At 40.0% G+C, this 288,358-nt stretch overlaps 1 protein-coding gene and 2 long non-coding RNA genes across 3 annotated transcripts; all 3 read right to left on the reverse strand.

Annotated features, from left to right (window-relative positions):
• Positions 1 to 2,000: 2,000 nt before the first annotated feature.
• LOC135176053 (uncharacterized) lies at positions 2,001 to 85,305 on the reverse strand. Its single transcript, XR_010302545.1, has 9 exons — positions 85,107 to 85,305; positions 45,074 to 45,133; positions 37,916 to 37,995; positions 32,655 to 32,740; positions 21,991 to 22,099; positions 21,586 to 21,736; positions 15,509 to 15,642; positions 3,003 to 3,078; positions 2,001 to 2,298 (listed from the first exon to the last, which is right to left on the reverse strand). It is a non-coding gene; the product is annotated as an uncharacterized LOC135176053 (long non-coding RNA).
• A 13,633-nt stretch (positions 85,306 to 98,938) lies between these two features.
• On the reverse strand, positions 98,939 to 101,210 carry LOC135176477 (uncharacterized). Its single transcript, XR_010302673.1, has 3 exons — positions 100,926 to 101,210; positions 100,338 to 100,483; positions 98,939 to 99,369 (listed from the first exon to the last, which is right to left on the reverse strand). It is a non-coding gene; the product is annotated as an uncharacterized LOC135176477 (long non-coding RNA).
• A 533-nt stretch (positions 101,211 to 101,743) lies between these two features.
• DNTT (DNA nucleotidylexotransferase) lies at positions 101,744 to 227,076 on the reverse strand. Its single transcript, XM_064144663.1, has 11 exons — positions 226,845 to 227,076; positions 224,303 to 224,477; positions 216,442 to 216,567; positions 205,571 to 205,741; positions 204,258 to 204,329; positions 199,442 to 199,565; positions 197,835 to 197,967; positions 151,183 to 151,285; positions 143,565 to 143,828; positions 140,406 to 140,489; positions 101,744 to 107,858 (listed from the first exon to the last, which is right to left on the reverse strand). The coding sequence occupies exons 1-11, from the start codon at positions 227,045 to 227,047 to the stop codon at positions 107,772 to 107,774; spliced, it is 1,542 nt and encodes a 513-aa protein (XP_064000733.1). The 5' UTR covers positions 227,048 to 227,076; the 3' UTR covers positions 101,744 to 107,771.
• Between the last annotated feature and the right edge of the window lie 61,282 nt (positions 227,077 to 288,358).

Genomic DNA, 288,358 nt, shown 5'->3' on the forward strand with positions numbered 1-288,358 from the left:
TCATATACACCTTTCACTGCATTTACAGTGTACAGGTCTGTGATAGATTAGGCAAAATTAATAATCTGTATTAATTTTAATATCCTGGCAATGATTGTTAATAACCAGGAAAACTCTTTATTAACATCAAAACTCACCAAAAAACTTATTCACAGATTCAAAATGCATGGTTTGGAAATTTATACACACAGGGAAGAGGCAAAACTAGAGCACTTATTTCTTAAAGTGGCAAACGCAAACATTATACTGGAAGAGAAGATTCTTGCAGTTAATTATACAGCTTATCCACTACAGGACACAGGATGCTCCTTTCTGCTTAAGGCAGAAGGCAATTAGTGAATTATAAGAGTCTTTAAACTCTCAAAACAGTATCAGACAGTACCCAAAGCACATGGAGGGGTTTCTGTTGGCAGTGTCAAAGCTGTTAGAGACTTTGGAGTTTCCCAGGCTCTTTTCTAAGGAAGCTGGGAGTCTGTAGCATAGTCTCTGACGTGGTTCCTCTTGATTCCCAGTTCAGCAGAAGCCTTGCAGAGGGGCAGGCAGGATGCAATGTGATGTGCAGTCTTGACACAATGTCATGCTGGCTATGCAGGCATTTAGAGCCTGTTCCTGGTAAACTTGAGTCAGTGGAGTTTTCAGGTAGTTTCAGGATTCAATGAGATAGCATCACCACAGCGTGCTACCTGCTTATCCCTTTTTATCCACACAGCCCAAGACTAATGTGCAACTACCTGAAGGGAGGTTGTAGCCAGGTGGGGAGTCGTTCTCTTCTCTCAGCAACCAGCAACAGAACAAGGGGACGCAGTTTCAAGTTGTGCTGGGGGAAGTCTAGGCTGGATGTTAGGAGGAAGTTCTTGACAGAGAGAGTGATTTGCCATTGGAATGGGCTGCCCAGGGAGGTGGTGGAGTCACCGTCCCTGGAGATGTTCAAGAAAAGACTGGATGAGGCACTTGGTGCCATGGTCTAGTTGATTGGATAGGGCTAGGGGATAGGTTGGACTGGATGACCTTGGAGGTCTCTTCCAACCTGGTTGATTCTATGAACATAGATTAGCCAAGGAGAATAGCACTTTGCCAAGCTTGACCATGCTAGGTGAAACTAGGGCTTTTGTTATCCTTTCCTGGAGTTGCTTCCCCCAGCACAGAAGGAAGGGAAGCAGGAGAACATGTCTGGACAAGCCAGAGTCCTTAGACTTAGTGGCTCCAGGTTATTTGTCCTCTACCAATGGTTGTTTCTCCCCACAGCAGAAGCTGGGGGAGAGCAAGCCAGGACATGGATAAGCCCGTTTTTGGCCTACCAGGCCTACCACAACAAAGTCTCTATACAAATCCACAACCAAACCATAAACCAATTTTACATAGTGTGTCTATGTTATGTCTGAGGTCTTCTTCATAGGTCTGTCTGGTATTTTTTTATTATTGACAAAACACTAGGTAGCCTTTTGCATTAATTAATAAAGTCTTACAAGTTTTATCATATGAGACTTTATAATTTTGTCAGCCCATAGAAAATTCTGATTTAAGTTCCATTCTTCTTTCATAAACTCTTATATTTGTCTGCAATCCTTCTTTTATCTAGCTATCTACAATTCACTAAGAATAATTATTTTTAAAAAGCACTTGAATTGCTTTTGAAACAAAGTTCTGAACCTCTATTGAGTGTTTGCTATAATGAACTGTCCATGGCTGAGTATGACAATACTGGAATGTTTGAATTAAAAGCAATTTTATGGGAAGTAATAGTAGTTAGAGTTAGCAGTAGGTGGTACCTATGAGCATGTTGTACTGATGGCCACTGTTAACCCTTGTCATCAATGTGAGCTACACAGGATAAAACACCTGCTAAAGAACAACTTGAAGTCCAAACAATAAGAATGCAATGTATATTACAAGCATCATTTCCTTTAATTTTCAGTCACTGAGCTTAATTATGCTTTCACTTACCCAAATGCAGCCCGAGTTGACTAATACTAAGTAGCAGAAGATCTCAGATGATTAAATTACTTTAAGGTGTTTAATGTGGTGCTAATAGTGTAGGTATCAACAACAAATGATAGTGAATAATGAAATGGAAAGAGATAAACAACATTCAGCTGGATGAGGCTGAATTTGCTAGTAAGTGCTGACCACAGTCCATACTTCTTACAGTGCTGAATGAAACGCGTAAATGTCTCTAGTGCTACAAGTTATAGTTTGCATATTACTTAAATTACATGTGGCTATCCTGTATTCTGAGATGCTAGCAGCAGCCTAATTGCTATCCATTTCCTCCAATAATGTTTTCTTTAAGAGATGCTTCTGGAAAAGAAGGTAGAAGGAGTTATGCCTGGATACACAGCAGAGAGGTCAGGTATTCAAGAGTATTTACCATAGATTGACTTTAGTTTTCATCTCTATGTCTTACTGGCATTAAAACTCTTGAACCACGATGATCAAATAGATTCAGAATTGATGAAACTAATTAGTGCTATAATTAGATGATGTCATCTAGTGTTAGCTAAACTCTGTGCATGAGTGACTGGTATTTTTACTCTGGGTGTGTGCAGGAGGTCAGTCTCTGTAAATATTTGGTTTGAATCACTTCAGGCAGTAGAGGACCTTGATTTTAGGTCTTAAACATTCTGAGTGGTGTTCTGCCTGCTAGGCATCATATTTACAGAAGTGATTAGGTACATAATTCTCCTGTGTTTCAGTGGGAGCTAAGTTCCCAAAAATTAATTGAAGAATTAGACCAAATCTTGTTACATAAAAAGGGTGTTGTCACTACCATGTAATCTTTTTCTTCTACTCCAGCAGTTTAAATAGTCCATCAGTACAAATAGTGAACATACCTGAATTTTTCAAATGAAAGCTTAAATAGCTATGTAATAGAAAGATATGCTAGTTGCTGATCATTAGTGGACAGGTATGAAAGTCTAGAAACTACATTCACCTTCTCAGCATTTCCTTCTTGGATAATTTACTTAACACAGTGAGATGCCAATTACAGGCTCAGAGCTTACCTTTTAACTCTTGCAGCTGTCCATGGCAATTCACTTACATTTCCTTATTCCACTCTGGAGTCAGGCATCGAAATACCTGCATTGAAATTGCAACTGTTGGCATCTACATTCTTTGTCATACCTACTATGTGATTTGTTGAAGTGAGATTGTTTACAGTAAATGGATACTTCATATGTTGCCTTTTTTCTTTACCTTATTATCTTCTCTTCTTTTTCTGATAGAAAGAAGAAGATTTTCCCTTGCTTCATGGGTTTAATGCCAAATATTGATTATGGTACTCATTCAAACAATCACAAGTTGTCTCAAATGCATAGATATCACCTGATCAGGGTAATTAGTGTCTTAATACCCAATATAAAGGCATTTTGTTCTGTATGTGCATGAAATACACAGTATCACAGTATTATCAGGGTTGGAAGAGACCTCACAGATCATCAAGTCCAACCCTTTACCACAGAGCTCAAGGCTAGACCATGGCACCAAGTGCCACGTCCAATCTTGCCTTGAACAGCTCCAGGGACGACGACTCCACCACCTCCCCGGGCAGCCCATTCCAGTGTCCAATGACTCTCTCAGTGAAGAACTTTCTCCTCACCTCCAGCCTAAATTTCCCCTGGCGCAGCCTGAGGCTGTGTCCTTTTGTTCTGGTGCTGGCCACCTGAGAGAAGAGAGCAACCTCCTCCTGGCCACAACCACCCCTCAGGTAGTTGTAGACAGCAATAAGGTCACCCCTGAGCCTCCTCTTCTCCAGACTAAACAATCCCAGCTCCCTCAGCCTCTCCTTGTAGGGCTGTGCTCAAGGCCTCTCACCAGCCTCGTCGCCCTTCTCTGGACACGCTCAAGCATCTCAATGTCCCTCCTAAACTGGGGGGCCCAGAACTGAACACAGTACTCAAGGTGTGGTCTAACCAGTGCAGAGTACAGGGGCAGAATGACCTCCCCGCTCCTGCTGACCACACCATTCCTGATGCAGGCCAGGATGCCACTGGCTCTCTTGGCCACCTGGGCACACTGCTGGCTCATGTTCAGGCGGGTATCAATCAGTACCCCCAGATCCCTCTCTGTTTGGCTGCTCTCCAGCCACTCCGACCCCAGCCTGTATCTCTGCATGGGGTTGTTGTGGCCAAATACAAAGATTTCTTTGTCTCAAATAGATGTGAAATTTTCTATGGAAGCCTATTCTCAATATTCTGTATATTTTCCGATGTCGCCACTGTTTTGCAAGATTTAGTGTAATTATATCATTTCACTACTGATGGTGGTAACAGTTTATCAATTGTGAGGTCACCATTTCAGCTGTCATGGGCAAGCCAGTGGAAAAAAAATGACTGCTTTAAAGGCAATTTTGTATTCTCATTGCAATTAATTGAAAACTAGGTCAACAGCCACTCCAGACAGACAGTGATACTAAAGGAGGGGAAGAGGCAGGGGGGAAATGTTATGCAGAAAAAATGAAGCACTTGCTATATTAAATCATTATAAAATTCTTTCAACTGTACCACTAACATATAAATTTAAAAGCAAATTATTTTGCTTCATATTTCAAGACTGTAACACACCACCAGAATGAAAACATCTTTCTTTAGAGCATCGATAATTGCTATGACATAAACATACAGACATACTGCATGATAATGAGTGGACTTATATATAGAAACTAGTAATTAAGTTTTCCTTTCCTTTTTTTTTTTTTAACTAGCAATTAAAGTAGTTTAATTTATGCACCTGATTTTTCAGGTGCTTGTACATACTCATTAAAAACAACCTCCAAGAAATGCAGGAATGCTGAAAAAGGAGGCAGAATGATAGGTTGGCTGCTACTAAGTTTAGCCTTTTTTTTTGTGATGGGAAATGGTTTTGGAAATATTGTAATTATAGATGCTAGAAATGTTCAGAAAATTTTGACATTCAGTAGTATGAAAATGCAGTAACAGACCAAGTAGTATTTCTTGTCCAAATCCCTGTTTAGCGCTTCACTGCAAAGGCTGAGATCTGGTATGTATCATCACAGTATCACAGTATCATCAGGGTTGGAAGAGACCTCACAGATCATCAAGTCCAACCCTTTACCACAGAGCTCAAGGCTAGACCATGGCACCAAGTGCCACGTCCAACCTTGCCTTGAAGTGCCCAGGGATGGCGACTCCACCACCTCCCCGGGCAGCCCATTCCAGTGTCCAACGACTCTCTCAGTGAAGAACTTTCTCCTCACCTCAAGCCTAAATCTCCCCTGAGCGGCTAGCAGGGGCTCCCCCATATTTAGCCCAAAACCAAGAAAAGAACAGTTTTGTATTGTTTTGGTATACAAAATCTGCCATTTTTGTATCAGAATATTAAGAAATTGGTTGCTATATTGCAATTAGGAAAAGGAAGCAAGGAGGTAGGTGGACTTGATGACCTTAAAGGTCTTTTTCAACCTTAATGATTTTATGTTTCTAGCTAGTCAGTGCAGAACAAGTAGACTAAATATTTGGTTTTAACATACATCTGTGAAGCTTCATAAAAGTCATTGAAGCACATGTAGTGATGTCAGCTCATTGCTTTAATAAAACTGTCCTTAAAGATTTTCACAGACTGGCAACTTCTAAAGCATTGGTGTTTTCCTTCAGCTAGTAAATACCTTACGTTGGGGAACAGTGCATAAACGTAGGTCTTTATTTTATGCAATAAATGCACTGATTATATTTGAGATTTAAAAATACCGATGTATTCCATAGCCATGATGGCTTTACTGACATAGGAATCCAAAGACTTATTCTGGGAGTAAGTTGGCTTCACAATAATTTCACAGACAGATTAAACATTCTCTGTTAGGGACAACCATTTTCCTCACTTGGAACTCCATTGAATTTACATAAATGCACTGATAGACCTCACTTGTCCTCTTTGGTCAAGCCAGAAGATTTGTCCAGGATTTTTCATGTCTTCATCAGTCATCTCCAAACATTGATCCAGCCTTGCCTTGCCTCACATGCATTTTGAAATATGCTTTTGCTGTCAAGGACACCTATGGGGACAGATTCTGTGCTTGGTAAAAGGCAATGCACCCTCTAGTACATTTTTTGCTTTTACCTGCTCTGGCCAGGTGGTTGGACTAGATGATCTCCAGGAGTCCCTTCTAAACCCTGGCATTCTATGATTCTGTCATCTAGCTGTGTCTTAAATCCTCATTGCCAAAATAAGAGGCTGAACTCCATGGAGTATTATGAAGACAACCCTTTTAAGCCCTGTCAAGTCCAATATTCTATTGTGCAGCACCAAAGGTCTTTAGAATCACTTAAACTGCAATAGAATGATTTCTTAGGTATCTTACTGTGTGAGCTAACGTGAGAATGCCAAAATGGTGGAGTGACCCCAGTCTCTGAATGTTCAGGGCTAACACATGGAGGAAAAATAATATCCAGGCCACTCTACTGAGTTTTGCCTGTCTTTTTCTAAGCTTACCAAAGCTTTGTAACTCAAGTAGCGATGCTGAACTTTAGATTATGAATGACATTTTCCTAAGTACTTACGTGGTAGCTAATACAATGGACCATAATCAAGGCTTTATTGAAAACTAGATATTAAATAGCAATAGCAGTTCAAATACCACCATCTCTCTAGAGCACAGTACATTGATTGCCTTGTACTTTTCATAGGATAATTTTAAAAGCAAAAATAAAATGTGGATTGATTGTACATCAAATGTGGAATGGCATTGTGTACAGTACAAGCATGGCAAAGTGTTCTCTAAAGGAAAATGCATACTACTACCCAAAGCCCACCGTTCTGCTTCCTTTTTCATTATAGCTGATGTTTCATTTTAGCATATACATTTGAAACTCACTTTGTATTTTAATGGAATGCTCTGGGCCAAATGGCTCCCCAGTGTAATGTTGCATGTACATGTCAAACAATTATTATGATTTTTAATGGCATGAGTTTGGGTTGGCAGTATAATTCATGTGGGGCACATTGATGGGAAGGTCATACGGGTCACTGCAAGAACTTAAAACACTTCTGCAGTTTAGAAATGTAGTTTTTACATACATACTTTGAAAAGGTGTGCTTACTGGTTTTGCTTTTCTAATTGATGAGTACTAATATTATTTATTTCAACCCCTGTCTATAAGGTCAAATTTCATTAACTACTCTATGCAGGCTCAGAATGAAACAGAAGCTACAATAAGCTTTAAATTAGAAAATCCCAAAAGAAAATTCCAGTGTTGTAGCAGATTCTCACTCTTTTAGAAGATTAATGGAGCAGACTTGTAGAACATTTTCTGTATCCTGTGGCTATTCATTTAACATACTCATTATGCTGGACATCATGTTACGTTTGAGCATTTGCAAGAACCTGCTATATTATTTAGCAACAAAGCTCCTGAATTTTATTCATTATGAAAATATTGTTATGTTCTGCAGGGCTATCTATAAGAAATACTTTAAAGATATCATTATATTTCTGACAACATTATAACAATATTCTAGAAGTATGCACTTTCTTCTTGAAGCTCCTGCAATAGGAGATGCATCCAGAAAAAATGACATCATATTTATATTGCTCATCCATTATTCCTGTTCCTTTTGAAGCTATGTTTTTCAGCTGTGAACTGAAGAAAACCGAATAGATATTGAAGCTTACACCATGGACTAAACCATCCACAGGCAGCTCCAGTATCTGGGATTCAGAAACACGATACAGAAAACCATCACAGAGTTTCATAAACCACTACCTGATGAGAATAAATACTTGCTTTGACTGCAGTTATATGGAATATATATTCTCAATTTGACATGGTAACTTCATGGCTTTGCCGTAACCAAGGCTGAGTGACTGAGTACAGAGAGCCACAGCAAAGATAGCATTGCAAACAAGGACTAAGAACAACGAGCTATTTCTGGTATGCAAAGAGAATTTGAGTGCAACGAGCCTTGGTGTGGGCTGTGGATCAACAACTGACAAGAGAATTGTACCTGAAACTGCCATGAGGGTGATCTGATGGCATCTTATGACAATATCTAGCTATACACACACTTGACAGTAGAGGCTGGGAGAGGACATTAACGTGAAGATGCTCAACACAGCATAGAAGCAGAAGGTGCTGCTGAGGTGGAAGTGCTATGTGTTGGTACAGAGTCTCTGCCCAAGAGCTTGACACAGAGGCTGCTCAGAGGAACTGTCACATTCTCCATGACTTCATTGGACTGCCTTATTGGGCTGGTAACTGTAGTGAGGTTCAGTTAACTGCATATAAATGCATTAAAAGTTTTTTTTCTAACACAACCTATTTGTTGCTTGATGAGGATACATCTGGAATATTGTATCCAGTCCTGGGCTCTGCAGTTCAAGAAGGAGAGGGACCTGCTGGAGAGGGTACAGAAAAGGAAAACAAAGATGAGTAGGAGACTGGAACATCTCTCTTGTGAAGAAAGACTGAGAGAATTGGGTCTTTCTGGTGTGGAAAAGAAAGGACTGAACATGATCTCAGAAATGCTCATAAATACTTAATGGGTAGGTGTCAGAAGGATTGGACCAGGCTTTTTTCAGTATTGCCCAGTGACAGGACAAGGGGTAATGGGCACAAACTTGAATGTAGGAAGTTTCATCTAAATATGAGGAGGAACTCTAATTTAAGGGTGATGGAGCACTGGAACAGGCTGCCCAAAGAGGTGGTGGAGTTTCCATCTCAGAAGACCTTCAAAACCCACCAGGGTGTGTTTCTGTGTGACCTCTTCTTGGTCAACTGTCTTGGAAGGGAGGTTGAACTCAATTATCTCCAGAGGTCCCTTCCAATCCCTACTGCTCTGTGATTCTGTGAATTTAGCAGTGTCACAATGTGTAGTGTTCTGTTTTCCTCAGTGACATCACTCCATTAACTTCTGCAGTATTTGAGGGCAGAAGATCTGGTTGGGATTTTGATCACTTTTTAGAAAGACTAAGCTTCACTGGCCTTCAATCTCTCAAATCACATTCAAGAAAAACAGCCTGGCATACAGAGACTGAGTATAAGCACCAAAAGAAATCTATTTCTATGCTTTGGGAGAATTTTGCGTCATTTACACAGAACAGTGTTTGGAAAATATCAGTCAGAAGCAAACTTTTGAAAAATGCAAGTGACAGTTTTGAGAGTGTCCTTTAGAGGGCTGGAGCAACAGGCAGTAAAACTCTGCAACCAAAGACACTTAGATTCTACTTTGACAATTCTTATTATGTTGAGAGTATTCAGAGGTAGATAACCAAATCATAGAATCAACCAGGTTGGAAGAGACCTCGAAGATTATCCAGTCCAACCTATCAACCACACCTAGCCAATCAACTAGACCATGGCACTAAGTGCCTCATCCAGTCTTCTCTTGAACACCTCCAGGGACGGTGCCTCCACCACCTCCCTGGGCAGCCCATTCCAATGCCAATCACTCTCTCTGGCAAGAACTTCCTCCTAACATCCAGCCTATAAGTCTCCCAGCACAACTTGAGACTGTGTCCCCTTGTTCTGTTGCTGGTTGTCTGGGAGAAGAGACCAACCCCCACCTGGCTACAACCTCCCTTCAGGTAGTTGTAGACATCAATGAGGTCACCCTTGATTATAAATCCTTTACAATCAGGAAAAAGGCCCCAGCTGATACTGCTTTTCAAGAAATTATCCTGTGTAAATTATTGAAAAGATGAGTCACTATTTCCACAATTTCCTGTAAACACACACATATTTCATGAGATGCTGTGGAAGAGAAATATTTCAGAAGCATAAAGCCATAAACTTACAATTAACTTTTGTGCTTTGGAAGTGCCTGAAACACATGGGTGAAACATTCAATTTTTTAACTCAAGCTCTACATTCTTACTAGAAAGGTCAACTAACTATTTCATATCATTTTGTTTTAAACATCTCTTCTCTAGCTGTGCTTCCTGCCATTAGATTAGTAGATACTTGCAAACACAATAGGGTATGCAGAGGCCAATTTTTCAGTTGAATTCTCACTCCTTTACTCTTTCCTCTTATAATCCATTCATGATCTTGGTATTAATCATGAAAAACCTCAAGATTTTTTTTTTTTGTTAAAAAATGTAGCTCAGGAATTCAGCATGACCTTTTATGTCTAGATCCTGATTTAAGAGCTAACGTAGCTAAAAGCATAAGATAGTATGCCACAGCAGCATGTTAAAAGGTCAAATTTAAATGAGCTCATGTTGAGATATTCTTTATCTTAGAGAGGAATCAATTATGATTTTCAGTTAAATATATAACTCTTGTGACTTTTTCCTCAAATGACACACATTGATGACTTTAAGCCATAATTATCCTAGTAGTAACACCTGTACTTAACATCTGACTCCTAATCAACCATACAGAATCAAGAGATATTTAATGTCTGCAAAATGAAATGTATGTATTTGTGTTTGGTGGGCTGATGTCTTCTATAGTAAAGATCTGATATGTGTGCAACAGTATTTCCTGAAGTATTTAGTCTAAAGGATCACAGGGGTTGGAAAGGACCTCTGGAGTTCTTAGATCCAACCCCCCTGTCAGAGCAGGACCATATAATCTAGCACAGGTTGCATAGGAATGCATCCAAATGGGTCTTGAATTTCTCCAGAGAAGACTCCACAACTTCTATGGGGAGCCTGTTCTAGTGCTCCATGACACTTAGAGTAAAGAAGTTCTTCCTCATGTTGAGGTGGAACTTCCTGTGCTGTAGTTTACATCCACTGCCCCTTGTCCTATCACAGGGCACAGGTGAGAAGAGGTTGTCCTTTCCTTCTTGACACCTGGCCCTCATATATTTATAAACATTTATTAGATCCTCTCTCAGTCTTCTCTCCAGACTGAGAAGCTCCAGATCTTTCAGCCTTTCCTCATGAAGCAGTGCTCCAGTCCCTTAATCATCATCCCTGTAGCCCACACAGCAACTTTCACCTTGTAACGATCACTTAGATGTTTTAATAGTTAAGATACAGACAGAAGGACTGGAAATTACCTTCAATGATTCTGCTGTGGACAAAGCTTGAGTCCTAATGTTGGGTTCAGAAACTCTTTCCCTTTTTTCTATTTCTTCATAAGAAATTCTTGTCTAAGTTGTGAGGCAATGAGGGTACAGGAGCCAGATAGAGCCTTTCCAAGACATTGGAAATAGGAATTTAGACCTCCTAGAAGGACATTTTGCATGTGGAAGTTCTTAGAAAGGTAATTGTATCCCTCTAGAAGTGGTTCATCACAAAGAAATGAGTTCCATATGCCTAAAGTTCCATGTTACAAGAACATATCTTACCCATCTGCAGACTGTGTGTGTACACATAAATGTTTGCCTGCGTGAGTGTATTTATGTATGTATATACACACACGTGTGTATACACACACATACACATACACATGTATGTGGATACACACACATTAAGACAAAAATGCAAATACTGTAGATAGGGACTCTAACAGAATCACAGAATATCTGAGGCTGGAAGGGACCTCAAAATATCATACAGTCCAACTTCTGCCATGGAGAAGGATCACCTACACCAGATCACACAGGAATGCACTCAGGTGGGTTTTGAGTATCTCTAAAGAGGGAGACTCCACAACTCTCCAGGCAGCCTGTTCCAGTGTTCTGTCACCATTGGTTCAACTTGTTTATTCTGAAGAGCTACATTGTGCTTCCATAGAATCTGTTGGACTTTCACCATTGAGTTCAAAGGAAACAAATTCAGGCCACTAAAAAAAAGTAGTTTGGGAACTTATAAGATTTTAAAAGCCTGGCTTTGAAAGTAACGCTATGAGGCTCAGCATTTACTCTCCCCTATGTAGAAATAACCTGTAGGGGGGAGAATGAGACCTTTAGATAATTAACTATTCAGTAAGCCTTATGCAGCTCAATAGTGCTTTTTATCTTCAAAGTGCTTTTTAAACATTAACTAAGTAATCCTCTCAATCCTCTGAAGTAAATAATTTGCTATTTATTATCCTAGTGAAGAACTGCTGTAAATTGAAAGGAAATGCTGAAAATAGTACTTTCAATGTACATTTCTTTAGGAAAAGGGGGGGGGGGGGGGGGGGGATGCAAAAACTCAGCCTGTGAATCTGCATTCCCTTGGCACTTACTCCATTTCAAGATTTACTGCTCCAAAGGAAAAATATAATCTATATGACTGCCCATTTCCAGAGAAGGAAAGCCAGCTGCAGAAGGTAGCTGCCTCTGAACTGTATTTCTTTCCTGTACTCTTAAGTGAGCTCTCCTGGCACTTCATTGTCATGAATTGCCCTCGTTTTGTGGAATACTGGCTTGACTGCAAACTCTCACTGTGGATGAAATTCAGTATAGAAAATAGAAAGTTGTGCATTGGGGGAAAAAACCCCAAAGGGTGACTAGAAGAAAGATGATGCCAAACTGGAGTAAGAACCTGTGGTTCTGACATGTAGTTCTATAAAAACAACATCTTGATAAGCAGTGTAATTAAATATGTAATGCTAAGAATTCACAGTATCATCATCAGGGTTGGAAGAGACCTCACAGATCATCAAGTCCAACCCTTTACCACAGAGCTCAAGGCTAGACCATGGCACCAAGTGCCAAGTCCAACCTTGCCTTGAAGTGCCCCAGGGACAGCGACTCCACCACCTCCCCAGGCAGCCCATTCCAGTGTCCAATGACTCTCTCAGTGAAGAACTTTCTCCTCACCTCCAGCCTAAATCTCCCCTGGCGTAGCTTGAGGCTGTGTCCTCTCATTCTGGTGCTGGCCACCTGAGAGGAGAGAGCAACCTCCTCCTGGCCACAACCACCCCTCAGGTAGTTGTAGACAACAATAAGGTCTCCCCTGAGCCTCCTCTTCTCCAGGCTAAACAATCCCAGCTCCCTCAGCCTCTCCTCGTAGGGCTGTGCTCAAGGCCTCTCACCAGCCTCGTCGCCCTTCTCTGGACACGCTCAAGCATCTCAACGTCCCTTCTAAACTGGGGGGCCCAGAACTGAACACAGTACTCAAGGTGTGGTCTAACCAGTGCAGAGTACAGGGGCAGAATGACCTCCCTGCTCCTGCTGACCACACCATTCCTGATGCAGGCCAAGATGCCACTGGCTCTCTTGGCCACCTGGGCACACTGCTGGCTCATGTTCAGGTGGGTATCAATCAGCACCCCCAGATCCCCCTCTGTCTGGCTGCTCTCCAGCCACTCCGACCCTAGCCTGTATCTCTCCATGGGGTTGTTGTAACCAAAGTGCAGCACCCTGCACTTGGAGCTATTGAACCCCATCCCATTGGACTCTGCCCATCTGTCCAGGCAAAATTATTAGGAATTGTTTAGTGGGGTTTTCTTTTAAGCACATAACTTGACTGATAATCTTACCATTCTTGTATATTTACAGTTACATACATGAATAGACTGGAGAATAGATGTCTTAGATGGCATTTCAGGTTTTGATGTTATTTCTTGGTGCTAGAATTAAGCTCATTTCCCATGATGTTTTTCAAGTAGCGTCTGACAGAGTGCCACATATTCAAGCCTCTTGGATTTACAATGGTATAAAAAAAGACTGAAGGAAAAGGTAAATCTAGATCATATCATCCAACAGTTACATTTGCATTAGAGAAAATTAGGCTCCTTTCAACTTACCTAACTTTAAAGTCCACTACAAAGTGCTGAATGCACAACATCAAAATAGTCACTAATGGCATTCTGGCTGGTATTAGTGGTCACATCAGCACTGCTTTTCTTGGTTTATGAGGAAATGAAATACAGAAAGTGATACAGAACTGTACAGAATTAATTTGTATATTTTTAGCTAAGCAATCCCTAATGCTAACATATGTGTTAATGGAGTATTAGATTTACACCCATACACATGGTAGGAAAAAGAGAAGCATTTCCTCTTTATCCATTATATTAATATTTTTGGGTTTTTGGTTTTTTTTTTTTCAAAATTATACCTTTCCACATCTACACAGAAGCTGGGGAGGGAGAGAAACAACTCAGGACATCCTCTTTTCTGATGTTGAGTTTGCAGTTTTGTTTATGGATGATCTGAGCATCAGGTTTATTCTTCTGTTCTACGCCTGTATTTGTCCTCCTGAGTGATGGCAAAGGGTATAGTATAGTATTAGGATAAAATAACAAAGGTATGAATGAGTTACTAGAAATACTTCTGGTAATCACATCAGGAAAAATGTGAATTTAACTCCAACAATCCAGTTTTACCTGGTGTAAATTATGTATTAATTCTGACAAGGAGACAGTTTGTTTTTCCCTTCTGCTGATTACTGGGGAGAAACAGGTCAAAAGATACCTTTTCCCACAATAACGTGGGAATCACATTATGTGGGAAATCAGGATTTTTCCATATTTTAGGGGGAAAAAAAAGCATCTCGATCAGAAATAATCTAAAATAAAGTGGATCAATAGGAATACCAACTCAGTCTTGCTCTTCATCGACTTAGAATTCTGACAATCATTGCTTCACCACATTTCAGTAAGAGCTTCAGGCAGCAGGAGAAGCTATGTGCCAGATTAGTGATGCCACTCTACCTTGTCCTAAATGTCCACAAAGCATATGCCATAGGAACCTTCTACGCAAAGTAGGATAGTGTCATGTAATATAATAACATGAAGCATTCTTGCAAGCAGATCTGGCCTCTATGCAACTTGGACATGCCTTTCACTTTGTGTTCATGTGTTTGGGGCAGCATTCTCTGCATACTCATAGCTCTCAGCTTCCTACTTGAGATAGTGTTTAGACAAATATCAGTACTGATTCTGTTTGAGATTTTTAGATGCTTTAGGTATTAGTGTAAATATTTTTTTTAGTCTAAAAAGTATGAAAGTTTAAAAAAATCTAAGAATTATATAATATTTTTGGGAAAAATAATATTTTTTTCAGGGATCACGATAGTTCTTGTTTATGAACTTATATACAAAGGTGAACTTCAAATATTTCAAACTTGTAATTTTTCTTTCTACTGTCAGTATGAGTGAAAGCATCTCAGGGTCTGTATTCTAATAAATACAGACTCCCATCCCCACCCCACCCAAAGAAAAGAGGAGAGGGAGAGGAGAGGGAGAGGAGAGGGAGAGGAGAGGGAGAGGAGAGGGAGAGGAGAGGGAGAGGAGAGGGAGAGGAGAGGGAGAGGAGAGGGAGAGGAGAGGGAGAGGAGAGGGAGAGGAGAGGGAGAGGAGAGGGAGAGGAGAGGGAGAGGAGAGGGAGAGAGGAGAGAAAAAATAAGAAAAAAAGAGAAAAGAAAAAAGAAATAAAAAAAGAAAAAGAAGGTAGTTAAAACTGTACATGCTTCCAATTCTCCTTAATATAGCCATTTTAAATGCAACATTTATTGCTATTCCACAAAGGCTTTTAAACCAAAATGTATTTTCCACAACACATCAGTTTACTAAGTAATTTTGATTAAAATGTCAAAAATCTGTAGGCATTACAGTAAAAACTAAAAGTACCCCACTATCCAAAATCCTACAAGATTGAAGCAGTTTAAATTTTAATGATAGGAAAATTATGTCTTCTACCCTCACAGACTCAAGTGTTGATAACTGACCTGGACAGGCTGGAGAATCTGGCTCAGATGAACTTCATGTGGTTGAACAAGGCCCATTGCAAGCTCCTGCACCTAGGCTGGGACAATCCTTGTTATGAGTAAAGGATGGGGGATGATGGAGTAGGAGAGTAGTCCTGCCAAAAAGGATTTGTGGATGAAAGCCTGGACATGATTCTATGATAACAAACAAGATTCTAATTAAATGTTAGCCAAAGGAAACCACAATAAGTTCAGTTTATATCTGAAGCTTATCTACAGCTTATTTTCTCTTTTACAGTTGGTTAGGAAGCTAAAATTTCCTTCAGCTCAAAACATTATAGAAGGACGGGAATACAGATGTCCTTAGAGACTGTCATTCCACTCAAGCTAATGGTCCCAATCTTAATCCAGAACCCAACAGCCATGTTTTTAAAGGTTTTACTATTTGAAAGCTTTAATCGTTAAGTTTTTCACCCTTAATACACATTTAGGAATAAACTTGTAATGGATAGAATTGTTAAAAGTCTACATAGCCTAAAACTTCAGAGAACCAAAGCTTTTAAATCATTTGGCTGTAGAGAAAAGAGTAAGTAGAACTAAATCTTCTACAATTTTAAATGAGTTTTGCAGTAAAAAGAAATCAGTGAAAAATGAACAAACAAACCTCATGTCATATGGAATAATTTGATGCTGGGAGAGAGGTATACCTCCTAAACTCTTGGAGATAGGAAACGATGCTAAAATACTTGGATTTGGGATATACATGTCAGTTCACGTCTTTGGCATACACTTCAAACAACTAATGAATGTTTCTTGTTGTTTGAAAGGCATCAGAAGTTATACCGTGCTCAAAAAATATGTTATTGTATATAAACAGTAGAAATGCTTCATGTTAAAAAGCAAGCTGGTTAGTGCTTGATATGCTTTATTAAAAATCATCCTTTTGAACAACTGTTTCACTCCCCAACCAGCCTGCTATTAAGGTCATGACACTGAATTAAAGGACTCACTAGTTCAGTCAGATACTGAAATTTCCTCTGCTCAAAAGCAAAATTCCCACTGTCTTTGAGAAAGGTCAGATCCTGACTAAATTGGTGATAATAAAGCCTCTATTTTTTTAGGGATACTCTCACAAGAAGAAAAAGAGTGTATAATCATTGATACTGACTCAATGAGAGCTGAGGCTTAGAACTAAAAGAAGCAGTAATAATTGGTAAATGATTCACCGTGAAACTAAGCTATAAAGGACACTTGAGGAGAATCTTCCATGAGCAAAGTATAAAATATTCATGGGGTGCACCTACATCTAGTGTGTAACTTGGATACTGTTTCTGGATATGCTGCTACAGAAATACAATATGCAAAATACGAACATCTGGTAATCAAATGCATTGCAGTGTAATACTTATAAGAGAAACGTGATTTATTCCCAAGGAAGGACATTAATTCTAAACACAGGGCTTCCAGACTTTCTGGAAGACAAAAAACATGAAAGAGAGGGGAAGGTAGAACTGTACATATCAGGAGAAAAATAAGAGCTAAAAAAAAGAAAAACAGTACAGTAAGCCTTGGAGAAATATAATTAATCAATCAGGTATTAAAATCTGAGAGGAAAAAAAAAAGAAAAAAAGAAAGAAAACACTGGGGAGGTTGTATAGACCTCCAGGGCAATAATAAGCATGAGAATAAAATTCCACTTAAAGATGAGATGAGAAAAAGAAGGTAAAAAAAACCCTGCAAGCCTGTAAGAATTCATAATTCTGACCCTCTAATTACCAAAAAACCTCAGAGACACAGAGAAGGAGAAATGTGGGAATGAAGATGTAGTGAATGATTAAATCTGAATTAATTAGAGACACAAACATATGAGTGCAAAGACCCTACTGCCAAGCATTATTGCGTGGCATTAGCTGGCGATGAGGACAGCATTAACCCTGTTATGAAAAGGAAAAAAATTTCCAAACACGTTTGATGTAAGGAGTCGATAGGCCTGCTGAATCTCAGGTCAGCAGTATGTGGAATGAAGCCTTCAATGGAAAGTCAATTCTACAGGAATTTACACATGCCAGCTGCTGGAAAAATAATAATCAAAAGCAGCATGGGAAGCAAAATGCTGAGTAATGGATGGAAAAGACAAATTCTCTGCCTCTCTATACTGGTGCAGCTCCAGTGACTTTTTTTCCCATACAGTTCAAGACAGGAAGCATCCATTAGATCATTTATTCTGACCCTTTATATCATAGGTCATTAAATTTCATTTTTGACTGTGCTCAGCTCAGTAGTTTATGCTTAACATATTACAGAAACACATCTAGTCTTGATTTGAAGGCAGAGAGATGAAGAATCAAACACTGCCCTTGGCTTTTTGCTCTGAAGGTTAAATACTATTGCTGCTGTGAAACTGTGCCTCATTTTTCATTCAAATTTGTTTGGCTTCAGCTTCCATCCAGGACCTCATATTCCAAGTTTATTTTTTTCAGCTAACTTAAATAACCTTTTAAAACTTAACTTATTTTTCCTGTATTTTCAGATAATAAGCAAGTCACTTCTTTGGGAAGCCATAAAGAACAAGACTTTTTTTTGTCATGCCTCTCGACAAGGCAGCTTTCTGCAGCTTCAGTAACTTTCCCCCTTTTAAATCCTTATTTTTTCAGCAATAGCACTCATGATTCTTGCACTGGTCAGGGTGAAGTTACTTCCCTACCCACCTTCCTTTGCCCTTTGTTTATACTTTGCAGCAGTCATTTTTTGCAGAGCATCACACTGAAGTTCAGTTTCAGCTGTGTGCCTATTGTGTCCGTTGAGGACCTAAGCTCAGTTGTCTAAATTTCCTGTATAAACTAGATACAAAGATAGGTTCCTTCAGAGCATGACCCATATTTCAGGTGACTTATTTCCATTTATCTCATAAAACAGAGAAAAATCACTGAGCTACTCATCTAGAAACTGGTATTAATAAACTACTGTAGGAGAATATATACATGAAGACCATTCAGCTCTCTACAACATATCTGGAATTTGATCGCTGTTACTATTAATTCCTGCAGCTATTAAGATGAAAGCAAATTCTTCTGAGCTTGTTTACCACTTCTTTCCTGGCTCTCCCTGTTCTCCATCATTTCACAGAATCATAACCATAAACCTTTACAGTCTGTCTAACCATTACTTAACTACCAAGAGTGGTGCTAAATTGTAGAAACATAAAATAGAATCATAGAATCAACCAGATTGGAAGAGAATCATAGAATCATAGAATCAACCAGGTTGGAAGAGACCTCCAAGATCATCCAGTCCAACCTATCTCCCAGCCCTAACCAATCAACTAGACCATGGCACTAAGTGCCCCATCCAGTATTTTCTTGAACACTGTCGGGGTCCGAAGGCTAGCGAGACGTGGATCGGGGCACTGAAGAGTCGACTCAGCAGCTTGCTATGCATCAGTACAACTTTATTAGGGTAGTGCAGTGTCTTATATAGCTCTCAGAGGAGGTGTATCCAGCCAGCCTGGGGCTGGCACAAGTGGACAGTACAGATTGTCCCAAAGCCACGTGCAAGGCACAGATAGGTTTACCCTGTGCCAAACAACCTGTGGTGCCCACCCCCAGGGGGCTGGCAGGCTCAGCCTCCTGGGGCTGTGTCTGCCCCAGGGGCCGGCAGGTCCAACCCTCTGCAGGTGTGTGTGGGTTGCTCACAGTCCACAGCCTAGCTTCCTTGAGCCTGCAAGCTCAAAGACATCTCCCATCACAAGACCGCATGTTTACAGCTCATGCCCTGCTGCGGGAGAAATTCTCCCACAGAACACCTCCAGGGATGGTGACTCTACCACCTCCCTGGGCAGCCCATTCCAATGCCAATCACTCTCTCTGGGAAGAACTTACTCCTAACATCCAGCCTAGACTCCCCCCTGGCACAACTTGAGACTGCATCCCCTTGTTCTATTGCTGGTTGCCTGGGAGAAGAGACCAACCCTCACCTGGCTACAACCTCCCTTCAGGTAGTTGTAGACAGCAATGAGGTCCCCCCAAGCCTGCTGTTCTCCAGGATAAATAATCCCACCTCCCTTAGCCTCTCCTCATAGGGTTTGTGCTCCAGGCCTTTCACCAGCTTTGTCACCCTTCTCTGGACGCAATTCATCACCTCAACATCTCTCTTGAATTGAGGGGCCCAAAACTGGACACAGTACTCAAGGTGTGGCCTGGCCAGTGTTGAGTACAGGGGAAGAATAGTGTGGCCGTTTGAGCTGATCCTCTAGCTCAGACATAGGGGAGAGATGAACATTCCAGGGATAGGCCACATAAATGGCAACAATAGATAAATTAATATAATTTCATTGGAGCATCAAGAACTTAATGTCTAGAAGCACAGTTTGTTCTGCCTCTTCTCCCGCTGGCTTCTGCTGCTGCAGCTTCGCCTATCTTCCCCGGCTGCTGTTTTGGCTACTGCTGCTTCTGCTGCTTCGCCGCCGCTTGACCCCTCCCCCATCTCCCTTAAGGTTATTGTATTGGTTTTTTTTTCCTTCCTTCCTTCTCTAGTTATTATTTCTCTTTACATTGTTATACTTATACTATAAGAAAATACAATTTCATCTTTCCCTGACTTTCAAAAAAAGAAAAAAAAAGCACCATGTCAATGCATCTTCTATGCACTAGTAGGGATGATGATTCTACCACCTCCTCAGGGAGCCTATTCCAGTGTTTGAGAACTCTGTCACTAAGGAGTTTCTTCTAATATCATGTACTGTAAGGAAATTACAAAAATGATAAACAATTTTTCAATCTCCTTCATCTTGTCTGTCTGTAATTATTTCCTCTTTGCCTGTGTTAATAGAAAGTTTCAGGAGCAAGGGCAAAAATTTCCACAATCATTTACTTGTCTTTACACATGTGTTCACTTATCTTTGCTTCCAAACCACTGCCTATACCATCAGGCACTCACACTTCAACCAAGGAACCAATATTGCTTCATCACTGAATATAAAATACTGTACTCCATCAATGCACAGTCTGCTCCATAAAGAGAACTGGTAGAGCAGGCTGCTTCTGTATACGCTATTCATTTCTACTATTATTTTCTCCTAACTCACCTCCAGCTCTGCTTTGCTCCATCACTCATGGAAATTAGTGATATATCATGAGTTATCATTTTGTAAAACGTTGTGTTAACACATTTAACTCTTAAAATTCAGATTTTCCTTCAGAAGAGGATATAAATTATGGTATAGCTACCATGCTTGTACTGCATTTTAGAGTAATAATAAGGCAGCTATATTCATACCTTTCATCACCCTGTACACAAATACTAAACTGTTTGGATTTTTCTGCAACATGAAACTCCAAAACAATGTGAATCAAGAAATCCTTCATCAAGCTGAAAAATATTGGTACCCTAAGCATTCGTCCCCAAACCATTCCCTTTACTCTTTGAGTCTTATATTCCAAATCTGAGATCTGGAAAATTTTCATGCTTCTCAAACAGTTCCCTTCTCTTATGCATTGAATTACTGGTGACTAGAAGTGAATAAAGAGAAAGTGCATTTTGTGATGTTTTTCTGTGCCTTTTTCCTCCTTACCTGACCAGAAGCTATTCATTTATGTAGAGACTTAGAGACCTCTGTAAATCTGCCAAACTCTACTAAGTTGTCATGAGTTAAATAATATAGTACCTACACGCCCTGCAATCAGCCTTTAGTCCTAACTGGGCAAGAACTTAAGATTTCTTATATATTTTGCAGCAATCAGACCAGATGGCTCAGCTGAAGACACTGAACTTGTCTTTCCTGATCTTAGATCCGTTTCTATTGTCTCATAAGTCATTTCAAGCAACTTTTGGATTACCAGAGTTTTAGACTGCCAGTGTAACAGTGGTAAGACTCATGAGAGTAAGGGCTTGTCTGTCTTACTTACTCATGAGAACTGGGCTTTTCTAGTGGCTGTTATTTTAGCTTTTTTTGGATTGCAGGATGCCTGTCACCTGGCCAGCCTACAATTCACAAAGGGTGCAGTGCAGTGTAGGTAGTGGGGAAATAATCAGTCTTATAGTTTCAAAACTCTTCTTTAGTAATAATTATTGACCTCCAAACCTTCATAAGTATTTCAAACCTTATGGAGCTGATCTCAGATGCTGTGATACTGAAAGGATGCTGCTGTGGAGACTTCTGTCCAAATCAGATTTTACAAGTGCAGTTTCTTGAAGAATATTCTGTGCAAATCTCTCCAATGAAGATAAGAGAGACTAGTTGCATCTTCCTCCCTATAAAAACAGAAAGTGCTCTTATTTGATAAGGTGGTGTACTTATCTGAGTATTTAGGTCAGTTATGGAACAAAACATCAAGAAAAATAACTGAAACTGTAGATGATTTAAATATAAAATGAACTTGTCTGTTATCAAATTTGTAAGTAAACTATTTTAGTACCACAATTGATACTGCATTCATTTACATAAACTTGCACATTTTAATGTAGTGACACAAATATTTTAAACTTCTTTACTAAGTATTACTTACAATTTGGTTTTCCAAGACTGTAATTAACAATGACACAGGGAAGCACTGTACGCCGGTAAAGCTCTCTCTTCAGACACTTGATTTCTTTCACTAGATACAAGCACCATTTCTAAAAACAACACAACACTTCACAGGTATTTTATGCAAGGCCAGTTAATGTCTGAAATGTGTAAACTATGGATTCTGGTTAAATTTTGGGTTTTCTATGCAATTTTCTTGGTCAACGATGCCTAGAGCACTGATTTATCTGCAGAGCTCTGAAGGCAAAGTACTAAAAATATGAAGTTGCTGTAAAAGAAGGGTTATTTTCACACTGCCAATATTCTCCTCTTGAGAGTGGAATGAGGAATTGTGTGCTTCTATGTTTCAAAAAAAGCAGTCTTTGACTCTATGACCCTGGACAGAGCAGAGACTTTCAATCATGGGACATCATCATCATTTTCTGATGAAGTCACAGCAACAGTGGATAAGGGAAAGGCAACTGACATCATCTACAGGGACCTAAGACAATTGGCTCTGTCCCACACGGCATCCTGGTCACTAAATTGGAAAAACACAGAGTTGATAGGTGGAACACTGCTGGATAAGGAATTGGCTGGGTGGTCCCATGCTGAGAGTGGTGATCAATGGCACCATGTCCACCTGGAGACCAATGACAAGTGGTGTCCCCGAGGGGTCAGTGCTGGGACCAGTGCTGTTTAACATCTTTGTCAGTGATAGGGACAGAGGAATTGAGTGCACTCTGAGCAAGTTTGCACATCTCACCAAGCCGTGTGGCACAGTCGACTTGCTAGAGGGCAGGGATGCCACCCAGAGGGACCTGGACAGGCTGAAGAGATGGGCCCAGGCCAACCTCATTAAATTCAACAATGCTAAGTGTAAGGTCCTGCACCTGGTGCAATCCCAAGCACAAATACAGGCTGGGTGGCAAATGGCAGGAGAGCAGCCCTGTGGTTATGGACCTGGGGGTTTGGGTTGAGGAAAAGCTCAACATGAGCTAGCAGTGTGCACATGCAGCCCAGACAGTCACCCATGTCCTGGGCTGCATCAAGAGAAGTGTGACCAGTAGGACAAGGGAGGTGATTCTCCTCCTTTACTCTGCTCTAGTCAGGCCCGGGTCCTGGACCCCCCAACACCAGAAGGGGGGGTTCAAAATGTTGAAGCAAGTACAGAGGAGGGCCACGAAGATGATCAGAGGGCTGGAGCACCTCTGCTATGAGGGCAGGATACAAGAGTTGGGGCTCTTCAGTCTGAGGAAGAGAATGCTTCAAGGAGACCTTGGAGTGGCCTTCCAGTATCTGAAGGGGGCCTACAGGAAGGCTGGGGAGGGACTATTTACAAGGTCTTGTAATGACGGGACAAGGAGTAACGGGTTTAAACTGGAAGAGGGGAGATTTAGACTAGATGTTAGGAAGAAGTTCTTTCCAGTGAGGGTGGTGAATTAGTTTGCCCAGGGAAGCAGTAGATGTTCCCTTCCTGGAGGTGTTCAAGGCTAGGTTGGATGAGTCCTATAGCAGGGGGTTATAGCTAGATGATCTTTGAGGTTGAGGTCATTTCCAACCTAAACCATTCTATGACAAAAGTCTATTTTTGCCACGTATAACTTCATCCCACAATCTAACCTCTTTGTAAACAGAAGAAGAATTGTGCTTACAGGAAGAACTGGAGGAAAGGATTTTCAGATAATGCTTCTGTTGAAGTACTGCACTTTCCATTACCTGTTTACCTCTTTGGCATGTAAGGAATATTTCTGGATGAACTTGGTCTGGAGAGTGGCAAGCAGATTATACTGCACTTACAGTGACTTACAACCATACAAACTGCCTTGTTAGCTTTTCTAGGTTGTGTGGGCTGTTTCAGACAATAGATAAATTATAGACAAAAGGGCGAGTAAGTAGACTTCTAAAATTAATTCTTTGCCCATTCTTTTCCTCTCAATTTAAACTGTAAGGAGTCTGAGAAGATCCGATCTTTGGTTCATGCACATTTTGAAGCTAAATCATGATGCAAACCATAAAAATTTATGTCAATCAGAAGCAAGCCACAAGCTTCTTTTAAAAGATTATCAAGCATGTTTTTTTACTCTTAAGATTTGAGTCAGATGTCACCTGCATTTTCCCAGGTAATTAGCAATGAGAAATAGTACTCAAAAATAAGTAGGTAGGAAGTATTTCAGAACATGCCTCTAAGGGATACCAATAATTTAATAAGGGATAACTAGCATAGTACAGCATGGGGAAAATTCTACCTGCCTAACTTTGTGGATATTATAGTGGAACTTAAAATTTTTAACAGCAGATGACATTACTTATTTATATTTTTAGAAAGCCTTTGATGAAGTTTCTAATGACAAACTTCTAAAAACTGTAGAGTTCTACTGATAGATAGAAAGAATCAGTGAAAACATACTATAAAGCCTAGTCTGGTGATCAAGCTCACTGGACACAGTTGTTCATTGGTGTTCAAGCCTATTTTTGGTTTTAGTAAACATACGCTAGCAGAAGAAGAATTTTTTTTCTCCACCTAAATTTAGTCATCTTTAAAACAAATTAACTGAGCTTGTTGCCTGAGGTTCCTCTGTAGGTATTTAGAAATGAAGTAATGAACTTTCTAAAAGCAGCTCCTCTTTTTGTCTGATAATTACCAAGGCAGTTTTGGTGTCTAACAGAATGACAAGCAACTTTTAGATGCTGGATTAAATCAGCTAACGAATCTAGGCTTGCAAACCCTTCCCAGTCTTCAGTTATTCAGCAGTAACTAAGCCAAATAAGTATCAATTCCAACTAGTCCTACAGACTTCTGATTTTCTTTATCTAAATAACCATCTTCCTTCTTCTAAGTGGGAGATGCAGATGACAGTGATACAAAAGCATTAGTCTACCACCAGGTGCAACTGAACTTAAGTGTCACCAGAATTTCATGAAATGTCTCTATCACTGGGGGGTATGGTTTCAAAATATATAAAAAAAACCCTAATGGTAGGATGCTACCACCAGTTTCCACTTTTCCATCTTTTACCTAAAATTCAGATCCAGTTTGTTCAATTCATTATCATACATGGAGTCACTTTGTACCCAATTTAATAGGTTAAAAAAAAAAAAAAAAAGGGAGGAGGAAAAGGAGGAGGAGGAAAATGAGGAGGAGGAAAAGGGAAAAAGAAGTTCTAAAGCCTCCAAAATGCTTGTTTTCAATTAGGCCAACAAATTAAGGAAGGAGGCAGAGGAGAAAGCATGACTGCCAATTTTAAGGACAGCCCAGTGATAGAGAGGTGGAAGGATAAAATGTCTCCTATCACTCCCAAGATAGAATCACTCTTTCTCAGCATTAATATTTAAATAATCAAAGTCATCTGGGCACCTTTCAACTCTCACTGAAGGCAATGACAGATGGAGAAACTTAGCATCACTCAGGGTACCACGAAGACAACAGCTGAGATCTGAGCCTTTAGAAATAGCAGTCATTCATGGACACAGAAGATGTAGGTACTCTGATTTCATCATAATTTTGCCCAAGTTTGAAATAAACAGGCTGTATTACTGGGAACATCCTCTGAGATACTGAGTGCCTGTTTCCTATCTAAAATACGGGGGGGAAATATTGCCCATTTGAATTCTGAACCCAAACTTACACTAATTTAACAGATATGCAGGACCAAAGCATTTGTGTGACTGAGTACACACAGGCTTACATGGAGATAGGAAATAACAGGGAAATCCTTTGATTTTGACTAAGCTTTTTAGCAAACTACACACATGCTGTTTCTGGTATCAAAATATATCTTCAAACTAATGAAATTCAACACATTATTATACAGCACCCCAAGACTGCTAGCAGTTTGCAAAATAAATGAAGACACAAAAATTGCTCCCAAGTCATTTTCAGTGTAATTTTAGATATGGTGCAGGGTAACGCAATGACAGAGAAGAAAACAGAGGACAAGAACATAAAGTGTTATATGGTGACATGGCATGAATGTTGTAATGATTGCTTCAAGTACTTTAAATATTTCCATTCTCTTGTGTCTCTTTCAATACTACCCCTCTTCTTTGACTGACACTCTTGAGGCATGCAGACACAACTGAGATAGAAGTTTTTGCTGTGTATGTTCAAACAGGTGAGCTGACTGTTTTCAGCCTCATTATTTTTGATGTACAGTTGTTTTTCCTTCAGAATTAGAGCTCACAACTCTAATCTAAGACATGTTTCACTAAGAAATACAGCTGCTTCTGTTAATGTGATTTCAATATCACATACCTTATTGCCTATATAGCATGGAAAAATATAGGATAAGTATAACTGCACTTAATTGGGTGCAAACCATGCAACCGTTCCAGGAAAAGAGCCAACATAATGTTTGTTATATGGTTTCTTAGTTTGAGGCACCAGAAGTTTTTGTTTTCCTTTCACATATTTCCTCCTTCAAAACAAAGAATCTTTTCTTTTAAAGAATCACCATTTCTTTCAAACAATAGTGGTTTTTTTATTTTAAAAGCATTTTAATAAAGCAAATCTGGCATGGTAGTTTTGTTCAGTTGCTGAATCATGCATAAACCCTCTGTGGTTTAAATGCAATATTAAAAAATGCAGAAGTCTCCTTGTATTTATATTCTTGTCACCTGAGCCTAAAGTGTATAAGGCTAAAGAGTACTCATCTTTTTTTTAGTCCAACTTTTTGTTTCTAGCTGTATTTGCAATAGGTTGTGTGGCTGACACATCAAATAGCAATTCCAAGCAAAAAACAGCATAAGTTTTGCTTATTTTGGAGAACAATTTTCTCATTGACTAACCAGTAAAAGAAAGAGGTAGATATACTTTGTGAAAGCTTAAAAACGGAAGGCAGACAAAGAAGATTGTAGATTGATAAAATTAAAAAAAAAGAAAAAAAGGAAAAAAAGAAATCAGTAAGGTTAGCCAGCAGATAATGAGAATTTGAAGGTCTGAAAAGCTTGCAAAAGTACGATTTTCAAGCAATGTACAGAAAGAGCTAGATAAAGGAGGGGGAAGGAAAATATAAGATTGGAGATATTGTCGATTATATATGTATTTTGTAATGACAAGTGAATGAGACATAAAATGATTCAAGTCAAATCTACAATAAAACTTTTGTAAGAAAGGGGGAAAGAGGAAGTACCTTGAATGATAATTCTCAGGTTTTAGAATCTTAAACTTCTGCCAGGTTCGTGTAAGTCCCTGTTCTTAAAGAATAAACTGCTGAATTTACTGCACTGCAAATCAGTTTGTAATCCAAAGCGAGCAAGACAGGACAATGACAGCACACCTGTCCACTGCTCTCCTCACTTCACTTTTTTTCCCCCTTCTAAATATGTAGATTCAGCAAATGTAAATTCAAGAATAAATTGGTTGCCTTTATAGATTTGAACCACACCATTTAAGAAGCCATCTGTTTTTGTGAGCATATGCACATAGTTAAAAATATTGCTTCAAAGATCCTTTAGATGGTAAAAGGCCAAGTTATAAAATTAATTAGCATAGGATGGAATAGATTCACCACCTCTGATTTGGAAGCAAAAGATATTTAATCACTTAAGACTATGAGGGTAATGATGAAAATCCTATATATATTGAAAATAATTTCTCAAGCTATGTTTCAACAGTACAACAGATACACAGCCATACCATACAGGTCTAACCTGCTGAATGTTCAAGGACGGAGTTTCCTTGAGTGTACCAGAGCTGCTTTCTGTCCCTTTTATGCAGGTTAAGTTTCCACAGGATGTAGAGTGTAAGAAAAATGGATGTCATGCCCTGAGCTTACCTAAACAAGCAGGTGAGCTATAATGGATGTTGGCATTTGCAGTGAAGTGCTACTGAAACCAGCAGTTTAAATATGAGATGGAACACTTAGAAGCAGCACGTATTATACACACACTGTTAGGAAGAAAATGTGTAGCCACGATGAATTATTCATTTTGGAAGAAACTTTTATATGAACTTAATATCATGCACATGACTAACTGGTCTACAATAGATAAAAGCCTTGTGAATAGGGATTAAAGAATTGCACCAAAGTTACTGAGTGAAAAAGTGATGACAACATAGCAAATATTGCCTACAGACACTTTTTTTAAAGAATGAAAGCCTTCGTTTTTATGGCCAAAGTAATTCCTCCAAATCAAGGATCTAATACAATACCAAAAACCTACTTTGACATTGCATTATGAATAGCAGCTACATAACTCACATTAAATTAAAGTGATCAACATGCATTTGAAATGAGAATATAGACAGAAGCTACACCATGCAAAAATAAGTATTTGGTGTGTCATTTAAAATGATACTCAGAGTGTGTTTTAAAATGTCTGACTTAAAAAAATTAAATTAGGAAATAATTCTTCAAAGAAAATAGACAAGTTGTCTATATTTGTATATTCACAGACAAGCAAATGCTAAAGACCTGTAACATAGCACATATATATATATATATATATATATATATATATATAAAGTATGGAGTCAAATGTAGTTTCCACACTGCAGAGAATACTGGTGATTTCACGGTCTCCTAACTTCTACTAAATTGAGTTTCTTTTAAATGTTGTATTGGGAAAAGCTTGCATCATCTATGGCAAATCTAGTTCTTTTTGGAGGCTTTTCCTTGCCACTGTAAGCTAGTCCTTTTATGTCCTCAAGAATGTAAACATTGCAGTAAAATCTTTTAATCCTGGCTATTCTTTTTCTGTATTTTATTCCAGTGATAGTGATTCTCACAGGCTATGAATAAAGAGTGAGATCTTTCTGTCTTTGCTGCCAGACTAACACAAAAAGTACCTCTGTGTACTCTGGATCCTTGGCTAACAAGCCAGTTGTTGAAAAGGTGTTAGGTGGAATCTGATGACATGGAACATGTGGCCACAAAATATTCAAATCTCACAGATTTTTTGGGGTTTTTTTTGGTCAATAACAGTTCTATTGAACTATGTCAACTGAAATGAGACTGAAGTTCAGGATAACACATGCCATTATTATTCCTCTCAATTAACTAGAATAATTTTTCCCACCATAAAATTGAGTACCATTCCATAAGCATTACATACAATACAGCACAGAGTTAATTTCACATATAAATCAAACCTGAATTACTTAATTATTGATACAGTAGTCAGTGGAGCAGGAATACAGTCTATATGCTAAAGCTCAATCAATAAAATTAAAAACCAGAGGTGGGTGAGCTGGGAATATGTTTCACCTACTGCTCTCATAGCACTTCCTGTCATTTCAAATTGCAAATAACCAAATGAATTTTCACAGGCAATTAGTTGTTAGAAATACCTGTGAAAGCAAGCATACTCCCAGTGTCTCCAAGTAATTTAGACCAGCAGGTGTTAAGGAAGCAGTACCTCTTCAACAGCACACAAAAAAGGGGACATAGTACCATTGGTAAGACTAAAAATGAATAATTTCTGAAGGATAAAATAGCCTATTGTTTCTGTCTTACATTTAGCAAAGAAACAACCAGCTACCAAGGCTGCTTACACAAAAGCCACACCACTCTTTGAAGCTTCGTAAGAGCCCTTCATCCCAGCTGGAAGACATTTCTCAGTGCACCACTGTGAGTGATAATTGCACCATAAAAGAGTAATCCAATAACACACAGCTTTATTGCAGGACCCATCATCATATTGCTTAGTATAAGCAAAGAAAATTAAAACTCATAGATTTTTTTATCAGGAAATAGTGAGGTAATATGGCAGAGTGATACAAAACTACCAAAAACTGATGACAAGTACACTTTTCAACACACGCTTAGATGTAAATATATGTGCATGTGTGCATGCATACAGACTAGGACTGTTGTGATCTTGTGGTTTCTGCAGTATCAGATTCATGACAACACTGTTAGGTTGAGCTGTCATCTTGCTTTCTGCTATAGTACTTATTAAAGCAAACAAATAAAGAAGGCACTTTTATGTGCATCTACAAGGTATCTGTAATCTGAGGGTGACTAAAGACAACTAAAGTTCAGAACTGTGCCCAGACATTTTCCTATTGTTCATATTTAACACAGAGATTTTTTAGAATCAAATTTACCTCAAGGTAGGTCATCCAAAGATGACAGTGACTTACTGAGAGAATTTAGATCTACTTTGATCTAGCTGATAGTTTATCATCTGCTAATTTATGACAAAATGGTTGATATGTTATTTGACAAATGATATAGACATTATTCAATTAATTTGTACTTGCAGGGTCTTCTGTTAAAAATGGTTCACAGTCACAAACCCTGTGGTTTAAAACCATTTTGATTCCAGTGGAAAGATTTCTGGGCATATCCTTTGAAAATGCATTCAAAAGCATTTTATTTGCAAGAAGAAAAATCCTTACATTTTAATGTAGATTCTCCAGACTTTATTTGCTTTGAGATACAACTAATAGATATGTAGTGGATGAGTAAGCTTTTTCATTGAATAAAGATTGAAATCAGTTTTTGATACAGCACAGATGATCCCAGGAGAAATTATGATCATGGCTTCTCTATATAACTCTGATGTTCCCATTTAATTTCATTATGGATTATGCCCCTTCTATAATGTAAATAAAGCATCAACTATATTCTGACATTACACAAATTATTTGGAATATACATCTATAGAAACATGTTTGTTCAGTGACTCTAATAATCTGTACAATTACACCTCCAAGAAAGAAAAAAGCAGCTTATTGTCATGGTTTTAAAGAGCTGACAGAATGAGACTCTTTCAAATGAACTGCAGAGAAATGCAGAACTGTATTTGAAAGGAAAGATGCAGAAAACAATTACAGAGCATGTACAAGATACATAGCGACTCCCATGAATTTTCCTCTAACCCAAAACTAATCTATAATCTCTGCTACTCCAATCCTCACACCCCAGCCTCTCTGGCATTTCATAGGACCAAATAAAGCCCCTGGAGTCCCCAAACACACCCACTGCTTACATGTGTACCCCAATCATGAGCTCATGCCAGACTCAGCAAGTAGGAGGGAGAAGAAAGGAGAATGAGGTGGCCTTGTAGCCACCTTATAGAGCAGAATTATGGGATTTAATAACAATTTTACACTTTTCCTGAGTCCACCCCTAGACTCCTCTAGTCTCCAGAGGATTTTTAACTCTATAGTTCCCAACCCACAACACTCATCTATTGGAAATGGAAGGAATATAGGAAAGAAGAGTAAGAATTAAGGCTGGAGGTGTTCAAGAAATGACTGGATGAGGCACTTAGTGCCACGGTCTGGTTGACTGGATAGGGCTGGGTGCTAGGTTGGACTGGATGATCTTCGAGGTCTCTTCCAAACTGGTTGATTCCATGATTCTTTTCTACTCAGTTTAAGGATTAAGATGAAACATCAATATTAGGAGGTTAGCAAACCTAGACTTCCACTGTAGCTGGAAGGAAAGATAGAAGGCTCTGCACATTTATCAGTCTGTTTACCTGCAAGATGACTACCTGCTGGTAGCACCTGTCTTCACCTGTCAAGCATCAAAGATCTCAGGGATTTTTACTTTAATGTCTTAAAGTATGCAGAATTAATCTGTGTGCAGGTGCAAAGTCACCCTGCTGCTGAAGTGTGCCTACATGGAAACAGCAACTTAGGCTGTGTGGAGAGGTTTCCACAGAAACCATAAGTGTAGTGAAGCCACAATTTATCAGCCAGAAATAGAAACTTCTATTATTCTGTTCTCTTCTACCCAGTGAAGTGTCACATAGGATCTAGGACAAATTTATTGGCCTACACCATATCATCTTTAACAGCTTTATCTAAAGTCACAAACTAGTGTTAGCTACATCAACAAATCTCTTGTGTTTCTGAAGACACAAGTTTAATACATTGCTGAAATTCATTAATGAAGTGTTCTGAAATGGAAACCTCAAGAATTGAGAGAAGCCTTATTTTAAAAAACGAAAAGAAGCAACCTGAAACTTTTACCATAAGTGGTGTCACAAGTCTTCAGCTCTAACTGAAAAACCCCTCCCAAATAGTAAGAATTAAACAGATTGGACAGCCCAAATATACCAAAGACAGCTGTACCCTACCATTCGAGAATGTAGAGCTAAAATAAGAATTGTCAGAAATCACATTTGAGTTTGCACCAAAAATTAAAGCATATCATTAAAAGGTTCTTCATCTGGAACCCTAAAAACGCAACAAGACAAAGGATTTGTATAGAAGATGAAAAGAGCATTGCTTAGTAAACCCCTTGAAATTCATGATATTAGGGCCCTGAAACTAAAATTCTTTACCTTCATTTCCAGTATGGCCACTATAAACATGAGAGCAAAGGAAAGATGGCTAGCAGAAGCGAGGACAAAACCAAAACTGCTCATATTTGAAATAAAAAGCAGAAGTAGTCTCAGGTCTCAGTACATCCAACTGAATGATGAGAGAGGCAACAGGTATTCCTCATATTAGACTTTTTAACTAGTCTGTCAGATGAGTGTAGTGTCTAAAAAGGAGAACACCACAAATTAAGTAGCTGCAGTTTAAAATAGGTAAAAACACCCAGGTGAGATTGACAGATTTGTGCAAAAAATGAGTTAATGTAACAAGCAATAAACACAAATCACTAAAAAAAGGAACATAAATTCCATTATAGAAACAAAGATTTACTGAAATAGATTTTCCAACACATTTTTTGAAGTGACCAACAAAAGGTTTTGACATACCAGCTGCAGTAGACTTCAGACACGTAGCCATGGAACACTACTGAAGTGAGGAACATACGAGTGGTATTAAGATCACAAGGAACTACCTAATAAGAAAATAATGTGGGTTTTTTTTTCCCATATTGATTTTAGGATGACATTTAAACCAAACACAACTCTGCCAGATTTTCACAAATTGCATTATGCACTGAGGATAAAACAAACAAAAAAACCAAACCCCCAAAACCCAGGAAAAATATTCTATTGCAATTTTCTATATGGTGCTATCTCCTAACAATGCAACACTATTTACTACCCTGTGAGCTATGGCAATGTAAGCAGTAGAAGAAGATTGCCTTCCTTTCCCATACATAGCCTTCTCACCCTAAAAAAACCCTCACCAAAACAAATAAAACCTAACATGCACACCCACCAAAAAAACCCAAACCACACACACACAAAACAAAAACCCAAACAAACAAAACCAAAACAACCACCAAACAAATAACCTTGAGTTTTGCAATCATAACATTGCCAGGGCTGGAAGGGACTTCAAGAATCGTATAGTTCCAACCCTCCTGCCATGGGTAGGGACACCTCACACTAGATCAAGTTTCGCAGAGCCTCATCCAGCCTGTCCTCAAAAGCTTTCACGGATGGGGCTTCCACTATCTCCCTGTGCAACTTGTTCCAGTGTCTCACCACTCTCACAGTGAAGAACCTCCTAACATCCATTCTGAACCTACTCACTTTTAGTTTTGCTCCATTCCCCCTGGTCCTATCACTACCCAACGTGCTAAGAAGTCCCTTGCCAGCTTTCTTGTAGGCCTCCTTTCAGATAGTGAAAGGCCACAGTAAGGTCTACTCAGAGCCTTCTCCTCTGCAGACTGAATGACCCAAATTCTCTCAGTCTGTCTTCCTAGGAGAGGTGCTCCAGCCCTTTGATCATATGATTTTCTGGGGCTTTGAATTTTTTTCACTTTTAAAGTTCCAAAGAAAATGTGAAAGCAAATTTTGCTGATCTGTGCAATCAAGTCATCGAAATTAAGACCTCTTTACTGAGAATCTGTTGAAATACATTTGCTATTTACACAAGCAGAAATGCATCAGGATGGAAGAAACAAGTTTCAAATAAAGAAATACAACAGGAATGTAGGAGACTTCAATTCTGTGGAGAGTGGATTGCTATGGCAACAGGATTTAGCTGTGTTTAATAAAGCAAGGTGAATTTACAAATTTAAACAAGAATCTCACTCAATCTTTAAATAAGGAATGATCTGTAATACTTTCTTCTAAATTTATTACATTTACCTCTTTGAGTAATCATTTCTCCATACAGAAATTTCTGATTGACATCTTCAAAGTGAATCTAGCATATAACAAACATATCCTAATATCTTTACTTAAGCTATGCATTACAATTCCATTTCAAGAGGTGTAAAACTTGCATGGGATTTACTCTCACTTAGAGCTGATAAACATCTTCTGAAGTATAATCAGAAAATCCATATCAACATGCTGCTGGGAATTTCACTTTTCTTTGTATGCACAGACAAGTGTTTGATTTGTTGGGTCACAGAAATATAAATCCAAAACAACATTATTGAGTAAAGGAGAAAGGGCCCTCTTGGGATTTGGTAATCCTTATTCTTTCCCCTTCTGTCTTTCTGAGGGTGAAGCTATAAGTCAGCTGAAATGCACAAGAAGGACATGCTTTTCAAAAGAAGGCAAGGATTTATTGATCAAATGATGAATGACATCTCAAGAGTTTCATCAGCTCCAAGTACTGTAAAGAGAAGTCTGAGATTTTTCTGGTATTTTTTTTAAAACTTATTTAAGGCTGTACTTTACATAGTAAATTCTTTAAATTCTGTGTTCTGTTACATGGGCTACCCTTTTATCCAGGAGTGCTACAGCACCCACAGCATTAGCTAGAAATTTCACGTTATTTCTGTGGTTTTTGGGATGGACCCCTAGAGAGCCATCCTAAAAAGGACAAAGTCAGTCAAGTTTTGTCATTTCTGAGAAGATCACTGCAATTTTTACGTGATATATAGCTATTAGATGACAAGAACAGTGAATTAGGGAGGCTCAAACATAATGAGTTCGGCTGTAATAGGCTTACTTTTTTGGGGTCAGAGTCTACCTACCTTTTTTTGAGTAGAAATGGACTAACAACTAACAATAAGATTATAAAATGTTTATTAAGAACTCAGAACACTGAACCCTCATAATACTACCATAGCTATGCTAAAACAAAGTAAGGACAGATTAAGAAAAAGTGAAAAGAGCCAACTTAGCAGATTCACCCTCTCAAATTTTAATACGAATGCTCTAAGAGTCATTGGGGAAATTTCATTCACAAAGCTCTGAATATCATGTTAGTTCAAGAGTTGAAGTGACCTGGAGAAAAAAAGCTGAGAGCTGGATATGTATCCAGTTCTGGACCCCTCAATTCAAGAGAGATGTTGACGTGCTGGAACGTGTCCACAGCAAAAAGGTTGGTGAGAGGCCTGGAACACAAACCCTATGAGGAGAGGCTGAAGGAGCTGGGGTTGTTTAGCCTGGAGAAGGGGAGGCTCAGGGGAGACCTTATTGCTGTCTACAACTACCTGAGGGGTGGTTGTGGCCAGGAGGAGGTTGCTCTCTTCTCTCAGGTGGCCAGCACCAGAACAAGAGGACACAGCCTCAGGCTGCGCCAGGGGAGATTTAGGCTGGAGGTGAGGAGAAAGTTCTTCACTGAGAGAGTCATTGGACACTGGAATGGGCTGCCCGGGGAGGTGGTGGAGTCGCCGTCCCTGGGACTGTTCAAGGCAAGATTGGACGTGGCACTTGGTGCCATGGTCTAGCCTTGAGCTCTGTGGTGAAGGGTTGGACTTGATGATCTGTGAGGTCTCTTCCAATCCTGATAATACTGTGATATTGTTATTTTATTCTACTTTTGGGTATCACAGTTTACAACCCAGCACCTTATCAGTCCGGTTGATATCAGCCACGTTCTCTCCCTGCCTTTCCTCTCTTCACTTCTTTTCTCCAGGAAGAGCGCACATCCTTCTTACCTCATGGTTTGTGTGAGGGAGATGGCTTCTAACTGATAGGGAATTTCGAGCTGCATCATGCAGCCTGCTGAGGCCTTTGAAGCCTGAGCCAGGGAGGGCAGCTATGGCCTACTTGCAGACCTGCTTAGGGTGGAAGATTCTATATGGTTTTAGCCCAATGGACTTGTCGTAAGTTGTGGATGCACCCATTCTACCTGATTGCCTTTTACATATATGCACTAGTAAACAGAATCTCTCTTTAAACTTCCAGTGTGCAGTATCTTCATTCTTACTCCCCAAAGCAAGTAAGATTCACTTTTGTCCTCCATTCCTGCATAGCTTGTTGTGCTAGTTTGAAGCAGGGTAGAATGTTTTGGTGGGAAGAACTAGATCATAGGCTGTGAAAGGAAAACAGTGGTGATCTCTACTTCCCTCAGAGTCTTGTTGAAGAAGAAATGAAAACATTAGCTAATACTCTCGCCATTTTCTCTCACTCTCGCTTGGGCTGCTGACTGAGCTGCATCTCTCTAACACACCCTTCACTCACCTTTGCTTCATAACCTCTTGGCTGAACCTCTATTCTTCTTTAGGACTGGGGTAAGGTTGAGAGGGGCAGGGGGAAGGTGCAGGGGTGGTTGAGAGCCCCTCCTGGGGACTCAGGTTTCTGGGAGGGGAGTTGTGTTTCTGTATTACCTTTTACCTTCTATATTTCTGTATATAACTGTATATATTGTAAATATCTGCTTGTATATTGTGCTAGCTATAAATAAATAGCTTCATTCATATTTCCAGAGCCGCCTGAGACTAGTCTGGGTGATTTCTAAAGTATGGGGGGTGGGGAACACCCAAACCATCACACTTGTTACCGCAGACTGTGACACCGCTATAGTCAGATTCTTCCTGTACCAGTGAAACAGAAGGGTAAGTGCATGCTCTATCTAACCTGATAAGAGTTTAAAAAAGAAAAATCCCTCAAATTAATTCAGCATCTTTGACTTTTACAGCCTTGTAGCAGTATGTAGGGATGTGGGAAATGCTGAACTTTAAAACTTAAGCTTAAAGAGCAGTAAGGAAATACATTCAGAAACAGAACAAAAATGTTCTCATTCTTCTGCAGGAGATTTGACTCCTCTATTACACATCACCAAAATCGCTGTGGGTGCACACAACAATCACAGAATCATAGAATCAAGCAGGTTGGAAGAGACCTCCAAGATCATCCAGTCCAACCTAGCACCCAGCCCTAGCCAGTCAACTAGACCATGGCACTAAGTGCCTCATCCAGTCTTCTCTTGAACACCTCCAGGGACGGTGACTCCACCACCTCCCTGGGCAGCCCATTCCAATGCCAATCACTCTCTCTGGCAAGAACTTCCTCCTAACATCCAGCATATACATTCCCCAGCACAACTTGAGGCTGTGTCCCCTTGTCCTGTTGCTGGTTGTCTGGGAGAAGAAACCAACACCCACCTGGCTACAATGTCCCTTCAGGTAGTTGTAGACAGCAATGAAGTCACTCCTGAGCCTCCTCTTCTCCAGGCTAAACAACCCCAGCTCCTTCAGCCTCTCCTCATAGGATTTGTGTTCCAGGCCTCTCACCAACCTTTTTGCTCTGGACATGTTCCAGCACGTCAACATCTCTCTTGAATTGAGGGGTCCAGAACTGGACACAGCACTCAAGATGTGGCCTGACCAGTGTTGAGTACAGGGGCAGAATAACCTCCCTTGTCCTACTGGCCACAGTGTTCCTGATACAGGCCAGGATGCCATTGGCTCTCTTGGCCATCTGGGCACACTGCTGGCTCATGTCCAGCCTACTATCTACCAGTACTCCCAGGTCCCTTTCCTCTTGGCTGCTCTCCAGCCATTCTGTCCCCAGCCTGTAGCACTACTTGGCATTGTTGTGGCCAAAGTGCAGAACTCTGCATTTGGCCTTGTTAAGTCTCATCCCATTGGCCCCTGCCCACCCATCCAGCCTGTCTAGGTCTCTCTGCAGGGCTCTCCTACCCTCCAACAGCTCCACACCTGCTCGTAGCTTGATGTCATCTGCAAACTTACTGATGCAGGACTCAATCCCCTCGTGCAAATCATCAATAGAGATATTGAACAGGACTGGGCCCAGCACTGATCCTTGGGGAACAAATCTTAAACAAGATAATAATTTTATGTTGGGGAAAGAAAATATAACACTCATATCATTTGACATAATTTCACAGGTTGTCTATAAATATGAATCAAACTTACCAATAAGCCAGGATATCTTTTTGCAGAATAATGACCTTATATGGACTTTCAGCATAAGAGAAAAAAGCTTCAAACCTTACCTAGAAACAAAAGAAGTTTTAAAAGTCTTGATCTCAAACTCTAAAATATTTATTTATGAGTTAAGAGAATTTATCTGTCCACTTTTCCTCTCTATTCAATAAACGAAGTAAAGAACGTTAAAGTTGGAGACGGGTATAGAGGAAATTGAAGGAATAAACAAATTACAGTGGTTTTTTACAAACTCTCAAGTACCTTAATTTTTTTTTTAATATATATTAATTGAATAATACTCCCACAGAATTAACACTACTGTTGTCTTTCTCAAACAATAGACTACTGGAGTCTGTGACACTGGTTTAAACAGTGAGGTTCTAGTCCAAATACATGGTTGAGTGTCTGAAAGACTGATGAAAGCTGACTGTATTTCACCAGACTAATTTACTTAGTAAGTCTATCGATATTAAGAACTGTATATAGCAAGTTATGATTTTATGCAGAGTGATTCACAGTAAAACTCCACTGCAATTTTCTAAACAAATCAATACTCCAATGTATTTAATAAGTTCTTGTTATTAAGCACCGTAGCATTGTTTAATAACATCAGGCTAAACCTGTGTAAAAAATATTGGCCACTATATGTCAACAACTGGATAGCTATGTTCATCATAAAAAAAATGAAATCTATCTGAAATATTACTTAAGTGTTTTACCTTCTTCCCCCTAAGAAAGATAGTGTAAGCTAATTGCAATATGCTGCATTTGAATATGAAGAGATATCCATCTTACTTCATTTTTATGTGGAAGGAACATTTTCTTCACAATTTTATGAGCTTTGTATTTCAAGTATTTAGTTTTACAGTAATTTTAAAAATTAGGTATCTGTAACAGTAAATTCAATGGAATTATTTAATGAAAAAAAAAAAAGCTTTCAGTAGTTACTAAATCTATTATTTATTCTTGGTCAAGTTTTGGCACTTGACCAAAAAAGGTCAAGAGAAATTATCACAGAATTACACACAATGTATATGCTCAGACACTTATCTGGTTCTGAATAACAACAAGGATAGGGATTTCACTGTCTCTCTTGGCAACCACTCTAGTGTTTAAGCACTGGTTAACTTTTTTTTCTTCCTTCCAACTGGAATTTCCCTTGCAGTTGGCAATTGTTGCCTCTTGCCCTTTCACTCGAAGAAGTACAACTCTCTTTAATCCTTCTATACGTAGTGGAAGACAGCAATTGGATCTCTCAGATTTTCTCCCAGACTTAGACACGCTCCCCAGAACCTGTCATCATATCCTATATAGTCAAGTGTCTTAAGTGTTTTGCAGTGGACTCTCTCCAGTTTGCCAATGTCTCTTTCTTACTGGGGAGACCAAAACTGAGCATTATATTCCAACCGTGTCATGCTAAATGATGAAGGGAGAGGAATATTCCCTTCTCTAACTCCAGTGCCTCATTACTAAAAGATCACATTGCTAATTTATATTCCATTTGTCCACCAGGATGCCTAGGTCCTTGCCTGTAGAGCTGTAGACAATTCCTAGCCCAAACTGATACACAGAGTTGTTCCCTCTCAAGTGCAGCACTTGTTCCCCCATCTGGTGTTACCCACAGGTCTATAATGATGCACTTTATTCTATCATCCAGCTATAGATGGTGTTAAACAGACTCAGCCTCTGTACGGATATCTGAAGAAAACCATTCATAACAGGTAATCTAGAATTCAAAACATTGACTACTACTATTTCAAGGCAGCTAGCCAGCCAGTTTTAGTCCACCTGACTAGCTTTTCGTCTCCTAGCTGGCTAGATTAGTCCTATAGGGGACTATCAAGAGCCTTGGCAAAGTCAAGACAAATAAATCTAGTATTTTCCTCATCATGCACAGGTCAGTCATCCCTTTGTTGAAGGAAGCCAGGTTGGTCAGTCACGATTTGTCCTTGTGAAATCCACACTGAACGTTCACTGTCTTTATGTCCTTCATGTGCGGGAGGACCTACTGCAGAATTTCCCTCTGGTCTGAAGCCAGTATGTATTTTCACACCTTCCACACTTTCACCTTGAAGGTGGGATATGACACTCACTTTTTTTTTTTTTTTTTTTCTAGTTATGGAAAACCTCCCTTGATTGCCACTATTTTCCAAAGCTGATGGAGTGGGCAGTTGGCTCAGCACCTTCTTCTTGTCTGCCTGCATTGTGCTATGAACTGTTATTCTCATATATTTTTTATTATCTGATCACCAAAACTTTTTTTTTCTTTTTGGGGGGGGGAGGGGGGGGGGGGAAGAGGGACGAGGGGAGACAGAATAACCTTTATGCACTGAAGTAGATTTGAATATTTCCACTATGCAAGTATTCAGCTGTAAGCCCATATTGGCATACCATGATAGCACACATGTATTGTCACTGAGTGAAAAATCATGGAAGTATCTACATTTCTTGTAATTACTGCACTAGAAATTAATGCACTACTGCAATTCTATTACTTTAGAATTTGAAGGTTTATTTTACTGGCCAAAGCTGTTGCAGCTTTTGGGTTACAGTCTCCTTTCACATCTGTTTTGCTTAGGGGTTAAAGAAAAACACTGTACTCCTTTTTATGGTTGCAGTAGATTTGAAGCAAGAACTTCAACTTTATTTCTGAGAATAGGGAAGAAATTCAAGTAAACAAATATCAAAGATTGCATGAATTAACAAATGAGCTGACTCTCAATCTCCCTGTCAATTATTATTGCATTATTTTCTGGAATTTTGCAGGACGTCTTATTGCTGGAAAACAATTCAAGACTGGTGTGTTATCTACTGTCTCTTCACATACAATCACAAAGTGCAGATTCATATCTACAAGACGAAAGAATTCTATTGCAAATCAAAGCAAAAGAAGTGAGGATTGCAGAAATATATATACTCACTTCAAGAGCATATAATTAAAATATTTTTATAAAGATATACACAAAGAGAAGTCAAAATAGGAGACATTTATATATCACTTCTCCTGGCATTTATTGCTTTTTTGATCTTTTATGTTTTATTGATGCTTCATAGATATTCAGCATTACCTATGAAATTAGAATATATTGTAACTATATTCTGCTGCATAATGTGAATGCACACCAAATTCTAGCTATAACCATCAAACATATTTAATATGTACTGATAATAGCATGGCCTTGCAGGAGAAAAAAAGAAACCAAAAAGGATAGGAGTTGAAGGGAACAAGAAAGGCTTGCAAGGTCTGCAAACACCTCTGTTGGGAGCTGCCTGAAGGAGAGGGGGCATGAGCCCATAGAGGCTTGTACAATCAAGCCTTGGATGTGAGGTCTGAGTATTGGAACTGCAGCAAACCACAGCACTGTGTGTGAAGAAGATCAAAGGAATTTGTCCTTGAGCCTTCTGATAAACAGCTTCTGTGTGACTGCGTCCAGATTAGGAGGGAAATAGGAGGAACATGGAAATTCCAATATTTAGATGCGCTAAATGCTATATCAGTAACCGCAAGTAGGGAAGATTATGCAAATGCCAATATTTAGATGCACCAAATGCTAGTTAACAGTACCACGTTGCATGCTGAGTGCACTCACTTTACTCACCCTAAAAGTATATGCTTTGTAACTTGAAGTCTGATGCTCTCAATAAAGAGTTGGATTGCTTGGATAGCTAGCTCATATTGAGTCATCTCCTTGCTTTCCCATCCCGTCTGCGCACCTCAATCTGAGCTCCACATGATTCTTACACAAGATGTATTTAAACAACATTAAAATTGCCCTCTTTCAATGTTTCACAACTGAGTAAAAACAGGGCTGTTTTTCAGTCAATGCCTATTTTGCTAAAGAATTACAATTTAATTCCAAAGAACAAATTTAAAGACAAGGTGATGCAAAGAATAGTTCAGCCTGGAGAAATCTCAGTACCTGAAGGGGGGCCTACAAGAAGGCTGTAAAGGGATGTTTACAAAGGCCTGTAGTGATTTGATGAGGAGCAAAGGTTTTAAATTAGAGATTAGGATTAAATTGGATGTTAGAAGGAGTTCTTTACCATGAGGGTAGTGAAATGCTGAAACAGATTGCCCAAGATGGTAGTTGAGACCATATCCTCAAAGATATCCAAAGTCAGGCTTGACAGGGCTCTGGGCAACCTGATCTAATGGATACTGTCCCTGCTTACTTCAGGTGGGTTGAACTAGATGACCTCTGAAGGTCACTTCCAACCCAAACCATTCTATGATTCTGTGGTTTCTTTTGCTGCTTTCTAGCATAGAAATCCAGTGTTCTTGAGAGCGATGTTGTCAGGACTCTTTAAGGACTTGTAATCTGACAGTCAACCTGTCCCTTGTTACAATCTTAAACATTGTTAGATTTTTCTATCAAAAATGTTATAAAGCCCCAGAGGGTCATACTGAAATAATTACATGGCATACATACATCCCTAGTGATAAAGAAAATATGCCTCAGGTTGCAGTTAAATGGAAACCTCTTGCACTGGTAGGAAAATGGCAACTTAATAGATCATTTTCACTACTACTTTATGTAAGTGTATGAGGTATCTACTTTTTAATAATTGAGAATACATCTTTGGTAATCTGAATAAAAATTAAACACAAAACTACTTCTGTACCAGGTAGTAGTGTTGCCTATTATTGCAGCTTCAACATATTTATTTTTTCTTATTACAACTTAAATTCTAGAATAGCTACAATGGCTGTAATATGCACTATGAAACGGTTTGCCAGGTCTCTCCTATTAAATTGTAGCTCTTCAATTTCTTTTGAAGCCATATACCACTAACTGCATCCTTTGCAAAGAATAAGGATGAACTTATAGTCAAACAATTGGACTGTGAAACCCATAACCAGTAAACAGAACTGTTTCACCAGAAATGTTTCATCAAAATGTTGAAAACTAAGAAGTTATTTTCTTTTTAATAGGAATTTCTGCCTCATTGATGTATTTGCAAAACATCAATTCTACCATTTCTTGGATAGGACTTTTCCAGTTGGTTGGGTTTTTTTTTTTTCTTTAAAGCACAAAGTTAAAAAACTCATGGCAAAACTCTTAAAATTTAACAAAGCATAATGCTTTTATCCATATATGAATTTTCAATACTTTTCATAGGAATTGTCTATTGTTCTCATTCTATATTCCACAAAGAATAGAAAAGTCTGAATTAATAATAATTTTTTTTTATTTCCTTTTGGCTCTAGTTAGTGTCTACCTCCACAGTGGCTTTGTGCATGGCTTTGGGAAAACTTTTTAATCTCACTCAGTTCTGCCTGGGAAAGTAATAGTTTCTTATGAGTGCTACAGACACTAATTTATTTTCTGAGATATGCTGATATTACAGTAATATCAGCACAGCATACCAGGAATCAGTTGAGAATAATTCTTTAAGAATTCTAGTGACAACTTTTTTTTTTTTTTTCATAAAGCCCTTGGTAAATTTTACTGCTTTCTTCATGCAAACAATTCCATAAGAACACATTGCTCTAAAATAGAAAAAGAAAAAAAACCACCAACACTATATTCACCACCTAATAGTATATTACCTTGCAAATTACTGAGATGGTATTTGAAGATCTGCAAAAGTAATAATTCAGTAGGGGAAAAACCTCAGAAAATAAATTAAGTAGGTTTATACTCTAGTAAGTGTCACTTTAGGGATCATCAGTGTGATTTACATGATTAGTTAACCTATTTCAGTATGAACATTCTGCATGTTTCTGAAGGTAAATGATAGTCTTTTGTTTCTGAAGTCACAGTTCACATATTACAGAAATTGACTAAGTTTAAAGCTCGATCATGAGAGACAGCTCGCAGAAGTTTAGCATGCTTTTACTCCTGGAAAACTACTTCAACTATCTGTGGATTTTGTGAACAACAGATTTAGTGAATTCAGTTTCTGGTAGCAGCCATTGAGTACAAGCCACACCTGTTTATCAGTAGCCCAGTGTTTGAAAAGCTGGAATGCTTCAAACTCTAAATTAAGTACCATAGGATATATTTATTAAATATAACTATATGATATTTCTGTGGAAAGCCAACACAACTGGAAATAATTTGCAACTTTCAAAACTTTAGGATAAGTAACTCAAAGAAAAGTTACATCTACCAGTCTACTTTATGAGCTTGTTGTCAAATAAACCCGAGTGAAGAAAGCAGCAGTCAATTTATCGCCTGTGTTCTAATGGAAGACCACACTTTTTCATCCTGCAAGCACTCTTCCTTTCTGTTCTTACAGGCAACCAAACTTAGCTTCTCATTCTCCACAAATAACCATTCCAAACATACATGACAGTTACTGTATTTAATGGAAGCAGAAAGTTTACTTGGACCGACAAATCTCTAGAACAAAAGCCGCATTTTTAATGTGCATGTTTAATGTCTAACAGGATAACATTCAAAATCATCTAAATTTGCCTTCACTAGATGCTCTCACAAGTCACACAGTAAAAAATGGATGAGTCATGGATCCTAAAGGTATGAAAAGGGAATTATTGTAATTTATTGTCATCTGCATCATATAGCATAGAGTTTCACACAGGCATGCCCATAATCAACCCTTTAACTTCTTAAATTGACTGTTATTTAATAAAAACAAACAAACAAAACCAAAGTCTCCAGATTAAGATATTTGAAGCAGTGAAACATGCACTGTTTACTTTCCCCAAATTTGGGTTGTAAAATATATATAAAATACCTTTTTCTAGCTTCAGATTCCAGCTACCAGAACTTCTTATATATTTATGCCTCTAATGCCAGAAATTCTTGCTCCATGAGAATTCCAATAGATCTACTAAATTGCTTCTCAGTTTTTTTTTTTTTTCCCCTCTTCCATGAATAAAGTAACTAAACATCATTACATTGGCAGGCTTTATATTTCCAGCTCTACACTATGATCCCTTTTGGGATCACTATTTTCTCAGGAATAATTCACACCCATTCTTCCTTTTAGAGTAACAAAACATTAAAAAGAATTGAGCTGCAGAAGTGGGATGCATGTAAGAACTCTCTGATGGCCATCAACCTGGAGAATTACTTTCTTGTTCCTGTTTAACCTTGGACACATATCTTGAGGTTCAAATCCTTAATGCTGTTTAGATTTAGAATCTCAACAAAAGTATATTCTGTTAAGAGTACTTACGGAATATATGTGCGCCTCATCTCCTAAGTACTTATGAGATGAAGATTCTGAACTTCAGACCTAAAATTCAAATTTCAAAGCCATTAGAATTGTTACCTAATACTCCTAAAACCCTAAAACCTATGCCTAAGTGCCAGGTTCTGCACTTTGGCCACAACAACCGCATGCAGCATTACAGGCTGAGGACAGAGGGGCTGGAGAGCAGCCAGGAAGAAAGGGACCTGGGGGTACTAGTAGACAGCTGACTGAACATGAGCCAGCAGTGTGTCCAGGTGACCAAGAAGGCAAATAGCATCCTGGCCTGTATCAGGAATGGTGTGACCAGCAGGACCAGGGAAGTCATTCTGCCCCTATAACTCAGCACTGGTTAGGCTGCACCTTGAGTACTGTGTCCAGTTCTGGGCCCCTCAATTTAAGAAAGCTGCTGAGGTGCATGAACATGTCCAGAGAAGGGTATGAAGGCTGATGAGGGGGCTGGAGCACAGCCCTATGAGGAGAGGCTGAGGGAGCTGGGACTGCTCAGCCTGGAGAGAAGGAGGCTTAGGGGAGACCTTATTGCTCTCTACAACTACCTGAAAGGAGGTTGTAGCCAGGCGGGGGTTGGTCTCTTCTCCCAGCCACTCAGTGGCAGGACAAGAGGACATAGTTTCAAACTGTGCCAGGGAAGGTTTAGGCTGGACATTAGGAAGAAGTTCTTCATAGAAACAGCAACTGGCCATTGGAACAGGATGCCCAGGGAGGTGGTGGAGTCACAATCCCCGGAGATGTTTAAGAGGAGGCTGGATGAGGCACTTAGTGCCATGGTTTAGTTAATTAGAAGGGTTAGGGGATAGGTTGGACTTGATGATCTTGGAGGTCTTTCCAGCCTGGTTAATTCTGTGACATACATCTCTCCTGTGTAAACTGGCTTATCCATAATCTGAGCGGTCCTCTGAAAATGTCTGTGTTTCTTCACTGACTACAGATCACTAAACTCCTATCACCACCACAAGATACACAAACCTTCCCTGACTGCTAAATGAAGTTCAAATAATGTGTCAGTTTGTCAGATATTGTACCAGAGATTTATTGTCCCAGTTCTGCACATTATCAAAGAATGACTGCTGTGATAATAGTTTGTAGTAATAAATCATCAGAGTATTGCCATTAAGAATATTCTGGAGGGAAACATTTTATATTATATTTAGTGTAAATTAGAGCCTTTAAAAAAAAAACCTACTCCGTTAAAACCTTTTAGATAATGCCAATACAATAACATATTCAAAAGGAGTTACAAAAAAAATATTTTAACCCAGAGTGTTTTCAAGTGAAGCCAGGAAAAACTATCAAGCATGAAATACCAAAGACCAGCAATTTTTAAGCTTAATAGATTAAATATGTCTTTATCAGATCTCAAAGAATGTCTCTGGAATTCTCTAGAACAGTAGCTTAATAACATTTCATCATAAAACTAATCAACAATTCATAGTTATTTAGCAGAGAAAGGATTATCACAGATAGAGAGTTTGCTGTTCTGCATCACAGAGATAGGAGGATTTCCTTGAACTGATTCTAGGCAGAGCTTCCAAATCCTTCCTTTCCAATATAATCACCACATTTGTAGGTCTTCTCTGAACCTCTTCCTTCTATTATGGGTCCCAACATGGAAGCTATTATTCCAAGAACAGTTGCTATCTTATTCATACAAAGGTAGTATCCATCTTTCCATTTCTTTTTGGTATTTTTCTGCCTTTATGTGTTGGTCATGTTAGCCTTTTAACTTCAGCATCACTACGATGTTCAAACAGTTTTCTACTCCAGTTCCAAATAATTTTCAAAGTCACTGATTTCCAGCATATCATCTCCCATGTTGTAGTTTGGGCCTGCATTCTTAGTTTCTTGTTTACCATACATTTGGACATAAGAAATTAATGTTGTTTGCTTCCCATGACAAAGAAGTACCATTGATTGTTTTTTTTTTTAATGGAAATCCTATAATTTTGTTCTATTTATTATTCTATATTTACTATAATTTCCTCACAGGAGACCTTTGCTTTAAAAGTAAGAACTATGTCAGAAAACGTTTTTTTCAAATCATAGTTGTTTTGTTTTCTGAAACAGTATAAAGTTGATATGTTATTAAATAGGCTCACAAATTTTGCTAGGAAGGGACCATTTTGTGTATGTTATACAACTGATGACTTTATGTCAAAGCAACCTCCTGAGCAGTTCTTTTTTTCCCCCCATTGCAATTCATAACAAAGCCCAGTGACATTATGTCCCTCAACAGCCTGAGTAACAGGCTGTAACAAATTGTAATAGGAACACTAAATCAATTCAATTTATTTAAACGAGACAAAACCCCTGAAGAGACCTTCATGTATTTGTTTAAATGACAACTTCCAAAGTTAGAATCTAAAATAAGCAGTAGAAAAAAATCCAACAACAGCAACAACAAAAATTTTCCAAGCAAACAAATAAAAACAAACAAACAAACAAACTAGTTAAAAAAACATAGCCATCATGCACATGCTTTATACCCCCTTTGGATAGGGCTGGGGTGATAGGTTGGACTGGATGAGGTTGGAGGACTCTTTTAACCTGGTTATTCTATTTTATTCTATCTAAGGCTTTATTAAAATGGAACTGAAAAAGCAGATCACTGAATGCTGGTGTGGTACTATTTGAATTATGATTAGCACCATTCTTCAGAAAACCTTCACTTTGGATGTGTCTTAATAATACTGACTACACATTAGAATACCATTAAAAACAAGACTTCAGAGTCTTACTTAGAAGTAAGCATGTTTCTATAGACAAATCTATGAGCAAATGCAAATTAACACAGACAGAATCTTCATTTCAGCATAATCAGTTCAGTCTATGCAGGGGGCAAACTCCAAAGGCAAAAAGCATAATAAATCAAACAAAAATATGGCACACTGCTAGAATTTAGATTAAAGCTTGCAGACAGCTATGCTATATATATATGATTGCTGGAGTGAATTTGTAGCAGTGAAACCAGGATAATGACCCTGAGCACCTTTCACAAGAACATCTCTCACTAATGCAGACAAATAATCTCATCGTATTCAATAGTCATTGATAAAGTAATTAGCAGATGCACAAAAAGCAACAACAAAAAAAATCTAGAAGAAAAAAACCTCTGCAACTACAAAACTCTCCCAAAATGGACTATGTTCAAATAATGTATTTTGTAGAACCCACTCTAGAATTCGAAGTCAAGATGAAATAGAAACAGCCTGTTAGATCTATTGGAGGAAGACTTGAATTAACGTTGTACTTTAGCTGGAATGTCTGTGACAGATGGCCCACTAATGTAGTTTGCAAAATAATCTGCATAAAAACAATGCTGGACTCGACAAGGAATCACAAGGACCACTAATTTGCCTGAAGAAGAAATAGTATCACAATACATGAAGCCCTCTGGGGCATGTTGTTAATTATTGCAGGGTCACATTTCAGTGTAAGATTTTGTTCTTGACTCTAGAGCTAATTTACAGACAGTTTGGTGTGTGGTTCTTAAAGCCCAAGGCCAAAGAAATTAGAGCAAAAAAAAAAAATCTGGTGAAGGACGGATCGAGAGTGTCGAATTACTGGAGACCAAACACTAGTTCCAGTTAAGAAAAAGCAGATCTAGTGATCCCAAATCCTAAATTTTAGCCTACTAAAGGGGGTGGGGAGTGGAGAGTCCCATTCATGTTAATGGTAGACTTGTTATTCATTCCTAGCATAAATTCAGCCTGCAGTTTGAAATAAGAATTTCAAACCTTATTACATGATTCAGACAGTTGATTTGAGGTCATGTGTTCCATGCTTCCAATCTATCAAAGTTTTTAGTTAAAGCTAATAGCACTTTGGCTGTGTGGAGAGCAATTACAATTTTCAAGCTGGAAAACATAGCCTATTATTGCTTGACAATAGGATAAGGAGGAGTAATAAATTGAAATAGTCCACACCAGAGACAACTGCTTTGATGATTTCACATTGTGTTGTAATCCTTCAAGACAGTGCTCTTCTCCAAAAGATTTTGCATCCTCATGCCTATAAACTGTACCATACAAAATTACACAGGACATCCCATCTAGGCTGTTTACCACAACAGGATAAGGGGGAAAACTGTGCACAGAGTAAGTGTTCCTATAGTTCATTTCTAATTGTACTTTTGTAAATTCGATTTGATAAAAGCACCATCAAACACCTCCAGATTACCAAGTGTGGTTTTCTTCCAGAAGCTTTTGTGTAAGAATTTCTGATTCACAGTTGTCTTTCAGTAAATCTTTGATCCTTTTGTGCATTTCTCTTGTTACCATGATATCATCAAAAGCAGCCTGCACAAACACAGATCTTTTTAAAATGGAAAACAGAGAACTTGAATTTATTTAAATAATGATCATCACTCAAACTGTTGGCTGATATTCCCCAAGACATCCTTCTCAGTTTATTCTGACTTTCTGTCTGCAAGACAGCACTCAGCTGATACCCTAACAAGCATCATTCACATAGATCTGAATTAGAAATATAGGTCTTGAAATGTTTTTCTTTTCAAGCATAAATTGTGTTAGAAGTGCTGTTGTGTCAAGCTGCTTTGAACCAGTTGAGTCTGACTCCCCTCTGTTGTCAAGAGGACACTTGAATTGATGAAACAACTACACTTTAAAGTGGAACAGAGAGCCAAATTGGCAGCCTACCAAATGGAAAATATGAAGAATATCAACTACTCACATTAATAGTCCAATTACTTCTAACTAATGAAACAAGTTGAAATGCTCTACTTACCATAATCAAGAAGAACAATTCCTAACAGAGTATGTGTCATGACACAGTATCCACAGCCAATCTGGGCAGTGGGAGAGGTTCTAAGACCCAAAAATTCCCTTGGAGTAAATTAGAATCATAGAATCAAGCAGGTTGGAAAAAACCTCCAAGGTCATCCAGTCCAACCTAGCACCTATCCAGTCAACTAGACCATGGCACTAAGTGCCTCATCCAGGCTTTTCTTGAACACCTCCAGAGACGGTGCCTCCACCATCTCCCTGGGCAGCCCATTCCAATGGCAAATCACTCTCTCTGGGAAGAACTTCCTCCTAACATCCAGCCTATACTTCCCCTAGCACAACTTGAGACTGTGTCCCCTTGTTCTATTGCTGGTTGCCTGGGAGAAGAGGCCACCCCCCACCTGGCTACAATGTCCCTTCAGGTAGTTGTAGCCAGCAATGAGGTCACCCCTGAGCCTCCTCTTCTCCAAATTTAAAGCAAATTAAAGCAAACCTCCACCAAATGGCTGGGTTGGAGCTAATGAAAACTCTTTGCAATGGACTGGAGTACAGGGAAAATGGGACAAAAAAGGAGGGAGGGGAGGGGAAAAGGCAGAGAGTGTTAAGAAGTCAAGACACACATATACATATATATCACCACTCCTTGGATCCAGCAACATTTCCACAGGCATAGTCCAAGCCCTTCAGTGGCAGGTGTATATCTTGGCAGGGTCATCTGTGGTAGATGCAACACGTGAAGCTCAAAAGTAGTGGTCCTTTTATATCCTTCCGGTGTGGATGGCAGACACAATCTCTCCAAATCACAAAGAAGCTTGCAGGAGTGAGGTGTGCGCTCAAGTGCAGTGTCTCCACTGGCCTTTCAGTGGCGCCCTTGCAGTGGTTTTAAAGAGGAAATTGTCACCTCCACAGCAAATAACTCTTTCATCTGTTAAGCCACTCTGCCAAACCAGCAGTTCTTCTCCAGAGCTATCAAGGCCATCAAAAACACTGCCCTGTCTATTCAGACCAGGTAATGTCACACCTTGTTTCAGGCAATAAAGACATTATGGGCTATCAGCCCTGCCGCTGCCACATAGCCCAATCCTCTATTATCTCAAACAGTGCATCTCAATATGTCTCTAGTCTATTATTGTACTTCAGAGAGCACCACATCAATAGGTAACACAAAGAGGAAAAAGGAAAGGAACAATATATATATTTTTATAGCTCTTTTTGCAAGACAAAGTGCTGAAGCCTTTTAGAAGAAACAGTCTGTCCAAGTTCTCCTAAATGTTGAGTGCTAGGAGTATCAGCTCTATTTCTTTCACTTTCCTCAAGGACCCTGGCAAATCCTGGTGCACCTAAATAGTAATACAACATGAAAGTTATGATTTCACAGGTTAAGAACTTGGAAAAAGTATAATGTTTTATGCTATTTATAATATCACTAGATGTATTTTTACCCAAATATTTTTACCATAGTATGCCTAATCCTCCCTCAGGATTAGAAACTGATTAGAATGTATTGTAATGAGAGTTCTTAAAAGTTATTGCTAAACTGAATGCAGAAAGAACTTGTCATGGTCATCTTGTGGATCACTTAAAACTAACATTCAGCAAACAACAATATAGAATCGTAGAATTAACCAGGTTGGAAGAGACCTCTAAGATCATCCAGTCCAATCTACCACCCAGCCCTATCCAGTCAACCAGACCATGGCACTAAGTTCCTCATCCAGGCTTTTCTTGAACACCTCCAGGGATGGTGCCTCCACCTCCCTGGGCAGCCCATTCCAACGGCAAATCACTTTCTCTGTGAAGAACTTCCTCCAAACATCCAGCCTATACCTCCCTTGGCACAACTTGAAACTGCATCCCCTTGTTCTGTTGCTGACTGTCTGGGAGAAGATACCAACCCCCACCTGACTACAACCTCCCTTCAAGCAGTTGTAGACAGCAATGAGGTCACCCCTGAGCCTTCTCTTCTCCAGGCTAAACAACCTCAGCTCCCTCAACCTCTCCTCATAGGGTTTGTGTTCCAGGCCATTGGCTCTCCTGGCCTCCTGAGCACACTGCTAGTTCATGTTCAGTCAGCTGTCAACCAGTACCCCCAGGTCCCTTTCTTCCTGGCTGCTCTCCAGCCACTCAGTCCCCAGCCTGTAGCACTGCTTGGGGTTGTTGTGGCCAAAGTGCAGAACCCTGCACTTGGCCTTGTTCAGTCTCATCCCATTGGCCTCTGCCCACCCATCCAGCCTGCCCAGGTCCCTCTGCAGGGCTCTCCTACCCTCCAACAGATCAACACCTGCTCCTAGCTTGGTGTCATCTGCAAACTTACTGATGATGGACTTAATCCCCTCATCCAGATCATCAATAAAGATATTGAACAGGACTGGGCCCAGCACTGATCCCTGGGGGCACCACTAGTCACTGGTTGCCAACTGGATATGGCTTCATTCACCACCACCACTCTCTGGGCCCAGTCCTCCAGCCAGTTCTTGACCCATATCAGAGTGAATCTGTCCAAGCCATGAGCTGCCAGCTTTGCCAGGAGCTTGTGGCAGACTCTGTCAAAGGCTTTGCTGAAGTCCAGGTAGACTACATCCACAGCCTTCCCCACATTCACCAGGCAGGTAACCTGATCATAACAGGAGATCAGGTTGATCAGGCAGGATCTGCCCTTCCTAAACTCATGCTGGCTGGGCCTAAACCCTTGGCCATCCTTTAGGTGCTTTTTGATGGCACTCAAGATGAACTGTTCCATACCCTTGTCTGGCACTGAGGTCAGGCTGACAGGTCTGTGCCCTTAACAAAGATTTTTATTGATAGACAGTATATGGTTTGGCAAGTGGGGTGCTGTCTATATGAAGAAGTTAAGCACTGACTACTAGATAATGATAGTAATCACTGTTAAAATAAGGAAAAGGGTTGCTAAGGATGGAGAAATATGCATTTCTAATTGGAAGTTGGGGAAAAAATCCAAAACTCTGGAGAAGTTAATCCCTTATGAAACTTATGAAAAAAGAAGACTGGAAGGCTTGTAGGTGTATTTATAAATTCCCAAATAGACCCAGGAGGCAGCTGACTTGAAAATTTGGCAACCTTTCACACTTAAAAGTTCTTGCTTGTTAAAATAGTTAGTGGCAGACATGAAGAGTTAAGCAAGAGGAGAATGATCCTGAAATTGAGAAGAAATTTACCCTTGATGTAAAGTTTTGTGCATTACCTCTGGAGTTCCTTCCATGCCCTTGAGATGCCAAGCTAATACGGTCTTGGGTCCCAAAGGTGGTGTATCCCCAGAGCTTGAGCATTGTGCAAAATATAAATTCTTGCAGACAATTCTAAGAGGCCACTCCTCATTCCTCTCTTTAATGCAGGAACATAAGAACATCTGTATTCCCCAATCTGTGACCCCAAAATCTATAAGAACTGATTTCTGGTACCCAGAAATAATTCAGCATTATTCTACTGTGTTGGCTCATAATTTCATAAAATAGCCTGAGATTCAGTCTTTGCTCAGTCCTTGCTAAGCAAATTTTTTGGCCTTCTGAACACTGAGGACTGAGTGGCTGGAGAGCAGCCAGGAGGAAAGGGACCTGGGGGTACTGATAGATAGTAAGCTGAAGATGAGCCAGCAGTGTGCCCAGGTGGCCAAGAGAGCCAATGGCATCCTGGCCTGCATCAGGAACAGTGTGGCCAGTAGGACAAGGGAGGTTATTCTTCCCCTGTACTCAGCACTGGTCAGGCCACACCTTGAGTACTGTGTCCAGTTCTGGGCCCCTCAATTCAAGAAAGATGTTGAGGTGCTGGAGCATGTCCAGAGAAGGGCAACAAAGCTGGTGAGGGGCCTGGAACACAAATCCTATGAGGAGAGGTTGAGGGAACTGGGCCTGTTTAGCCTGGAGAAGAGGAGGCTCAGGGGTGATCTTATTACTGTCTACAACTACCTGAAGGGGCATTGTAGCCAGGTGGGGGTTGGCCTCTTCTCCCAGGTAACCAGCAATAAAACAAGGGGACAGAGTCTCAAGTTGTGCCAGGGTAGGTATAGGCTGGATGTTAGGAAGAAGTTCTTGCCAGAGAGAGTGATTTCCCATTGGAATGGGCTGCCCAGGGAGGTGGTGGAGGCACCGTCCCTGGGGGTCTTCAAGAAAAGACTGGATGAGGCACTTAGTGCCATGGTCTAGTTGACTGGCTAGGGCTGGGTGCTTGGTTGGACTGGATGATCTTGGAGGTCTCTTCCAACCTGGTTGATTCTATGATTCTATGATTCAGATTTTAACATGATCATTAGCTCCTGACTGTAAATTTGGAGCTTCATCAGGGAAGGTACACCTCACCAGCGAGATAAGAGCAGAAAAAGTGTGAAATCCATCAGGGCTTCTGCCAGAGAACATATTAAGTTAGTGGAACCTTCTGTTATCCCTACAGCCTAGGTAGAGAGCCAACAGCCTTACTGCCAACTACATCTTCGCAGCTGAGGAAAGACCTGCTGCAAAACCTTCTCTGGCACTGGATTTTTGCTACAGCCCTGCTACAGCCCAAACTTCTTCCCATAGCTCCTCTGTACTCAGCAAGACCCCTTTTTCCAGTTTTCCTCTGAAAACCAGTTATATGAAACAGCACTCCTTTCATCCTGGTCCTCAAAAAACAGCAAGAGGTAGGTAATATCCACAGCCTTGCCCTCATCCCACGGTTGAGCCATCTTGTGATAAAAAGAAACCAAGTTCATCAGACAGGACCTGCCCTTCATAAAACCGTGCTGACTGAGCCCAATCTCCTGGCTGTTCTCTGTGTGTCTTGTAATGGTGCTTGAGATGGCCTGCTTCACAACCTTCCCTGGTACCAAGGTCAGACTGACAGGTCTATAGCTTCCTGGATTCTCCTTTCTTCCTTTCACGTAGATAGGTGTAACATTTGCTTATCTTATTAAAAGGCTACTTACTGCTAACACATGAGAGCTGAGAAAAGCTTATAAGCACTCCAAAACTTCTTGAGTGCTTTATACACAGCAAAGAGTTTAGATCCAGCTTGTCACTAACAATGTTACTGTTTCGGTAGTTTACTCAACATATCTTTTCAAGGTCATTGAACAAGCTCTGCATTTTCTCTTCTTCTGCAATTAGTATAAACGGTTAATAGTTTCAGTCAAAAGTCCAGAGTAAAATTGCAATCCATTCTGCTTCTCCTGTCTTATCCGACAATATTCAGAGCAGCTCTGAATACAGGTATTACAGTTAAATGCCTGAAGTTAGGCAGTGTAAATACTCGCTTTAGTATATGAGGCAAAGGTAGTATATAAGCACACCACACTTGCTGTTTATCCTTTGTTGTTCATCTATTTAAAAACTATAGTTCACAGAGCAAGAACTTAACATGCACGTGATGCCACACATTTCACAAACACTCCAAGTCAGTATCCAAACAATCAAGTGTCTGGAAGCCACTCATCCCTATAGTCTTTATTTGCCAAATAGATGTTTTTGTTAAACCACACTTAATCACATGAATTGCAATAAAACAACCCTTAGAAGGGAAAAAAAGTTTACTTTAACGAGATTTATTTTATTTAGAAATAAATTTTATTTGCCTTGGTTACTCTGACTGGACAATCAGTATCTGGAGACAGAGTGAACTAGGAAATAAAATTGTATTAGACAATCTACAGTTCTGTTGCAAAATATGAAACTCAAGATAAATTTCAGAAAACAACTTCTTAATAATTATTTCCCTGTATTTGTGCAATACAAAAGAAAAAAAATTAAACCCTCAAATACCCCGAATGCTAACATCTGCAGATTGAAAGTGCCTTTAAATATGTAGTGAAGTACTGAATATAATAAAACATGAAGAAGAAAAAAAATTAAATCCTCAAATACCCTGAATGCTAACATCTGCAGATCTAAATTGTCTTTAAATATGTAATGAAGCACAGACTATAATAAAACATGAAGAAGAAAAAAAATTACCAACAAATTTGCCATGCCAGACACACCTCTATTAAAACACACTACTTATTGCAAACTATTATAAAGCAGTTACAAAATACACATCATGACTCAGGTGAACACTTGAATTCAAGAGAATCTTACAAATACATTCAGACATTGCACTTGTAGAAATCTCATCTACACACACAGGTTGCTAGCATCAGTGAACCATGTAAGAGCATTCTCAGGAAGGAAAAATAGCATTAAAAATGCCTTAAAATAAAGGACAAATCCTCTGTGACATACTCAATAAAGCAAAAAAGTAATTTCTCCCCAGTTATAGAAAGTATTTGGAAAAATGTCATTCTTTGTCTATGGTGACAAATAGGTTCTTGCTAGCTAGGAGAGAAAAGGAATAAAATGAAACAAGGACGTTCAACAGGAACAGAAAACGTCTTTTTTTTTATATATATGTTAACAACTCTACCTTTTTTCAGAATATCCTTCTGAAGATGTGTTATTGAGAACATGAACTTTTTTGGGTATTTCATGTATATATATATATAATGGTAAGGGGGTATATTTTTCACATTCTGCAAGCATGTAGTAAACTTCGTGATGATGTAAACCAGTAGTAAATAGAGAAAATTCAATACAAATAGTCATAAAATCATAGAATCAACCAGGTTGGAAGAGACCTCCAAGATCATCCAGGCCAACCTATCCCCCAGCCCTAGCCAGTCAACTAGACCATGGCACTAAGTGCCTCATCCAGGCTTCTCTTGAACACCTCCAGGGACAGTGCCTCCACCACTTCCCTGGGCAGCCCATTCCAATGCCAATCACTCTCTCTGGCAAAAACTTCCTCCTAACATCCAGTCTATACTTTCCCCGGCACAACTTGAGACTGTGTCCCCTTGTTCTGTTGCTGGTTGCCTGGGAGAAGAGGCCACCCCCCACCTGGCTACAATGTCCCTTCAGGTAGTTGTAGACAGCAATGAGGTTCCCCCTGAGCCTCCTCTTCTCCAGGCTAAACAACCCCAGCTCTCTCAGCCTCTCCTCATAGGGTTTATGTTCCAGGCCCCTCACCAGCTTTGTCGCTCTTGTCCAGCTGTACATTCAAAAACCTCTATGAAATGCAATGGTTAAGCAGCAATTCTTTTGTTCAATAGACCACTATTTTTTTATCTAGGTAAAAGCACAGATTTACTATTCCTTACTGTATGCAAAGATCCACTGTATGCTTAGAAAGAGGCTTTACCCAAGCATGTTAATAGATGCATTGAACTAAATAATAAACAGCTAGGAATATAGCATCTAGAAATAGATTAGTTGGGAAATTTGATGAATTACTATTGCTTTTAGTCACACAAGAGCATCACCAAACCCATTTTCACCCAAGAAGACTGTTTCCAGGCAAAATAAATGGAATACAGGAGTCCCTTCTAAAGAAGGAAGGTATTGCTGACAAAAGAAACTAAAAACACACACCACAAAAAGCACTTTGATATTTTGGCAGAATAGGAAAGAAAACAATTGGTAGCCTCATCTGTAACTAATGCAACCATGATAGATGCCAGTTGCTCTACCAAACTACAACTGACTTTTCTAGTATTCAAACAACTATCTTAGAATCATAGAATCAACCCAGTTGGAAGAGACCTCCAAGATCATCCAGTCCAACCTATCACCCAGCCCTAACCAATCAACTAGACCATGGCACTAAGTGCCTCATCCAGTCTTTTCTTGAAGACCCCCAGGGACGGTGCCTCCATCACCTCCCTGGGCAGCCCATTCCAATGGGAAATCACTCTCTCTGGGAAGAACTTCTTCCTAATATCCAGCCTATACCTACCCTGGCACAACTTGAGACTGTGTCCCCTTGTTCTGTTGCTGATTGTCTGGGAGAAGAGGCCACCCCCCACCTGGCTACAATGCCCCTTCAGGTAGTTGTAGACAGTAATAAGATCACCCCTGAGCCTCCTCTTCTCCAGGCTAAACAGGCCCAGCTCCCTCAACCTCTCCTCATAGGATTTGTGCTCCAGGCCCCTCACCAGCTTTGTTGCCCTTCTCTGGACATGTTCCATCACCTCAACATCTCTCTTGAATTGAGGGGCCCAGAACTGGACACAGTACTCAAGGTGTGGGCTGACCAGTGCTGAGTACAGGGGAAGAATAACCTCCCTTGTCTTGGAACTTATGCAGTTCATATCCCTTGACATGGCTACTGTTTCTATCAATAAAATTCAGTAAAGCACCATTATCAGCATTCAAACATTATCTTAGGCTTGTTAAGTGAGGGAAGGTGTTTCTTAATGAAAAAAAAATGGCATGGCAAAGAAGAATGATTTTTATCCTTTGAGACCTCAGGCAGACCCCAAGACATCTAGAAATTCTGTGCATCAGAGGTATCAAGTTGCATAATATATCTGATAAATAATTTTATTACCTAAACCTGCACTATCTTCCCTTTTCCCCCCTCCCAATAATTTTTCATCTTACAGATTACTTCCCACATAAGGCATATCTAAGATTATTTTTCTTCATCTTAGGCTTATGCTCTCCAAAACTATTGTATTATTAATGCATAAATTAATAAGAGTTAGGCACTTGCATACAATTTTTAACTATATCTTTAAATATTTTCTTTCCCTGGATATACTACTGAAAAGCTGCTTTAAGGGGCCTGTGAACTGAAATAACCTCACAGAGATTCAGGCACTTACTGCAGGTATTGTCTCTGAAATGGAAACCAATAATGTCAGGCTCTGCAGCAATTTTAAACGGAGAATATAATACCTCTCTTGTGATTTTCCATCTAATAGATGGCAAGGTTGTTATAGTTCAGGTTTTAGAAATAATACAAGATTTTATGCTAAGGAGAAGATGATAAACTGTCCCTTACTTTAGAAGATAAAAAGAATAACTTCAGAATACACTTCATACTTCCACCAGATGAGAAATACACCATTGAATTCTAACCAGCATAGTGGGAAAAAAATAACAGTATTAACTAAACCACATGATGATGAGAAGGCATTTTATGAATCTGCATAAATGTACCTAAATTTGATTGCTTCAGATGGAGAACTTTGAAAGATGCCTGCTGAAAAGCAGAACAAATTTCACAAGTCCTGTCTGAAAAATCACAGGACTGTTTTAAATGTATAAAAGAAAACACCATAAAGTGACACAGGAGCAGAAGCAGGCTGTGAAACATCCTTTAGCTGTGGGACATTAATTGCTCACAGGTAAAACTGAGAAATCACAGAATCACAAAACTTTAGAGGTTGGAAGGGACCTCCAGAGATCGAGTCAAACCTCCCTGCCAAAGCAGGATCCCCTAATGTAGTTTGCAGTGGAATGCATCCAAGCAGGTTTTGAAAGTCTCCAGAGAAGGAGACTCTGCAACCTCTCTGGGGAGCCTGTTCCAGTGCTCTGTCACCCTCACTGTAAAGAAATTTCTTCTCAAGTTGAGGAGACTTCTATGTTCAAGTTTGTATCCATTGCTCCTTGTCTTATTGCTGCTGACCAGTGAAAAGAGATTGGCCCCATACACTTGACACCCACCCCTCGGATATTTGTATACATTGGTCGGATCACAGGATGTCAGGGGTTGGAAGGGACCCAAGGAGATTGTCAAGTCCAAGCCCCCTGCCGGAGCAGGACAATACTATCGAACACAGATCACAGAGGAACACATCCAGACAGGCCTTGAAAGTCTCCAGAAAAGGAGAGTCCACAACCTCCCTAGGGAGCCTGTTCCAGTGCTCTGCAACCCTTACAGTAAGGAAGTTCCCCCTTGTGTTGAGGCGGAACCTCTTTTGTGGCAACTTACACCCATTGCTCCTTGTCCTATCACAGGGAGCAAGTGAGCAGAGCCTGTCCCCCCCCTTCCTGGCCAGCCTTCAGATACTTATGAACATTTATCAAATCCCCTCTAAGTCTTCTTTTCTCCAGAGTAAAAAGCCCCAGGTCCTTCAGCCTCTCCTCGTAAGCCATGTCCTCCTGTCCCCTAATCATCCTCATAGCCCTCTGCTGGACCCTCTTCAGCAGATCCCTGTCCCTCTTAAACTGAGGGGCCCAAAACTGAATGAAGTATTGAAGATGAAGTCTCACCAGGGCAGAATAGAGGGGCAGTAGAACCTCCCTTGATCTGCTGGACACACTCCTAATACACCCCAGGATCCCCCTGGCCTTCTTGGCCACAAGAGCACATTGCTGTGCCATGGTTAACTTGTTATCCACCAGAATCTCCAGGTGCCTCTCCACAGGACTGCTTTCCAGCAGATCACTTCCCAGCCTGTACTGGTGGAGTTTGTTATTCCTCCTCAGATTCAGGACTCTGCACTTGTCCTTGTTGAACTTCATCTGATCCTCTGTGCCCAGCTCTCCAGTCTGTTCAGGTCTCTCTGGATAGCCGCACAGCCTTCAGCTGTATCAGCCAAGCCTCCCAGTTTGGGAGCAAACTTGCTGAGCAGACACTCCGTGCCCTCATCAGTGTCATTGATGAAGATGTTGAACAGGACTGGCCCCAGCACTGATCCCTTGATCCCTGAGGGACACCACTAGTCACAGCTCTCCAGCTGGACCTGGCACCACTGATCTCCACCCTCCGAACTCTATCTTGCAACCGGTTCCTAGCCCACCTCACTGTCTGCTCTTTCATCCCACACTTCCTCATCTTGCTTTCAGTCTCCTCTCAGTCTTCTCTGCTCCAGACTAAACAATTAAAAATAAACTTTACAATTAAATATAAGCATGACTGAGAAATAGAATTACCATTAAGAGATGCTAGAGTACCTGAAAAGACACTGATTGTTTTTTGTTCAGGCAGCCTCGATTCCTTTCTGATTGTTACTAGGGGAAATCAGTCATGCTTTCATGGAAACCAGTGAACAAACTTTGATAACCTAAGAAAACCCAACAAACCAACACAACAAAATAGTCCACCCCTTCAAACACCACCACCACATAAGAGCCCTCAACAACAGAAAAAAACAGATGACCACACAAACCCCCAACTTAACAGCAAAACCCAAACCCTTGAACTTATTGCGACCGAAACAAGATATTTGTTCCAATACTCTACAGTAGGCAACTGACAGCTGCTTTCATCTCACAAAATCTGTTCTGATCAAATCCAATCTAAACCCACCCCTTTCTAACACTGGTCTTTACTATTTATGGGGTCTTTAATACAAAATCCTTTTGAAACACTGGTTTGTGAAAAGCTGTCCCTGGAACATATGAAAATTTTGGAAGAATTGGTAGAATTCATGCAAGTCTGGAAAACTCATTTATTTCTGAGAAAATAAAGTGTCTCAAAAATTAAGATCAGGATAACTAAACAGAGCTTGTAGGCTGCTAAAATGAATATTCTTTTTTACCCCTAGAATAATATTCACACACAGTATCAAACAGAAAAAAAAAGCAATCAAATATCTGAGAATATATTTCTGTATCTTGCAGACAGTAGAAAATGAAACAAGCAGATAATGAAATTATCATGCTAATCATTGAAGGACAGCTATAGGCACAAGTCTCTTAGAAAATGTCATGTATTCATTACTTTTAACCAAAAGAAACGCTTTGGACCCTTGATAACAAACTGGGAAATGCACTTTAATAATAAGATAATGGTTGTCAAAGCTTTGCATTATGAGAAACAGACCACAAAATTAAGAAAAAAGGGCATTTTATAGAGCTGGCCTTGAACCTACAGTATCAAACAGCCTGTGGAAGACAGTCTTAGCCGAGACAATGGCATTGATCCAATGAAAGTCATCAGAAGGCATAGGCCTGAAGTTACTAAGCCTGTGATATTGGTCCACTGATGCAGTACCATCCACTTAACAAAGCAAGTACTACAGGGTGGTGTAATCAAGTACCCAATCACAAGGTTTGAGAAAAACCTGAGCTTAGATTTGTTCAAAATCCACATACAGATGCTGTACAGTTTCCTCAGGCATCATCTGCTTCAGTCTCACTCTACACACTGCCATCTGCTACATTAAAGGCATTCTATGCTCTTTTGGGTAAAATGGGTAAATTATTTCAGTGCTTGTTTGCTGGGAAGATTTGCAAGATTTTAAGCAAAACATACAATGACTAGAATTAGTAGAATGGGAACTTCAGTCTCCACCTGCTGTAATTCTGCAGGATGTTAGAGGGGAAGCGTGGGTGAAAAATGCAACAATTGTGAAGATGCCAAGAATTTCACAGCAATATTCTGCACAACAGGCAACCTATTATACCTGACCTGATTGTCAGCATATATAAATGTTGCCAAGGCAGGGCACAGGAATAAAATCAAGACTGATTTGTGCAGATACTTTCTCATAAACTTTAGGAGACTAAGTATGTTCTGGGCACCTGACTGTTTTGTAGGAGCTAAGCATCGTCCAAGTTGTTGAAGCACTGAAACAAGCAAAATAAGACACTGGCACTTGTTAGTACAGTACCTCTTGCTAATGATAACTTTATTCTGATCCTTAAGTTTCACTTGGTTAGGGAGTAACAAAGCAAGCACATACTGAGATGTTGGAAGTATGATTGATGAAATCAGTCAATGCTTTAAATAAGCTCACATGAACTAACAGGCAGTTACAGTAACAACCACAGAAGTACAGAATGTTTTGAATGGCTCATGGATTTTGAGGACAGCATATAAATTATTCTAAGAGTGGATGCAATTTTACAACACGATTGAGGATCAGACAGAAAACAGCAAATAAGCATGCAACAGGTCATATCAGACTAACACTGGTATGCAGTAACAGATGTAAGGACTAACTATAACCTGAATTACAAGGCTTATCATCTTCCACAACATCTTGGCTCCTCTACTTCCACAACATATTCTGCCCTCCATTTTCAACCTTCCATCTGCACTGGGGCTTTACTTTTCAGAAAGCTTGCTTTCCCCACGAACCCTAAGTGTTCTGAAATAGATTTCTTCTAGATTAAGAATAGACCCTCCATTTCCTCATGTCCTTTCCATAGTACCTGTCAAACGCTCAGCTACTTAAGCATCTGTATCTCTCATCTAGTCCAAGAGACAGATGGTATGAAAATAAGAGCACAGGGGAAGTTGAACGGGGACATAAACACCAGGGACAAGCCATGAGATAAAGAATGTAGCTGAATTTTAACATTTATTCCGCTGGGGTGATCCAGTTCTAATCTGTGCTAAAGTTTCTTTTAAGGAAATATAAATAAGCTGTGTACAGAACTTCTTGTACAAGAAATCAAGGTTGTCCTGTGGAAAACAGTCTCAATGCTTCAACAGTTTTATTTGGCAGAAGGTAAATGACACAGGGCAAAATAATCCATTAACATACTTCTGGTACGTTTTTATCTTCTGTATCCACTCCTCACCAAAAAAAGTTAACACTTAGAATCATAGAATCAACCAGGTTGGAAGAGACCTCCAAGATCATCCAGTCCAACCTAGCACCCAGCCCTAGCCAGTCAACTAGACCATGGCACTAAGTGCCTCATCCAGTCTTCTCTTGAACACCTCCAGGGACGGTGCCTCCACCACCTCCCTGGGCAGCCCATTCCAATGGCAAATCACTCTCTCTGTGAAGAACTTCCTCCTAACATCCAGCCTAAACTTCCCCAGGCACAACTTGAGACTGTGTCCCTTTGTTCTGCTGCTGGTTGCCTGGCAGAAGAGACCAAACCCCACCTGGCTACAAGGTACCTTCAGGTAGTTGTAGACAGCAATGAGGTCACTCCTGAGCCTCCTCTTCTCCAGGCTAAACACCCCCAGCTCCCTCAGCCTCTCCTCATAGGGTTTGTGTTCCAGGCCCCTCACCAGCTTTGTCGCCCTTCTCTGGACACATTCCAGCACTTCAACATCTCTCTTGAATTGAGGGGCCCAGAACTGGACACAGTACTCAGGGTGTGGCCTGGCCAGTGTTGAGTACAGGGGAAGAATAACCTCCCTTGTCCTACTGGTCACACTGTTCCTGATGCAGGCCAGGATGCCATTGGCTCTCCTGGCCATCTGGGCACACTGCTGGCTCATCTTCAGCTACTATCTATCAGTAACCCCAGGTCCCTTTCTTCCTGGCTGCTCTCCAGCCACTCTGTCCCCAGCCTGTAGCACTGCTTGGGGTTGTTGTGACCAAAGTGCAGAGCTCTGCAGTTAGCCTTATTAAATCTCATCCCATTAGCCTCTGCTCACCATCCAGCCTGTCCAGGTCCCTCTGCAGGGCTCTCCTACCTTCCAACAGATCAAGACCTGCTCCTAGCAGATGTTTATATGTGTGTCACACATAAAATACATACAAGTTGTCTGTGTGTGCATTACTCCCTTTTCTTCAAAAGCAGAAACTTGCTGCTATGGGAACAGTACATTTTGTATCTGGAAAAGCAAATTTGCAATCAGTAATTTAAGTAAAACAAGCCTTAAACATAAGGCATTTCACCCAAATGACACTAACAGTTTGCCCATTAACAGTAGATTGTCAGTTGCATTTTATCAGCTTTAAGGTCCCACACAGGTATAATAATCATGACAGGCTGATCATGCAGTTTTCCTTAGCTATATGTCATTAATGCAGTTAGCTGCATAGTTAGTTACTGGACTTCCTTTACAGTGAGACACAGGCTCCTTTAGATACATTATGTTTGCTTCAGTTGTCTGATATACATAGGTGGGATAAATTACTCCCTGGGATGCCTCTCTATGTCTCTGAGTAGAAAAGGTATTCTGATCCAAGTATGTGAGTAGTAGAAAGCAAGACAAGGTCATTCTGAGTATTCCTTGGAATCCATCTTCACTAAGCACTGTCATTAACAGTGCATTTTTGGTATTGTAATAAATGACATTTTTTTAAAGCTAAACATTTATTCTCCACTCTCAATATACATTGTAAGCTTTCCCTCATATTCCTAGATAATTCCTCAAAAAATATTGTCACAAAGTTTCCTTAAAGCCATTTTATTTTTTATTAGAGCAAGTGAGCTGGAATGTCAGTTATATGTTTTTGCTATGGCTATTCCAAGTACAGTTTGCTTTATTACAAAAGAATAAAAATCTACATTAAGATGTTCCTCTTCCCTTCATGCATTCTGCTGGCAAGAGATTATCATGAACTTTAGAGATTATTAACTTGGGCTTCAGTAGTAGCAATAGCACAGAAATATGAATTCCAGTGAAAAAGTTGTTTTTCCCTCAGCATTCATGATCTACACTTTCATGGTCATTACCTTTTTAATTTCACTCAAAATTGGAAGAAAAAATAGGAATTAAAATAATGGTTCTGTGAAGCACTTTGGCAGTCAAGCTGCAGCATACACACAAGAATATGAGGGTAAGTGAGAGAGACAGGACAAGGTCATCTGAGTTAAGCTAAAGCAGAACTTGATTTAACAGATCCCATCATTGTTAGAAAATAGCAACAACTGTAAAGAACTTGCTCACTCTCTTTATTTATATATATAGACATGCAAAGACTGAAGAGAAAGATATAAGTGGATATTTTTAAATGACAATATCAAGTATGTATAGTAATGAAAAATTAGCATCAAATTGTTGTAGGCTTTAAACTAAAAATCAACTTTTGGCACTTACCCTGAAGTTAAATTTCTGAGTAACATTGGTGTTGAAGAGCAGATGATTACTGTACTTTCTGTCAGTCATGTGGGTAGTAATTGTAAAAAATGGGTAGGTTCTGGGAAGGAACACCAGAAACTTGAATTGTCAATCAAAACTTAACAATTCATACCCATTTTTCTAGTTTCCTATATTGCTGTCATCTTGAAGAATAAATTTACTGAAAACCCAAAGGTAAATTAAGGAAATAAAAACTGTATGTGTAGTAGTACCTAAATAACTTCTTATGTAACTGAACAAACAGGTACACTACATGATTTTAGTTTAAATACTTCAATCAGGATCTTTTAGGGGTATATATATATATTTTTTAATATCACAATTCATGTATAGGACTATGTGGTTGTCAAGGCTACACAGTATATGGTATTATTTACTGTAAAATGCAGTATTTTAAGCTGCTTACAGGAATAGAAGTAATTAGTTTGCTAGTAAATGTAAGAAGTATTTGTGCCTCATAATTTAAAATTTTTAGATTGACAAGAAAAGATGTTGAAAGCAAAGCAAATTCCATGATGTCACAGAGAAGGCGAGAACAGAAAATAGCAACCTACAAACCAAGTTCACTTTCTTTACTCTTTCAACTCTATTCAGAAAGGATCTTGCTTTCCTTTAAAGAAATCCACAATAATTTCTGACAGGAACTCAGCATCTTTAATATTAAAACCAGATTTCTGAGTAACTGTGAACTTTAGAGCAAAAATCTCCTTGATGATGCACAAAGCTTAAAGACTGCCCAGCTTCACCTCCATCACCAGAACAACAGGGAAAAGTCATATAGAGCAAAATTTTGACTTTTAAATCTGTATTAGGGATTTTTTAACATTTCTTTTCAATTCTCATAATAAGCATGCTAGTAATAGGGATTCTAATAGGCTGATAAAAATTCTGAATAATTAAAATGAAGACACAAGACCCACATCCAAAAGCAGAGCAACATGATCAATATATCACACCAAAGCTAAGTGTTCAGGGGAAAGAAAAAATAAAACCTTCCTGTCTAGGTAAGCTTCTCCAGAAATTATTTGTGATGTTGTACATTATTTTTTCATGCATGTTATATTGTTAATTTCAGTACTGATTGATTCTCTTTTTTTCAGTAATCTCCTGAGACTGATTATTTCTAAACTTTATTTTGTGAAAGCATGCCAATTTTTAATGCAAATCTAAAAAGAAGACAATGCAGATTCCTTATTAAAGCAAAAACGTAGCCTGAAGTCTGTAGTTTTACCTGCAGAAAGAACAAAACCTAACGATTGTCAAAGTATGCAGTGCTACCACACTCCTTATGTAAGTCTGATTCGTGGTTTAAACAAGCTGGCCTGCTCTCAGATGAGTTCAGCAGTGCATCTCAACTCCCCACGCACTAGGATAGTCTTGGAGAAAACACTGTGCATGCATAGGTCTATGTGCATGTATGGAAGAATAGAAAATAGATTTTTATCAGTAAAAACCCAAAGGTTCCAAACCCAAAATTAAATGGGCCATTTTCTTCAGTTGAGTGCAAGGGCAAAAGTGGAAGCTTACGTATAAGGACTAACCTGCAAACACTGGATTCTTAGAGAAACAGGCTATTAACACAGTGAAACTACTATGAGACATTAAAATCAACACAAAAAACCAAAGAGCTCACATACATCACTTATCTGAAGTTAAGATCTGATATAGGTGAAGCATCCCATCAGTCACAAATCAATCATTTCCCACTTAATACTAAGCAAAACGCATGAATTTGAGGAAGATTAGTCAGGAAAAAAAAGAAGGAGACCATCAGGAGAGCATGTGCTGCCTAAGAATGCCATGATTGAGGGGAGGGGGAGGCAGCTTGATGCAAGCTAAGTTCTGTTTATTGTACTTTCCTCACTTGGTTATATACCTTAACATACAAGCTAAAAGATCATGCCAAACCCTAATTCGTCATTAAGACAGACCTCAGTACATACCTCATCAAGGCAGACCTTGTACGTTAGCATCTAGATAAGCAAGGATCAACAAAAAACTGCAGGTTCATGTTTTACAAAGTTTCATCGGATGCAACATTCTCTAAGGTCATTTCAACCCTCTATTTAACTCAGTACTTTTCCCCTTTATACATTCTGAACCCATGTCTTATGTTCCAGTGTGTCAAGATCAAGCAACTGTGCAGCACTAAAAGTCCTACCATTCCTAACATAAGAATGTTATCTAGATCCTACATAATTCAGTCTGAGGCAGGGAGGCCTCATCTGCCCCCATCAGGGGATAGTCTTCATCCACCCTGTTCAGGAACAGCTGCTAGCATGCCTGAAATAGCTGATCCCCTAATCCAGGTTACAGGAAGAATAGATAATAGGCGTCAACATCACCTGCCCGAGTACAAAGGAGCAAACGCACTCCATAGATCCACTTTGAAGACCAACAGCCTTCAGGATCCTTTGGTGGTGGAAAGGCCTGGAGCTCCCAGATTATCCAACTGATACAGAACAGCTCAATAGAAGATAAAACACAAATTGTGTTAGTGCAGTTCTACTGGTGCCATACAAAGTGCACCCAGCCCTCTCCAGTCATCTAGACCATGGCACTAAATGCCTCATCCAGTCTTTCCTTGAACACCTCCAGGGATGGTGACTCCACCACCTCCCTGGGCAGACCATTCCAATGGGCTGAGAATTATGTAGCACCATAGATTCTATGATGCTACATAATTCTCAGCTCCTTTGCAAGAGCAACAATGCTCAACTATCATAGTCACTTTTGGAGTGAAAAATTCAGAAGCTTCATTGGGACAGAACTGGAGAATCCTAAAAAAATAAGACTGACTTAGCAACAGAGAAAGGACTTACCTACAGTCTGAAGAGCAACTTTGAGAAAGTACATAATTCTCTTTTTCTTTTCAGCAAATTATACACAGTTCTTTGCTAAAGGCAGAAACAGAGTACTTTGCCTACCACGCAACTACTGGAGTAGAAGATGACAGTTCCAGAACTTTGCAGTTCCGAGACTCTTCAACCCAGCTACCCAAAGGTAAGAATGACACTATAGCTGCTGAAGTTTAATCATAAATCCCTGCTGGAGAATTTTAAAAAAAAAAAAAAAAAAAAAAAAGGAAAAAAAAAAAGAAATTGCCACAGAGTGGTTACCTTGGCATTAAAGTGTAGACTCATAGTTCATCTGTCAGAACGCGTTATTCAGTAACCAGAAACCTGGATTTTATCCTGAGGTAGCTCATGATTTATTTCATATCTTTTTACCTCACATACACTCAAAATAAAATCAAATTTAGAAAGTATAGCAGAGTTACATAACTATTGTGGTAGATGAAGCAAATATTGACTGGTCCAGTGTTGTTTTGGTGACTACACTTAGCATGAGTGAATGGAAAGATTGATTCAAAAATTGTTAGTGAGAAGAGTTTGGGGGAACTGGGGTTTTATAGTCTGGAGAAGAAAAGACTAAAGGAGTACATAATTGTCTTCCACCATGTAAAGGAGAGTTGCAGAGTGAAATAAGCTCTTCTCAGTAATGCAGAGTCAAATAACAGAAGGCAACAGTTAGAAGACACAAGAGAAACTTGACACAAGTAAAATGAGGGGGATTTTTTAAAAAGTAACATATATAAATATACAAAATAATAAATATATAATAATAATATTATAATAAAAATAATAAGCATCATAGAATCAACCAGGTTGGAAGAGACCTCCAAGTCCAGCCTATCAACTAGGCCATGGCACTAAGTGCCTCATCCAGGCTTTTCTTGAACACCTCCAGAGACAGCGACTCCACCACCTCCCTGGGCAGCCCATTCCAATGGCAAATCACTCTCTCCAGCAAGAACTTCCTACTAACATCCAGCCTATACTTCCCCAGGCACAACTTGAAACTGTGTCCCCTTGTTCTGTTGCTGGTTGCTTGGCAGAAGAGACCAACCCCCACCTGACTACAACCTCCCTTCAGGTAGTTGTAGGTAGCAATGAGGTCACTCCTGAGCCTCCTCTTCTCCAGGCTAAACAAGCCCAGCTCCCTCAGCCTCTCCTCATAGGGTTTGTGTTCCAGGCCTTTCACCAGCTTTGTTACCCTTCACTGGACACGTTCCAGCACTTCAACATCTCTCTTGAATTGAAAGGCCCAGAACTGGACACAGTACTCAAGGTGTGGCCTGAGCAGTGTTGAGTACAGGGGAAGAATAACCTCCCTTGTCCTACTGGCCACACTGTTCTTGATACAGGCCAGGATATACAGGCATATAAATATATCTCCCTTACAGTGTGCTTAAACACTAGAAGATTTTCCAAGAGTACTTGTAGAATTTCCAGTTCTTGGAGATACTCAAAACTGAACTAGATAAATAGAATCATAGAATCAACCAGGTTGGAAGAGACCTCCAATATCATCCAATCCAACCTAGCACCCAGCCCTAGCCAGTCAACTAGACCATGGCACTAAGTGCCTCATCCAGTCTTTTTTTTAAAACCTCCAGGGATGGTGATTCTACCACCTCCCTGGGCAGCCCATTCCAATGGCAAACTGGAGTTTCAAATGATAATACAGTGAGGTGACCTTTAATCAGAAGTGCTGGGAAGAGCACAAAGTAGATTACAGAGACCGTAGAAAAAAGCAAAAATTTGAAATAAATTCATTTCTAACAGAGCTCCAGATTGAAACCAAACCACACAGAGTCATCTATGAGATAAATTCTATGCAATATTGTTACAAAAATCTGTTTGGAAACATGATGAGAAATCCACACAAATATCACTTTTCTAATCATGCAAAATTGCCAGGTTGATTTAAGTCATTATCCCTGTAATCAGATAAGTTTTCAAACCCAAATTGTTCCCATTTGTGATCTCTTTACCACAGTCTGTCTAGACTATTCAAACAATAGCAAAAGGAGGCTCTATGAACAGGTGTGTTAAGCTCAGAAGATGTCAAAGTGAGAAGCCATGTAGTGGCTTTTTTTGTGTCAGGGTTGGAAGTGATCTAAAGGGTCATACAGTTCCACCACCACCCACCCCCCACCCCCCCCACCATAGGCAGGGACACTTCCCATTAGATCAGGTTGCCCAAAGACACCTCCAGCATGGCCTTAAAAACTTCCAGGGATGTGGCTTTCTCCATCTCCCTAGGCAACCTTGCCACTGTCTCATCACTCTTATGGTGAAGAACTTCTTCCTAATGCATAAACTAAATCCACCCTCCTGTAGCTTGGCTACATTCCCCTCCCAGTCCTATCACTACCTGACACCCTAAAAAGTCCCTCCCCAGCTTTCTTACACAGCTGTGCAGTGTAACCTGACTTGTAATTTAGCCTTGCTCTTTGGTGTGTCTAGATGACCTCAAATTTCCTGTACCTAGCTAGTTTTTTGTATGATTCTAAGTTGCAGATGATTGTATACTACTACCACCAAGTATGCAAAATCCCCTGAAGGGCTGAGTACACAAAAGCATTCTCCTCACTGAAAAATGTATTTTGACTATTTCTGCAGCTCATTTGCTGCATTACAATAAATCTATTACTCTGTGTCATTCATGGAACATACCAGAGTGTCATCTCAGAGAATAAACAGCTTTAAGAAATAAAGTCTCTCATTCTAGATCATAGACTGTATTTTGAGTATGAACTCACAACTAATTGGGGGTGCACAGTGTAGTTGCAGTATCTCCCGAGAAAGACAATGTGATTTTTTGAATCCTCCCAGTTGTGTCATTTCTGAGAGAAGGTTTAGACAGTTTTCACTTAATATTTATAGCAGTGCAAGCTTTTGATCAAAGGGTGATAGCACTCTTTATAATATCACAAAATTTCTAGCCATCACTATTCTCATTGGCTGCTTTTTATGTTCTCTTTGCTACTAATTTTGATACAGGTATTGATACCCAACTAGATGGAAAAGGAAGAAATATAGCATGAATATGGATTATGGAAAAGTTATGAGCTGCTCCTTTTTCCACTTTCACACAGGATTACTACTGCTATCCAGATAAGTTGATTATATCACTGAGGAATATAGGAAATGGACAACTAGACTATGTAAATCTCTGTTGTAAACGGCTAGCAGCATGACTGACCTGCCCGACCAACCTAGTGCCTTCTGTAATGACTGCATGGTGACTATGTCAGTGGACAAGGGAAAGTGTAGGTATTATCTGCTTGACTTCTATGGAGCCTTTGACTTAGTTCCCCACAACTTTCCCTCTAAAGTGGAGAGATGGATTTGATGAGTGGGACTGTTTATTGAATAAGAAATTGGTTGCATTGTTGCTTCCAGAAAATAGTGGTCAACAGCTCAATACCCAGATGGAGATTGCTGACAAGTGTGTCACTCCAGGGACCTGGATAAGCTGGTCTGTGAACCTCATGAGGCTCAACAAGAACAAATACAAGGTCCTTCACAAGGTTCAGCGCATTCCCAAGCACAAGTACAGCCCAAGGGATGACTGCATTGAGAGCAGTCTTGTGGAGAAAGAACTGGGGATACTGGTGAATAAAAAGCTGGATATGAGCCAGCACAAAGGCCAACCATATCCTGGGGTGCATCAAAAATAGCATGACCAGAAGGTCAAGGAAGATGATTCTTTCACTCTGCTCTCTTCAGACACTATCTGGAGTATTGTATTCAATTCTGGAGCCCTCAGCACAAGACAAACATGAATCTGTCAGAGTAGGTCTAGAGGATGGCTATAAAAATGATCAGAGAGCTGGAACAACATTCTGGTGAAGAAAAGCTGAAGGGGTTGGGTTTTTTCAGCCTGGAGAAGTGGAGGTTCTGCAGAGACCTTATTGCAGTATTTCAATACTTAAATGGGGCTTATGAAAAAGATGGGAACAGGCTTTTTATCAGGGACAAGGAGTAATGTTTTTAAACTGAAAAAAAGTAGAATTAGTCTAGATATAAGGAAGGGTGGGGTGCTGTGTTTTTTTGTTGTTGGTGGTGGTTGGTTGGGGGTGTTTTGGTTTGGTTTTTTTTCTCTCCAGTGAAGGTGGTGAAACACTGGAATAGATTGACCAGAGAGGTGGTGGATGCCCAATCAATGAGAACATTCAAGGTTAGGTTGGACAGGCATCTAGCAAATTGATCTGGTTATACATATATATGTCCCTGCTCCCTGCAGAGGAGCTGGACTAGATGACATTTAAAGGTCCTTTCCAACCCAGACAGTTCTGTGATTCTGTGAAATGTAAGACAACATCTATTGCAATAAGCTTGCAGGCTACATTCAGAGGGTCAGACTTGTGAAAGAGCTGAGACATGTCTAATGTGAAAGTATGTAAAATTAAATACAAGATATTGCAAAGTCCAACTTTTCTTTTTAAAAATGATTTAAAAATATCAGATTTGTCAGCTTTAAAAGGACATACAGAGCTTCAAAGTACTCTTTCACAACAGGGGGAAGCAAGCCCATTTGTCAGGGACCAACCAGCCACTGCACCATAGCAAGCAATAAAGGCAGCTCTCAAAGACAAGCAAGCCAGTGCTGCTGGGTTAACAAAGCACTTGTGTGGAGAACAAGTTATCAACCTTGAGCATGGCATCCCTGCCAATCTTTGTGAAAAACCACAGCAGAGTGCAGGGAAGTCACAAATACTTTTCTACACTGTTGGCTAATTAAACAAAAAATCTGCCTGAATAATGGTTCGTAACTACTCAGGCTATTTTTTCCTGTGTTCTTGAATACCACAGATGCAATTTTGTATTTATATACATCTCTCAATGTATAAATTTGCATACCAAGCAGAAATCTAATAACTTAGTTGAACTTTACTGCACTGACTTTTCAGTAGTATGCAATCCAAACAGGTTTTTATTTTATCATATTTCTGCTTACAAGGAATGCAAAGATGTTAGTAACAGGTTGAAAGTATTTTTAACTCTGTTTAAAATGATAGCCAGTGCGACTCAAATATTCAATGCTGCACATTTTTATTTGTGTATGTCAAATGAACTTAGAAGCAGTGCTCACATTTCATCACAGTTTCTGATACCTGCATAGGGGAGAAGAGAGAAAGAAAGAAAATTCACTCTTTTCACTCCCTGGACCATGCTAAGGATCTGCAGAGTGATTAATATAAGTAGAAGACTGAAGTCATGCACACAGAAGTGCAATAAAAACAGCTGATGAATGAAATGGAGAGTGTAACTCATCACAGATGAAGTGGAAATACCCTGCTAGCCCATCAGGATGATGCTCTCTGACCTGCCATCATTACCTTGAAGGAGATAGCAATGACTACTCTCCGGTTTGAGGAGCACATGCAGTTGAAGAACCCAATAGCTCCAGCCAGTTCATGGCTTAGAGTTTTGCAAATGAGGATCTTTCACCTCCTGTTTGGGAACAGTTAGTCACTTAGATCAAAGAGCTACTATATCTACTTGCATTACAAGATGACAATCCTAAAAATGATACTTGGAATCCTTCAAGGAGGCTAGAACTATCTGTAAACCACACTAAGAGAAGATTTATTTTGCTCCATTTCTGGAACCATCCACCATATTTTGGCATTCAGAGCAGTCTGTAGAACTGAAATTAATGCCCTATTTCAGACAAAGTCAGCCTCTGGTTAGTCCTTCCTATTTACAATAAGATTAAATGTAGGAGTTACACTGTGGAGAGCAGGACTAGGAACTGCAGAATTACTCTTCTGTAAACCAGCTCTAATAATGTAGGCAAGAGATCTCTAGGAATTTTTGGCTAAGTGAAGATTCTCATTCAAATACATTCTTCAAACCACAGAAGCTTTCAAGACTGTATAAAAGTATTTCAAGGACAAGAAGTCCTAAGGAACTAAAAAAATAAATAAATTATAGTTTCACTTACCCTGATTGGCAACTGGCCTCACTTATTCTGTGGCCCTACTCTGGGCCACAGAACATCAAGCTGTTCCTGTAAATGCTTAACTTGAAGAGCATTGCTGATAACTGTACTTTGGCACTTCAGCAAGAGTGGAAAAGTATGAAACAGTATCATCGGGGTTGGAAGAGATCTCACAGATCATCAAGTCCAAACCTTTACCATAGAGCTCAAGGCTAGACCATGGCACCAAGTGCCACGTCCAAACTTGCATTGAACAGCTCCAGGGACGGCGACTCCACCACCTCCCCAGGCAGCCCATTCCAGTGTCCAATGACTCTCTCAGTGAAGAACTTTCTCCTCACCTCCAGCCTAAATCTCCCCTGGAGCAGCTTGAGGCTGTGTCCTCTCGTTCTGGTGCTGGCCACCTGAGAGAAGAGAGCAACCTCCTCCCAGCCACAACCATCCCTCAGGTAGTTGTAGACAGCAACAAGGTCACCCCTGAGCCTCCTCTTCTCCAGGCTAAACAATCCCAGCTCCCTCAGCCTCTCCTCGTAGGGCTTCTGCTCGAGGTCTCTCACCAGCCTCGTCGCCCTTCTCTGGACACGCTCAAGCATTTCAATGTCCCTTCTAAACTGGGAGGCCCAGAACTGAACACAGTCCTCAAGGTGTGGTCTAACCAGTGCAGAGTACAGGGGCACAATGACCTCCCTGCTCCTGCTGACCACACCATTCCTTATGCAGGCCAGGATGCCACTGGCTCTCTTGGCCACCTGGGCAAGAACTACAACCCACTCCTCTCTTACCAGTTTTAGGAGGCAAATTTACAAGAGTGATTTAGTAGTGATTTCAGATGCAAGCTTTATGATCATCTTTACATAATGCATATACCAGTTCACATTCCCTGTTCTATGGGCTCCATACTCATTTTCCTGCCCTATTATCTTGAGGACTTTAAGGTCCCCAAAGGTCAACTCTTTTCAAGACATCATTTCATAGGACTTAAACACACCTTATCAAGTCTGAGAAGTGAGTCAGGTAAGCCAGCTGGAGATTTACTCCCAGTTTTCTCAGTTCATTCTCTGCACATACTGAGGACAAAGTACATTACCAGAGTCAGTGCCAGCTAGCCAGCTTTCTGAAAAACTGCCAGACAGTACTGCAGTCATCAGACCTTATGATGCTAAATCTATCTCTGTAGGGTCAATGAGAATAAAGCTAAAAAAGAAAATCTGCAGAACAGATTGCATAAAAAGTAATAAAAGCCACTAAAACATAAGCAGTATTTTTCTAACCCACTCAGAGGAACTGTTATCTTAGACGCATATTGAAGAAAGAAAGGTAACAGTAAAACAATGGGCTCACCAAAATTAAGGAAACCTCTGTGGAGCACATAATTAAAAGTGACTGGATGTTGCTCTACAGAGTAAAAATATCATTATAATGATGTGTGAAGAACATAATATTGTACATAGGTGGAAAGCCTTTTGCTTCTTGAAGAAGAATCTATCAAACTGGACAAAACAGGAAGAACTAACTATTAGAGACAACTTAAAAGAACTGGCATCTCTCTATTGCTGTTGAAATCAGCAAGGCCTTTCACTGATCATAGTAAGAAAATGTCTATTAGAGCTTTCTGCCAGGATTTAAAAATGCCTATCTCTATATGGACTTGTGCACAAAATAGTTGCATGATTCAAAGTCTGTTACCTATCTGAATGAAAGTATTAATTGCTGGTAAGCATACCCATGAAAGTTATATAAATACATCAAAGAATAATACAGTACACATGACTCTAATAGATGAAGAAAAAATTGCTATCAAAAATACTTTTTTTTTTTTCCTCCTAATATAGGTATGGCAAAGTTTAAATCTACCCACACATCTGCAAAATTCATGAGTTACACATATATAGCTCTGAAGAGCTAGGTAAGCATCACCTGGAATAAAAATGATGATGATTCTCTAATTACAGTTGTGTATCTGACTTTCCCATCTGCATGAGGATGTTTACAATACATCATGTTAATCTGTGATGAGATATGCATAGGTGATAAAATGTAAGGCAATGAAAATGTACTGATTACAGCTGCCACTTTTGTGCTATATTTGATATTATAGCAAGTGGAATCCGTCTTACAGAAAGAGCACTACAGAATATTCACTGCTCTTGGAATGAGCAATTGGTGTGGAAAACAGAAAACTCAATCTGAGATATGGTATTGCTTTGCCTATTTGGTTTTGGATAATTCTGTGTGCTTTACTAATAGGCAGCACACTTAGACTGCCCTTATTTTAACACAGTGCTGTAACGGAGTTTATCCCTCAAACTCTAATGAGACAAAGTGTTATTCTTAACTACATTTGATTTTTATTGCAAAAAGCAGCAGCTACTGTTTGCTTTGACCAATTTGATATCAATAGGAAAGTTTTACTTGAAGAGATTAAGTTTTTTAAAAAAAAAAAAGTCTTCAGCAACATCTTGGACATTAAGTTCAACTAAACATACAATTAAATAGTGGTTTAAGTTTAGAAACACCTAACAGAATTAATCACAATGGAGTAACTGAAAACCAAGATCTGATTCCTCATTTAGAAAGAAAAAAATCAATTTATCAAGCGTGTGAAACTTGTTTTGAAGTATTTCAAAGCCTTTCATAAGTCATTTGATGATACCACAGAGATCTTTCTGCCCTTTCTGTTCTGTTTTTGGTGGGGTCTTTTTTTGTTCTCTTCCTCTCCCCCCCCCCCCGCCCCTTCCCCACCCCCGTGTGGCAAACTTTAGGAGTTCTTTATCTTGATTAAACATGAATTACATTTATAAGCTCAGTGAAGAAAGCTGCATTACTAATATGTGAAGATGAATACACTGTGTTTGTCTTAGTTTTTCCTTTCTCAAGACTGAATCTACCTCTGGTCTCTTAGACAAGGAGATAACAGAGTTAAATGGAAAAACAATGAACCTGCATCCCTAACTATGACATGAGGACATTAATTATAAAGGTATGTCACATTAATGAACAGTGTGGTTCACGCCACCTCACATAGAAACATTATCAGCAACAGCAGCCCTGTAGGGTTTCAAAATTTGTCGTCACTTTGGAATGTAGAATCAAATTAGCAAAGCTGTGCTGAAAGGATGAGATTCTGTAAGGTTTTTAAACATCTCAGACAGGAATTCGATTAAGATTAATTCAAACCAAGCAAGCAATTTTAGAGGCGTTGGAAGCAATTTCCTTTCACATCATGGTCGTGTGCTGCTGACACGAATGCCTGGAGAAAAATGTGCTAAGTTACCAGAGACAAGATCTTACTATGAAGAGCGAACTGTATTGCAACCTTGGAAGTTTAGGTTTAAAAATAATAATACTAAGGTAACAAATCTTGCAAAGAAACATACAAAATATTCATCATGAACCATAAATAACTCAATCTAAAGACAGGACATTTCAAATACCACAATCACATTTTCAAGCCGGTTTGTGTCATCAGCTTTTAAAGGTGAGACTCTTCAAAGGAATTTGCTGGATGAATAAGATTTAATCTAATGCCATTTTAGAAAAATGATAGCAGTGCTCATCAAATTATTAGTGCACTGGTAAAGCATTTTGAATCTAAATCCTTCACCACTTTCATTTATTTTATGATGTTGAAAAGGTTATCCTTCAAAAACTGTCAACCAATCCATATAAAAGATTTAATGTTTTAAGGACAGATAAGAGGAAAACATGTCATTATGTCTTTGAAAGAAGACAGGTTCTAACAACTGTAAAATTAATACTTTTTCAGAAGATGGAGAAAGAATATACAGGCTTTTCACTTCATTCTAAGCTCAGTATAGGCACCCTAAAGCTATGCAATTATTTTCCAGACATAAAAAAGTTAAAAGAAAGAGAGACTGAATTTTTGCCACTGAAGTAGTGCTATGAATTTAAACCTAGGAATTTTTCAGATGTTTTCAATTTTTGCCCCCTCACCTTTTTTATTTTTCCCCCCAATAGAGAGGCAGAGTCCTACAGGGGTAATTTAAAGGTACAAACAAGTTGTTCCATTTTCTTAGCCACCATTCACAGACCTTTAAAAAGTAGTTGGTGAGCCAAAACAAGGAATAATGAATTAAATCCCAACCTAGCAGCTTGACAGTCTTTCCAATATGGATATGAGACTGACTTATGCAATGTTGAACCTGATTTCAGGTAAAGGTAAGAAACTATGACAAGAAGAAATATAGCCAGGAGGTGAATATATGAAACTTAAAGACTGGAGTTTACAGCAAGTGTGAACAAAATTTCAAAGAAACCTTAAAACACAGACTGGTAGTACAGCCATAAGAGTCCAGCCTCATCTATCCCTGCAAAAGGATTAGTGAAGATAGGAAAGAGAAATGTCCTCTTCCACCCATGTGCTGAAATGATTCTAACAGTGTTTCTAAGTGGCTGCAGTGGTACTATGTGGTAAATACACTCACTTTTCATGGACAGGGTGGGGCTTACAGATGATTTGCTCCAGTTTGCAACGCTTGAGAAATAATAAATCAATTTCTTCACAAACCCATGCAATTTACCATCTTTGCCACATGCAGATTGACAGATATTACTGTGAACAAGTATTTCTTCATTTTGGACTACTGAGAGACCACAGTCAGCTTTTGCTTTCTTTATCTACCAGATAATGAGTACTGGATTCTCTTTGCCCTCAAATGATTCTGCTAGCAATGTTTTTTTAACTTGGCACAATCTCTGTTGTGTTAAAATACAATTCAGAGTGTTGTTTTTTTTCTGATTTCTTAGATCTTGCCCTGAGTTTTATCCCTTACCACTCTCACCTGTTGGAGAATTCTTGTTAGCACAGCACACAAGAATTGATAAACAATGAGCAACCCGTGCTGGGAATGTCCTTGAACCCATCTTGGGAGTTTAGATAGCAGGCACAGGGTAGCTTTCCCCCACATGCAGCTGCAGGGGGTGGAGTGCAGCTGCAGGTGGGCAGAGATTAGCCAGCCCCAGAGGCTGACCCTCAGATTGTTATAGTATGCTGACCTATTGATGCCTTACAAATAACTCTGGACCCTCTGACTGTAACCAATCTTAAGCTGAGCACGCCTCTTGCTAGAATGCATATAAGTTACTGTATCACGGAAATAAAGTGGATTTGACCATCTAACCATATTGGTGAACAAAGAGTCATCTTCCCATAGTGCTCCACCGAACGTGTTTTCCAACACTCACCATCAATCCAGAGAGCCTTTTATTAGAACTAGGAAGAAATAGCCCTTAGCTGCACAAGAGCTGTAAATGCATAACCAGACACATTCTAAATCTGATAATCATCATTATCATCATCCTATTATAGGCTTTACAGAAAAGATGCAATAACTTGCTCAACTCTGGAATATCCTGCCTGTGCCATAAACCAAAGGGCAGTTGATTGCTTTGTGTCACTAATTCCGAGCAAGAAAGTCATAAGATTCAAAATTGGTCAAAACTGCTATCTGGCACCAAATATATGGTGCATTAGAATAAACAAAGGGTTACACTAAATTAGGTGAATGACTAATAATGCTGTAATTATCATTTCCCAAAGAGCACTGCTATCGTCTGAAAACACAATGCTTTACAACTTTCTAGTTTTCCAACATGGTCATTGCTATGAAGAAGAAAAATAAAACAACAACAAATAAACAACCCAACACTTATTTTGATACGCTCTAATCTTGGTATGAAAGCAGCCTTGGGACAAAGTTTTTCACCAGGAAAACATAGAATTTTTCAATATTTATTATCTTGTCTACTTCCCCCCCCCCCTTCCTGTTATTATAGGTGCTACAAGAAAATTTTCAATATTATCTTGTCTACTCCCCCCCCCGTTATTATAGGTGCTACCTATTGTTTATAATCCTATTGCAGTGTTTAGGGAATCAAACAGATATTGAATGACTAGAGTTAACAGACAAATGGTAAAATACCAGCCTCAATCTTGGTGACATATGTAATTCAGAACAAGTATCATACATGCAATTGATGTTTTTTTCAAACACGCACAAAAAGAAATCCTTCATTGAACTTCACACCATTATCCTTAGTCAATGGGGAATCATGGAATCAACCAGGTTGGAAGAGACCTCTAAGATCATCCAGTCCAACCTAACACCCAGCCCTATCTTGTCAACTAGACCATGGCACTAAGTGCCTCATCCAGTCTTTTCTTGAAAATCTCCAGGGATGGTGACTCCACCACCTCCCTGGGCAGCCCATTCCAATGGCAAACTGGAGTTTAAAATGTTAATACAGTGAGACGACCTTTAATCAGAAGTGCTGGGAAGAGCACAAAGTAGATTACAGAGAACGTAGAAAAAAGCAAAACATTGAAATAAATTCATTTCTAACAGAGCTCCAGATTGAAACCAAACCACACAGAGTCATCTATGAGATAAATTCTATGCAATATTGTCACAGAAATCTGTTTGGAAACATGATGAGAAATCCACACAAATATCACTTTTCCAATCATGCAAAATTGCCAGGTTGATTTAAGTCATTATCCCTGTAATCAGATAGGTTTTCAAACCCAAATTGTTCCCATTTGTGATCTCTTTACCACAGTCTGTCTAGACTATTCAAACAATATATTCTGTTTAGATTAAATGTTCACACCATCTGCACTGTAAATGAAGGGGGAAATGTTTTTGAACACCCTCCCTTTGAAAGGCTTGACTGAATGACAGTATTCCTCCAAGAACTCAAATTCACCACAAGTACAGGGAACCTTCTTCAGAAGTCAGTTTATTTACTCATTTGTATCTAAGGCAGACTTTCCTCAGCACTATGATAACTGATTTCTGCTTTCATACAGAGATTGCTGCTCTCCATCATAAAATGATTCAAAGTACAATGAAGAGCATTGCCAGATACATTCTGATCCTAGTTTGTTTGGGTGAACTGAAGAATATTTATTCAGTGGCCTGTGTAAATTAACTGGTTTTATGTGGAAAATTATTGAAGGGGGAGTAAGAATAATTACTTGAAAGATCGAGCTTGTTTGCAAATCTTAGTTAACATTCTTATTGAATGCATTATTAATTTTTTTGTTAAAAAACCCACAACCAACAGACCCCAACCCCTATTTTACAGCAGTCTCAGAGGCAGGAAGGAATGAATGTTTAACAGACATGATTCAAGTAGAGAAGTGTAGGCAAGCATGGGGATGTGTGGCTAGAAAGCTGCCTACTGGAAAAGAATCTGGATATACTCATTGATAGCTGGCTATATATGAGCCATCAGTATGCCCAGCTGAACATGAAGGCCAGGAGCATCCCAGTCTGTATCAGAAATAGTGTATCCAGCAGGACTATGGAAGAAACCATCCTCTTGTACTTGGTACTGGTGAGGTTGCACTTTAAATACTGTGTTTAGATTTGAATTGCTCGCTATGAGAAGGACATGGAGATGTTGGAGCACAATCAAAGAAGGGTAAAAAGCTGGTGAAGAGCCTAGAGCATAAGTCTTATGAGGAGTGGCTGAGGGAACTGGGGTTGTTTAGTATGGAGAAAAGGAAGCTGAAGGGGAGACCTTGTCATGGAGGGCCCATAGGCCCAAAATAGGCTTATACATGTTTACCTATCTGCCATGCCAGAGGTAAGGCAGGAAATGGACACAAACGAACCTGTAGCCACTGAGTCTGGCCTGCCCAGGATCCTGTGGTATAAGGTACACACACTTAGCTTGTGCCTGCCTAGTGCAAGGCCCCTGCTTTTCCCAAATTAGGGAAAAGTGAGCCTGTGGCTTTGCCTAATATGGTATGGTTTGGCTAACTGCTATCCTGATTGGCTATTCTTGTGTCCAAAGGGCAATTAATCTCGGCCCACATGGATAAAAGGAGATATGCAGGTGAACAACCTGCTTTTGCTTTCCTGCTTTACTTCCCTGCTCTTTTCTGTGCTCTCTCTGCTGTGCCCAGCAGTGCTGCTACTGTACACTACTATTGCACACTGCCTGGTAAACTCCACTGCTGGGAGTTACCAGGAGCAGACCCTGGATGTCTGCACACAATCAGCCCGTATGGCCAGCATGACATCATGCTGAGACTGCACAACATCTGCCTTCTGCACCTGAAGGCCCTGTCTAGAATTCCTGGACATACATACAGATCATCCAGAAGAAGCCAGGAGAACAAGGTCAGAGATTGTCTGCATCCTTTCCCCAGAAGCCAGGAAGATTCAAGCCTCAACGTCCAACAAGACAGAATCCCCTGAAAGCATTTGGGCACTGTCTGGACTGTGGCTAGCTCCTACAAGGGTAATAATAATCTGCGAGTAAATGCTTAAACACCTCTTTGTAATTCTCTACTGCCTTCTGCCATAGAGCAGAAAGAGCTTGTGCCCATCTACTGGGCAAACAGCGTTTTGGCCACAAGTGGCATTTGACCATGGGAATAGTTTCTTCCTGTTCAATTAATGTTTATATATTTTGCTGGTTATACTAGATGTAGATTATATCCATAGAATGTTTCCATAACTGTGTAAGAACCAAAATATTATTAAAATTAGTGGTCAGAGGTGTTAAGAGTTCTGAATAGCAAAATTAATAAACAATATTAATTTTGGAAAATGTCATATCGCATCGATTGATTTCACCTCCACAACAGACCTTATCACCCTAACTCTACAACCACCTGAGAGAAGGTTGTAACTAGGTGGGGTCAGACTCTTCTCTCAACTAAGAAATGACAGGATGTGATGAAACAGCATAGACTAAATTAGATGACAAACAATTTCTGCCACTGGAAGTAAAATCTCATAAAATCAAGAGGTACCCAAATGGGATGCTCAGATAGGATCCTGAACTAATATGTCTTAACCTATTTGATATGAAGCTGATGTGGGACTGTGAATTATCATAATACTTACAGTGCCAACTGTACATTTTTAACTTTTGTAGAAGAGTCACTGAATTATAAATAAAACAGGCAAAATTAATATTTTGCCTATTGTTTAACATACTGTGATACAGAATGATATACTGAATACATATACACAGATGATTCAGTGATATGCAGAATATGGAGTTAGTAGCTATGTTCTCACATCTACAGACACACCTCTATTTAGGATTATCCTGTTTAAAGATTAAAATATGGAACAGTAACAAAAGTACGCCAGAAACATGTGAAGCACTATGAAAGCTGTAATGAGTGAAAAACTCTAGCCATGTACAAACTGTTACTGAAAATTACAGCATTTGTCTTTCCATTTTTTCATTATCAAAGCTGTGATTTTTCTCAGCATGTTCATCAACAAACTGAACAGTAATTCTGCTGTAGAACTAATAAATTCAGTAACACTTTGCTATCTATGGTATTACTGGAAGAATACTACAAAGACTAACAATAAGTAAACTCAGAGATAACTTTCAAGTCCAAGTGGTTTTTGACATTATATTTATCATTCCTAGTGAGAAGCAGATTTAAATAAGTAATAAATCAACATCTAAACAGGTACAGAAAAACTGTCCTCCCTTACCATCTCAACAACCCAAACCAAAACATTTTAAAAAGACAACAGTTTTTGAGCTTCACGTTTCTGATCTAATTGGAATTTTATAAGCTAAATATGAAGCAAATCACCAAAAGCTTTAATAGCTCAGCAATTTGTCAACAAGAAAACTATTTCTTTAAAAAAAAATAAGGATGAAGGTGTTCTTAGTGCATTTGTTTATTATTTTAGATAAATAATGTTGGGATATTTTCATTCCATATTTTCACTTTTTAAATTTTTTCTTTATTTCTTCTGAAACTATCTTCAGTGGAAGTGAACTCACTTCACTAGAAGTTGCCATGTATCAGGTTTACAGATTTCAGTGGTATATGAGCCTGTATCGTTCTTCCTCAGCCAGGACCATCTTTTGAAGACAGGAAAACAACTATATGACAGGTGTTATCAGTTTGCCAAATTAATTATCTTTGTGTAACTCAAGTGCTTCCACGGGCTACAAGAAAATCTGAAGCCAGTCACAAATGTAAAACCCAGTCACCATCTATTTTGTTATTTCTCTTCTCCAGACAACTTTTACTAATGAAGAAATGTACTGCAATCATGACTATCCACTGCAACTATTTAAAGTATTATAATTTATATGGGAGCAAAACCATTCCTTTAACCACTGTTCTCTCTACACCATGACTTTACAGATCCCAGCTGCAAAAAAACCTCCAGTTGATCAGTATTATATAAAAGAAGTTTTATATTTATATAATTTCTTTATATATACAAGCAAATGTATACATAAACACGAGGTTTGGCTCTTTAAAGCAATGAAATAAACAACTGCTGAATTCATTGAAGTTTACATATCACAGAGGATGTGGTTATAAACTGATGACCAAGATGATGAAGCAGTGTTAAACAAGATAAATGTACACTGTCCCTTAAAAGACACACAGGAGCCAGATTTTAACCTACCCCATAGAATCAACCAGGTTGGAAGAGACCTCCAAGGTCATCCAGTCCAACCTAGCACCCAGCCCTAGCCAGTCAACTAGACCATGACACCGAGTGCTTCATCCAGGCTTTTCTAGAAGACCTCCAGGGACGGTGCCTCCATCACCTCCCTGGGCAGCCCATTCCAATGGCAAATCACTCTCTCTGGCAAGAACTTCCTCTTAACATCCAGCCTATACTTTCCCCGGCACAATTTGAGACTGTGTCCCCTTGTTCTGTTGCTGGTTGCCCGGGAGAAGAGACCAAACCCCACCTGGCTACAATGTCCCTTCGTGTAGTTGTAGACAGCAATGAGGTCACCCCTGAGCCTCCTCTTCTCCAGGCTAAACAGCCCCTGCTCCCTCAGCCTCTCCTCATAGGGTTTGTGTTCCAGGCCCTTCACCATCATTTCAGCTATACAAAATGGAATTAACACCAAAACTTTTAAGACCAAAAGCACAGGTTTTTACTTCTTACCTTTCATCATCAGGTTTACAGCATGCTGACCTCCCAGCTTTTTTACTTTATTTCTTCACTCCTATTAATTTTCCAATTTTTTCCCCTGCTCTTTATACTGCACAGCTTTCAGACTGAGTTTTGCAAAATGTTAGTTATTTTTACAGAGCAGCATGTGTAAATACACACAAGTATCAAAACCCCACAATGCTCTACAACTCTGGGTTGCAAAAACCACTCTATTCCCCACAGGTGAGATCTTTACATATAAAAGGCTCATCAAAACTGACTGATCTCAGCTGTGCTTATACAATCAACTCCAGAAGACCAAGCAGAAGAGAAAATACAAACCCAAAGAGTAACAGAGATGGAAATTGCTGTTCCTAGAGCAAAAGGAACATAATTTGGTTGAAGAAATAATTTCCTAGCAAGGTCACATTATTTCTTTATTTTTAAAAGCCTCTTTACACAAATTTTGAAACAGTAGATGAGTTTCTTCATCAAGAAGTCAGAAAGAAACAAAAGGGACAATGAATTGCAAGTCAAACAAAACGTTCCTGTAAATTCTGAGTTATAAATCAATGCTAAATAATCTCTAAAAGCCTACATCATTGTGTGACATCATCTGCAGTTTCTTTGTTTTGTTTTGCCTTTTTTTGGTTTTTTTATTTTTTTGCTTTGGTTTGTTTTTTTTGGTGCAAATGGTAATTCACATATCTTCTGGTAATTATATGCCACATAAATATTTCATGCCACAATCATTGTGCACTTCCTATTGGTCTCGTCATGATTGCTATGTATATAATTTTCCTGCACTCTATAAGCTAATCTGAACAAACCAGCATGCCTTGATCAGCATAAAAAATGCATGTATTTTGTATATATGTATGAGATAGATATAGATATGTATATTTCCTCTTAAAATAGGCAAACCTAAATTATCACATCTATTACTAGCTAGGTTTCTGAACAATGCAGAAATCCATGCCATTAGTTCGTCACAAGCATACACTCTGTTTTGTCAAACATTGCTCTTGAAATATGTGTACCTGAATACTACAGAAATGTTGTGGTTGCTACATCACACACGAAGTAGATGAATTCCCATTGAAAGACTTCATTATTTTCTTAATTTCTAATGGCAGTCACAGTGGTGCCCTTTTCTTTGTCTTTCACAAACAATTAACCTTTTGCCATGTATGCAATTGGCTGAGAGCAATCCTAAGTGGCTCAGAAAATAATTTACAGCAGAAACTGTACAAAGTTAATTAGTATTAGTCTAAGAAGGTTATTCATATATTATCAAATAGAGGAAAGTGGTTAGCGTGATCCTCATGGAACTTCAAGGTACAGCTGAGTTTTGTTGTCAGCAGCTGTGGAGTATAAATGCTAATCAGGCTCAAGTACAGAATCAGATTTTGTAGTCATGGTAATTTTAAGCCTGGATGTTACATCTTCTGAAGGTACAATCTAGCACAATCCTGCAAGTAAATAAATCTATGCTATTACTTGCTTCTTTATTGGAAAAATAAAACCCACAAATACCCCAGCCCCCTCAAACTCAGAAATACTGTTTTCCCACTTTAACTGAAAACCTTGGCTCTTATTCTCAGGATATTAAGCTCTTAGAGATTTTTTTTCCTGCCTAAAAGTAAATACTCTGTATTTATTTATTAGCATGTATACTTCCAAATGCAGAATCAAGGCATGGAGAACAGAGTTTAAATTTTAAGTTTGACAAGATAGAAAGAGAGCTCCTAGCATGTTTATTAAGCTGCCTGACGTGCATATTTCCAAGTGTCTGCACTGGTTGCAAGTGAAAGCTAGTCATTTATTAACAGTTATGTAATACTTTCTTCCAGTACCATTGATAAGTGTGACCATCAGAAGTCAGTCTGTTATAGAATCATAGAATGGTTTAGGTTGGAAGGGACCTCAGAGATCATCCAGTTCCAACCTCCCGCCATAGGCAGGGACACCTCCCACTAGAATAGGTTGCTCAAGGCCTCATCCAACCTGGCCTTGAACACTTCCAGGGAGGGAGGAAGCATCCACAAATCTCCTTGGGCAGCCTGTACCAGTGTCTCACCACCCTCACTGTAAAGTTCTTCCTAACATCTAGTTTAAATCTCCCCTCTTTCAGTTGTGATGGTTTGGGCATTAACCCACCCCCCACACACACTTTGAATTGCCTCAGCTAACTCAGACAGCCTCTGGGAATATAAATGAAGCTATTTATTTTACAGTAGCAAATATACAAGCAGCTATTTACAATATATACAGTTATATACAGAAATATACAAAGGATAAACAATACAGAAGCACAACTCCCCTCCCAGAAACCTGAGTCCCCAGGAGGGGCTCTCAAACCACCCCAACACCTCCCCTTGCCCTCTCAACCTTACTCCAGTTCTCAGAAAGAAGAGAGGTGCAGCCAAGAGGTTAGGGAGCAAGGTTAGTGGCAGCAAGGTTAATGAGATGTGACTAGGTCTGAAGGCAAAGGCAGAATGAAAGACAAAATGGAGAAAGTTTACTTCTTCTTCCCAGAGTTCTCAGGGTGACTGTGAGCGAAGAGACACAATTGTTTTCATTTCACTGCCCATTATCTAGTTCTTTTACCAAAACATCCCAGCTTGCTTCAAACTAGCACATCAGTTTAAATCCATTACTCCTCATCCTGCCATTACAAGACCTTGTAAGTAGTCCCTCCCAAGCCTTCTTGTAGGCTACCTTCAGATACTAGAAGGCCACTTAGATGGAATCCCTTTATACCCTTGCATGACTATTAAATGTAAATGGCAATCTCCCTTCTTGTAGGCTCCCTTCAGATACTAGAAGACCACTTATAAGGAATCCCTTTATACCCTTGCATGCCTATTAAATTTAAATGGCAATCTCACTTACAAAATAGACTTACCTTCTCCATGTGGGGATATAGACTTTAGTAAGCTGTTGACTAATTAAACACAGTCATAAAATTGAGCTTCAATGGCCTACATTCTCCCTGGGCCTCATCCAAAATATTGCCTGTTGGGGCATCCTGCTTAAGGGGAGACCTGTTCTGCTGTCACATGGAGCTACTTGGCTCTTAGCCATGGACACAGTTTATTTGAAAAGACTGAGACAGCAGCTGGTGTCCCAAGAAGGACCAGGTCCTGGCAAGAATTCAGTCACAGCCATGACACCTCCACCCACATAGCAATGCTGCTAAGCACTGTGAAGGGGCCAGCCATAGAATCATAGAATCATAGAATCAACCAGGTTGGAAGAGACCTCCAAGATCATCGAGTCCAACCTATCACCCAGCCCTAGCCAGTCAACTAGACCATGGCACTAAGTGCTTCATCCAGTCTTTTCTTGAAGACCCCCAGGGACGGTGCCTCCACCACCTCCCTGGGCAGCCCATTCCAATGGGAAATCACTCTCTCTGTGAAGAACTTCTTCCTAACATCCAGCCTATACCTACCCTGGCACAACTTGAGACTGTGTCCCCTTGTTCTATTGCTGGTTACCTGGGAGAAGAGGCCAACCCCCACCTGGCTACAATGCCCCTTCAGGTAGTTGTAGACAGTAATAAGATCACCCCTGAGCCTCCTCTTCTCCAGGCTAAACAGGCCCAGCTCCCTCAACCTCTCCTCATAGGATTTGTGTTCCAGGCCCCTCACCAGCTTTGTTGCCCTTCTCTGGACATGTTCCAGCACCTCAACATCTCTCTTGAATTGAGGGGCCCAGAACTGGACACAGTACTCAAGGTGTGGCCTGACCAGTGCTGAGTACAGGGGAAGAATAACCTCCCTTGTCCTACTGGCCACACTGTTCCTGATGCAGGCCAGGATGCCATTGGCTCTCTTGGCCACCTGGGCACACTGCTGGCTCATGTGCTGCAGAGCTGAAAGATCAATACTAAAAGTCCTTGTTTCTGGGGGTGGAGGAAAGTAAGAAAGAAGAAAAATATCTTCTGCATAGCCTGCTCCCATCCTGACACCTTGGTGTGGCTGCAGACTGAGGCAGGCAGCAGAGCACTGGGAGCCAGTGGAAAACAGGGAAGAGCAGGGCAATCCTTGCCCCAGCCATGACCCCAGAGCCCACCAGCTGCGCCCAGAAACAGCCCACAGCCAGCCAAGCCTCGACATGGGCCTTGTCACTGGGCAGGCTGACAGGACAAACCCAGAAGCTTGGGTTTTACCTGATATAAAGCTCCTAGCCAAGCTGGCAGCTCATGGTTTGGACAGATTCACTCTGTGCTGGATCAAGAACTGGCTGGATGGCAGAGCTCAGAGAGTGGTGGTGAATGGTGCCACATCCAGTTGGCAGCCAGTCAGTAGTGGTGTTCCCCAAGGATCAGTGCTGGGCCCAGTCCTGTTCAATATCTTTATTGATGACCTGGACGAGGGGATTGAGTCCTGCATCAGTAAGTTTGCAGATGACATCAAGCTGGGAGCAGGAGTTGATCTGTTGGAAGGTAGGAGAGCCCTGCAGAGGGACCTGGACAGGCTGGATGGTGAGCAGAGGCTAATGGGATGAGATTTAATAAGGCTAACTGCAGAGCTCTGCACTTTGGTCACAACAACCCCAAGCAGTGCTACAGGCTGGGGACAGAGTGGCTGGAGAGCAGCCAGGAAGAAAGGGACCTGGGGGTACTGATAGATAGTAAGCTGAAGATGAGCCAGCAGTGTGCCCAGGTGGCCAAGACAGCCAATGGCATCCTGGCCTGCATCAGGAACAGTGTGGCCAGCAGGACAAGGGAGGTTATTCTTCCCCTGTACTCAACACTGGCCAGGTCTCACCTTGAGTGCTGTGTCCAGTTCTGGGCTCCTCAATTCAAGAGAGATGTTGAGGTGCTGGAAGGTGTCCAGAGAAGGGTGATGAAGCTGGTGAGGGGCCTGGAACACAGCCCTGTGGGGAGAGGCTGAGGGAGTTTGGGTTGTTTAGCCTAGAGAAGAGGAGGCTCAGGGGAGACCTTATTGCTGTCTACAACTTCCTGAATGGAGGTTGTAGCCAGGTTGCGGTTGGTCTCTTCTGCCAGACAACCAGCAACAGAACAAGGGGACACAGTCTCAAGTTGTGGTGGGGGAAGTATCGGCTGGATGTTAGGAGGAAGTTCTTCCCAGAGAGAGTGATTTGCCATTGGAATGGGCTGCCCAGGGAGGTGGTGGAGTCACCGTCCCTGGAGATGTTCAAGAAAAGCCTGGATGAGGCACTTAGTGCCATGGTCTAGTTGACTGGATAGGGCTGGGTGCTAGGTTGGACTGGATGATCTTGGAGGTCTCTTCCAACCTGGTTGATTCTATGATTCTATGATTCTAACTGTAGTTAGGAAACCTTGGGTCAGTGGTACTAATCCTTACGAGTCATCACCACAGTTTTTAAAACAAAAGTGGCTGTCTGCCTGAAAAGGCTTTTTGTTCTTGGAGTGGGGATTTATTTAGCAGAGGTCTTCAGCCCCTGCTGCAAAGGAGGTCAGCACGAATGATCCCAATAGCCCCCTTTTGGCTTTGTAATCCGTTGCTCTACAAAGTCTAATGAAACTTGAGCATATGATGAAGTGAATTTGGGCACCTGGCCAAACCAGCTCTGCTCTGCAGAGTGCCATGTGAATTACAGTTATCTCATGAACAATTTCTCATTGCTGATCAAAGAGCCTCTTACGCTCTTTCTGCAACTGACTTCATATGTCAAGATCATTTATATTGTAGTTTGAATAACGCCTACTATAAACATTGTCAAGCTGAGTCAGTATCTCTGTGGTTGTTCATTACTGGAAAGGAAAAAAAAAGTCAGATCCCTGGTTAGAGAAAAACTCCAAAGATCTGCCATATTAAATCATTGCTTTAGAGAAAGAATTCATCTCTTTTCAAAAATACTGAACTCTTGGAGATCTCTGGCTCTCCTGAGCTTTTAAAAGACTGACTATAATAAGGATTTTTTTTCCCTTTTCCCAGTTTCACAGTATCACACAGTATCACAGTATTATCAGGGTTGGAAGAGACCTCACAGATCATCAGGTCCAACCCTTTACCACACAGCTCAAGGCTAGACCATGGCATCAAGTGCCACGTCCAAACTTGCCTTGAACAGCTCCAGGGACGGCGACTCCACCACCTCCCCGGGCAGCCCATTCCAGTGTCCAATGACTCTCTCAGTGAAGAACTTTCTCCTCACCTCGAGCCTAAATCTCCCCTGGTGTAGCTTGAGGCTGTGTCCTCTCGTTCTGGTGCTGGCCACCTGAGAGAAGAGAGCAACTTCCTCCTGGCCACAACCACCCCTCAGGTAGTTGTAGACAGCAATAAGGTCTCCCCTGAGCCTCCTCTTCTCCAGGCTAACCAATCCCAGCTCCCTCAGCCTCTCCTCGTAGGGCTGTGCTCAAGGCCTATCACCAGCCTCGTCGCCCTTCTCTGGACATGCTCAAGCATCTCAATGTCCCTCCTAAACTGGGGGGCCCAGAACTTAAGGGGCAACATAGCTTCGAAAGTTAAGTTCCAACTTTAGTAAGAGAATTACATTGCACTAATGTGTAAAAAAAGAAAAAAAAATTAACAGGAAGACAATATATAAAGGAAGGGAAATTCAATATAAAAGATAACTTTTCCAAAATCGAATGAATAATGCAGAACACAGAGCATGTGAGAGAATGATGGTTTGAAATGTAGGAAAAACATAAAACTAGGTCTCTATGTGGCTGCAGATTGGAGGTATTCACATCTTAATTTCTCTTTTTTAAAAAAAATTGCTATAAAACTACTTCTTTACTGCTGACTTCTGGAAGAATATGAATGTTTTATCAATAGAAGTAAATGTTTCATCAGATTGAGATACTTTAATGAACTCCCAAAATAGCAACCTGCTCTGAACTCGGTGTAATTAGGTGTTTTTCCTAGTTTCAGATAGTAGTTTCTTTTCTGAAGCCTCTATATCAATGACAGAAGACTGACTAGTTGCAAAAATTATGTTTATGAGCAACAGGTTGGAAGAATTAAGGGATATCTATTCAGTTTTCAGTATACATAATTCAGGGGCCAATTAACAGTCTGCTGTAAGTCAGCATAATAAGTGTCACTGATTTGAATGGCTTCAAAACCAGTCCTAAGAATCTAATGCTACCATTTACAATCTATGCTTCGACTTCCTGTCCCCTTGCAAGTGCCCTGGCTCAGACCTGTGAAGTAAATGAGGCATTGCATATGTCCATACATTTTAAGATGAAGCATCACTTCCTAATTCATGAGGTTTATTGATTTATATAGGTGCCTGCTTTGACACCTGCCTGTTTTTGCTGTTTTTCTGAGCAATACATCATTGCAGATTACAGCTGAATGTGTTGTGTACTGATCTAGGGATTTAGCAAGAGTTTTAAGCTTCCCTAACATTTCACACTTGCTTTTTAACACTCTGTCATACCTTTATTTTATCCCCAAGCAAACATATGTTCGAGATCATTTTTTTACAGTAGCAGAAAAAACAGAGAGTTGTTTATTTAAATATTAAAAAAAAATCTCTTAAGGAAATAACCATGTATTATTTTCTGGCAAAATCACAGTAGTGCTCTGGACTACATTGCTAATAGTTAGGATTTTTTTGTGTGTGTGTGAAGTCAACACACATATTTTTAAATGTTTATTAAAATACTCAAACATGCTACAGATTGTTTTGTTACACTACATTCCATCTTTCAATTCATTCCCATCCAGTGGAATTAGATGCAAGGGGTATATGTGACAGGCTTTCTAAATTACCTGTCAGAATGAGGGAAGGAGATGTTAGAGAAAGAGGAAAAGACATGACAAGACATGACTGGGGTGTGTGCTATAGTCCTGAGAAGAAGATTGAGGCCAAACTACCAAAGTAATGATCTGGATTAAATATACATTAGTGTCACAAAGAAATCTGTCTCCTTACCTGATTAAATTAGAGCACAAAGGTAGAAATAGAGAAGAGCTGTTTAGGAGTAAGTCAGATAAAATCTATTGGAAATCACAGAATCGGCTGCATAAATTGACAGAATGCAGAAAAAATAACAACAATTTTTTCTTTTTAATTTTAAGCATCTTACAAACCCTATTTCATAATGGGTATTCTCTTCCATCAATTACAACAAATGCAATGGTGGTTTGGCTTTTTTTCTCTTCATGAACACACTCAAGATACACCGTGTGTAACAAAATCTACCCTAAGCACATTATTGTAGAAAAGTTACTGCAGAAACACTGAAAATTAAATGAAAGTGCAGTTAATGCTAAGTGCATGTAAAGGGAGTCTACAACTTTCATAGAACTTGGTAGAAAGTACTTCAAATTTCTACTTCATCTTCCCTAAGCAAGCCCTCAACCAAAGAGACCTTTATCTGGGGTTTCAGTTCCCAGCTGGAGTTTTTTGTGGATTTACTCAAATCTGCTAGTTTTAAGGAAATTAGGTATTGTAAAGACTATGCTATTAATTAGGTTTTACTATTATTTAAAATCTGTGACTCAGTTAATTTCTTATCCGTGGTAACAAAATAAAATTATTCTTTCCACTTACTGTGACTCTTCACTTCTCCCTAGCTGTTTTAACATACAGGTTTTTTATTCCTCCTTAAGGCCTTAGACAAGCTGAACTTAATCTTAAAATGTCATCAAAATGGAATTCATTGTAGTATTTTTTAAAGTAATGTAAACACCTGGATGACTTAGCAAAACAAAGCTCTAATATTTCCATTCATAACAACACATAGATGTGAGAACATCATGCAAAAGGTTATAGGCAGAATCTCAGGTGTCATTTAAACAAGCAATTTGTTCCTTGTTCTTTATTTAATGTAAGACATTTGCCAAGAAGGCACTCATATTCTGAAGTACTGCAAGAGGACAAGTTTGTCCACCTTTGTCAAAGAACTGGAGCATGCATGTTTGATGCCTGACAGTATTCATACCTCTCTAGTATTCTTTTTCTATCCATCATTCTCATCAGTTCATTGCCTCCCTTCAAAAGTGAGTGAGTATGTCTCCTGTCTGTTAGCTGAGAAAAAGTCACTGTGCAATGTCTTCAGAGTCATTTATGAGCTAAAAAGCAAAACAGAGCACTGAATAATCAAATACACATGTATGCAGCAATATAATAAATTACATTATCCACTTTTATGATACACTTGTGAACTACCTTCTTTTTACATGTAGATTTAGAAGGTAGAAGAGATGGTAAAAGCTTGAAGAGCCTTAGATAATGTTTTAAAATAATCTTTGCTACCAAGTGTTCATTCATTGTTACAGGATGTATTTTTTTCATCTAGCAGTGGTTTTACCATGCTCTAATACACTAGACAGTAATGAGACTATAAAAACATTACTCTCCAGGGTTTTACTCTACCCAAGTTCATTGTAATGGAATGTGAACACAGAGAGGAAGATGGGAGGTACCGCCAAGGTACATTGTCATCTCTCATTTAAATGTGCTCTAGGGAATCATCACACTAAATAATCAAAGATGACCACTTAGGAGAAGCCAGCACTGCTTTCAGAGAGAGGAAATGTTATCCTAATATGTGAATATTGATGGTTTATGCACGTTCCATGCTCCCATATGGACAGTTATCAAAATGGAGCAGAAGGAAAGTACTAAAAAAGGGAGAAATATGTCCAGTTCATTAGGGACTAGAATAACTAATGGCAGAACGTAGTGCTAGCCCATCTTACCATAACTCTGCTCAGTAATTACAGTAAAACTCAAGTTACAAAATACATTATTAAAGCAAAACGACATCCTGGCATTTTTAATGTTGACTTTTCCTCTGCTTTATAGAAGTTTTGTAAAACAGAAGCATCAAATTGAATCATTTCATTCGTTGCAGCTGTCTTTCATTGTTTTTTTTTTATTGCATTGGTGCACCCTGAAAGCTTTAGTTTTACTACTTGTTTATATTGGAAAGCATTTGTAAGTTTGGTGGTAGTTTGAAGTTTAACATCTCTCTCACTGGCTGCATTGAAAGCAAACCTGTGTTTCTGTATGATTGTCTTTTTGTTTTTGAGTGTAATCCACTAGCAAAACAGGTTAAAGACACATTGTTTATAGGGAATAGGCTCCAATGATAAACCCATGTAAAACAGTTGTCTGGGATATTTCCTCAACATAAAGAATGCCTTAGACAACTCCTGAGTTCTTGGCACAGTTTAAAGGCATCATAGAAGAGGTACTGTCTCTCCACATTTCCACTCCCTCAGCAATGCAACGTTGATGGAGACACATCTTATCTTGCTGGAGCAGGGAAACAAAAAAGCATAGTAAGGAGTGATTTTGTCCTTGGCTTGCTTATAGATCAGCATGGTGGTATGTGACTTTGGCAAGGATGAAGCTACACTCTTGGAAAGTCCATCATCATTGCAGATGGCTGACAACCTGATTGATGTGTTGGTCCAACAGAAAGGAGGCAGGGATGCAAGTATGAAATGTGTTGATTTTGGGGAAGAATTATTAGTTACCAATCAAATATAAGTGTAACACGTTTTGCATGGTTACTTAACTGCAAGTGACACATCTGCAAAAAAAATGTACTTTTCCTTTCAAAGGCTTTACAAAGGGTCCAAATGATGTCTTACAAATCTGTGAAAACAGACACAGTACACTTGTATGAATCCTTTTTCAGAATAAAGCCCATTATATCTGCACTGATTACAGAACTGAGAAAGCAGCACATTTGGAACCATAATACTAGCCAGCTTGCATTATGTATTGTATAAAACTAGAAAAGCTATTTTAACAACTATTTACACATTTACAAAGATAAGATTTCTTATATATTTGTACAGTTTGCAATGATTTGGTTTTTTTTCCCTGTATTCTAGTAAAATAAAACCAAAGAAGAACAAAAAAGGCAACCACCCCCAGCAGATACTGATTTTGTTGTTTTGTTATTTTTTAGGAATACACTGATGAAGCATTCATTTTAAACGGTCCTCAATATATCTAAGTACAGTCTATGAGAAGACCTGTAAATAACTAATCCTACTCTTTATTAATTTCATTGAAACTGCAGTAAAGTAGCTGCTCATTGACATCCTAGAAGACTAAAAGCCTGCAAAAACTAAGATTTTTCCAGCCTGCAAATTTTCTTATACCTCTTATACAAGTACCTAGTGAACAGAGCACAGCATATGAAAGGACTGAAGTTATGATGAGGTAACTGCTGTTCTGTTTCTTCACCAATTGAAAATAATATGCTGCATTATGTTCTGTTCTTGGCTTTAAAAACTGTGCAAACAAAAACTAATCAACTTGCCCCCTTTCACATTTTAAATACCCAGCAGTCTATTAGAATCACAATCCCCTGAAAACAAAACACAAATTAATGTAAATTTTACATATACTATTGATACAAATCAAAGGCTGTAGTGCATTCATTATTTCAGCATTTACTGTCAGTGTAATATTAAGAAATAGAACATTCTGCACTTATTTTTAGTAAGAAAGATCTTCACAGACCTTAGAGAATCAGGTTTTATGCATACAATAAATAATGGAGAAAAAACCCCAGAAAATCTCTTCCATAACCAGAGGTAAATTGTGTAATGTTTATTAATTTCTTGGATCCCATTTTAACCACAGACTCATGTGCAAAATGGAGAGTTCTTTTGAGCCTATATTGACTTTGTGATATGACATTTTTGTGTTAAAAGACAGTAAGAGGATTTTTGTGAGCACATGGAGAACGTGGCAATAACTGAATCATGCACCTAAATCTCATCCCATACTGGAACAGAACTCCCCAGCTGTGCTACCTGTTGCAGCTCTGTAAAGAAAACAGTCTGACTCCTTGCTCAAATGAGATCAGGAAAATCATAACCATTGCTTTGATTTCTCACAGGCCTTTCATTTACTTCAGACTTCTATAAGTATTTGGCTGTATAGCAACTTACTTTCTTCAAGCCTGACTTCTAAAGCAGTATGTTTAAAATTTTTAGCCCTCCAGCTCTTATATGCCAATTTTCTGCTGCTATAAGAAACATAAGACAACCCTTCATCTTGGCCTTCATTTCCCCCAGGAGAGAGCATCTTCTTGTGAATATTGTTACTGCTTTGCTCCCCATGTTCCCTTTGCTTCTTGGACTTCACTCCACTGTCTCTGTTTTCTCAGACTTTTTTATTTTAAAGACTGTCACACAAGTTTTCTGACATATTCTAGAGATTCACAGTGATTGAGTTGTATTTTGCTCCTACTATTCAACACTCACTCCCATGTTTCCTGCCAAGCATAAATACCTGTTTAAGGAAGTCCCCCCAGATTCACAGAATATATATTCTGTTAAGTAGTATGAAAAAAAAAACAGTGAACATGTGGCTACAGTTTTATTTCTTCCAGCTGAAAAATCATAGTAGTAATTTATAAACTTTATTGCTGAAAATTTTGTTATGCTTTCTAAATTTTTGTCCAATATCTTTGACAAAAAAAATTTTTGCTTTACTGTTAAAACAGTCATTCAATCAAAAAAATCTCCCTGTGTAAGCTTTTCAATAGTTGTCTTGCATTCCAAGGCAATATCTCCTTTAAATCTGCTGTGAATTATTTGAGTATTATAAGACTGAGCAAATACAAAAATTTAACAACACTCTCAATTCTCCATCCACTTCCTTGTACTCTTTCAGTCATCACTGCACCACAGGACTCTAATGAGGAGATTTCAATTTTTTTTCCCTTCACTGCCTATATTAGTCTGGACTAGCTGTAATTTGCAGACCAGCAGTCAGTTTCTGACCTTGGGCTGTTGTGGGATTTTTAATTTACTTCAGAGGATAAGCTCAGTTTTGATGTTCCTCAGAGTATTCTATTCTTTGCCTAGCACTGCTCCTAATCTATGTGCTGACACTCAGAGGCCAGATTCTTTGGCAATGTTAGCACATCCCTGCAAGGATATTGACACTCAAGTGTATCTTTCTTCCACACCTTCTCTCCCTCAGGCATTTTTATTGTTTTTACATCATTTGTCTGGTGTCTACTACTGAATATGTTATAACATTTTCCAACCAAATTGAACAACAACAACCAAAAAAAAGGAAGTAATTCTTACTTGTGAAGGCTCTTTAGCTGTTGTTCTTCTGCTTATTATGTAACCATCTCTGCATGTAACATTCAGTCCAAGTATCAAAAAAGAGAACATATGTATCTGCATGCATATCTGGTCAATGATGTTTAAAGCTTATGTTTAGTCCACTAATGTATTTTTATTTCAACTAAGACAGACCACTCATTATCTGGAGTGCTAGTCTGAGACTAGCTGGAATATTTTGGTCAGAAGAATTAGATTATAGGCTGTGAAAAGGAAACAGTGGCGATGTCTACTTCACTCATAGGCTTGCTGAGATGTATAAGAACAAGAACACAAGCATAGATAACAGAGTCACTCTCTGTCTCCCTGGGCTTTGGGCTAAACTTTTCTCTCTAACCTAACCTGCCATCTGTGTGACTAATCCATCTGCTTCCTGACTCCCCTGGCTGACCCTCCAAACTACCATGAGAATAAGGCAAAGTCTTGGGTAAGGTAGAGGAGTGAGAGGAAGGTGGAAGGGTGGTTGTGAGCCCCTCCTGGGGACTCAGGTTTCTGGGAGGGCTGTTGTGTTTCTGTATCACTTTTAACTTGTATATTTATATATATATATGTAAGTATTGCAAATACCTGTTGTATATTGTGCTGATCTGTAAATATAGCTTCACTTCCTTAACTTCCAGCTCAGCTGAGTCTAGTCTGGGTGATTTCATAAGGGAGTGGGGGGGTGGGGGTGTAACACTCAAAACGTGTCGTGAAGGGGTTCACCTGGGTTTTGGGGGAATGAAATATAAGGCTGAATTTTAAAAGGGTTTAAATAATTTAATATTATATACACAAGGAATCCCCCCTTCCCCAAACTTATTTACAGCTACCCCACACAAGTTCTTTGTATGCAGTTCCGAGATTATATTACAGAATGTCTATATACACCAAAGTTGGGAATTTAGCAGAGGTTTGAAAGGATTTAGGAAGAGAGTCTGTGGCATGAAAGTGCCACTGGTAAGTTATTGAGAGTTTATGCTGGCTTAGATCGAGTTTGCTCAGTTACTCACTGGCTGGAGTCAGTTTTGATGATCCCAAATATCGTGGGTTTGAATAGTTCAGCTCAGGGGTTATTGGGGCGCGCTGTCTGGAGCTTCCACGGGCACAGTCAAGCTGGGAGCGGCAGCTGGAGCAGTGGCTGGCCGGGAGCGCCTTGGTCAGTTCCCTGGGCTGGTGCCGTGGGCTGGAGTCATGCAGCAGCAGTGGTCCCCAAAAGCAGCTGGAAGCGGCTGGGTGGTAGAGGGTGGCAGGAGAGGGAGCAAGGGGTGAGAAGCGAGATAGCAGGGACACTGAATTGTCCCTTTCTATGAGTTTTGATTCCGAGATTGATGGTCCTTGGCCACAATTCTGTCCAATGGGGGCTTGGCAACAGGACAAAACATACCAAATGAGGTGAAGTCTGGGGACTGGTACCCCCAAATATGGAGAGGGCTCAGGTGGATTCCCCACCCTAGGCGTGTGAGCTTACACAACGTGTTTACTTCAACCTCCAAGCAGGCAACCCAGACTCGAAGGCACCAAGGCTATTGTGTCCCTTTGTGCCCCTTAACTTGTTTACCCCAAGTTTAGGCAGGGTAACACCCTTTGGGGGGACAACATGTCCGGGTATGAATAGGTTTGTAAACATAGTCATTGGAGGCCTGTGCAACCCTCCACCACAAACCGTCACATCTGGATATCCACACCTTGGTTTGTGCTTTTATTTCTTACAGCAAGATAGCTGTGAACCTGTCCATATTTCCAAATTTATGTTGTGCCAAATTGGATTTAAACAAACAAACAAACACACACACACACTAAAAACTGTTGTCTGCTCCTTCTTGGTAATTTTCTAAACCATTCTTGTTCAACAGCAGAGTTTATCTCTGTACAGAAGAGATCTGGACAATGGAACTGCATGCCAACTTTTTAGAATGGAATACAGAATAAACCACGAGTCCCAGGAAAGACTGACAGAAGCAAGAATGGGTTGAAAGTAGGCACTTCTGCTAGAACACTAAGCAATACAGATGGAGAAACTCTGCAGTGCAAAGAGTTACAATGTAGCAATATTTGGAAACAACACAGTTTTTAAGTGCTTCATCTATTCATTTTTAGTGTTTATCTTGGCACAGATTTTTTCATCACATCTTTGGTCAGTCTGTTCTGTTGAAGGTGACTGTGTTAACTAACACATACAAAGAGTTGTGAGACTTACTTCAGTTGACATCTGTAGGGATGACTGATCCATGGAGTGAAGAGTACCATTGGCATTAGCAGTGTCACCAACAATACACTGATAAATTCGATGTAAACAGTTTAAAGATATTTTGTCTACAGCATTCTTCCTTTGCAATCTTTGGCCTGTAAAGAAATTTGAACATGCTGGAAGACTGAAGATACAGTGACATGAAAGACCACACTGACGTAAAAAGCTTAAGAGCTATTCAAAGATAACATAGGGGCTGACTATGAAGGGATCATATGGGCTCTTGCACAGAAGAATTACAGAAGCTGAAATCTCCTTCCTGAGAAAGGCTTCCCGATCTTTTGGATTACTTCACAGTGGAGTACTGATAGCATTGTGTATAGCACAGAACAGCACTCATTCTCTAGCAAATGAACATTACCAGTTTACGTCACTTAAGCAAACAGAACCTGCAAACCATCAGTAACACAGACATTACTCTGACTTATTTGACAGTAGATTGTAATAAATTTCTTCACATAATATGAAGGAGGGGGCAAGAGAAAGATTTAAACTGAAGCACACCCCCCACCCCTGATATTTCTGTAAGTGTCTTACCTTTTCAGATGTCTGTTCAAATACATATTTCTTCATACTTAACAATTTGTTAAAATCCTTTGTGATTTCTGTGAGCTGACAAGGAATGAATGGAGAGTTGTCAAGTCTATGAAGTACTGTTGGAGCTTTCCTTTTCAATAGATGCAGTCTCCCCAGTTTAAGAGAAACAGGGATCTGCTGGAGAGAGTCCAGCAGAGGGCTGTGAGGATGATTAGGGGACTGGAACACAGCCTTATGAGGAGAGGCTGAGGGACCTGGGGCTTTTTTGTCTGAAGAAGAGAAGACTGAGATGGGATTTAATAAATGTTTATAAATATCTGGGGGCAGGGTGTTCGGGGGGGACACACACAGCACATAGGATCTTCTCACTTGCTCCTTGTGATAGGAAAAAGAGCAATGGGTGTAAGTTGCAGCACAGGAGGTTCCACCTTAACACAAGGGGGAACTCTTTTACTGTAAGGGTCACAGAACACTGGAACAGGCTCCCCAAAGAGGCTGTGGAGTCTCCTTCTCTGGATACATTCAAGGCCCATCTGGATGCATTCCTCTGTGACCTGAGCTAGATTGTATGGTCCTGCTGTGGCAGAGGGGTTGGACTTGACGATCTCCTTGGGTCATTTCCAACCCCTGACATCCTGTGATCCTGTGAACAATGGTGTTTCAAGACTTTCACCTCTGCCTCCATTGTTTCACTTTGTCTAAGCTTTTGAAATCAATTGAACAAGTAAATCTGAAAACAGGACACACTAAATCAGGAAAGAAGAAAAGAAAAAACTAACAAAAACCCTATTACAACAACAACAAAAAACTCACCAAGCTTTAGATTTTACAAGGGATAGATTTTATAAGATCAGATATTGTAAGTGCTGGCATGGCCCTTAGAATTATAGAACTACTGCCCATTTCCCATTTTTTCATTCGTGCAGCACTTTGAAAATACAGTCTTCTATTGATGCTAATCTTCTTTATCATTCACACATTTAAATATGCAAGTTCTGTGACTATTTCCATCCTAGAAAGCCATAAAATTCAGCCAGTTCCAATAACATAAAAAATGGCAGCGTCATCACCATCACAAAAATTCTGTTGTAGATGACTACACTTATTTATGTTCATGCTATGTTAAAGCATCTCAGAACTACAGATAATGATTGCAGCAGCTTGTAAGTGACTGGCTTCAGCAAAAGCCATCTGGATGAGACACGACACAATAATTTCCTCTGCCATTTCAAAAGTACTTGCAGCTGAGTTCTTCCTCTTTTCAGCATGAGAAAGTAGTTGAACACTTCTAACACAATAGATTATCAACGTCCAACTTATCTATTCCATACAGTATCTGAGCATATTACATACCACACAAACTCCACAGTTTACATTTACCAACAGATGTTTTTCTTTCTGGAGCAGATGGTATAGTGAGTGCACCATGACATAATTCACATTTGCATTATCAGTCATGAATGTTAATGCATTCTATAAGCAGTTTTGTATTTTCATAAGATCATTTTAATAGCTGTAGCATCTTGGAAAAAAAATCAGTTAGATAACACAGTCAAGGAACCCATTTATTTATTGATAAAAAGGTAATATTTATCAAAAACAATCATTAAAATGGGGAGGGAGGGAAAGAGCAGAACAGGAGAGATAGGAGTTTGTTATTACCTTTTTTGTTTCATGCTTACTTATTCTGTTTGCAGTTGTCAAATGTTCAACTTTGAAAGGGAATTACTTTTGTAAAAATTGCCAATTTTCTGAGCTATAATTCTAAGTAATATATTCCCAGAAACAAAACTTGATAAACTTTATTTACACCTTTAAGGACTTCACAAATTAAGTGAAATAATTGCAAGTTGAACAATATGTTGCTATTTTGGGGCACTATGATAGTCCTGCTAAATGAAGGTTAAATTCAAATTTGGCTTTTATTTTATTCTCAGATTATATTAATTTTTTATTATTTTGGGGTGTGGGAACCTAGACTGCCTCTAGGAAGTATCTGGAATACCCTGCTAAATAACTTCCTAAAAGAGATAGATCAAATAGTCCCAACAGTATTCTCTTCCACAGTACCCAAAGCATAGTACTAATAATACTTTCTTGATTAGCTTTGTATGAAAAGTGAAAGCTAAAACGATAACTTTTGCATTTTACAATAGAATATCCATATAAAAACAAATATATGAATCACATACAGAAAGCTAAGAATTTTAGGCTTAAACCTCTGTTTCCTTAGAAACCATTGTCAGCATAATCATGTGAGATGCTATCTTCATCTGCTTTTAAGCATACTATTTGCAATGAAATTCAACTAATACTTAATATTATATAGCTGTTTGCATGATCTTATTGAAGAGATACAAAGGCAAAATAGACTTATCCATCAACCAGAGCAAAGAATTTTGGGGGGAAAAAGGAAAATTGTGGAGGAAGAAAACAAACAAGCAAAGAAACAAAAGGTATCAGAAGTGGGTAACATCAAATGACAATGTAATTTTGTTCTTCATCCTCTTTGAATCACATTAAGCAGGACCTTACACACAAACTATTGGTTATCTTTATCTATTGGTACAAATTTAATATCTTCTAAATCAAACTTGCAGTTTTCCTTCTTTGCTGTTTCGATCAATACATCCCTATACCTAATATTTTCAACAACCCTTAGCTCTTGCTAATAGTGCAATTCAGATTTTAATATCAATCCACTAGCTAAGCCTGAAAGCTTTCTGGTGGAGACTAAGTCTTTTCTTGCAAGAGTTACCCATAAGTGCATTCTTTTTTATTTGAAAAACCTCTGCCTATAGAAAAACATTTTCTCTACTCTTCTTCCAAAGGCCGTGTGCCTTTTTAACCTGGTTTACTGCTTAAAACAAACACTCTGCAGTCAAGTTCTGTTGCAATAACTGTCAATGCTACTTGGTTTGTTTTAAGGAGTTGTTGAGATTACAGAATCTGGAAGCTGGACACTTGAAGATACCATTCTCCTTTCCCACCAGCACAACGTAATTGCCCAGAATAATGGTTTGTCACAACTAGCCTTTGAGATATGTGCATGTCATGCTATGAGGTTTTATGTCATTTGCTTTTCTTGAGCTCTGCTAATGGAATTTACCTCAGCTCTCAGGCAGGCCCTCAGTATTGTTTTACAAATATTACAACCTCACCTTAAAAAGCGTAACTCATAATAGATCATCATTACTCATTTTCATTACTTTTTACCTGTTTGTCTGTGGCTAATTTCTCCCACCTTATACACCAAAGTTTTGTTTTGCAGGATGTAATCTGTACCCATGTTACTGGGCATGAGAAATACTTGCTTCTTGGGGGATTTGCCACATCACATTTCAGTTATTTTGATTTCTCCGGGACTGAAGTAACTCTAACATTAAAGTTCACAACTGACACCTGTGATTAGTCTTCATACCTGTCCCTTCAAAAAATGTTTATTCTTTGTTCAGCCTTTCTTCTTTTCAACAGCTTGAAATTCTTGATTTGCCAGTAATTTTGTACAATCATGGAACTTCACATGTTTCTTGGACATATTTTCTGAGTTTATTGGTGGCTTCTAAGTTTTATGTATAGTCATTTATCATTCAGTGCAGATTGTCTTAGCAGCCATCTGTCACTTCAATTGATAGTGGACTGGCCCACTCATATACACTTTATTTCTCACTTGAGTGCCTTTGAAAATCTTTCTCTGTATACACACATGTACCAGAGTGGCTTGCAGCATTATTTTGAAAATATATAGTTCATTAGGCATCAAAAGGAAACTTGCTTAAAGATGCTCAATTATCCATTTTCTGGTAACATGTAGTCAAATGGAAACTCTGGGAAAGCAGGTAAAGAAAGGGGCTGCAAGCCCCTCCAACAGGAAGCACTGTGTTTGACAGTTGGGTTTTTCAGATACACAACCTCTTCTCCTTAATGATGTCAAATCTAACTGTGAGTGAGTGGTGAGGCAGAACAGGAGAGAAATATTCATATTCCTTCAGTAATTCTAACATATTGCCCAAACAGATATTGGTATTTGTCTCCTTTTTAGTGTTGATACCATGAAGGATTCAGATCATATCATCTATCATTTGTCAAGAACCCTGCAACAACTATTGAAGGATTTCCAGAACAACTACTTTCCACTCACATAATGCTAACACAAAAATCCCCTACTTTCTATCAGCCTTTAAAAGACTTAAGAGGCATAGTGCAAAGGACCAGAGGGCACAGAATCATATCTCCAATATCTTAAGACACAGAAAACTAACTCATACATCATTAATATGGTTTAAACCAGACCACAAAGATTTGAGGACCACTGGAAGTATTGATCTTGCTATGTTGTTCAACATTTTCTCTGATCTTTTGTGTTTCAGATGTATGCAAAAGCAAAATTTCCTAGCCCTTGCATTCATGGAATACACAAATGGAAGTCATGGGACCATATGCTCTTTCAGTCTATCTTTAGGCTACCAAAAATTGAATGTTTTCAGAGTTCTATCATCAGCAATATTTCTAAACTGCAGAAACACTGCTGCTTAACTATGCAACTACATAATCTTGTCAAGCTCCATTTCTGAAACCAGATAAATTCCTCAGCTTCTCTACCCAGCTGTGAAGGTGATTCCAAGTCATCTCTTTTTTAGTGGCTAGAATCACATAAAGATTACTATTTTATCTTTGAAGTGCTGGGATAGGGTTTTTATTATTTGTTTTTTTTCATCCCAATGTTACAATCACCAATTTCTTGAATATAATCTACACATTCCCTTTCAGAGAAATGACCTACTCTTTACAAACTAAGACCTTTCTTCCTTGTCTCAATGTATAACTTCCTGAAAAGAAAGACAGTGAAGTTGATGCAAAACAGGAGGGGACAGAGGAAGTCATCTGGGCATGCCATGGCAAACACAGGCAGGAACAGCTATGGTTGCAACGCAAAAGAAACGTGGTGACCCAGACAGTGGCCAGACCTGAACAGGTAGGTGTCTGGGCCCTGGCTGCAAGCACAGCCAAAACCTTTCGCTTGCAATGGCAGACTGCAGAGACAACACCTTTGCTAGCTGTAAGCAGGTAAATCATCTTAGCCTCATGGCTGAGCTGGAAAGGGTCAAAAGGGCGAGGAATATAAGGGAGTGTGAGAGGGAGGAAGACTGCAGGGAGGCTTGACATAAATACAGATAGAGATCAACCAATTTACAGTTCTGAAGCTCTGTGTCACCTGCAGTTACGCACATGATAGTTTTACAGATGCAGTCCCTACTGGGCCCTTAAAGGCAAAGCCAGTAACATTGTCTCCTAGATAGATGGACAGCCATACCAGTAGAAGCTCAACCTCTATGGAAGGTTCTCAGAGTTTCCTGTCTTCAATTGTTTATGTGACTTCGATTAACCTTTTAGACACAGGACTTGATTATTTTACCTGCAGTTGCTGAAGGAAGCTGTATCACAGAAAGAAACAGCTGCTCAAAAGCTGAAAAAATAAATTTCATGCTAAGGAATGACATCACCTGAAAATTCCAAACAATTCTGACCATAAACTACAGAAACACAATTCTTCTGGGGATTATAAGCTATGCAGAATTTGGGAGTTAAGTTCTGGAGTTATTAAGGTACAGTAGCAGCAGTTTTCAGGTTTCTGATTTTGACAAAGTCTGTGAGCCTTGAAGTTTTCAATGCCTGCTATGTGAATTTATAGATCTGCAATTCTGTTGAGCAATGTAGATTCCATTTAGTGTATTACACCACCTGTGTTCACCGATGGCATCAAATACATTATTTCTAACCAATCTAAACATGACTTGTTTTCACCTTCAGAAGTTTATAGCAAGGCATTTGAATTTGTTAGGGTTTTAATGCCTATATTGCAAGGCCTAACACGGTGTGTTATACCATGTTTATCACTGCAAAGCATTATTTGGGGTGTTTGGCAAATCTCAAGTCACCACAAAAGGTGAAAGAAGTGTGAAGGGTTTATTTTTAAATTTTGCCTTCTCTTTCTTTCTCCCCCCCACCCCCAAGACAGTCACTGATCCATTTTAAGAGATTTAATATATATATGGTTATAAACCAAATGATCTTTCTCATACCATTTGCCAAACTGTCATAGTGTAGAAGCAAGAGAGAAAGGGCAGACATTTAAAAAAAACACCCCCAGGCTGAATTAGTTTGCTAGGATTTGTTTCCAAACAACAAGGTACCAAAAATTTATTTCCTTTAGCTGCCTTAAAAAGAAGATCTATTAATTATTCTAATAATTTAGGAGATATAAAATGCACTAATCTAGAATTCTTCCCCTCTTCTTGTTCCGTGCAGAGGTCTGTTAAAATAACAAATGCTTGCTTGTTTCCAGGCCCCCAGGCCTCACCAGCCCTTCACAGGTTCAGAAACATCATTACTGTTGATTCTAACTCTTCTGCCACACTGTACAGAGTTTGAAGTGGGCTCATGCTTCCAGATATGTCTAGCTGCTAATTTTTCAGATTCAGCTCAAATATTTGGGATTATTTATGTATTTTCATAGCTGACAGTATTTTAACAAGCAAGTATTTGTCAAAGGAATATTAAACTCCTATCACAAGCATCAATCTCACCAGCTTCAAGTATTCCCCCAAACCTGAGCTCTATTTTATCATTCCCATATAGAAACTTCAAAACCTAAACCAGAAAATGCTGGAAAGGATCCTTAGGAATTTAAACTCTTCTAAGAGCATCAGCATATATTCTGCTTCTAGCTGATATATACTTAAAATCTTTAGTTGTAGAAATGTACATTATAGAACTAAATCAAACTGCAGGGTAGACAGAAAGACCACTGCTGTCAACTGGTAAACATACACTGGCAAATCAAGCTTAAGCATTCCTGTCCCATGGTTCAACATAATCCAAGCCAAGATGTGCAAAGATTTCTTCCTCGCTTCCAGCTTTGAGAAAGGTCCTCTGTGGGAAAAAAAACAACACCAAACAAACTATTAAATGCAGAAGTCAATAAGGGTGTTAGAAGGAAACTTTGAGTGATGTTTTTTCTGTTTAAAAGGAACTCAATTTTGACAGTTCTACCCACTGTGATCATATCCTCTGTAGTACATACTTTCATCTGTGCCAACCTTGAAATGTGAAACCAAATTGAAAAATAATTCCAATGATCTTTGATGCTTTCAGTTCTAATCACTAGTTTACAATTGTTTTGATCTACTTTTTCAAGACTTTATGCACATGTATTAGGACTAGAACTCAAATAAAAACTACAGCTCCCTTTTGTAAGGGTCAAAAGCTTGACTTTCTTCATAAAATCACTGTTTTTTTAAACTGATGTAGTAAAGTTCTCTATGTCTTCAAGCTGATTCAATGGTTACACTAATTCTGTACAGCAAATCATTAACAGCCAATCATTAAATGCATCAAAGCTTTCCAAGTTTCTAATACTTACAGAAGGCTTATCTGAAAACACAAAATATTCCATCTGGGAAAGTAAGCTGAAAAGTAGGACTTAGCAATGGCAACATTTTTTTCTTCCCCACCTCCCCTCTCTTACTTTTAATGATTGTTTTGCAGTAAAAAAAGTTTTGATCTAGCCTTCTGATAATGCAGGACAGTATTCTTGCACTGAAACCACCCACAGGTCCACCTCCCCAAACATGACCAACATAGTACACAGCCTAATGCATTTCTTTAATCATTGAAGTACAACATTAATTTTAGTAGCTGCTATGGTAGAAGAATATTAAAGCAGTGAAATTTCAGCCTTTACAGAGGTTTAGAAGCAAGAAATATCTCATTTCTGTTGGAAAAGAACATTTAGTATTTCAGCAATTCATGGATCATTTGCAGTCTCAGTCAAGTGTTCAGCTCTGAACAATCTCAAACTATGTGCTAGTTTGAGGCTAAGTTTTACTGAGAGAAAATAAATCCTTAGCCGTGAGAAGAAATAAATAATAAAAAAACCCTGTGCCCTATATCACCATTCTTCTGTTGAGAAACACAACTAGTCAAAATATAGATAAGATGGGCACTTCACACACACACTGCTCAGCTCTCACTTTGGGCTCTGCCTTCTTTCTGGCAGTTTGGTCTCTGGCTGACTCTGCCTTTAACTCTCTAATCCACTTAACTCCTTCTTCCTCTAACCTGCTTGTTGTCTCATTTTGACATCTCACCTCAGATCTCCAGGTTTATCACATGAGATATAGATGGGTTCATCTGGCTATTTGTGAAGGGAGGGAAAGAGAGAAGGGGGTTTGGGTCAGGAGCCCTCCTGTGTGTTTTGTTTGTTTCTGGGAGGGATATTGTGTTTCTGTGTTACTTTTAATTTGTATATAACTGTATATATATATATGCTTGTATATTGTGCTAAGCTGTAAATATAGCTTCATTCCTTAATTTCCAGCCATCTGAGTCTAGTTTGGGGGATTTTCTTAAGTGTGTGTGGGAGGTGGGTAAACCCAAACCATCACAAATTAGTGCCAAGAAAAAACTTCAGGATTTACCATCTACTGCAAAAGAGGAGGCACTGTCTAGACAATTACCCATTGATGAATTCCACTGAGTAAGCAAAATCTCCAACTCATAAAATCAGGAACACTTGTGCCAGCACATCTGCTTTCTCAGCTGCAAAGTGGTACTTCCACATGCCTGACCCATGGGAAAAGGTCAGTAAGGGGAGTCCATAACTAGATCAGAGCAGGCCTGTGGTAGGGTGGAACACCACCTAGCATCAGAAGTCCACAACTTTTCTTTCTTTGTCCTTTGTTTTCTCTGATTCCTACACTCCTTCACTTCCTGGTCTGAATCACATTTCCCTCTTACTTCCACTGAGATCGTGTAACTCAAGAGACTTAAAGGAGGAGGTAGGTAGATTATTGGAATAGGCAGATCCTCCTTCTGGTTACTGACACGTCACTTTCCTTTCAGCCCAATTATTACTTATCAATCAGCAAAGGACATTATCAACACTGGTAGAAAAGTCCTGGAGATACAAATGGACCAAGCAATATGGCACCATAGCAAGTGCCATAATGCTAAGCTGGTGCATCAGTGTAAGGAAAGCAGAAAGAATAAGCAAAACCACTACACCCAACATTGCCTTGTGCTGCACCTGGTATATGCTTGTGCATCGTAAGTAAAATTCACCTCATCAGCTGGTACCCACTGGTATTGTTATTCTCCATCAGCACCATTCTTTCCAGTGCCTGCCCATATCTCAGTCCTGTCAGGAGCCAGTTTTGTGAAGGCATAATGAAGAACTGAACTTGTAAAGTGAAATGTAATGCTAATTGTCAGCCGAACTTCAAGATTCAACCAAACCAGAAACTCATTTCCATTTCATTGAAGGGGTATTTTATACTTGAATGTCTGATTCCGGCTCCAGAGAAAAGGCCTCTCATCCCCAATGTTCAGCTCCAACAACCAAAGTAGTCAAGATGGCAGCTTTCCTAACAGCACTTTTTCAAATCTACAAAGTAGAATGAGAGCCAATTTGACTGTCTGGAAAGATTATGAAGGCTAAATTGGATGGTAGTGATTAGATACTCCTGAGTGAATAGAAACAGATGTCATAAGTGCTCCCTTAAGCTTGGGAGGACGCTACAAGGTTATCATTGTACTCTTCTAGAATCTCACTTAGCAGAGTATGCATTTAAAAGTACTTTTGGCCAATATCCTCCCAGACATTACTAAGTGATTTACTTTCTTAGCAAATTTGTGCCATATAGTGAAGTAATAAAGAACATTTTCACCATTACATCTGGAGACATTTAACTTTTAATTATGTGCTAGTTTGAAGCAGGCTAGAATGTTTTGGTGAGAAGAATTAGATTACAGGCTGTGGAAAGAAAACAATGGTGATGTCTACTTTGCTCATAGGCTTGCTGAGATGCATAGGAACAAGAAATAAAAAAACATAGATAATCACTCTCATTGGGGCTGCTGGCTGAGCTGCTTCTTACTCTTTAACATCACCCTTCATTTTGGACTAATCCACTTTGCTACCTAACCCCCCTGGCCAAACCTCTATTCTTCCCTTGGGACTGGGGTAAGGTTGAGAGGGGTAGGGGGAAGGTGAAGGGGCATCTGAGAGCCCCTCCTGGGGACTCAGGTTTCTGGGAGGACTGTTGTGTTTCTGTATTACCTTTTACCTTGTATGTAACTGTATATACTGTAAATATCTGCTTATATATTGTGCTAACTGTAAATAAAAGCTTCATTCATATTTCCAGAGCCGGCAGAGTCTAGTCTGGGTGATTTCCAAAATGTGGGTGGGTGGTGGGGGGTGCAGGGAACACCCAAACTACTACAAATTAGACAAATCTGATCTTACTAGGCAAATAATTAGTCAATGGTCATTATGTCAACACAAAGCCATGTGTTCTGTGTTGTTAATAATAAATTTTAAAGTTATGTGTATTTCAGCAATGACCTTTATCAATATATACACTACAATCTTGACAAATAGTGCCTTGTCATCCTCAGAAGGTACTGAGCTATCATATTAACTTTTTTGGTGTTTATACTTCTCAGATGTGCATTTCCAGAACTGTCCTGTATCAACTGCACTCCACCCAATCAAACCCACTGAAACGAAGTCATTAACACTGAAGTCAGTAGACATTGTATTAAGCTCTGCTATGAAGTCAGTGATACATTCATGTAGACCACAGATTTGTTACTAGAGAGCACAGTAAAGCACGAAGTTATTTTCAGTTTCCCATGAAGAATTCCACTTACATAATTTTCATATTGAAACACACCATACCAGAAATAAGAGGGATAATTAGCCCCTTTGATTCATGGACAAACATAGTATGACTTTTTGCTTTGGCATCTGTAGCATAAAAACAGTCTCTAGTTTTCAAAGGTATTTTATCCTCCACCATGTAGTTCTCAGCATATGAATATTTAGACTCTGGGACAGCATCCCAAACAACTACAGAGGATTGCTGGAGTGTGAAAAGCTGAAAACAATCACATATCCATAACGAACTGACTGTTCAAAATTCTGTCTGCAATGGTAAAAGATTGCTTTAAAATAAAACAAAAACACATCAAAAGATAATGTTCTTTCTTTCCTAGGAACTTCAAATGTTGAATTCTGGAATAAAAGGAAGCTACCAAAAAATGTTGATCAGGAGAAAATTGATCTTTTTTCACATAGGAAAAAAATAGCAGGAAAGAAGATATTGAATAGAATAGAAGAAAAGTTGACACTTGTAACCGCTCACTGGATAACAATGCTGGGAATGTTTTTGCTCCTTCAGTACTTCCTGGGAGGGCAGAATTTTAAGGATCTGGGTAGAAGGGGGTAGGGGTTGGTTTTGTTGGTATTTTTTTGGGTTTTGCTTGGTTATGTTGCTATTACTAAGACAAACAGGATAATCCATATACCTACATTACTTCAAAACAACATCAACAAATCTTACATTGCAGACAGATATTCTGGATATCCTTTATTAGAAGCTCTTTATATCTCTAGGACCCCAAACTGCATCTCATCTCTTGTTCTGTCACTTTTTCTGCAAGCAAACCCCATTTTATTTGCTTGACAGGGAAAATATCTAATATGAAGTATTTGTAGAGTTGCTGCAGAGTATTCTCAGTAGCTACAAGCCATGTTTCTAAATGGATCTCTGGTGGCTGCCAAGTGCTTCAGCAATGCAATTGTTAGAAATATTAATCATAATGTACGATTTCCCATCTCTATCAATCTATACAGAGCTTGTACAGTGATGCAAATTTCATCATTGCATTCACCACTGTTCTTCCTTTTTTCCTCCCCTTTTGCTCAAGGGAAGTAATGAAACACATAGTTGTGATTTTTTTCAGCTACTTACTAATATTCATCAGATCCAAAATATGCTCAATCAACATCAAAGTTACCAAAAAAAAAAACCAACCCCAAAACCCAATGCTCTGGAGCAGCTGGTATCACTCTGTTCTTATCCCATTTAATCAATTCTGTTATTTCAGTAGATATAAATACTACATTTGGTGGCAAACAGAACCATTAACTACACCCAATGTAGAACAGCCACCACCCAAATGTTTTCTTATGTGAACAGATACATTTTTCACTTTGGTATTAATGATGAATAATACTTTTGATGACAGAGAAGAAAGCAAAACACAGAACTGCTTGATGATATCCTAAACCATCACTGCCAAAGTTCAAAGAGATGTTATACTACTATTGTCAATTGGTTTAATTTCAGATTTTAATATGAAGCCAGCAATACAAAATCATAGCTCGATAGAGTAGAATTCTAGTTTTAGTTATATATCTGCATTGGCCAAATGTGCACATTTCTTTTGGGGGGGGGGCGGGGGGGGGGGAACCGGGACAAAAAAGTACCTGCAAAGTGCCTCAGATGCCCTTTTCTCATCTGTGTTTTGATTACCTTCATGAACTTCTTCAACCTATTTGAGTAGTTAAATCTAAGTAGGCTGAGTCTAGACATGAAGAGAGGAAATCTTAAAATATGGCTAGCAATTTGTCCAGTAAAGACATAGAAAAAATCCCAACCACCAGAGATTACTAGAAATTACTGAGCACAAATCCAGGATTTTCATAACAAAAGATTTTGGAATTATATGAAAATGTAGGCCACTGGATATGCACTGTTCTTGTATTAAGAAACCTGTGCTTTCAGTGAGCTGAGATACATTTTTTAGTCTGCTGAAATTAATCTGTTTAGACTCCCAGTCCACACTTGGCTTCTGCTGTGCCCATCCATCTTCCTTCATTCCTTCCATGTTTGTCCAGGGAGTAAAACACACTGCAGCAACACCAACCTCCTGACACTGCATTGAACAAAACAATACTTTGCTGAGGTTGCTTACTCAGGAGACATAGAAGTTGCTCTGCCTGCAACTACTCTGCAGCTTTCATTCCTGAAACCAAGTCAACTCATACTCTCCATCAGTATTGACCTAGTCATCTTGAACAGCACACATTTAATCAGATTCCATGTTGATTGATATCCTGGTGTTTAGTACTAAGCATCTTGGTAACAACAGTGTGTTGTGAAATACAAGTTGAGTAATCTATTATAATTGAATAACACTGAACAATTCTGTCTGTCACCATGGCATTTCATTAGCCTTTTCGCTCTCTCAAGATGAGCTTAAGAAATTAGTTGAAATAAAGTACCTCAAAGTAAAAGTCAGTAGGATCACACAGATACTATCATTGACAAAATAGGATTTAATGGTTCTGAACCAAGAGAATCTGCTGGAGAGTGAAGTGTTGCAGTTCTGTATGTATAAATTACATAAATGCGAAACCCACTAATCTGAGGATGAGACACATAGTGGAAGTTTGACTCAACTTTCTTTAAACCCATATCATGCTTGGTATTATCTCAGAAACTGGAATTAACTATGAAGTTTGCTAGATGAATACTGACCCAACACTACTTCATATTCAAGAATAAATACTCAAATAATTGAAGTCATAGTAATATTCTACGCTTTTGAAGACCAAGGTTTTTTCTTCTCTATCTCATTGTTACCACTATTTTCATAGTGCTGGGAGGGGGAGTGAAGAACAGAAAATATTTGCAACAGTATCTTGTTAACAAATTATAAGACCATTTGATACAACTTTCCTTCTACATGTGTCTGGACATCTCATCAACATGTGCATTTATTCTAACCTTTCTTTTGGACCCTGATGATGTTGCATGTTTTAAAACAATAAACCCTTATGTTATGGAACGGAGTTTAGGAGAATTTAGGGGAAATAACATGTGAGGCCAATTTATAAAAAAAAAAGCTTAAATGATCTATTACTAAAACACTAGAAATCCCCTTCCCCAAACTTATTTATAACTATCCCACGTAAGTTCTTGGTTCGTGGTTGCAAATTAAAACACAGAATGGCTAGAATGAAGAGAGGCTGTGATTTAAGAGAGTTCATTTGAGTCTTGAGAAATTATTCAGTCTCTAAATAATGCTTATCAGTTACTCACTGTCCAAAAGCAGTTCAGAGAAGTTTCAAGGCATTTATGAACTCAAGGCTCGTTGTCCGAGCCGCTGTGAGTCCGGGCCACGCTGAGCGCTGGCTTCCGAAGTTGATGAGGGTCAGGCGCTGCTGTGCCGTCCCGGACTGGCCGTAACTTTAATGCTGCAGTGCGAATGCCGAGCGATGCTGTCCCCCACAGCAAACTGCTGGCTAAGCTGTCAGCCCATGGCTTGGATGGCAACACTCTATGCTGGGTTAGGAACTGGCTGGAGGGCCGGACCCAGAGAGTGGTGGTGAATGGTGCCACATCCAGCTGGCGGCTGTCACTAGTGGTGTCCCTCAGGGATCAGTGCTGGGCCCCATCCTCTTTAACATCTTCACAGAGGACCTGGATGAGGGCATGGAGTCAGTCATCAGCAAGTTTGCAGATGACACTAAGCTGGGGGCAGATGTGGCTGGGTTGGAGGGCAGAAGGGCTCTGCAGCGGGACCTTGACCACCTGGACAGATGAGCAGAGTCCAATGGGATGGGGTTCAATAGCTCCAAGTGCAGGGTGCTGCACGTTGGCCACAACAACCCCCATGCAGAGATACAGGCTGGGGTCGGAGTGGCTGGAGAGCAGCCAAACAGAGAGAGATCTGGGGATGCTGATTGATACCCGCCTGAACATGATCCAGCAGTGTGCCCAGGTGGCCAAGAGAGCCAATGGCATCCTGGCCTCCATCAGCAATGGTGTGGTCAGCAGGAGCAGAGAGGTCATTCTGCCCCTGTACTCTGCACTGGTTAGACCACACCTTGAGTACTGTGTTCAGTTCTGGGCCCCCCAGTTTAGGAGGGACATTGAGATGCTTGAGCATGCCCAGAGAAGGGCGACGAGGCTGGTGAGAGGCCTTGAGCACAGCCCTACGAGGAGAGGCTGAAGGAGCTGGGATTGTTTAGCCTGGAGAAGAGGAGGCTCAGAGGAGACCTTATTGCTGTCTACAACTACCTGAGCGGTGGTTGTGGCCAGGAGGAGGTTGCTCTCTTCTCTCAGGTGGCCAGCACCAGAACGAGAGGACGCAGCCTCAAGCTACGCCAGGGGAGATTTAGGCTCAAGGTGAAGAGAAAGTTCTTCACTGAGAGAGTCACTGGCTACTGGAATGGGCTGCCCGGGGAGGTGGTGGAGTCACCGTCCCTGGGGCAGTTCAAGGCAAGGTTGGACGTGGCACTTGGTGCCATGGTCTAGCCTTGAGCTCTGTGGTAAAGGGTTGGACTTGATGATCTGTGAGGTCTCTTCCAATCCTAATAATACTGTGATACTGTGTGCAGGCAGGGTATCATTCGGGAGAGCAAGGAAGGTTCTCAATTAAGGCAAATGCAGCATTTTTATAGTATCCAAAAGAGGTGTGTTCAGCCAGTTCAGGCAGACTTACGTTAATTTTACAGATTGGTACAAAGTTATAATCAATTCATACAATTGGATAATTCTTACCAAAAACAACCTGTAGGACCACCCGGGGTCAGCCCTCAACAGATGTTCATCGGGTGTGAGAACCAAGGTCTTTACTCCAAAACATAGCCTATGTTTACCTTTTGCCCCTCTGGGGGAGAAATCTTCTCAGAGGCTCTGTAGCTGCTGGGACAGCAGATAGAAATATTGTTTTGGTTTTTCGATGGCTGGCCTTCATGTGAGCCACGATGCTGTGCACAAATGGGGCCTGCGAAAGGGCTCTGCTACCTTCCACGACACCTTACACAGGGAAGGCAGGGATTTTCTCATGGAACTCAGTCTTTTCTCACTAAGTTTTATGTGGCATTTCATATGTGATGCCTATTGACATCAGTTTAATTACCATAATATTTGCTTTCCTTTTAAAAATGAAACTGGCAATAATGGAAATATGTTCATATCTGAATTTGTCATATTTCCAGTATATCTTTATGTCAATGATAAACATCAAGTAGTCTAAGGCACCTCACTTTTTATGACTGGAATTATTATAGTGGCAGTAAGCATGACAATGATAAATGAACAACAGAAAAAGAAGAGGACAGACTGTCATTTGCAAACTCGGAACTTAACTCTTCATTTTGCTTGGACAGAGTCCATTCTAAACATAAGGTTTTGAGGTAAAGTCTGCTATAGATGAATGATGGTAACAGCAGGACATGCTTAATCAACTGTAATAAAAGATACCATACAGAATCTTAAATTTCTCTTACGTATTTGTCATTTTAGTGACATCTTCACGTGTCTTCACTTATGCTAAGTCAATTAAAGGCTTTTAATTAAAGCCACTTGGGAGTAATGAAAAGATGATGCTACTTATGTTGTTTGGAATAGCTTCCAAGATGTGAAAGGACTTCTCTAGATACCAAAGGCCACTGCATCCAGTATAGCAATGCATCATAACACCTGTGGATGCACCACCACTGCACACAGGTCACAGCAGTATATTTAATTATTTGCTGATTTGCCATTTTCAGGTGATATTGACCTACACTTTGAATGTCATGCTGAAGGTACTGAGCTAATGAGAGTCTGATTGTTTAACCAAAAATGTCTGCACAACCATGTGTCCACAAAACAACACACTGAAGTGTGCTGGAACATTTCCTTCAATTCTTAGATTGACTACAGCTATCGTCTCTACTCACTGTTCATACTTTGACTCAGAGCAAGACAATTCCAGTGAATTATTTTTCATATTGTCATTTTTAACATTTTCACTGATGAAGTGACACTAAAATTGGAATAGGCACAGACAACTGACTTCTGTGGGAGAGTTTCTATAAACGTTAAAAACAACCATTGGTGATTTTTTTCTAGAAAGGTACTAATAAAAGTAGTACATTAAACTGCTTCCTGATATATTATTATTAGATGTAACATATGACAATATCCTCAAACAGTTTCTTCTAACCTACAAAAGACTAAGGAGAAAATAAACAAACAGTTCACAGTTGTCACTTTTTCATTTACTGTATGAGCAGAATTGCAAGTAAAAGAGTTTTAGGGCTTATGCTAGGAAATTCTTTAAAATCAGAAATGAGATCTGCCTGAAAGGTAAGAAAAAGGAAGAACTAAGAGTCCAGAAAGCAAAAAATGTTATTCTAGCTTTTTAGATATTGCAAGCAAAATTAATACATTATAAAATAATGCATCTTTCTAGTTCAATTCTATATGGGGAAAAAAAAGACTCAGTTCTATTCCACTGCACAGATTTCATCATCTGGAAGTCAAATGTCCTTAGGTGCACACCTAAAGGTTTATATGAATATAATTCAAAATGCTTCCTATTTTTGTGAGTTTCTGTAACTCACAGTACACAAATTCAGTAAGTAAGGTCTCAGTGCAAAATTGAAGACAGTCCAATGCTACAGGCTTTTGCTACTACAGTGAGCTACGTGGGTTTCTAGTGAGTCTTAGCAAACAAGTTTTATGAAGTCATGCAACTTCACTGCTGCTTTTGATCTGGGAAGCTTGCTCTTGCCTCACTAGACTGAGTATCTACTAGCTCACAAACACAAGAAAACTTGAAAACACTCAGGTTACAAGGAAAATGTATTTTTCAAACAACATGTTGAGTCACAAGTCCAACCACTGACCGCAGGTGTCTGGGAATGTGTGGATTTGACAGGTACAAGGATCATTGTCAAAGAAACTAAGCCAGAAAAATCTAGAGACAAGACAGAGAGAACCTACATACTCTGGCGGCTATGGGCTTAAATCTTCTCTCAGAGGGGTCACTTTGAAGACAATCAAATTGTGCAGCCTGATTGATGAAAAATTACCTACGTTCACTCCATGACACAACTAGTCGGATGTTCTACTTTTTGTTTATTAAGTTATCTCAAGTCCCAGAATAAACACTGAGTTGATTATATTCTTGATCCCCATCAACTTCAATTTGGTTAATTAAGGAATCCTAAATACAGACATGCAGTTAACATTTTGTACAAATACATAAAAAATAAAGGAAAAGAGAAGGACAAAAGGGAAGATGTCAACAACACACCAGCAAACTCCCTCGAAAGGATAGACAGTGTTGTTCAATGGCATCCTAATGATTCCTCCTGAACACACTGATGAGCTTCTGCAGTTCACAACTTTCATACAGAGAATGACTGCAACACATGACTCAGGAAAGTAAAACCAAAGAAAACAGGGAAGAGATATTTTCAGTGTAATTGTAGTTTAGGTAGAAATGAACTCAGCCTCAAATCGCTAATAAAATGAGTCAGAACATCTTACTCCTAACAAAATTTACAGAACCACACAAATTTAGTCAAATCACCAGCCCATAAAAAAAGCAAGAATGAAAGGGCATCTATAACAGAAAGCAATGGAAAGGTGGAAAAAAACCAATAATCTAGATAAACATAAGTCTTAATAAAGCCCTGCAGCAGACTGAATAAAAAACATTGACATGTTTTTATTTTATCTTAGTGGATTTCTGAAAGAATGAGTTTCCAAGAGGAAGATGCAGGTTGTGCCTGCAAAGTGACAACAAATCCAGCAGCTGAAATGGAGTGTGAGGAATGATATTGCAGACCTATCGTGTTTCAAACATTTCCTGTTCTAAACTTGTTTTGCTCATAAGATGATAGTTCCACCTTCTTGATTAGCAAAAGCAATCACTTTCTGAAGATAAACCCTGTGTATTAACTGTGTTAGCTAATAGCTCTGAAAAGTGCAGGCCACAAGGTTTGAAGAAACCTGTCAGAAAATGTGTGATTGTCCATAGCAATAGAAAGGAACAAATTTTATTTTGCTGAAGTTACTGCCATATGCTTACATCTATGTTTGAATTTACTAAAGACAAGCAACATTACATCATGTGATCTTATTACTGTCTACAACTACCTGAAGGGGCATTATAGCCAGGTGGGGGGTGGCCTCTTCTCCCAGGTAACTAGCAATAGAACAAGGGGGGACAGTCTCAAGTTGTGCCAGGGTAGGTATAGGCTGGATATTAGGAAGATGTTCTTCCCAGAGAGAGTGATTTCCCATTGGAATGGGCTGCCCAGGGAGGTGGTGGAGGCACTGTCCCTGGGGGTCTTCAAGGAAAGACTGGATGAGGCACTTAGTGCCAAGGTCTAGTTGATTGGATAGGGCTGGGTGATAGGTTGGACTGGATGATCTTGGAGGTCTCTTCCAACCTGGTTGATTCTATGATTCTATTAGTATGACTAGTAAGAAGGCAAGAGAAGCAAGTGTGTGGACAGATTTCTTGCTAACAGGACATGAACTGATAAGCAATGAGCAACCCCATGCTGCAGAGTGTCCTTGAATCCATCTTGCAGGCAAGAAATCAGGTGGTGGATAACACCCCCCAACATGCAGCAGCATGTGGGCAGTCAGCCAGCCACAGGGGCTGACCCTACAGGTTGTTTATGTAAGTTAACCTATCTGCACCTCACACATAACCTTAAGCCAATCTGTACTTTACACATGTACCAATCTTGAACTAAAGTTAGCTATGCACGCCTCTTCCAAGTAAGCATATAACTCACTGTAACACGGAAATAAAGGGGAGAATGATTATCTAACCATATTGGTGGCCCAAAAGTCATTACTTGGGGTGCAACGCCAGCACAAGTGAAAGCTGGCCTCTCTCAAGTGAATTTTTTTTCCTGTGAATATCTAGCTCCATGCTATTTTTCTACACTTGCCATGTAGAATTTGAGTCATCAAATCCTAAACAAGCAGTGCTTCATTCAAGCATCATGCTAAGGAAGACAGTGGCCCATGATCTTCTTTTTTTTATGCTGTATGTCAACAACGAATGCCTGGCTGTATGTTGGGAACTGGCTGAAAAATGGGGTCATGAGCCCCTAGAAGCGTGTACAAACAAGCCTTGGATGTGAGGTCTGAGCATTGGAACTGCAGTAAACCACAGCGCTGTGTGTGTGAAGAAGCTCAGAGGAATTTGTCCTTGAGCCTTCTGATAAGCAGCTTCTGTGGGACTGTGTGCAGAGTAGGAGGGGAATAGGAGGCATATGCAAATTCCAATGTCTAGGTGTACTAAATGCTTTTACAGTAACTGCAAGTAGGGAGGATTATGCATATTCAAATATTTACATGCACCAAATGCTAGTGAACAGTACCACATTGCATGCTGTGTGTGCTCACTTTTCTCACCCTAACTGTAAAGTACGTGCTTTGTAACTTGATGCCTGATGCTCTCAATAAAGTGTGGATTGCTTGGATAGCATAGCTCATGTTGAGCCATCTCCTTGTTTTCCCATTCCCTTCTGCAGCTGTACATAGAAGCGTTTACAAACAACACTTAAAAATTAATGGCTTCAGTAGCAGATTTCAGTGGTAGCATTGTTTATCCACAGGGACTATGATTTTATTTTCCTTCAACAGCCTTCTCATCCAATGCATTTATAACTATCAATAAACAGGTGCATCCCCTTCACCAGCATTTCCACCTGTCATTCAGGTCTGTCATGTTCTGCCTTCTTTTAATACTGCAACAAGTCCTTTACTGATGTGTAACCACCAAGGTGAAAACATACTTTGCAACACAGTGAGGAAGTCAGCCATTCTCCCTTCTTTTCTATGCCACTGTTAAATTTACGAGAATGAACGTTGTACATCTTTGGCAGAAAGCACAGATCTGTCAGAGCTTCAGTGTATCAAGCAGTTAAAACAGTTATAGACCCAGAATTGTGTCAAGCAGCTGCAGAGAAAGCGTACATAAACTCCAGCACTACACTGAGCAATATGGGGTTAAGACTAATCTGCAATGAAAGTAAGGGAATGCAATGTAACATCAATCCTTAGAGCGGTAGCCACTTCTCTGAAATCATTAGCTAACTCAGAGTGGACAAAATGCTAACAAGAATTACTGTAATCAGCAACCTTCATAGCAACCTAAACGATTTTTTGATGAGATGGAGGAGGGAATAGAGGAAAATAAAAACCAACAGCATGTGTAAGTAAAGCAATTTCCAGATAAAAATTGATGCAATCCTGTCATTACATGAGATGTCAAATAATGGTATTTGATTACCATCTTGTGCAGTATGAATGCAGTCAGAAAGTAACATGGAAAAATGATACTTCTTTATGGTCCTGATATCCATGCTGCTAGCTAGCCTAAGAGGGACAGCAACGTATTCCATCACTAGTCAATCAGGCAACATTCTCAGAATAAGGCACTGCTTGATGAAAATACATGACAGAATCTAGCTCAAAGGAGCTGTGCAGTAATTAGCCATTAATATATTTTACTCTCAGTAGAATACATCTTCATTATGATCATCACACATTTTTTACACTTTGTGGATTGCTATACTATCTGAGCATGTATATTCTAGTACTTTCCTAGGCAATACAAATAGCTTCCAAGCATTTTCCCTTCTTCATTTTCCCCTCTTCATTTTCCCCAATGTTTTCTTACTTGGTTTTGGGTTTGTTTTTGTTGCTGTTTGTCAGAGAGTCGGTGTTGGTGACTCTTTCTTTCTTTGCTCATAATTTGACATTTTGCTAAATATTTGTATAGGGTTAACACCCCAAGAGGAGCAATCCTGAACCTGACCCTAGGTGGTCTTGACCACTCCTCAGGGATGGGTCTGAACACCACCAGGTGATGGTTAGCCTACTCCCCCTTCCTGTCCCACAAAAGCAAGGGGGCTTCCTGTTTCACTCACACTCTGCATCATTCTCTGCACCTCTCTCTCTGCTCCCTGCCTCGGTCTTACCACCATTACCATCTGTTTCTGGGTTCTCTTTGTTTCACCACGTGGCCATGACCCATGAGGCAGACAAAGCCATCACAATCGGGTTGTATTTATACATTTTGTATTTGCTATTTTCCCTTCCCTAACCTTTTGTAACTTCCCTACCACAGATACCTTTAAGTTATTGTTAAACTTTTTAAACTGCCAAATCGAGAGAGATTGATTTATTTGGGTGTGCTTACCTTCCTCTCTCCCTCTCTCTCTACTTCTAATCCCTTTCTTTTTGGAAAGAAGGTGAAGAGGGAAGGGCACTTTTATAAATCGTTATTGGTTCTATCAAATTTATCTGAGTCTCTGTAAATTTAAATTAGAACCAAGGCAATGTTTACATTATGTTTATGAATGAGACAATCAACAATATGGATAATTTAATGGTAATTATAGAACATAAATGCTGGACCACTAATTGTGGTAGAAATGTGAAATATTTAATCAAGTTCAGTAATAATATTCCACATGACTGTGTAGACACTGTGTGTTTTCCCTTTGATGGCATCACAGCTTTTAGTAGCAAACAACCCAAAGTACCTCTGAGATTATATTATCTCCAAACATACTTCTCATGTTCAACTGGCATTTTCTGTAGTAAACTACACGTTACCATGCCTGCTTTAAAATAAAAACTCATCTGTTCCTAATCCAGTTAACAAATAAGATGCTAAACGAGAGGGGAGTAAAAGAAAATTAGTCTCTGAAATGACATTATAACAAACCATGACTGAAAATGCAGTATTACAAGCACCTACCGACTTGATACCCTCAGGCAAAATCATGTGTAATGGTATTGATGCAAAAGAGCACAGTGGAATTTATTCTAATAATTTGGGGCATTAACAAATTTTGAAGGCAATAGAAGGCTGAACCATAAATTCTCCTTTTGTTTTACTACTGGACATGTCTTGTGATTTTAATCAGAAATGCCATGCTTGAATGTTTCTCTAACAACTATTCTCTAACTAGTTATAAGCTTATTCATATTAAATTTCTAAACAATAAAAAGTAGATTTGGTAAAATGCAATAATTAGAATATTCTAGGCAGTGATCATATTATCATAGAGTTACAGAATAACTTCAGACTTTTGACATGCAACCCACTAGAGCAGGTGAAGGACAAAGACCAGTGATGGAGAATTGACATTAAAAATAATTAACAAGCATTGATACTATCTATTGACTTAACTGAACAAGCATTTGTTTTTAGGAACTAAAATATAATTTGCAAACACAGTCATGCTGTGCATAAAATGGAACTATTCTATTTACAATGACAGATGTGTGGTTACTTTGTTGCAAACCATATATATATATAACACAATGTTAAAATTGAAAGTATTCCACAATAAGTAGAGATTATGATATATCACATGAATGTTTCCAGTCTTAGGCACACAAAGTGAATAGAACCTTGGAACTTCATATCTAACAGCTCAGGCAAAATTTTAATCCCTTGCATAGGGCACTGCTATGAAGAACAACAGAACAAAATCTTATTGCCCTCTGTAGTACTCTGACAGTTTGTGTCCTATCATGAAGTCCTTAAAAACAACAGGAATTACATCCTTTTCTTTCCACTTTAGCTATACATCTGCTTTGCTTTAAGTCTATGCTGTTTACAGAAGCTCTAGCTTGTCAAACACTGATACATTGGCTTCTTGGGTTTCTTATTGTTCAAAACCTTCATATCACAGTATCACCAAGGTTGGAAGAGACCTCATAGATCATCAAGTCCAACCCTTTACCACAGAGCTCAAGGCTAGACCATGGCACCAAGTGCCACACCCAGTCCTGCCTTGAACAGCTCCAGGGACGGTGACTCCACCACCTCCCTGGGCAGCCCATTCCAGTATCCAATGACTCTCAGTGAAGAACTTTCTCCTCACCTCGAGCCTAAATTTCCCCTGGCATAGCTTGAGGCTGTGTCCTCTCATAAGAAAAATGCAGAATTCTAGATTTCACAAATGTGAGAGACTAGATTTTTTTTCTCTCTTGTGCATGTAAATCAACAAAGATAAAACCCACCTTTGCTCAGGTGGTTTTCCTGAATGCTCAGGAATGTGAATAGAATCAAGGCACCTGGATGTGCAACAATTGTTGTAGATTACATATCTGATGGGTCAGCTCTGCCCACTGATAGCACAGCTGGCAGTCACTTGCATTAATGTGACTAGGGTGGCCAGGGGGAGCTGTGAAAAACTGAATAAAAACACACTGGTCCTATACCAGCTTTGGTGAGTGTGTGAGAGGGGGAGTGGAAGAAGACATCAACATGCATCATGGGCACCTAACCTGAAAACAGCAGCCCAGGAACCCTCTCTCCACCACCATCACCAAGCACACCATGCCCTAAGTTTTGCCTGCTGTAAGAAGAGCAACTCAACTAGAACCCCCGAAGAAGAACACCAAAGACATCACTTGCTGGGAACATCCCTGGGCAAACTGAAAATGACTGGAACTTTGGAAGCCCTGTCTCTCCCCACCCCCATCCTCTCTGGCCAGTAATATAATACTTTTCCTGCTCCTCCTCCTCTCTCCTCATTTTCTGTTTTTCTCTCTCTCTCTCTCTCCCCACTTTCCTCTCTTTCTCTGTTTTGTTCATTTCAGTAAATAGTCTTGCTTCTGGTATCTGGTCTCACTTGTGCCTTAATTCTACAACATGGAAATATGTAAGAACAAATTTCTCATTCACCAGACTGAGACAATGAAATAGATCTGAGTGTAGTTATATAGGAATACCAACTCTAAAGGGTTAACTCCTCCTGGGAGTGGTCTGAACCTGACCCCAGGTGCAATGGTTAGCCCACTCCCATTTCCTCTCTGGACCCCTTATAAGTATAGAGGAACTTCCTGTTGTTTGTTCTCTTCCCTATTTTGCTTGCCAGCAGTACATCTGTTCCAGCTGCTCCTGCTTTGCCACGTAGCCAGCCTACCATCTGGTGGCCCAACCACCTCCTGAATCTACCTCCATCCATTGCCGTCAATCTGGTTTTGTGTGTATGTATATATTTTGTATGTTGTTTCCGTTCCCTATACTTTCACAACATCCCTTACCTTAAATACCTTTTATTTAGTGTTCAAGTTTTCCTATTGACTTCCAAATTGGAGCAAGACTATTCCTTGGGTGTTTCACCCCTTTTCACTCTCTGTATCTCATTTCTTTGTTTTTCCAAAGTGGGGGAAGGCATCGTATTACGTTATTGCTCTATTCGGCTTTTGGGCTCTGGGAAGCTTAAATCAGACCAATACGTCAACAAACTGCAACAAAACAACCAAAGCACAACCAACCAATCACACTTCAAAATAACATTGTTGAGATTGTAAAAATCAAGGACCAGCAATTTAAGAAATCCCAGAATGTGGTTGATAGCATCAACCTTAATTCAGCTTTCCTATGTTAATGCATAACCACTTTTTCTTCGAAGAATCACTGCTTCCTTCAATACCTGTACTATACCTAGGGTTCTTTTACCAGGCTGGAAACATTCTGTGCCACAAGGCTAACAAGTACTTGCAGACAGAAAAGACAACAATCTTGGAGTACAGGCCAACGTAGGAACAGTAAATTTTAGCCAATTAATATTTTGCAATTTATATTCATTCTAGATCATTCTCTTCTCTGTGCTGAATTGTAGCCTTGATCTCTCCCCTCAGGTGTCTGGTATAAATTCAGGCTCCACTCAGCCTGAAACAAAGTGAGAAAAGCACTGTTTACTCAATTATTTGGGGCAGTTGAAAGTTTAACTCTTTCCTGTTGCCAGCTTAGAGCATTAGCCTGATTTTATTTTTAGTCCACAAAACTTCTATTTGTATCTCTCCCCTGTCATCCATCTTGTGCCACTTTTAAGCTCAGTCTTTTCAGCCATCCCAGATTCTTTTCCACAGTATAGCTGCCAATCAGATATACCCTTTCCATTCCCTATCACTTTGTCCAGCCACTCTGCACTTCCTTATCAAATCTGTCTTTCCATCACAGACTTTCCATTATCACTCTACACCCCATGTTCTTCCCTGGCCCTTGGACCTTTCATTTGCCAGCTGCCTCTAGATGAACTTATTTTTCTTTTAAGAGAAAATAAGAGACAATGATGCCTCTCACAGAGGAGGCAATAACTTACAGCATAACTTACAATCATGCTGACAGAATAATTGAATTAAAACACTTGAAAATGGTTGCCCTTGCACTGCCTTGGAAACTAAAATCAATGAAAAAAAGTACAGTCCTGTTGGAGAAATTCTTGTTAGCACGGCACACAAGAATTATAAACATGAGCAACCCGTGCTGGGAATGTCCTTGAATCCATCTTGGGAGTTTAGATAGGAGGCACAGGGTAGCTTTCCCCCACATGCAGCTGCAGGGGGTGGAGTGCAGCTGCAGGTGGGCAGAGTTTAGCCAGCCCCAGAGGCTGACCCTCAGATTGTTATGGTATGCTGCCCTATTGATGCCTTACAAGTAACTCTGGACCCTCTGACTGTAACCAATCTTGGTGGAGCAGCCTCTTGCTAGAATGCATTTAAGTCACTGTATCACGGAAATAAAGGGGATTTGACCATCTAACCATACTGGTGAACAAAGAGTCATCTTCCCATAGCGCTCCACCGAACGTGTTCTCCAACACAGTCCAATATCTGTCTCTGCTCTGTATCTGGGACTAACCTATAGCAGTTGCTCTATCACCTGATGATCTCTCCTGTTGCAGTTTAGGATCATCCAGCAGTCAAGCTCCCACAGAGCTGCTCTCGTAACTCCTTCCCAACACCAAACCCACCACAGGGATGCAGAGAATGCTAGACAGCAAAACAAAAACATGGCCTAGCCTTGAGCTCTGTGGTAAAGGGTTGGACTTGATGATCTGTGAGGTCTCTTCCAACCCTGATAATACTGTGTGATACTCTGTGTGTGTGTGTGAGATAAGGAGTTTAATAGAAAAATGCAAAGAGATACCAGTCTTGCCTGACCCTAATCCCAGTGCCAGAAACAAGACCTGAGCAAGAACCTGGAAACAGAAGGAGAGGACCAGAAACATGAAGTACATCATAAGTCCTCTTCCACTTTGCCCCAAACAGTCCTTCCTTTATATAGCAGACATGATATTAGCATGGGATCAACTACCCATTAGATGGCTCAGCTGGCTGTCCTACGTTCCATCCCAGCTCCTTGTGAAGGAACTTTACTCTAGCTAAACCCCAGACACCTCCCCAGCAGAAAAGGGGGAATTGGGAAAAAGAGACAAGACCCACAGGCTGGAATTAAAGTCAAGTTACTGAAATAGTCTAAATTATATCCATTTCAGTGCAAAGTATATGAAGTCATACTCAGCCCAGCAAACTTACAGCAGTCACAGTAAACAGGAAAAGAGTCCACAGGAGGTTCCTCTTTCTCGAGCAAACTCCCCCCTTTATGCTGAGTGTGGTGTTCATAGTATAGGATACACCTGTGAATCAACTTGAGACAGCTGTCCTGGCTGACTCAGAACTCCTAATGGCCTGCAAACCATGGCTTCTGACCCAGCAAAACCAGGACAGTCTTCTTGAATTGCTCTCTACTTTGACTAACAGTACATGTTTCTCTGGACCGTTAATAAAACACACAGATTGAAGAAAGCAATAATCAGGCACATTTATATCTGTTAGATGTACAACTTGTTAATTGTAGTGTGGTCAATGTACTGGAGGAAAGGAATTCCATCCAGGAGGACCTGGCCAATGTTAACCTCATAAAGCTCAATGAAGCCAAGTGCAAGGTCCTGCACTTGGGCTGAGGCTATCCCAAGCACAAATACATGCTGGACAGAGAAAGTAAAGAGAGTAGTCCTGAGGAGTAGGACTTGGGAATGCTGGCTGATGAGAATCATGCACTTGTAGCTCAGAAAGTCAATTGAATCTTGGACAGCATCAAAAAAAAGTGTGGCCAGTAGGTCCAGGGAGGTAACTCTCCTCTACTCAGCTCTGATGAGATCCCATCTGAGCCCCCCAACACAAGAAGGACATAGAACTTTTAGAGCATGTCCAGAGGAAGGCCATGAACATGATCAGAGGGCTGAAGCACCTCTCTTACAAAGACAGGCTGAGAGAGTTAGGATTGTTTAGCCTGGAGAAGGGCTCTGGGAACACCTTACAGCAGCATTCCAGTATTTGAAGGGGGCCTATAGGACAGCCAAAGAGGGACTTTTTACAAAAGCAAGTAGTGATAGAACAAGCATTTAGTAGGTTTGAACTGGGCTGAGCTGGGGTTAATTCTCCTCAAAATATCTTTCTAATGTTGTGTTTTGCACTGCTGCAGCTGAGTGTTGATAACACACCAGTGTTGTGGCTACTGATAAGCTGAGAACCCAGGCTGGGTTTTTTCCAATATATCCCCACACCAAGATGCTGAGAGGACACAACCAAACCAGCTGATCCAGACTGGCCAAAGGGATATTCCATGCCATATGACATCAGCACAGATATAAAAACAAAGCGAAAGAAGGAAATCTGGGGGAAGATTCATCCATGGCATCTGTTCTCCAAAAGTAACCAAGTGTAGAGAGCCCTGCTTCCCAAGACTGACCATTGTCCTGTCCTGCTGATTAACTTCTCTGTGGTTCTGCTTCTGTGCAGTCTATTGCTTTGCTTGCTATCAATATTAAATTGTTTCTGTCTTATGACTGGCTTTTGTTATATTTCCCCCTCTCCCCTGTCTATTTAAGAGGGGGAGTGATAGAGTGGGTTTAGTGGGCATTTGGCCCCCAGCTGGGGGGCAAAACCACCACAAAGTGATAATGGTTTCAAACTAGAAGAAGTTAGATTCAGATTAGATATTAGAAAGAACTTCTTCACCATGAGGATGGTGAGGCACTAGAATAAGTTGTTCAAAGAAGATGTGGAGGCTCCAGCTCCAGGGGTATTCAAACCCAGACTGGATGGGGCCTTGAACTGCCTGGTCTAGTAGGTGTGTCTGCCTAAAGCAGGGGAATTTGAACTAGATTACTATTAAGGTGCCTTCCAACTGAAATCATTCTATGATTCAAAAAGGATTAAATATAACTAAATAAACATGAATTGTATACAGACTTTGTAAAAATGAACAGTCATAAATTATATGTGAAACGTTTACACTGCTAAGAGAACACGAAGAAAGTGCATAACCAACTTTTTTAATTTACCAAGATGTACAAAAGATTATTTTAACTCTTAATTAAAAAAAAAAAAATTAAAAAATAGAACAGGTGCAAAAAGAACAAATCCCCCAGATGACATATACAATTCCCACTTTCACAGTATCACAGTATCACAGTATTATCAGGGTTGGATGAGATCTCACAGATCATCAAGTCCAACCCTTTACCCACAGAGCTCAAGGCTAGACCATGGCACCAAGTGCCACATCCAATCCTGCCTTGAACAGCTCCAGGGACAGCGACTCCACACAGAGAGAGTGATTTCCCATTGGAATGGGCTGCCCAGGGAGGTGGTGGAGGCACCGTCCCTGGGGTCTTCAGGAAAAGACTGGATGAGGCACTTAGTGCCATGGTCTAGTTGATTGGTTAGGGCTGGGTGATAGGTTGGACTGGATGATCTTGGAGGTCTCTTCCAACCTGGTTGATTCTATGATTCTATGATACAACTCACAGAAACCTCCCCGGGCAGCCCATTCCAGTGTCCAATGACTCTCTCAGTGAAGAACTTTCTCCTCACCTCAAGCCTAAATCTCCCCTGGCACAGCCTGAGGCTGTGTCCTCTCGTTCTGGCGCTGGCCACCTGAGAGAAGAGAGCAACCTCCTCCTGGCCACAACCACCCCTCAGGTAGTTGTAGACAGCAACTTCTCCAGAGAGAGAGAAGAAATGGAACATAAATGAAAATATTTGCATCTGTTTACCATGACTTAGTGTTTATTAGTAGTAATGACTGTGTGAACAACTGATCACATTGCAACTCAATATTATCAATTTTGGATCTTTACTTTTACTTTAGCTTTAATCCAGCCATTATTGCACACATTTAAAGCAAACTCTGCAGCTGCAGCATGTTTACTTCATCAAGATGTTCTCAAGGCTGTGTCACCGTCATAACTTGCTAATTTTGGAGCAGCATCTGCCAAAATAAGACTATAACATCCCATTTTATGAGAATCATTAAAAAAATGTCTTTCTAACTGTGCAAGTAAACCTCTGCAAGCATCTTTTTCAGCAAAAAGGTAGTATGGAGCAAACATTCTCAGATAACACAGGAAAATTGATTTTGATACTATAGTTATTGAATACACATTTAAACACATGTGAACTACATAACTTTATGTAATGTATACAGTCATGACTCAAAAGAATCAATACTTGGAAAAAAAAAGCTGACTTTTTATTTGTTCTGGGAAGAGCAGGTAACAGCCATCTGCAGTATCTATGGCTGTCTCAGAGCTATTTTCACCCTCTAAGCTGAGCCACCACATGAACACAACTTTTCCAACCAACATGGTCATGCCAGGTAAGAACTATTTCATAATAAAAGTCATTGACTTGTAACTGCAGCTGTAGAAGTAGTGATGTGCTAGCAACACAGACTTAGATTCAGCCAGAGAAAGATTTTAGTATCATGGAGGTGGTTAGAAGATCAGGTATTGTGCTAGTTTGAAGCTAGCTAGAATGTTTTGGTGAGAAGAACTAGATTACAGGCTGTGAAAGGAAAACAATGGTGATGTCTACTTCACTCATAGGCTTACTGAGAGATACAAGAAGAAGACTCCAAACATAGATAAGGCACAACAACTTCTCCTGATGGGGAGCTCTGAGCTGCATCTCTCTAACCTCACCCTCCTTTTTTCTGACTAATCTACTTTGCTTCCTAACGTCCTGGCTGAACCTCCATTCTTCCTTGGGACTGGGGTAAGGTTGAGAGGGGTAGGGGGAAGGTGAAGGGGTGGTTGGAAGCCCCTCCTGGGGACTCAGGTTTCTGGGAGGGCTCTTGTGTTTCTGTATTACCTTTTACCTTGTATATTTCTGTATATAACTGTATATACTGTAAATATCTGCTTGTATATTGTGCTAAGCTGTAAATAATAAGCTTCAATCAATTTCTAGAGCCAGCTGAGTCTAGTCTGGGTGATTTCTAAAGTGGGGGGGGGCAGGGAACACCCAAACCATCACAGGTATGCTGACAGACATGGCTGGATGGGCTGTCTGCTACAGTAACTGTGGTTATCAAGCAAGTACTTAGACTAATGATGGGTAACAGCAGAGCTCAGCAAACTTGTACACCCTTGAGCCATCTCATCAGAACATCACAGTCATATAACAGTCATTTACCTGGTTCAGAATCACAATTTCACTTGGCTTTTGTGACATAGGCAAAGACAGACAAGGCAAGCTCTGTGTGAAGAGTCAGTTAAGGATTTTCCTAAATAGAAATGCTTTCTGCAGTCAAGTGGTTGAAGACTGTACAATGGACTGCCCACACTTCACAGTGTGGAATAAATCCCAGGATAAGTTTCCCTTTTGACAATCACTGGTTTCTCAGGGAAAACTGAATAGTCTTTTTAAAAAACTGGGGGCATACAATATTATCATTTTTACTGTTACCATATAGCACTTAATGTTTTGCAAAGCTGGGTCCCATTAAAAAGTTTTCAGAGCTTCTTGTAAACTTAGTATTTAGAGCAGTTACAGAAGCCACTTCTTGCTATTCAACAACCACATGTCACTTAATGCCACTCAAATTCACACGATGATTTTTAAATGCAAAATTATCATCAATCATATACAGTCTTCTGTAACAATAGAAAGCATTAAGACAGCTATTTTCTGTCTTAAATTTTCCTGGGAAGTAAAACTAATAACTGGTTTCTGCTTCAATGACTCTTAAAAGTAACACTGAGCTTGTGACCCAAGAGTACAGTTTACCAGGCACTTAAAAAAACCCCAAACTAAGCCTCTTTGAGCTCCTGCCAGCTTGCCCATCTCAACAATTTGTTTCACAGGCTACTGGGAGCCTGCATTCAAATAAGTCATTTTAATTACATCAGAGCCAAGGTCCCCAGAGCTTGTTGGATCCATGAGCCTGGAGCAGCCAGCCAAGCCTAGTGGCTCAGAGCTTGCAGGCCCAAGAGCTGTCTGAGATTTGCAGGTTTGAAACAGTCTGCTTTGTGGGTTGATTCCAAAGCTGAGATTAAAAAAAAAAAAGGCATTTCATTTTTCAGAACATGTCAAAGTCTTTGCTTTCCCTCTGATTAAGAGAACAAGCAAATTCTGAATGATCAGAACTCTTTTTAAAACATTTGTTCTTTCTTCCACTTACAGGGAAAGCCAAATGCTGAATGATCAAAATCCTTCATTAAATGTGACTAGCTTTTGCTAGGGTGGTTAACTACTGCCTTTGACTGCACATTTGGATTGTGGGAATTAAGTTTTACTGTTGGGAAGTGAGATCAAGGAAGCTTAAATGAGCTGCTGAAAACTATAGGGAAATTGTGACTACAATGTGATCCAAGCTGTCAGCTAGTCAAACCTCAAGACCATCCTTCTTCCTCAGGCCATATTACAACAACTGATGCTTCATGCCAAATGTCAAAATTCCTCATCATGTCACCTTTTCATGAGCCAAATCAGGATTAAGAGAGGAATCAGAAACATTCTGGGAACGTGAAAACCTGAAGTTTGCTTGAAAGTGCCCTTTAACGCCACATGTCTTAACTATGATGTATATGATCTTTAGGCTGACTGTAATCACCTCTGTCTAGCAGCCTGACACAATCCCCTGTTACAAACTGATACAAAAAAAAAGACACAGGTACTGCCAGGCAAGAGAGGAACCACTGTGGAGTGAAGCTGGGAAAAAAAGGCATAGACTAGGTAACCTCTGGATGCTATTTCCAGTCTGCATACAAATACATTCCATGCATATTAACAGCTGCTCTGGATTGTTTTCATTTGAGCTGAAATACCACCAGTACTTGCAAAATGTTACACAGAGATTTCACCTAAGACACTTCCAAGTTCAGTGTGTGAACAGTGTGCAGCCCTGAAGACTATAACTGATAAAGCATCAACATTATTTTCCAGCTGCTCATTCTAACTCTCTTTTAAATGCTAACAGGTATCTATCTCAACAGGAATGGGAGTCTGTGGGACAGCTGTCTTCACAATGCAAACACTTCAGATACCAGCGATGGACGTAGTATCTTAACCATGTATGTCAGGTGTTTTACAGGTTGAAGGAGGACCTTTTATATCTAATAACTACACACACAGAACCAGTGAGCAGAGAGAGCTTACATCAGCCAGTTTGCAGCAAATCTACAGCTGTTTCTAACAAAAGATTTAGTATCTGAATCAGATCTTCAAATGGATGATACAGAAGAATAGGATCACGATAGTCTGGTATTTAATAACTAAAAGCTACAACCTCAGAAAACATCCCTAGACACAAAGACAGGGGGGGAAAAAGAACGTTAGAAAGAAAGAAATACATTTAGAAAGAAAGAAATTTAGAAAGGAATTTAGAAAGAAAGGAAGAAAGGAGGAAAGCAAGAAAGAAAAGAAAGAAAGAAAAGTGAAACCAACATATTTACATTCCCGTAGAATATTTGGAGTAACAATCAATAAAAAGGTTTTGCTGCAAGGACCAGGCAACAGCAAATGTCAGGCTAACAAAATTACCTTACATTAAAACTACAGCCCTTCCTGATGATGAATTTTTTTGAATGTGAACTTCATTTTAATGTTAGCAGACTAGAATCTAAGCAATATTTAGAACTGGTTCATTTTCATTTTAGCAGGAACCTTATATCTACCCAAGCTACAGTAACATTCTAGGTAACTAAGCAAGAGTCTTGTGGTACTGGGGTAAGGAGCATAACTTCTCAAACTGACATTTTACACCACTAGATTGTAGCCACCCTTTTTGCAGTGATTCTCTGGATTTTGAAGCGGTGTTAATAGTACTCAGGAGAAAATAAGAAGTAACACTGCAGTCTACAAAACTATTAGAACTTTGTGGTAGTTTGGATGTTCCCTGCCCCCCACACACACTTTGGAAATCACCCAGACTAGACTCAGCTGGCACTGGAAATTGATTGAAGCTTATTTATTTGCACCTTAGCACAATATACAAGCAGATATTTACAATATATACATTTATATACAGAAATATACAAGATAAAAGGTAATACAGAAATAAACAAGGCAGAAGGTAATACAGATACACAACAGCCCTCCCAGAAACCTGAGTCCCCAGGAGGGGCACCCAATCACCCTTCCACCCATCTCTACCTTACCCCAGACGTTGCCTTGTGCCCCAGGAAAGAATGGAGGGCTGGCCAGGTGAGGTAGGAAGCAAGTGGATTAATCTATTATCTATGTTTATACTCTTGTTCTTATACATCTCAGCAAGCCTGTGAGTGAAATAGACATCACCATAATTTCCCTTTCACAGCCTGTGATCTAGTTCTTCTCACCTAAACATTCTAGCTAGCTTCAAACTAGCACACACGTACACAACTGAATGAAATTATGTCAGATGACGAAGAAATGGAGACTTGTATTATATTAACCATAGAGACAAACTAAGGACTAAAAATTGCAAAGAAGGTGCTTTTCAAATCTTATATGGTGAATTGTATATATATATATATGCACACTAAAATTTGCAGGTTAGGCAGTAAACTGATTGCCATGATACATAAAAAAAATAACAGGAATCACTGCTCACACTCCTGTTAGCTCCTGATTAAACCTAAACAGAATACCTGTTGTAACCAAAAATTCTTTATAGTAGGTTAAGGAATCAAAGACCTCCAGTCTAACACAGAGGGGTACAAATCAATAAGTGATGCCATAACTTCTTCTTTAAATATTTTAATTTTCTAAGGAATAATTTGTTGTTCAGCTCATCTGTTTTGTGGATTACACAGGTTTTTTCTTGCAAAAGCTCCTCTACTTAATATGTTGTTCATTCATTGATCAGGAAAGCTTTACAGTGACAACTTTATTGGCCCAGTTCATAAATGTGTTATGCCATTTGTAGCCAGTGCAACCACAAGAATATTAGTATAAAACATAAGGAGTATACAATTTCTCTTTCTTCCTGATGGTTGAAAAGGGACTCCTTCATTCCTTCAGTGTGGGAAGCACTGCAAGGTTTTATTTCCAGATGATGTAACTTTGGAAACCTCATACTTCCATTTGGTACATAAAAGTGCTGATTTCTACAGCTTTAGGATACAATTCTAAAGAAAGGCAGATTTCCACATTTACTCAACTGTTTTTTTCTGAAAAAGAGACTGACAGATAATTGGTAGTAAATGTTCAACCTTTCCCATCAAAGGAAGATCCACAAACTGACTGGCATTTCACAGAACTGAAAAAAATCACGTGTTTGATAGTTGCACATTGTCTTTCAAAATTCACAAATGTAGTAAAAAAATATTCACAGTAGGGGAAAAAAAATAAATCAAGGTTGAGGAATAATTTCACAGTGTAACTTTGTAACGAGTCCCTGGAGGAAATATCTGTTCCTTTTGTTCCCCTCTGCAAAGCTATGTAATTGATTCCTAACTGCTTTTTTAATGTTCACTATTCCTGTCAGAATCCCTTCGGAGATACATTAAAGTAACGAGGACTCTCTCCTGACACAGCCTCTCAAATGTTGGTATCTGGGATTCTCTGACACACATCACATTTCAGGCAGTGGGCCACAGTGGAAGCTGCAGTGCCAAAGGGCTGATAAATATTAATACAGAAGAATAAAGTATATGAAATTACATATTGGGATCCAGAGAAAACCAGGAAACTGTTGTCTTTTACCACAAAAGACACTCTCTTACAGGCACTGCTATGTTCCATCAAAAGATAAAAAAATAATCAAAGTGGATTTGCTTAACATGGATTATTAACTTCTTACAGAATCACAGAATGGGTTGGGTTGGAAGGGACCTCCAAAGGTCATCTGGTACAACCCTGCTGCAGTGAGCAAGGACACCCTCCCTTAGATCAGGTTGCCCAGAGCTTGTCAAGCTCCTCACCTTGAATGTCTCCAAGGATGGGGCCTCAACTACCTCCCTGGGCAGCCTGTTCCAGTATTCCACTACCCTCATGGTTAAGAACTTCCTCCTAACATCCAACCTAAATCTACTCTTCTCTAATTTCAGACCATTGCCTCTCGTCCTACCACTACAACCCTTCATAAACAATTTCCAGCATTCCTGTAGGCCCCCTTCAGGTACTGGCAGGCCACCAGCAGGTCTTCCCAGAGTATTCCCTTTTCCAGGCCAAATAACCCCATCTCCCTCAGCCTGTCCTCATAGGAATGGTGCTCCAGTCCCCCTGATCATTTTCACAGCCTTCCTCTGGACCTGCTCCATCAGGTCCACATTCTTCTTGTGTTGAGGATACCAGAGCTGGATGTAATACCCAGGTGAGGTCTCACCAGAGCAAAGTGGCATAATCACCTCTCAGCCTGCTGGCCATACTTCTTTTGATGCAAAGCTTGCAAGATTTTAGATGATGATTCTGTGATCCTAAGTGTTTTTGAAGAAAGGAGTTGGTCTTCATTAGGACTGAGAATTAGTTTGCCTCTCTCTGACCTTTCTTTCCCTTTTGCTGTACACAGGCACAGATCAGTAAAAGAAGAACGAAGAAGGATTTGGCTCAGCTTCTGAATTATACCCCAGTGACTGTTGTGCCAATGACATCAGCTATCATCTCTTGAGCTAAAAAGAGAGAGATATGGAAAAGATACGATTTTTTTTTAACCTGTGTTGTCTAATTAACCTTAATTAAGTTTGAGTTGAGCAATTTGGAGCAGTTTGCACAAGGGATATCCACTTCCTGGTTGGTTTTAGCTTTGAGAAAGGAAGGTTTCATACTACAAAGAAAAGTGTCCATATGAAATACCTACACTCATTCCCAATCTAAATTTAAGAGATGGTAGTGATGGAATTTCCATGTTTTTTGTCATTCTCCCCTTGTCAAGCAGTCTTTTAAAGAAAAGCACTAGAGTTACTGTAAAGATTCAATAATCCTCATAATTAAATTGAGAAAAAAATGAAATCTATTTCATTATTTGGGCATATGTTTCCTGAAACAGCACTAAAGTTGCTAATTATTTTCACCACAGATTTTAAGCTTAGTAAGATGATGACTCCTGAAATTTAATCAAACTTGCCAGTCACAATTTATCACAAAGTTCTCCCCATCCACTGTGGCTCGCCATCTCACAGCTCACAGACACCATTGCTCAATGATGCACAGTCTTGACTTTATTACACACTGGGTGGTAGCATGGAAGGCTTTTCATTCAAAACGTCCTTTATGGGAATAACTTAATAGAAAATTATAAAATTAAAAACAAAGGGGAAAAAAACCCAAACATTTTAATTCAGCAACTTAAGGGAAGGGGAGATGTGGTTCTCCCTGCTTCTTGTTAGAAGGACACTACTTGATAAATTACCCCTGTTGCAAATAGATCACAACTTCACTGCTGTCTGGTCTGAAATTTTTCATATGACATATCTGTCTCAGAATTTTCTTCCATAGTGGAAAATTTCTGTCATTTAGCTATTTTTGAGAATGCAACAGTGACAAGAACAAGCCCTTCAAATCAGTGGATTTTAGGCACTTAAATCTTCCTTTACTTCATTTTCTTACTTGAAAATTTGGGAAGACAAGAGCATCTTCCTTCCCAGAGGGCATTGTGAAGATAAGGTTGTCATTTATTTCTGAAACATTCTGGCTAGTCTAGGGAAATACATATGGAAACTCACATTTTCTTTCTCAGAAGAATTTGGAAGGTATGTCAGATACAAAGCCTGAACACAAGAAAGAAAAAGTAATGCTTATTGCAGCTGTTCATGAGTGACCTTTGTCCATTTTGTGTTACTGAACATCTCAGGGTTCTAGATAAAAGCAGCAGATATAATGATACATAATCATACCCAAGGCAGGTAAATTTGGCTGCAAAAGAAAAGTAACACTGGCATTTCTTAAACCCCTTGTCTTTCCCTAGTGCAGTCTCCAAAAACCTATTTAACAGAGCACACATTAACTTGCATATAATAGCATTTGCAACATTATGGTGAGGCAAAGAGTTTATGTTTTGGATGCTCTCCAAATATAAGACAGGCAGAAAGACACTAACATAATCTATTTAGTTCATTAGGAAACTTCCACCCTTAGATGCTTGATAGCAGATCAACCTATTATGCAATTTTGTGTTTTCTTTTGAAGCATCTAGCATTGACAGGGTTTTTGAGACAGGATACTTGACTAAATGGATCATTAGCCTGATCATCTCACCAGGATTCTACATGAAATGAGGATGCTAAGCATCTGAGCCTGGCAAGCACATATATAGACAGCTGAAATGAAGCTGGGGCTCAGATTATTGCTGCAACTCACAAACAAACAATGAGTCAATGCTGCATGTAAATACAGATGCTAAAAGCAGTGTTCATTTCATAAGGAATATATAGGAAAGATTAACGTAAAATCTTGACACAATATGTTTGCATTCTCCTATAATGACACCAATAAACAACTTTAATATTGATTTTTATTATTAAAATACCCTAAGGCAAACACATATTAAGCCAGATAAATGCAAATGTCAGTATAAGTGCAGCCAAGAGCATTCAGACCAGAAATACTACCTATTACTACCAAGACTGGCAAGCCTGACTAAACAGAACTCCACAAAGACTTCTGAATGTCAGGTTTTAAAAGCAGGATGATCCTCAATCTTTACTTCATATCACAATCTACAGAAACTACCTCAGACCTTCTAGCTCAACCTGTACCACTCAATATCCCTTCTTCCTGCAAAATGCCAGCACAATCCCTGTTAAAATTGTGTCGTTCTAGAACAGGACAGTTTTGTAGAGGTTGCACAGTTCCAAACACCATTGCCTTGTTTCTTGTTAAGTTTCAAAAACTACCTGTGCTAGTTTGAAGCTAGCTAGGATGTTTTGGTGAGAAGGACTAGATTACAGGCTGTGAAATGAAAACAAGAGTGATGTCTACTTCACTCATAGGCTTGCTGAGATGTATAAAAACAAGAATCAAAACATAGATAAGGCACAACAACTTCTCCTGATGGGGAGCTCTGAGCTGCATCTCTCTCTCTAACCTCACCCTCCGTTTCTTTGACTAATCCACTTTGCTTCCTAACCCCCTGGCCGAACCTCCATTCTTCCTTGGGACTGGGGAAAGGTTGAGAGGAGTAGGGGGAAGGTGAAGGGGTGGTTGGAAGCCCCTCCTTGGGACTTAGGTTTCTGGGAGGGGAGTTGTGTTTCTGTATTACCTTTTACCTTGTATATTTCTGTATATAACTGTATATACTGTAAATATCTGCTTGTATATTGTGCTCAGATGTAAATAATAAGCTTCAATCAATTTCCAGAGCTGGCTGAGTCTAGTCTGGGTGATTTCTAAAGTGGGGGGGGGCAGGGAACACCCAAACCATCACAGGTATGCTGACGCACAATGGGCTGTCTGCTACAGTAACTGTGGTTATCAAGCAAGTACTTAGACTAATGATGGGTAATAGCAGAGCTCAGCAAAGTTGTACTTGTGGGGGGGTGGGTAACACCCAAACCATCACATTTCCTCACCTCAGCAATGCCAAAAAAATATATATGTATATATTTATGAACTTACTTTTCAGATGTAAGCAGGCTCCGTTAGTGAAAATAAGTCTTGTGAAGTTGGAACATTTTTACCACATAATATAGAATCAAACTAAGATATTCTGCATACTTGATTAGGAAGAAAAAAGGAACTGAAAATGCAGACTCAGAAATAAAAACAAGACAGATCTATTTCTGAGAATAAATGGTACCTTGTTCCTATCATATAAGGCATGGTTATCCAGTATCATCTTCCTTTCGTGAGCAGCATACCTCCGCAAATCACGTCCAAATTGCTGTAAAAGATGTAACAAATGTCACCAATTCTGGAAAAAACTCAATTTGTTACCCTTTTTATAAGCATTTCAACACCACACCAAATAATAAAGTAACATGTAAAAAACACCTGCATTAAAAGACTATCATCTGAAAAACTGTGTCATCTGAAAGGATAACATTCTGACAGACAGCGGTCACGTACAGTGGCCATTGTACAAGAAAGTAAGCCTGTGAGAGACTTCCACAGTTTGCAGCTGAATTACCTCAACAGGGAGTAGGAGCTAGTGAGGCAGAGGAAGATGGAATCATTGTCTAATCAACATCACCAAGTGCATTTTTAGTGTAGACACAGACCTACAGAGTTGAGAGAAAGGCTACTCAAGTAGCCAAGCGCTTTCAGAATACAGACCCCAAAGTCTATAGAATCTAATCCAAGGTCAAAACAGATACATTTCTGTTCCTCCAGAAAGAAAATTGATTGAATTAACTCATCAGCTCTGCATGAGGACACATCAATTGAAACATTCTTCCTAGCCTAAAACATCCTGATTCCAATTAACCTGAGTAGAACATGGTGGCAACACACCTGTACTGCTTCTAGCACATCAAAAAGATCATTCAGAGCAGGCTCAGGAGACTTCTGTTAGGTAATGTAATCACTCCCTAAGAAAATTAACAGCAGTAGGCAAGCATGTAGAACAGATTAAACACTTCATTCGGTTTGGAGAGTGATTAATCATTTGAGTTTTCAGCTGTGTTAGCATTTAGATTTTGGGGTTTAGGGGTTGGATTTTTTTGGGGGGGGGGGAGGGGGTTTTGTTAGCTTTGAAAATATGGTGCTATTTTATGTTATACCCACTGCCTATAGTGTCTCCTGTGAAATATTCATCACTACGAATTTTCTTAACTTACCAAATCATTAATTGTAAAATGTATTTTACTATGGTTCAAATCTAATATGTCATTTTTTTTTTCCCAAGGTAAAACGCTTAATTAAAATGTAACCCAAACAAAACTTTTTATCTACCCAACATTTTATCTGAAAATAAAAATGTCAAATTATTTGCAGTTTCCTATAAAACAGGGGTCCTCAAACTACAGCCCACAGGCTGGATACGGCCCCCTAGGGTCCTCAATCCGGCCTGACGGTATTTACAGAACCCCCTGTTATGAAGGGGGCTAGATGAAATCTGAGTTTGGGGTGAAATGCAATGAGGCTGATTCAAAAGTTATTAAATAACTTATTAATACACACAAAATAATTCTCCCAAACTTATTTACAAGTTCTTGGATGTGGTTAGCAGAACTGTTTTACAGAATGTTTATATACGATGGAATTAGGTTTTAGAAATGTCACTGAGAGAGAGTCTGGCAGCTTAATTCACCGCTTCTGAGGTTCATTAAATCCCTTTAGCAACCTGAATAAATAATTCAGAATACTCACTAGTCCTCAGTCTTAATGTTTGTGGCCCAGAGCATATGCAGGAAAAATATTCAATAGAAGTCCTGTGGTGAATTCCACGTGGGCTGCGATGTGGAATCGGCTGCTGGCTGAGGTGGCTGAGGTGGCAGGTGAGCGAGGAACGAACTAGCACACAAGCTCCTATTCACCTTTCATAGGACAATGGCCGAGGCCAATGGTCTCATTGGCCACACTATCACCCAGTCACCTTTGGCAATCACCCAAATATACCCAAAAATGGAAGAATCCACAGACTGTTAGCTTCCAAAAATGGGGGGCACATACACCTTGCACGCAACAGGGGTGTGGCCCTTGTGAAACCCCTCTCATGTGACGGGATTAAACCAGACTAGGTCGTCTGGGTTTCCTTTGTCCTCTTTTCCCACCTCTGGCTGCAATGCAGGCAGGCAGGTAAATATGTCTGGACAAGACAGGACATGCTCAAGCCCATTTTGTGCCCTTTGGGACTCTCCACACCCCCTGCCCCCCTCCCACCAGGGGTTGGGGGGGAAGCCAAGCAGCCACTTCCTGCCACTTAATCCACTCGCCGGCCTCTGCAGCCCCCAAGCTCCCGCCAGGACTGGGCTGGAACCAAACTATAGTTCGGCCCCCGAAACTATTAGGCTGGAACCAAACTGTAGTCCAGCCCCCGACAGCGTCTGAGGGACAGTGAACTGGCCCCCTGTTTAAAAAGTTTGAGGACCCCTGCTATAAACCAAGTAGCAAGTCAGAACATCTCTTCCTCAAAGGTTTAATTTCCTGTAAAATCCTGTGTGCTAGTTTGAAGCAGGGTAGAAAGTTTTGGTGAGAAGAACTAGATCATAGGCTGTGAAAGGAAAACAATGGTGATGTCTGCTCCCCTCAGAGTCTTGCTGAAGAAGAAATGAAAACATTAGCTAATACTCTCACCATTTTGTCACACTGCCTTGGGCTTCTGACTGAGCTGCATCTCCCTAACCTCACCTTCCACTCACCTTTGCTTCTTAACCTCTTGGCTGAACCTCCATTCTTCCTTAGCACTGGGGTAAGGTTGAGAGGGGCAGGGGGAAGGTGCAGGGGTGGTTGAGAGCCCCTCCTGGGGACTCAGGTTTCTGGGAGGGGAGTTGTGTTTCTGTATTACCTTTTACCTTCTATATTTCTGTATATAACTGTATATATTGTAAATATCTGCTTGTATATTGTGCTAGCTGTAAATAAATAGCTTCATTCAATTTCCAGAGCCGGCTGAGTCTAGTCTGGGTGATTCCTAAAATGGGGGGGGAACACCCAAACCATCACATTCTGTGACACATTCCAAATCATGTCTCTACTCAATAGCCAATTAAGTTGCTTGTTAGCACTAGCACGATGCAAAAAGACAATGTGAGTGACTGAAAATCTAGTACTTCAGTCTCTGAATCTAAACACCAAGCTGAGGAAAACAGATGTTCGGTTCTCTAAAGAGGCATCCGCAAATGTCAGCGATGAGTTCATCAGCTGCAATCTATGATCACAGGTTGATGACAGCAGGAAAAGTAATGTGTGGAGAGAACATACATTATTTAAAGCATCCCTGTACTCTGAGTGATCCTGCAACAGCAAAGATAGACTTGGCAATGCTAAGAAAATACAGACTGTTGTGGTTACTTACCCTGGAGCCCGTCCAGCCTAACAGAGCGTACGCATATTGTTCAAAGGGTGTTACGACCAGATCCACACGGATTGCCTTCCAGTCTTTGACTTCTGCCATACCAATTTTTTCTGACATGTTGTAACTGCTGTTCTCTGCTCTTGGCTGATATAATTTTAAAATTGCAAAACACTTCTGAAAATGATCCATGGCGTCAACATTTCTGTTTGGTAGTTGTTCCTTTACAAATGTTGATTCAACCATATCACAGTAGAGGAGTAAGCCCTAAAGAGAAGACATTGCTCACACTGAATTTCTGAATTGTTTTTACTGTAATTCCAGAATTTTTAGGCAGATGTCTTAAAAATTCATATAAATGCAGTTTCAGTACAGGACTATACCAGGACAAATCTGGACTAAGTAGAGACATAAACCAGCTGCAGCTTTGTGCACCAAAACATTCTAGCTAGCTTCAAACTCGCACAAGCTCTTTGAAAAACATTAGCAGATCCTTTGAGGGAAATCTGCAGTGGTAGTGATTTGCAATTCTTCCCCTCCAACCTTTACTCCTAAGCTTTTTGTAGTCATAATGACAGAAATTTCTGAGTAAGGGGATTGATGCTTTCCCACTTGGCAGACATCTAGGAAAACAGATTAGTCCAGACAGTTAGCTGACAGATTCCAAACAGGGAACATTTGGACTGTGTCTGTTGTGTGATATCTCCTTGTGGCAAGGTCAGGAGTCTCCAGAGAGATGAAGGAAGTGCATAAAAAAAACTGTTGATCCTCAAGAGACAAATTTCATTAAAACATAAACAAGATTTTCTCTTTATAGTAATGAACACTCATAGTGAGAAAAATGGAAGCAATAGACCATTGTAAATTAATTCCTTCTAATTCATCACTAGGATTGGGTGAGAAGAGGTTGTGCTTTCTTCCAGCTTTGCTCTGGAGCCAGCAACTTTTCAAAGGCTGAATGGAGTTGCAGTTAACTCCACACTATCTATTCTTGGCCCTTGTCATACCTTCCTGTCTCTGTGTCTGTTCTTTTCATTTCTAGGCAGCTTCCAAGGCACCTGTCACAGTTGATACCAGTGTTTGTGTCCTTTTTGTTCAGATGAAGTTGAAATCTTCCCAGTTGTGGTGCAGTAAATCAGGAATTAGAGCACTACAAAAGGAATGGAGTTCCTGCTGTAGGTGGGAAGTCTTAGTAGGATTTTTGTTTCTTATCACTTGAGAAATCAAATAAGATACCACAAGCAGCAGCGGTTTCTCTCTTCATGGGCAAGCAGTTTCTCAGTGAGATCTGAGGACAGTCACATATAGCCACTAGTACCCCATATTTTGACTTTTAGTGTGTAAGCTTTTAAGAAGACTTCTGTGTCTGTAATAAACAAAATATCCCTGACCCAAAATGTTTTGGCCTTTTGAGACATTAATTTTTAACTACTAGTTATATATTGTATCCTGTACTTCATCAATATTTCCATGCTAATACTTAGCTCTGTTATCATATTATATATGATCTCTTCTGCATCAGCTTTATTTAGTTTGCAGAGTAATTTCTCCAGCTTGCTACTCATTACAGGAGTATGTAGATGTAAACAAAACCAAGGTGCACCTGATATGTCAGCCTCTGCAGTATTGCTCACACTGAGAATGAAAAATTTCCCTTTTAAGTCAAGTCATTCTGGATACTGCACTTGACAAAGGTCCTCCCTTTGAGATCTCTCAGCTGCTTGAAGACTACAATTTCTGCCTATTAAACCACAGTGTTTTAAAATGACCCTACTGTTTCTTTTCCTCATCTTGCTTTCATATTTAGGAACTTCAAGAAAACAGTCCTTGAGGTCCCTGAGATTTGACATCAAGCATTAATGACAATGTTAGAGCAAATCAGCATTGGAGCCTGCCTACTGCTGTTTCCCCTTGCTGACCAGGCTGTGCTTTATAGATGAATGCATTTCAAATATTTGCAGATAGCCAGAGTTTAGAAGGGTTATTACAAAGCTATTCTAAAACTACCTCTCTCTGGGTTATTCAATATTTTGTTGGGTTTTTTTCATAGTTTGTTGTCTGTGCAATTGCTAAAATTAATAGTAAGAGTTTAAGACTACATGGACCACTTCAGCTTAGTATCTACTACAACTTAAAAAATAAAAGGAATTAAACAATAATTACACAAGCACTGAGTCCAACAAGAAGTTGAAAATTGATCAAGTCAGGATATCACCTTTAAATATGAGCCAAGCCCAATTCATATCCAGTGGGATAATGTTTCCAATTAACCTAATTTGATTAGGCATTGGACTTCACTATCACCCCATATCATAAAGCTGAAATGGCACTTCTGTATATTCTGAAAAATTACTACCTGAAGGAGTAGTTGACTATAGAGACTGTGTCATGTTTTGGCTCCTGCTAGCTGCCAAAGAGCTGCCTTCTCATTCCTCTGTGTCAGGGAATCTGCAGTTCTTTGCAGTTTTCAGCTTGATCTATACACCATAAAGTGCTGTAGAGCTTGTTTACACAATTGAGTTTTAAAATGGGGACATTTTAATTTCTCAAATTTACAACACCATCAAACCCAAATGTATGTTTTCAGGGCAGTTATGCTAATACTCTGAACAGTTTTTTGGTTTTAGACTGATTATGTACTTTTATTTACATAGACTGAATGCAGGTAAATCAATAGCATTGATGTTGGAGTAAATCCATGATCAGACTGGGGAAAAGTGTGAATTTTCAGAAAAATATGAAATCAATAACTGAAAAAAAAATCCATCAAAATACAGCTATTAGCATTATTGGTAATTTTAATTAAATCCTATGCTATTTTTAGTGTTACAGGCTGTCACTGACTATTATTGGTGGCTGGACTAATTCTTTTAAAGCTATGTAGGACCAATTTATACTACCTGAAAAAGTAATCCAGTATGTTCCTCTGAAAGATATCTATTTTGTTGATCTTGATTTCCTTCTGACATCACAGAATCACAGAACTTGGTTGGAAGGGACCTTTAGAGATCGAGTCCACCCCCACTGTCAAGGCAAGATTGCCTAGGGCAGTTCATACAGGTATGCATCCAAGCAGGTTTTGAAAGTCTCCAGAGAAGGAGAGTCCACAACCTCTGTGGGCAGCCTGTGCCAGTGCTCTGTCACCCTCACTGTCAAGAAGTTTCTCCTCATCTTGAGGTGAAGCCTTCTATGGTCCAATTTGTGGCCATTGTTCCTTGTCTTATTGCTGCTAACCAGTGAAAAGAGATTTGCACCATCCACTTGACACCTGTCAGATATTTGTACACATTGATAAGATCTCTTCTCAGTCTTGTATTCTCCAGACTAAACAGCTCCAGGTCTCTCTCCATGGGGGGAGATGCTTAAGTCCCCCAGTCATCCTCCTGACTCTCTGCTGGACTTTTTCCAGCAGGTCCCTGTCTCTCTTGAACTGGGGAGCTCAGAACCAGACACAGCATTTCAGGTGTGGTCACACCAGGGCAGAGTTGAGTAGGAGAAGAACCTCCCTAGACTTGCTGGCCACACTTTTCCTGATGCACCCCAGGATGCCATTTGCTTTCTTGACCACAAGGCCACATTGCTGGCCCATGTGGAACTTGCTGTCTACCAGGACTCCGAGGTCTGTCTCTACAGAACTGCTTAATAAAGTGAAGTTTGGGCTGTTGGGTTTATTTTCCAGTGAAACACCTGTAGCTAATCCAAAATAGGATGTAAGCATCCTATTGTCAGAAAAATCCTATGTTCAGAAAAATCTCACATAGGTGAGATAGATGGAATTCCATAAAGTGTAACAGGTCAAGGAACTGATGCCTGGGAGCAGTTGAATCTGTTAGGGTGAGAAATCTTTAGCAAATGGCATCAAAGGCTTGATGAACAACATGAAATTGCAGCTGGTGCATAACCATGCAGTTGCCTTGGTCCATTTCTCATCTTCAAGTTCCCCTGTCAGAATGTTCTGAACAGTCTGGTTTTGACAGAAATGGACAGACCAGCACCAGAGTCCACAAATGAAGATGTTTCCAGCTGTCTATGCCATGTGCATTTACACTGGTGAGTGAGTGAGAGAGAGAGAGAGAGAGAGAGAAAGAGAGATGTACGTATGCACCCACTACAGATATACACACTGAAAAGATCAGACATCAGAAGAAGTCCTTCATCTCCACTTAACACATTTCAGGTAATTGAACACATCTACCTACTTTAGGCAGTAACTTCACATGTAGGACAATTATATGCAGCCCCATCCTCTGCCTAAAGCAATTTAAGCCAAGCTCTCTCAGGTCTACCATGCCACAGTCTATTTTAAGTGAGAATGTCCTCAGCCTCTGCTGAATTTGAACCAGAACACAACAAAAAATTCATAATGCGTTGAGCCAAAAGGTGTGACAGTATATGTTCACAAAAGAGCTTTGGACCCTTATGGGGAAAGTGTTCATCTGAAAGAAATAAGCTTTTCATTCTGGCCTCTTAACTGTTTCTGTATCTTGCCTCAGAAATGGGTTTTGCTGCCGCTGAAATCCAGCTGTCGCTCAGTAATGAATGTGCTGCTGTTCTATGAAACCTGTTTACAAAAAAAAAAATGTTTCCAGCAGTGAAAAAGTGAGATCAGCTACTTGCTCCTCATCATCTAGCTTAATGGGATATCAAGCCTTTCTCTTCCTGATCTGTTCACCTCAACAAGGGTGAATAATAGAGTCCAAACTAGACTACTAATATACCAAAGTAAGCAAGAACAGGCAGGCATCTATATTCCTCTGTTCCTAAGAGCCAAAAGAAAAATGCAACATTACAGTTACATGAATGCAAAGAGAAAAAAATAAAGGATGCAGGAATGTCTGTAATAACAATGTCTCTTCCTTTGTTGAAAGTACCTACTTAACAACAGGAAGAGTGTTAAATTTAGCTACTTAGGGTTTTAGCAAAAAAATATGCCTTTATACAGTGTGTGAATGAGGCTGCCTTGACACAGATGGCTCAACCTGTGTGCCCACAAACTTCTAAGCTCTAACCCACAGAAGTACTTTCTTTATTGAGCTTTCTGGAACCATTAAAACCGTAATCTGTGTACTGCATTGCAGATTTTCCATTTTGCCACTCTACTTTGAAGCTCAGTGGAGACTTTGTGTTCTCTGTTCCTTAGCACTCCTATCTCTGGCAGTGATGCATCAAAGAGTGTGATAGCGCTGATTTAACCACCTAGTTTTCAACAGCTTTCAATGGAAAGATCTTGTTATGTTAAACTTTTCAGCTGAGAAAAGGGCCCTTTTAAACTATTTAAATAAGGCTGAGGTCCACATCTTAGAAGTTAAACATTGTAGAATCCTTCAGTGAGAGCTGCGGAAAGGAAGTCAACATTGTAACCTCAGTGATGTTCTTTGATGAAATTTGGGCTTTGAAAGCAGTAGAACAAAAGGGAAAGCTGTGAAGCCAACAACAGGTGCACTGTCAAAAAGTATGGAAGTGTTTTAGGTTTGCAAGGTTTTTGTGTCCTCCTCCACCCCTTAGAACTCAGAGGTGATATAAAAGCAAGAGAAGTATAGTTGCTCTCTTTTTTGCATTTTTATTTTACTGGTAGCTTATTTTTCAGCAGTGCCAGTAAAAGCCTGCATATTACAGCTGCCACAATAGAGAGGTAGTGTAGCCTGTCGTATAAACCATAAAAATTATAGAGGACAAACAGAACATAGAATACATTTGTCCAATACCAGTCCTCAGCTTGTTTAGATTTGGTTCCTACAGCCATTGTCTATCTCTTCTTCTGATATTTTCTTCCTGCTCAGATTCCTACAGGAATCCTCATCTTTTCAACAAACCTTTGGCCAGCCTTTACCTCCTATACTCTCCCTGGACACACTGCTGCTTCATTTTATCCTTAAAAAAAAAAAATAAATCAGCAAGCACAATTTATTTCTATTTCTTTCCTTTCAATTCTATTCAATGAAAGCGCCTCAGAAAAGCTTCAGTGGTTGACAGACTTCTCAGACCACAGCCGTTGTTCTCATTAATGTCAGCAGTGTGGTGAAATGGGAGAAGGAATGAAAGACTGCACACAGGGCAGGCTCTACCCTCAGCCTGTTGTAACTATTTCTTTCTGCAGTGTAATAATCACTACATCTGGATGATCCACACATGGCTTCCTGGAGGATCAATATTACTTAAGAAGGCAAAAAAAAAAATCTTCCAAGAAGAAATGCAACTTCTCCCAAAATAAAGAAATTAGAATGACTGAGAAAGAAGCTTTACATAAATAAGGAAAAGATAAAAATAGAGTAGCTGCTCAGCACTCATTCGTTGAAATAGTTTTGCTGTTTTCCATCAGAGTGTGATAAATTATACCTGCTAGCAATCTACTTCAACACATACAATTTCCAAGCAGAATTAGGATGGAAGTCACAGAAATCTGAAAAATTAATCACAATCTGTTAACATTACAACAAAAACAACAACAACAATAAAAGGATCAACAGAAGGAAGAGAAATTCTGATAGGTTTTATTTTACCAAGAGAAAAACAAGTTTGAAGCCCTTCTACTAAAACTAGTTAGAAAGTTTTAATCATCTTGAAAGAGGTAACCTTGGAAGCTGGATGGAAAAAAAACCCTGCAAAACCCTTAGAAGAAAAATACATGTGTTAAATGTGTGGAAGCTTATGTCATTTTTTATAATATTCCAGTGCAAGCTAGAAAAAATGCTGATCCACCAGATGGAAGGAACCAGAATTCCAGGCCTTTGCTATCTGAGACTTCAGACTTGCTTGCTTTAGACTATATCATCCAAATACACTGGAGTTGGAGATCCCTGAAGTAGTTCTCCTTGGGAGAATCTACTCTTAAGAAGAAATTAATCAAATACAAACACCCTCCTCTAGTGGGAGGTGTCCCTGCCTACAGCAGGGAGTTGGAGCTGGATGATCCTTGAGGTCCCTTCCAACCTAGACCATTCTATGATTCTATTAACCTAGCACTACCATATCAATTGCTACACCATGTCCCTAGCACCAAATCTGTATATTTTTAAAATGATTTAGCCACTTCCCTGGGCAGCCTGCTCCAATGTTTGGTGATCCATACAGTGAAGAAATTTTTCCTCATGTCCAACTCAAACCTCCTCTGGTACAACATGAGACCTGTCACCAGTTACTTGGAAGAGATCAAACCCCACCTCTGTATAACCTCCTTTCATATAACTGGCCAGCCTGATCTAGGGTAGGTTGTCCCTGCCCATGGCAGGGGGGTGGAACTAAATGATCCTTGTTGTCCCTTCCAACCCTGACTAATTCTATGATTCTATTCTAGGATTCTACAGGGTTTTTTCAAAGTATAATAACAGTTTTGCTGTTTCACTCTAGACTCTGCTAGCTTGATTTCTTCCCTCTAACTAGCTGTATATTCCTCTGCTATCTTTATAGCAGAAATTGTGTAGGGTACTTCAGATATAACTGCAACTTAAGCATTCAGAGCTGCAGGATGCACCTACATCATCATGATTCATAACCAAAAAGAGCAATATCCAACTTTGAAATACTGCAGTTATCTGTGAAAAAGGAGTCAACATTCTTTAAGTACTATGGAGGCTTAATTCACTGTTAGAATATGTTTGGCCAAGTGGTGTTTTTCCTGTACCTGTTTTTTCCATAAGTCAACAACTTTATGCAGAAGTTCCTCATCTTCACTAGGCCCTGGATTGGTGATCAAAAAATCTATATCATGTCCAATCTTCTTACCCCTAGAAGAAATAAACAACAAGAAAACTCAAAAAGATAAGTTCCTTTTGAATTTCACAGCACTTTCAAACAGAATAATTTTTGCTGCATTATAGAAAGAGTTTTCATGATAAAGAGATAGAAATGTTTCTGGAAACATAGTCAAACTGGAATCTTCTCTTTCTTTTATTGGTCTCTTACTGTTCATTGTTGAGCAATAATGTCAGCATTTTCATGTATTGTCTCTGTTGCTCAACTAGATACTGAAGATCCATTGAGTGATAATAAATCTTTAGCTTTCTTTCCCTTAAATACTGAGAAAAGTTTCAGTTATCTTTAGATAAAAAACTTAATCAAAACACCACAGTGTGCATTATGAACCCAGTGCAGCACCAGCAGATAAGCCTGCCAGTCTGATCACTGTAGGCTTAAATGTTATCACAGTATCACAGTATCACACAGTATCACCAAGGTTGGAAGAGACCTCACAGATCATCAAGTCCAACCCTTTACCACAGAGCTCAAGGCTAGACCATGGCACCAAGTGCCACGTCCAACCTTGCCTTGAACAGCCCCAGGGACGGTGACTCCACCACCTCCCCGGGCAGCCCATTCCAGTGTCCAATGACTCTCTCAGTGAAGAACTTTCTCCTCACCTCGAGCCCAAATTTCCCCTGGCGCAGCCTGAGGCTGTGTCCTCTCATTCTGGTGCTGGCCACCTGAGAGAAGAGGGCAACCTCCTCCTGGCCACAACCACCCTTCAGGTAGTTGTAGACAGCAATAAGGTCACCCCTGAGCCTCCTCTTCTCCAGGCTAAACAATCCCAGCTCCCTCAGCCTCTCCTCGTAGGGCTGTGCTCAAGGCCTCTCACCAGCCTCGTCGCCCTTCTCTGGACACGCTCAAGCATCTCAATGTCCCTCCTAAACTGGGGGGCCCAGAACTGAACACAGTACTCAAGGTGTGGTCTAACCAGTGCAGAGTACAGGGGCAGAATGACCTCCCTGCTCCTGCTGACCACACCATTCCTGATGCAGGCCAGGATGCCACTGGCTCTCTTGGCCACCTGGGCACTCTGCTGGCTCATGTTCAGGCGGGTATCAATCAGCACCCCCAGATCCCTCTCTGTCTGGCTGCTCTCCAGCCACTCCGACCCCAGCCTGTATCTCTGCATGGGGTTGTTGTGGCCAAAGTGCAGCACCCTGCACTTGGAGCTATTGAATGCCATCCCATTGGACTCTGCCCATCTGTCCAGGCGGTTCTTCAGTTTCTGATGTACATTTTAATGAACAAAACTGTGATTATGAATATGTTTTTCTTTTAATAGCAGACATAAAATCATTAAGTATTTACAATTCTTTTATATGCTTTTTGCAGAGATTGAGATTGTTTGGGGCTTTTTTTGAGAACAGTTCAGCCTCAATGTGACTGAAGTTTACTACACCTACTATGAATGTCACAGTTAAATCTATATGCATACAATTTAGTTGTAAAGGTTCCTAATGAAAAATTATGTCATAGCCTCTTGGTTTATCTCATTTAGATGCAAGCATTTAGCTTGTCTTTTGGCTACTGACCAAACATGCTAAAATTAAATCCAATTAAAATGTAGCTATTGAAGAATATACAAAAGGGAATTTTTCCCTTCAGAACTGTAAAATGAGAACACCTGAAAATTGATCTTAGAGTGTAATTCATCTGAGGACTGAAGAACCAACATGAGATTTTCATTTTTGGTCTAACTACTCTAACAAGGCCTGGATCTACACTTATGTATTGCCTGCAATCAGGCCAGCCTAAGGAAAAAGGGGCAAATGAGACATTTCTGCAGCAAGGCACAGTATGCAGGAGAAGTGAACAACCGAAATCTGGAATAGTGGCACCTAAATTCAGCACATTTCCAAACATCTTTCACTTATTCATGGATAAGGTGTTGTGGAGGGCCTGTAGGCCTGAAATTAGGCTTATTTATGCCTTGCCCTGCCTGGAGAGGTTTTTCTGCCCAAACCAGAGGTAAACACATTAAATGGATAAAAGGGTCACAACAGACCTGGTGCCATAAAGCCTGGTCTGCCCAAGACCCTTGGTTGCAAACATGTTGTGCAAGCGCCCACACACCCAGCTCGTGCTTCCCTGTTGTGGGCCCATGTGATTCCCATATTTGGGGAAATCCAGGCCTGTGCCTTTTGCCTATTATGGTAAGGTCTGGCTGACTGCCAACCTGGTTGGTCATTCGAGTGGCCAAAGGGCCATCAATCTCGGCCCACATTTAATAAATAGGGTTACACAGGTGAACAATGTGCTCAGACTCTCCCTGCATAGCTCAGGCTCTCCCGATTGCCTGGACTCCCTGCAATGCAGTACACAGATTATGGTTTTAATGGTTCCAGAAAGCTCAATAAAGAATGTACTTCTGTGGGTTAGAGCTTAGAAGTTTGTGGGCACACAGGCTGAGCCATCTGTGTCAAGGCAGCCTCATTCACACACTGTATAAAGGCATCCTGGCCTGCATCAGGAATGGTGTGGTCAGCAGGAGCAGGGAGGTCATTCTGCCCCTGTACTCTGCACTGGTTAGACCACACCTTGAGGACTGTGTTCAGTTCTGGGCCCCCCAGTTTAGAAGGGACATTGAGATGCTTGAGCATGTCCAGAGAAGGGCAACGAGGCTGGTGAGAGGCCTTGAGCACAGCCCTACGAGGAGAGGCTGAAGGAGCTGGGATTGTTTAGCCTGGAGAAGAGGAGGCTCAGGGGAGACCTTATTGCTGTCTACAACTACCTGAGGGGTGGTTGTGGCCAGAAGAAGGTTGCTCTCTTCTCTCAGGTGGCCAGCACCAGAATGAGAGGACACAGCCTCAGGCTGCGCCAGGGGAAATTTGGGCTCGAGGTGAGGAGAAAGTTCTTCACTGAGAGAGTCATTGGACACTGGAATGGGCTGCCCGGGGAGGTGGTGGAGTCACCGTCCCTGGGGCTGTTCAAGGCAAGATTGGACGTGGCACTTGGTGCCATGGTCTAGCCTTGAGCTCTGTGGTAAAGGGTTGGACTTGATGATCTGTGAGGTCTCTTCCAACCCTGATGATACTGTGATACTGTAATAATTGTTTGCCTGCCTGCATACTCACTTGCAGAGCTCACTTAAGCCTGCCTATATATATGTGGAGCCCATAGTCTCCCAGCAGCCATGCACACCTTGCACGCCTGATGCCTTATCATTGCCTGGTAAGTGCCATTGCCGCCGAGTTACCAGCAAGCAGACTCTGAACTGTCTGCACGAGATCGGCCTGTCTGGCCAGCGCTACACTGTGCTGAGACAGCACAGCATCCTGCCTCTGCACCTGACATCCTGCCTAAGAATCTCTGGACAGAGCATCCAGAAGAGGCCAGCAGCACAAGGTTAGAGACAGTAATTTCCCCAGAAACTGGGAAGAGATTATTTCCCCTGAAGCTGGGAAGATTCCAGCCTCAAAGTCCATGGGCAAAGACTCCCCTGAGTGTTGGACACTAGTAATAGGCTGTGACGTAGCCCCAGAGGGTGACCGATAATTAATAAGAGTTGTGAGGAAATGCTTTAATGCCTCTGTAACATCTGTTGGCTCTGCCATAGAGCAGAAACAGTTTCCAGCCCACTCTGCTGGGTGAATAGCATATAGACCCCAAGAGGCATTAAGCCGCGGGGAAAAATCCTCTCTCTGCTTATAGTTTGAACTGTTTGCTAGTTATTAACAAGTTACTGTTGATATTTATCCTAGAATGTTTTTGTAACCATGTGGAATCATTTTAATATTAATATACAGTGGTTGGGGGTAGTGAGAGTTCAGAATATTGAGTTTAATAAATATATATTTTTATAGAATATTATCTTGCACCAATTAATTTCTCCCCTCTGCCAAAATCATCATAGGCGGCAGAATGCCCCTCTGTGTCAAGGTCTGCTCTTGCTGGTGTTTACAAGGTTATGTGATGTCATATCTCAAGTGTCTTTCAGTTCAACACTGTGTTCAACTCCAGTGTCTAGAGGACTTCTGAAGTGTTACACAAGCACTGAAAATGGGAATTATGCGAAAGAAAACATTTCCTTATTTTGTATTTAATGAAATAGTTCATTCTCTTAAATTAATGCATAAAACTCAATCCCATTTCTTAAACTGGGGAATTTGTAGGAAGAGAATTGATAGGCAGACATGCTAACTGCCATTAGAGTGACAGGAAATCATCTTACCAATGGATAGTTGAACAACGTTAGCAGCAAGACATAAAGAAATTAAAATCTAGGCTATGCCTTGTGCCATGCCTGCAGTAAGGTCAAAACTGCTTAAACAGGTGGAAATTATTTCAAATGAAATTCCAAAGCATCAGTATCAGCTTAGAAATCGAACAACAATTCAAACTCCAAAGCTCAGAATCATTTAATCTCCCATATAATACTTTCTGAGTTATTTTGATAGAATGGTTTATGTTGAGAAGGACCTCAAAGATAACCTAGTTCCACCCCCCCCACCATAGGCAGGGACACTTCTGTGGTGGTTTGGGTGTTCCCCACCCCCACACACACTTTGGAAATCACCCAGACTAGGCTCAAACCACTCTGCAAATTTGAATGAAGCTTATATTTACAGCTTAGCACAATATACAAGCAGATATTTACAGTATATACAGTTATAGACAGAAATATACAAGGTAAAAGGCAATACAGAAACACAACAGCCCTATCAGAAACCTGAGTCCCCAGGAGGGGCTCCCAACCACCCTTTCACCTTCTCCCATCTCTCTACCTTACCCCAGATGTTGCCTTGTGCCCCAAGGAAGAATGGAGGGTTGGCCAGGGGGTTAGGAAGTAAGTGGGTTAATCAGAGAGATGGCAGCTGAGGTTAGAGAGAGAAATGCTCAGAGCTCAGGCAGTGCCCCAAGTGCAAATAACTTATCTTTGTTTATATTGTTGTTCTTGTACATCTCAGCAAGCCTATGAGTGAAGTAGACACCACCATTTGTTTCTCTTTCACAGCCTGTGATCTAATCCTTCTCACCAAAACATTCTAGCTAGCTTCAAACTAGCACAACCTCACACTAGAACAGGTCACTCAAGGACTCATCCAACCTTGCCTTGAACCCCTCCAGGCAGGGAGCATCCACAACCTCCCTGGAGAACATGTTCCAGTGTCTCACCACCCTCAATGTAAGAACTTCTTCCTAACATCTAGTTTAAATCTCCCCTCTTTCAGTTTAAACCCGTTACCACTCACCCTGTCATTACAAGACCTTGTAAATATTCCCTCCCCAGCCTTCCTGTAGGCCCCCTTCAGATACTGGAAGGATATTTGTAGGATGTCATTCATTATCTCTTAACTTGCTGTGTTAATCCATAGCTCTTACGTAGCAGTTTTTACTAACATATCTCAAATTTGGTTTGTTTTTTTTTTTTCAAAGGGAAGAAATAATTTATTTCTATCTTAGAAGTGCAGAAAGTAGTGTAAGAAATCTTTTCTAGAATTTTTTTTTTTAAATGAAAGTCAGAAATTGGAAACTGATGGAATTGGGAGCTAATTCTCAATTCTTCCTCTGGTAGTAAACACATACATATTTTAAATTGCCCACATCTACAAAATCCTGCACAAATCCAGCCATACAACCTGAAGAAATCAAGGATGTTTTACTGGCCATCTATTTCTCAAGACAGGGAAAATTTATAGAAATGCTTTTTATTTTAGAATTTAGAGTGTTTTAGTCTCATATAAAAGCACACAATTCACTGTGGACTGATTTCTGACTGAATTTGTCAGGCTATTCCTGAAACATTTAGTTTAATTTCCACTAGTACTCTTTAACAAATAATATATTTCATCATAGAAAAATGGATTACCTTTCCTAAAATTGAAAAGCAATCTAGTAAATTAAAGAAACCTGTACAATATATGTATTGCTCAGAGCTTGTAAATCATGAAAGAAGATGAAATGTACACAGGTTCAGATTACCCTTTCATTGAAGGTGAAGTGAATGTGGCCATTGATTTCAGCAGAGTAGGGCTTTTCATGCATATATATATAAGTATGTATCACAGAACATTAGAGGTTGAAAGGGACCTTCAGAGATCATTGAGTCCAACCTCCCTGCCAAAGCAGTATCCCCTAGGGTAGTTCACACAGGAATGCATCCAGGAGGGTTTTAAAAGTCTCCAGAGAGGGAGACTCCACGACCTCTCCGGGGGCAGTCTGTGCCAGTGCTCTGTCACCCTCACTGTCAAGAAGTTTCTCCTCATCTTGAGGTGAAGCCTGCTATGGTCCAATTTGTAGCCATTGTTCCTTGTCATATTACTGCAGACCACTGAAAAGAGATGGACTCCATCAACTTGACGCTCACCCCTCAGATATTTATACACGTTGATGAGGTCTCTCAGTCTTCTCCAGACTGAATAGCCCTAGGTCTCTCAGTCTCTCTCCATGGGGGGAGATGCTTAAGTCCCCCAGTCATCCTCCTGGCTCTCCACTGGACTCTTTCCAGCAGGTCCCTGTCTCTCTTGAACTGGGGAGCTCAGAACCAGACACAGCATTTCAGGTGTGGTCTCACCAGGGCAGAGTCGAGCAGGAGAAGAACCTCCCTAGACTTGCTGGCTACACTTTTCCTGATGCACCCTAGAATGCCATTTGCTTTCTTGACCACAAGGCCACATTGCTTGCCCATGTGGAACTTGCTGTCTACCAGGACTCTGAGGTCCCAGTCACTCTAGATCTAGGGAGCCCAAAATTTGAGGCAGTATTGTGGGTATGGTCTCACTAGGGCAGAACAGCACATTTATATTTGTGTGTGTGTATACACACACAAATGCAGCCATGGGGATCCATAAAATTGCACAAAGGGCAAAAAAGGATGGGATCATTGTCTGGTTTTGTCTTGCATTTGACAGCCTATTTATGCACTGATTCTTCATATTTCTATTGTCTTTTCTCAGTTGGGAACATTGGCAGCTTTCCTGCTTTACAGGAAACATCTTCCCAGTCTTCTCTCCTCCTGCCTCCTAGGACCATAGTTCAGAAATAGCCTTTGGGTCCATGCCAGTGTCCACAGGTAATTTACTTATTTGTTATTAGCTATCAGACTAAAACTACTCAGTCAGGGAAGAGATCACTGTTTGATGGTTTCACAGCCAAGCTATTTGTTATCCACTTCTTGTTAAATATAAACCACAGAGCCAGTACTTGATGCAGGGAGCAGAATTTTAGGAGGCCGAGCCTCCTTTCTAAATGGGCATCCAAGTCAGTACACTACATCAAACTTTCTGACTCTACAAATACCTCATTTTAAACAGCAGAATGGCACCCAGGCTGGTGATTTTAGCACACTAATGGATGGTAGGAGATGTAGGACATGCCACTGCCTATGCATTCAAATAACAAGGCCTTGGTACAAAATTTGAGTACAATGATAAAAATAAAAACAGTGGCAATGACATTTAAACCAAAAAAAAAAAACACATACCTTCTCTTAAAGTGGATGAGGCTTGCTCAGAGCTTGTCCATTTTCTAGGCCTCCTATGAAATTAGAGTGATAATCTGTCTAGTTTGCAGGTTCCACTCAGACATAAGCAAGATCTCACAAATTATTGGCTCATGCCTGTAAATGCTGTGGCCATTATGAAGGAAATGTTTAGGTGCCCTTAGGAGTAGAGCAATCAGGGACATGACGGAGGAGTTTCTGAGGCTTTGAACAGAAAAGGACATAAACTCAAGTTGTGTATTTGCTATCCAGATCACCTTACATCAATTTTTTTCTATCTCTAAATCTTTGTTGGGCTGGAGCTTTAAGAAAACCAACACCTTGCAAAACTGAAATTGCAGCTTGGGTTTTGTCCTAATGATTTATCCAAGCTTGAAGACTATAAAAGACAGAGCACTGTTAGTTAACTGTGTTCAATTCGTGACTGACAAAACTTGTATGAAGTCACTTAGTTTTTTTCTCAGTAATCAATTAATTATATTTAATGTTACTACAATTTTCTTTTTCACTGCTAGTCTTTTAATACAACATCTAGATTCTGAGTCATTGAGCATTAACTATTACAGCTAAAAGTTAAATATATGAATGCATGACAAAAGGTAATCGTACTCTCTTAATCTACAAAGGCAACATCTGCATGCTTAAACTTTTTAGAGTAACACATGTGCAGAGAATTTTGAAATCCCAGGATATTATGTAATGGCTAAGTCACATCAATGACAGTTCTGATAAACTGACTTTAGTTGAGGAAAGATGAACTGACATTTCTCTACAACTCGCAATACTGCACTGATGAAAGAGCTTAAACCACGTTTCTGCAGCAATGAGTTATGTGTCAAAAGCCTGAAAATCATTTAGCAATCTCTAGCCTTGTAGAGAGTCAAGTGGATATAAATGAAACTGTATTTCCAAGCGTTTGCTTGCATTAGGTAAAACTGTAAGCTCTTCCTAACCTTGCAAGCCCTTGAAGTATTTGAAATACAAAGTGAACATCAACAGACTATGTTTGTAAGAGTAACTGCATCTCCTGCTCAGGTATATTTCTAGGAAATAAAAGCATCAATGTAAAACCATAAACAGTGTAATGCCCTTGGATAGATGCATCATAAAAAATATTTATCATTACCTTTACTATTGACGTTCCATTTTGTGCAGAAATGTTACTCATTTCTCAGTGTTGGTAAAATATGCAGGGCTTTGCCTGTTAAATAAGGGAAGACATAGCTTGCAACACTGCAAAGGATATAAGTTTTGGATGTGTTCACCAACATCTTCTCTATCCGCTCCTTTCAATTTTGAGCAGTCTTAGCACAGCATCTTTCTTCAGATATAGTCAGATGTATCCAAGTCTGACATTACCCCAGACACACACAGAGCCTTGTATTTTCCATCTAACCTTGCTGTACTGTAGTTTTTCTTCACTTGCCTCCTCTATCCTCAGTTTTCTCCTGGGTCTTTATAATTTTGTCCTACATTATAATGCCTCCTTTTTTTTCTCCAATACTTTATTTTTAAAATACTTGATGCTCTCCTACAGTGACATTCTTATTCTTGTTTGCTTAGCATTCAGAGAATAGGAATGATAAGGAGGAACACACAGATCTAGGCCTTTTTTTTTTTGTACTTCCTCAGAATTCTTTCCTAGATTGATTTTTAGAGGCTCTCTATTAGATTTTTGCATTCTTGGGTGAGCCTCATTTATTCATTCTCACCGACAGCTCTTTAAAATGTGCCAGTTTTCAAGTTCCTAGAACCACATACTGAGAGATTTAAAAGTGTTCTCTCATTTGACAAATCCAGCTGTTATCCTGCTGTGGAATAAACCAGAATGGATAGGATAAACTCTTGGATAAATGTCATCTGTGAAGTCCATCAGACCATCAAAGTGATTAATTGAACAGTCTACCTGCACTGCTAGATGATCATTACAATTACTTCTGACTTTAAAACTTTGAACACAGTACTAGATTGGCTTTTGGTTTGTTTAGGCTGAGATCACTGGGATGTTTTGCTTTACAACCCCAATTTCGTGTTTTCAGAGGTTCACACTTCATTCAAAGTGGGAATATAATAATTTTCATAGAATCATAGAATCAACCAGGTTGGAAGAGACCTCCAAGATCATCCAGGCCAATCTAGCACCCAGACCTATCCAGTCAACTAGACCATGGCACTAAGTGCCTTATCTAGTCTTTTCTTGAACACCTCCAGGGACGGTGCCTCCACCACCTCCCTGGGCAGCCCATTCCAATGCCAATCACTCTCTCTAACAAGAACGTCCTCCTAACATCCAGCCTGTACCTACCCCAGCACAACTTGAGACTGTGTCCCCTTGTTCTATTGCTGGTTGCCTGGGAGAAGAGGCCACCCCCCACCTGGCTACAATGTCCCTTCAGGTAGTTGTAGACAGCAATGAGGTCACCCCTGAGCCTCCTCTTCTCCAGGCTAAACAATCCCAGCTCCCTCAACCTCTCCTCATAGGATTTATGCTCCAGGCCTTTCACCAGCTTTGTAATTCTTCTCAAGAACAAACTGTGATTCAGTTCTGTGTGAACAGTTGTCAGGCTGAATGGTTTTAGCCAGACCTGCCCTTGTTGGCTAAATAGCTACTAATTCATCAGACTTCTGATCAGCGAACTTTGCTTTGTTGGACAGGGATTTTTGGACCAGGAATCCAGTTTAATATCAGGCTTTTGAGAGCAATCTAAAATACTCTTTTGTCACAGCTACCATTTTCTGTAATACAATCAGCTCTCAAAATCATTTTCAGAAGGGTGCTTAAACACCATTTTGTGGAAGAAGGCATTTAGTATTCATAAGGAAAAAACAGTTTTCAGTAGTAGATCATGAAGGTCATCAGAAATGACTGTGACCCAGTGGCTCTGTAAAACCAGAGCCTGAACTGGAGACAGGCTGGGCAAATTGTATATCTGTTTCTCAAAAAACAAACAGATAGAATTTTTTTAAAAGTTGGTTGATTTTTCTTTTTCACTTTATAACAGTCACAGCATAGCCAAGTCTCCATTTATTAAGCAAATCATATCTACTTATTCAGACAAAATTCTAGTTGCGTAATGATAGAGTTATAAATGCTGAATAAGGTTGTACGTGTGCTAAATCCTTCAGTGTTCACACAAGCATATTGAATTTTACACCTGAGAATGCTATGTTGGAGGCATTATCACTTGCATGAAGTCAAGCATATATACTGAAGAACCTGAAAGACTACAAACTAGCAGGTGCTCATTTCTAACATCTGATCAATTATATTAAATAATGAAATAAAAATGTTCATGGAGTTCCTGGGATGAAACAAATTTAAGTGCACATAATTAATTGCATTATAAATCTTCAAATATATGCTTATGTGACTGCCACAGAACATAACATAATGAAGTGGATACAAATAATGAAGAACAGAAAAAGATCTGGCATAGACATTTCAGGTTTCTTTCTATTTGACTGAGCCTTTTATTCCTGTTGAAACTGTGGGAGGAAGGCATGTGAAATCAACTGGTTTGTATTTACTAAAACAGCACATTTATGCTATTAATATTCTGATTTGGCAGTTTGAAAGGGTTTTAAGAAATGTTAATGGATTTTTCACCCATATAATTTGCAGCCTTTACATTGCCTAAGAAAAAGCTCATAGCTGTGAAATAGCTTTGAGAATGACTGCTATCAGGAAAGACAGAGGAAAAAAAATCCATCCATCAGGAATTGCTATGCAACCAATATTCACCATAACACTGGTAAGATTTTTAAACTCCCACTTTGCCTAACGGTTTTGCTGTGGAGCTTCATTTTGATACAGAAAGCTAGGAAAAATCAGTAATCTCCGACCAAAACTACATGGAGCAGGTGTTCAATCACATGTGGAGAACACACACAAAATATCAGAGGATGTGCTAGTTTGAAGCTAGCTAGAATGTTTTGGTGAGAAGGATTAGATCACAGGCTATGAAACAGTGCTGATGTCTAATTCACTCAGAGGCTTGCTGAGAGGTATAAGAGCAAGAATCCAAACGACTCATTCTTCTTGGGTCATTACCTGAGCTGCATTTCTCTCTCTCTAGCCTCTCTGCCGTCTCTCTTCACTAATCCACTTTGCTTCCTAACCTCTTGGCCGAACCTCCATTCTTCCTTGGGACTGGGGTAAGGTTGAGAGAGACAGGGGGACGGTGAAAGGGCAATTGGGATCACTTCCTGGGGACTCAGGTTTCTGGGAGGGGAGTTGTGTTTCTGTATTACCTTTTACCTTGCATATTTCTGTATATAACTGCATATACTGTAAATATCTGTTTGTATGTTCTGCTAAGCTGTAAATAATAAGCTTCATTCAATTTCCAGAGCCAGCTGAGCCTAGTCTGGGCGATTTCCAAAGTGTGGGGGGGGCAGGTAATACCCAAACCATCACAGAGGATAAAACCCTTCCTTCCAAAGGGTTCAGATTAAAAGCAACCCAGCTAAAATTGATTTGTACAACAACCGTGATACCAGCCAAAACATTGTAAGCTGATATAAAAAATATGCAAGTCCTTTTTTTTGTGTAAAGAAACATGAGAGTTAATTATGTGTTAAATTAAGCAGCATCTTCTCTGCATTCTTTTGAGAAACACAGGGAGGACAGTTTCCAGACAGAAATCCCTAAGTGATTTGAAAATATGTGAGGCCATTTGAATATTTCCTTGAATACAGATGAGCAATACACATAAACATCTAGGAAAACCAAGTGCAATTGCTGCAATGATGATTTTGTGGCGATGGAAAAGGGATTAAATGTTGCAGAAGATTACACATAGTGAAAGGAACGGATAAATTATGATATAGCACAATGAACTTTTGTTTAAGCAGCAAAGAGAAAGCTTGGATAAATAGCAGAATCTCTCCTTTTAGATATAGCAAACAAATAATTTTTAACTGCCATAAAATGCACGTTCTTAATGGAAAACTCCAGTATCCTCAAGTGTACATACACAGTCAAACATGTAATTACAGCTATAGGCAAACATGCACACACAGATCTACACAGTCCATAGTCTTTCTGACTATTCTGGTATTGATGTCTTTTTTGTTGTTGGTGGTGTGGTTTTTTTTCTTTTCCTCTTCTCTAGGGAGGTATCCTCTACACTGGGTCTGATTTATCTCTCAGTGTGCTGGCAATGTAGAACTATTATTTGACATCAGCTGAGTTTGACCAAAGAATAGTGGCACACTAATTCTGTCTCTAATAACCTCAGTCCTGATTAAGGTATCTCCACCACCTATCTCCCCCCAGCATATGGCTTTTCAGAAGTGTAACATAAATTTTTTTCCAAATACCAGGTAGTCTGCATGCTTGTGGATTTCCTTATTAAGCAGCCTTTGCTGAGGCCTTGAACAGAGATGGACAATTTCTTACTACTAGATACTAAAATAAATTCATAGTTACTGTCACTCGAAGTATAAAGAACTACATCTTTCTTCCCCCCCTCCTCCATAAACTGCATTATAAAGAGAAAGGGGGAAAAAATCTTCAAGCTGAAAGTACCAGAGTGTGACAATGTTACTGTTATTTCATAAAAGGTAACATTCTGAACTGTTTTAAAGTCAGAGGAGAAAAATTCAGCTGATTGTAAAGCTGTCATAGATTTCATTAAGCCAAGACTAATTCTTGGCTGTAACGCTACAGATTTTCAAAACCTTATTCCATATTCAAGTATAAGTTACTAGTAATTTCAGAAAATATAAATGCATTGCCTCAAGGGCATAGATTTTTGCTAGGCCTATCATTTGTACACTTTGAACGAGGCACTTTACAAGGAAATGCACAAAACTCTTATCTGTGCAAGCATTTGTACAACAGTGACACCATGCTGAAGGATTCTGTTGAATGAAAGAAATTATAACACATGCAAGATTCTTATTTCACTTGCAATAAGAACTGTGCAATAGCTTTTAAAAAATATTATTTATCTTGCTTGTGACAGAAAAGGTCTTCAAAATGACAATAATATGCTATAATATTTATTTGAAGTTATTTCCTCAGAAACTCTCAATTACATATTCTGACCAATACTGTAGAGAGTATTACCAGCCTAAGCAGCAGCATAACACTATACCAGTCCATTGCTATCACAAATGGCCAGCTAAGCACCATACATAAGCTCTTCTTCAAGTCACTATCAGCTTTAGTTCAGCAGCTTACTTTAATATGCAGGTCAGCTTCACATTTTCAAAACATTTAGATTCAGCAGTGTCAGTGCAATGGTGGTTCACACACATATAGAGTAGGTAGCAAGAACATAAATGTTCATTGAGCTGCAAAAGCAGCTCAGCTGAAGTTAACAGTTCAAAAACAAAGGCAGAGAAAGCAGAGACAGCAGAATGCAAAAGGTGACTGTTCAGAAGCCTGCTGGTGCTGTGCAATGATTACTTTGGAGTGGAAGGAGGTGTCCTCAGCCAGAATAAAGTAAGGACACTCAAGCATGCCAAACTCTTTCACTAGCTTCACATGCTCTCTAGGTGCATGATCTTTATACCTCCACTTTAAACATGACAAGGATGTAAGATTAACGAGGATGCCAGAGGAAAGATACCATTTTATAGTTCATTAAATTAGATAGACAGAAGGTTCATCTATACCATTTATCACATGAAGACATGGTATGCTTCCCAAAGGTTGTCGTTTGGGGATTTATAGATCACTCTGATTCCAGAATTGAAAACTGAGGACTGGAATAGTAAATTTAAAACCAGAATTGTAGAGATGATTGGGTTAGATAATTACAAATGGTAGATAATAGTATTTCCAATGGTTGTTAAAAAATTAATAACCAAGAAGGATCCTCCCTACCTGATACTGCAAGTAACTATGGCAGGTGTCATTTGTTATTTTATCCTGAGTGAATAAATCCCTGCACAGTCCACATAAGCCGTTAGTCCCTGCTTTTCAGAAGTAAAGTAACATGGCAGAAGTAAAGAGGAAAACAATAAAGCAAGATGTGGTCAGAGTTCTGTGGAAGATAGATATGGGTGAGGGAATACCTGGCTTCTTGAGGTAGTTACTGATTTTCTGGATTTTTAATTGAATTGGATCCTAACTACCTCTGAAGACAGCTTGACACTAGTAGTTCTCAGCCCCTGTTTTTTCTTTCTAATACCACGTAGGGGGTAATATACTATAAAACGTCTGTTAAGAGGTAAAAGTGCCACTGAGAGAAAATAGCTGCACAAGTGTTTTGTAGCTAGACTGATTATTTTAGTGCCTCACATTTCGGTCACCCCACTGGACTTGCTTCATACAAGCTGATTAAAACTTAGAGCTGAATATTTCTGGAACTCTAAATCCAAACTGACTGAAATGTTGCATTCTATATCAAAGGAAATTCTGGAATTCCTGTCTCTTGAGGATTAATTCTTCCCTGATCGTACATCACAGGGCTATTTTGGGCCATAATTCATTTCTGTGAGAAGTTTTAATAGGATGCTGATTAATGTCTGAAATAACAATAATCTAATTAACTGAAATAAATTCTGCCACCAGCAAAGAGAATTAAAAATAAAACTGAATCATTACATATTTAACTGAAAACACAGATACCATGCAGTTATGACACATACTCTGATTCATTTTGAGGCAATTCGTGGGTGAAAAAAATAATCTGCTGTTGTAGCTTTGTCTTCAGAATTACTTTTCCCAGTGATTTAAGAGTAAAATCATTTTAGATTAGACTGTCTCTGCAAGCATATTGAAAACCAACCCAGCGCTGTCCTCAACAGCTATAAATCAGGTTTCTGGAAGGGTCTGCATCACCAAAGACAACATACAGCAGCTTCTTCACCAGCCATATAACTCAACATAAACCCAGCTGAACTACGTAGGTATTTGGCAAAGATTCACAGGTGTCTTGTCTGGAAAAGATATTTAAAGCAGGACACTTCATAAAAACAGCATGTGTCTCGCCCAGTGTAACACTAATTCTGATGTGCTGGGAGCAGAAGTGATTTTCCATAGTTGTGGAAGCTATTTATTTTGTTTTTTTTAAAGTTAATCCACCTCTGTTATGAAGTAGCAATGGAATAATGCTTTTCCCTTTAGAACCAGGAACTTAAATGGCATAGGGGAATATAGCTATAACATTAGATACACAAACCCAGCACATTTGTTTTTTCTTTTATTCAGCAGCACTACTATGGCACATTAGTAGCTGCTGCTCAAGGAGACTTCGAAGGAACCACATAATAGTCCAGAGAATGCATTACTAAAAAGATCTTTCTTGTAGCAAGTCAGGTCAAAGTGCCACCTGCTGCAGCAGAAGTGATCACATCTCTGGATATTTCTGCAAGTTAGGCTCTGAGGGTGAAAATCACTGAAGTGAGGAGAACTAACTTAAATCTTACTTAAAACCTAATTTCACCCTCGGTGACTGCATTAACTCAAAGTTGCAGTAATGCAAGCCATGCACCAAGTCTCTCATTAAGCATGCTTCCAAAGACTAAGAGTATGTCATGCTACACTTGGCTCTGTGTCTTTTATGACCTAAAATAAAACTAGACAATGTTTCTCAGACTAGAAGGCACCTGGGTACTCCTCTTTATGGCATGCTGATACCTTTTTTCAAGCTTTGCTTTAACAGATGTTTGATGTCACTTCAATGCAATAAGAAAAGACACAGAAGAAAATAGCTATTCAGATGAACTTTAAATATAGTAGTACTGCAGATCACTTAAGTTATCGACTGATCTTGTAAAGCTCTGTTAGATTGTCTGCATTTAAAAATCATAGAATCATAGAATCAACCAGGTTGGAAGAGACCTAGAAATTCATCCAGTCCAACCTAGCACCCAGTCCTATCCAGTCAACTAGACCATGGCACTAAATGCCTCATCCAGGCTTTTCTTGAACATCTCCAGGGACGGTGACTCCACCACCTCCCTGGGCAGCCCATTCCAATGCCAATCACTCTCTCTGTGAAGAACTTCCTCCTAACATCCAGCCTACACTTTCCCTGACACAACTGGAGACTATGTCCCCTTGTTCTGTTGGTGGTTGCCTGGGAGAAGAGACCAACCCCCACCCTACCTACTTCAGGTAGTTGTAGAGAGCAACGAGGTCCCCCCTGAGCCTCCTCTTCTCCAGGCTAAACAACCCCAGCTCCCTCAACCTCTCCTCATAAGGTTTATGTTCCAGGTCCCTCACCAGCTTTGTCGCCCTTCTCTGGACACATTCCAGCACCATAATATCTCTCTTGAATTGAGGGGCCCAGAACTGGACACAGGACTCAAGGTGCAATCATTTAATGGGTTAAAAAAATAACATAGTGCAACCCTTGATTTAGTTCCTTGCCTTGTGAAAGGAATGAATGGTGAATGGTGCGTTTCTATATTGGCTTGTGTACACTTTTAGCCATGTGGTTATTTCAAAGCATATTCAGTTTAAAAGAAATCTACATGAGGATTCTTTCACACTGTGCTAGTTTGAAGCAGGGTAGAATGTTTTGGTGAAGAAGAACTAGATCATAGGCTGTGAAAGGAAAACAATGGTGATATCTGCTTCCCTCAGAGCCTTGCTGAAGAAGAAAGTAAACATTAGATAATACTCTCGCCATTTTGTCTTCGCTTTCTGGCTGGGCACTGACTGAGCTGCATCTCCCTAACCTCACCTTCCACTCACCTTTGCTTCTTAACCTCTTGGCTGAACCTCTATTCTTCCTTAGGACTGGGGTAAGGTTGAGAGGGGCAGGGGGAAGGTGCAGGGGTGGTTGAGAGCCCCTCCTGGGGACTCAGGTTTCTGGGAGGGGAGTTGTGCTTCTGTATTACCTTTTACCTTGTATATTTCTGTCTATAACTGTATATACTGTAAATATCTGCTTGTATATTGTGCTAGCTGTAAATAAATAGCTTCATTTATATTCCCAGAGCCGGCTGAGTCTAGTTGGGTATTTCTAAAGTGGGGGGGGGGGGGGGGCGGGGAACACCCAAACCATCACACACGCATGGGTACTTAAGGAAACCATTGTACAGGAAACATTATGAAAGATTTAATATCTGTCAACATTTTGAGGATCTGACCAAAACCAATAGACCAGAATATATTATTTCCAAATACAAAATTTGCAAACAACCTAACCAACCCATTTGTGTAAGTATTATCTTGAGGAGGATTGCCTGTTACTCACATGCTGAAATTATTTCACTCCAACCAACCTTAACTCACCTTCAGAACTGTAAAAAAAAATCAACATTAAAATCCATGAAAAACAGTTACAAGATTAAATTTTAACTAATTTTATTACACACTATTAAAATTGTTTATACAACTGTTAGAGGGAGTCCGGAAGAGGGCCAGGAAGACAATCCGAGGGCTGGAGCACCTCTCCTATGAGGACAGGCTACAAGAATTGTGGCTCTTCAGCACAGAGAAGAGAAGGCCTTGAGGATACCTTACAGTAGCCTTCCAGTATCTGAAAGGGGCCTATAAGAAGGCTGGGTAGAGACTATTTACAAGGTCTTGTAATGACAGGATAAGGAGTAATGAGTTTAAAGTGGAAGAGGGGAGATTTAAACTAGATGTTAGGAAAGGGTTCTTTACAGTGAGGGTGGTGAGACACTGGAACAGGTTTCCCAGGGAGGTTGTGGATGCTCCCTCCCTGGAGGGGTTCAAGGTCAGATCGGATGAGTCCTTGAGTGACCTGTTCTAGTGGGAGGTGTCCCTGCCTATGGTGGGGGGCAGGAACTAGATGATCTTTGAGGTCCCTTCCAACTTAAACCATTCTATGATTCTACAACTAGTCCTCTGCAAGCCCAGTTTCTACCAAGACAGCAAAACAGGATAATGGCCATGTAAGATTTTAGTTACCTACTTCTTAATTAGAAAGCATGGCTATCTCTATGTATTCTAATAGTTGTACATTATTTTCTTCTAGCTTTCCATGACATAAGTGTCTGAACAAGGCTGTCACCAATTATACCCTGATGCTGAATATTTGATCCTTTTCAACATGCACAGAAGAAGACTTTTTACTCTTACCAGCTCTAGGCTCTCTGGAATCTGTATTTGAAGTAAATTCACTATTCCACCAACCAAAACAAACTATGTTTAATCTTTGAATCACTGAGAGTGCTGTCTCAGTTTCATGTAAATAATGGAACTGTACCTGGAAGCTGTCCCTATAATTTCAAGCTTTTAAAGTTAATGAAATGTACCATACCAATCTGTCACAGTTTTATTTAAAGTCACGGAATACATTGCTGAAGTTTTGCTTTTGCTGCCTTGGCAAATCTCATAAATTACACTCCATTCCAATCAAGCATTTCAAATTATACCATGCAAACTTCTGCATAAATAAATTTTTGCCAAGTGCCAATCAATGCCAAAGTAAAACCTCTTCAACACTGAAAAAATACACACTTCAATGAGTATTGATGTGGATTTGAGATATCAAATATTCAGCTGAAATGTAAGGGTACGCAGATGACACTATAGTCTAAAGACATCTATGGAGTTTCGCATGTGTAAAGTCTACTATCAGTCTACTCTATAATAACACAGAGCAAGAATTCTCATTCATAAGAAACATTCTGTATGACACTAGCACAGTATCTTTGTTTTTGAGAAATTTTAAAGTTTTCATTATTTTGTAATCTCGGGGGGGGGGGGGGGGGGGGGGGGGGGAGTGAAGAACATATTCCAATACGTAGCAAATACCGAAGAATCAGGTTTGACTGGAGAGAAGGCACAGTTTTATTACTTCTAAGAGCCTGCATCTCAGATTAGACCTGCTCAGGCATCTTGAAATATCCATTCTCTTTTGGCATAATTTGATGACTTGAAGACTTTAGAATTATGCAAACTGCAACAAGGAAAATCAACTACCTCTATTTAGGAAGAATACATCAAAGAGATCAGTACACTCAAAAATGCAGGATGTTTAAGTGAATGCTCATAGAGTACGAGGGACATAGAAGAGGACAATAAAATAAAATAACCTCTCCCTAACAGTAAATCAGTATGACATGATGAAAAGAAAAGGTTAAACTTTTGAAGACCTCTGTCTGACTTGTTTGGAGGTAGCTGATGACTGATACTTTTCAAGGTATGCTACCACAAACTAGAAGAGTGATGGACCTTTTAGATGTAGATTAATCATTATATAAAGATATTGCTCTGATTCAAGACAAATTCAGGTGCTCTGCTCACCTTCTGCTGGTGCTCTTCCAGAAAACAAAGTTTACCATCATGAGGTGTTCAGATAATCATGATCTGGTCATAGATAATACATGTAGTCTAAATGCCTAAGGGTGGAATTAAATGGTTGAAATGCACTGACATTTTGGATTTTTAAGCCAGAAAGTTATCTAGCTTTTTATTTCCATCTCATCTGGTACATAATCTACTCAGGTGCCACATTTCAAAGAGCATTAGTCCTAAACAAAACACTCAGATAAGCAAGTTTATACAGCTAGAACAATAACCTAATGATCTCTTCAACATCATTAATAATGCAGCAGAGAAAACACAAAGGTTGACTACACTCAAATTATTTACTGAAATAAGCAGACAACAGTCTGAAAAATGCTTTTATGAAGCTATTTTTCACATTTACTTCTTTTAACTAGAAAAAAATGATTTTGCAACTAAAGCAGTTTAGATCTTTAATGTTCGAGCACAAATTGTTTGGTTCAGAATTGTATTTCTATTCTACTTATTCATAATCTCATTAATATATGATATTTAAGATGTGATCTTTTATTTTGAAAGAAGAAAGGATAATATTTCTGCATTGGTACTAGAACAAAATTAGAAAATAGATTTACAGAAACAACTTTAGCTGTATTGAATCTTTCCGGCTGCAGACTGAACATGTGCCAGTCCATTTTAATTCACTCTAGCTAATTCTCTTGAGAGTTTCAAATGGATTACTCTTTTGTCATATCCCTGTCACAAATACTTCCATCAAAATGTTCTTTTTTTTTTATGCACGTCTACTTTGGCATTTCCAAAAATCAAAACATTCACTTTAAGCAATTTAAAAGACAATATTAATGTTCATGCAAGCAAGGAAACATGCATTTTCAAAATGCCTCAATGATATTACCCTGGGTTTCACTTACTTGGCAGTGAAGCGACAATTGGTAGAATCAACCTACCATAAAAATAAAGGTTTCTATTTGCCTCCTGCACAGCTGCACTGGAACTTTTATAAACATGACAGCTTTTCTATTAAAATTCCTTGAACTGAGAAATAGATTGCTTCCATGGGAAAAAAAAATCAAGGAAAAAGAAAAAGAAAGGAGAGGGTACGAAGGGGAAGGGGAAAGGGAAGGGGGAAGGGAAGGGGGAAGGGAAGGGGGAAGGGAAGGGGGAAGGGAAGGGGGAAGGGAAGGGGGAAGGCAAGGGGGAAGGGAAGGGGGAAGGCAAGGGGGAAGGCAAGGGGGAAGGCAAGGGGGAAGGCAAGGGGGAAGGCAAGGGGGAAGGCAAGGGGGAAGGCAAGGGGGAAGGCAAGGGGGAAGGCAAGGGGGAAGGCAAGGGGGAAGGCAAGGGGGAAGGCAAGGGGGAAGGCAAGGGGGAAGGGAAGGGGATGTTGTGGAGCGCCTGTAGGCCCGAAAATAGGCTTACATATGCCTTGCCCTGCCTGGACATGTTTTTCTGCCCATAACCAGAGGTAAACCAGAGGTAAACACATAACAAGCACAAAGGGGCACAATAGGTCAGGCGCCATAAAGTCTGGCCAGCCCAGGCTTTAGGTTGTGTAAGTCCCCTGTGCTAGTTTGAAGCAAGCTGGAATGTTTTGGTAACAGAACTAGATAACAGGCAGTGAAATGAAAAACAATTGATGTCAACTTCTCTCACAGTCTCGCTGAGAACTCTGGGAAGAAGAAAGTCTTATTCTCCATTTTGTTTCTCACTCTTGCTTTGGCCTTAGACCTGGTCACATCTCATTAACCCTGCTCCTACTAACCTTGCTCCCTAACCTCTTGGCTGCACCTCTTTTCTTCCTGAGAACTGGGGTAAGGTTGAGAGGGCCGGGGGGAGGTGTTGGGGTGGTTTGAGAGCCCCTCCTGGGGACTCAGGTTTCTGGGAGGGGAGTTGTGCTTTTGTATTGTTTATCCTTTGTATATTTCTGTATACAATTGTATATAACTGTATATATATTGTAAATAGCTGCTTGTAAATTCTGCTAGCTGTAAATAAATTGCTTCATCTATATTCCCAGGGTCCGTCTGGGTTAGCTGGGGCAAATACAAAGTGTGGGGGGGCGGGGTAACCCCCAAACCATCACATTTTTTAATTGGCGCCCAACGTGGGGCTAGATATTTTGGAGTGAGTGGAAATTAACTCTGGGAATTAAGATGAAGCTAATCAAGCAGCTATTGTATTTGGTTGGTGCATTGCTCTGGTCTGGTTTTGTTTTCTTGGCATTTAGTTGGTTAAAAGGTCAAATTGTTGCTTATTTCATTGATCTGGCTTATAATAAGGCTAAAGCTAAGGTTTCAGATATGTTCTGGAGCTGGGGTGATTTTATTCTTGGTTATGCTGGTTTTAATATCTCTGAGAATATTACCAAGGACATTACAGGAGCTCTGGTCAATAATGTGACAATCAATGGAAATTCTGCTTTAAATATGGCTCTAATGAGAGTTATTCAGCCTAAGACAGGAATTCCAACTGTTTGCATAGGTACATGCTCGTGTAAAACTGTTTTTCTTCTCACAATTTTTAATATTTGCCTCATGATTTTAATATTCATATTAATTTTGGCATTATTGGTGAAAAATTCTAAACCAGCTTCTATAAGAACTAGGAAAAATTCTGTGTCTCAGAAGCAGTCTCTTTCACAGCAAAACAAGGGAACACAGTTGTCGGCTTCCCCCTTGCCAGCCTCTGCCCCTCCTTCTCCAAGTGCTGGGAACGCGGCCAGTGTTCCCGCCACTAACGTAAACAATGATAGCAAAAACAAAAATAATGGTCAGAGTTTAGCAGGAGCCTCAGGAGCACAGGCAAGTACCCAAAATCAGAATGTTCCCAGCAAAAATGATAACACCTCAGGGTTGGCAGGCATCCCAGCAGGACAGGCAAACAATCCCACTAATGCTAATGCTAGTGCTGGTAACGCTAGCCCAGTCAGTCCAAATCCTAATGACACCAGCTCAGCCAATTCAAACCCCCAGCCAGCAGACCAGAACCAAAATCCTCCTGTTAAAAGCAAGGCAGATTTGAACTCACAAGCTCCAGGTCAGACCCCTAAGGATACAAATGCTCCAAGTCAGACTCCTAAAGATTCAAATCCTCCAGCAGACACATCCAAGTCTGTTGCTGCTCAGGCCCTTCTGGCACCTGCTAAGGCAAAAGCTAAAACACAGAGTGGTTCACAGGAGGATGTAAGACAGGGGACCTCTGGTGATCAGCAGCAAGAGGAGGAAGAGGAGGCAGTTAGTCTGCGAGACCTTGTAGATGTGCTGAGACAACAATACTCAAGTGAGAGGAGCGCTGGGAGGTTAGCTGCCAGGAGAGAGGATGGTTCCAATGAGTTTAGGAATGCTATGAGGAAGATTGTGTTAGGCCCGGCACCACCAGAACAACAGGAAGAGGAGGAGGAAGATGACATCCAGGGTTCCAACGATCCACTCAGAGAGGTCAGGGAAGTTAGGAAGGAATACACAAGGGAATCAGGTGAGCCAATCCTAAGCTGGCTAGTGAGATGCCGTGGCATTGGTGCTAATGCTCTGCAGGTAGGAGACAAGTCTGCCAAGCAGCTGGGACCACTCACTAAGGAGAGTGGAGTGGACAAACACCTAGCAAGTCCTCTTGGTAGGGTTAGCTTGTGGACACGCCTTCTGTTGGCTGTGGCTATGAGATATCCTTCCCGAGATGATTTGCCATGGGCTGCCAAGAAGTGGAACACCATTGAGCAGGGAATTAAGCTTCTGAAGGAGTTTGCTGTGAAGGAAGTGCTTTATGGAGATCATGGCACACATGAGCCTGATGATATTCCTTTGGGAACAGGTCTCATGAAGAAGCTTATTAAGCTTGCTCCTTCATCCTATGCTAACATCTTGGCCAGTAAATTCCTAGCAAGGAGTGATAATGGAAGATCTTTCACTGTTGGTGAATTCACTGATCAGCTCAGGCAGATTGAGGACAGCTTGTCACATTCTGGCCTAGTCTCTGCCATACAAACTATGACCACAGAGATTAAAGATACCATGAAAGAACTGAAGGAGGATCTCAAAAACATTACCAATCTGGTAAAGGATACCGTTCCTGCATCATCTGAATGGGTGCATGTTTCTGCAATCAGGAACAGACACCCACCTCCTGCAAGGCAATTCCAGCCCAGGAGGAGACAAATTCCACCCAGACAGCAGCAATCACGTGCGTCACTGTGGATACTTCTGCGTGACACATACGGGGAGAACATGAACAAATGGGATGGTAAACCTACTTCAGCTCTTTCAAAGAGAGTCAGGGATCTGCAGAGTGGCAGAAACAGAGGCAATAATGCCCGAAAAGTAGCTGTCACTTCTTCAGCTCCCGAGAGCAACTGCAATTGTTCCAACAGTTGCAGTTCCTCTCGCAACAACACCAATCACTGTGTACACCCTACATGCCATGTTCAGCATTAGGGGTGCCCTGCCTCCAGCCAGGAGGAGGAAAGGGATAGTGGAGAGAACCGAATCTATTGGAATGTATTCATTAGGTGGCCTGGCAGTTCAAGAGTTCGGAAATACAGGGCTTTAGTTGACACAGGTGCTCAGTGTACTTTATTGCCATCTAATTGTAAGGGGACAGAGTCCATTTCTATCTTTGGAATCACTGGTGGATCTCAAGAGTTAACTAAGGTACAGGCTGAGATCAGTTTAACTGGTAAAGAGTGGAAGACACATACTATTGTAACTGGTCCTGATGCGCCTTGCATTTTGGGAATTGACTTTTTGAGACAAGGTTGTTTCAAAGATCCTAAGGGTCATAAATGGGCTTTTGGAATAGCATCTGTAGAGATTGAGGATGATAAATTGAAATTGTCTATTAGACCTGAACTTTCTGATGAATCTGCAGTTGTGGGACATCATGACATAGAGGACCTGGAAGTGCCAATTGCAACTCAAACTGTTCATCATAGGCAGTACAGAACTAACCGTGACTCTTTGTTGCCCATTCATCAGCTGATTCGTCAATTGGAGAGTCAGGCTGTCATTGAGAAAGCTCATTCACCTTTCAACAGTCCCATCTGGCCTGTGCGCAAACCTACGGGCGACTGGAGACTGACAGTTGACTTTCGTGCCCTCAACGAGGTGACGCCACCCATGAGTGCAGCTGTGCCGGACATGCTGGAACTCCAGTACGAGCTGGAATCAAAGGAGGCTAAATGGTATGCAACCATAGACATTGCTAATGCTTTCTTCTCTATTCCCATAGCAAAGGAGTGCAGGCCTCAGTTTGCATCCACATGGAGAGGAATCCAGTACCAGTTCAATCGTTTGCCTCAGGGGTGGAAACACAGCTCAACCATCTGTCACTCAGTCATCCACAATGCACTGGAGAAAGGTAAAGCTCCAGAGCACATCCAGTACATCGACGACATCATTGTGTGGGGCCAAACTGCTGAGGAAGTCTTCGAGAAAGGTAACAAAATCATTGACATTCTGTTGCAAGCAGGTTTTGCCATTAAGAGAGACAAGGTCAAAGGACCTGCCAGAGAAATTCAGTTTCTGGGAGTGCGGTGGCAGGATGGTCGCCGTTACATTCCTCAGGATGTGATCAACAAAGTCTCTACCATGGCAGTTCCCACCAGTAAGAAGGACACACTTTCTTTTCTTGGTGTGGTGGGATTTTGGAGACTACACATTCCTGGTTTCAGTCAGATTGTCAAACCTCTGCATGATGTGACTCGTAAGAGAAACAATTTCGAGTGGGGACCTGAACAACAAGCAGCCTTTGATCAGATCAAGCGAGAAGTAGTCCATGCAGTGGGCTTGGGTCCTGTGAGATCTGGTCCGGACATTAAAAACATTCTGTACACGGCTGCCAGTGACAATGGTCCAACTTGGAGCCTTTGGCAGAGAGCTCCAAATGAGACACGTGGTCGTCCACTTGGTTTCTGGGGACGTTGTTACAGAGGTTCAGAGACAAATTACACTGCAACTGAGAAAGAGATACTAGCAGCCTATGAGGGAGTGAAAGCAGCTTCTGAAGTGATTGGAACTGAGTCACAATTGCTTTTAGCTCCTAGACTGCCAGTTCTTAACTGGATGTTCAAGGGCAAAGGTTCATCACCACATCATGCCACAGATGCAACCTGGTCTAAATGGATGGCTTTGATAACCCAACGAGCACGAATGGGTAATCTTGACCGACCTGGTCTGGTGGAGGTGATCACCAACTGGCCAGAAGGCACAGACTGTTCCAAACCTCCGGAGGAGAAAATAACTCGTGCTGAGGAAGCTCCTCCCTATGGTGATCTCTCTGATCAGGAAAAGAACTATGCTTTGTTCACAGACGGTTCCTGTCGTCTTGTTGGGAGCAAGCGAATATGGAAGTCAGCAGTTTGGAGTCCAACCAGGAGAGTTACCGAAACGAAAGATGGCGAAGGAGAATCCAGTCAGTTCGCTGAGGTAAAAGCTGTTCAACTTGCTCTTGATGTGGCTGAACGTGAGAATTGGCCTATCCTTTACCTCTACACCGACTCGTGGATGGTAGCCAATGCTCTATGGGGTTGGCTGAAGGACTGGAAGAAGAATGGTTGGCAGAGGAAAGGAAAGCCTATTTGGTGTGCTGATCTATGGCAGGACATTGATGCACGGCTGGAGAGAACTCCAGTGAAGGTGCGGCACGTAGATGCACACATGCCTAAGAGCAGAGCAACTGAGGAACATCAACATAACCAGCAGGCAGACCAAGCTGCTAAGATTGCTCAAGTTGATACCAACTCTGAACTTGACATTGACCTTGATTGGAAACACCGAGGTGAGCTATTCTTAGCTCGGTGGGCCCATGACTCATCTGGACATCAAGGCAGAGATGGAACATACCGATGGGCTCGTGATAGGTCAATTGACTTGTCCATGGACGCTATCACCCAAGTCATCTATGACTGCGACATTTGTGCTGCTATTAAGCAGGCTAAGCGAATCAAGCCCTTATGGTATGGTGAGAGATGGTCAAAGTACAAGTATGGTGAAGCCTGGCAGATTGACTACATCACTTTACCTCGATCTCGTTCTGGCAAGCAGTATGTGCTAACGATGGTAGAAGCCAGCACCGGATGGTTGGAAACCTATCCAGTTCCACATGCTACTGCACGTAACACCATTGTTGGTTTGGAGAGACAAATCTTGTGGAGACATGGAACTCCAGAGAGAATCGAATCAGACAATGGTACTCATTTCAAGAACAATCTTGTGAAAAACTGGGCCAAAGAGCATGGTATTGAATGGATCTATCACATACCCTACTATGCACCAGCTTCAGGGAAGATTGAGCGCTACAACGGTTTGCTGAAGACCACCCTAAAAGCCATGGGGGGTGGAACTCTGAAAAACTGGGACAAACATTTAGCAGAAGCTACCTGGTTGGTAAATAGTAGAGGTTCAGTAAACAGAGCAGGACCTGCACAATCAGATTTGGTCCAAACAGTAGACGGTGATAAAGTTCCTGTTGTACGTGAAAAGAATCTGTTAGGGAAAACTGTTTGGGTATTTTCTCCTTCGGGCGAAGGGAAACCTGTCCGAGGGGTGGTATCTGCTGAAGGTCCTGGTCACACCTACTGGGTAATGCAGGAGAATGGTGAAATCCAGTGTATTCCACAGAGAAATTTAACTTTAGCTGAGAGAGCTTAAATTCAGAGTGTGTAGCATAAGTTGTTAGGAGTTTTCTGTTCTAGGTAACATCGGCGCCCAACACTGAGAAAAATCTACAGTATGTGAGCACGAACCCAATGTCACCTGGGAGTCCCTGTTCTGAGCTTTTGAATCACCTACATCTGATTGAAGTGTGAACTGAACTTGTATATATTGTTTTAGTGTAAATATTGGTTTAGATTAGATTGGATAATTCTCAGCGATACTCTGAGCGAAGTAGACAGGGGTGGATTGTGCTAGTTTGAAGCAAGCTGGAATGTTTTGGTAACAGAACTAGATAACAGGCAGTGAAATGAAAAACAATTGATGTCAACTTCTCTCACAGTCTCGCTGAGAACTCTGGGAAGAAGAAAGTCTTATTCTCCATTTTGTTTCTCACTCTTGCTTTGGCCTTAGACCTGGTCACATCTCATTAACCCTGCTCCTACTAACCTTGCTCCCTAACCTCTTGGCTGCACCTCTTTTCTTCCTGAGAACTGGGGTAAGGTTGAGAGGGCCGGGGGGAGGTGTTGGGGTGGTTTGAGAGCCCCTCCTGGGGACTCAGGTTTCTGGGAGGGGAGTTGTGCTTTTGTATTGTTTATCCTTTGTATATTTCTGTATACAATTGTATATAACTGTATATATATTGTAAATAGCTGCTTGTAAATTCTGCTAGCTGTAAATAAATTGCTTCATCTATATTCCCAGGGTCCGTCTGGGTTAGCTGGGGCAAATTCAAAAGTGTGGGGGGGCGGGGTAACCCCCAAACCATCACAGTCCCCACATGCCCAGCTCGTGCCTGCCTAGTGTAAGGCCCATGTGATTCCCAAATTTGGAAGGTCCAGGCTTGTGGGTTTTGCCTATTATGGTATGTTTGGCTGACTGCCAAAAGCTGATTGGTCATTCTAGTGGCCAAGGGGCCATTAATCTTGGCCCACATTTAATAAATGGGGGTACACAGTTAAACAAATTGCTCAGGCTCCCCCACATTGCTCGCTCACTCGCTCTCATTATTATGCTTAAAACTGCCTGTATCTACGGAGCTCAGTCTCCTGTGCAGCCATGTACCCTATTGCACGCCTGCTGCCTTCTCATTGCCTGGTGTGTGCCACTGCCACTGAGTTACCAGGAGCAGAACCCTGCTGGTCTGCATGCAATCGGTCTGTCAGGGCAGCGTTACATCGTGCTGGGACCATACAGCATCCTGCCTCTGCACCTGAAGGTCCTGCCTAAGAATCCCTGGACAGAGTATCCAGAAGAAGCCAGCAGCACAAGGTCAGAGACTGTCCTTTCCCCTGAAGCCAGAAGGATTCCAGCCTCAAAGTCCACAGGCAAAGAGTCCTCTGAAGATTGGACACTTGCATAGGCTGAGACGTAGCCCTGGAGGGCGATTCATAATTAATTAGAATTTGTAAGTAAATGATTTAATGCCACTGTAATTTCCATTGCCTCCTGCCATAGAGCAGAAAGAGCTTCAGCCCGCCCTACTGGGCAAGCAGCATATTGACCCCAAGTGGCATTAAGGCGCAGGGAAAGTCCTCTCTCTGTTTAACAGTTTGAATATTTGCTAGTTATTAACAAGTTACTGTTTGAGATATTCCTATAATGTCACCCATAACCGTGTAAGAACAAATACTAATATCAAAATACAGTGGTCAGGGGTGGCAAGAGTTCAGAATATTGAAGTTAATAAATATATATTTTTCTAGAATATCCTCTCACACCAATTAATTTCTCCCCTCCAGCACAATTGGCGTAGGCAGCAGAATACCCCTCTGCGACAGGGGAAAAGGAAGGGGAAGGGGAAAGGGAAGGGACACAAAACTAAGATTGAGATTTTTTTTAACTGCTGATGTGATGGCTGAGGAGCGCAGGTAGTTCTTTAATTGTTCATGCACTTAGGCTAGTCACAAAGACCTGAGAAGGTGATTTATGAAATTGAACTTTCTGGTGTTTCGTTTCAATATGTATAATTCTGGTTTAGTTGTGATTAAGAGATTTTAATTGGCTGCGTGCAACAGAATATGATATATACTAATTTCAAATCAAACAGTTACATGGTAGCCAGCATACGGCTGCAGAATGTTGAGTTCAAGTTTAATCTTTCTGTCAGGATTCTACAATTGTATTCAAGTAATTCTGAAAAAGAATTATGCATGGTTTTAACTTCAAGCATTTGTATGTTGGGAATGGTAGGACTTTTAATGCTGTACAGTTGCTTGATCTTGACATACTGGAATATAAGCCATGGGTTGAGAATGTATAAAGGGGGAAAGTACTGAGTTAAGTAAACAGAGGGTCAAAACGACCTTAAGAATGTTGCAGTAGACAGAGTTATGTGGAATATGAGCCTGCAGTTTTGTTAACCTCTGCTTATCTAGTTGCTAATGTACTGTGTCTGTCTTAATGACCAATTAGGATTTGGCATGATCTTTTAGCTTGTATGTTAAGGTATATAACCAAGTGCTGAAAGTACAATAGAAGGAATTTAGCTTGCATCAAGCTGCTCTCCCCATCACTTAGTCACAGTCTGTTTAGTCTTAATGGCATTGCTCACTTGGATTTTTAAAGAGAACTGATAAATCCTGCCAGGATTGGGCTGATGTATGGGTTTTCCATAACTACATTTGCAAGTAACTTTACAGAATTTTACACAAGCACAATCCATATAAGTAAACAACTTTACAACATTACAGAAGCACAATCCAGAGAAATTGGAATTGCTCTTCTTTTAAGACCTAATTTAGATTGTGCAACATACTAATTTTATCTAAGGAAGAAGGACCTTACTATTAATCCGAGATACATTTAGAAAATGAGACTGACAGAGAAAATAATATTTAGTATTAAAATTAATGCATTTTACACCAGAACTATAGGATACTGGTAGGATACAACCATGTCTGTTTTGCAACCACTTGTTACAGGTTGTTTAGGGGGCTGGGAGGTGGTCTGGAACCTGATTCCAGGTGCCCTTGACCCCTTCTGGGAGGTGGTCTGGAACCTGGACCCCAGCTGGTAGAAGGTTTCCTCCAGGTGCAAGGGTTAGCCCACTCCCACCTCCTGTCAGCAACACCATACAAGCAGATAAACTGCCTGTTCACTTTCTCTCTCTGTCTCACCTGAGGAGCAACACTGTGACTGCTCTAGCTGCTCCAGCTTAACCACATGGCTGTCCAGCTACCTTCTGAATCTACTTCCATCCATTGTCATCCATCTGGGTTTTCCTATATTTAGTGTTGTCCTGTGGGCTTTGGGTCTCTGGAAAGCTCAAAACTGGAACACTATTTTTCAAACATAAACTAAAATTCAAAACTTCTCTACTTGGTCTACACCAGTCTTTTGCCAAGGTGGCTGTGTTGTGTCAGCCAGCAGTTCCCTGGAGGTGAAACAGTTCTACACTTTGGGCCCACGTAGGTTATTCCATTTGAGAAAACAATTTAAACAGTACTGCAAAAGGAACACTGCATCTCCACAGGAAAGGCTGCCAATATATTCTATAAATACAAGCATACCAGAAAAGCATTTTAAAGTGTGGAGAAGCCTGTCATTAAATCTACCTTCTACCATAAGTGAATCTCTCCACGGTGAAACCTTGTTACTCTCCTCTATAAAATTCCCTTGCTGTGCTTCAAGACACAATTCTCCATCAGAGTAAGGAACTCATGAGGTTGCCTTAGTTGGCTTAACAATTGTGAAAGTTTTCAATTTAAGATCATTAACCAACTTCCCTGATTCCTAAACCATGGCAATGTGATACCCTCATTGAGAATGTAATTTTTGGGCCTTCTCTCTGCCTTCTTTTTCCTGATCCAGACATTGTAAAGCTCTAGATAGATTTTTTCCAGAGTCTCTTAAACAACACATCATGCCACATTTCTCTAAAGCCTTGATCTGATTTCTTTCTAAACATAATTTTGACTTTTTCAACCAGCATTGTTGTGTGAACTCAGACAACGGGCCATTTAAAGGGCAACTTCATGTAGCTACACAGATCAATTTCCTTAGGAGAAATGTGCATTTCTTGAGTCATCATTTCTTGTCAGTTCAAATGCTCAGACAGATGAAAACACCTTTCTGTTTTGTCATGATTCAGCTGAAGTCAATATCAGGGCTCCCACTTTACTTTTAGCTAGACTGTACCAATATGCTGTTCACATTCCATGTACGATATTTGAATGGTGACATCTGGATGCAGATCACTCCAGTATGGCGGTGATGTAAATGCTTACTATACTATCAACAATGAGACATTTCATAAGCAGCAATGCTCAATGAGGATATTGTTGCTAACACAGACCAGCTAATTGCAACTGGACACAGTAACCTCATGACAGGATCAAATAACCAGGAACGGTTGCTGTATGTACCCACTAGAAACTACAGTTGTCTTGCTGTAAAATACACCAAGATAAAAGGAAAATTTTCTGCAGATCACTAATATAACATAGAGTGCAAGGTTCTTAGTTTGTGAACTAATACTAGTTTATAAACTTGCATAAGTGGAGCAGCAATCCATAAGTATTTAATAGTTGGGGGTTTTACTCTCCAGGATAGCCCCTAGTAGTATTGCAGAGCAGCTATCATAGAGCTATCATAGCTGCTAATTTTAACTTATAAGTCTATCTTATCAGCTTTTGCTGCTATTTAGTGCTGATTTCCCATTCTTCAAAAAGACTGTCTGAAACATTCCCACACAATTCACACATGGCACAGCAAAAATCCACAGTTCCATCGTTCCCAAACTGAAAGCAACTAAAAGGACTATTCCTCTCTGTATCTTCTAACTGCATTTCCTACAAGACTTACTGCCCTAGTTTCTGTGGCTCAGAATCATGCAACAGCCATACTTCAACCCCAGATACAGGCTAAATGTAGACACTTATTTTTCACCTTTTAATACTTTTTTTCTTGTTATTTGAGATAAAGTATCCTAGCTGACTTATATCATAACAAAACCAAACAAAAAATACTTGGTCAAAAGTTGCCCACCTCATTATCATATCCCCATGTAACTATCATGGTCATGCCACAATTAAAACATTATGGCTACTTTTGTGCAGAGGGATCTGCAAAACATACTCCCTAGCTGCTCTGAACATAATACAAGGTAATGAGTGCTTGCAGCCATCTTCAGTATTATCTGCCAGGAAAAAGTCATTCTTTGTAATGACAACCATCTTTACAGCAACTAACTAGACTATAATGAACTTTGACTTCTGCTGAGGAGCAAAATCAACGAGTAAACTTTGCTATAAATAACCTGCTTTAAAGCCAACTTTCTATGAATAAAACTATGGTAAAAGTAATGCAATGTATTACATATTTCAGTTAAAAATGTTTTTTAATCACTTGGCGCTAAACAGCAAGCATTTGATCCTACAAACTGTTAACTGGCATCTGAGCCTGTAAACCCTCTTTTTCATATAGTGTTCTCATAGAATCAGTCAGGGTTGGAAAGGACTACAAGGATCATTTTGTTCCAACCCCCACCACCGTGGGCAAGGACACCCTACCCTAGAGCAGGCTGGTCAGAGCCACATTCAGCCTGGCCTTAAACATCTCCAGGGATGGGGCCTCAACCATCTCCCTGGGCAACCCATTCCAGGGGTTCTACAGAATAATGTTGTTCCTCTTAGTAACTGCTCACTAATAGGGAGCAAAACCTTCACAACTATTTAATCTCTGTTGTAAACACCCTGAAACACTTACGACTAAAGCATAATAACAAAATTAACTTGCTACATGAATAGTAAGAAATATACTTGAAAATATCTGAGGCAACCGAAAGCTCTCAGTGGAGAGCACTCAAGAAAGACTGCAAACAAGACAAAATGTGATTAATTCTTTCTGCTTCTATCCTGAATCGTTTAGAGACATACATCAGAGGTCATAAGTAAGAGGATGTGTAAGTACAACTGTCTGAAACAAAAGAAGCAGCAGATGCTTGTTTCTGGTGCACTAAATATGTCTGACAGAAAGCTGGTGGAAATCTGTCTGGGCAACACTGGCATTACTCTTTCTTAATGCATTAGATCTCTTAACATTATTAGGCTTTATCCTTAGCCCATTAATGCTACCTTATAAATGACTTTATTACTAGGAATAGCCTGACATTGCTGAAAGAGTTTTGTCTCACTTTGCCTTTATGCAGTTTTCATTTAATTTTCCTTTAGATGAGAACACCACTTTCTTCTGCAAGGGTCTCAGTGTTACTAAGACAATGTTAGGATCTGTCTCTTCATTCCTTCCTTGAGTAGCTTCAATTCTGTAAGGTATCCTCTCTGCAGCCAGTGATTCCCAATGAAACTGTTCTATAGATAAAATCTAAGAAACAGAACTAGGTAATGAACTCTGATGCTGCATCTCATCAATGGCATATGTTTTTGACCTGACCTCCTGTTTGTGGTTTTCTTTTCTCTTATCTGAAATCCCCTATCTCTTTTTATCTTGCTGTCCATCTTTCTTTTAATGTATTTCACACTCTTAACAGTCCTTCTTGTGCACCGTGCTCTATAATTTACAGAAAAAAAATACTTTCTTGTTGTATGTACTAAGATGGGCAGACCTAACAGCAGCCTTCCAAGTACCTGAAGGGGGTCTACAAGAAGGCTGGATAGGGATTGCTTACAAAGGCCTGTAGTGATAGGACAAGGGGCATGGGTTTTAAATTAGAGAAGAGTAGATTTAGGCTGGACGTTAGGAGAAAGTTCTTTACCACTGGAACAGGCTGCCCAGAAAGTTAGTTGAGGCCCCGTCATTGGAGATATCCAAGGTCAAGCTCAAAGAGGTTCTAGGCAACCTGATCTAGCTCAATGAAGAGGGGCTGAACTAGATGACCTTTGGACATCCCACTTGGATGTGTTCCTGTGGGAACTACTCTAGATGATCCTGCCTTGGCAGAGAGGTTGGACTCAGTGGTCTCTGGAGATCCCTTCCAACTTCTAAAATTCTGTGATTCTGTGATCCCTTCTGACCCAAGCTGTTCTACAATGTTATTTAGTTGCGAGTGTTCATCCATTTAAAGTAAATAATTTTCAAGTACCATATTTTAAAGATCCTACTTCAGCATACTTCCTGGCCTGAGTATTAAAATCAGCCTGTTTAAATTCACTGGTTAAGCATTTCAGAAATCAAAGCATATTAGCTATCTTGACGTCAAATGGTTATGAGAGAGATCCTGATTATTGCAACATAGAGCAGTACTTCAAAATATGACATCTCAATAAAATATCCATGTAAAAGGACAAAACCACCCAAATCATAAAAAATCAAACAAATTACTAATGACTGGAAAATATTTCCCACAAAATCTGAGTGATAATTATGATTGATAGTTTATTGTCCTTCACTATTCACTCAACCTATTATGTACAAAAAGGATCATAGAATGGTTTAGGTTGGAAGGGACCTCAAAGATCATCTACTTCCAACCCCCTGCTGTAGGCAGGGACACCTCTCACTAGAGCAGGTTGCTCAAGGCCTCATCCAACCAGGCCTTGAACACCTCCAAGGAGGAAGCAGCCACAACTTCCCTGGGCAACCTATTCCAGTGTTTCACCACTCTTGCTGGAAAGAACTCCTTCCTAACATCCAGTGTAAACCTCCCCTCTTCCAGTTTAAACCCATTACCATTCATCCTGTCATTACAAGACCTTGTAAACAGTCCCTCCCCAGCCTTCTTGTAGGCCCCCTTCAGATACTGGAAGGCCACTAGAAGGATTTAGGAGAGCTGGTCAGGATAATGGGGAAAGAAAAAAAAAAAAAAAAAAGTATTTGTGTGGACAGTTAAATACAAAAGAGGGGAAAAAAAGTTTTAATCCAAGTTAGCATTTCAATTTCTTTGCATTTCAGTTTCTTGGCTCCTACCAGACAACAGAATGACATTTCTGCCCAGTTCTTCAATGAAGATTTTTCACAGAGAACAAACAATTGCTACAAATATCATGGCAGATATTTTCCAACTAAACATAAATATAAATGTGTGACCTACTTAATTTCTGGGTATAGACCTGTTCTGTAACACCATTGATTTGTTTCAGCCTTATGTATTTGCATTTTCAGCATCCTCTTTTCATAGAATCATAGAATCAACCAGGTTGGAAGAGACCTCCAAGATCATCCAGGCCAACCTATCAACCACACCTAACCAATCAACTAGACCATGGCACTAAGTGCCTCAACCTGGCTTTTCTTGAACACCTCCAGGGACGGTGACTCCATCACCTCTCTGGGCAGCCCATTCCAATGCCAATCACTCTCTCTGTCAAGAGCTTCCTCCTAACATCCAGCCTATACTTCCCCCGGAACAACTTGAGACTCTGTCCCCTTGTTCTGTTGCTGGTTGTCTGGGAGAAGAGACCAACCCCCACCTGGCTACAGCCTCCCTTCAGGTAGTTATAGACATCAATGAGGTCCCCCTAAGCCTCCAGGCTAAACAACCCCAGCTCACTCAGCCTCTTCTCACAGGGCTGTGCTCTAGGCCTCTCACCAGCTTCATTGCCCTTCTCTGGACACACTCCAGCATCTCAACATCTCTCTTGAACGGAGGAGCCCAGAACTGGACCTTGTCTCAAATAGTAATATATAAATTCATCTGTGCAAACCAAAACCAACCAACCAAACAAAAAGAATCAGCCCAAACATTACTGAAAAGCCATTTAAATAAAATTCCAATAAGAGTTAATGAAATCTTTTCTAAATTCAGACTTACACATAGTGAAGTGTGTTAACAAAATTCAAAACTTATTCAAAATTACATATTTGCATTCTCTATCATACACCTATCTAATATCAGTAGCATGAAAAAGAATGAGTCTGCAGACTGCATGAGCCTTATTTTTAGCACTTTGAATTAACTGCAGCACATATAACGTGGCCCTGCTACAGAGTAGTTCTAAGGTTATCACCATCAATCTTTCCTGAGGATTTTGTTGTAAAGAATTACTTGTCATTCTCTCTACAGATTTTGGAAATGAAGCTCATTCTGTCTGTGAATACATCCCTGTACCTGTTAATGTTAGGTACCAATTATTGGTACAGATTCCTTTTAATCAGAACAGCTTTTATTCCCCCATGACATGTCATACTAATCTACTGAATTACCAAAACATTCAAAGTGCAATAGTTCGCTCTTAGTGTAGGAAGCAGATTTTCCGGCTTATAAAATTATACTGATAAATCAATTTTAGTACATGCTCTATATCATGCAACCTGCTCCTCTTCCCCAGGAGCAGATTGTATGTATAATGATGCCTGTGACTGTTGGACACAATGTGATTTATTGTTTCTTTTATGAAATAGCATTGTATTCAGTATGCGTCAGCACCAGTGTCTGTGTCCTGTGCAGAAGACCTTTAACATGTGTTTGATGGCCATTACAATAAAATGGTGTATTTGTATATTGGAAGAATTATGTATTTCAGAGATTCCTGCTCAGGAAATTTAGTAATCTACAGGTTTAACTTTCATAATGCTAATAGTAAACAGTATTACATGATTATTCTAAAATGCTGAATGAGTAATTTCAGTTCGCCTAGCTTAATAAAACAACATCAGCTTTTATGGCTAACCTTTTTTAAATGGTCAGTAGAATACAAGTGATTAACTATATTTCATTGATATATTTGGGCAATAAATAATAGATTAGAAACCCTGCTATAACTTTTCAAAACATCCACTTCAGAAAACTTTGTCAAAAAAAAAATTGGGTAAATAATGCAAATTCTGTTTTAACATTTTGGAATTCTAGTGATATATTATTTTATAGAGTGCCAATGCACAAACCACTGCAGTTTGGAACTAAGAGCACAGTTATTCATACTGATAGTTGTCACTGCTTCTTTCCACTTAGGTGAGCCTAATGAGCCAGGAATCATGATGGAACAGTATTAGTTTCAGAGCTAGCACTACATATCCTAAGAAAGCCACTTCCTTGTGGGGAGGTTTATCATCTGGCACTGATACAAGCAACTAAGACAGCAAAACTGAAGTCAACGCTGAAATTTTCTCTAGCTGACAATACCATTCTTTTGCAGTTTGATAACCAAAGCCACTCAGAAGATACATCTAGAGTCCAAGCCATCCTCGGCCTAGATCTGCTACGTAATGTCAGGCACCCTAGAGTGCTTTTATGGTGTACCATGCTGAGCACCAAACCCAGAAATCTCTTTCTCCATGCCTGCCTCCATACACAGTGAAGGTTTTATCACAGTAGGCCATCTCTGTTATATAGTGAAGGTTGTGAGAAACTATAATCAAAAAACGAGAACAAACATCAAACAGAATTATGGAATCATTAAAGATGCTTTTGAACAAACTATGTGTGGTGGTTTGGGTGCTCCCTATCACCCCACACTTTGGAAATCACCCAGACTAGGCTCAACCTGCTCTGGAAATTTGAATGAAGCTTATATTTACAGCTTAGCACAATATGCAAGCAGATATTTACAGTAGATACAGTTATATACAGAAATATGCAAGGTAAAAGGTAATACAGAAACACAACAGCCCTCCTAGAAACCTGAGTCCCCAGGAGGGGTTCCCAACAGCCCTTCCACCTTCTCTCACCCCTCTACCTTACCCCAGACATTGCCTTGTGACCCAAGGAAGAATGGAGAGTTGGCCAGGGGGGTTAGGAAGCAGGTGGATTAATCAGAGAGATAGAAGATGAGGTTAGAGAGAAATCCAGCTCAGAGCTCAGGTAAAGAGTGACTGCCCTATCTTGCTCTTATACCTCTCAGCAAGCCTGTGGGTGAAGTAGACATCACCACTGTTTCCCCTTCACAGCCTGTAATCTAGTTCTCACCAAAACATTCTAGCTAGTTTCAAACTGGCACACTACGATAGATTTCTAACCTCTTTTTATAACTTTAATAAGCTATTTCTTTTATAATTAGAAGCCATATTATATTGTAAGCACTAACACAATTCATCAAAAGGTTAAACTAAAACATATTACATTAATATAGAATGAGCAGATCTTGAAAAGCTTGGGAGCTCAGTCTACTGTTTAGAGATTAGATTATTTGCAAGATGTCAGAATAAATTTATGAGGACCTGCATTGTTAGCTCAACATTTCCAAAATTGTTATCAATGTGTAACTCTTTGGTAAACCATTTTCTCCATTTTTCAGCCATGCACCTTTCTTAAAATCCATAATAGATCTTGTTGAGTTCATCTTCCTTACATTCTATTCACTTACAAAACAAAGATGGTGTGATTTTATCTCATCTCTACACATTATTCACCAGCACTGCACAAAGTAGCTGTTGTTCTTTTGACATTGCATCTCAATAAATGGATTAAATGATCTGTGAATATCAGCATTTAAACAATAAAAGGGAATCTTTATTTATTTCAAATGTATCAGATCTGCTTCAGCTAAAAGGCTAATTGAAAAGGCTATTCAGGTCAGCTGTGATATTAGAAGACAACTGAATCACATTTAATGCTACTTAAAGGATGTGAACAGCCTAAAAGAAAAATTAAACCATGGCCATTAAAATTTAATTTGACTTAGTGAAGCCATTAACATTTTGATTTTATGCAACGGCAAGCACTCTAAAAATATTTCCATATAATTCAGAAACCCAGAATTGTTAAATGGCTGTTCCTTATGTACCAAAAATGATTGAAAGTGATCTTAAAGGGCAAATCAGAAAAAAATGCAAAAGGAAAAAAAAATATTTGAATACCATTATTAGCTGTCATTCTGTTCTGTCTTTATATGTATAAAAACTTTCTATACATCAATATAATTACTGCATATACACACATACATAAATTATCTGCCCACAGCAAGTTGTTTTGCTTATTCTGATTCACTTCTCTTTTACTGTTGCCCTTCAAAAACTTTTGTATCTTGCCACATCTATCAGCAGAATTCACTGTAGCAGAACCTTTCTGCCTCTGCTAATGGTCAAACTGATCTATGTAGATATCAGCCCAAGCTCACTTAGCAACTTTGTCTCATGCCCTCTTCCAAAATAACTTGTTATAGGAAAAGACAACGTATGAACAATTTGTGGTTAAAACCAGTCAGAGCCCAGTGACTTTTATCACCCAGCCCTGTCTACTGGTATCCGTAAGTGCTACAGAATCATAGAATCAACCAGGTTGGAACAGACCTCCAAGATCATCCAGGCCAACCTATCAACCACACCTAACCAATCAACTAGACCATGGCACTAAATGCCTCATCCAGGCTTTTCTTGAACACCTCCAGGGACGGTGACTCCACCACCTCCCTGGGCAGCCCATTCCAATGCCAATCACTCTCTCTGGCAAGAACTTCCTCCTAACATCCAGCCTATACTTCCCCCGGCACAGCTTGAGACTGTGTCCCCTTGTTCTGTTGCTGGTTGTCTGGGAGAAGAGACCAACACCCCCACCCCCACCCCCCCACCCCCAGCTACAATCTCCCTTCAGGTAGTTACAGACAGCAATGAGGTCCCCCCTGAGCCTCCTCTTCTCCAGGCTAAACAACCCCAGCTCCCTCAGCCTCTCCTCATAGGGTTTGTGTTCCAGGTCCTTCACCAGCCATGTTGCCTTTCTCTGGACACATTCCAGCACCTCAACATCTCTCTTGAATTGAGGGGCCCAGAACTGGACACAGGACTCAAGGTGTGGCCTGACCAGTGTTGAGTATAAGGGCAGAATAACTTCCCTCATCCTACTGGCCACACTGTTGCTGATCCAGGCTAGGGTGCCATTGGCTCTCCTGGCCACCTGGGCACACTGCTGGCTCATCTTCAGCCTACTATCTACCAGTACATGAACAAAATGAAGAAAATACTACTTTTATGTGAATTTCTTTTTCAGACAATACCTTACGTTACTCCTGATGTTGTTTGTGATGTTGCTTTGCCACTATAAGTTCACTTTTGCAACTTGAAAATGCTATTGGAAGTATTCCTTACAATCTGTATAATGGAAAATGTTGCAAATAGCACAAAGCAATCATCAATGCAATATTTTTAAATTGTAGCCAATTTCATATAAAAAATTTGTCTAGAATTAAAATAGTAACAAATCTGATCGTGTGTCAGTACGTGATTAAAATTTCGTATTAACTGCCTGACAATGAAATACATTACCTCTAGTTTTGATTTTCATTCTTTTTTCCATTTAGCTACAAAAAAAACACATTCACAGAATCACAGAATGCCAGGTTGGAAATGACCCCAAGGATCACCTGGTCCAACTTTCCTACATAATAGTATACCTTAAATGAGATGCCCAGCACCCTGAGAAGTGCAGTCTTAAAACTATTCAGAGCAGAGAAATCCACTAATTACCCTGGGGTATTATTCCAATGTCTAACAATGTCTGATTGTGAAAAGTTTTCTCCTGAAGTCCAATTGAATTCTTCCAGGAGTAGATTATGCCCATTACGCCTTGTCTTTCCCACATGATTTCCTGTAGAAAGGGAGTCTCCATCCTCCTGGTAGCCACCCTTTATGTACTGTTGCATGGTAATAATATCTCCCCTAAGCCTTCTCTTCTCAAGTCTGAATTAATACAAAAGACTTTGTTGTGGTAGTTCTAAAATAATATAATCCAGGATTTCATATTTTGCTGTAAAAACTCAATTTGTAAGTTCTGGATTACTTACTAGTAATCATCATCAGTGTTGATAGGACAATTTGTCATGGAAACTGTAAATCTATTCCATGGAGTTTCTAGCTCTACAAATACAGTGTAAATCTTCTGGCTTCACAGAAATCAGCAGCATTGCCTCCCCCCACTCTCGATCCATCACTTGAAGCAGCTTTAGATTGAAGAGTGGTACAGAGGTAAAGTGCATCATTCTAATAAACTGACAAACTTGTCAGAGTGGTAAAGTTTCAGTAGAAAAAGGGCATGTAAAACATCTGGAATCAACAAGTTTTTGAAAGAAAAGGTTGTACAGAGTCCTCAACTGTTTCAAGGATTCATGCAAAGTCCTTTCTGTCCATGACTCCCAGATAACTTGTTCATCAGATAACTTGTTCATCAGCTTCTACTTCATGATTCATCATGGCTAATAAAAGATGAAGCAAGTGGAGAAATAATCAAAGCTCTAATGACAAAGGGAAGTGTTTGAATTACTCCAGTAGATTATCTTCTAAATTGACTTGGCTAGGCATTAATTTGAGTAATAATGATTTTTTTTTCTCTCAACATACTTTTTAATGGGTTATAGAAAATTACAATCAGAAACTAGTGACATCCTGTGTTATTTACCAATTGTAATGCCTCTAACTTGTGCCACAGCATATTCTTATTCACAGCATCTCAATACCTCAATGTCAAACTTAGGGAGTTCAGTAAGGTGAAGCTCTTTTACTAAGCTTTAAGACCAACTACATCAGATCATCTCTGGGTTAAAAGCCAAAAAAAACCCCACCAAACAAAAAATATAGACATCACTAGATCTGTTTAAAAATTCACCTTAAAACCTACTGAAAGAAACTTTGGTAAAATAATTACACTATTTAAAATCTGGCACTATTTTAATCCTAGATCTGAGCAGAAAGGCAGCAATTCATGTAACAGAACTTCAAATAGGCTGATTTTACAGAACCTAGCAAAGGTTTGGAATCATATCAGGTGTTCTAACCTTATTGTAGATCCTGTTAAGGAATACTTTTATTAAGATTATCCAATATGAAAAGGTCAAACAGAGATTTGTGTTAGGATTTAACAAAAAAAAAGTCAATCAGAGGCCACATGACTAGCTCAGCTAAATAAACCATGAAGTCTTGGCTATATGCCAAGAGCTTGGGAAGTATAATCTTTTTTGCATATTTGATCTCACATTCTTTCAATTACGAGCAGGTGTCAATGCAGTTAGATAATTGTGATTCCAGATGCCTTACAGAAGTGTCATTTCTGAAACGAAGGTGCCACAATAACATTACTTTACAAGCTCACATGCTTAAGAAAAACTATTCTCTGGAAATGCTTCTTTGTCCCAGCTATTTTGTTTTGCTTTATCACTGATTGTTGCAGAATTTGCTGCGTGTTATGCTTGTTTGCCGTGGGAGCCATGGTCAAGGCCTCACAGACCAATGTGATCAAGGCCTTGTGTGCTAGTTTGAAGCAAGCTAGAATGTTTTGGTGAAAACAACTAGATAATAGGCTGTGAAAAGGAAAACAATGGTTGTGTCTCCTTCTCTCACAGTCCCGCTGAGAGTTCTGGGAAGAAGTAAACATTACATAACATTCTCCATTTTGTTTTTCATTCTGCTTTTGCCTTCAGACCTAGCCACATCTCCTTAACCTCACTGCCACTAACCTTCCTTCTTAACCTCTTGGCTGCACCTCTATTCTTTTCTGAGAACTGGGATAAGGTTGAGAGGGGCTGGGGGAGGTGCTGGGGTGGTTTGAGAACCCCTCCTGGGGACTCAGGTTTCTGGGAGGGGAGTTGTGCTTCTGTATTACTTATCCTTCGTGTATTTCTGTATATAACTGTATATATTGTAAATAGCTGCTTATATTGTGCTGCTATAAATAAATAGCTTCATTTATATTCCTGGAGTCTCATCTGAGTTAGCTGGGGCAATTACAAAAGTGTGGGGGTGCAGATAAGATCCAAACCATCACACCTTGCCATGCAGGACTCCAGACGATTCAATGTGAATTATGCCAGAGATGTTTATTGAACATTTTGCTTGCAATATATCCCTCATGCCACAAGGCACACACCTACACATTAGCATAATTAGTCAAGGCTAACCCACTCCATCAGCATAAACCACGCCTTGTTTTCCTCATTAACGAGGTGTCCGTTATCTATCCCTTCTGAGATAAGTTAGCCAGCTGCTTGTGAGAACCAAGGTCAGCATCTGCCTGTTATTATTCTTCTTTCCTCCACTCCCACAGCTATTCTGCACTTTGTATTGCCACAACTGATATTGAAAGTAAGGATATCAAGACCCTTAACAGTAGCTACCAAGCTCCCGGACACAGCTCGAGGTAGAACAGCACCCAGGAAAGGAGGTGGGATACAAGCAGTGCCACAGTAATTAAGTCCCTGTGCTTCAGGGACCACTTGCTTGGTCTCCAGCAGACCTGTACAGGTTGCATAACACCCCTGCCTCATAGAGAGTTGCTATGGTATCTTTAAATTACTTTCTTGATATACAACAGGAAAGACCAGAGTTCTGTCCAATGTCATTCCTTTATGCATTCCTTTGCCTTGTAGGAAATGTCACTGCACACAGCAAAGTTTGAATTGTAATAATATACAACCGCATGGCAGTGCTGCCTGACTGACACATTGACCCTGTCCTTTCCTCTCCCTTGTTTTTCTATTAGCAATCCTTATCTTCAAATGTTGCAGAGCCTCAGATCCTGATTTCTAAATGATAATACAAAATTCAAGCATGGAGATAGTAATCTACAAGTAGATTCGTGTTAGAACAAAACTCAATAATAAGAGCTTCTGAGAAAAAACTTTCCTGAAGACTGATGCAGGATGGAGGAATTAGCCTCCCACCAAGACAACACAAAATAAGCGCTAGTAATTTTGCTTAATCCATTACCCAAGACGTTTAGACACCTTCTTAAAAACTGCAGTATGAAAACTTATCTAAAATGAAGTGTCTCCTCAGTCTACTTCACTTTATTTTAAGGTAAAGGTGGGGAAAGCAAACAAAACTATTCTAAGATTACATAAATCTCATCTGAGGAAGTCAAACTGAAATCACAGGACCAACTGGATGCCTAAGTGAAGCCTACCAAGGATGTAGCAACCAAGTGCTCAGATCAGAGCAACACAATACCACCTGCTGCAAAGATGACCAAAACTGTTTTCCACAACTAAATGGAACAGAAGAAAAATGAACTTTAGTTTGTAAATCACTTGGAAATCATACAGGCAAAGCACACAGAAAGGCTAACAGAAAGCCATATTCAGCAATTAATGAGCATGATGATTTATTCCTCTTACTTTATTCAATTCTCATTCCAGATCCTTTTCTGAACTTCTATAGTCCAATTTGGGTTTTGTGGGCATGTGTATTGAGATATAAATAACCAGTACAGACTGAAGCCATAAACTACATATAGTATAAGCTTGCTCCAAACATTTATGCTTTTTGGAAGCCTTCTATCTCTTGTGGCAAAATCAAGTATCAGTAGCAAAATCAAGTTAGCAAAACCCCAGAGTCTTGCAGAAGGCATTGACAATGATTCAGCTCATGACTACCTCTGGAAGTCACTGTGGTGCTACAGGAGGAAGGTGAACTCATTCAGTTTCACTGCCAAGAAATCTAGTATGAAGTTCCCTAATTGTCATTACAAACAATCCTGCAACAATGCCAATATTGCTAACAATAGTATTAACACTTTGCTCAAAAGAATCACATTTGCTGTAAAATGCAGTTATAGGTATGAGAACAGATAGTTCTATTACTATTGAAAAAAACCCCACACTTAATTTTCTTAATAGAGTAAAATTGCATTTTTAACAACTAGGAAAAAAAAAATCAAGTCTTCTGTTTAACTCTCGTTTAAAAATGATAAAATACATTAGATTAAACTACACTTTTGCCTTGGATACATTTGGGACAAGCACAGTACTATCACAGACGTCTCACACTAAAATAAAGTTTCTTTTTTCTCCATTCCAGGGTATCTCTAAGTTGATGTTGGAAGGGAAGCTTCATCCTCATTAGCTTCTCCTAGTACAAGTTGTTACTTCCCATCTCAGAAAAAATCAGTGTTAAATCTCTGCAATTAAAAAAGAAGCTGAGCATGGAAATAATGCCATACCAATTCCTGACTCAGACTGCATGGCAAATTCATTCTTTTTGATAACATTGTCCATGGCATGCTTCATACTGCACTTTCCACATCTTCAATACTTCATCTTATCTACAGTCAACCTGATAGGCCTCAATAGATAGACAACAAAATGCTTTCTACACTTTGTGGGTCTGTTACTAACACAATGTTTCTGACTGATTTGTAACAGTGTGAACAGGTTGCAATTATAGAGCTCTTAAACTAAGGACTCACAGGATGACAACACTCAAGGGTCTGAATATAGAATTTAAGCATTTCTTATTCCAATGAGCCTAATGCTTCTTGTTAAGTGTATTGTTTCATAGAAATTATGAGACTCAGAAGGAATAAGTATCATAAGATTGTAGAAAAGGCACAAAATATGTGCATTACAATCACTGTCCATGTATACAGCAATTACTAATCATAGAAGGTCTTAATTTTGCACTGGTGCAAGGCTTATTGAGGCTCACAATAATAAATCACACAAGTAATACATTAATTATTAACATTTTTCTCTCACTTTTATACCAGTTTTTGTGTCACAAGAGTGATTGAACCATACATTTTGAGTTATAAGAGAAAATTCAGGTGGTTTTGAACCACACTTTTTAATTAAAAATGTAGTCAAAGTTACACAAACGAAATAGCAGGAGACTTAAGGTGCAGAGTAAAGGGTTTTGTTTTGTTTTGTTTTATAACCAGGGTATGTATTATAAAAGGTGATACAATAGAGGACTGAGTACAGAAAAAGCAATCTGGTACTCATGAAGATGATTCCCTGACTCAATAGTTTGCTGTGTGGCTTTAGGAAAGCTCTTGAAGTATTGAAAGAATTAATTGTGTATGTTTAGAGAAACTCTTTTGGTTTTGGTTTCACAGAGTGAGACACAAAATCTTTAGGAACAGAAACTACCCAGGTAAGAGATTCTGGTATCACCCTGTCTATACAGAGGGTAGCATACATTCAGGTTAGTCCGTACTTCATATTCATTTTAGCCATTACTTACTGCAAAGAATACTTCTAACACTACAAAGTTCTCATAAAAAAAAAACAAAAATCAAACCACCAAGACTCCCTTAAAGTTATTGTTTCTTTCCTTCAAGCACAGCCTTACAGTAATCTCAGCCTTGGGAATTCAGATGCATTAAAAGAGAAAAAAATATGCTCAAGTACAGTAGGTTACCTAAAAGTTCTTCCAGCAAGCTATTCTCAGATTTTGTTCTGGCAAATTAGTCATCTACAGCAACAAAACAGAGTGATATGAATGTCATGGGATTCTTTAAGAGGAAAAAAAATAACAGACAAAAAACAGACGAGAAAAAAACCTACAAAACCAACCAACACCCAAAAACAAACAAAAGCAACCCAAACCAACCACTGAAAATTAACTGATATTTTCCCACCAAGCTTTTTTGATTTTTCCAAGGCAGAATCAACATTTTGTGTGAACATGAATGAAACAGTCAAGTGATCTTATTTCTTTTCACTCACCTCCTGAAACCACCAGTAATGGTAACTAAAGCATCTGGTAGAAACATACAGACAGCATTCTTGACAATCAAGCTTACTGCATCCGCTTCTGCCTTAGATACGCAGCTAACAAGGTCTTCATAGTAGAGAAACCCTGAAAACAGAAGGCAAAATAGTGCCGATCACTCTGTGGAACTGTAAAAATCTACAGTGTGGTGTGAAATAGCTACCTCTGACCAAGATGAAAAATCACACAACTCATACCATGGACAAAGAAACTCCGTCTAAAAAGGCAAGAATTAAGAAATGATCAACCTTAAACTAGGAACTATAGGTTTGTTTCAGGATATCTGAGAGGAAATACACTTTGATTCTCTTCATGAGTCTTTTCCTTCCTCTTCACCATTCCTGGAGTCAGTTTTCTACCTTAGGCTTGGGGGATTGCAAGCAAGAGTGTACTAGTTTGAAGCTAGCTAGACTGTTTGGTGAGTAGAACTAGATCACAGGCTGTGAAAGGGAAACAGTGGGGATGTCTACTTCACTCATAGGCTTGCTGAGATGTATAAAAGCAAGAATCCAAACATAGATAAGGGAGTCACTCTCTGTCTGGGCCGTGGGTTGAATTCTTTACTCTCTAACCTAACCTGATTAATCCACCAGCTTTCTAACCCCCCTGGCTGACCCTCCATTCTTCCTTGGCCACAAGGCAACATCTGGGGTAAGGTAGAGAGGTGGGAGAAGGTGGAAAGTCAGTTGGGAGCCCCTCCTGGGGACTCAGGTTTCTGGGAGGGCTGTTGTGTTTCTGTATTACCTTTGACTTGTATATTTCTGTATATAACTGTATCTACTGTAAATATCTGCTTGCATATTGTGCTAAGCTGTAAATATAAAAGCATCATTCAATTTCCAGAGCCAGCTGAGTCTAGTCTGGGTGATTTTTAAAGTGTGTGTGGGGTGGGGGGGGTTGTAACACCCAAACCATCACGAAGAGGCAGCATTTTCCTTTTCACAGAATTTCTCATCTCTGTCCTTTGTTATATAATTTCCTTTTCTTAAAGTCAATGGTTCATTTGTTTAAATTAGTTCTTATATTTAGGGAAACTATAGTAAAAAAAAAATCCCATCTATGGAGAAGAAACATTATTCATTTGACCATGTTTAGCACTTTAAGAACATAGTAGGGTTATGGAAGTAATTTCCTAAGTACTTCATTAGAAACCTTGATTTACTGTTAAAGTAGGGTTGTCTTGAAAAGACAGGTTGCCTCTGATAAGTAGTTCTGGACTTCCCTAATGTTGCAATTTTTTTCATGACCTATGCAATAATGACCTATTAATAGTTTTGTGTATAAGAGCAGATCTCATTGAATATCTGTGTAAGCAATAAAAAAACCCAAAAGGCATATTCATATGTTTTCAAAGATGTCATTTTAAATGTTAATTTCTAGGCCAATTATTTTAAGTTAATAAATTTAAAATACCACAGAAATCAATGCGAAATAATTAATAAAAAATCTTTTTGACACTGCAGCAAGAAAATAGATGTAGAAATGAACTTTGCCTCCTGTGGTTCTGTTATCAAGTTCTTAGAGCACGGAGATACAAGGATTTATAGGACTTTTACCTTACCTGCTTTCTGCATTTTTGACAGCTTCAGGGTCTTGTCAGCCTTCACCTCTTCCAGAGTTCGTAAACCCATCCTGTACCATTTCTCGGAAGTCTTCACTCCCACTCCGAAGACTGAAGTAAATTGCTAAGGTCAGTAGAAGAACACACATTACAGCATTTTCTGAAGGAACAGTGAATTAACAATAAGTAGGCAACAATAAGGGTTCACAGAGGAAAAGCACTGGGGCAGAGTATATCTCACATTGAAGATAAATCCAACAGCTAAAGCAAACACAGATTCAGGTCCTTTCTTTGCGCAGTGATGTTGAACAGACAATTGTTTATACACATGCACAGTTCTCATCAAGTGAAATCTAAACAAAGATGCATAAAGATGCCCTAGAATCTTTATGCAGTTTACCTAAATGTACACTTTCCACTAAGGTTTGAAGTAAGGATACCAGGTTTTATTTTTCACAATAAGTAACTGGATTCCCTTACACTGACTTCACAGAATAAAAGATGTGTCAAGATTATCTTCCTAGTTTGACTGATATTAACAATTTCATATTGCATGTGCTACCAGCTCTCTGTTGTACACACAACTTTGTGGCAGCACTCTAGAAATATGTAGTCAGTGGGAACCCTTGAAATTCTGCACTGAGGGCAGTGGGTCTCAATGGTGCATAGAAACAGATGGTAAGTACATAATCTGCTCTTAAACTGCATTATATAAAACACATATTTGGTGGCCATGGGGAATACTGTTTTCCAAAATGGGATTCAAATTCAAGTAGTACTTTTTTTCCCCCTTCCCTGTAATAAGTAGCCTTGCAAATCTTCAACCCTTACGTGTGCCAACCTAAATTCTCATGTTTTATTTGGAGTACAAGATTTCACAGTTTTGCCCATTGTGTGGAGGGGGAAAAGCCCAAAGCTACCAATCTCTGCATTTTTAGTATTACTGTACTCTGTTTATTAAAAAAATAATTTTGTACAAGAACTTACTTCCCAAGAAAGGACAGAAAGCAAAAATGTCACACTGCAATCACTATTCAGCAGATCAATATCTGAGATGAACAGTGACATGAAAGCAAGAGAGAAAACTTTCATGCTTGCCCAAAAGCACATTCTTTATGTTGTTTGTTGATACTAAAGCTCTCAATAGTTTCTTTGTAGTTGCATTGAATTCAGTGAGTAGCTAAGACATAACTGCTGTTTTGCACAGAATCTACAGCCTCTGAATTCCAACCCTGCTAGCTTTAGTTTGTGTTTTTTCTAAAATAATATCTTTTTTAAAGAAGGTTAATTCCTTGCAAATAAGGTAAAGAAGGGAGAAAAATTAATATATTGGACAATATTAAATGGGAATTACCCTACTTTTTGCATACAATGGATGACACTACCTGTTTTTTGTCTGAATCATGGGTGCTTACAAAAGAAGGTGATTTTTTAATACCTGTTGTCTTTCACTGGTTTTGGTAGTGCTAAAAGAATTTCAGAAGGGTCTATTGCTAGGTTTATAAAGAGTCCAAGACAATTTATATTGCAATAGAAAATTTTTAAAAAGTGGATTCTGTGCCACTGTTCAAATGTTTAAAGAAAAAAAAAAAGCCCAAACAACACAACCCCACATTTTTTTTATTTTCATGTTATGCAGTATATTCATAGATGTCAATTTAGAGACACTGCCAAGAGCACAGTGTGCTGAGCAGATCACCTATTTCTTCAATTGTGTATGTGAGCATTGTTCTTTCATAGCTGGCGTGGATGATCTACATGAGCTTCTTCTCTGCAGGACCCACTTCCCTAAGCAGGTAAACTGGCTGTGTCAGTCACGAGCATTACATCTAAAATATAGACTATCATTTCATAGAATCAACCAGGTTGGAAGAGACCTCCAAGATCACCCAGTCCAACCTAGCACCCACACCCAGCCAGTCAACTAGACCATGGCACTAAGTGCCTCATCCAGTCTTCTCTTGAGCACCTCCAGGGACGGTGCCTCCACCACTTCCCTAGGCAGCCCATTCCAATGGCAAATCACTCTTTCATTTGTTTGATAACTGTGGTCCCAGGGCTAGTGGTGATCTTTTTTGTCATGCTGAATGATTTCCAGTTGTCGCCAGAACCACGTTAAACAGTATAATTTGGGGATTCACTAATGTTACAGGATTCTTCTTGACTTTCTAAAAAACACATTAAAAAATTGCTGGAAAGAACTGGCTACAGCCTGTCCAGCCAAAATGTGGACAGTGTGCTCAGTCAACAGGAGTCACATAATTTAGTTTGTTATTCAGCATGTGAAACAAGGCATAAAGGATATGTGGCTGTTCAAGCTAGATTTCAGGCTCAGACATTGAAAAAAAAAAGGAAGAACAGAGACACTGATGGTAAAATGGAAAAGCACTGGAGTCTCTGGGTAAAGAGTTGAACATGCCAGGGACAGGCCACTAAATAGCAACAATGGATAAGTTAATATAATTTCACTGGAGAATAGATTTAGGAGCACAGCTTGCATTTTCCCTTTTTACTGCTTTTGCTGCACCTGTTGCTATCTTCCCCCACCACTGTTTTGGCTGCCGCTTTGCTACCACTTTACCCCATCCTCATCTTCTCTAATGTTACTGTAGTCTGTAATAGTTTGTTTTGTCTATACTGTTATGTTTAGTTTAGCTGTAAAAATACAATTTCATTTGTCTGACTTTCCAAATTCTGACTTGTAGTGAATTTACTCTCTCTGGGGCAGGTTTATAATGTCATCGAGGGAGGGTTGTACTCTAACCCATAAGAGGATATTTGAGATCATGTCTTCTTATAGATTCTTCTGATTATTTTATTCTTTTGATCTTCGTTTTTTTTTTTTTTCTTAAACTCTAATGCATATAATTTAATGCCTGATCCTCAATCTTTATTACCAGTTACAAGGAAGTCTGGTTCCTGAATCCTGCTATACCTGTAAATCCAAACCTCTTCTCTAAGCATTGCTACAAGTGCATCAAGCACTAGCACTGAACATCCTTTCATATCTGTATTACAAGTCAGAGAGAACAGGGAAGCCTTTGGATAGGTGAAGCAAAAGTGAGTAATTCAGGGGATAATTAAACAATCCCATTCCTTTTACTCTCTGATTTAATTTCTGAAGGCACAAACAGGATATTTTTAGAGATTAAAACTGCAGATAAAATTGAAACAATATTTTTCCAATGGGGAATAGAATGAGAATTTAAGAAATGGGAACTGCAGTGTTTGTGTGGTTTAGATTCTCTGTAACGGTAAAGAACTGTGATCATGACTCTGAATCTACAGCCTGCCTAACAAAAAATTGTCTCCAGTCCTCTTCCTTCTGCCTTACACTAAAGTTAATTGAAACAGATCCGAGTCATCTTCTTCACTTGGTATTTTCTTAATGGCAGTATAAGATGATGGAGTGTGTCATGGAAGGCTAATAGGCCTAAAACATATACTGGCTTGCCCCACCCTTCTATTGATGGGAGAAGCAAGGGTGGGAGGAAAACAAAAGCTTGGGCCATTATGTTCCCTCCCACAGTGATAAGCAGGTACTCACAGGTGTTTATAAACTTGTGTCTTGCCCAAATAAAGGTAAGCAAGCTATGGTTTCCCCTAATATGGTCAGTTTTGCAAATGGCATTCTAACTGATGAATCTTTGTGGACAAAGGAGCCATTGCACTTGGGATTATAATATAAATCAAGCTAAATTGCAGGCAGTTGTGCTGCTTCTGCCTCACTACTCTGCCTCAGTGTGTTGTGTTCTGTTCTGCTCTGCTCAGACAACATGCTCACCCTCACGGCTCTTGGCTTGGACATGTTCTGCTCTGCCTTGTGCTCCTGACCAGACTAGCCCTGATGTTTTGGACGTGAACTATCTGGAAACTTAAGCGCTTTAAGTTTACCAGAAGGGACATCTAAGCGGACCTTGACGCAGACCTTGAGGAGCATCTTGGGGAAAGGTGAACAAAAAGCACGTGGTTCCTGCTTTTGGACCACCACATCCTGAATTCCTGGTGGAAGGACCTCCCTCTGCTGCAAACCACCACCGTTCATGAGAACATGCCAAGCAGTTTCAATGCTGCCGCAAAGCAGCCAGGGACTATCTTGAAATTTCTACTCCACCACCGTGAGTAGAACAGACTTTCCCCAGGGCTCCAGGCTGCCTGATAATAAGTGGGGCAAAGCCACGTTGTGGCTAAACCTTTTCCAATTTTCTGTTTCTCCTAAATTACTAAGTCACCCATAAGTGGTCTAGTTGATTGGTTAGGGCTGGGTGATAGGTTGGACTGGATGATCCTGGAGGTCTCTTCCAACCTGGCTGATTCTATGATTCTATGATTCTAAGTGTCCTTGTCAAGATTTTCCTGACCAAATTAGAACCCAAATTTAACTAGTCTGTATATGGTTTGTGGGCAGAGGTTTTTGGAAATAAAATAACTACATATTTTATAATTCCTGCCTCATTAATGGCCCCAACTAATTCAGAGTATCATAAAGATAACTGAGGAGAAAATAAACCAAACATTGGGTTAAACCTACAACAAAGAATACGCATTACATTCACTTTCAGAAGAAAAAAGGGTTAGTACAAGCTTAAAAGCAGAAGTGTATCCATCACATTAATTTTAAGAAGTAACTGATTTCATCCTTATTCCTTACTGTGTCGCAATTTCTCTCTCTTGCCTTGTCTTTATTGAAGATTTTCAGTCTTTATATTTGCTATTAGATGTTCCTTTCCAATAAAATTGGTGACAATGTCTAAGATCTACTAAAGAAAGGAAAACATATGCAGTGTTAAACAGCAACAAGCCTCAAAAGCTTTACCTTAAATGATTTATATCGCTCATCATTTAACACTTCTTTAGCTCTAGAACTTTCTCCTTCTTCAATAATCCCCTAAACAATAAAAAAAAACATTACTTACAATAATTTTGATATTTGATTGTTGGTTTTTTTTCTTTTTTTAAGATTTACTGATCTAAGAGAAAGTCTTATCAGCCTGTAAAAACATGAAGAGCATCCTTAGTGAGCATTTTGTTTTGTTCTGCATGGGGATCAAATTCTGAAATCCTTTTTGAGAAAGAAAAGTACTGAAGGATGAAGAAACTGGAGCCACAGAATAAATTTCACAGTACTTATTTACTTGTAAATCTACTCAAGGATGAAGCAGAAACTGTGACCATGGAACATATTCCACAGTACTTATTTACTCATAAATTCACAAACAGAAAGCAGATCTTTATTATAAGCTATCAATAAGTTATCCTGAAAAATAGATTTCATTTTTCTTAAAAGTAAGAGCATTGTAAGATTTTTTTTTCTTGAGTGTGCAGTTGCTTCAGTCTCTTTGATAGTAACTAAGAAACAAAAAAAATCCCCACCAGTAACACCCAGCTCCCCACCCCTAGACCCCCCAGTAATTATTTTTTCATAACTGAATTTCCAGTCCCCAGGTAGTAGGAACAAAGAGCACTTCAAAAGCTACATTCTTAACTGATGGAGTGAGGCAAACAAGGAGCCAGAGTGAATCACAACACTCAGCAATGACCTCTTCAGACAGCTGAGACCCTCTCATCAGCTTCTTGCTAGTAAAACAGGACCTGAAATACAGAGGCCTGCAAAGGCTAAGAATTAAACAAAAATGCAAGGGATACTCAAGGCTCCACTAAGAATGTAAAGTTCATCCATCACACAGATAAAAGGCTCTGCTATAACTTGTGGCAAGGGAGGATTTAACATTTAAGTACTAAAATATTTACCAGTTTTGCAAAAATAGAATTTCTAATAAAGCATTCAAGTAAGCAAAGCGAGGTTGTCAAGGGCAGAAGTTAACATGAACAAAACTATTAACAGTCAATTTGTCACATCTGAATTACTTACAAAGATGCTACTGCATTACTTACTAATTTAGATGTATTCATTAATTACCTTCACTTCTAAGGGCAGTGATTCCATGACAGAACCTTATGTTACTACTAAAGCTTTCCAGAAATCATTGTCTTTTTACAAACAAGGCAATGTAATGCTACAAGAAACTTAGAAGGTTGTGTAAATACACAGATGTCGATGTTGCACTCTGTGACCTCTAGAAGTACATTTGTAAAAGAATCAATTGGCAGATAACACAGAGATGTTACCTCAATGACATCTCTGACTCGGTCTCCCATGCAGGGCAGCCCTTGTATATCTTTCATCCTGGTTACTGGGAATGGAAGAAATTTCATCACAGAAGCTGCTCTCAGAAATTCCAGGCAGAATATTTCATTTTCCTTGAACTCATAACTTTCAGCCATTATCTCAAAGGCGTCCTGGGGATGGGAGATGTGCAGAAAAAAAAGTTAAAGGTTAATAAAAGCTTAAATTATTTGGTATACTTTTTAGAAAGGTTACTTTGTGCTCTAATTCAAGAATGATTTCTTTGTAGTAGGGTGAAAAGATAGAGTTCATTAAAAAAAAAAACAACTATCTAGCACAATTTTTAACCCCTTGGAATTTCCCAGGTACTGTAAAAATCATCTTTTATTTGTGTCAAATGTGGGGAAATATTTTGACTTTTAAAAAAAATTAAAATCTTTTGTGAGACAGACTTTCCATATTCTATGCAGATCTGCTAAATCACTGTGAATTGCTATCATAATTTTTCATATTGTGTCCAAACATAAGAAATGCACCAAGTCAGCATGTAACCACTGCATTTTCAGATGCAATCAAATAGGAGTTTGTGGCAATATTGGAAACCACTTTCTTCTTGAACTTGTAGCCATGGACCAGGAGTTGATCTGTTGGAAGGTAGGAGAGCCCTGCAGAGGGACCTGGACAGGCTGGATGGGTGGGCAGAGGCCAATGGGATGAGATTTAACAAGGCCAAGTGCAGGGTTGTGCACTTTGGCCACAACAACCCCAAGCAGTGCTGCAGGCTGGGGACAGAGTGGCTGGAGAGCAGCCAGGAGGAAAGGGACCTGGGGGTACTGATAGATAGTAGGCTGAAGATGAGCCAGCAGTGTGCCCAGGTGGCCAAGAGACCCAGTGGCATCCTGGCCTGTATCACCAACAGTGTGGCCAGTAGGTCAAGGGAGGTTATTCTGCCCCGTACTCAACGCTGGTCAGGCCACACCTTGAGTCCTGTGTCCAGTTCTGGGCCCCTCAATTCAAGAGAGATGTTGAGGTGCTGGAACATGTCCAGAGAAGGGCAACAAAGCTGGTGAGGGGCCTGGAACACAAACCCTATGAGGAGAGGCTGAGGGATCTGGGGTTGTTTTGCCTAGAGAAGAGGAGGCTCAGGGGTGACCTCCTTGCTGTCTACAACTACCTGAAGGGACATTGTAGCCAGATGGGGGGTGGCCTCTTCTCCCAGGCAACCAGCAACAGAACAAGGGGACACAGTCTCAAGTTGTGCTGGGGGAAGTGTAGGCTGGATGTTAGGAGGAAGTTCTTCCCAGAGAGAGTGATTGGCATTGGAATGGGCTGCCCAGGGAGGTGGTGGAGTCACCGTCCCTGGAGGTGTTCAAGAAAAGCCTGAATGAGGCACTTAGTGCCATGGTCTAGTTGACTGGCTGGGTGTCTGTTGGAGGTCTGTTCCAACCTGGTTGATGCCATGATTCTGTTTCTATTTTCAGATGGCTGATGAATGCATAGAGAAAAAACACTTTTTTTCTTGTTCTTCAGCTATTCATGGGTTGGTTTATTTGATGTTGCACTCAAAGCTGCCTGGAGGTTGCATTACTAAAAAAAAAAGCTACCAAAACAAGCTCTATTTATATATAACTGATGCACCCTTGGAGTCTGCTTCCCAGAATATACATATCCTTCTTAGTATCAGCCATTCTTCTAAAAGATGCAAGGGATAGATCACATAATGGTGGAGAAGGGAAACATTTTTTTTTTTTGCTTCCTCATGGTAGAATCCTACATTTTGGGAGAGAACAAGTGCTAGTGGGATTGAGGGAAGTATATGAATAACTGGAGAATTAAGAGGCTTGTGGGTGTTTAACAGCTACAATCTGAGTTCCTAATGAAACCTTGCACAGACCCTCAAAAATTTACAAGGCTTCAAAATCAAGTGAGCTCTTCAGAGATGGGTGAGAGTGTACTGTTTTCAGAAGAAACTTCCTCTGTTCAAAGTATGTATCTAAACCACATCCAGAGCCTTCCTGTTGGATGTTCTTGTGCACAGGACAGGCACAGACCATAAACAAGCCACCCCTGCAAAATGGAAAGGCTAAGGTCATTAATTTCTCTGTCAGTAGAGCCTCTGAAACTGCAAGTTATATCCACATTGTTCATCCATGTGGCAAAAGTCCAAGTGTCACAGCTTCCACGAGGCAAAGATTCGTGGAGAACCACTGCCTCAGCAGCACAGGGTAGAAGCTAAAGTGTTGGCGTGCTGCGCAGCTCAGGCAGTGAGCAGGAAGTCAGGCTGCGCTGTGTTTGTCCAAGAGAAGCCAGGTCCAGGTGCTGTTGGCAGCTCTCTCTCAAGTGGGCTTAAGGACTTGCCAAACTTGCACGGAATGGTGCAGAAGTGGGGGACCACCCAAAAGCAGGGACAGTGCAAAAACGAGAGCCGTCCAAAAGCGGGAGCCGTTCACAAAAGCAGGAACTCTCAAAGCAGGAATTCTGTAAAGGTGGGAACTCCACACTGTTTTCCTCACTCTATTTTTGTTTTTCCTAGATGGCATCCCCTTGCCATTTATACTAGGTGCAAAGAATCCAGCCAGTCAACAGCTGATTACAGTGTGGGCTTTGCCATCAGTCAGTACACGTGGGGAAAAGGCACCTTTAATGCTCCCCCTTCGAGCCTGCAAGGAGGGGAGGAAAGCTGTTTCCTGCACCTTCTTCTTCCCCCATTCAAACCTCCAGAGACAAAGGGGAGAGGGGGGGAGGAAATTAGGGATTTGGAGTGCCCCACAACAGCTACACCAAATAATCATCTGTTGTGGTGAATATGTCTGCATATACCAGAACTACTGCTGTTTTGGAAAGGTACTAGCGCCTTTTTTACAGCAAGAGGGCAGCTTTCAGAGAAAAGAGAGTCACACAGAATCATAAAATCATAGAATCAACCAGATAGGAAGAGACTTCCAAGATCATCCAGTCCAACCTAGCATCCAGCCCTAACCAGTCAACTAGACCATGGCACTAAGTGCCTCATCCAGTCTTTGCTTGAAGACCCCCAGGGACGGTGCCTCCACCACCTCCCTGGGCAGCCCATTCCAACGCCAATCACTCTCTCTGTGAAGAACTTCTTCCTAATATCCAGCCTATACCTACCCTGGCACAACTTGAGACTGTGTCCCCTTGTTCTATTACTGGTTATCTGGGAGAAGAGGCCACCCCCCACCTGGCTACAATGCCCCTTCAGGTAGTTGTAGACAGTAATAAGATCACCCCTGAGCCTCCTCTTCTCCAGGCTAAACAGGCCCAGCTCCCTCAACCTCTCCTCATAGGATTTGTGCTCCAGGCCCCTCACCAGCTTTGTTGCCCTTCTCTGGACATGCTCCAGCACCATAATATCTCTCTTGAATTGAGGGGCCCAGAACTGGACACAGTACTCAAGGTGTGGCCTGACCAGTGCTGAGTACAGGGGAAGAATAACCTCCCTTGTCCTACTGGCCATACTGTTCCTGAGCCAGGCCAGGATGCCACTGGCTCTCTTGGCCACCTGGGCACACTGCTGGCTCATCTTCAGCCTACTATCTATCAGTACCCCCAGGTCCCTTTCCTCCTGACTGCTCTCCAGCCACTCAGTCCCCAGCCTATAGCGCCGCTTGGGGTTGTTGTGGCCAAAGTGCAGAACCCTGCATTTGGCCTTGTTCAATCTCATCCCATTGGCCTCTGCCCACCCATCCAGCCTGTCCAGGTCCCTCTGCAGGGCTCTCCTACCTTCCAACAGATCAACACCTGCTCCTAGCTTGGTGTCATCTGCAAACTTACTGATGCTGGACTCAATCCCCTTGTCCAGGTCATCAATAAAGATATTGAACAGGACTGGGCCCAGAACTGATCCTTGGGGAACTTACAGGCTGTCACCAGTTGATAAGAAAATAAAAAATAAAACATTTTTATCATTCTAGTTTGCATTTTTCAGTGTTTTCCTGTCTTTGCAGAGCTCATTAATCTGTTCTAAATAAACAATTAAATATCCTTGAATATTCATTATTCCCTGTACAAAACATTCCCTGCAAATGCTGCCATTAATTACAGCTCTGGATTTTCACAGAAAACTGCTTTTGACACTCTTTTTGATAAAATCTTTCTGCTTTAAAGCAAGGAACTGATTTCCAAGTGGAGTTGCTGCCTATTGTATATCATAGCCCATACTGAATCATATTCCACAGGGAAAAAGCACATGAGACTACTATATTAGCTGAGCAAAAGCTTGCAGTCTATTAGATCTCCAGTGAAATCTACTTACAGTGATATATATATATTAAAAAAAGGAAGATACTGACCTTCATGTTTGTTACATTGAGTCCCTTACTACCTTTTTGTCAATCAGATAAATAGTCAGATTACTTGTTTGAAAGGTACTAGTCCAAACTAAAATTTAGGAAACTAAATTTCTAGAGATGTCCAAATCCAGAGATTTTTATAGTCTCTGCAGGGACTGCTCTAATTAAATGTGATAGATAGCTGGCTTACATTTCAGTTCTCTGATTATGGTGGAATTTTCATCCATGTCTGATGTCATGGAATGTGTGTTAGTGAGACATGGGCTTTGGAAAAATTTGGAGATGGAATGGACTTTCAGATCCCAGCAGAGCAGATACAAAAGCATGCAAAGATTTTGTTCAACTATCTTACTAATAGGGAAGAGCACGTACGTACCGACAGAAATTTTGCAGTTTATTTACTGTCTGATATTTAAGATGCAATAAGATAGAATATTGGCAACAAAGCAAAATTATCAGTGTTTTGCACGTGTTAAACTGCACATTAAAATGTCTGTAGAGGGTTAACCCTCCTGGGGCAGTGGTCTTGACCCTGACCCCAGGTCCTCACGACTCATGCCCGAGGGTGGATCTTGAACCTGACCCCAAGTGCAGTGGTTAGCCCACTCCCAATTCCTGTCTAGCCCCCTATGAAAACAGAGGAGCTTCCTATTTCTTTCTCTCTTGCCTTGCCTCCCTGCCTGCCAGCACCACTCCTGTTCCTTCTGCTCTTTTGTTTTACCATGTGGCCATCATTCCACGAGGTTGACAAACCCATTGCCCTCAATCTGGTTTTATCTACATATTTTGTATCTTGTTTTCCCTTTGCTATACCTTTTTGTAACTCCCCTACCTCAAATATCTTTTATTTATTGTTAAAGTTTTCTCTTTTAACTTCCAAATCAAAAAGACACTATTTATTTGGGTGTGGTTTACCTTCTTCTCTCTACATCCAATTCCTTTTCTTTGTAAAAAGGTGGGGGGGGGAGGGAAAGGAGTGCTATAATTGTTGTTGGTTCTATTAACTAGATTTGAGTCTCTGGGAAATTTAAACTAGAACCGAGGCAATGTCATATTACAAATGCTAAAAACCATAAGATTGAAATCAACATAAAGAGCAATATTCTCAACTAATGTAAGAGAATGATTTCTTTGGAATAACAACAGTCAATCATGGTATGCTGGGTTATGCCTTCTAAGCAGCAAACACAGTAACTTTGAGTATGAATATCAGAGTACAGGAGCCCACTCACATTCAGAAAAACAAAAGATCAAAGTCTCATGCTATGCTTCCTACTATCCTGCTTGTTTCAATAACATTTTCTGAGGAGTTCCATTGCTACTTACAAAATAGTCATTAATAATCTCAGTTTAAGACTCCATGAGAACAGAAGTCACTATTATTCCAGGAACATTTTAAATTTAATCTGTTTTGTAAGGAAAGCATTACAATTACATGGACAGGGCATTTGTCTTATTCCCATGCCTACACTCACTGCTTCTCTGCTGCATGACCTTGGAAAGCTGCTTCAGACCTCTCTGCCATTATTTCCCTTGCTATCTTTCATTTACTGTCTATTAGAGCTAGGAATTCTCCAGGGCTTGAGTTATCTTTTGTGATGTGTTTGTACAGCGTCTCATAAAAAAGGTTTCTGTCTTACTTGAGCCTTTCATTCTACTGCAGCAGAGATTTCAGAGGAGCATACCATTGTACAGGTGAACTTAATCCAACAAGCTGAATAGTGCAGTGCTCTAAACAAAGAAACAAACCAAACCATCCTACATGATACTTGGTTGAAGGACTATTATGCTCAGAAAAGCAATCTGAGCTAAATTGCCTTTCCTCTCAAGCACTATTTTCTACTTGACATTTATTTAGTAAGTTGTAAATCCAGAGTATGTCCCAGTCCTCATCACATGACTGTTGGCAGTATTTACTGTCCATTCAAAACTGACCAAAGTGACTTTAAAGAGATTTAGAATGAACCCTCTATTTAAAAAAAATTATTCTCACCTTCCCCAGTATAAATCTTAATTTCCTGTGTCAATGGGAATAGACATAGGACTTGTAAATACTTCTTGTACACACAAAGAGAGAAAATAACTGTGATTTTATAAGAACAAATACTTGTAGGTGCTTGTTTCAAGGAGAATTAAGCAATTTTAGCCAAACTGTAGCATTGATGAAAGTGATTTCCAAATAAAAATAAATCCATTTCATTCAATCTGATTTATTTTTAGTTTTGGTATCTGAAGTGAAAAGCCCAATACTTGCCCAGGTCCAAAGTTTTTTCATGCCATCTTTGTTCCACCAGCTGGTAGAACAAAGGAGCTGAAAGAATGAAAATGACAGTAATAGCATAGAGTGCATGATCTCAGAATCCTTGTATACATACTCTTGTTAGAAATAAATATTTGTTAGCTCCAGCTGCTCCTGATGTTAACAACCACCAACAATTGCATTTCTTGCAACAGTTCCCTTAAGAAGTTTCCATATTTTTCCACATAATGTGAAAACAAGACAATTGTGAGAAAAGATTGGCTGAAATGCAGTTAGAGTGTCAAACACATAACATTGCCCTAGATAAAAAGCACACAGAGCAAATTAGAAACATAAAATGCTAAATATAGAAGACATATATTAATATGGTCCCAAAAAAAAAAAGCACACAGTGTAAACTTGATGAATACACACAAATTTGGGTTACCAAAGATGTATTTCTATGCTGTCTGCATTTCAGGGAGCACCTTCCCAGTATCCTTATAAATAAGAATAGTTATTTCCTCCTTAGACCAAACCACCAGTCCATTTTGGGCAGTTATACACTTCACAAATGTTTACCAAATTTGCAAGTTTGATTTACTTTCTGGAGGATTTTTGTGGCAGCAAACTATGTCAGTGAGACAGTACATACTATTAAGGGTAGGCATTCAGTTAATGCTTTTCTACCTAAGGAACTCCCAGGTTCATTATAAAATTAAAATTGAGTTTCTCCTGAGGTCTGTTTAAAATGGAATAATAATAAATGCTTGAGCCACTGGCATAACTGATGCATGAGTCTGCAGGTTAAAAAATAAAAGAAAATAGAAAAAGAAATAATTTTCTTTTCTCTCAGAGTGGAAACCAGGCATCTTTTCCATGCTAAGCATCCCCATTCTCATTACCATGAGTAAGAGCCAAAGCAAAGCAACATTCTGTAGCATTAGCAATAAGCCTCAGAATCATAGAACCATTTGCCTCTGACTTAATTAGTTTCTTCTGTAAGAATTAAATTGCATTTTTCTCACAGAAGAATGTCTTTCTAAGTTTTATTGCAGTTTGGTATTAATATTCAAATCCAACAACCCCCCTCAGGCACAGCAGAATGACTCCATTTATTTTAACACATGAAAACACAATGCAGCCCCCAAGTGTATATTTTCAATGGGAGAGGGAAAGGATGGCTATTTACAAATGAGACAGAAAAGAATATTGTAATGTCATATTCCATAATAACATTTACATTTAAGACAAACATAAAGGAAACATGCTAAGGTACAGCCTCCAGTAAAGTGATCTGCCCTTTTGATTTGCAGCTTTACCCATTTGAACAGCTATAGTTCACCTGTGTACTCACAGCTATGCATTCAGGTGCATTACTGAATTATCCAAACCAGTGAAGCCCGTGCCAGTGGTTTCCAAACTATGCACCATGAGGCCACGGCACATCACACACAGTGGCACAAAGAATGTATGAGACCCCACAACTCTGAAGTAGTTGCATTTCTCCTTCATGAACTGCCACACAATGCAATTGTCGCTTCCTTGCCATGCCATTTGACATACTTCATCTATTCTTCATGCAACAGACTTTGCTGATACTCCACAGCTCATAAAATAGCAATTTAGTACTGAACATACTCATGAAATATTCCCATCTGCACAGTATTTTTCTACCTTTCTATAGCTTCTTCCATGATGTAAACACCTTTCTCTATTTTCTGGCCATTGCAATAGAAAGGAAACACATAGAAATTACACCTGGTGTGATAAACCACAACCTTGTCCTCACAAGCTCTCATCAAATATCTCTGCTATTTGGTTTTAATAAACGGTCTTTCACATTAAAATACATCCAGAACAATACTTAAGCTTAAAACTGATCACCAATTACTAATTCGTCCATAAATCAAGTCTCCAAAAGCATCAAAATCAGCACACATTAAAAAACTTGTTCTGCATACCTCATTTCTTATTAGTGACTCTTTTCCTGCTATTCTGAAGAGACTCAAACATAACTACTTCTCTTTTTTAAACTTATCTACTACTCATTCAAAAGAGAAATTTGATGCAAGGTATCAGGGAAAAGTCTAGTGAAAGGAAGAATCCACAACTTCATCCAAGAATGCATATGCAAAAAATACCTTTGTGCCCCTGTTAAAGGCAAGATCCAAAAAAACCTCACCAACATTATTTTGAAGTAATGAAAGAAAACAGAAACTCTATAAGAAAAAGGAACCACCCTGGCTCATAAAGTTGATAAAATACTATTGTCAACACATAATTCAAGATGCCTTGGACCTAATTTTCAGGACACACAGCACTGAGCCAGGGAAAATCTGCCATTTAATGGCTGACTGCCCACAGCATGCACAAGTGGTTTATACCAATACTTCAGTGTATTTGCTAAGTGCAAGCACTGAAAATATAAATAAATCTATTAGAACACTTCTTTTGAGAACGTGAATCATAACTTTAATACAACACCAATGAAACAATAGCAAACTGAAATTCAAGCTCCAATTACATTAGGCAGACCCACCATCAGGCCTCCATGGAACAGGACAGATCTTGCATAAACACCCAAGACTTCAGCTGTCATTGCAGGTTTTGGTCACCAGGAAGAAGAGCAGGCACCCTAAGGAGTTACATTATATTTTGGGTCTGGCTGAGATGGAGTTAATCTTCCCTGTAACAGCCCTCATAGTACTCTGCTTTTTATTTGTATCTAGGAGAAGCTGATAATAAACCAGTGTTTTGGCTAGTGCAAAGCAGTGCTGGCACTACACCAAGCCTGCCTCTCCAACATCTAACCACATGAAAGAAAAGAGGGTTATCAAGAGCAGTCAGCATGGATTCATTAAGGGGAAATCTTGCTTGACTAATCTGCTAGCCTTCTATGAAATGGAAAGCTGAAGGGAGGACAGTGGATATTGTCTATCTTGACTTCAACAAGACTTTCAATACTGTCTGTCATAACATCCTCCTAGGTAAATCCAAGGGAAGTGGGTTAGATTGGACCATGAGGTGCATTGGTAACTGGCCCAACAACAGTTCAGAGAGTTGTAACCAGGGATGCAGAGTCAAACTGGAACCATGTGGCCAGTGGTGTTCAGTACTGGGTCTGGTTTTATTCAGTATCTTCAGTATTGAGCATATCCTTAGCAAGTTCACTGATAATATGAAACTGGGGTGGGCAGCTGACACCCCATCTGGTTGTGCTTCCATTCAATCTGGACAGGCTGCAGAGCTGCCTAGCGCACAGCAGGCTATCCATAGGACAGTAATGTGCCTTGGTGGCCAACAGGCAAACAACATCCTGGAGTATGTTAAGAAAAGTGTGGCCAGCAGATCTAAGGAGGTTCTTCTCCTCTAATCGGCCCTGGTGAGACCACACCTGGAATACTCAGTCCAGTATTTGGCTCCACAATTCAAGAGAGACCGAGATCTACTGGACAGAGTGCAATGGAGGCTGATTACATTCATTGCTGTCCACAACTACCTGAAGGGAAGTTGTAACCAGGTGAGGGTTGGTCTCTTGTCCCAGGCAAACAGCAATAGAACAAGGGGACACAGTCTCAAGTTGTGCCAGGGGAAGTATAGGCTGGATGTTAGGAGGAAGTTCTTCCCAGAGAGAGTGATTGCCATTGGAATGGGCTGCCCAGGGAGGTGGTGGAGGCACCGTCCCTGGAGGTGTTCAAGAAAAGCCTGGATGAGGCATTTAGTGCCATGGTCTAGATGACTGGCTAGGGCTGGGTGCTAGGTTGTACTGGATGATTTTGCAGGTCTCTTCCAACCTGGTTGATTCTATGATTACACAATCTGTTCTCATAATTAAATGATCATGAAAATCTGAAGTCTACAACAACACCCTGAATAACCTAACACATAGGCAAAAGAGAATGCAGCACAGCAATTGTGAAGTATCTTGGACTGACCTAAAGCAAACTTGCTAATCATTACTCCAACTTGTCAAATAAGTCAGTCATAAAAGGCTAATGACATTTTCAGAATGTTATTCCATCATTTGTTTTTAAAGTGCAAGTGTTTACAAGCTATTAGCATATTTTAAGGTCCAACATTGGTGTATTTTAAGTTTCACTGTGTTAAGCTTTCAGCAATACTTAAAGGATACAATTAAGTCTCCACTCAATTTTAATTAAACTATGGCAGATTTATAATTGGTTTTAATTGTTATCACTGTGCTGCCTGTTTAGCTCCTGAATTTGCTGAGGATGCCATAAAAAGTATTGATTCAAGTAGCATTTTAATTATTTTACTTATGCTATTTTTTATTTCATGGCTATTTCATGGACATTACCGTGAATTTCTTGTTGTAGTTCTTTAAAGTTGTCTTCCTTTGACACGAATACTGAGGTACTTTGCTTGCAATAAACGATGGCATTTCCAGTGTAGGTATATTCAAAGTAGGAGACTGATCTTGTTCCTGACAAAAGTACAAGAGGGGAGAAGGGTTGGTGACAACTGTCAAATAGCATAAAATATTAAAAATACATTTCATGGACCCAAAGATGTACCTTAAAGAGGAGGAAAGAGAATAATTATGTTCCTACCACATTTCTAGGAAAAAACATTCCATTTCATACTGCCTACATTGGTAATATCAGGTTTTATGGTGATTATTGAGGTTTTTCAGGTTTTACATGGAGCTCTTGCAGGGATTTTTCAATGACGCTTGTTTTTAGAGGCTCTCTACATGGCAAGTCTCTCTGCTACCACTCATTATTGCAGTAAGATTGAAAAACTACAAAGCTTTCAGAGTGGATAAGCTTGAAAGAACAGAATTCTCCCAGAAAACACTAGATGATTCAATACAAGATCAGGGATGTTAGACCAAGGAGTGGGGAGAGTAAATACCTTGAAATAATCAACTTTTTCAATCTCTATATAAATTCAGCAGTGAAGGAAAAAAAATCTTTATATGACTTTAATAAAAATCTATCCCCCTTTTCTCAGATAAAATTATAATCTGAAAAAAACCAAACAAACCAAAACCATCACACTTTTGGAGCCGGATTTAATTCACTAAAATAAACATTGTGATTTTGGGTCATCATCAAGCAAAGGAAGCATTTAGAAACAGCCATGCAAGAGTTGTTCCCATCCCTTCATCCAACCTCCAGTGTTCACTTTATGATAAGAGTTTCTCAGCCCCTTCCATACTTGCTGATCCAATTCAGATGTCATTTTCAGGTGTTCACTGGAGCAAGGAAAAAAAAAGACAGGTGCCAAACCTTAAATGGGAGTTTGCAGGCACCAGGCTATCTACATGTTCATTTGCTTTTCTCCTAATTTTGCTCCATGCCAAATCAATCATAATCAATAAAATCTCTGTGGGCAGCCCATTCCAGTAGGTTTGGAAGGGAAATATTCTGAAAGACAGGATACACAAAGTTACATTCCAATTGGCAAAAGAGAGTCCTGAGCACAAGTCCTCAACAAGCAAGTGTCCTATCCAGTCAATAAGTGGTAAATGACAATCTAGCACCAGCTTTTCTGCTGCTTTCTGTGCCCAGTTCTTTAATTCCCTTGCTTTCATTAAGAGTGCCCAAATCTGAAATACTTTGGAAACACTCAGTGTTCTCAGCATTTCTGTAAAACCTCTGCTACTTGTCACAGAAACATTCTGGTTGGAAAAGACCCTCAGGATCACCAAGTCCAACCAATATCCCTACTTTACAAGGTTTTGTCTGAAAACTTTTAGCAGATATGTCAAGAATGCACTGTATTACACTACCCAAGAGGCACAGAAAAATGGCTCACCAACTACAGCAAAATCACCAAGACATATGGAGTAAACTTTCACCTCTCTAATGGAATGAAGAGCTCTTTCATCTTTGTATTGAAGGACCTGTAAATTCAGCATGTATTCTAGCAAACCTATAAATACTGGTATATGCCTTCACTCATTCCCCACATAATATTTTATGCTAAATTTCCCTCGTATTTGATACAAAAGAGTTAAATAGTTGTATTCACCAACACACACAAAAAAAGGCATTTGCTTGCACAGCTGAAGGAGCAGCGAATTATATAGCAGTCTTCATCATATACTGTGAAACAAAGGAAGGTATTTTATGTGTAGGACTACTCTTGGGGATAACCAAAATGGGTTTCAGCCAGAATCAACAAAACAAGTCATCCACTTTTGAACAGGTTTATGAATTATACTTCAAAATTTATTTAAAATTATATAAACTATGATTGATTACAGCTAATATACTGCTTTAAGCAATAGCACTAGCTGCAAAGACTGTAAACAAAGAGTGTGTTACTGAATATTATATATGATAAGCTGTTATCTTCATTAGGACATAGACACACAAAGAGCAAGAGCCCTACACATGGAAATGTAGATGAGTGTAAAAATTATGCCAAAACACATAGTGTTTAAGGGAGTGACAGGCTGACACATAAACATCCTATTCCTGTCTTATCAAAGAGATCTGAGCATTTTTCTTGTTCAGCAGTAGTAAAGTTTCTAGTTCACAGCACTTGGTTATACATAACAACAAAAGAAACCATCTAGAAATCAATAGCAAGAGTATCTAGCATCCAGTAATTATGATAGTCTGATTTTTAGGGAATAAGGTAATGACTACTTGCAAACTAGAGATGCTACCCAGTGTTGATATGAACATAAAAACGGGATTGATACTGGGGTTTTTTGGTAGAAAGACCAGATGGGATAGATTGTATAGAATCACAGAATCAGCCAGGTTGGAAGAGACCTCCAAGATCATCCAGTCCAACCTAGCACCTAAACCTTCTAATTAACTAAACCATGGCACTAAGTGCCTCATCCAGCCTCCTCTTAAACACCTCCAGGGATGGCAACTCCACCACCTCCCTGAGCAGCCCATTCCAAAGCCAATCACTCTCTTTGAAGAACTTCTTCCTAACACCCAGCCTAAATCTGCCCTGGTGCAGCTTGAGACTGTGTCCCCTTGTTCTGTCACTGGATGCCTAGGAGAAGAGATCAACCCCTGCCTGGCTACAACCTCCCTGCAGGTAGTTCTAGAGAGCAATAAGGTCTTCCCTGAGCCTCCTCTTCTCCAGGCTGAAGAACCCCAGCTCCCTCAGCCACTCCTCATAGGGCTGTGCTCCAGCTCCCTCGACAGCCTTGTTGCCCTTCTCTGGATATGTTCAGGCACCTCTGTTGCAGAGGGTAAATTAATTGATGTGAGATGATCTTTTTCCAAAATTAATGTTGTTCATTAATTTTGCTATTCAGAACTCTTGTTCCCCCCAGCCACTAAATTTAATAATATTTCAGTTCTTACATGGTCATGGAAACATTCTATGGATAATATCTAGATCTAGTAATAACCAGCAAAATATAGGAACATTTAATTGAACTGGAAGAGAAGATTCCTGCAGTCAAATGCCACTTGCAGTCAATATGCTGCTTGCCCAGTAGATGGGCTCAAGGAGCTCTTTCTGGGCTATGGCAGATGGTAATGGAGAATTACAAAGAGGCATTTAAGTATTTACTCACAAATTATTATTACCCACTTGCAAGGCTCGGGCACAGTCCAGACAGTGCCCAAATGCTTTCAGAGGACTCTGTCTTGTCGGACATTGAGACTTGAATCTTCCTGGCTTCTGGGGAAAGAGGCAGACGGTCTCTGACCTTGTTCTCTTGGCTTCTTCTGGATGATCTGTGTGTATATATATATGTCCAGGACTGTAAGCAGGACTTTCAGGTGTAGAGGCAGATGTTGTGCAGTCACAGCACGATGTCATGCTGACCACACAGGTTGATCGTGTGCAGGCATCCAGGGTCTGCTCCTGACAACTTGTGGCAGTGGAGTTTACCAGGCAAGCAATAAGACAGTGTGCAATAGCAGCAGGCAACAGTAGATCATGGCTGAGCACAGCAAAGCAGCATGGCAAAGAGCAGGGAAGCAGAGCAGCAGATTGTTTATCTGTGGATCTCCTTTTATCAATGTGGGCCAAGATTAATTGCCCTTTGGACACAGAATAGCAAATAAGCTAATCAGCCAAACCTTACCATATTAGGCAAAGCCATAGGCTCACTTTTCACTAATTTGGGAAAAGCAGGGGCCTTGCACTAGGCAGGCACAAGCCAAGAGTGTGTACCTCACACCACAGGACCCTGGGCAGGCCAGACTCAGTGGCTACAGGTTTGTTTGTGTCCATTTCCCATGCTTGCCTCTCTGGTGGAGCAGAAAAACATGCCTAGGCAAAGCAGGACATGTGCAAGCCTATTTTGGGCCTATCAGGCCTACCACAACAACCTCAACATCTTTCTTAGATTGAGGGGCCCAGAACTGGACACAGTACTCAAGGTGTGGCCTAACCAGTGCCAAGTACAAGGGCAAAATTATTATAATCTAATTTCCCTCATTAAAATATTCCAATTGGGCTCAAACACACACACCACACTATTCCTGATAAATGCTGAGATGTCAGCTGTCATCCAGTACCCCCAGGTCTCCCTCTGTCTGGCTTCTCTCCAGCCACTGTGTTCCCAGCCTTAGCACTGCGTGGGGTTGTTGTGGTCAAAGTGCAGAACCAGGCACTTGGACTTCTTAAAACTCATGGCAGGTCACCTGATCATTAAAAGAGATCAGGTTGATCAAGCAGGATCTGCCTCTCCTAAATCCATGCATATAGATTATGAAACAAACCTGAGGTTTCATCCAGTAGCAACTACAGCATAGAACAAACAATCTTGGAAGTTCATGCTACTTCAGAATAATTTTTAGTACTGGGAAGGAACATCGCCATACCCAAGAAAAATGTAAGCATTACATTGCCCTTCTTTTGGCAAATATCTCCACTACATCAAAATGAAATTATGGTACACTGCACGGGGCAACCTCTGAAAAACATCCAATGTGTAGGCTACTTAATTGCTAGAACTACTCAAAGTCATGAGTGGTCCTTCACACAGACATTTTCTGTACAGTATAAGCAGGAAAATCCAGAAAGCATTGATTGAATAATAAAGGCTGCTAATATCCAGTGTTTTATGAAGCAGCCAGTTCATAAGTTTATTTTCTGGGAAAACCTGAATGCAAATACAAAGGCTTTCTTCCATTAATTACAGACTCTCTCTTTCGCCAGGCAACTGAACAATGCATGCTGGAAAATGTTAAATATCAGTTTCCTATCACATGACACAGTGCAGGATCAAAAGATGCAATATTTCATTTTTCTGGTGTGGAGAGAAAACCTTTGTTTAAAAAAATAAGTCTCTTTTCCTTTCAAACAAACAAACAACAGCTTTCAAGTTCTGAATGAGAAAAAGGCAAAAGAGACAGTCCAAGCACAGTTCATAAGGTTGCTGAGGATGCCAATCCGCTTATGGTTCTCTTCCTTCCTTTTCATCCCTCTGAAAGCTTCCCCTCTGCCTCTCTCTTTTCATTACCCAGGAAACAGCACTAGTTTCTAGCATGTGGGTACGTCCTTGCATACATATTAATGTCCATGTCCTGCTATTGTCCAGGACACCCACCAGCTTGTGGTGGGAAAGGTGTCCCAGGACACAAATATATTTTGATTTCCCTTTAAAACAGATGTTTGGCTACCACATTTCCATGGCCAACTAAATTAAATGGCGGCTATCAAAGTCAACTGTTACCAAATGAATCAATAAGATTTCAGAACATCTTAGATCTGGCCACACAAACTTTTGCACTCTATGAATCAGTAAAGTCAGAGCATCTCTCAGGTCATTTGCAACCACAGAATGATGTACTTTAGAGACAATTGTAATTAATACATTAGCTTATGTTCTGTCACTCTGACTTCATTCCCTGTGTTTTGCACAGAGAAGGACACTTCTTTTTAGCAATGCATTGAAACAAATACCCTGAATGAAGACCAACCTTGAAAACAGGCTACCATAAGAACTGAAAGATGAACTCTTACTGCTATTGGTATTAATGGGAATTTTACCACTAACTTATATGCAGACAAGATTTCATTCAAAACATCCCCCAGTGCAATCAATATCTTAAAGCCTTCATGATGTAGCCTGAGTTAAAGGTTAGTTAATTCACGTTCATTTCACATTTTACAAGACTGATACAATGGACTAAATTTGTGTTCAGTGAAACCAATTAAACTATATTATGTACAAGTTCAGCCTAGTACTTAAACAGAAAATTAACCTTTACCACAATCTTTCCTCATTTCTCAAGGCAGAAAAAGAAATAACTATGGTGACATTGCAACAATAAGATTATTTTTATATCTGCTGAATTTCTTGAATCCTTTCTCTTCCTTCCTTGCTTTACAAGAATATTTATAACTTTAGAGCCACTAAATAATTAAGAGTAGTTTTAACTCCAAGCTTTAAAGGTAAAGGCACAGCTGTCACTGGCTTGTTTTTTGCATTCTACGTTTATTAGCATCAAATCTTTCTTTCCATAACACAGAAGCACCGACTTGCAGAGCCAGTCTCAAAGTATAATGATCTCCTGACAATGCTGCCATGTTTTTCAGGAGTTTCTGCTCCAGCAGTATTCCAAAAGGATATACACATATATATACAGAGAGAGAGAGAGAAGAAAGGATAGCTGAAGATGTTTTGGAGAAAGACAAAGGCATTCCTTGATTTGAAAATATTTTTTACTATTATTATTTTCCAAGATATCAGAATCTGAAGGTCTTCACATACTGCTGAAATCAAGAATGTATATAAAGGGTAGTTCATTTTACTCTCAGCAAAGTCCATGGGATTTTGGTAACATTTTGGATTTGTTTCTTATTTGCATTTCCAGTATTTATATGATTATTTGTTTGCACGTATGATTATGTAATGTAGTAGTTGCAAGGTTTTCAGGCTTCTTTTCAGTTTTTCATTAAATTCTTTGGTCTATTTTCCCTTCAGCAGATTCACTGGAAATATTGTAAATAAACTGCAGAACTGCTTCCTTGGAAGGATGGTAAATAGAAGTGCATATTCTGACATGGAATTAGGTTGAGTCTGAGAGCGACAGCTCCATCTGGTGTATTCACTTCTCCCCCCCAGAGGGTTATTAAACAGTAATTCTTAAACATAAAATCGTGGGAAATAGTTTTTGGCAGTGAAAGATGACTGGAAAAATTAATTGGGAGCTACAGCTTTTCCTGAGGAAGGGTGGCATTTGTGAATCCATCCCTCATAATCTAAATAACAGGACGAAGAATCATGGAATAGTGTGATATCACTGTTAAATATTGAGGCACCCTCTGTCCACAGGGGGTACATCACTGTGGATCTGCCATGGTCTTAACATATGAATTAATTTCTTCACCAGTGCATTGTGAGCTGTGGGTGTGCACAAAACAAGGGAATATATTCATCCCACTGCAGTGCAGAGTCTGTTTCATGGCTCAGCTGCATGTGCTGGTGTCACACTGTGCACTGCATGCCAGCGCATCCCTACCACACCTTCACGGTTTACAGCCTCTACTGGGGGTATTGAATACTTCTGTTTCACACTGCACTCCAGTTTGACAAATTAGCAGTTTTGTCAGATATAGATCAGATGAAATTATGAAGAAATCCATTTCTTCAAGGTCAAACACCTTTCACCAAACCATTGGCCTGCCATTCACAGTACCTCTGACTTACCACTCCTATTGAGAGATGATATAATAGAATCAAAACTATTTCTCTTTGCAGAGTTTTACGTGACAGTGGCAAATTCATATGTGCATATCCACAGACTGCAGCAATCTTCATTTCACAGGTGCCTCACGGACCCAGAAGTTAGTGAGTCACTTCCAAACTGCAAAAGTTTCCGTGTTTTTTGTGTTGTTTTGATGAGAGAATCCATCAGAAGCTCATTAAAATGCACTGCTTTCAGTGGGACATTTACCACGAAGCAGAGGTATTTGAAGTATATCAAGTATCACAACAGCAGCAAGTGCTTCACTGAGCCATAGTTCCTTTTTTTAGCACAAGAATTACGTATCTCACCAGCTTGTAACATATGACAGTAGAGAAACTTAGCATTGTCAGATACTGATATTGAAGATGCAGGTGGTCCTTTTAATCTATTAAAATTGTGTGAATTACTCATGTAAAGGAAAAAGGTTTAAGTAAAAAAGCATACCATAACACGAGCATATATGTGTATTTTTAGGGAACATAAACAAACAAATAAATAAATGGTGTATTTGCACTGAAGGATGTGTCTTACCATGAGCCGATACTTCATTTCTGAATCAACTGGTCTTCCTGCTTCTATGCAGGCTGTGAGCCAGGAGATATCCAGCAATTCAAACCTGGAGCTGTCACCCACAGCCTGTCCTCTCAGCCAGTCCAGCACCTCCAGGTAAGAGTTGTTCTCGGCCACAATATGAGTGACAGAGTCACTGTCAAGAAGTGCAGAAAAAGTACCATACACAGATACAGAATTGTTATTTTCCATATTCACTTACCATGAACTTCCAAAACATATTTATTTTTATATATATATATGACAATTAGGGTATGGGAAGCATATGTGTTTCCATATCACAGTATATCTATTCTAGTCACTGAACGCTTTGGGGAAAATACTTTAGTCTGACAGTTTCTCTAAGTGCAGTATTTCCTTTCTTTCAGCATCGTTTGCCTTCCATAAGACACTACCCTATTAGACACTTTATTCCAACTCTGGAAACATTTGGCTTGGATGACAAAAAGACACAGTTCTGCAGCTTCCACAGAAAAATAATAAGCAGAGATAAAGTTGTATTTGAAGGGGGGGAAAAAAACACATACATACTTAAGAAGATCTGTAAATTTCTACCTGACCTGCTGAGGCTCCTGAGTAACCTTAGGAAAGTAACTTGGCAGGAAATTTTGAGTGATCGCTTGCATTCGCCATTCACACACACCCCAGGGGGGTGCTGTCACTCACAAGACCAGTAACAGATAAAGGATGAAATTTCATTTTCATGAAACCTGTAGAACCTCAATATCTCTGAAACACATGCCAAAAATAACTAATATCAGTCAGCAGACTCCTAAACTTCTTGAAGTAAAGGCACAGACAGATAGTGTCATTATCTGGCTTAACTCTAGGCTTATTTCTAGAAAAATGGAAACAAATCGTCCTGATGACAGCCATCTCCATTTGCAAGCCTCCATAACACCATGCTGATGACAGCCCTGTGCACATACAATAAATTTCAAATGGACCTGGCAGATTGCCAGACTTTAAAAATAACATACACAGCTTTACAAAGTAAATAGTTTTCTAGGAGACCAACAAAACTCCTTGGCCTGAGGTCCACGTCGATACCAACAGTCACTGATTTCATTAAATCAATGAATCTCAATAACAAATACTGGGCTATCACATAATTGTCCAACACACTGGGTGCACTATGTTTTGGAAATATATGTATTGAATATATTATGCTGCAGAAATGTGAAACCTATCATGGTATAGCACAGGTTTTTTCCTCTCCACATTATGCAACTTATAGAGCAGTGTTAATTAAAAAATCCCAATGATTTAGAAATCTCAATTTACTTTAACCTGAAAGACTACAAACCTAGGCTAGGTGATTGTTCATCAAATGCCCCTGTTTTTATTACTTAACCTTGTTAAGTTCTAGTTTAATTAAAACTGTCACATCTTTACTTGAGTTTAAAAAAAAATAAATAAACTAAAAATCAGTTAGAGACATAGAACTTCTGCTTCCTGTGGTTTATTTCACGTTCTATAAAATATTCATATGTAATGTACTTGTGCCAAGCTGCGGATCTGGGAACTTTGCCATCACTATGCTCACAGCAGCAGTTTAGCTGCTGTGCAGCAGTTTCCTCTGGTACCCGTACAGCTGTGCTCTTTTCTTGGCACAGAGCAGAACAAGTTTAGCATTTCTTCTGGCATTTTGGGGGAAAAAAAATCAACAGTTAAATAGTATTAACCTGTACCAGTTAAAATGAAATTAAGCATAACACCCATTCACATACAACGTATAGGCAGTCCGGAATGTTAGCAATAAATACCTCTGTGTCAAAGCAGCCCAGATAAAGCCTGTACTCGGCCCTCAGTGGATTGTTAAAAAAGGATTCAGAGCAGCCCAGTTAATTTTTTCTTCCCTGAGAATTCAATTAGTTTGATATCAGGTGCTAATTACCTACTTCTGTTCAATACCTGCTTGAATCTTGCTTTACAATTTTTTTTTTATCCTCCCTTCTTCCTCAGGCTTTTAAAACTTGATAGGATTGAAAAATCTGTGGAAATGAGCTTTTATAGCAAGGACCTAGCTGAACACTATCTGCATACAGATACAGAGTAATGATCAATACCTGGCTTCCTCCACAAAATGATAGCACTCAAGAAAAGCACTATTTGGAGAAGGCCTCCATCAAAATGAGTTGCCTTATGGAGACAGAGTCAGAACAATCTGCGGGTGAAGTATATTTTCACCCTGAAATGCCACACCTACGGTATTTTAGCTTAAGATGAATTAGAACCACAGATTTCAGAGGTAAAAAACCCATTTTGCTAATGTTTATGTTCAGCCTGTTCTCTGCCTAGAAGGCAATACAAATGAATTAAACTCTAGAAAGACTCACTGAAATCCCAGAGCACCTTTATAAGTAGGAAGAACAGAGTATATCCACCAAACACATAGGCAAAAGCTTCAACCACAATCACTTGTACGACTGCATTTATTAAATTAGCATGTTTCAAGCAGCATTATTACATAATACTTCTACATGCATAAATGTTTTCCTACCTTAGCTCACTTTCTACTCTGAAACCTTTTCTTCTTGCCAGCTCCATCAGAAATGTCCTTCTGCTCATTCCCATCTTCCTCTGCATAATAAAAATGACAAACTTATTGAACTTTATTTCATAATTGCAGGAGAGATGTGGGGAATGAATTCTTTTCTGCCTTTTCTTATGGCAGAACACAACCGGAGTTCTGATCCTATCCATGATACAAGGTAAAAGTGTTTTCACTTGAGTAAAGGAAGAGAGCATGCTTTCTGCCAGGCAACAGCTGTATATAATGTCACCACCCATTGAAGTAATTTTCTTCTGTTTCCCCTCTGAAATCAAAACCAGGTGCTTCATAAGGAGAGACTTCACTTGTTTTCTACAAGCTGGGACTTCTTGCAGAGAACTACTCCAGATGTGTGCAAATACTCTCTTATTTTTTAAAACAGACATTGCTTATTAAGGCTTCATGGACATAATGTTGATCATAGCAAAAGTATCTCAGAATATCAACAGGGCCCTCAAGTGGTTTAATGGCCCACTTCCACCAACTTTTCCTTTAAAATCCTTTCCAAGTTGCAGGGCACATTTTCAATTTATTAAAAATTAAGAATTAAATCTTCCTATTGTTAGCCAGGATCTATGTCGTACAACACAATTAATTACAATGTACAAATATGTTCTAGAACAGCCAGCACACTTTCTACTTCTATGTATTTTATTTGATTTAAAGGAGATAGTTCTAGGATTTTTTCAGGAGACCAAACAAAAAAGAAGTTTTTGAAATAAAATTCACAATGAAAGTTATTATTTGGTGTTTTGATAATAAAGCAATGAAATACAAAGAGAAAATATTAAAGGTGCCTTTAATACTTTCACCATTCACTGCCAATATTATTTTCTATCATCTGCCATGAACTATGCTGCTATCTTTAGCAGACACAGTAAGGAAAGGCATCTACCTTCCTGGCACCCAGAGACCTCCAAACAACTACAGAGAAGATTATGGAGGCTATGTGCCACCCTCTCCTAGAGGATGAGGTATTGGTCATCAGAGAACTACACTAAAATTTGTTGCAAACATTTGTGTTGGATCCAGTTGAATATCACCCTGAGCTTCAATCAAAGCACAGTGAGTAGAAATGACCAGGTTTACTGCATGTGCATCTCTTTCAGCACAAACCTACTGCAGTGGCAAATAACCCCTTTCCCACATCAAGTTGGATTTTTATTTTTAGGATAGCAGAGAATTTGGATTTTACTGGTCTTCAGAATGTGTCAGAAATGTTACATCTTTCAATTCTCATCGCTCTGTTTGGGGAGAGGAAGCAAGATGGGGAAACTATGCCTAAGCCAGATCTATCAACTTTATTTCCAGTCAGTTTATCACAGACTGACATTCAACCTGAGTTGCAGAAAAATGAACCCAAACCTGTTTTCTGCAATTATGGACATGAGATTAAAACTAAATTTAAAAAGTATGACTGGCATTTCCCCAGCCCTATAGCTCCTGCTGCTTCAACTGTGTCATCACATACAAAGAAATGGTTTTCATCAGAATAGAAACTAACCATCAAAAATTAATACAGCACTTTCAGTTCTGGGGTCTTCCAGAGGCCATGAAGCAAATATATTCACAGCTCAATACAGAGACTAGGCTCCATTCATTTCTTCCCTTGCCTAAGGATAACCCTGAAGCCAAAATATCCATTCCTCTTTCTCTAAATAAATAACTTCAAGGTTATTTTGAAATTCTATATTTTCATATGAACTGGAAAATGGACAAACAGACTTTAAGAGGCTTAAGCAAAAGAATAGTAGCAAGGAAAAAAACAATAATGGGGAAAAAAATCAAATAGTGATGGGTCTAGCATTAAGGCTGAGTAATCTGCTTTGGTCACTCCACATCTCTTCTCCAGACTATGAACCAACCACTGTACAGTGGCCATTTCCCTGTTTGCAACCTTCCTAGGCTTTACTTTGTCACAAGCCCTACAAGGAATAATGTATTTGAAAACAGCTTCTTGACATGTGTTAAACAAAGTCTTAATTTATGCTATAATTAATACAGTGCTCCCAAACATGTAAATATAATTACCCACAGTGCAACATCAAGATGCTCAGTGCCAGTGAAATCCTTCTGGCATGAACACCATAAGTTATTGTTCCTTTGTGTTACTGTAATAACTCTTGAGCCAGATTTTTGACAGTATTTATGTGCCAAAAATCTGCAAACAGAAGGCCTGGTGAGATTTTCAAAATATCTAAGCAACTAGACACCCAGCTCCTTTGGAAATTAATTTCTGGCTTTGAACCTAATGCAAAGAGATTTTCCCTATCTAATAAACACGGTACAATAGCATGAAAAGTTCTCTGCCAGTGATGGAATTTTGTTAAAAAGACTTCAAAAGTCAACAGGATTTCCATGTCCCAGATGAGTGAATAACCTGCCCTCAAAAACCACAATCTTACAGTATCTTTCACAGTGACACAGGAAGTAGAATATTCATTGGAAAGAGAGAAAATACAGGGAGAAAAAGAATGTCTCTTCTTTGCAAGAGAAGGAAAAGCATGCTGGTATTGAAGTTATGACACCACATGATGAGGGAGGGTATTCTTCCCTTGTACTCAACACTGGTCAGGCCACACCTTGAGTACTATGTCCAGTTCTGGGCTCCTCAATTCAAGAGAGATGTTGAGGTGCTGGAACATGTCCAGAGAAGGGCAACGAAGCTGGCAAAAGGCCTGGAACATAAACCCTATAAGGAGAGGCTGAGGGAGTTTGGGTTGTTTTGCCTGGAGAAGAGGAGGCTCAGGGGGGACCTCATTGCTGTCTAGAATTGCCTGAAGGGAGGTTGTAGCCAGGTGGGGGTTGGTCTCTTGTCCCAAGCAACCTCCAACAGAACAAGGGGACACAGTCTCCAATTGTGCCGGGGGAAGTCTAGGCTGGATGTTAGGAGGAAGTTCTTCCCAGAAAGAGTGATTTGCCATTGGAATGGGCTGCCCAGGGAGGTGGTGGAGTCACCATCCCTGGATGATCTTGGAGGTCTCTTCCAACCTGGTTCTATGGTTCTATATAATGTACTTTGTTCTCCTCCTCATACAATTAGTGACCTAAACCCATAGAAACTTGCAGATTTTTTTTCCATCTCAGTGCAGCCTCTTGTAGCTCAGAGTAGTTCACATCCCTGAAGGGAATTTTAGAACAAATTTATGTGTTCTGATGTTCTTGCTGTAGATCAGTTTCCACTGCAGTATCAAAGGCATAGATTTAGAATGAGATGTACACAAATGCTGACAGGCATTTAAGTAAATGTCTTTCATCACCTGTGATGTCTATGCCATCAACAGCATCCCAAGCAGTGTCTAGTATAGAACTGGCTTCAAAGGTGAGGCCGGGGGGGAGGGGGAGGCAGGGTTATTGGGAGAAAAAGTGTAGGAGCAAAATGTGTAGAAGCACACAACTTCCAGAAGGCACAGTTCATTTTCTCTCAATTTCAGTATTCACACATTCTTTCACTGCTCCTCCTTGATTATTGTCAGGTGCTCTTTTAGTGCCCTGCTTTCATGTGACCTCCATTGCAAGTACTTTGTTAAATGTTACTTGCTCATGTCATATAGCTTAGTGAAAGGTGCTTTTAATACCCAACTGCAAATGTTACACAAATCTGTTTCTTTAGTCTCTTTTTTTTCCCCCTCCCATACACTAACATACCAATTCTTTTAAAATGAGCATGTTAAGCCAATCTGGCTAGCCTACAAAAGAAAGAAACAGAGCATCATGCTATGACATTTGATGCCAGTGCTTTGAATGAATGCATTATTATTAAAGATAAGGAAACATGGAAATGTATACTCTGGAAATGTTCAGATACATTTACAAATCATCTCTCTCTCTCTCTCTCTCATTGTGGTGGTTTGGCTGTTACCCGCCCCCCCACACTTTAGAAGGTACCCCAGCTAACTCAGCAGGACTCTGGGATTATAAATGAAGCTATTTATTTACAGCTAGCACAACATACAAGCAGATATTTACAGTATATACAATTATATACAGAAATATACAAGTAATACAGAAACACAACTCCCCTCCCAGAAACCTGAGTCCCCAGGAGGGGCTCTCAACCACCCCTGCACCTTCCCCCCGCCCCTCTCAAACTTACCCCAGTCCTAGGAAGAAAAGAGGTTCAGCCAAGAGGTTAAGGAGCAAGGTTAGTGGCAGTGAGGTTAAGGAGATGCAGCTGAGTCCAGAAACCAGCCAGAAAGTGAAAAAAAAATGGCAAAAATGTTATCTAATGTTTACATTCTTCTTCAGTGATACTCTGAGGGAAGGAGACATCACCAATGTTTTCCTTTCACAGCCAATTATCTACTTTCTCTCACCAAAACATTCTAGCCTGCTTCAAACTAGCACACTCATGCACTTTTGGTGTTTATATTCTTTTAACTACTGGAACATTTTCAGGGAGCAACTCTGAAGTGTATGTGCTCGAGTTATTCACATCAAAACTTATAAACTCCCTAAACCACCCAAATGTCCACAAATTTTTAGAACTGAAGAATTGATAGTATGCTTTGACTGTGTATTAGAAGGGGTGTGGTTAAGGAGGTTGAGAAAGATTCCCTTTCTCCTCTACTCTGCCCTGCTGAGGCCGCATCTGGAATATTGTGTACAGTTCTGGGCCACTCAGTTCAAGGACAGGGAACTGCTTGAGAGAGTCCAGTGCAGAGCCACAAAAATTATTAAGGAAATGGAACATCTTTGTTACAAGGAGAGACCAAGGGAGCTGAGGCTCTTCAGCTTGGAGAGGAGGAGACTAAGAGATGACCTCATTAATGTTTATAAATAGGTAAAGGGTGAATGCCAAGAGGATGGAGCCAGGCTGTTCTGAGTGATGCCCGATGACAGGACAAGGGGCAATGGGTGGAAGCTGAGGTATAGGAAGTTCAATGGAAATGTGAGGAAAACTTCTTTTCACCGTGAGTGTGATGGAACTCCGGAACAGGCTGCCCAAGTTGGGTTGTGGAGTCTCCCTTTCTGGAGATATTCAAAACCCACCTGGACACATTCCTGTGTGATCTGGTACAGGTGATCCTGCTCTGGCAGGGAGGTTGGACTGGATGATCTTTTAAGGTCCCTTCTGGCCCCTAACATTGTGATTCTGTGATTCTGTAATGTGCTTACTTAGTTGTAACATAATATTTGTCATGTAAGATAAAGTAGTCTTAGAGAGGACATGAAATCTTGTAATTGCTGTCACCAAATGTACATATCTGATGCAAATGGTTAGAATAGCTGCTTGTTATCTTTTTTTCACCTTCTTTTCCCTCCCAAGTTGGAGATGACAATCTGAATAAGAAGAATGTATTTAGTAACACTCTCAAAAGCTGCCCATGTAGAAATCATACCAGGAGCTGTAAGTTTCTTTAACTGATTGTATACATCCCCATCATAGAAAGGTTTTGCTCTTCTAAGCTATCTCTGAGAAAAGCAAGAAACAGCAATACCAGCATGTTGAATAATTAAATAGAGCAATAGGTTCCCCCTTACAGCATGCAGAAAAGTAATTGGTGACAAATCCTGGCAGGAGTTACTTTCTAACCACATCAATATTCCCTGGAAACTAATATTTTCACTCTTCCTTTACTTTCTCTGTCCAGCAATAAGTCTTACAATTGCTCTCTTTGCTTACTCTACTTATGGTAGCTGTTGCTCCTTGTTGTAACTGTTATTGGACTATTCTTTGATTTTTTGTGCTGGTACATCAGTTGTATTCTCATGAGAGCCTCAGGGACCTCTCAGCAACAAGCAGTCACATATCTGCATAATCTTATCAATACACATGGTCAGGCAGGTCCTTTGACAGTTATGCATTTCTTCCAGATACAGCTTATGGAAGTAAAGGTCTCTGGATACTGAGTACCACTTATTTCTATGCTTACATTCATCTCATTGACAGTATTAAGTACATTTCCATTAACTAATACCAACTGTGATAGTTTGAAGCTAGCTAGAATGTTTTGGTGAGAAGAACTAGATTATAGGCTGTGAAAGGAAAACAATGCTGATGTCTGCTTCGCTCACAGACTTGCTGAGATGTATAGGAACAAGAAATAAAAACATTAGATAATCGCTCTCACTTGGGCTGCTGGCTGAGCTGCATCTCTCTACCCTCACCCTCCATTTTGGACTAATCTACTTTGCTTCCTAACCCTCTGGCCGAACCTCCATTCTTCCTTGGGGCTGGGGTAAGGTTGAGAGAGGTAGGGGGAAGGTGAAGGGGTGGTTGAGAGCCCCTCCTGGGGACTCAGGTTTCTGGGAGGGCTGTTGTGTTTCTGTATTACCTTTTACCTTGCATATTTCTGTATCTACTGTAAATATCTGCTTGTATATTGTGCCAGCTGTAAATAATAAGCTTCATTCAATTTCCAGAGCCAGTTGCGTCTAGTCTGGGTGATTTCTAAAGTGGGGAGGGGGGGAACACCCAAACCATCACACCAACCAACCTTTCACGGAGAAGTTGTTACATGAACGGTGTTTTATGGCCTGCATTTAGGCAGCTGAAAAGATTATTCCTCACCATAATGACCACATAACATTCCTGTGAACATTTCAGAGACTTCTTATGTAAAAAGGTAACTCTAGAAATGAGTGCACTACTGTATCAAAATTCTTATCCTGCCACCTTCATTCTCTCACAAAGAATCCTTTTCTCCTCCCTTGCTCCTCTAGTAGAACACTGCTAATATAACAGCATCTTCTTTTAATTGTTATGCTAATTACTAGATGGTAGAATTCATGCAAATGTAGTTCTAGACATTTACATGAGACAATATACAAATGGCATTATGTATAAAATTAATGCCTTCTACACTTACAGATGGTAAAGCATGATGCATGTAATAAAGACAGAGGTACATAAGCCAAAAGAACAAAAAATGAGGGAAAAGTTATTGACATGTTTCATGTAAAGCTTTCAACTGTACATTCAATTTTCAGTAGTACAGGAAAGCTTCTTTGGCTTGCAGTTCCCACATCATCAAGCTGAGGAGACTGGGTAACATAATCAGCAAATACCATAGATAATGTTGTTGCAGTGGGAAGAAAAACTTATGAATAATATTATTGTCCTCTCAAAAGTTTATGTGAATCATACCAAGATAAGAAAGTTTATCTTACTTTCTGGCTGAGAAAAGGCAACTGGTAATGGCTAGCAGTCTGATATGACAAAGCTCTCTGCACACTCCAATGTGGAACAAAGTCAGAGACAGCATCAGAGAAGCTAAAAGAATTGCTCATGAGGGTTTACACAGGTCTTTGTGTTATCTCCAGAAAGAAAACAAAACAGATGTTCATCTCAGTGATTTGTTGCAAAGGGGGGAAAAAAATCAATTAGAAGCCTTTTTTATTCTAGATACACAAGCTGAAGGAAGCTAGAAAGCAAAGTGGAAGGAGCCAGAATTCTCACCATTTTGATTTATGGAGGTTCTGAGTTCCACTAATGCTGAACTAATTACAACAGAAGCAACCTAGTTGAATGATTAATTCATAGCAGGAAAGAGTTTGCTTCATGCAGATGCATTTTTTTAATCTAAATGCACTCCTGACAGTTTCCACAAAAGATTTCTTTCAATTTCTTACTGCTTTCACCCACAATTTGGCAGCTGCCTACAGTATCATGAAATACTTAAACATTTTTCCTTTTATTTTGTGTTGTAGATTTCATGGCTTTACTTTTCACTACTGTGAAAGCTAATTCTTTTTCAAATGCATTAAAGTTTTCTTCTCAAAGCCACTGGAAATTCCTTTTCTAGGCTGCCTCAAAGTTTACTTCCTCATTTTGTCTTGCAGGAAACTCAATATAACTGAGTCAATTGAAAGTTGGAATAGATCTTACAAGCTCTGCCCTAGTGTAGCATTGCATACTTACCTGGGAACACATTGATCTACCTTTTTAAGAAAACCAGACTGTCTCTGGATATTTTTGAGAAGGCAGACTTTAAAGCCAGCTTTCTGACTCCTTAAATCAAAGAAGTAAATGTCATTCCACTACTTTGTGATCCATACCTGCTTATTAGGAAATTCCATCAGAAGTTTTGATACATTTTTACATTCTGCTGGGAGACAGCTAGTGTAAAAAAATAATTCCAGCTAATTGAAGTCTTATGAACTTAACTTCTCTTTCCTGTGTTTATTGCTGCAGAAAGGATTCAGTTTTAAGACATGAATGCTGATTTTCTGCTATGTGAGTCAGACTCCACTATACTATTGCATAACTACAAATAGAGCAAATAGTTCAATAGTTAAGTGACAAATCAGAAGACCAAAACATACTAAAGACCCTTCAACATCTTTCTTCCAATCTTCTAGTCTTCTTTTCCTATACTAAGCTAATTGTTATCATATATTATGAAGCACAACAGCAGAAAGGATATAAAGCAGGTATTTAGCAGGTTGCTAAACCCCTTTCTATTATATTCCCAGAGTCATGGCAGTTTGGTGAAGTCCACACTGACTGGAAAATGGGAAACATAACTCCCATTTTCAAAAAGGGTAGGAAGGAGGATCTGGGGAACTACAGACTAGTCAGTCTCACCTCTGTGCCTGGTAAGATCATGGAGCAAATGCTCCAGGAAGCACTGTCCCGCACCACATCCTGGTCTCCAGGCTGGTGCAACATGGGTTTGATGGGTGGACCACTAGATAGATAAAGAACTGGCTTGATGGCTGCACCCAAAGAGTGGCTGTCAATGAGTACATTTCCAAGTGGAGGCCAGTGACAGGCAGAGTCCCCTCAGGGATCAGTCCTGTTCAACATCTTTGTCAGTAATATGGACAGAGGCATTGAGTGCACCCTCAGCAAGTTTGCTGACACCACCAAGCTGTGTGGTGCAGCAGACATGCTGGAGGGAAGGGATGCCATCCAGAGGGACCTGGACAGGCTGGAGAGGTGGGCACAAGCCAACAGTATGAGGTTCAACAAGACCAAGTGCAAGGTCCTGCATCTGGGTCGAGGCAATCCCAAGCACAAATACAGGATGGGTGGTGAGTGGCTGGAGAGCAGCCCTGAGAGGGACTTGGCCGTGCTGGTGGATGAGAAGTGGATGAGCCAGCAGTGTGTGCTTGCAGCCTGGAGAGCCAACCAGGTCCTGGGCTGCATCAGGAGAAGTGTGGCCAGCAGGTCAAAGGGAGGTGATCTTCCCCTCTACTCCACTCTGGTGAGACCTCACCTGGAGTACTGCATCCAGTTCTGGAGCCCCTATTACAAGAGGGACGTGGACATGCTGGAGCATGTCCAGAGAAGGGCCACTGGGATGCTCAGAGGGCTGGAGTACCTCTGCTATGAAGACAGACTGAAAGAGTTGGGGCTGTTCAGTCTGGAGAAAAGGAGGCTCTGAGGTGACCTTATTGTGGCCTTCCAATATCTGAAGAGGGGCTACAAAAAAGCTGGGGAGGGACTCTTTAGGCTCTCAGGGAGTGATAGGACTAGGAGGAATGGAGCAAAGCTGGAGACAGGAGGATTCAGGCCAGATGTAAGGAGAAAGTTCTTCAGCATGAGAGTGGTGAGAGCCTGGAATGGGTTGCCCAGGGAGGTGATTGAGGCCCCACGCCTGGAGGTGTTTAAGGCCAGGCTGGATGAGGCAGTGGGCAGCCTGCTCTAGGGTAGGGTGTTCCTGCTCATGGCAGGGGGGTTGTAACTAGATGATCCTTGTGGTCCCTTCCAACCCTGACTGATTCTATGATTCTGTGATTCTATGAAATCCATGTGTGAATGCTGTTCTATTGCAACAATCTACTCAAAATTTTACTTGAAAAAAAAAATGCTGCTTATAATTGGAAGACATTTTAATTTAGTCACTTTGCACCTCATGTTGTTATTAAGGGCACAATTCAGTATCACAGTTTTCTTTTGCTGTTGAGAGATCAAGATGAGTTCTACAGTGCATTAGAACTCAAAATGTCATTAATACAACAATGATTCACAGAAAAAAAATATTCTTTGTTTAACTGTGCTGTAATATGTGGAATTACAAAGACAAGTTAAAAGAAAGGCTTAAGTCCTGGGACTGTGTTAATGGACAGCAGGCACCACTGAGATTCCAAAGCATCACATAGCTAAGAACAATTTGGACAATATTACTACCTATGCATTTTCAAAACCCCACTGGCTCATTTCCATCTATTCTAGGCTGCTCTTCCACAAACTTGATTCAAGCACCATACAAGTGATACCTATCCATCCCCCAGCTTTCAATGTCCAAAGAAAATGAGGCAAGTAGAAGGATCTGGAGAAATTTTCCTGTAGATTTTGGTGCTTAAGAGGGACTGCTGATTTACTTACATGAGGCAGTCTTACACAGTGGTCTGTGATGTAAGGACTCATCAGACAGAACACCTGAATATCTCAGCATAATATGTACAGCAACTGCACAATAACCTTCAAAGGAGGAGGAAGCCGTTAGTATAACAACAGACACAGGCTACACCTTTGGCAGCTGTAAGTGGATGCATATCAAAATTGTGTCAAGAAGAAAAGGCACGCAGAGGAAGATGCTTCAACAGCTGTGAACTACAGAGATTAAAATAATGATGAAAGATGTAATTGTGCTTTTGTTTGGGAAAGTAGCCCAAGTTGTCTCTTAAGCTTTTTCTTACTTATACGTAAGCAAAATAGTGCACAATATAGGAGCTACACACACAGACTTGATTTTAAAAAATTATACATTTGTATGTAAGAGTTGTAATCACTGAACCACACAGTTAGCATTGATAAAATCATCACAGTATCATCAGGGTTGGAAGAGACCTCACAGATCATCAAGTCCAACCCTTTACCACAGAGCTCAAGGCTAGACCATGGCACCGAGTGCCAAGTCCAATCTTGCCCTGAACAGCTCCAGAGACGGCTAGCAGGATAGTACAGAAATTTTGGTCACTTGGTCCATTGTTTGGTTTAGCATCTAGTAATGCAGATGACACCAAGCTGGGGGCAGATGTGACTGAGTTGGAAGGCAGAAGGGCTCTGCAGCGGAACCTTGACCGCCTGGACAGATGGGCAGAGTCCAATGGGATGGCATTCAATAGCTCCAAGTGCAGGGTGCTGCACTTTGGCTACAACAACCCCATGCAGAGATACAGGCTGGGGTCGGAGTGGCTGGAGAACAGCCAGACAGAGAGGGATCTGGGGGTACTGATTGATACCCGCCTGAACATGAGCCAGCAGTGTGCCCAGGTGGCCAAGAGAGCCAATGGCATCCTGGCCTGCATCAGGAATGGTGTGGTCAGCAGGAGCAGGGAGGTCATTCTGCCCCTGTACTCTGCACTGGTTAGACCACACCTTGAGTACTGTGTTCAGTTCTGGGCCCCCCAGTTTAGAAAGGACGTTGAGATGCTTGAGCATGTCCAGAGAAGGGCGACGAGGCTGGTGAGAGGCCTTGAGCACAAGACCTACGAGGAGAGGCTGAGGGAGCTGGGATTGTTTAGCCTGGAGAAGAGGGGGCTCAGGGGTGACCTTATTGTTGTCTACAACTACCTGAGGGGTGGTTGTGGCCAGGAGGAGGTTGCTCTCTTCTCTCAGGTGGCCAGCACCAGAACAAGAGGACACAGCCTCAGGCTGCACCAGGGGAGATTTAGGCTTGAGATGAGGAGAAAGTTCTTCACTGAGAGAGTGATTGGACACTGGAATGGGCTGCCCGGGGAGGTGGTGGAGTCACCATCCCTGGGGCAGTTCAAGGCAAGGTTGGACGTGGCACTTGGTGCCATGGTCTAGCCTTGAGCTCTGTGGTAAAGGGTTGGACTTGATGATCTGTGAGGTCTCTTCCAACCCAGATGATACTGTGATACTGTACACCATGTGTCATATTACACAACCTGTGGAGGGAAATCCCATGTATATCCAGAAAATGCCACAAATAATTATACCTAGTGTAGATTTCCCCCTTTACGCAGCCTCAATGGCTTCCAACTTACTCATTTCACTGGTATATATGGTACGTGAGTTCAAATGTCTTCTTGATGCTTTTCTGCATGCTGTACACCTGTTGACAACTCAAGGGTGCAGGGAACAACTGCAGATGAAGAAGGCTGGAAAAAAAAGCTTCAGAACAACTTTGCAACAGCCCTTACCATTCTGGTTGCATATATCATTGTAAAAGGAAACCGAACATAAAGTATTTCTTGATGAATCCTGATATAGGGAGGTTAAAGGGATTACCTAAAATGCAGAGTTTTCTGAGAAGGAATAAATTTGAGGGAGAGAATATTAGAAGAAATAATAGTCTTCCCTTTGCTGCAGTGAGTGGAATAAGATGGCTCTGTCCAGAAGAATGGTTTCTGAGTAGGAAGGATTTGATACAGGGAAGGATGTGGGCATATATCAAGGGCATAGAATATAGACTATTAACCAGATAAATAGCTATTCCCTGGTAGACATTATTGGATAAATGTTGAAAGAAACCAAAAGAATTATTAGAGCATTTGTAAAGCATTTATGTATACACAGAGACCATATATATGTACAAGCACAAAACTTCTTATCTCTTTAGTTCCGCAAAAAAATTACTTTTCCCAACATCACTACTTTGGAAAACACAATTCTAACAGTTAGATGTTAGAATTGTTAAGGCAAACACTCACTAACTTTAGCAACCATTTATACATATTCTTTTCACTATTCACTGGGCAAAACCAACAGACAACAAAACAGAAACCCCAGCAGCCTTTGTGGTGAGATACAAAGCCATGGCATACATTGCCTGCCGCTCCACAGCAAACCACCACAGGATCACCTCATGCTACCTCCACAGCTGTTCTATCCACAAGCATGCTACAGCAGAAATACCAGTGTAAACAACCTGCAGTACAACACAGAAGGGTGAAACTGGGAGCCAGAAATGAGGGATAATTGTTTGGTTTAGAGGACTAAATGGAAAAGGGGAGAAAAAAGGAACTGATTGTACTTCGATCATGCTGAGCTCTACTATATGTGTTCAGAGTCATAAGATAGTCTCAAGGCTGTTTTACATTACTTGGCACAGCAATTCAGCAGATTCATTGAGTAGAAAGTATTAGGAAAGTAATGGAGGAGTAAACTTGCAAAACTACTTCAAATATGTAGTATGTATAACAGAGTTATGATTTGTTTCCACCTTGTTATTCACAATCCAATACTACATATTTGACATGAAACTTGCAACTCATCCTCTGGAAAATGTCAGAGCCAGAAGAATTCAGCTGTTGCACCTGACTGTAAGGCATCAAGAAAAACACAAAATACCTTGTGCTTACAAAGCCTGAGCAATTCCAGAAGAACCAGCAGAGAGGGCAATTAACTAAAATGGTAGTAGATTTATTTACTTTTCAGGAACAGCCTCCTCAAGAGCAAAGATTTTAGCAATGCACTGAGACACTGCTTGCTCAGATTTTTTCTCATTAAATTTGAGAATATTTTCTCATTGTATCAGTGACTGAAAGTCTGTCCTGTTGCTTTCCTTCCTGTGAGCCATAATTTACAGGCATCCATTTAAATGGATACTTTAAAAATGCTCAGCCTTGTTAAGATTGCTCTGGTACTATAAACAAACCAGATACACTTGAACAGTTACATAGCAGTTTTTACACTAATTCATGCTGAGTACACCTGAAAAGTAGTCGATACTCTATTCCTCACACTTCAAAATAGGTACATAGGTAAATTCAAGTGGCATACTCAGAGCTCTTCAGGTTTTTTGTTTTCACAAGTGACTAGAAGCCCCAAATTCATTCACCTTCCATTTAGGTCACTGCTTTTCAATCATTTCCAGCTGTGAGAACAAAATACAGCTTTCCACTGCAGTCCAGCAGACTTAAGTCTTTGTTCAAATTATTAAGTAGCAGTTCTTCAAATCTAATTACCTGGCTTCAGAATCTTTTGAGGTGCTATCTTAACTCTCTGCCTGAAATGTAAACTTCAACCCATCTGTGTAAAACCCCTGAAAGGATCCACTTTTACTCTCGCTCCTCAAACACGGCAATGACCAAAGCAGTGTCAACCTGAAATCAAGGGCAATGCCTTCTGCTGGATCTGATGAGGTAAGGTTAAGACTGGACTTAGACCAAATTCAGTGCTCTCAATATGACTTTACTTCCTGGGACATATTTTGGACAGCTACTGCTTTTGTATGTTAATAGAATATTTTGATGTTTTGAATGAAGGTTATGGCTATAGCTGAAAGATATAAGGGGGAATATGAAGGGAGACTGAAGTAGGTTCATAAATATACATTCTGAGGTGAATTTGGTTTGTACTTACCCAGAAGAGGTGCTCAATATGGCTACAAACAAGGGTACTAAGAATAACCTTGGACTTAGGATAGCTAAGAAATCTTAGATTTGGAATAAGTGCTGGGGTTCAGATCAAAAAGGTCAGAGAGTGTATACTTAGATATCAGCATCAGCCACCAGACTAGATTTACTCTGGCCAAGCAGGCTCCGTTTCGCAGAACAGTTGGAAAAGACATGTAAAATCAGGTCCAACCATTACCTAAATCCACCACATATACATCCAGGGATGGCCATTCAACCACTTCCCTGAGCAGCCTGTTCTGATCTTTGATAACTCTTCCAGAACAGAAGTTTTTCTTAATGTCTAATCTAAACCTCCTCAGCGTAACACGAAGCCGTTTCCTCTTGTCCCACCTGTTGCAACTCATGAGAAGAAACCAACACCAAAGTCTACAACTCCTTTGAGGTAGCTGCAGGGAGCAAGATCTCCCCTCAGCCTCCTTTTCTTCAAACTAAACACCACCAGCTCCCTCAGCTGCTCCTCATAAGGCTTTGTGAGAGTCTAAATCCTCTCTCTCGTTCAAAGACCAAGACTGCATCGTCTCTCCCCCATCAGCAAAGATACAGATTGCCTTTGTTAACTGCCGGGGCTCAGACTCGGTGCTTGGCCTAAAGCTCAGGGATGCAAATCAACAGACAACGCTTTGGAAACTCCTAGACCTCAGCCTGGCTGGAATGCCCAGGATGCCTACATCTTATCTCAGCTACCCCGAAGGGAAAAGGTATGGACAGGTACATCAAGGAGGGGGCCGAGGCCCTCTCCCCGGTGGCGCCAGACCCCTGCTAATGCATGCGAATACACAGGAAGAGTTCCTGGGGAGCTGCAGCCAGACACGGAGCAGAAAACTGTATGAAAGGCAGGAGGAATGCCTGCCAAAGGGTGGCACTCCCACTGGACCACCAAGGGCAGACCTCCCAGCAGACTACCAGTGGCATTCTCACTGGACCACCTCCATCAGAAGAACCCGGATGAACTCCACAGATCATCCCTGGGCTATGCACCCATCCCTCTCTCTCCCCCCAAACTGCGATGGAGGGTAATATGATCACAGCTCTTTTCCTTCCCTCTCCATTGTTTTCTTTATCTCTCTCCACCCCCCCCCCACCCCCCCCCCACCTCTCCTCTCTCTCTCCCTCTGTTTTGTCCAACTTATCCTTTAATAAATAGTTTCATGGTGATAGATGATCTCATTTGCACCTTAATTTCACAACACGGAAATCCATAAGAACAGATCTTGCTCCTCTGGACAGAGATGTCATTATTCTCTGCTCTCCAGACCTTGACAGGCTTATTCTCAACACCCTTCACCAGCTTCATTGGCCTTCTCTGGACACTCTTGGTGAGAGGCCCAAAGCTGAATACAGTACTCAAGGTGTGGCCTCACCAGTGCCCAGTGCAGTAGGACAATCGCCTCCCTGTCCTGCTGGACACACTGTTCCTGACACAGGCCAGGGATGCTGTTGACCTTGGCCATGTGGGAATACTGCTGGCTCATGTTCAGCTTCTTGCTGATGAACACTGCAAGGTCCCTTTCTGCTGAGCAGCTTTCCAGCCACCCTTCCCCAAGCCTGTAGTTCTGCATGGGTCTGTCGTAGCCCAAGTATAGGCTAGCCTTGGTGAAGCCCATATGACTGGTCACAGCCCATTGATCCAGCCTCTGCAGGACCCTCTGAAGAGCCTCCCTACCCTCTAGCAGATACACACTCCCATCTACCTTGGTGTCACCAGCAAAGTTACTGAGGGCACATTGATAAAAGATGTTAAACAGGAATGGCCCCAGCACTGAGCCCTGGGGAACACCAGTTGTGACCAGCCACCAACTGGATTTAGCTCCATTAACTGCCACTCTTTGGCCACAGCCAGCCAGCTAGTGTTTGATCCAGCAGAATATACCCCTGCCCAGGCCTAGGACAGGCAGTTTTTTCATGAAGGTGCCATGGGGATTGTTTATGGGTGAGGAAATACATTCATCTCAACAATCAGGTTAGGATAATTACTAGATTGGGGGAAAAAAGCTCTTTTGTCTGTGTTTTAGACTAAGTCTAGAAATGAGAAAGTTGATTGAGCACTGATGCAAGCACGGGTCCAAAACCTGTGTTTGGATCTTGGTTAAAAAAAAAAAAAATATTAATTGAACAGGTGAAATCTTTACAATTCAGAGTTCAGTAAAGAGATGACTTCAATAGAATCCTCTGTCTAAAATGACTATTGGGCTAGCAACTCAGTGCATGCAGACAATATTAAGGAAGCAGGGTCAGGACTGATAGGATTATCTATCCCCATCAACAAATGGATTTATGACTAATTAATCCCTGCTCAAATAGCAAAGCTTTCTTGTTTATATATGTGTTAGGTGTGGGGAGGTAACAGCTGTGTTTGGGCTAACAGTGTCTGACAGATTGGAGTCAAGCATGTCTCAGAAGAAGCCACCTGGCTTGGTTTTGTGGTCATAGAAGTAATAATTTCCCTCTGGAGAACTCTCAACTGAGCTTTTGCACCTCTTCTCTATTTAATCTAACTCTTCTCTTCATTCTGTCCAGTGACTCTATTGGGCCCAAATTAATATAGTTCTTGGACAAATTAGTGAATTCACGTTGACAAGTGCTTTATGCTGGACACAGAAAAGCACGCATGGTGTAGGAATGCAACCAGGTAAAGAAAGTGTTTCCAGTTCATTTGCTGGAAAGAGACAGCTGTTGAAGGAAATGTTTCTTTGATTGGAAAGCCTGGAACATTTTCCATTAAATGAAACCAAGATATTTCTCTGTGATTGAAAGTAAAACTCCTTTTATCAATAATGCAAAACTGTCCACAATCAGTTTAGCCTGTACACTGTGCTTCACTTGATGCAAAGCCATTTTGGAATACTTGTTTTGCTAAGTCCTTAATTTCTTTTTATATTTAGGGTTATTTTTATTTAAAATTGTTACTTGAGAAGTAAAAAATTAGATAATTACAAATCTTAAACCAAAGCATTTGATCTAGTTCCAGTTTTTCCTTCTCCCAGAACTTCTCCCTGATTTTTCTGTAACACAGTACTGGTTGCTCTGCAGGAGCCAATGTTATCATTTAGCTATAATTCTCTTAACAAAAAAGCCTCTATGCTTCAAAAGGTGATTAAAAAACAAGCCAACATGTAATTCCCATCTTAATTAAAGATCTGAAGAGGTAATGCAGCTATATTTGGCAGAACAGTAGCACTTTTGAAGAGACATTAGATGCAATGCCAATAAGGACATCACCCATCACTTTATTTCACCTCATTCTGTTAGTGACAGCAGCTGGTTTATCTGTCTGTAAACACCAAGACGTAAATGGGCATAAGCAAATACGAACCCTAGAAGTACGAGTTCCACCTATCATACATTGGACCTCTGACTTTAACATTGTTAGACTTTCATAGCAGCACTGAGCTGTGTGGGGGATGGGGGTTGTTTGTGGGTTTTTTTTCTTTTAAACACATGCTGTAAGTTTAAAGAAGTTGCAACCATTGCTTTAACTACGATCTTGACATATAATAGTCATAGTTTAGTGTGCCAAAACTAGCCATAATGACATATACTTAAGGTGACCTGTATTTAGACCAGTATGGAATAACTTGTAGCTGTCTTGATAATTGAAGCTTTTACCAGAAATACTTGGCAGGCGTGATCCATTCACCTCCATCAACTCTTGCGGCACTGAACGGTGGTGAATTTTCAAACAGTGGAAATTATTATCATCAAAGCTGGGGATTTTTATGAACTATTATGCTTTTGTTCAGCCATAGTCATAGGATGTAAAGCAAAAATTTATTTACCTGAATCATTATTTCTATGTTTTCTCCCTCTATCTTGACTGTTAGTCACTTGCAGTGTTAATGCACATGGATTGATGAATTTCTCTTTGAAGCCTTTCTGAAAAAGAAACTAAGATGAGTACTATGACTGCTGCACTGAGTAGTTTTTGGGTTTATTCCTGGTTTAAGGCCAGCTTCTGAACGATGTCTGCTTCAGCTAGTATAACTTTAACACAGATCAATATAAAAAACCCACTTGTGTTTCAGTAAGGGATTCACTTATTTAGACTTCTGAAAAGCTTAAGTAAAGAATTCAGTAAGAGCTAGGGAAGAGAGGTGCCCTTTACTCTGTAACTTGTGCAGAAAAAATGTGTTTTGTACCTGCATGCTGGTGTGTACACAAGTATGCATGCAAGCTAAAATGATTTTGTCTGTATCAAGTAGGTGAAATGCTTGAAGTAGAAAATATTTATGATTCAGCTGTTACTACTTTATTGGACACAGCAATCCTATCTCACCAAAGATTTTCCTGAGTGATTCAAGAGATTGAGGGAATACATTTATCTGGGGCATGTTTTCTTTTTATCCAGCTACTTATTATTGTACTACCCAGGCAAGAATATTACATTATATTATCCTGCATAATAGCTGAATGTATTCCACACTTAAGATATGACACGACACAATTAAATACCAGTCTGATTACTCATATATATGACTCTTATGTGCATCACAGAATTATTTGCATGATCCATATACCATTTGTTTTTTTCTTCATGCAATTAGTTCTACATGTAAATTCTTCTGGTACTAATCTCATTCTCTTTAACTGAGATGGGCTTGTCAATCAATGACTTATCTTGTAGGCCAAGTCATTCTATTCATAAGATGGGAAACAAGCAAAAACCCTTTAAAAAATTATTTTTAATAAAGTCAGTTTCCAGTGTTAGATCCAACAATATTTTACCCAGCAGATGTTTGTGCAGTAAACTGGAGAAAGAATTATTCAGGGAATTGAGTCAATCACTTCAACACAAAGGGATGATGCTCCTACATGAGGAGAATTATTTGCTAAGAACAGGTCAGCTAAGTCCCCACACTCTCCCAATAATTGGTTGTGCTAGTTTGAAGCTATCTAGAATGTTTTGGTGAGAAGAACTAGATTACAGGCTGTGGAAAGAAAACAATGGTGATGTCTATTTCACTCATAGGCTTGCTGAGATGTATTAAAAAATAAGTCAAAACATAGATAACACACTTGGCACCACTCTCACTGGGGCTGCTGGCTGAGCTGCATCTCTCTAACCTCAACCTCCATTTTGGACTAACCCACTTTGCTTCCTAACCCTCTGGCCAAACCTCCATCCATTCTTCTTTGGGGCTGGGGTAAGGTTGAGAGGGGTAAGGGGAAGGTGAAGGGGTGGTTGAGAGCCCCTCCTGGGGACTCAGGTTTCTGGGAGGGGAGTTGTGTTTCTGTATTACCTTTTACCTTGTATATTTCTGTATATAACTGTATCTACTGTAAATATCTGCTTGTATCTTGTGCTAGTTGTAAATATAAGCTTCATTCATATTTCCAGAGCTGGCTGAGTCTAGTCTGGGTGATTTCTAAAATGGGAGAGGGGGGCAAGGAACACCAAACCATCACACTGGTTTTAGACAGAATGCCAAATAGTTCACCTGAGAAAGGAGTGTGAACTACTGCCCCGACTGAGAACACACTCCCTGTTTCTTCTAAACACAAATTTACTGGCATGAAAAAGTAATCCTTTCAAAAAATGCAATTACTCTCTTTGGTTCATTATTAAGACAGACATTTCTTTCAAGGTTTTGGGCATTTTCAGAGATGATGATTAAGGTATCATTTACAATATGCTGTCAACACATAGCTTTGAACTTGACTCACCGAAGCATGAAAACATACATGGAATTTCTACATTCAATATCATTTATTGCCAATCCTCTAACTTGGAAACCACTGTTTAATCAGGTGACAATCTGGGAGTTACCCACCCCCCACTCTTATGAAAATCACCCAGACTAGACTTGGCCAAATGGAGGTTAAGGAATGAAGCTTTATATTTACAGCTTAGCACAATATACAAGCAGATATTTACAAGATATACAGCTATATGCAGAAATAGACAAGGTAAAGGTAATACAGAAACACAACTCCCCTCCCAGAAATCACAGTCCCCAGGAGGGGCTCCCAACCACCCTTCCACCCCTCTACCTTATCCCAGAGTTTACCTCGTGTGCAAGATGAGGTTGGAGGATCGGCAAGGGGGAGTTAGAAAGCAGAAGGATTAGTTACACAGGAGCATCCCAGGGCAACCACTGCAACAGAGACACACACACACACTGACACTCCTGCTCTGTCTTATCTATGTTTTGTGTTCTTGTTTTTACACATCTCAGCAAGCCTATGAGTGAGGTAGAAAACCCTACTGTTTCCTTTTCACAGCCTATAATTTCTCACTGAAATATTCCAATTCACCTCAAACTAGCACAAATCAATACAAAAGAAGAGAGAAAATCCATCAGGCTTACAATCAAAGGCTGTATATCATCTTCAAATAAAGCTTTCATTCAGAACCTCCTTTCAAACTGAACAAACATTTAGTCCTGATTATATCATCAACTTCCATTCACCAGAAACTGTATCAAAGTCAGAATATGGCATACCATAACATAGTTTTAATTCACCAAGTAAGTGTATGTGCATTGGGAATATCAGCCCTGGCATGAATGAGGAGGTGAAACTGAGCACTGTAACACTTCTCTCCTTTCATGTGCCAATTGCAATGATTTTGAAAATGTCTTTGAGACGTGCCACAATGATTTGCTTATGAAAGTACAGTGAGAGGCTGCAGCACAACTGTGCAGAATAGAGATCTAACATTGTGTTAGGTGTATTTCCACTGCTGACAAGTAGAGGAATATCAAAAATCCTGTTTAAATTATTACTTGTTTAAATTGTGTAAACAGCATTTAAGAAGCACATGAAGATTCCTAAATAACAGGCAAAGTGTGACTTTTTTTTTTCATTACTGCACTATTGTCTTCCACACAGAACTGTACTATGGTAGTCCACACAGAACTTGCCAGAATAAAGAGTCAATCATCATGTTAAGCCCTCTTGATGCCAAGTGTCATCCAAAAAAATAATGCAATGCTGTATCTTGTGACTAGTTGCTGCTTTTTATCCAAGGTCTCAAACCAAGCCAAAGAGCTGCCAACTATGTGACAGCTGCAAATGTCTCCTGCATGAATGTATACTGTTGTAGCAAGTAGCGGCAGTAACAATAAAAACTGCCTCAGAAAACATCAACCTAAAAGAAGTGTGTCACCTAAATATGGTATAATTACAGACAGTGCTCAGTGTGTAAATATAGGAAAGAAAATGAATCAGTAACTTTGTATGTGTAAATGTTCAACAGTTTGCACTTAATAAATGAACTATCGAAGCAAATAAATGAAGGAACTAGCACATTCCTTTCCAAGTGACCAAAAAATACTTCATTTTTCAAACAGTAATCATAATGGGTTTGATTCACTAAGGCACTTGCTATTTAATTTTAGATATACAATGGGGAGAAACTTTATATATACATTGGGGAGACTTGATTATTTTGAGCCCAAATATCTAACAAAGCCTTCTTTTAGGAAATTAGGATTTCCCTCCTCCACAAGAGTTGAAGAGATTACCTATGCTCGGTTGCGCTGCATTAAAGCATCAGCTTTCAGTCTTCATTTCTGAGCTCTAAGGATGCAATGCCGTTGTTAAGTGCTCCCCCTTATGGTCAGTTACACTATGGCATTATAATACTCTTCAATCGAACGCTAGAACCTCGTACCCGCAGTGTGTGAACATCACCAGAGTAAAGATAGGACTACAGAAATGCAACTCGCCTTAGAAACTGTTTCACTCAATAAATCAGTGATAAGAGACATTTGCAGCTGCAGATTGTCTGCAACTGCTTATGATCATTCATTGTTTTGCTTTGGACCATGGTTCTGATTACCATTATGAAATGTCAGACTGAATATATAGAGGAAATTTAGAAGAAAAAAAGTATTAAATCAAGGTGGACTAACTAGTACCTTGCTGTCATTTGGATTTGGTATGGATTACAAATCCATATGTGCATTGTTGATAGATTTGCTATTGAAGATAATTTGAAATGCAATTTGAATGGCTTAGGTTGGAAATTACCTCAGAGATCATCTACTCCAACCCGTCTAACACTGACAGGCATTTCTCTCAACTACATGTGGTTGCCCAAGGCCTCATTCAATCTGGACTTAAATACCTCCTGGAAGGGAGTATCAGAACTACTCTGGGCAACATATTTCAGAGTCTCACCATGCTTGTACTGAAGATGTTGTCTAAACCTGCTCTCTCCATCAGCTTAAAACCACTGCCCCTAGTCCTGTCCTAGACACCCTTATGAAAAGTCCCTCTCCAGATTTCCTGTAGGCTCCCTTTAGGTATTGGAACGCAGCTACAAGGTCCTCTCAGAATCTTCTCTTCTCCAGGATGAACAAGCCCAATTCCCTCAGCCTATGTTCATACTAGAGGGACTCCAGTCCTTCAGTCAACCTTGTGACCTTCCTCTGGACTTGCTCCAACAGTTCTATGTCCTCCTTATGATTGGGACACCAGAATCAGATGCAGTATTCAAGGTGAGGTCTCACAAGAACAGTGTAAAGGAGAAGAATCACCTCTCTTGTCCTGGTGGCCACACGCCTCTTGACATGGTTGTGGATGTGGTTGGCCTTCTGGGCTGCATGAGCACACTGCTGACTCATGGTGAGCTTCTCATCAATCAACACCCCCAAGTCTTTTTCCTCTGGGCTACCACCAACCTACTCTGCACTCAGGCTGGATTTGTGCCTGGGGTCAGCCTGATCCAGATGCAGGATCTTGCACTGTGGCTTGTTGAACCTCATGCAGTTGTTACTGGCCCACTTCTCAAGTCTGTCAAGGTCTATTTTGATGGTATCCCTCCCCTCAAGTGAGCCCACCACATCACATATCTTGGTGTCATCAGCAGACTTGCTGAGGGTGCACTCAATGACACTTTCCATGTCATTGACAAAGATGTTCAAGAGCACTTAACCCAGGACAGAACCATGAGGAACTCCCCTTGTCTCTGATCTCCAGCTGGACCCCAGGTTGTTAATCACAACTCAGAGTGCAACTCTGTAACCAGTTCCTTATCCACTGAATGGTCCATCCATCGAGTCCATGTCTTTCCATACATACAAAGATGCCATGCAGGACAGTGTCAAATGTCTTGCACAAGACCAGGTAGATGACATCACTTGCTCTTCCCATATCTACCAAAGCTGTAACTCCAACATAGAAGGCCACTATGATTTGTATGATTTGCTTTTTGTGAAGCCATGTTGGCTGCCACAGAAATTGCATCTGTTAATCCTGTAAGAAATAGCACAGTGAAATGAAATAGCATAAAAATAGTAGTCAATACATTTTCCTGAAGTGGAAAAATAGTGTCCAATACATGCATGTGACTACTGACACCTTCGTTCTGCTGAACGGAGTGTATTTGGTGAGAATAATTTCCACTTCAGAGTTTATGACTCTGTTTTTAAATCAAGCAGTCTATTTCAAAACACTCATTTTGTAACATACAGACTAGATTTGCAATTTCCTCGTCTACTATTTTAGACCAAGTCTTTACTAGTTAGACAATATATAAAACCAGCTGCACTAGATTAAAAACTGTTCAACATAAAATGCCTTGCAACATTCAGAAAGTCTGCTGTGGTTCTTGTTTTCACCCTAGTGCTGACTGAAAACACATAAGTGTCTCACTTGCTATAACCAACTATATTATCTTATTCCTCAGTGCAGTTTTTGCTACTATTACATCCTTGTTCTATTATGTACTTGTCACACTTCAGGGCAGGTGAGAGCCATGGGGAAGTACATTGATATCCTACCTGAAACTATTCAAACAGTGAAATACATAATTATCATAAATTCCCTTCAGTTGATTTTATCTCCAACTCATGCTCTCAAAACATCCTGGAAAACATTCAATAATGGTGATATCACCTTTGTGCTGTGTCAGTCCAGCAATCTGTTCTGCTCTCTTATATAGTCTTCAGAATTCAATTGGCCAACTCCAAAGACAGCCAAAAGCTAACTTCTCCCAAAAGAGAGAGAGAGAGGGGACGAGAGAGGAGGGAAGAGAGAGAGAAAGAGATATTTAGAACACTTATAGGAACACTCAAAGCATATGAAGAGCCCAACAGACAATTCTACTAAGGAATTAGGCAAAAACCTACTAAAATCCTCTCACAAAAAAATTAAGCTTGAGTACTGACAAAAAAAATAATTGCTAAATTATTCCAGTACTACTTTAATCTCTGTGAGCATAAGAGAGAACTCAAATATCCTTTCTCTAGTGGTACATTAAAAGATGCACAAGAATCAAACAGTGGGGGGGTCTGTTTACTTGATTTTGCTTTCCAAGTTTCCAAACAAAGTCAAACTCACAAACCAGATTCTAATCTTCTATCATGTAAGAGTTTTACAACTAGATCTTAAAGAAGGTGCCTACTTTCTGGACAGGAAAGGTTATTCCTGTCAACTGTTCTCCTAAATATCTCTACTGTGAGGCTACCAAATATCACTGAGAAATGTTACACGAAATGCTACATTTCAACTTTGCTCTTTAGAATTCCATATACATTTGCACAGAAATATTTTTGACAGTTTCTAGAAGCAGAGTTCATAGTACAAACTAACTGTAGAAACTGTTTTCTTACTAGCTGTAAGTAGTACAGGCAAAAATGTTTGTGTTCAAGGATCAAATGCCATAAATACAAAGGTTCTGTCTTTCAGATGGCATGAGTAAATGCAGAAAGCAGTTTTTCCACAATACAATCATCTTACTGTTGAGATGCTTCTAATCCTTCAAAGCAGGACAACTCCACTCTCCCACTGGCTGTTTGCAGTCTGAATGCTACAAACTACTGACAGAAACTCAGGAAAAAAATAGCTAAGCAGAAAGGGAATCCTTAGGAATATATTGCCTGATAAGAAACAGGGTTTTCTTTTCTTTCAGCTGACTTTCTATCAGTAGCAGAGTGTTTTAGAGAGCCAGCAAAGTTTGGCCAGCACATACCTCCTAGGATGTTTCTCAGCCTTGCAGAGATTCACAACCATACTACTGGAGGAGTGACATGTTTCAGCGTTTTTGCTTCAGAGGAGCCTTCCAACAAGTAAGTATCTGTGCTCTCAGGTTCCCTGGAATACAGATAAGAAATCTGAAGGAGTCTAATTTAAGAAAACTCTCACAAAAATATTATATTCATTCTGGCCTTGTTCTGCTGCTGTTCTGCTCTCTTACAGAGAGTGCTGACTCACAGGATTTTGTGAGAGAGACAGCACCACTAAGACAATTGAGTGCAATTCATCTATTGTAAGAATGAGACAGTAATCATTTTTTTCATACTTGCAGTATGATGAACTTCCTGTGTTTAGTTCATACAAAGAAGACCTTCAGTAAGAAAAGAAACTATTTAATGACTGATTGTGTGACTTTATAGATGTAATCTCAAAACCAGTTGGAAGTTATTGTCCCTGACATGTTATTGAGCTTTCTCTAAAGCCACAAGAAAACCCAGTCCTGGAATCTGTTGTAAGCAATTTGCAAAGTGTCAGTAGAAATCCAAAGGCTGTACTAGCAGGGTAAGCAACATTGATGTGACAGCAACACTGGATCAGAATGCCTCCAGCACAAGGTATGACATTGTTAATTCAAACTAATAAAATCATTTATGTGCCTGTAAATCAAACTAGGTCAGCCACCTAAGTCGACAGGAAAGAGGAGAGATGAACTATGGTCAGGAACAATTTCACAATTGCATTAAATAATCTGCAATCAGTTCTAAACTATAAGCCATTCCATTTAATTTTGCTGATGCTGCCACAGCTTTTGTGTGCCTGTCACATATACAGAACATTAAGTACTTTGGTTATGAACTGGAGCAGAGCTGTCTTACAGGTGAGAATTATCAGAGAATTCAATTGTCTGTTGCAGTCCACCAATAATGGAGAGAGGCAAAATTGCAAACAAAAATAATAGATCATACTCTGGAGATTGGAAAAGCCATGGCAAATGGGGCATGGGACGTTATGCAGAATGTGTAGGTTGCAGAGGACTGAAGTCATCACTGCATCATCTGATTTGTAAATTATGACCTCAGAGGATAATCCCATCATAGTTAAATCTCACTGTTGTGAAGGTTAGTGGTGAAGTCTTTATGAGACTGACATTTGTTGATGACAATTTAAGTGTTTTGGTTTTTTTTAATGTTTAAGATCTCATTTCATTTCTGTCTAATAAAAAAAACCATGAATGATGACATGACAGTTATGCATAAACAACTCCCACTGACTTTTCATTTAAAAAAAAATCAAAATAGACTTCATTTTTTTCAAGAATACAGGTAACATTGTCAAGGTTCCTGTGATAGTTTGGGTGTTACCCACCCCCACACACTTTGGAAAATCACCCAGACTAGACTCAGCGGCTCTGGAAATTGAATGAAGCTTTATATTTACAGTTTAGCATAAGATACAAGCAGATATTTACAGTATATACAGAAATATACAAGTTAAAAGTGATACAGAAACACAACAGCCCTCCCAGAAACCTGAGTCCCCAGGAGGGGCTCACAACCACCCTTCCACCTTCCTCTCACCCCTCTACCTTACTCAAGACTTTGCCTTATGCTCATGGTAGTTTGAAGGGTCAGCCAGGGGAGTCAGGAAGCAGATAGATTAGTAACACAGACAGCAGGTTAGGTTAGAGAGAAAAGTTTAGCCCAAAGCCCAGGGAGACAGAGAGTGACTCTGTTATCTATGTTTTTATTCTTGTTCTTATACATTTCAGCAAGCCTATAAGTGAAGCAGACATCACCATTGCTTCCTTTTCACGGCCTGTAATCTAATTCTCCTCACCAAAATATTCTAGCTAGCTGCAAACTATAGCTCCGTACACATCACACATCCAATCAACTTTTTAAAACAGGTATGGAAGTCACAGGTAGTGCTGCTTTTGAGATGCATTTAAAGACATAAAACAAGCACCTGAAAAATGTTTTCTGTTCATTCCTTCTGTTCCTCACCTCCTACAGTTCATGGCTCACTTCTCTAAAAGTGAAGAGAAGTTAACTTCTAAGAGTTCTGGAGAAGATAAATCTTCTAAGGAAGTGAAGCATTCACACTCAAGGAAAACTGGGATCTTCTGTTTCCATTACTGCTCAGTTTAATGTCTTACAAAACCCAGGGATACAGTGCATGGGAAATCAAAAGCAAAGGATAACCTCTGACTAACACCATAGCTGAGGTACTCAGTATCCATCTGAATAGTAGTAGCTTATCCTGCTTGTATAGGGTTAACCCTCCAGGGGGAGTAACCCTGAACCTGACTCTAGGTGGTCTGGACCACTCCCCAGGGGTGGGTCTGACCACCACCAGGTGATGGTTATCCCACTCCCCCTTTCTGTCCCATAAAAGCAGGGGGGCTTCCTGTTTCTCTCTCTCTCTGCGCTCCCCGCCCTGGTTATAGCACCATTACCATCTGTTCCTGGTTTCTCTTTGTTACACCATGTGGCCATCACCCACGAGGCAGACAAAGCCATCACAATTGTACTTAGACATTTTGTATTTGCTATTTTTCCTTCCCTAACCTTTTGTAACTTCCCTACCTCAGATACCTTTTTAAGCTATTGTTAAACTTTTCTTTTTAACTTCCAAATTGAGTGAGATTCATTTATTTGGGTGTGCTTACTTCTCTCTCTCTCTCTCCATCTAATCCCTTTCTTTTGGGAAAGAAGGGGAAGAGGGAAGGGCACTTTATAAAATTGTTATTGGTTCTATCAAATTTATCTGAGTCTCTGGAAATTTAAATTAGAACTGAGACACTGCTGTAGATTAGCTTGTCTAATACAACAGTAGTGTTCTTAAGTACATCAGCACTGCATAAATCGACTATATTGGATGCTGAAGAAGGCATTTTGCAACAAAAAAACTCTTGTAAGTGAAGTTGGGCCACTGCACTTATTTCCCACATTGCTTCAAAGTATATTCATCATTTGAGATACATTATTCCCATGACAATGAGATGACAAGGAACCATGGTAGAGCAATGTTAGACCAGGCAGACAGAATATCAGCAGTGTCACTCAGAAATAAATCCTTTAACCTGAGATTAAGAGAGAAAATCTGTAGGTCAGAATACAATATTGATAATATTTTCATAACATGGATGCATACTCAACACCTTGTATCTATATCCTTGAAAAGCTTATCAAATGAATGTTTACAACACACAATAGCAGCTGTTACTGAAATTTGCTCCATTACATTGCATGAATATTGAGCTAAGCATTTCACAGAATCATAGAATCAACCAGGTTGGAAGAGACCTCCAAGATCATCCAATCCAGCCTATCCCCCAGCCCTATCCAGTCAACTAGACCATGGCACTAAGTGCCTCATCCAGTCTTCTCTTAAACACCTCCAGGGACAATGCCTCCACCACCTTCCTGGGCAGCCCATTCCAATGCCAATAACTCTCTCTGGCAAGAACTTCCTCCTAACATCCAGCCTATACCTACCCCGGCACAACTGGAGACTCTGTCCCCTTGTTCTGTTGCTGGTTGCCTGGGAGAAGAGGCCACCCCCCACCTGGCTACAACGCCCCTTCAGGTAGTTGTAGACAGTAATAAGATCACCCCTGAGCATATTCCTTAGAAACAGCAAAAATCTTGAGGTATATTTTAATGGTACTGTTTGTCATACAAGCCACACAGAAGTAGCAGTCAGTTACTATTCTCATTTCCACTAATTCCAACTGTTATCTCAAAACCACTCTCTGATACATCCCATGTCATTATTCTCTCTCTACCTAGTTACCTTTAGAAGCCCCAGCATTCATCCAATAGAGAATGCATATTTGCTTAAAAATAAACTTACATGATTAGCATGGCTTCTGACTTTCCTTCAGTATCTCTATGACAATTGAATTGGAGATGCTAAAGCTATGGAAGAAACATTGACAAAAGCAAAAACTAATTCACAAGAAAACCTGAAAGAGATTGGGTATAACCATACTAAAGTCTGACTGTATTCAGCCCATAACACTATAGTCTCCTCCAGATCCAATCTGGGGAGGAATCTTCCATACCTTTCTTAGTATCATAAAATCATTTTATCTAGACCTAATTTCACTTAACACTACAATGACAGAGAGGTTTGATTACATTACCATTACTTAAATGATAAACAAACTTACCTATTAAAAATGGAGATGGAATAAAAGTTATGAAGTTATTGTGTGACCCACTGAGAAAAATTTTAAAGCACTTTTTTTGGTGATTTTTTTCCTTAATAGTTCTTTCAATTAAAATATATTTTCATAAACGTAATATCTCAAATGAGCTTCTTGAGATCTCCCCAGATACTGCAGTCAGAAGGCAAAAAAGAAAGCCAAACCTGTAGATCTCTTGATTCTTAAGGTCTTTCTTATTTATTGAGTCTTTTTCATTTTATCTCTGTTGACTGTCAAATAAAGTGCTCATAAATTTTATTTATGTCAGGAGGCCAAGGCACAAGACATGTAAAAACTCAATTTGTGAGTACAAAATCCTTCAGAAACATTCTCTCTGTATACTTTTTGAAACCCCATCACCTCCTTTCTCACTTTCTTTGCTTTTTGTGCCCTTCCCCCAATTTCTTCAGTTCCTCTATCTTCTAAGCTTCATTTTCCTATTTGAATTCCTTATTTTGTTATCTCTGTTGTGGAGGCAAGGAATTAATGCAGCTGAGTCAGGAATATATAGAAAAATAGAGTTATTTTATTTTCCCACCCCCAAAACTATACACAGAAATTAATTGAGTTTTTAATTAGCAGATTCAGTTGATTGAGAAGATCTACAAGGATACCATAGGTAGATTTGACTATTTTGGAAGTCAGAAGTTGGAAAAGGCTAAGCTATTAAATATAACATTCCCCACTATTAATAAGGCTGAGCCAAAGTTATTCACAGGTGAGTCAGGCTGGCTGATAAGAAGGCAGTCCAGATGTTTGTCCCCTCGCTCTGCTCTCTTTCAGAAGCCCTCCAAGAATCGTTAAGGACTATTGAGCCTGCATAAAGGGTGCTTATGGTGGAAACCATCCAAAGCAGAGACGGCCCTGGCCCTCAGGAGCTTGTCCTTCGGAGCACCAGGGGACTCTTTCTTGCAGAATCTATCCAGACGGGGGGGAGAACTCTAAGGTGGGAACCCCAAGGCGGGAAGTCCCCCAATATTTATACTCTTCCTAGACAAAGAGCAGAGTTAGCACTGCCTAGGCACTAAGACCACAGCCAATCCCAGCCCAATTCCAGCGCGGGCACTGCACGGGCACCCCTCCTGCCAGAAGGGCCCTGTGCTCACCCCCTTCATGCCTGCAGGGTTGGGGGGGGGGGGGGGGTTTTGACAGGTCTATTTGTGCCTTTTCCTCTCCCATTCAAACCATAGAGGGAGAGGAATTTAGGGGTATACAGGACTCCAGGACACCACCTTACCCCAGTGCCAAGGAAGAAAGGAGGCTTGGCCAGGGGCTTAAGAAGCAAAGTGGATATTAATCAGAGAAATGGCAGAGAGGCTAGAGACACAATGCAGCTCAGCCAGTTCCCCCAGGAGAAGCACGTTATCTAGGTTTGGATTCTTGTTTTTGTATCTTTCAGCAATCCTATTAGTGAGGTAGACATCATTCTGTTTCCCTTTTCACAGCCTGTAATCTAGTTCTTCTCACCAAAACATTCTAGCTAGCTTCAAACTAGCACAGGCACCTGAAACAAATGCATATTTTTGCGATTTCTTTTTATATCAAGCTCTGAAGCCAATAATTTAAACAAAATTCCAAGTTATGTTCCTGTGAGAAATATATGTTTGATCCGATCAATTCGTGGCGAGAGGTCACAGACAGGGAGGAAGGGGGACTTTGAATGGAGTTCCTCTCTGCACCACCATCGCAAAGGTATGCAATAGGCTTAAGATAACACTAATAAGTAACTAGAAACTAGAAAGGTTGGTGGAGGGGGAGGCATGTGGAATAGACAGCCTTTTTGCATAAGCAAAGGGAGGAAAGGGGGATTTGAATGGAGCTGCATTCCTCCTTGCACCATCTTTTTGCATGAGCAAACAGAGGAATACAAGGGAGTTTGGAGTTCATGGAAAGGACACTTGAGGAAGACCCCTTACTTCATCACTGAAGACCCCTTACTTCATCACTGAAGACCACCAGAGGAACCACCGGATAAAAAGAGACATGCGTGGAAGAAACACCTCCCATTCCTAAAACTGATAAGCAAAACCTCACCTTTTCTTAGAATTAGTAATGAATATGTAATAGAATAGGGTATAAAAAGAGAAAAATGAAGACAAAGGGTGTGCATTAGGGTAGAGCAGAGTCTCCCCCGTGCACCCAGGCCTGTACATTGCTTGATTCCTGCAACTCTATTAAAAGCCTTAACTTGCATGAACACAAGTTTGTGCCTGTTATTTATGACATTCCTAACTATAATTAGCCAGAGCTGGCTAATTGTTCATTGTAGGGACAGAGAACTCTCGACCCGGGAAGCAGATGCAGCAAAAAAAAATAATCATCACTCTGATTCTTTAATTAATTTAATGTCAGTCTTTAAGATCTACAGGATCAACTTTTTTGATATCTTCCACTGTAAAATACCCTGAAATGATGCATTAGTATGCCCACTGAAAGCTGAAGTATTAATTTGACATCTTTCCATTTATTTCATATCAAGAGTCATGTGCATGATGAAAGACCTTCACCTACCAATGTACAAGCCTCAAAAAAATCAGCATTTAACTATGAACTCACTATATTAATACAATCCATTAAAGTATCACAAATAACACAAGATAAGCATAAACTGCACATTTCTAAATGTAAGCTGCCTAGGACTGTGAAGTGATTAAGTCATAACACTGAAATAATCCTGCCTTTCTGTTTTGAAATGTACTCACTAGATTTGAATGCAAATAAAAGTTGTCAGACAGAAATCTGTTCATACATATTTTCCTATCAGAACAGTCACCACAGATGAGCTTCAAAGAAGGAGAGGTTCTACAAAAGCAAAATAAATATTTTAAAATATAAAATTAAATAAGTGTAAGCTCTACAAGCCAGCATGTGAATCTAGAGCACCAGATAGCAAGGTCTGCCAAGGTGTTCAAAAGAATCAGAATCCAAAAAGGCGACTCAGTTAAACTGCAAAGAATAGTGAGTACCTGTGATGGGTATCACTACCAAGCACTACAGCATCAGTTCCAGCTTTCAGAACAAAATCAAAGAGAATTTCAAATGAACAATGTCACTTTTGCAGCAGGTTGAGATTTTATTATTATGTCTTACTGTGCTGGTTAAAAACATGACTTTTTTTAGAAGATAAAGAAAACAAGGTGCAAAATTCAGGTTACAAATACCTATGAGAATAAGTACATTTCTCATGCATGGTTAGATGGGGGGAAATTGCCCTACAGCACTGTCCAAATCTGTCACTAGATTCAAAGAGAAGGTCAAGCCATACAATCAAAATCCATCTAAAACGACCTGAAAGGGATGAGTAATAACACAAAAAACATCCCTAAGACAATAGGGTTTAGGCACTTCTCCAGCCTCTACCACAAAACAAATACCCGAACCTTTGGCAATAATTACAATTCAACTGAAGTGATGCTCCCAAGAACAGGTGGAAGAACAAGTGAAAAGAAGAAAGAGGACATGTTTATGCACCAAAGTGCACATAGTAGAAGTGGTTTAAAGGTGACAGGTTTCAAATCAGTGTACAACCACAGAGTCCTTGGTAAAACAAAGGTGCTAGCTATCCTTAGAAATGTTTTATGGATCTGGGGGGATTTTTAGTGCCTTTTGTTCTCTTCTATTTGAGGTTTCTTTGGCTCTGGGTTCTTTTTGATCATAAGAAGGAAATTCATTTTAGAGTCATTTGTCAGAACTACACTGAGAGAAATTTCAATTATTTAATGCAAATAGATGTTTTTCATTCTTTACTATGAACAGTTAATTATTCATGAGTGACATAGTTTAGATGCCAGAATCCTCCAATAAGTTTTATGTTGACTTGTGAGGTTATAGCTCTGTATTACAACTTAAGTGATGGAGAAAAATAAAGGATATAAGATACAGAATTAGAAAGATATTGTTTGCTAAAAGAAAAAAAAAACCACACACAAAAAACCCAAACAAACAAAAACACCAAACCAAAAAAATAGAACAAAGCAAACAATCAAGAAAAAAAATGAAACAATTAAACCTAAACCCAAAACAAAAGCCAATAAACCAGAAGAACAATCACCTACAAAACTCACATTCATTTTGTAACATGAAACCTTTCATAACCTTTGGGCAATCATTGACATATTAAGGGTTTCCTGTGGTACTTCTGCTACTCCTACTACCAAATCTTCTGGCAGAAGCAAGGATGGCAGAAAACATCAGGGCAGAAAATGAGATTTGCAAAAATCCATGAAGTATTTAGAATTAGGCAGAGTTCCCTTGACCTTTCAAAATCTCCACACTTGACCTATCTTAATCTCTAAGTGATAAAAAATAATCTACTTCAGTGACAAAAGAAACCCAAGACTCTTGAATTCCATTTTCATAACTCATATCATTAGCTGGCATAATAGTTGTATTTCTTTTTTCCTACTACTGAAAACACAATAGTACATTGCCACCACTGAAGTATATGCAGTCACATGGAAACAACTACAGCTCTTAATCCCCACTTCTGCAAAACCATGAAAGATTTGAGCCTGACAAATTCTGAGTTACAATCAATCACTGAGATAAGTCACACCACTATGAAGGTTGTTAGGAATTTCATCATTCTAAGTTTTATTGTTATAAAAGCAGGTGTCAGTATTAAGCAATGCAGCATTGCTGTATAAAAAAGAAGTGATTTTGAGTATTTTCTTGTTTTGCAAGATTTTGATTAGCAGCTAGGGGGCACGAAGTACATATTATCACTACAGGTTTTGATGGGGTGTCACGTAAAATTCATTGTACACAAACTACAGAAATGTAGTCCTCATCTCACTCAAGTTGAGAAGCTACCTGCAAATCACTTTTAAACTAAACGGATATTTCAAGTCAGGTTCCATAGGAATGCACTCTGGCCTTAGCTGCATCCAGTATTTGCCAATAACATGGGTAATAATAACATGGACGTTGAACAAGCAGCTTTCTTCTAGAAAACACACCAGGATATCACTAAGGCAGAAGCAGTGACCACAGAATAAAGAGCAGTATAGTGAGACCAGTTTGGTCACCCTTCAGTTCAGGTGAAGCTAAACTGAAGTGTGTGCTAAGAAAATTCCCTAAATCACTCTTTACAAACAAATGCTAATGAAACTGGGCTTGCTTCTTTGCTTTCAGAGAGGGGAGGATGTCTAGGTCCAGCCCATCTGGTCCTTAGACAGAAATTACCCTTATGAACAAGCCTTTTCTCCTGCATCCTCCAGCAGTATAGCACAGAATTTATTAGAGTTCTTCCTTCTCCTTTGCCACCCAGGATGTGGTAAACCTGATGCGTCTTCAAGAAATCAGTTAGAAAAATCTGTTGCCCAAATGAAGCCCTCCATAGATCTCCCAAGGTCCCTTCTACACCCTGAGTTATAGAATCATAGAATAAACCAGGTTGGAAGAGACTTCTAAGATCATCCAGTCCAACCCATCCCCCAGCCCTAGCCAGTCAACTAGACCATAGCACTAAATGCCTCATCCAGGCTTTTCTTGAATACCTCCAGGGATGGTGACTCCACCACCTCCCTGGGCAGCCCATTCCAATGCCAATCACTCTCTCTGGCAAGAACTTCTTCCTAACATCCAGCCTATACTTCCCCCAGCACAACTTGAGACTGTGTCCCCTTGTTCCATTGCTGGTTGTCTGGGAGAAGAGACCAACCCCCACCTGGCTACAACCTCCCTCCAGGTAGTTATAGACAGCAATGAGGTCCCCCCTGAGCCTCCTCTTCTCCAGGCTAAAGAACCCCAGCTCCCTCAGCCTCTCCTCATAGGGTTTGTGTTCCAGGCCTCTCACCAGCTTTGTTGCCCTTCTCTGGACACATTCCAGCACCTCAACATCTCTCTTGAATTGAGGGGCCCAGAACTGGACACAGGACTCAAGGTGTGGCCTGACCAGTGTTGTTACTTTTATTTCCTGCAGAATAGAAGTGGGGGGGAAGACAAAAATCAATTAGCAATATTTCATCAAACTCCTAGACAGATAGGTGTGAGTGAGTCTTGATTTTCCAAAGTTCTCTGTGAACTTATTCATACTACAACATTCTTTCAGCTTTCCACTTTAAGAAAGATTTTCTCCTCCCCGCCATGAATGCCAAGCCTGTCAATCACACTAACAACAACAAAATACATATGGGACAGTTTAAGGAGGAAGAGCAGACATGAGAAATTGCTCTTTTAACTTACTTGGAATCAACTCCGACATATGTGCCTGTTAAAAGAAAAATGAGTACATGGTAAGTAATGTTCCTTTCTTTATAAAATGGGCACCAAAAAAACAGTGACAATGGCTCATATTTCATGTACAGTAATATGCAACTGAGATATTTTGCTGAAGTATCTTTTCTTGAGAGCAGTATTCTGGTGTTGTATCTGGTAAAATAAGTTGTCTGCAGCTGCTATGGGGTTTTGCAAAGCAGAAACTGACTTTGAAAGTTTTAAGGAATGTAACACATTTAAAGCTTATGTTCATGAAAATATATGATTCTATTTAGTAAGAAATGCCAGTGATATGGTCTAGAAATCAGTTTTTATATTGTTTATTAACAATTTCTATGAAATTGCATCATGAGAACTTACTTTATGAAAATCCAAGGAGCTGTAGCCTATTAAAACATGCCTCTTGTGTGGTTTGAATATTCCAGCCTGTAGGGGAAAAAATCATTCCAATATATACTGTAACAAGGTGGTAACTCTGTTTTATGTACAAGACATATCTGAGAATTGCTTTCTGCTTAGAGGTCAAATTACCTGCTGTACAAAATGTGCACATTAATTAAGATTCCTCTGTAGTTTGGTAGTTCTCCAGTACCAGATGTCATTTTTGGTAAGGGGTCCACAAAAATGAAATTTCTTAAATGTACAGGATCAGATTTCTGCCTTTTATTGAGGATTGAAAATTTAGACTACAGAGAAAAAAGTGTTAACTGTTTCCAGTTAGACACAAGTTTAAAATAGCAGATTACACTGCACGTGTACCAAACACGTTCTAAAACCGGCCAGTGTCCATGACAGGTCAAAAGGCTCCAGGGAATATTCCCTAGCAAGTGAGTATGACCTACCCCAAAATCTAGTGCTGTTTCTTATTCAGTCCTCTGCAATTTGCTTCAAACTTATGTGTAGGCACCTGGATGTTAAGAAAGAAACAGTGTCTGTGGTCTATCCTTATCTGGTGGACTCTGAAAGCCTTAGTATTCTGCTCGAACATCACCCCACTACAGACCACACAGTAAGCCTGTGTTCAAGTGTACATACTCACTTGGATTACCAGGAAAGGTGATATGCTGTCTAGAGTTACTAGAAGTGTGGAGGTACTACCTGGAATTGGTAAGCAAATCTGGGATGCTCCTAGCCAACAATCCTTGAAATAATTCCCTTGAGGCTAGCAGAAAGTAAGTGGAAGTGCATGATAACGTCCTCCATTTTTGTTGTGCATATTTGAGGAAAGAAAGCTGCAGCATTGATCAAGCCAACATTGATATTAACATCAACAGATTAGCTGCAGGATCCCAGATGAGCTTCCTCATGTCCCTGTTTTTCAGGGGCAAGAGCCCCTTTGGTTCAACCATCTCTGCTACAGACCTTTTGGGAACATAAAGCTGCACACGAGCTTCCCAAACAGACCTATGTCTCCTTCTGAACTAAACAAACACTAGCCACTTGAGAGTGCTCTCCCAAGAAACCAGAATACAAATTAAAGCAACATCAACACAAGCAATGACAGAAGCATTAGTCAGAAGTTGGGAGGAAAACAATCAGAGAGAACCTGATGGGGAGTTGGGAGGAAAGCCTGGGTGCAGCAAAGTTGGTGAGCTGGCAGGGTGAAGCTTCAGTTATCACTGCAGATTTCCCAGCAGTGTAGGAAGACAACAGCGGAGGGCAGCAGGCATCAAGAAGCACCTCCGAATGCACCACTATTTCTGAAAATGCTAGTGCCCTGAAGGGCAGTCGTAGGAAGTAAAGCAGGTCCTGCTGGCCATGTGCACCAAATTGTGCAGTCCTTAAATCACTTTTTTTAATCCGTATCTTTGAGATGTTCTGAACTAGAACTGCTTACACCTACTCAGTAACCAATCTCAGCCCGTACTCCAAAAATAACAGTATTGCTGTGCTTCACTTGATTCATGTTTCACCTGATGCCACCTGTTATTTTGTTGTTTCCCCTAAGCAACCATTAAATCTGTAATTCACATCTCCCACCCAGCTGCTTCCCACTTCCATCATATATTAAAACTCTATACTGACACAATCACTCCTACACTCAAAGTAGGCATGCATAATTTACTAAGGAATATATGAACCTTTCTTTCCTGGTCCAACACACAGTTGAAGAGAGTCTCATTTCTGTCATGGAGGGAGATGCTTCCCTTCTCAGAACAACTCACATCACAGAATCACAGAATGTCAGGGGCTGGAAGGGACCTTGAAAGGTCATCCAGTCCATCTCCCCTGCCAGAACAGATCTCCTATACCAGATCACACGGCAATCTGTCCAGGCAGGTTTTTAATATCTCCAGAGAGGGAGACTCCACAATCCCCCTGGGCAGCCTGTTCCAGTGTTCTGCCACCCTCACAGTGAAAAAAATCTTCCTTATGTTTACATGAAACTTCCTTTCCTTCAGCTTCCACCCCTTGCCCTGTCATCAGGCATCACCAAGAAGAGCCTGGCTCCGTCCTCCGGGCATTCATCCTTCATGTATTCATAAACATTAATGAGGTCACCTCTCAGTCTCCTCCAAGTTAAAGAGCCCCAGCTCCCTCAGTCTCTCCCCATAAGAGAGATACATCAAAAATATAAAACATTGAACGCTACTGAAAGCAATGAGTGCTAAACACTGAAATTCAATACAGTTTTCCTTCTAGTGTGCCAATCAGGCACTTGGTAATCATTCTGAGGAAGCCAAGTTTAAGTTGTAAGAACTTATATTTGAGCTCTGCATTTCTGAATTTCCAAGAGTTGGGATTTGCTAGATTCAATGCACTGAAACGTTCCGAGACAGCAAAGAGTTAAGACTGTTCACTGGACAAATGACCTGTCAGTCACTCTAACAGCAACAATACATGCAGGCAATTTTGAAGAAAGATAGCAGATGAGTTATTTCAACTTAGATAAAATCCACTTTAATCCATGAATATGTGTGCCAAAACAACTTTGCACTGGGAAATAAAACAGGAAGAGTAATTGGAAGGCAGGATATAACATTCTTTGGTCTTTAGCCCTTTATAGAAGCTTTAATATTTGTCTTGTTCTGGTGACTCAGAACTGCTGAGCAAATTAATCTCTGTTTGTTTCAGCAGCTGCATCTTTGTAATTTTATTGCCATTCTATAAAGCAAACATTTTTCCCTTGCTCTATTTTAGAATATGCCCTCTGACCCCTTTGCTGGCTTAAGAAGTGCATATGTCAATCCTCTCAATAGAAGTCTGTTCTGTGTTAAAAGTGAAGAGGCAGAGAAGGGCTGTGAATGGGGCAAGGATGCAGCTCGGGAGAGATGGCTGGACAAGGACAGGGCTAGGAAGGGGCAGAAGTGCCCATCTTGAGTCTCCTCGACTTTGCCTCCTTTTGATTCCATCTGAACCCAGAGACCACTTAAACAATGCATCTTCCTCCTCCTGCACCCCACGAGCAATTCCTGACAGTGCCTGTCCAGTCCATTGTGCATTCATCCTTAAAGGATAATGATTACTGCTCCAAATTGGAGAACCATTGGTGTAACATGTGTGAAACACATGCATCAGCATACCAGGAACCATACCTGGACAATTAAGTCTCTGAGTTCAAAATGGTTGAAGACTGGGAGAATATTAGGAAAGTCTTACATGCCTGCCCTGTTTCTATAGTTTCTTAGATACTTGACATCTAACCATAATCAGAAAAGAAGATGCTGGGCTGGATGAGCATATGGGCTGACTCAGTACAAGCAGTTTATGTTAGCCCTGCCTTTTGAACAGATAATGTAGCATGGGAATGAATGTATTGATAATTTGTTCTTTAACACAGCAGTTGTATTGGAACTTCATTGTACATCACCTTAGTGTGACTGAGTGACTTCACTCCCAAAGTATAATACCCAGACCTGAGGTAAAGAATGAGATTGTGTGACAAGATGGAAGTAGAAGATCTGCAACTGATCTCACTTTATTTCTGTCTAAACACCAAAGCCCCAAATGGCAAAACCCACAAGTTAGTCAAATGCAATCTGAAGGCAGATCCAAGTAACTGGATCAGGAGTTCAGGGTGGACAAGAGATAGCTATTGCTAATTGGTTTTGTAATAGATATGAATAATAGGTTCCATAAACCTTTAAGAAGCTAATGACTCAAACATTTCATACACTCATTTTCAGCAGAATTTAACTGATCCAGTGATGACAGATGATGTGTTGTTACAACAACTTCAGTTTCCTTATATATGAAAGAGTCACTCATAGTAGAACAATCATACTTTCTAAACCACACTTCATAGACGTTCACTTTAAGTGAGTAAACAGGAAAAAAGTTGCAAAGAGGACTTCCTCATAGGTTTTCTACAGCAGCTCAGTAAAAGCAGTGGTGCAATAGTTTGGTGTTACTCATATAGATCAAGTCTTTCTCACTGGAGAGCAATATGGCCACAAAACTACCACCTCAAGAGGAATTTGAGAAGTGGACAGCTTTTCAAGTTGCAGATCTCCTAAAACAGGTACTGTATATATATGTAAGACTTGAAACAGTTCAGTTTATATTCAGCTAGCAGAAAATCCTACTGGATTTTTTCTTTGAAAACCAGATATCTTACCCTAAATCTAGCATAGATATTCAGAAGTACTGCAAATAGATTAGTCAGCAATTGTCACCCCCAAGAACTTATCAATATTATATGAGGTTCTTGGTGCTCCCCTGGGTGTTATAGAAATTTAATTCACTGTATAAACTGCTAGCTAAGATCACCTACATAGCAAATCATATAAAAATGTTTGCTCACAAGGATATTTTTTATAGTAGAAAAAGTGTTTCATGCCCCAGTTTATTTCCTATTGGGAAGGAATAACCACTTCACTGAAGTGGGTCTGGATTTTATATTTGCACATCACTTTAAAATATACGGCTTGCCTCTAAGAATCTACTGTTCATCTTTTCTTCTCAATGCATATTTACACACAGTAGATGCTAGATGTTTAGTTTAAGGTACTTGAATTTGTTTTTTTTTTAATAATTTCTTTGTCTGCTTGTACATTTCCTAGTTCTGCAATGTCCTTTCTAGTGTACATCAAAGATAAATGGAATTGCACAAAATATGACAACCCTGTCTTCAGTCACCATCTCACTACTTAATCTCCTTCAAGATATTAAAATATGATCCATGATATATCCTTTTTTTTATGCCAGATTTTTCCTCTTAACTCATTAAATAGTCTTATTCAGGTTTTAGACATCTACCTGTAACCTACATACATAACAATGCTGATTGCAACAATACTCAGATATTCCATGTTGTATTCAGAGGACTTAATTTGCCATATTGTCTGCGCCCTTTCCTCAGTATTGACCTTCATGCTATGAAATTAATGTAATTGTAATGAAAATGAAAGTTTCCATGGACATCACTAAACACCAGTAGCAAGACAAGCTGACTATATAAAAAGAGCAGGTTTTCCCTTACATCCTTGATTAATAGCAAAAAAGCAAAGCATTATTAGAGCTTGTTAGAGCAAATAACTGGAAACAGAGCCAATAAGCAAAAACAGTTGGACAAAAGTCAAGAGCAGAAAGTGTTTGTTACCTTGATTATATGCCTCTCCACTAAGATCAGTGCAACTGATGACAAAGTAACACATCCCACAACCAAATATCAAACCAGCACCTACTGCAACCCTCACCTCTGAGCTGTGATCTATTCCATACCACAGACAAGCAGCACTCTCCCAATCACAGTATAAAAGAATTAACTCGAGGATGTTGGCTTATAGGCCAGACAAACTCTCTGAATATATGTCTGATTATGAAATTTTCAAAGCAAAAACTTAAAATACACTTTGGCTGTTTTTAAACAGGATCATTTTAAGTATTCCAGAAATTAATTTATCAGAAAAGCCACATAAATCTATTTCTATGAGAACAATTTATTTTCACTAATACTATTCTGTTGGTGTCTGAACTGGTAATTACTGCTACCAAAAAAAATGTGCAGGCAGCATTACAAACACTAAAGCTCATTTCAAGAGTGGCACATTCTTAAATAATATATTTCTAAATTTTTATCACTTTCTATGCCTAAACATATAATTTCATTGAAATGCCAAGCTAAATCATCTAACATATAGTGAAACTTTCAGAACACCTTCAACTCTACTCCATACATTACTCCTTTTTTAATAAAGGAAATGAAACATGCCCACTTTTTTTTTTTTTAACAAATTATTATTTTGCCTCTGTTTCTGAATATTCTTGTTTAATTTTAATTCATAATCAACACCAATTTGCTTTAAAATGACCACCACCAAAACCATACGAAAAGAAATTCTGTTTCTGAACCTCTTCCCAGCAATGCACCTCCATATGGGAACTGCAAGACACACTTATGACAAACATCTGCTGCTCAAGCCAAGCAGCAGCCAGTGTGTAACAGAGGGTTGCCAAACAAGCAGCAAAGCAGCTTCCTCTTAGCCTTCGTTTTCCAGCAGTCAGTGATAGTACCATTTCCTGAGGTGATTGCACAGCTGCTGATAGACTTTTCTGACAAGCTGCCTTTTAACCTGTTAGTAGTGCTGGCCTCCTATTACTTCATAGCAATTTACGTTCCACGTTGCATTTTTGTTGGGCTTCTTGTTCCACTTAGGTTACATTTTCTGCTTTGTAATTTCATCTTGTCTACTCCACTTACTTTTTTACCAGCCCTTATCACCTGTAATCTTTCCTCCTAAGAAAAAGGTAATACTGTGTCTTATAATTTATGTGGAAACAGCTACCTATTGCCAAGCATTACTGTTATTCTTGACCAATATTCTTTTTCTAATTATCCATGACAAATAGTATAGATACCAACAGCCCCAAGTATTTAAGCACAGAAGTATTAACTACTTTGTTTACAAATATCAAGTTTCCTAATATTGTAAAAAATTTATTTTTCATCTCACCTCAGTTTGGAATGCCTGAATCTGCTTCAGTTGTAGAAAAAGTGGGCATGAATGGATCTCACTTCTTGGTAAGCAAATATTTCATAAGAGCTGTCATTCAAGTGTATTTCAGCATGAGACTTTTATTCCTTACAGAGCTAGGAAATAAAATGAAATTATCCTTCTCCATCCACACTTCATTAATCGCTCTGATTTCCCATTTTAGTGGATTGATTTATAGATTTCAGGCAAGAAAATTTCTTTCTCTGTTATGAGGTGTCTGATTTAGAAAGCACAACCTTAGCAGATCCAGTAACAATGTATGATGGAATAACCAAATGGCTAAGGCGCACATTTTCACTCAGAAAATCAGTTTCTGTCTATATCATTTAAAGGATGTTTCCCTAGCAGATCTACTGGTTTGTGTAGAAGTGTCCTGAAATCCAAAATTCTGAGACCTTGATTCTGTTACTGTGTCTGTAACCTTTGGCAAGAGTTGTAGGGATTGCACATCAGCATATAACTCAGTATAATAGACATAAGATTTACTTCGCTTCACTCAGTAAAGCATTAACAGAAGTTCAATATCACCTTTGGACATTGAACTAGAAAAAAGCTGAGCATCTCTCACAAAACAAAACTCCAAAACCTATAAGGCAAAAACACACTTGAGTGAGCCCAATGCTATCTACCAAACAGGAGTGGCAGGTCTAGCATCACATACTATCTTTTAAAAAGCAAATACAATTTTGTCACTATATTTGTTCATAGAAACACACCATGCACACATGTAGATCTCAAGATATGCGTGCAGCATTTCTATGCATCTGCTTGAAGTTAGATAAATATTTAGCTGTAGAGATAATTTTACTATAAGATCTGTTATGTATCACTGGACAGAAAATTCCTTCTAGCCTGGTAGATAAAAGGACAACTCTATGTGGCATCTTCCCTGTGAATTTAGTGAACTTTTCCCCAATGTACTTTCAGAGAGTCACAATCTTCTGTTTTACCTTTGCACAGTCTGAAAACTTGTCAGTCTGAAAACCTGCCTTTCCCCCTAAGGGTGCCGCTAAGAAAAGCACATAAAGAGTGCCTGTGTGGGCTGAGCAGAGTTAACTCAATGTCTACCAGCAGCACTTCACAATTCTCAGACAAAACTGTCATCTCACTGCAAAACTCCTCTAACCTGTCCCAAACCTCTGCCAAGACACTGACAGCTTAATCATACGTGGAATAGGTCTTTAGTATTAGTGAGATGTGGTAAAATTTGAAGAGGTAGAGCCTCTCTGGAGTAGGCAGCCTGGAAAGCAACATGTGCAGCCAGCATGCTGCTCATTCATCAGACGATATAACCACCAACATATCAGCTGTGCCTCTGTCTCTCCTGTGTGGCTTCAGTGAGGGCACTCATCTTTTTAATTTAAAAAAAAAAAAAAAAAAAAAAGAATGCTTTCAAAGTTGGGGAAATGCTGTAGAAATTAATTATCTTAAAGGTCACCACCTAACTAAAGCAGACCTTCTTAGGGAGCCTTCCTGCAAGCCTTTCTTTATGTCAAATGCAGATTACATTTTATCTGAGAGTGAAGCAGATGGATTTGTCAACACTAAGGTCTTTTCTGAAGTTTAAACTTTTCAGTCCAGTCACACAGGTACTGTAGACACATAATCTTTGATAAATTTGCCACAACACTCCAAATCAATTTTTACAGGTTTCAGGAGAGAAACAATCAATATTTATACGCCTGTTCCTTTGAATATTTCTTGTCTTTGGCTAGAAGGCAATCACATTTATAGAAATATCATACTTCATTTTATAAAGATAGCAGGTCTCAAACTGAACTTACATAAAAACCAAAATTCCATGCATTTTATAAACTTTTACAAGTAGTAGCTCTTCCTTTACACTTCTGTAGAACCAAAAAATGCAAAAGGGTGGTTTATTAGATGTGAAGTGTACCATGCAGTTTGATATATTATCAATAGTACTGCACTCATGATATTTATTCAACATGCTGGTCACATCTGAATGATGCTAATCTAGTCCCAATGTACAAATCAGCATTTAGCCGCAGCTGCGTTGCGCAGAGTTGCGTCGTCCCTTGTGCTTTTGAATGCCTGAACTTGCTACACTGCACCCTGTTTTTCACTTCCCATCTAAGAGTAGGTCATTTGCTTGGTTCTTGGTTGCTTGTTTTTTGTTTGTTTGTTTTTAGTTCTGCTTCAAATTCTCAGTGACAGATTGAAAAAGATACCAAAGCTAATTAATTTTGATGAACATCAGAACTGGGGAGAAGCAATGGTACAAAAGGTACACAGATCTTTGTGGGATCTGTATACTGAAACCTACTAAAACAAATCTCAAACATGGCAAAATCATCAGACATTGGTTCTGAAGAACTGTCATGTATTTTGCCTCTGTATTGCTATTTCAAAATCTGCTTTGAATTGCATGGCTAGAACATGAGTGTTGGGGGCTGGGGGAAGGGGGAGAATGAAACAAACCAAAAAAACACCCCACAGTTTCGTCCCACTAGTGGGATTCTTTTGAGTAATATTTAGGGAATCAAACTTTTGTCTTCTACTGGGAGATTTGCATCTCCCTGCCAGTGCAAACCACTGACAGAGCTTGCCATGCTGAACTCACAGAGGCTGTACTTTGACATCCATTTAAGCTAGCACTGCTACCGAGGAAAAGCAACTACTGTCTCAACTTGGATGCTTTATCCCCATCCCTGCAATACAGAAGCTGCAAACAGGAAAATACAGGAACCATATCTGCTTTCTCTAGTGACCATAGCAACTTAACATGTGCCACATAGTGACCTCTGTTGCTATGTGAATGCTGCAGAGTCTAAAAAGACCTAAATTATTTCCCAATTTTCAGCTAAGAGAGCGATTCCCAATACAACCAGTGGTATTTTAGCAGCATGGGTGAGGAGAATAGATTAAAATTTCTTTTTGGCCACTTGGAGATCTGCTAGGAGAGAGCTAATCCTGTTTAACTGAATCTGATGTCCATCCCTGTACACTTAGTTTCATAAATAAAATGTGGACCATGAGTGCCTAGAGTTTCCAGAAGGGGACCAAAATAAAAAGTTTTCTGTCCTATCCTGGCAACAGAAATAAAAACATTAAACAACAGAAATAAGAAGCTTGTTAAGTTCTTCTTTACAACCTAATTCCCCTAGGAATGAGCCAAGAAACATTTCCAGTGTTTTCCCTATGTATGAAGCAATCATAGAAAGTTTACATATGAGTGAGGTCCAGGAAAACATGGCACAGGTTGCAGGTACCTGAGTCACACTCCTGGCTAAATGGCACAAATCTATAGCCAGTGTTCAGTAGTACAGTGCTATAAAGAAAGGGTTTTTTTACAATCACACAAAACCTTAATGTTTTCTCTGGTATTGAACTGTTTTGTGTGAGAAGTGATGTAAGCATTGTTTACCTTGCCTTTCTATGGATAGAATTTCTATTCCTTTGACATTTCTTTCTCCTGTTCATATTTATCTACCATCTAACATACCCCACCCCTCCTTTCCCCACTACTTTTTGCAAGGGCTAAGCCACTCTCTCTCCCTCCTCCTTTACACATCTTTGTCTTTGGTGCCTTCTAGCATCTAGCGCTTCACTTCTGCTTGACTTTTAGCCAGGCTCTCCCTTCTCCTTTCTTCTCAATTAGATCCTCATGTTCATGAAAGGAAATTTCTCTTGGTGACACTTCCCAGCGATTTTCAGTCCTATGGACTTTCCACATCTCTACTTTTTGGATGCCCCGGTCACAGGCAGCTTAGATGACTCAGATATTAACTTTTTTCCAGAAACACTTTCATTTCCAGATATTTCTATAAGCACTGGGCTCACATTCTTGATGAAAACCCTACAGAATTGTAAGAGCAAGATACCTTAAGAGCTTGACCTCTTCTGTGCAAAAGATCTGTGATCTTGGCATCTACCCCTAGAGCAAGTGCTTTACAGACTTTGAAACCACTGTAAAATACAGCTGTTTAAAATGAAAGTTTTCTTACGGCATCTCCTCAAGGGAGAGAGATGTAAAGCATTAATATGGAGGGCAGACAATGAAAAAAATTGCACAAATGCAATATTTGACCCTTGGCAGTTCTTGCAGTGTGACACAGCAGGGCTGACAGCAAAGAGACAGCAGCAGCTTCCTACATTGCCCTGAACATCATCTGCCACAAAGTAGGAAGAAATTTTTGTTCTGTTGCTGTTTCTAACTGAATAGGAAACTGCTTCTAAAAGCTGAATCACAGGTAAAGCCATTTCAGAAAAGAGAAAATTTATATGAACACATCATAGAAAGGAAGGAAATGTTGTTAAACACATAAAACAGCTAAAATCAGAGACCTTAAAGAGACCAGGGCTAAAAGGCAGATATTTTACAGCTTAGCATATCTATTGCTTATCAATCATCCTCATCTAAGCTGTAAGGTACAAGGGCATTATATCTTCATATAGCTTCAACAAAGCAGAAGGCATGTGCAAAGTAAAATGTGCATATTTATCCTTAAACAAACAAAAACACAGAAGGGAGAGGCTACAGAATGTAGATACAATTTCTGAAAGCTAGGGCACCGAAGTTATGCATCATTATCTGACACACAAAACCAACTTTAGCAATCAATTTATTGTGTTTTAAATATATTCCTATGAGTAAACACTCAAAAGAAAGTATTAGACTAAGATACCAAGTCAAACATCATTATCACCAGATTAACATCAACATTAGTTTAAAAACTGATTTTTTATCCAATCATTTTGAATTCTTTTGGAGATTATTATATCTGGAAAAGAGAACCCTGAGAGGGGATCTTATTAGTGTTTACAAATATATGAAGAGGAGGTATCAAGGAGTCAGTCTAGTTTCAGGACAGACGATACAGTGGGTACAAACTTGAACACAGGAGGTTCCACCTCAACATGAGTTAAAAGTTCTTTACTGTGATGGTGACAAAACACTGGAACAGGCTGCCCAGAGAGGTTGTGGAGCTTCCTTCTCCAAAGACTCTCAAAAGCCACCTGAATATCTTCATAGACTCCTAAAATGGCTTGAGTTGGAAGGGACCTTAAAGATCATCCAGTGCCAATCTCCTTGCCATGGGCAGGGACACCTCCCACTGGAGCAGGCTGCTCAAGGCCACATCCAGCCTGGTCTTACACATTCCCAGGTGTGAGGTGCCCACAACTTCCCTGGGCTCTCCTGTTCTAGTTTCAAACCATCGTCCCTCGTCCTGTCAGAACAGGCCCTTATCAGAAGTGCCTCTGCAGCTCCCCTGTAGCCCCCTCCTTGGTGCCACCACGCATGGCCAAGGTTGCAGCAGCCTGGCAGAAGTGTCTGAGCTGGGAAACACTGCCTGAAAAGTGCCCTCACTGAAATCTTCTGGAGCAGGAGCAGCTCAGTGCCCACAGAATGCTGCCAGCACATCTTTAACCCCACAGCAAGAGCAGAGGAGCCAAGTGTTCCTGTGCAATTGGATCTAGGTGAGCCTGTTTTATCAGGGGGGTTGGACTTGATTTCCAGAGGTCCAATCCCTACTGTTCTGTGATTCTATGGTTTCCCTGCTAAGTATTTTGAAGTATCAGAAGCAATTTAATAAAACTATCTAATGCCTTGATCTAACAATGCAAATCTCTACCGAAAAAACCCAAGCCAGTGCAAAAGTATTCACTGCAGGAGTGGCTCTTCATGTTTTCTCTGTTACAGAGGAACGTTTCTATTCATATTCCAAAGGCCACTGGCAGAAATTATTTGAACATAAATTTGCTTTATGCAGTAGCTGTGAATGATGGGAAAGTGTTTGTCTGCTTTTTCTAGCACACAACAACCCAATCAAATTCTAAATGTCAGATTAGTCATAATTGCATTAAATATTGATTAGAGGAATATCTTTTTGATGCAGAATTCTTTGTTCTTAAAGCTTACTGGTAATTTTAGATTTTATTTAAAATATCATTTCAAATTCAAAGAACACCAAAGAGAATGTGTGAAGTTGTAAACATTTTTAAACCATTGTGTCATTTTTTTCCTACATGGGCACTGTAAGCTCTAAGCTGAAAAATAATGAAATTCCACACAGTCTTAGGCTTTCCAGTTTTGAACTTCTTCCTGCTTCTGCTTTAGTTAAAATGCATCCCCTTTGGGATCATTTTAGGAAATTGTCTTCAGAGGCAATTTGTGATTTGAAGTCTTCATTTTGGGTGCTTTTGTACTCTTTCCTCCCTGAAACATCAAGAGCTTTTACAATGCATGCAAGTTGGAACTTCACAACACCAACACCTAAATCATTAGTCATTTATGAAAATCTGGCCAGAAACTATAATCACTCTCCCATTGTCCAATTCCAGCTGCTAACCATTTCAGAAATCTTCTAGAGTCACTGCAGTGTCACAATTTAATCTTCTGGTTTCATATTAGCTGTTTCTCATTATTTTAACCTTTAAAATGAAAGTGGGAATGTGACACTAAAATGCTAAGTTCTTTTTATCAATGTTTTAATTCCAGAGAAGTCTAATTCTTAAAAGCCCTAAAAATCATCAGTAGGCAAAGGCATATTTTAAGTTACATAAAGGTTATTTAATGATCTAATTATAGGTTTTGGTCAGTCAAATATGTGAAGCATCTGAAGTAGAAAAGAAAGTGGGTTTTCTTTTCTCTTAATACATACTTTGCCTGTTAAAATTACATATACATGTCTATTCATTTGGAAGAGCAGAATAAATTTCCTATTACATCCTGGTACCAGCAATGCAAATCCACCAAACTAGGTGATTAGAGACAGTCTTTCTATGTCGGTTTGAATGTTACTCAAGACAGAGAAATTGAGATGCACTACCTGACTGTGGCTTGCAGAATCATCTGAGGAAGTTATACTTCATCATTTTCTATTAATGAAGAACTAAACTGAAACAATTAGTGAGACTTTCCCAGAGATGGGTACGCTACCTTTCTGACAGAGTGGAAGAAAATAAAGCTAAGGAATAAAACCAAATGAGAAAGACCTGAACTAACTGGTGGGAACACTAATGAACTTGCAAGTAGCATTTCACAGAATCACAGAATGTCAGGGGCTGGAAGGGACCTTGAAAGACCATCCAGTCCAACTCCCCCTGCAAGAGCAGGACCACCTACACCAGATCACAGAGGAATGCATCCACGCGAGTTTTAAATATCTCCAGAGAGGGAGACTCCACAACCTCCCTGGGCAGCCTGTTCCAGTGTTCTGTCACTCTCACAGTGAAAAAAATCCTCCTCATGTTTACATGAAACTTCCTACGCCTCAACTTCCACCCATTGCCCTTGTCCTGGTTTTGGGCATCACCAAGAAGAGTCTGGTTCCATCCTCTTGGCACTCACCCTTTACATATTTATAAACATTAATGAGGTCACTTCTCAGTGAGTACTGTGTCCAGTTCTGGGCTCCTTAATTCAAGAGAGATTTTGAGATGCTGGAACGTGTCCAGAGAAGGGTGACAAAACTGGTGGAAGGCCTGGAACACAAACCCTGTGAGGCTCCCTTAGAGGCTGAGGGAGCTGGGGTTGTTTAGCCTGGAGAAAAGCAGGCTGAGGGGGGACCTCATTGCTGTCTACAACTACCTGAAGGGAGGTTGTAGCCAGGTGAGGGTTGGTCTCTTCTCCCAGACAACCAGCAACAGAACAAGAGGACACAGTCTCAAGTTGTGCTGGGGGAAGTATCGGCTGGATGTTAGGAGGAAGTTCTTCACAGAGAAAGTGATTGGCATTGGAATGGGCTCCCTCAGTCACTCCATGTAAGAGAGATGCTCCATTCCCTTAATCATCTTTATGGCTCTGTACTGGACTCTCTCAAGTGGTTCTATATCCTTCTTGAAGTGGGGGCCCAGAAGTGGACACAGTACTCCAGATGTGGCCTCACCAGGGCAGAGTAAAGGGGCAGGAGAACCTCTCTCGACCTACTATCCACACCCCTTCTAATACACCTCAGAATGGCATTGGCCTTCTTGGCCACAAGAGCACACTTCTGGCTCATGGTCAACCTCCCATCCACTAGAACCCACAGATCTTTTTCCCCTTCACTGCCTTCCAACACATCAGTCCCCAGCCTATACTGATACCTAGGGTTATTCTTTCCCAGGTGCAAGAGTCTACACCTGCCCTTGTTGAATGTCATTAAATTTCTTCCTGCCCAACCCTGCAGCCTGTCCAAGTCTCACTGACTGGCAGCACAGCCTCCTGGTGTGTCAGCCACACCACTCAGTTTGGTGTTATCAGCAAACCCGATGACAGTGCACTCCATGCCCACATCCAGGTCACCGATGAATATACTGAACAGAACAGTTCCTCCTGTAAACATAATTTCTTATGAACCCAAAATGATGGGAAGAGATCACAGAATTAAAAACAAACAAAAACCTCAAAACCACAACACCTTAAAATATCTTTTGCCCTTCCTGCACATCCACAGCAGTTATGTGTACAACCTGTTGATTATCAACAACAGATTCTATGCTGGTTCTGTGAAAGGATGTGTTACATTAAAAACTGCAGATACAAGAGACCTGAAAGCAAAGCTGAAAATGAACCAGGAGGTAACTGTGTATCCACAGGAATGGAAAGCCTAAGCCCATTTGATATTATTGGTCTCATATCTATATGATATCTTGTATACATCTTTAATACAATAGAGGAAACAGTAAAGCATTTATGTTCACTTTGATATCAAATTTCTTTCTCAGGAATCTTTTTCTATTATTAGAATTTCTAAGACAATTTACTCTCATGCCATCAATTTATAATGGCTGTAGAGTTAGTCTAGATTGTATCTTTTGGGTTTTTTTAAGAGTAAAAAAAATACTAGGAATCTAGTAATCATGTAACAGGAACAGAGCAGTGAGAACAAGAGGTTAGACATGCCTCCACTGCTCCTTAACATCATTAAAATCACAGAATCAAAATGAAGCTGACAATAAATGCACACATTCCTGGACCAATTAAACCAGGAGTTCACAAGGGTAATGAACACACTGATCATAGTGCTCTTTGCCTGGAGGATGCACCTGGGAGTTTCCTGGAAAATACTCCTTTTTATGCAGCAAAGACTAAAATCAGCCATAATAATACAGGCTCTCATGAGGAAGCAGCAACAAGGTTAGAAAATCAATGTTGTAAAGAAGTTTTTTTCTTTAAAAGGGACAACCCTAAGGACTCTATTGGGGTGCAAAATTCCACTGGAAATAAGGAAATCCTGTGAGCATAAGACAACACAGGAAGAGAAAAGGGCTCCTTGGGAACAGATCATGGAAAGTCTGGAGTTTCATTGCTTTCCTCCAAGTTCAGGAAGGGAGGACTTTATCATCTTTTGATGTAAATTGCATTAAATAATACAAGTAATAGCATAAGTTTCTGTTCCAAAGAGGGAACGTGGAAAGATCCTAATAAACATCCTACTTGCACCAGTGAGTGATACTACTGACAAAATGTGATAAACTTCCAAGGAGATAGACTTATAGCTGCTATGCCTGCTGAATGAAAGCAAAACTAACTGGAGTCCTGATTGTAGAAATGAAAGATGGCTAGAAATAATAATTTAAAGATGGTTTTAATTAAAGAATTATTACTCAGAGGAGCAGAGAGAAAAGTACACTCTAGTTGATACAACTTCTAGTCCTGTTTGTATACTGCTACTGTAAAGTTATTAAATGTAAGGTGACATGAACTAAACCAAAAAGTGTACACTCTTATTCCCAACACGACTTCCACAAGGGTGTCACATGAGCATGATTATGCCAGAATGGTTCTGCTTGTAAATTTTTCACCTAGATGCTCCTGCAGTCTAAGAGCAAGATATAACCTGCAACAATCTAAGCACATTTTGCTAATGCTGACTGAGCTGTTGTGGTTGCATTAAGAGGCTTAACACAGCTAAAATGAAAATCCATTAAGTCTGCTACACAAATTTACAGAAATAAGAAACACAGAGGCAGATAAAGACCAAGTTATGAAGTGTCAGAGGGTTTCATAGAATGGTTTAGGTTGGAAGGGACCTCAAAGATAATCTAGTTCCAACCCCTGCCATTAGAACAGGTTGCTCAGAGTCTCATCCAGACTAGCCTTAAACACCTCCAGGGAGGGAGCATCCACAACCTCCCTGGGCAACCTGTTCCAGTGTCTCACCACCCTCACTGTAAAGAGCTTCTTCCTAACATCTAGTTTAAATATCCCCTCTTCCAGTTTAAACCCATTACCCCTCATCCTGTCATTACAAGACCTGGTAAACAGTCTCTCCCCAGCTTTCCTTTAGGCCCCTTTCAGATACTGGAAGAGCACTACAAGGCCTCTTCCAAAGCCTTCTCTTCTCCAGGCTGAAGAGCCTAACTCCCATAGCCTGTCCTCATAGGAGAGGTGCTCCAGCTCTCTGATCGTCTTCATGGCCCTCCTCTGGACTCGCTCAAACAGTGCAATGTACTTCCCCTTAGTAAAATGAAGCCATTCTGCTTTCTTTTACATGATGCCATCTGCTCTGAATAAGCATGATGCTGGGAGAGGGGGAAACAAAAGCAAACTAAACAGAAAACATGTCGATTGTTACAAATGTCACAACTGCCAAACTTGACTATGATACTGTCTTTAACTTAAAATCATCAGACAGCCTGCACAACCTATCAGTCACCAACTTACTGTTAAGAGCAATGAAGGATTTCAGCCATTCCTGGAAGGACTCTTTCCATATTTAAAAACTCATGGAATTTGCCCATATCACAGAAAAAAAACCAAACCAAACAAACAAACAAAAAAAAACCATGAACAAAACCCAACCACACTAAACAACAACAACCAACAGGCAAATGTAACTGCAGAGATCTTTCATTAGTGACTTTTCCCAGCAACATTTCTGTACATAAGCACAGGCTTTATCATTAGGAAATCTGGCCTGAATTTTGTGTCACATTGCTGGAAAACCACATCACACAGCAGGGCTCAGAAAGAGGCATGCTGGGAAGAAATTAGAATTCCCAGATGTCCCACAAAACCACGGCTTAAAATAACAAAACCTTCAACTGTTCTATGTATTTGAGGCTTCTGGAACACTTAAGGGTAAAATCTATCCAAAATTCACATTAGTGTGGCAAATGCAGAAGCACTGCTTCTATTTGTAGGTTACTTGGTTTCCTGTAGGTATTATTACCTGCAGTATTGAATTAGTAAAAGCATTAGTAAACAAATGGGTTCATAATTTCCACGAAAGATAGCTTTAAATGGTAAAAAATACCCTTGAGACCTGCTGTAGAATGCTTTTATTTTGTTTCTGTGTTTGTTTTTTTTAGTTCCCCCACTGTTCCTGTGTAGCTGGGCTTTTTTCCTTAACAGTTCACCTATTTTGCCTCATGAATACAAGCTATATTTTTAAAAGGTGGTGTTGTCTGCACCCATTGCAAGATAGTCCTTGAAAAGCAAAAGACTGTAAGGTTTTAGTATTTCTCAAATCCCATGGGATGATTTGTCATGGTATGACTCTGATAGAATCAAACCTTTATCTTCCATTAGAGGCTCCCTTAGAGGCTGAGGGAGCTGGGGTTCTTCAGCCTGGAGAAAAGGAGGCTCAGGGGGAACCTCATTGCTGTCTACAACTACCTGAAGGGAGGCTGTAGCCAGGTGGGGGTTGGTCTCTTCTCCCAGACAACCAGCAACAGAACAAGGGGACACAGTCTCAAGTTGTGCTGGGGGAAGTGTAGGCTGGATGTTAGGAGGAAGTTCTTCACAGAGAGAGTGATTTCCCATTGGAATGGGCTGCCCAGGGAGGTGGTGGAGGCACCGTCTCTGGAGGTTGTGCTAGTTTGAAGCAGGCTAGAAAAGCTTGGGGGAGGCACTTAGTGCCATGGTCTAGTTGACTGGCTAGGGCTGGGTGCTAGGTTGGCCTGGATGATCTTGGAAGTCTCTTCCAACCTGGTTGATTCTATGATACATAAAAGTCCCAGTATACTAAAACAACATTTGATTAGCATAACATGAATAGGTGGAGTGCTTAACTATGTGAATACAGGAAAAGAGAGAAAAAATAACTATACAGGTTGTATAACAATTTGAAACAAAAATACACAGACACAGGATTATAAATGCATATTTGGAATTTATAGTTGACAACATATTTCACTTGCTCAGAACTACCCAAGGAAAAGGTTGACATTTGCCCTGAATCCCTTCTTTCCTGGGAAGGGAGAAACGCAACATTTCATTTGTGTGTTACTTTTGTAGTACATAAACAGCAGATTAGAGAAATATTTATATATGCTACCATAATGAAGGATGGTACAAACGAAGGAGACTCTTCACTAACCTCTTACCTGGATGCTTTTGACTCAGGTAGCTCACAGAGAATCTGAAATTAACATATACAAAAATAGCACTGAATTTTAAAGCAACAATAGAAGGAAAAAGGAAATAAAATCTTTAAGAATGAGGGTTCTATAATTACAACCCCAAAGCCTGGGGTTGTACTGGGTCATAGCATATACACTTTCCCAAAAGTCACAGTATCACCAAGGTTGGAAGAGACCTCATAGATCATCAAGTCCAACCCTTTACCACAGAGCACAAGGATAGACCATGGCATCAAGTGCCACGTCCAATCCAGCCTTGAACAGCCCCAGGGACGGCGACTCCACCACCTCCCCAGGCAGCCCATTCCAGTACCCAATGACTCTCTCAGTGAAGAACTTTCTCCTCACCTCCAGCCTAAATTCCCTGGCATAGCTTGAGGCTGTGTCCTCTCATTCTGGTGCTGGCCACCTGAGAGAAGAGAGCAACCTCCTCCTGACTACAACCACCCCTGAGGTAGTTGTAGACAGCAGTAAGGTCTCCCCTGAACCTCCTCCTCTCCAGGCTAAACAATCCCAGTCCTCTAACAACAAAATTTCAGTCCTTCTCAGAGCAGTACCATGATTTGGTTTTTGCATTATTTTTTTCTCCTTTTCCCTGTCCAACTAATGAACTCTACAGTGTAGCACATTTTCTGATGGGTCTTGAAGGATATTTGTGACTGTGCTCATGAATAAATTCAGAAATAAGAGAAACTGAGGAACTCAACAATCAGATCATAAGATATTTCTTTTTGTTTTTCTATGTTTTTTGTCATAACACAAAGCACCACACTAACTCCAAACAGGAGAAATATAGATTTGGGCAGCACAGATAAAAGATGCATTTGCAGACAACAGCTGGATTTTCACAATGTAGCATGAAGTATGGCTCCAAGGCCAAGAATTTCCTGAAGAGGAGTTTGCTTTCATTGAGGGCATTGAGTCAGTCATCAGCAAGTTTGCAGATGACACCAAGCTGGGGGCAGATGTGGCTGGGTTGGAGGGCAGAAGAGCTCTGCAGTGGGACCTTGACCACCTGGACAGATGGGCAGAGTCCAAAAGGATGGCGTTCAATAGCTCCAAGTGCAGGGTGCTGCACTCTGGCCACAACAACCCCATGCAGAGATACAGGCTGGGGTCGGAGTGGCTGGAGAGCAGCCAAACAGAGAGGGATCTGAGGGTGCTGATTGATACCCGCCTGAACATGAGCCAGCAGTGTGCCCAGGTGGCCAAGAGAGCCAATGGCATCCTAGCCTGCATCAGGAATGGTGTGGTCAGCAGGAGCAGGGAGGTCATTCTGCCCCTGTACTCTGCACTGGTTAGACCCCACCTTGAGTACTGTGTTCAGTTCTGGGCACCCCAGTTTAGGAAGGACATTGAGATGCTTGAGCATGTCCAGAGAAGGGCGACGAGGCTGGTGAGAGGCCTCGAGCACAGCCCTACGAGGAGAGGCTGAGGGAGCTGGGATTGTTTAGCCTGGAGAAGAGGAGGCTCAGGGGTGACCTTATTGCTGTCTACAACTACCTGAGGGGTGGTTGTGGCCAGGAGGAGGTTGCTCTCTTCTCTCAGGTGGCCAGCACCAGAACAAGAGGACACAGCCTCAAGCTGCGCCAGGGGAGATTTAGGCTTAAGGTGAGGAGAAAGTTCTTCACTGAGAGAGTCATTGGGTACTGGAATGGGCTGCCCGGGGAGGTGGTGGAGTCGCCATCCCTGGGGCTGTTCAAGGCTGGATTGGACGTGGCACTTGATGCCATGGTCTATCCTTGAGCTCTGTGATAAAGGGTTGGACTTGATGATCTATGAGGTCTCTTCCAACCTTGTTGACACTGTGAGCTTCAGTTTGAAGTAACCCATATTCATGAATAGTTGGACATGAATTTTAAGCAGCTAAAGCCAAATACAGCCATTTTTGTCATGCTGAATGGTATTCAGATCCATAGACACTCTACATAAGCACTGCCATTAGTCAGGAGGTCAACAACTATCCCACCATCCATCATCTGAACACAGGTGGGCTCACATGAGCATCTGAATGAGCTGCAGCTTCACTCTCTAATATACAGATAATAGTGGGAAGTAATATTCCTTTCACAAACACATTAGAAAGGGGAATGCCAGTGAGTTTTACTTGGCAGATGATCCAATACAGAAAACTAGGATAAATAAATGATACTTTTAAGTGCTTTAGAATAGAGAGGTATATTATGTGGTTGGGTAATTACAGTCACATGTTAAAAAGAAATAGAGTTATAGAGTACTTAAGGAAAAGTAAATTAATTTTATTACTTAATTTTCCAGAGCAGAAATACAATACTTTTGTTTGGGTTTAGTAAGAGGTGCACACCATTATGGGTTATTTAATTAGTTTATAAGGAGAAATTTCTAAATGGATTTTTGTCTTCTAGTACTGTATGTTTGAAGATTAAAACCTGTTCTTACTTCCCCTCCAATAATGAGAAAAGTAAATGAGGATAAATCATAGCTTTAACAACAACACTCACTCTGTGGCCACCTTTACTTACAGCATGGAGATTTTTCCATCTTAATTGCATCAGAAATAGCTTCAAGATGTTGTATCCTATCACTGAAGTGATAGGATCATTGCTAGTAGCTTTAGTCACTAAAATGAATGTGGAAAGCCATGATGAAAAAAATACTATTTACAATATTTATTGATATATGAAGGAAATTCAAGTAATCAAATGTGATGGTTTGGGTGTTACCCACCCCCACACACACACACTTTGGAAATCACCCAGACTAGACTCAGCTGGCTCTGGAAATTGAATGAAGCTTATTATTTACAGCTTAGCACAATATACAAGCAGATATTTACAGTATATACAGTTACAGACAGAAATAGACAAGGTAAAAGTAATACAGAAACACAACAGCCCTCCCAGAAACCTGAGTTCCCAGGAGGGGCTCCCAATCACCCCCTCATCTTCCCCCTACCCCTCTCAACCTTACCCCAGTCCCAAAGAAGAATGAAGGTTCAGCCACGAGGTTAGGAAGCAAAGTGGATTAATTCAAGAAACAGCAGAGAGGGGTGAGGTTAAAAATGCAGCTCAGCCAGTTCCCCAGCAGAAGTACCAGTGCCTTATCTATCTTTTGATTCTTATACATCTCGGCAAGCTGATGAGTGAGGTAGACATCAGCCTTGTTTTCCTTCCACAGCCTGTAATCTAATTGCTCTCACCAAAACATTCTAGCTAGGCTCAAACTAGCACATCAAAATTTACTAGTTTTATCCAACAAAATTATTTTCTTTTGCCTGTAGTCACTTGAAAAAAAAGACTGAATTCATATCAACATGATCATTGCAATCCTTTTAATACAGTGGTGGACTGACTTCTAATATACATGCAAAAAGGAACATTTAACTGACTCTTACAAACATTCACTTTTTTTTCCTCTTTTTGTGTTATTTTCCTGCTTTACAAATGTATGTGCCCAGTCTCAGGGATAGCTGTTATATAATACATGATCATTGTCCATTATTGCCTCTTGATTTTTACAAACCCATCAGCTCAGAGAGCAGCATATGATTTTTAAACTGATGCTCAACACTCATTCAATTTATAGTTTGCTTCTGCATCATATGTGACAGTCACTTTGAACTATAAATCAATTTAAAACTTTGATTAAAGTACTTTAAATGGCATGTAAGCAGAAATTGAAATAGTCACTGTAAGTGAGAATGGAAGAGAAGAAGTTAAACAACAGTGATTTTTTTTTCTAAAGGGAAACTACTCCCACACACACGGCAACAGGGACTGGGAGACTAATTTAAGACTAACATGTCCGTCTCTTTTGTGCTAGCATAAATATCCCTGGTTTTCTGATATCAAAAAATACAAAAACTGTTTGCAAATATGTATCCCTGGAATGAACTTATCTTTGAAGCCATGTGAATGTCCAGAAATTACTAGGATGTGAAAGGACATTTGCATACAGTTTTGACCTCTTCTTTTGTTCCTTGCTCAGAAATCTGTTTCAGCTGTTTTGTCTTTTAATATTCCAAGAACTTTCAGTAGCATTCAAAGCTCAACTTTTCTCAAGAAAAAAACATGCTGCTTTTGCTTTCTCCTCCCATTCAAAGCTCTGCAGAAGCTTGCTAATACATTTAAAGTTACACTGCTTCACACTGGCCAGAAAATTGAAATTCAAATGTTAGCATTTCATGAACTGCCAGGAAAGGAAACAGTGTCTGTATCTCAGTGGAAAAATTGGTATTTCTTCTAAGTGTTTAATCTTGGTTGCCAACAGCTTGTTAGGTCATTGACTTGTAAAGCCTTGAAATAAATATGGGGTTTTTTGGGGACATTTTAAATATATCTCCTCCATTGAAAGGACCACACTTGTTAACTACTGTAATTTAGTTTTTCACATTTGATAGAAACTCCTTTTAATGTATGTTTATGCAACAGTAAATTCGCTGACATTTGGCATAATTTTTATAACCCACTTTTTAATTGCCTTGTTCACAAATAACTTGGGTCACTTCACCTCTTTGTAGCCAAGTACTAACCAGAAAAAAAAATCTAAACTCTTTGCGTTTGTCCCTTTCAAGAGGTGACTCTCATTAGAGTTGTCTTGGCCATAAACCACTAAGCAGCACTCTGCACAGCATCACAGAGCAGGAGAGAGATCAGTCATAGAACCAACCAGGTTGGAAGAGACCTCCAAGATCATCCAGTCCAACCTAGCACCCAACCCTATCCAGTCATCTAGACCATGGCACTAAATGCCTCATCCAGCCTTTTTTTGAACACCTCCAGGGATGGTGTCTCCACCACCTCCCTAACTTTCCAAGTTAGTTCCTTAAATACGCTGAAGTCTGCCCTTCGGAAGTCCAGTGTGGAGGTTCTGTTGATGCCCCTCCTGGTTTCACCATATATTGAAAACTCTATAATTTTGTGGTCACTGGACCCCAGGCAGCCTCCAACCACCACATCCCTACCAGCCCCTCTCTATTTGTGAGCAGCAGGTCAAGCAGGGCTGCACCCCTGGTAGACTCACGTAACAGCTGGGATAAGAAGTTGTCTTCCACCCCATCTTAGAAGCCCTCATCCACAATCATCATGTGTGTGCCAGCAGAGATGAGGTTCTTGCTTTGAATAAAGACATCTACAGACACAATCAACTACATGTGCCTTTCTCCAGCAGCAGTATCAGCTGCTTCTGAGCCAGTGCAACATGCTGCATGCAGTGTTGCCATCTGGTCTTTTCAACTCTAAACAGTCATGGAGGCTGAATTCTTATAACTTAGCTGTAGCACATATGCTAGGATATTCACTGCACTGAACATTAATAATACTGCTGTTTACCTAAAGGACCATGACTCTTATGTGACATTCCTTCTACTTACAGTGATCTGACAGAACTTTAACATCTATCTTTTCACAGCATTATTTCAGCCATTGAAATGCAGCAATCATGATCTCACTGATGAACTCAGTGATTACCCATATCGGTGACACTGTTTTCTGTGGCTGAAGTAACATGATTTGAACATATAAACTGATCATTGTTAAGATGCCTACATATATAGATACATAAGATTTTCCTGACTGCATGAATTAAACAGTACCTGTGCCAGATTTCTATGACCATTGTGATAATTAAAATGATCCTACAGAGTGTAGCTAAAGTTTTACCTCAAGAATATAAACCAGTACATCAAATCCCCCACTATCCAGGGAGGCACTTTCAAAGTTAGGAAGCTCAGCAGGTATCTGTGTGGGCATATAAAATTGTTAGCTTCAATGCAAATGTGCAAGAAGCTTATGATGTGTTTTGTTTCCAAAAAGAAGGTGGCAAACCATCCATGTTTGAAGCTGCCAGGCATGTACAAAGTCACATTTGGTGATTCAGGAAGGGTATTTATTATTATCACTAAGATTAGCTACTTCTAGTTTCCTTGATGAAATCTAATGTACTTACAATTATGATCTCACTTACTTTTCCAAGAATACTCTCACATACAGATTTTGCTTTTAATACTGCTGTTGCAATTTTAAGATTGCTGACAACTTCTGCTATAGTATTTGCTCCAAGAGGTGAAATGATTCTCACACTCCTTCTGTATAGCCTTTTCAGGCTCAGCTGTTTCCCAGCACTTCTTGTTATAATTACTGGGTTTGTCCAGATGCAAGAAAGCGGAAGGCAGCTGCTTCTACAGTGTGTCAGCAGGGAGCACTTCTGCACAGTTCCCAGGCCCTTGGCCAGCAGGGGAGAGCTGAAGACCCAAAGTCACTTCTCTTATGGGATTCTACAAGATTGAGTCCAGTGTTCCAAACAGCCTGAGACACCTGCAGAGTCTCTCTATTCAATTATTTGTCCGGTACAGAAGCATTTAAGTAGGATTATAAAGCATCTTTGCCAGTCTCACCTACCAGTGACCTGAGAACTGGCTCCTGCTGCGCTATTTCCTGTTGCCATTTTCAGACTCCCTCTTGAGAGCAAGGTGGAAACTCTTAGATAGAACTTTGGGGTTTTAATGCACCACACAGAGCGTATTCCACCAAGACAGCCTCTGCTGTTAGTTTCTTACTAAGTTAATATTCAAATGCCACTACCACAACTGTTTTAGTTCCTGC

This window comes from Pogoniulus pusillus, chromosome 6, assembly GCF_015220805.1.
Source record: "Pogoniulus pusillus isolate bPogPus1 chromosome 6, bPogPus1.pri, whole genome shotgun sequence".
Taxonomy (NCBI): Eukaryota; Metazoa; Chordata; class Aves; order Piciformes; family Lybiidae; genus Pogoniulus; species Pogoniulus pusillus.

Coding starts and splice junctions, on each gene's coding strand:
- DNTT (XM_064144663.1), bottom strand. CDS start 227,047: ATGGATAGGATCAGAACTCCGGTTGTGTTCTGCCATAAGAAAAGGCAG. Junction 197,968..199,441: donor GTCAAAAATGCAGAAAGCAG/GTAAGGTAAAAG, acceptor TTCTGTTTTCAG/GGTTTCTCTACTATGAAGAC. Junction 143,829..151,182: donor TTGACTTATGGAAAAAACAG/GTACAGGAAAAA, acceptor TCTTCTCTTTAG/GGCTTACTCCTCTACTGTGA.